Source organism: Oncorhynchus masou, chromosome 29, assembly GCF_036934945.1.
Source record: "Oncorhynchus masou masou isolate Uvic2021 chromosome 29, UVic_Omas_1.1, whole genome shotgun sequence".
Lineage (NCBI taxonomy): Eukaryota > Metazoa > Chordata > Actinopteri > Salmoniformes > Salmonidae > Oncorhynchus > Oncorhynchus masou.
In genome coordinates, this window is record NC_088240.1 from 76,459,736 (window position 1) to 76,724,663 (window position 264,928).

At 44.6% G+C, this 264,928-nt stretch overlaps 17 protein-coding genes, 4 non-coding genes and 2 pseudogenes across 40 annotated transcripts; 4 read left to right on the forward strand and 19 right to left on the reverse strand.

The window, feature by feature from the left end:
* The first annotated feature begins 594 nt into the window (after nucleotides 1-594).
* On the forward strand, nucleotides 595-4,298 carry LOC135520585 (tapasin-related protein-like; annotated as a pseudogene).
* An 81-nt stretch (nucleotides 4,299-4,379) lies between these two features.
* LOC135520586 (vesicle-associated membrane protein 1-like) lies at nucleotides 4,380-13,737 on the reverse strand. The gene is made up of 5 exons (XM_064946241.1): nucleotides 12,999-13,737; nucleotides 11,080-11,230; nucleotides 9,769-9,927; nucleotides 8,659-8,710; nucleotides 4,380-6,389 (listed from the first exon to the last, which is right to left on the reverse strand). Coding segments are annotated over exons 1-5 (381 nt in total). The 5' UTR covers nucleotides 13,001-13,737; the 3' UTR covers nucleotides 4,380-6,372.
* Nucleotides 13,738-14,316: 579 nt separating this feature from the next.
* On the reverse strand, nucleotides 14,317-16,801 carry mrpl51 (mitochondrial ribosomal protein L51). Its single transcript, XM_064946242.1, has 4 exons — nucleotides 16,608-16,801; nucleotides 16,227-16,315; nucleotides 15,827-15,934; nucleotides 14,317-14,903 (listed from the first exon to the last, which is right to left on the reverse strand). Exons 2-4 carry the CDS (start codon nucleotides 16,306-16,308, stop codon nucleotides 14,707-14,709), a joined length of 387 nt encoding a protein of 128 aa, XP_064802314.1. The 5' UTR covers nucleotides 16,309-16,315; nucleotides 16,608-16,801; the 3' UTR covers nucleotides 14,317-14,706.
* Nucleotides 16,802-24,951: 8,150 nt separating this feature from the next.
* On the forward strand, nucleotides 24,952-28,171 carry LOC135520589 (uncharacterized). Its single transcript, XM_064946244.1, has 8 exons — nucleotides 24,952-25,086; nucleotides 25,244-25,376; nucleotides 25,652-25,860; nucleotides 26,102-26,362; nucleotides 26,510-26,815; nucleotides 26,999-27,256; nucleotides 27,573-27,694; nucleotides 27,797-28,171. The coding sequence occupies exons 1-8, from the start codon at nucleotides 25,041-25,043 to the stop codon at nucleotides 27,905-27,907; spliced, it is 1,446 nt and encodes a 481-aa protein (XP_064802316.1). The 5' UTR covers nucleotides 24,952-25,040; the 3' UTR covers nucleotides 27,908-28,171.
* LOC135520588 (uncharacterized) lies at nucleotides 28,165-47,254 on the reverse strand. Its single transcript, XM_064946243.1, has 15 exons — nucleotides 47,180-47,254; nucleotides 43,076-43,298; nucleotides 42,726-42,860; nucleotides 40,212-40,349; nucleotides 35,705-35,800; nucleotides 35,461-35,511; nucleotides 34,603-34,752; nucleotides 34,321-34,431; nucleotides 32,840-32,989; nucleotides 32,280-32,417; nucleotides 32,036-32,155; nucleotides 31,620-31,752; nucleotides 31,347-31,462; nucleotides 29,543-31,164; nucleotides 28,165-29,093 (listed from the first exon to the last, which is right to left on the reverse strand). The coding sequence occupies exons 1-15, from the start codon at nucleotides 47,197-47,199 to the stop codon at nucleotides 28,883-28,885; spliced, it is 3,414 nt and encodes a 1,137-aa protein (XP_064802315.1). The 5' UTR covers nucleotides 47,200-47,254; the 3' UTR covers nucleotides 28,165-28,882.
* Nucleotides 47,255-54,262: 7,008 nt separating this feature from the next.
* LOC135520591 (tumor necrosis factor receptor superfamily member 1A-like) lies at nucleotides 54,263-64,269 on the reverse strand. 4 transcript variants are annotated; one of them, XM_064946248.1, is made up of 10 exons: nucleotides 64,142-64,269; nucleotides 63,351-63,464; nucleotides 62,910-63,033; nucleotides 59,850-59,975; nucleotides 59,501-59,650; nucleotides 59,267-59,348; nucleotides 58,711-58,769; nucleotides 58,325-58,506; nucleotides 57,906-58,017; nucleotides 54,263-56,042 (listed from the first exon to the last, which is right to left on the reverse strand). In XM_064946248.1, exons 2-10 carry the CDS (start codon nucleotides 63,414-63,416, stop codon nucleotides 55,753-55,755), a joined length of 1,191 nt encoding a protein of 396 aa, XP_064802320.1. In that variant the 5' UTR covers nucleotides 63,417-63,464; nucleotides 64,142-64,269; the 3' UTR covers nucleotides 54,263-55,752. The 4 variants fall into 4 exon arrangements, with proteins under 4 accessions (XP_064802320.1, XP_064802317.1, XP_064802318.1 ...); XM_064946245.1 differs by having other exon boundaries at nucleotides 59,501-59,653; XM_064946246.1 differs by having other exon boundaries at nucleotides 59,501-59,653; nucleotides 64,082-64,168.
* Nucleotides 63,849-72,989, forward strand: LOC135520593 (uncharacterized). 5 transcript variants are annotated; one of them, XM_064946256.1, is made up of 7 exons: nucleotides 63,849-63,922; nucleotides 68,589-69,464; nucleotides 70,440-70,581; nucleotides 70,671-70,802; nucleotides 71,664-71,915; nucleotides 72,071-72,237; nucleotides 72,335-72,989. In XM_064946256.1, the coding sequence occupies exons 3-7, from the start codon at nucleotides 70,440-70,442 to the stop codon at nucleotides 72,476-72,478; spliced, it is 837 nt and encodes a 278-aa protein (XP_064802328.1). In that variant the 5' UTR covers nucleotides 63,849-63,922; nucleotides 68,589-69,464; the 3' UTR covers nucleotides 72,479-72,989. The 5 variants fall into 5 exon arrangements, with proteins under 5 accessions (XP_064802328.1, XP_064802326.1, XP_064802325.1 ...); XM_064946254.1 differs by lacking the exon at nucleotides 63,849-63,922 and adding an exon at nucleotides 64,234-64,319; XM_064946255.1 differs by lacking the exon at nucleotides 63,849-63,922 and adding an exon at nucleotides 64,368-64,578.
* Nucleotides 72,990-73,024: 35 nt separating this feature from the next.
* On the reverse strand, nucleotides 73,025-80,027 carry LOC135520592 (tumor necrosis factor receptor superfamily member 5-like). 3 transcript variants are annotated; one of them, XM_064946251.1, is made up of 11 exons: nucleotides 79,926-80,027; nucleotides 79,603-79,672; nucleotides 79,408-79,462; nucleotides 77,592-77,702; nucleotides 75,643-75,804; nucleotides 75,407-75,482; nucleotides 75,045-75,103; nucleotides 74,760-74,876; nucleotides 74,371-74,390; nucleotides 74,093-74,216; nucleotides 73,025-73,833 (listed from the first exon to the last, which is right to left on the reverse strand). In XM_064946251.1, exons 2-11 carry the CDS (start codon nucleotides 79,669-79,671, stop codon nucleotides 73,586-73,588), a joined length of 1,041 nt encoding a protein of 346 aa, XP_064802323.1. In that variant the 5' UTR covers nucleotide 79,672; nucleotides 79,926-80,027; the 3' UTR covers nucleotides 73,025-73,585. The 3 variants fall into 3 exon arrangements, with proteins under 3 accessions (XP_064802323.1, XP_064802324.1, XP_064802322.1); XM_064946252.1 differs by having other exon boundaries at nucleotides 75,069-75,103; nucleotides 75,407-75,485; XM_064946250.1 differs by having other exon boundaries at nucleotides 75,407-75,485.
* A 1,576-nt stretch (nucleotides 80,028-81,603) lies between these two features.
* Nucleotides 81,604-118,275, reverse strand: LOC135520594 (non-homologous end joining factor IFFO1-like). Of its 5 annotated transcripts, XM_064946259.1 has the most exons (10): nucleotides 111,123-111,237; nucleotides 108,919-111,043; nucleotides 103,526-103,586; nucleotides 95,926-96,021; nucleotides 91,095-91,235; nucleotides 90,802-90,989; nucleotides 90,480-90,606; nucleotides 89,975-90,070; nucleotides 86,172-86,302; nucleotides 81,604-85,885 (listed from the first exon to the last, which is right to left on the reverse strand). In XM_064946259.1, exons 2-10 carry the CDS (start codon nucleotides 109,920-109,922, stop codon nucleotides 85,783-85,785), a joined length of 1,947 nt encoding a protein of 648 aa, XP_064802331.1. In that variant the 5' UTR covers nucleotides 109,923-111,043; nucleotides 111,123-111,237; the 3' UTR covers nucleotides 81,604-85,782. The 5 variants fall into 5 exon arrangements, with proteins under 5 accessions (XP_064802331.1, XP_064802332.1, XP_064802333.1 ...); XM_064946260.1 differs by lacking the exons at nucleotides 108,919-111,043; nucleotides 111,123-111,237 and adding an exon at nucleotides 116,392-118,275; XM_064946261.1 differs by having other exon boundaries at nucleotides 89,975-90,067; nucleotides 108,919-111,237.
* A 10-nt stretch (nucleotides 118,276-118,285) lies between these two features.
* On the reverse strand, nucleotides 118,286-124,862 carry LOC135520596 (melanopsin-B-like; annotated as a pseudogene).
* Nucleotides 124,863-128,629: 3,767 nt separating this feature from the next.
* On the reverse strand, nucleotides 128,630-133,345 carry LOC135520597 (glyceraldehyde-3-phosphate dehydrogenase). Its single transcript, XM_064946263.1, has 11 exons — nucleotides 133,280-133,345; nucleotides 132,394-132,439; nucleotides 131,557-131,659; nucleotides 131,172-131,278; nucleotides 130,858-130,948; nucleotides 130,528-130,643; nucleotides 130,331-130,412; nucleotides 129,952-130,103; nucleotides 129,461-129,539; nucleotides 129,040-129,221; nucleotides 128,630-128,944 (listed from the first exon to the last, which is right to left on the reverse strand). The coding sequence occupies exons 2-11, from the start codon at nucleotides 132,414-132,416 to the stop codon at nucleotides 128,875-128,877; spliced, it is 1,005 nt and encodes a 334-aa protein (XP_064802335.1). The 5' UTR covers nucleotides 132,417-132,439; nucleotides 133,280-133,345; the 3' UTR covers nucleotides 128,630-128,874.
* Nucleotides 133,346-138,782: 5,437 nt separating this feature from the next.
* LOC135521316 (C-type natriuretic peptide 1) lies at nucleotides 138,783-140,928 on the reverse strand. Of its 2 annotated transcripts, none has more exons than XM_064947235.1 (3): nucleotides 140,671-140,928; nucleotides 139,895-140,062; nucleotides 138,783-139,630 (listed from the first exon to the last, which is right to left on the reverse strand). In XM_064947235.1, exons 2-3 carry the CDS (start codon nucleotides 139,991-139,993, stop codon nucleotides 139,334-139,336), a joined length of 396 nt encoding a protein of 131 aa, XP_064803307.1. In that variant the 5' UTR covers nucleotides 139,994-140,062; nucleotides 140,671-140,928; the 3' UTR covers nucleotides 138,783-139,333. The 2 variants fall into 2 exon arrangements, with proteins under 2 accessions (XP_064803307.1, XP_064803306.1); XM_064947234.1 differs by having other exon boundaries at nucleotides 139,895-140,081; nucleotides 140,671-140,927.
* Nucleotides 140,929-146,907: 5,979 nt separating this feature from the next.
* ncapd2 (non-SMC condensin I complex, subunit D2) lies at nucleotides 146,908-165,467 on the reverse strand. The gene is made up of 32 exons (XM_064946264.1): nucleotides 165,356-165,467; nucleotides 164,904-165,023; nucleotides 164,731-164,806; nucleotides 164,561-164,619; nucleotides 164,265-164,440; nucleotides 163,543-163,688; nucleotides 163,281-163,408; nucleotides 163,005-163,128; nucleotides 162,668-162,815; nucleotides 162,273-162,470; nucleotides 161,463-161,597; nucleotides 161,298-161,385; nucleotides 160,502-160,688; nucleotides 160,169-160,287; nucleotides 159,373-159,588; nucleotides 159,057-159,231; nucleotides 158,503-158,587; nucleotides 157,524-157,660; nucleotides 155,753-155,885; nucleotides 154,408-154,483; nucleotides 154,097-154,318; nucleotides 153,756-153,925; nucleotides 152,943-153,054; nucleotides 152,734-152,857; nucleotides 152,472-152,627; nucleotides 150,443-150,620; nucleotides 148,971-149,065; nucleotides 148,574-148,654; nucleotides 148,047-148,230; nucleotides 147,711-147,879; nucleotides 147,465-147,584; nucleotides 146,908-147,190 (listed from the first exon to the last, which is right to left on the reverse strand). Exons 2-32 carry the CDS (start codon nucleotides 165,019-165,021, stop codon nucleotides 147,108-147,110), a joined length of 4,218 nt encoding a protein of 1,405 aa, XP_064802336.1. The 5' UTR covers nucleotides 165,022-165,023; nucleotides 165,356-165,467; the 3' UTR covers nucleotides 146,908-147,107.
* Nucleotides 157,154-157,458, reverse strand: LOC135521450 (small nucleolar RNA U85). The gene has a single exon (XR_010452583.1). It is a non-coding gene; the product is annotated as a small nucleolar RNA U85 (small nucleolar RNA).
* Nucleotides 160,961-161,254, reverse strand: LOC135521449 (small nucleolar RNA U85). The gene has a single exon (XR_010452582.1). It is a non-coding gene; the product is annotated as a small nucleolar RNA U85 (small nucleolar RNA).
* LOC135521446 (small nucleolar RNA U85) lies at nucleotides 161,855-162,156 on the reverse strand. Its single transcript, XR_010452580.1, has one exon. It is a non-coding gene; the product is annotated as a small nucleolar RNA U85 (small nucleolar RNA).
* LOC135521448 (small nucleolar RNA U85) lies at nucleotides 163,889-164,185 on the reverse strand. Its single transcript, XR_010452581.1, has one exon. It is a non-coding gene; the product is annotated as a small nucleolar RNA U85 (small nucleolar RNA).
* Nucleotides 165,468-165,712: 245 nt separating the features above from the next.
* On the reverse strand, nucleotides 165,713-170,172 carry LOC135520599 (inhibitor of growth protein 4-like). Its single transcript, XM_064946265.1, has 8 exons — nucleotides 170,101-170,172; nucleotides 169,731-169,802; nucleotides 169,062-169,228; nucleotides 168,852-168,966; nucleotides 167,943-168,057; nucleotides 167,650-167,794; nucleotides 167,449-167,510; nucleotides 165,713-166,467 (listed from the first exon to the last, which is right to left on the reverse strand). The coding sequence occupies exons 1-8, from the start codon at nucleotides 170,135-170,137 to the stop codon at nucleotides 166,428-166,430; spliced, it is 753 nt and encodes a 250-aa protein (XP_064802337.1). The 5' UTR covers nucleotides 170,138-170,172; the 3' UTR covers nucleotides 165,713-166,427.
* Nucleotides 170,173-170,382: 210 nt separating this feature from the next.
* LOC135520600 (probable 28S rRNA (cytosine-C(5))-methyltransferase) lies at nucleotides 170,383-177,221 on the reverse strand. The gene is made up of 16 exons (XM_064946266.1): nucleotides 177,093-177,221; nucleotides 176,037-176,164; nucleotides 175,828-175,870; nucleotides 175,663-175,730; nucleotides 175,263-175,507; nucleotides 174,906-175,107; nucleotides 174,562-174,761; nucleotides 174,336-174,425; nucleotides 174,060-174,147; nucleotides 173,761-173,901; nucleotides 172,356-172,495; nucleotides 172,149-172,238; nucleotides 171,915-172,037; nucleotides 171,657-171,754; nucleotides 171,414-171,550; nucleotides 170,383-171,303 (listed from the first exon to the last, which is right to left on the reverse strand). Exons 2-16 carry the CDS (start codon nucleotides 176,140-176,142, stop codon nucleotides 170,861-170,863), a joined length of 2,214 nt encoding a protein of 737 aa, XP_064802338.1. The 5' UTR covers nucleotides 176,143-176,164; nucleotides 177,093-177,221; the 3' UTR covers nucleotides 170,383-170,860.
* Nucleotides 177,222-179,058: 1,837 nt separating this feature from the next.
* On the reverse strand, nucleotides 179,059-184,687 carry LOC135520604 (ribosomal RNA small subunit methyltransferase NEP1-like). Its single transcript, XM_064946272.1, has 5 exons — nucleotides 183,970-184,687; nucleotides 183,351-183,452; nucleotides 183,116-183,257; nucleotides 182,777-182,985; nucleotides 179,059-182,101 (listed from the first exon to the last, which is right to left on the reverse strand). The coding sequence occupies exons 1-5, from the start codon at nucleotides 184,189-184,191 to the stop codon at nucleotides 181,988-181,990; spliced, it is 789 nt and encodes a 262-aa protein (XP_064802344.1). The 5' UTR covers nucleotides 184,192-184,687; the 3' UTR covers nucleotides 179,059-181,987.
* LOC135520603 (histone H1.5-like) lies at nucleotides 179,488-181,413 on the forward strand. The gene is made up of 3 exons (XM_064946271.1): nucleotides 179,488-179,779; nucleotides 180,397-180,689; nucleotides 180,917-181,413. Exons 1-3 carry the CDS (start codon nucleotides 179,488-179,490, stop codon nucleotides 181,400-181,402), a joined length of 1,071 nt encoding a protein of 356 aa, XP_064802343.1. The 3' UTR covers nucleotides 181,403-181,413.
* An 83-nt stretch (nucleotides 184,688-184,770) lies between the features above and the next one.
* kel (Kell metallo-endopeptidase (Kell blood group)) lies at nucleotides 184,771-194,391 on the reverse strand. 4 transcript variants are annotated; one of them, XM_064946267.1, is made up of 17 exons: nucleotides 193,902-194,391; nucleotides 192,795-193,554; nucleotides 192,521-192,648; nucleotides 192,257-192,409; nucleotides 192,031-192,102; nucleotides 191,726-191,914; nucleotides 191,415-191,602; nucleotides 191,150-191,267; nucleotides 190,942-191,037; nucleotides 190,120-190,218; nucleotides 189,944-190,021; nucleotides 189,684-189,787; nucleotides 189,487-189,576; nucleotides 189,294-189,361; nucleotides 188,692-188,996; nucleotides 186,264-186,353; nucleotides 184,771-186,136 (listed from the first exon to the last, which is right to left on the reverse strand). In XM_064946267.1, the coding sequence occupies exons 1-17, from the start codon at nucleotides 193,989-193,991 to the stop codon at nucleotides 185,990-185,992; spliced, it is 2,775 nt and encodes a 924-aa protein (XP_064802339.1). In that variant the 5' UTR covers nucleotides 193,992-194,391; the 3' UTR covers nucleotides 184,771-185,989. The 4 variants fall into 4 exon arrangements, with proteins under 4 accessions (XP_064802339.1, XP_064802340.1, XP_064802341.1 ...); XM_064946268.1 differs by having other exon boundaries at nucleotides 188,692-188,852; nucleotides 193,902-194,388; XM_064946269.1 differs by having other exon boundaries at nucleotides 188,692-188,852; nucleotides 191,415-191,575; nucleotides 193,902-194,381.
* A 1,768-nt stretch (nucleotides 194,392-196,159) lies between these two features.
* On the reverse strand, nucleotides 196,160-228,575 carry LOC135520605 (zyxin-like). 3 transcript variants are annotated; one of them, XM_064946273.1, is made up of 10 exons: nucleotides 228,386-228,572; nucleotides 218,730-219,018; nucleotides 216,102-216,361; nucleotides 215,373-215,465; nucleotides 211,626-212,216; nucleotides 211,395-211,536; nucleotides 203,588-203,757; nucleotides 203,276-203,454; nucleotides 201,509-201,629; nucleotides 196,160-198,720 (listed from the first exon to the last, which is right to left on the reverse strand). In XM_064946273.1, the coding sequence occupies exons 2-10, from the start codon at nucleotides 219,001-219,003 to the stop codon at nucleotides 198,610-198,612; spliced, it is 1,941 nt and encodes a 646-aa protein (XP_064802345.1). In that variant the 5' UTR covers nucleotides 219,004-219,018; nucleotides 228,386-228,572; the 3' UTR covers nucleotides 196,160-198,609. The 3 variants fall into 3 exon arrangements, with proteins under 3 accessions (XP_064802345.1, XP_064802346.1, XP_064802347.1); XM_064946274.1 differs by lacking the exon at nucleotides 228,386-228,572 and adding an exon at nucleotides 227,814-228,352; XM_064946275.1 differs by lacking the exons at nucleotides 196,160-198,720; nucleotides 201,509-201,629 and adding an exon at nucleotides 202,950-203,169 and having other exon boundaries at nucleotides 228,386-228,575.
* Nucleotides 228,576-264,928: the final 36,353 nt, after the last annotated feature.

Sequence of the window (264,928 nt, forward strand, 5' to 3'; positions counted from 1 at the left end):
TGCATAGTAAGTAATGCCTAACTTGGCTCACTCGTACTATATAGTATAACACTCAGATACACATAACAGCAGCGCCATCTATTGGTTTGGCGCAACTATGATCACATGTTATGAACACACATTTATTTTAGCAACTAATGAGGGATCAGGTTATTGCTCTGGAGGATATGCTGAAAAATGGACAACTCTCTTTCACTTTAATTCAGAAAAGTTTCTCTAAATTCTACAATGACGCACTAGCTTCGAACGCTGAAAACAAACTATAGCGCAATGGAAAACACACGCTGGAAACATGGCATCTATTAATCGGTGTTTGATAAATCAATGGGTCTCATCATTCTTATTTTGTCAAACCCTAGACGTTCAACGCGAACTTTTAATCGACCATTTATTTTACTTGATTTATATGGTTTACATTCAAACAAAAGTAACTTCACGGTATAACAGCCTAACTTTTTCACTGTATCAAAATATCTTTATTATATCTTCGACTGATTTCGAGCGTGGTCCTTAATTCAATTATGCAATCAGGGGTCTATTCTGTATATTTCTGAAAAGTCAGTAATTACTGATGACAAAAAAACTACTGGAAAGATGCTTGAAATGCTGCTTTTTGGATATTTGATTACATGCGTTTCTGGTAAGAATTTTTTGTCTTCACTCCCGACATGAAATAGCGGTATATTCTGGACTCTTTGGCCAGGGAGGATCAGACGTGGTGCTGTCCTGTTCTCTGGTGGAGGAGGGTGGGGGAATGGGAGGTGGGGCTCTCTTCAGCCTCACCTCAGCCACGCTTGTCCTCAGAGACCTGGTCGTGACCCCTGATCTTTCACCTGATACTGATGACCCCCTGCTGTCCCCGATCCTGACAACATCATCTTGGAGGCTAAAGGTTGGTTCATTATCAGGTTCTCTTTTGTACAGCAACGATACCTGATGAAATTACCTTGCCCTTCTCTCTCCCTCACACCATCCCTCTCCTGCACTCTCCCTCCACCCCTCTCTGCTTTCTGACAGTTGAGTCTCCTGAGATCCCAGAGGCAGACCTGCTGCTCCACGCTGACTGTAACGAACAGGAAGTGACATGTGAGGTCAGCCGCTACTTCCTTCATAAAGCAAAGGAGGACTCCACAGAACCAGCTTATTTTATTGGCTCCTTGCAGATGGAGGGTGGCGTGCTCAGCCTCAAATTGGTCCTGCAGACACTGCCACTGGACCAATCAGATCGTCCAGCTCTCATACAAAGCAAACTGGAACTCCCCCTCAGCCACTCAGGAACTTTGCTGACTGAGGGTGAGACAAGGAGGTTATTATAATGCTTTTGATAGTGTGCCTGTGGTAGAGTATTGTAATGATTCATTCTCTCACCCCAGCCTCTTCTCTCATCACCCCTCTTTCTTTATCTAGTACTTTGCACTTTCTCTACTTTTCACTTGCTTCTTTCTCCATAATCCCTCCTTTCTCTCTCCCTTGTCTTCCCCAGTGGTGTTCCTGGTGTTCTCTCGCTCAGAGTCCCACGCTGCTCCTCTAGGGGGCGTGGCCTTCCTGGACTGGCTTCAGGCAGCAGGCCCCACCCCCAGGGCAGGAGCTGGGGCTTGAGTGGCAGCACAGAGGAAGTGGGAGGAAAATGCTGGAGATTAGGGCAGGGCAGACGGAGGCAGAGGAGGGGCCAGCAGGTGAGAGAATAAAGGCATTATTTAAGTAGTTATGATGGTGCTATTAGTGTTGGATGAGTTAGGTCTACTTACCATCACAACATAAAGTGCATTAGGACCTCCATGGTCAACATTCCAACTTTATTATCCACCCAGAGACGGAAAATACACGTCTTATTACTGTCATAGCTAGGAACCCAGAGGTTTACTGAATGATTACTATGAGAATTGGACCTCATTTTTCACCTCATCATACTCTGTTTCGCATCGTTTTTTTCTCCTCCGGTACACGTAGAGAGGGAGGGTTCGAGCGTGGATGCCGCCCTGCTGGTGGGGCAGGGTAATGCGTCTCTGACTCTGGCCAGACTGAAGGTATCTGACGAGGGGACCTACATCTGCACCGTCAGCACTGGACTGTACCAGGCCCAGCAGGTCATACAGCTACACGTCACACGTGAGTCCCTCTAAGAACACTTGTGATTGATCGTCTCTTTACATAGGGAGCAGTTAGCCTAGTGGTTAAGAGCGTTGGTACAATAACCGAAAGGTTGCTGGTTTGAATGTCAGCGACAAAAATGTGGAAAATCCCTTAAGCAAGGCACTTAACCCACATTGCTCCTGTGTACATTATTTCTCTACACATATGAACATGTGTTTATTACATTAGGTGTCTATGTCATGTGAGACATACTGTGCACACTATTCACATCTGAATACGAAGTCTCTCTGTCTTGAGAACCTCCTCATGTTTCTCTCTCTGAGGACAAGCTGGTATTTCGGGATGAGTTGCCCCAGAAACTGAGCTGCCACTGCAAGAACTACTACCCTCTGGATGTCCAGGTGTGTCTGGTGCGGTCGACCAATGAAATATCCAGTCATTCATATTCACAGATACCACTGTTTCAAAGTGGTTAGCACACAAGCACACAGCGATCATACCTCTAATGACATCAGAAGATCATTGGTAGGTCATCGTACAGCACTTATAATATGGATATCCTAAATATCACAGACATTATACTGAGACTCTCTTCTCTCTCAGATGGAGTGGTTCTCTGTCTCCTCTACAGACTCAGAGCCTAGCGTCCTATCAGACCAGGTGTCTCTCTCAGATGGAGTGGTTCTCTGTCTCCTCTACAGACTCAGAGCCTAGCGTCCTATCAGACCAGGTGTCTCTCTGATGGAGTGGTTCTCTGTCTCCTCTACAGACTCAGAGCCTAGCGTCCTATCAGACCAGGTGTCTCTCTGATGGAGTGGTTCTCTGTCTCCTCTACAGACTCAGAGCCTAGCGTCCTATCAGACCAGGTGTCTCTCTCAGATGGAGTGGTTCTCTGTCTCCTCTACAGACTCAGAGCCTAGCGTCCTATCAGACCAGGTGACTCTCTCAGATGGAGTGGTTCTCTGTCTCCTCTACAGACTCAGAGCCTAGCGTCCTATCAGACCAGGTGTCTCTCTCAGATGGAGTGGTTCTCTGTCTCCTCTACAGACTCAGAGCCTAGCGTCCTATCAGACCAGGTGTCTCTCTCAGATGGAGTGGTTCTCTGTCTCCTCTACAGACTCAGAGCCTAGCGTCCTATCAGACCAGGTGTCTCTCTCAGATGGAGTGGTTCTCTGTCTCCTCTACAGACTCAGAGCCTAGCGTCCTATCAGACCAGGTGACTCTCTCAGATGGAGTGGTTCTCTGTCTCCTCTACAGACTCAGAGCCTAGCGTCCTATCAGACCAGGTGTCTCTCTCAGATGGAGTGGTTCTCTGTCTCCTCTACAGACTCAGAGCCTAGCGTCCTATCAGACCAGGTGTCTCTCTCAGATGGAGTGGTTCTCTGTCTCCTCTACAGACTCAGAGCCTAGCGTCCTATCAGACCAGGTGTCTCTCTCAGATGGAGTGGTTCTCTGTCTCCTCTACAGACTCAGAGCCTAGCGTCCTATCAGACCAGGTGTCTCTCTCAGATGGAGTGGTTCTCTGTCTCCTCTACAGACTCAGAGCCTAGCGTCCTATCAGACCAGGTGTCTCTCTCCAGCCATCGGCAGCACAGCGACAGGACCATGTCCATCTCCTCCCACCTCACCCTTCACCCCTGGAACCACGGTCACCTGCAGAGTGACCCACCCGGCCCTGGACACACCCCTCGCCCTCAGCCTGACAGTAGAGACACCTGAGCCAGGTTGGCTGCTACAGACACAGGCGTGAGAGGACAATAGGAAATTAGGTGAACATCAGCATTGCTGATGGGTCACGTTCATTATGCGTGAATGGACAACTAAAATAGAGTGTTCTTATCAGGCAGGTTCAGATACTGCTCTTTTGCTAAATGTTTTCTCCTGTTGGGTGCCTGCTGACTGTGAGTCATTGGGAGAACCTGAGCAGAAACAAAATGGTGTCCATTCATATTAGTCCAAAACGGTTCCTTGTTGTTACAGATTCCTACTGGATGGTCCTGGGTTTTCTGGTTATCACCGTTCTGTTCTTCTACCAAGTGATGAAATAGGTAAGTTCCCCATGCTCCCTATGGACCTCCTTGTATTTGTAACTATTGTTTGTAGTAAGACAACAGTCGCCTTGAGATGATACATTTTTCTTATTTTTTTCTTGCATGTCTTAAGAGTTGCTGTAATGTGAATTACTGTTGTACATTTTCTTTAATAGTATCATTGATGTTGTTCTCTGAATCTGGAGAGACGGTGTGGGATTATACCTGTTCATTTTCACTTCAATGATGAAAACATTCATGTTGATGATTTTCTTTATTAGCATCAAGTGGTCAGCATGCGTTTAAAGAATTCTCACGATCCAGTTGTATCTCTCCCAGTATTATCATGTTGTATAATTTATTTACCTAATAATATTATTGCACAATATTATTAGATCATTGTTTTGAGTAATCACCACTATTTTCATTCAGAAATGCAACTTACACATAGCTAATATTCATTTTTTTTGTACAATGTGTCAAACAGTCCCTCTATCAACCATTGAGAGGAAAATTATATTTTCTGGAATATCCAACACCAAAAGTAAAACATGAACTAACTAAAAAACACATTTTCAGGAGCAATAGTCTGGCAAAGATGAAGTACTTTATAGTACTACTTGTACGCTACTATGGTTTTCATTTTTTGTTTTTTCCCTGACAGAATACTACTGTAGCAAACATTGTTCTCTGGTTGTGTATTAGTTATTTTGAAAGCATGTGAGCAACAAAAATTTGGCAAACTCTTGAGCTTCATTACATTGCATGAGTTATTAATTGGGCGCATAGCTACAGTAGCCTATACACAGGTCCTGAAAACCACTAAACCAAACAAAATAAATGTACAATCGGCAGTTAAGTTTCAGAAATGGCAGATACATAGGTCACACAAATAGGCAAAACTATGGACATCGTCTGCCATGCAAGTCAAGTAAGACACAAACACTACTTCCATTGGGCCTATTGGATACTGTAGGTAACAGCCTATTGGCTACTATAGGTAACAGTCTATTGGCTACTGTAGGTAACAGTGTGTGTGTTTTTGTTGGTTTGATGTGCAGGAAGTGGGTCATTTGGTTATGTCCTCTCCAGATAGGGGACAGTCTATTGAACCATTCCTCCCTAACCCTGTACCCTCTACTAGAACGTACAAGAGTGTCTGAACACAACCACAACACAGTAAAGCTGCTCACTAATCAATCAAAAATGTACTAGGTTTTATTACACAGACCTGCCTTTAGGTGTGTCGAGAGTTAATACTCTATAGACTTGTCTGCACTCCTGAAAGAATACTCTATGTAGGTACAGACTGTCTGTTTCTGTCTGTCAATGTCAATCTAGCTAACTGTCCATCTGTCTGTCTGTGGTACAAGAATAAAGATATACTAAAAGTCAGTGTCCCAAAAGTGGTTTCTGCCTTTTCCAGTATCCTGCCTGGCTTTTCTTATTCTCTCTCTATCTCTCTCTCTTAAACACCACAGTCAGCGAGTGAGAGGAAGAGGGAGGTAAAGGAAAAGGCAGGAATGCCCGTCAAGGCCTACATCAACTAACCCTGGAAAAAGCTACTGGCTACACTGATTTGGATCACAAGTACACACACACATGACAAAATGATCATACTCTTAAACATGACCTTGTATTAGTAAGTAGTATTAATAATGGTAGTGGTATGAGGTACGGGATCAGGAGGGGTTGTTAGGTACTGTATGTCAGTATCAATTTACAAATGTGGTACGCTCTCCAAAAGGTAACACGAACAAGCTTTGGTGTATCTGGATAGAAAGAACTGCTTCTCTGCTGCTCTCTCCTTGCACTCCCTCTCTCCATGCTCTCTCTTTCACTTCTTCCTACTCTCTCTCTCTCTCTTTCCCTACAGTATGCTCCAGTCCTCTCTGTCCCTGTGTCACAAGGGGTTTCTTTATCTCCTCCCTCCTTCATTCCCTTCCTGCTCTCTCGCTCTCTCTCTCCCTACTGCACACTTCAATAATGTATGAGACGCAGAGGCAGGAGATAGTGAGTGAGACAGCACACCAAAACAGAGGAAGAAAGATGGATCAAAAAGAAGGGCAGGAGGACGAAGAGAAAAGAGAGCAACAACATCTACACACTAGCGTCATGTTTAAGTGCTAGATGGAAGACCTGGTGTGGAGGATAAAGGGGACGGGACTGGAGTTTGGATTTGGGTCGATTTTGTTTTCTTCTTCTCTTCTATTTCGCTCTCATGTCTGTCCTGCCACGCTGGGATTACTCAATAGAAGAAGTACACTATGAGAAAGATGGAGAGCGAGAGAGGGGGATATATAAAGGGTAGTGGGGGGAAGGGAGAAAGAGATAGGGGGGAGAGAGGGATATATAAAGGGTAGTGGGGGGTAGGGAGAAAGAGAGACGGGAGAGAGAGGGATATATAAAGGGTAGAGGGGGTAGGGAGAAAGAGAGAGGGGGAGAGAGGGATATATAAAGGGTAGTGGGGGGTAGGGAGAAAGAGATAGGGGGGAGAGAGGGATATATAAAGGGTAGAGGGGGTAGGGAGAAAGAGACGGGGAGAGAGAGGGATATATAAAGGGTAGAGGGGGTAGGGAGAAAGAGAGAGGGGGGAGAGAGGGATATATAAAGGGTAGTGGGGGGTAGGGAGAAAGAGATAGGGGGGGAGAGAGGGATATATAAAGGGTAGTGGGGGGTAGGGAGAAAGAGAGACGGGGAGAGAGAGGGATATATAAAGGGTAGTGGGGGGTAGGGAGAAAGAGATAGAGGGGGGAGTGATGGATATATAAAGGGTAGTGGGGGGTAGGGAGAAAGAGATAGAGGGGGAGAGAGGGATATATAAAGGGTAGTGGGGGGTAGGGAGAAAGAGATAGGGGAGAGAGAGGATATATAAAGGGTAGAGGGGGGTAGGGAGAAAGAGAGACGGGGAGAGAGAGGGATATATAAAGGGTAGAGGGGGGGTAGGGAGAAAGAGAGAGGGGGAGAGAGGGATATATAAAGGGTAGAGGGGGGTAGGGAGAAAGAGAGACGGGGAGAGAGAGGGATATATAAAGGGTAGAGGGGGGTAGGGAGAAAGAGAGAGGGGGAGAGAGGGATATATAAAGGGTAGAGGGGGGTAGGAAGAAAGAGATAGAGGGGGGGAGAGAGGGATATATAAAGGGTAGAAGGGGTAGGGAGAAAGAGAGAGGGGGAGAGAGAGGGATATATAAAGGGTAGAGAGGGTAGGGAGAAAGAGATAGAGGGGGAGAGAGGGATATATAAAGGGTAGTGGGGGGTAGGGAGAAAGAGATAGGGATATATAAAGGGTAGTGGGGGGTAGGGAGAAAGAGATAGAGGGGGAGAGAGCGATATATAAAGGGTAGAGGGGGTAGGGAGAAAGAGATAGAGGGGGGAGAGAGGGATATATAAAGGGTAGAGGGGGGTAGGGAGAAAGAGATAGGGGGGAGAGAGGGACATAAAGGGTAGAGAGGGGGTATGGAGAAAAAGGGGGAGAGAGGGGGATATATAAAGGGTAGAGGGGGGGTAGGGAGAAAGAGGGAGAGAGAGAGGGAGAAATAGGGGAGAGAGAGGGAGATATAGGGGGAGAGAGAGAGGGATATATAAAGGGTAGAGGGGGGGTAGGGAGAAAGAGGGGGAGAGAGAGAGGGATATATAAAGGGTAGAGGGGGGGGTAGGGAGAAAGAGGGGGAGAGAGATAATTCAATAATTGTGTCAGCAGATGTATGGGTTCCTAAATCCCAAACTGAAGATACATATAACAATGTGTTTACAGCTAAATAATGATCTTTGCATTCAGTGTGTTACATCTACACGTGTTGTTTCTACTGAATGACTGGTACCAGAGGCCTTATACTGTTTCAATCATTTACTGTCATTGTCATGAATTATTGACATAAGAGTAGGCACTAGGAGACCGTCAGAGCAGGGCAGACCTGGGCTTGTTATAAGTGCACACTGATTATAGCTGTGGCCTTCGCCTTAATATCTACTGCACTTGACTAGTATGGATTCAGAATTGCATTAGTGGAAACCAAGACTGTTCTCAGGACAGGCCTGGCTGCAGCTAGATATTGTTAGCATTTTAGCTAACCCTAACCATTTTCCTAACTTTAACCTAATTCTCCTAACCTGCCACGTTAATTCTCCTAACCAGCTACGAAAAGTCACTTCTGCTAATCAAAACGGCAGACCTGCCCTGAGAGCAGTGTGAGTATCCGCTAATGCAATACAGAAGTATGGACATTCATTTAATCTGCACAATAATTCATATGCCAAGAAATTTCGAAATGAAGTTTAAAAGACATGAAGAAACCGTCTAACTGACTACATGCGAGTGGGGTCCTGTGTGGCTCAGTCGGTAGAGCATGGCGCTTGCAACGCCAAGCGTCGTGGGTTCGATTCCCGCTGGGGCCACCCATATGTAAAGTAGTGGCCCCAGCCGACTTGTAAGTCGCTTTGGACAAAAGCGTCTGCTAAATGGGATATATTATTATTATTATTATTATATTATATTAATGAATGGTAATAAGGGAAAGTGAATAATGGTACTTACAGAAAAGGACTCCGACCACAAGAACTCCAATGATACCCATAATGATCATCATCTGGAAAGAAAAGCAAATGGAGAGTTAAAGGCTTTCTTTATTCTTCTATTCTTCTAGTTAATAAACCTGATACATTTTCCTTGGGATGATTAAACATGTGTTTTTTATTCAGGGATGAAGTGTCTGCGGATTAACGTTAGTCCTGCTGACCAAAAACACACACACACACACACACACACACCAATCCAGCACAATGACAAACACAAAATGCAGACCGTAACATTTCATCACACTCCCTTGTGTCCAGTCAGTGTATTTTTGGTGCTATTGCTATGCAATTAATAAGAATAACTGCATGTAGAGAAAACTCTGCAGTGAGAGCCTCCCTATTTTCTCGCCCACAGACGCTAATTAGGGGATTAGTGCGCGGGAAAGGGGGGTGACAGTGTTGTGTGTTCGCCTCAGCGCCCTGCACCACCATGGCTCAGTTGGTTGGTGGAGCGTGGTACTGGTTGGTGGAGCGTGGTACTGGTTGGTGGAGCGTGGTACTGGTTGGTGGAGCATGGTACTGGTTGGTGGAGCGTGGTACTGGTTGGTGGAGCATGGTACTGGTTGGTGGAGCGTGGTACTGGCGTTGCAACACCACCACGGTTGTGGCTCTGAATGATTCCCTCGTGGGCCACATACAGTATACTGGATATATATGTTAACTTGAATATATGACAGTACACTGTCACTTTTTTATTTATTTTATTTTTTATTTTACCTTTATTTAACTAGGCAAGTCAGTTAAGAACAAATTCTTATTTTCAATGACGGCCTAGGAACAGTGGGTTAACTGCCTGTTCAGGGGCAGAACGACAGATTTGTACCTTGTCAGCTCGGGGATTTGAACTTGCAACCTTCCAGTTACTAGCCCAACGCTCTAACCACTAGGCTACCCTGTCATAGACAGCCATGTTGTATGGATAGAAAGAGTTGGCTAAATAACCCTATTACATTCATTATCAATATTACCATTACCTTGCAATTCTCCTGAATATGAACATTTTAAGTCCTTTTGGATGAAAGTGTCTGCTATTGTGAATGACAGTATAATCCTTGATCACTGTCATTACCTTTGCGTTTTTCCACCAGTATTTGCTCTTGAGTTTGGCTGCACAGCTCTCGAACTGGGAGGCCCCGGCCTGGAGAGCATCCGCTCTGTCATCCAGCTCCGACAGCTTCTGGTCCCTCTCCAGAACCTTGTCCACATTCACCCGCATAATATCCACCACCTGGAGAGGAGAGGAGAGGGGTAGGTGGGGAGAGGAGTAGGTGGGGAGAGGAGTAGGTGGGGAGAGGAGAGGGGTAGGTGGGGAGAGGATTAGGTGGGGAGAGGAGAGGGGTAGGTGGGGAGAGTAGGTGGGGAGAGGAGAGGAGAGGAATTTACTGACATCCCGAGCCATAGAAGCCCACATCACACAATTTAATACAGCATGAAACCATTCCCAAGCTGCAGTGCAGTCCATTACTAACATAAAGAAAATAACATGGTTGATCAATTTATGTTAATAGCTAACATAACGTTGGCCATAAAAATAGAATATATAAAACATCATCATAGACAGCCATGTTGTATCGTATGCTAGCCATGTTGTATCGTATGCTAGCCATGTTGTATTGTATGCTAGCCATGTTGTATTGTATGCTAGCCATGTTGTATTGTATGCTAGCCATGTTGTATTGTATGCTAGCCATGTTGTATTGTATGCTAGCCAAATTGATATCTTGGGTATTGTATTTTGGAATAGTTGTTACAACATTTCTCAGCGCTTCATTCATTATGCACACACCACAAACACACAGCAATAAAATGACAAATTCATGTTGTCAGGTCGATGGAATATCATGTTGATCCCAGAAAGCCACACCCCCACACCCTGACGGAGACTGCATAGCCAAAGCATTACTGAAATAAATCGTAAAACAAATCAAATTGCATTGTAGAGTAGACTATGCTACTCTATTTTTAGATTTCCCAACAATCAAAGAATGTCAGCTCTGTTTCTACATCTTGACTCGGGACTGCATTTCTGTCCAGAAGGTTCTTCCTTTACTTCTGCCCTCATTCCTTCCCTTCCCCTATTTCATTGAATTGGATAAATGAAAGCAAAAAGGGGGAAACTAGGTGGCGCTATTGCTTACACCAAGGAGAGTGAATGAGTGCAGAGAGCAGGGAGCCACTGGAAATGCAGCCCAGATCTGGCCTAATTGCTGCTAGTTGTCTCACACTGTGACGTCAATCCCAGATTGACAAGCTAGCTACTTGCTGTATTTTAAAATGTTGTACGATATGATTTGGCACGAGTGGGAGTACTGTTAGGAGCATGGTATCGAAACCCGGAGCAGGTTGGTTGGTACTGTATGTGCGTGTCACACTAGCTCACCTCCTCCACTTGGGCCTGTGTCTGTTGTAGCCTGCGGTTGCTGGAGGTGTTGGGAGGAGGGGGTGGGGGCCCTCCACCTGGGGCTCCATCTGCTCCTGGGGCCCCTGGGGCTCCGGGAGGTCCAGCTGGGGGAGCAGCATCTGGGGCAGACCTGGGAAGGGGAGAGGTAGGAAGGGACAGAGAGGAGAAGAGATGGGAAAGCGAGGGATAGGCGGGGGGAAGGAGGGAGACGGGAAGAGAGATGAGGAAGGGGAAGAAAAATAAATGGGGAGATGAGAAAGGGGAGAGGAAGAGAAGAGACAGATGTGAGGAAGAGGGGGAAGGGGAGGAGGAGAACATTTTACATTTAGCAGTCAAGCTGAAACAACTACATTTTAGAGGTGTTGTAACTCAAACTTTTTTCAAAAAATAAGCATTGATAACAGTACTCAGTGATAAAAGACATTCAGATTAAAAGTTTAAAAACACAGAAGGGCAGGTATAATAAGGAGAGGGGAAAGAGGAGGAGGAGGAAATAAGGGATATGAGCTAAAGGAAGGAATTGGAAGCAAGAGAGGGGAAGAGGGAGAGGAAGTGTATTGGGGAGGCTATATCGCATTAGTGGAAACCAAGACTGTTCTCGGGGCAGGTCTGACGGTTTTGACTAACAGAAGTGACTTTTCATAGAATATTGGGAGAATGCCCTGAGAACAGTCTTGGTTTTCACTAATGTGATGCATTAGAAAGATGAATGATGAGGTACAGAAAGGAGAAAAGCTGTTGGTGAGGAGAATAAAGGGGATAAAGTCAGAGTTGTACATGGGATAGATGCCTCCCTGAGACAGAGAGAGAGAGAGAGGGGGGGGGGACAGAACGAGAGAGAGAGGGGGGGACAGAACGAGAGAGAGAGGGGGGGAGACAGAACAGAGAGAGAGAGAGAGAGAGAGAGAGAGAGAAAGAAAAAGAGAGTGGAGAGGGGGACAGAGAGAGATGGAGAGAGAGAGTCAGATTAAGCAAGATGGAGATGAGAAGAGGAGGATGAGAGGAAAGGCCAAAAGAAAAGTAAGGGGGGCTGTAGAGATGGTGAACAGGAGAGATTGGAGAGAAGAGGGAGATTAAGAGAGAGGGATAAGGAGAAAGGGAATAAAAAGAGAGAATAGAGAGAAAACTAAGAAGGGTTAAAAGATGGGGCAAACAACTAATTTGGTTCAGAGAAGGGGAAAGAGAGGAGGAGGAGGGGTGATGAGGGAAAGGGGAGGGGTGAGAGGGGAACGTTCTAACACAGACAGCCTCCATGGACTCCTATGTGGGTGTTGGTCCTGACTCAGACTATTGAAAATAGCCAAATATACAGTACAGGCAACTATTGCATAAAGAATATAGCCATCATTTGAAAGGCATGAACTTGTTCTATACTGCAGGTGCAGGACAGTCTCATCCCAGATGTCATGCGTAGTGCCCTACTGTATTTCCTCCTGTAACAGGAGAAGACGACAAACATCTTGCACAGTCTTAGCCTCAGCTCAGACCAATCCATTCACATTGATATTGATTTTCTAATACTTCACAGACATTTGATAACCTGGAAGTCCCAAGAACCATATGGTTCAAACCCCATAGTATAAAGAAAGAAAACATAATTTCAGCTGAAATAAGCCAATTATTAATTAAAATAATCATTAAAAAAATGAATTTCTTTTGAAGCCCAGAAAAGGACTGAGGGTAATCAACTACAGTAGACGAGATCCATCATTCAGAGCTGCTGTGACCGGAAAAGACTTGCGTCAGCAAAATACATTAAGCTCGAACAAATCAATAGAGCATAGAAAGAGCCTGACAACATGATATAGATACTCAACATATTAGAATAAAACATGTTTAGTGAATAGAACAAATCAATAGAATAAGTAAAAAATAGGAAGCCCTGCATTGATACTCACATGTTCTATGCAGCTGCTTGGAACTGACTCACTGTCAGTGAGCGGTGGGGGTAGGGAAGGGGGGGGCGAGAGACGAAGGGCGAAGGGTCTGAAGTCAAAAATGTAAAAAGCAATGGGAAAAACCTCTGCTGTCGTCCAAAGATGTCCAGAACCTCAGAGACTCGACTGATTAAATTGATGCGTTAATAACAAACGGATGCAGAAGCTGGTGCAGTAATCTCAAAGCAATGCTTTAGCACCGCAAGTCATCCCCAAAGTACCGCAATACCCAGACAAGCGTCGGGTAATAATTCGCTCGAAGAAAGGCAGCGGAACAAGAGGTTGAAAATGAATACGGCTGATGCACAGATTCTTAATTTCAGTTCGTAAAATCCATAAGAGATAAATCCAAGGATGCTTGGCGAATTTCTTTCGATAATAAATCTATGCAAGAGAAGTCGTGATATTCCAAGAATGCTGAGTCGAGATGCTCAAAATCACACCAATGGTTTAGGTTGCACGTTCCCCTTCCAAACTAAACGCAACTGATTTCATGTTCCTTTAGATTACCCAATTATATAATTTCACTATAATTTCCCGGCGAGTGTGTGGAAGCGTATCTGTGTGTGTGGGTTTGTGGGCTAATTTCGTTAGTGTTTGTGTGATGGCACTATACTGCAATAATGCGTCGCTCCCCTTCCCCTCTCTCTCTCCAGTTGGACTCATAACGATGGTGCGGTACCTCTTTCCCAGCCCCCTCCCTCCCCTTTCTCTCCACACTTTGCAGTACTGCAGTTTTCTCTGTGTCGGATAGGGCGGCAGGACGACACTGCGGTACATTGCTTGGTACAGAATGTTGACTCCGCAACCCCCCCCCCCCCCCCCCGCACACACGCTCTCTGACTTGTAAGTGCTCCCTTCTCCACCGGGACGACTAGGCCTCTCACGAACACCCAGTTGTAGACTACTCGCTATCTGTCCCTATGTTTGATTTACTCGTTTCATCATGACCACAACTCGGTTATTCCTCTTTAGTACATTAATACAAAATGAGAGAGGACGCAGTGCAAACGTTATTGCACAGCAGTGAGCTGTTGTATGGATCAATATAACCCGGTCGTCTGCATTGAAAACGTGCTAGACACGCCGTGGGGTAATTTAATATGTGGAATGCTTAGTCAAATATAATATTTGGTTAACTGATTGATTATTGATTATATATATATATATAGCAATTACTGCTATAGGCACATTCACATGGATCAATAATTTAGGTAAAAATAACTAACTACCTTAAGGTCAAATACTAATGTAGGCTTACAATAAAAATCACTAAAAATGAATGAGCTTCTGTTTATTATCATCTTACACAACACATATGGTATACCCACAACATGACTTACATTAGTCCCCAAATGTGATAATATTAACCGACCATAGAGCATCACATTTTTGTGTGGTTCAAAACCTGTATTTTACAGATGTGCGTGTTGATTTAGTGCTAACAATACTAAATGAATCCAACATTTTCCAGCTGTCAACTTAACAGAAAATGTACAATCAGCTTTCTCTTACCAAATGGTGAAAATAAGGGGCTGATATAAATCTAAGTGGCATAATTGAGTAACTCACATTTCTCTCTTTAGAGTCTGAATGTGGTCCAGTGGGCAGGTTGTTAGTACAGGAGTCGTTTAGCATTGTTAGCCAGACCGCTCAGTCCCAGATCAGATCAGCGATGTTTCCCAAAGCGGTTGAAGTGTCGATAGAGGAAGCGGATCCTCTTCTCCATGTCATGTTTGTCCTGTGTCATCATCCTGTCTCCTACCATCCTCTTCTTCCTCGTCAGACGCTGCAGCTCATTGCCACGGAAACCCTTCACCCAGACCGGCCCGACGATCAGATCCTTAGGGTGGGCTTTGAAGTCACCTACAGACAACGCGTTAGAGATGTAAGGCCTGTTATAGGAGAGAGTGTGTGTGTGTGTGTGTGGTTCGACACGTGCCTATGTATTGCTGAACAGTGCAATGGTGCTGAAATGGGTCAAACCCTATAGAAACTGGACAGCACTTGTGGACAGCAGCATGTCGCTGAAACTGAAATGGTTTTAGCCTCATAGATTGGGCAGTACTTGTGGACAGTGCCATGGTGCTGAAATGGTTTGAGCCCCCCTAGAGACTGGGCAGTACTTGTGGACAGTGCCATGGTGCTGGAATGGTTTGAGCCCCCCTAGAGACTGGGCAGTACTTGTGGACAGTGCAATGGTGCTGGAATGGTTTGAGCCCCCCTAGAGACTGGGCAGTACTTGTGGACAGTGCCATGGTGCTGAAATGGTTTGAGCCCCCCTAGAGACTGGGCAGTACTTGTGGACAGTGCCATGGTGCTGGAATGGTTTGAGCCCCCCTAGAGACTGGGCAGTACTTGTGGACAGTGCCATGGTGCTGAAATGGTTTGAGCCCCCCTAGAGACTGGGCAGTACTTGTGGACAGTGCCATGGTGCTGGAATGGTTTGAGCCCCCCTAGAGACTGGGCAGTACTTGTGGACAGTGCCATGGTGCTGAAATGGTTTGACCCCAAAAAGACAGCACTGTACCATTTTGTATCAACTGGCAATATGGCAAAAGCCTTACATTACATTTTTAGCATGGGGCAAAAGTGACATTTTCATATCTACCTGGTAAACAAGAGTATATTTTAAGTTAGTCCAGAGGACAGTGTCATGCTGCTGAAATGGTTCAAGTCCCAAGAGACTGGGCAGCACTTTCATAAAGATATTAAAGTTGTGCATCAACTCAATGTCTTGACATCAGGTCAAATGAGCTATGATTTGATGCTGATAACTTCTCAATTACCTAAAATTCCTATGTTGTCATAAACCCCAAACATGCTCCTCTTCTCAGTCCACCTGTCCACCTTCTTCAGCTCAGGAATGGCATTCATACGGACTGGACAGCACACACCTGTAACACACATTTTGATCTCATTAGCTGGGCTACTTCCAGTGCCAATAGAATGTTAAATTGACAAGAATAACTATAATGACTAATGCTACAGTATAAACAATGATTGTATGACACCTAATGTTTCAGTGTACTGTTTGTAGTACACACATTAAAACAGATAGCCTTGGTATGACATATCAAATTCACAGGGCCCTGGTTGGAAAATTGTGAGCTCACAAAATAGGCCTATTATGACATTTACAGCAGCTACAAAACATTGCATCTGAATTTCAATGTATTATACACATACCAGTGCCTATCTGTCTGGTTGTTTGTAGTGTGGAGTGGCAAAGAGACACCCCAGCCTTCAGCCACCCTCTCAACAGAGACATGGCTCACCTGAAATACACACAGAGGTCGTCAGTCATTGTTGAAAGGTAAAATAGCTAGCTAAAACTTACTAGATAACTAAATAAGAAAATGTACAGTACAGCACATGACACGATAAAACATATTGCTACAGCCTAGTAACCTACCTAGCTACTAGTGTAATATTAGGTACAATCTTTGCAAAAACAAGAGAGGTAGCTAATGTAGCTAAAATAAAAAATATGTTCCTCTTTGCCTACAAGTTGACCTAGCTAAGCTAGCTCAGCCAGCTAGCGTCGCAAGCAGGCAAGACCATGTTTACCTGAAGCGTTGCACGTCTTTATGACCTTGTTGTCGTCAAGCTAATATGATAATAAAAATCTAATACAAAACAAAGGGACGCATTAATAGCTGTTCATTAACTATAGACAAATCGAAATTCACGTTTTAAAGCGTCGACATGTATAAAGTCATGCATGCCATACGGGCACCTCCATTTTACTATTATTCCCATGATGCAACGCGTATTTACCGTAAAACTCCTAAACATCCACATCAACAATTATCTGTTCATAGGGCTTTCATTTTTTTGAAGGTCTACAAACTGAACTACTGTAGACTACATTTTATCCACTAGGTGGACACATTCAGTTCATACATTCCCCACATCACATACGCATAAACACTATGAAGACACACACACTTTGTGTTGGTTTCAGTCTTACTATAACAAAAACAGCTGACTGGAATAAGGCGTCTGTTTCAAAGAAGCAAGCACAGCAGAAATTAATTCGGTCTAATTTTCAGTTCTGCTTTGACGTCAGTGTCCTTCAGCGGAAAATAAAAATGAAAAACACATTACTAAAAATATAACAACATTCCATTGATGGCCCGACACCTATACTGACTTCTGATACTCATGCATGCCCAGATGTTGTGATAATTTTGCAGGGGGCTGCATGTTTTAGTAAATCTACTGGCCGGGTTTACAAAGCATTTGCACAAGTGCAATGTACAGGAAAGGCCATTTTGGAATCTTTATATGAAAAATGTCTCATGTTATATGGCAGAGGAGATATTCTATCAATAATAACTTGTGATATGAATGATTATTGTGGATAGGTAAGAAATGGGATTTATTATAAAATGCTTTTTTTTTTTTTTAAACAAACCCAAGTATTTAAAAACCCAAACATTCAAACTAAACAGTTTGAGAGAATAATAGCTGCATTTATTAAGACTTTACAGCCTGGTGTATCATTGTTCTACATAGCTGTTTTTTAAATATTATTCTGTGTACACACAGTGTACTCAGTGGTGTAAAGTACTCCAGTAAAAATAATTTAAAGTAATATTTAAATAGTTTTTGAGGGTATCTGTACTTTACTATTTTTATTATTCTGTGTACACACAGTGTACTCAGTGGTATATAAAGTATTTAAGTAAAAATACTTGAAAGTAATATTTAAATAGTTTTTGATGATATCTGTGCTTTACTATTTTTATTTTGGACAACTTTTATTTTTACTCCACTACATTCCTAAAGACAATACTGTACTTTTTACGCCATACATTTTCCCTGACAACCAAAAGTACATTTTGAATGCTTAGCAGGACAGGAATATGGTCAAATTCTTGCACTAATCAAGAGAACACGTGGTCGTCCCTACTGCCTCCTTGGACTCACTTAACACAAATGCATCTTTTGTAAATTATGTCTGAGTGTTAGAGTGTGCACTTGGCTGTCCATACACTTTTAAACAAGAAAATTGTGCTGTCGGCTTTGCACCTTTACTCCTACGTTCATGTACATATTACCTCAATTACCTCGACAAACCTGTTCTCCAGAACATTGACTAGGTACCCCGTATATATACTGTTGCCTCGTTATTGTTATTTTATTATGTTACTTTAGTTTATTTAGTAAATATTTTCTTAAGTCTATTTTTCTTAAATGCATCGTTGGTTAAGGGTTTGTAAGTAAAGCATTTCACAGCAAGGTCTGCACCTGTTTTATTCGGTACATGTGACAAATACATTTTGTTTTGATTAATATAAGGAATTTTAAATTATTTATACTTTTACTTTTGATACTTAAGTATATTTAAAACCAAATACTTGTATACTTTTACTCAATAAGTATTTTACTGGCTGACTTTCACTTTTACTTGAGTAACTTTCTATTAAGGAATCTATGCTTTTACTCAAGTATGACAACTGGGTACTTTTTCCACCACTGAGTGTAGTACTGTAGATAACTGTAGACCTTCAGATTCAACATCTGGATTAAAAATCAGCTGAACAGAACAGAAAAATGCAATATACAGTGCCTTCAGAAAGTATTCACACCCCTACATTTCTTCCACAATTTGTGTTACAGCCTGAATTCAAAAAAGAAGAAGCAGACATTGAAGAATATCCCTTTGAACATGGTGAAGTTATTAATTACGCTTTGAATGGTGTATAAATAGACCCAGTCACTAAAAAGATACAAGCGTCCTTCCTACTCAGTTGCCGGAGAGGAAGGAAACAGCTCAGGGATATCACCATGAAGCCAATGGTGACTTTAAAACAGTTACAGAGTTTAATGGCTGTGATGGGAGAAAACTGAAGATGGATTAACAACATTGTAGTTACTCTGCAATTCTAACCTACAGTAACTGACAGAGTAATGTCACGGCTTTCGTCTGTAGAAGGAGGAGCGGACCAAAATGCAGCGTGGTTGTTATTCATTTTACTTTAATAAAGAAACTGTACACGAATAAACTAACAAAACAACAAACGTGCAAAAACCTAAACCAGTCCTATCTGGTGCATAACACAGAGACAGGAACAATCACCCACAAACACACAGTGAAACCCAGGCTACCGAAATATGGTTCCCAATCAGAAACAATGACTAACACCTGCCTCTGATTGAGAACCATATCAGGCCAGACATAGAAATAGACAAACAAGACATCCAACATAGAATGCCCACTCAGATCACACCCTGACCAACCAAAACATAGAAACATACAAAGTAAACTATGGTCAGAGTGTGACAAGTAATAAAAAAAGGAAACCTGTACAGAATACAAATATTCCAAAACATGCATCCTGTTTGCAGCAAGGCACCAAAGTAATACTGCAAAAAATGTGGCAAAGCAATTAACTTCTTGTCTTGAATACAAAGTGTTATGTTTGGAGCAAATCCAACACAACACACTACTGAGTACCACTCTCCATATTTTCAAGCATAGTGGTGGCTGCATCATGTTATGGGTATGTAATCGTTTGTAATTGTTAAGTACTGGGGAGTTTTTCAGAATAAAAGAATTAACGGAATGGAGCTAAGCACAGACAAAATTCTAGAGGAAAATCTGGTTTAGTCTGCTTTCCACCAGACTCTGGGAGATGAAATATTTACCTTTCATCAGGACAATAACCTAAAACACAAGACCAAATCTACACTGGAGTTACTTACCAAGAAGACAGTGAATGTTCCTGAGTGACCAGGTTACAGTTTTGACTTAAATCAGCTTGAAAATCTATGGCAAGACCTGAAATTGGCTGTCTCGGCCTCCTGTATCTATGCTGCAATAGTCTATGTGCCGGGGCCTAGGGTCAGTCTTTTATATCTGGTGTAATTATCCTGTCTTATCTGGTGTCCTGTGTGAATTTAAGTGTGCTCCCTCTAATTCTCTCACTCTCCCTCTCTTCCTCCCCTCCCAGAGGATCTGAGCCCTATGACCATGCCTCAGGACTACCTGGTCTCATGACTCCTAGCTGTCCCCAGTCCACCTGGTCATGCTGCTGCTCCAGTTTCAACTGTTCTGCCTGCGACTATGGAACCCTGACCTGTTCACCGGACGTTCTACCTCTCTCTACCGCACCTGCTGTCTCAACCTCTGAATGACGATGCTGGTCATCTGGCCTTAATGGACATGCACTATCTCCACCTGGCACAGCCAGAAGAGGACTGGCCACCTCTCAGAGCCTGGGTTTTCTCTAGGTTTCTTCCTAGGTTCCTGCCTTTCTAGGGAGTGTTTCCTAGCCACCGTGCTTCTACTGTACATCTACATTGCTTGCTGTGTGGGGTTTTAGGCTGGGTTTCTGTACAACACGTTGTGACATCTGCTGATGTAAAAAGGGCTTTATAAATACGTTTGATTGATTGGTTAAAGTGTTTACATGACTATTGCCATACTCGGCCTACTGCCATAATCAGTTTAATATCGAATTATTAGTGTGCATGTAAAAGTATTAAATGATCAACAAACAATTTGACAGAACTTGAAGAATTTTGAAAAGAATAATGGGCCATCTTTACACAATCCAGTTGTGGAAAGCTGTTTGAGACTTACCCAGGAAGACTCACAGCTGTCATCTTTGCCAAACGTGATTCTAAAATGTATTGACTCAGGGGGTTGAATACTTATCTTTCATATTTGTTTTTACAATTGTTAGAATTCTCCTTTCACTTTGACGTTAGAGTATTTTTGGTAGTTGACAAAAGAATTACAATGAAATATATTTTAATCCCACTTTGTAGCACAACAAAATGTGGAAAAATCAAAGGGTGTTATACTTTCTGAAGGCTCTGTACATTCAGCAGACAATCTATCTTATCTCATCACTCATCCGCCTCCTCTCAGCTGCCAGTAAAAGGCTGGTCATGGGAGCCTACTGATATGGCCAGACTGGGTTCAAATGCCTTCTGTTTCATTTTTCTGTATTTATATGTTTGTGTATCTATGTAAGTATGTAAGTATGTAAGTATGTATGTATGTATGTATGTATGTATGTATGTATGTATGTATGTATGTATGTATGTATGTATGTATATATTATGTTTTATTATGTATTATTGTTATTGCTCTAGGGATACAATTATTGTTTGGATAACCTTATTTACAATTATGTATTGATTTAGAATCTTTTTTTTTATCTGTTACGCTCGTTGATGGAAGGATTGGACCAAGGTGCAGCATGGTAGACGTACATCTTCATTTTATTCAATGAACACTGAAAATGCAACAAATACAAACAAAACGTAAAGTTTAGTAGGGCTAAACAGCACAGTACCAAAACCAGATCCCACAAACTACAGGTGGGAAGAAGCTGTATGATCCCCAATCAGAGACAACGATAGACAGCTACCTCTGATTGGGAACCATACCCGTCTAACAACGAAATAGAAAACAGAGATTACCCACCCTAGCCACACCCTGACCTAACCAAATGGAGAATTAAAAGGATCTCTAAGGTCAGGGCGTGACATACTCTTTATGCGATGCACACTGCAGAGAACACAGGAAGAAAAATTATCAGTGAACTATTACAGTGTTTATGTGTCAATTAATGGGTTACCAACTGGCAATTTGACACGAAAATCTAATTTCATTCATTCATTCACTGTCCACTGAAGTGAAGTGTATTGAAATACTTCACAGCTCAAAGTTTGATTTGTTTTATTTGATGTATGCCTATATGAGCCCAGTTTAAATCGACCACAAAATGCTAATTCAAATACAAATTCAACATCAAAATGCTATGCACAATTAAGAGTGATTTGAACTTTAATTCCTATAGCTTTGTAACAGTGTGCTGGATTGAGGTCGAGATTGAGCTATGTGACGTGATGAGAGAGTGGGACAGGAACAAATTAGTTATCCTGTTGAAAAATTTAGACCGAAGATATCTAGTTGAAATATTTTCTGACTTCAGGTTGATTTGCATACTGTATGCATGCGAGGGGCATCTGTCTGTTTAAGACTTTCCCTCATCACTGCCTAACTGTGTATTTAAATACAGTATGTACATTTAAAGATCAGCAGGAGGAAAGACCACCTCACGAATCTGATTCCCAGACCCCGGAAGCCAGCAAGAAGAGAGAGAAGGAGGGGGTGGGGGTTGTGGTCCCAATGTACTGACTGAGCCACCAAATATGGGCCAAAAACACACAGCCTGTGATTTCAACAGGTTTACATGGAAACGTTGAGGTTTTGAAGAGAGTAGTGGGTGAGGGGGTTGATAGATGAGATAAAAATATTAAAAGATGTGTCCAACACAGAGAGATTCACTGCTGTCTGAACCAGGGGGAAATATGGTCGCTACAAGAACACAAACAACTCTTGGGGCTTGACCCACACATGTTCATCTATCCATCTATCCATCTATACATCCATCCTTCCATCTACAGTTGAAGTCAGAAGTTTAATACACCTTAGCCAAATACATTTAAACTCTTTTTTTTCGCAATTCCTGACATTTAATCCTAGTACAAATTCCCTGTGAAATGTCAGAATAATAGTAGAGAGAATTATTTATTTCAGCTTTTATTTCTTTCAATACATTTCCAGTGGGTCAGAAGTTAACATACACTCAATTAGTATTTGGTAGCATTGCCTTTAAATTGTTTAACTCGGGTCAAACGTTTCGGGTAGCCTTCCACAAGCTTCCCTCAATAAGAATTTTGGTCCATTCCTCCTGACAGAGCTGGTGTAACTGAGTCAGGTTTGTAGGCCTCCTTGCTCGCACACACTTTTTCAGTTCTGCCCACAAATCTTCTATAGGATTGAGGTCAGGGCTTTGTGATGGCCACTCCAATACCTTGACTTTGTTGTCCTTAAGCCATTTTGCCACAACTTTGGAAGTATGCTTGGGGTCATTGTCCATTTGGAAGACCCATTTGCAACCAAGCTTCAACTTCCTGACTGATGTCTTGAGATGTTGCTTCAATATATCCGCATAATTTTCCATACTCATGATGCCATCTATTTTGTGAAGTGCACCAGTCCCTCCTGCAGCAAAGCACCCCCACAACATGATGCTGCCATTGGGACACGTTTGGGATGGTGTTCTTCGGCTTGCTTTACTGTGGATATAGATACTTTTGTACCTGTTTCCTCCAGCCTCTTCACAAGGTCCTTTGCTGTTGTTCTGGGATTGATTTGCATTTGTCGCACCAAACTATGTTCATCTCTAGAAGATGAGCGGTATGATGGCCGCGTGGTCCCATGGTGTTTATACTTGCGTACTATTGTTTGTACAGATGAACGCGGTACCTTCAGGCATTTGGAAATTGCTCCCAAGGATGAACCAGACTTGTGGAGATTTTCCCCTGATGTCACGCAAAGAGGCACTGAGTTTGAAGGTAGGCCTCGAAATACATCCACAGGTACACCTCCAATTGACTCAAATGATGTCAATTTGCCTCACAGAAGCTTCTAAAGCCATGACATCATTTTCAGGAATTTTCCAAACTGTTTAAAAGTACAGTTAACTTAGTGTATGTAAACTTCTGACTCACTGAAATTGTGATACAGTGAATTAAAAGTTAAATAATCTGTCTGTTAACAATTGATGGAAAAATTACTTGTGTCATGCACAAAGTAGATGTCCTAACTAACTTGCCAAAACTATAGTTTGTTAACAAGAAATGTGTGAAGTGGTTTAAAAACAAGTTTAAATGAATCCAACCTAAGTGTATGTAAACTTCCAATTTCAACTATCTATCTAACTATCCATCCATCCATCCATCCATCCATCCACCCATCCGTCTAATGTCTGCCTAACGTCTGTCTGTCTGTCTGTCTGAAACTATAGAGCAGTGTAGGTGGTATGATGGGAACCTGATGCTATAAACTAAAATACTGTCCCTAAGCTTCAGAATAGCCCTGTATGACTGAGGCAGAGAGCGAGAAAGAGAGAGACGTAAAGAGAGATGGAAGTCACTATCATCATCATCATGTATTCTCCATCAAAACAAAGCCAACCACCATTCAATGACTTGCATTACTGGAACCGGCCCTGTCCTCCCATGTATGCTGGTGAGCTGGTAACTTTCAGCAGTGAGAACTGCATGTTGATCAATGTGGAAGGATACAGTGGTTAGACTGTGCACACTTTTGGCAACCCTGTACTTCCTGTAAGTTCCACTGAGTAGAAATACATAAATATATAAATACTGTGTATTACAGTACTGCATATTTCTGATGATATGATGCATCTTTTGTAATACATTGTTTTTTATACCACTGTGTACCAGTAAGGTAACTTGAGCAGAGAGAGAGGGGGAGAGAGAGAGAGAGAGAGAGAGAGAGAGAGAGGAGGGGGAAGGGGGAGAGATGAGGGGGAGGGAGAGAGAGAGAGAGAGAGAGAGAGAGAGGGGGGGAGAGATGAGGGGGAGGGAGAGAGAGAGAGAGAGAGAGAGGAGGGGGAGGGGGAGAGATGAGGGGGAGGGAGAGAGAGAGAGAGAGGGAGGGAGGGAAAGAGAGAGAAAGGAGGGGTGGAGGGGGAGAGAGAAAGAGAGAGAAAAAGAGAGAGATATGAGGGGGAGGGAGAGAGAGAGGGGAGGGGGAGAGAGAAAGAGAGAGGGGGAGGGAGAGAGAGAAAGAGAGAGGGGAGGGAGAGAGAGAGAGGGGGGAGGGAGAGAGAGAGAGAGAGAGAAAGAGAGAGAGAGAGAGAGAGAGAGAGAGAGGGAGAGAGAAAGAGAATCCGTGGAAGGGAGCATGTAGGTGCGTCAGAGAGACTGACACAAACCGCAACAAAAACCGTCTCGTTGCTCATGTCACATGGCCAGGAGAGGGACTACCTGGTTAGGCACCTCCCTCTTCCCACAACTCACACCTACAGGCCTTTATATACCCAGACCCAATTGACAGAAACACACACGACAGCAAGAGATCAAAGAGGGACACAGATACTAAGCTAGTTTTGCAACAACAATCTGTTGATCAAAACTTCAGAACGAAGGAGAAAAGAAGAGACCATGTGGCAGTTTCTCCTTCTCTTGGGAACATCCCTGTTAGTGACAGGTGAGATCTTACAGATGATCTGTAGTCATTGTTTTTTAAATGAAAATGTGTTGCAATTTAAACCGATTTAAAGAAATGTTATAACATGTTTGATGTGTACTTACGGATGGAGGATTGGGTATGTGTGTGTATTCATACAGTATGTGTATTTGTTCAGGGGGTCGGTGTCAGTGTCTGTCTGAGTATACTGAGATGTTCGCAGAGGCAGGGTCCCAGGCAGTGTTACCCTGCGTGTGTCGCTCTCCCTCCGCCTCTGCAGCCGTCGTCCTCTGGAGCAAGGAGCTTGAGGGGTGCGACTGCCTTTCTCTCGGTCCATGTCTTTCATGCTCTCCTTCTCCCCATCCATCTCTCTCATCCTCTCTGTCTACCTCTGTGACTCCAATATCCTCAAAGATTCCCTTTTTATCTTTCTCTATCCTGGTCTTTCTTTCTCTTGTTCCCTTAATACATTTTTCTGTATTGAAAGTGTTCTATAGGAGAGCATAGCAATGCATTGCTATTGATCTGTATGTCTGTACAATACAAGTGTCATGTTTGAAACGTAGCATCTCTTCCTCTCTCTCAGGACAGTATGGAGAAAGGGAAAGAGTGGACTGGAGCACTGGGGAATAGGAGCTGCCCAGCGTGTTCGATGCCCCCATTCAGAGGTTGGAGCTGGTGACTACAGCCTGTACATAAAGGAGGTGAGGCAGGAGGACAGAGGGAATTACACCTGCATGGTGCAGGACGACGAGAAAATCCTCTCTAAGAGGATCCTCCTCAGGGTCATCAAAGGTAAGGAGCTAAAATAGACAGTAACTTATATGAAATACCGTGTGGAAAATTAAATGAACTTTCAGTGATATTTAGTCATTTTAAAGTGATATTTGCATAATTTTAAAGTGATATTTACATGCTGTAATAACAAGGTATAACTATATTTATCTGCTGTTTATCATACAGTCACACATATCATAAACCTGTGAATATGATTAACATCTCATTGCTCTTACTTACCCATGTCTTTCTTTCACAGTATCCATCTCCCCACCTGCTCCAGTGGAGGGCAACAAAATGACAATCACTTGCAGTGTCACTCCATGGCCACAGGAGGCGACAGTGAGCTGGATGCTCAACGAGAAGAGAGTTTACCCTGACAGTGCAGATTATGTCCTTTCAAAGAACCAGGCGAGTGTTTTGGAGAGCAAGGCATCTGCAGGCATGATGGGTAACTGGAGCTGTGTAGTGCATGAAGGGAGGAAACAAGGGAAGGCCACCACGGCCCTGACAGTGAGAGGTGAGGGCTCAGACACGGTGATGTCATGTTTGGAAGGAATAAAACATTCAAATGCAGCTGATATATTGAAGACGGTTAATATTAAGTTTTCTGTCTTCCTCCCTTCTCTCCTATCCATCACCTTCCCCCATCTCTTCTCTCGTTCAGGTATCGTTAACCCCTCCAGTGCCAGTGCCAAGGTGTATGCTGAGGTGGGGTCTGCTGTCACCCTCCCCTGTGTGTTCTCCACTGGACTCATCCCATCAGACACAGCCTGGGAGAGACTGGACATCTCTGGCTCTGCTCTCCCACTCCCTCCCTCCTTCAACCTGACCTCCCTGCTATCCCTCCCTCCCTGGGACAGGTCTGTGGGTGTGGGGCAAGTGGGGCAGGGGGACGGGGGCAGGTACAGGTGTTCAGGGACAGTGGAGGGGCGCCGGGTGACCAAGGAGATGCAGTTGGTGACTGCCCAAGGTGAGCCAGGCATAAAAAATGGATGATGGTATATTTTGTAGCAGTCTCCTCATTTCAATGCCTAATGTGAGTTGTCCCTTTCTGCAAAATGGCAAGCATTTAAGGTAAATGAGATGTGAAAATGGTGCTTTAGAATTAGCAATCACAATGCTAATGATGATCCTGTGTGTTCTCTCTAATCAGTGCTCAGCAACTCACCATCTACCCAGAAGGCCCCAGTATCACTGACCTGTCATCTCAGCAACGCCAGCGAGGTCACTGAATACGAGTGGGTCCGAGTGACCTATGACCTCAATGGCACCCAATCAGAGAGCTCCGTCCAGAAAGGGAGGGTCCTGGGGATCAACAGAGTGACAGACAGGAACTCTGGCGAATGGGCTTGTCGATTCCACGGGAAAAAGGGAGTTCTAGGGAGCGTGACATACCACATCCATCTGATGAGTAAGTCCTATCTGCCTACTTTGATTCACTGTCTATTTGCATGGATCTAGGTAGATGCAGACACAATTCAAATACAACAAATATCAGCAAGATGTATAACATTTGACATAATTAGACACAGGGGCGGAAGGTAGCCTAGCAGTTAAGAGCATTGTGCCAGTAACCGAAAGGTTGCTCGTTTGAATCCCCAAGCCGACGAGGTGAAAAATCTGTGGATGTGCTCTAATTGCTCCTGTAAGTTGTTCTGGATAAGAGCTTCTGCTAAATTACTCAGATGTAAACTAGAATCTATCCTTGTTCTGTCTTGGTTGATCAGGTGGTCTGATGGGAGATAATGAGACAGGTTCTTCCAGTTATGTTGCCATGGTAGCCGGCCTGGGTTTCTTCCTCTTGGTGCTGCTGTTGGTCTTGGTGCAGATGTACAGGAACTATCGGAGGGTACGTTCAACTACAGCTGTGTGTGTTTTCCTTAAATCCATGTTGACATGGAAAATACATTTTTAAAAGGTTTATGTAATAGTCATTTAATCTCCTCTACAGCGCAAGCTGATCCTGCAGTACCCTGCCCTGGAGACCATTGTTCACACCATTGCCAATGAGAGAGAGGACAGAGAGAGGAACAGAGTGAAAGGAGATGAGATCTCCAAATAGAGGAGTCTCTGCAATATGACATTTGAAATCATTTGACATGTCTACGATCAGTTGGAAGATTGTGGTATTTGTACATATTAATTCAGTGCAGACAATTGTAGCAGTTTCTTTCATATTTTCACCAAAACAAATGTGATTGATCTTTTATTTGAAATGTGACTGATTTGGTATATGTATGCCTTATTTCTCACTACCGGCACCTTAACCACCTATTCGACTTTTGTAATATAATGAATGACTGAGAATAAAATTATCTAAACACTTCATTGGTTTAAATCTCTCTCTTTATTACTATGTATCAGTATGAATCTCCCCAATGGGTCACAATACCAAATATGCAGTTACTCTTATAAATTAACGACTCAAATGAAGTTCAATGAAACATGTATGTACAGTATATAGAGCATTTCACTTAACTGACAAAACATCAAAAAGTACACGTGTATAAGACAGTATAGGCGTCTACAGATGTAGGATATTAATAATGCTGCAGCAACAGGATTTGAACATTTAGTCCATAATGTTGCTTGAGCTGGCCAAAAGTAGGCTACATGAAAAGTGCAATATTGTTAATATAACCATGTGTTAGTGCGGGTTTTCAGGACCATTTACATAAATCACAAAGCTTATCTGCATTTCCAGCGTTGCAGGAAAAACCTCAGCAACAAAAGAGTGATCAAATGAAGATCCTACATCTGTAGCTCTAACAATATTATGCAGGTTGAAGAAAATTATTCTGATGTTCACTCAGACTCATAATCACAAACTCCAAATCACTCACAAACATTCCATGCAACAAACTGAAATTCAACATTTGGTGCCAATCAGCTCACTCAATCAACATCTTGCTGTGGAAAAGTATCACGTTGTTATATGTCTACTCCGGCACAGTGAAAATCTCAAATGACATATTATTGCCCATAAAGTGCAGATAAAGTCTTGGAGAATGAAGGACTCCCAGGAGCCTATACAGAACTACACCTGACTAATCGTCCCGTCCTCATGCGTGCCGATTCGCTGGAAGTCTCTCAAGGTCAAAGTTTGGCTGAGCCCCAACGCAGCCGCTTCCCACCACTCCTCATCAACCCCAACGCCACTGTCCTCTGGGGTCAGCTGATCCAGGACCTCATCGGCTTCAAAGCACCAGCCTGGCCAATCAACGCTGGTGCCATCAGGGAAGGCGGGGCTAGAAGAGAGAGGGGGAAAAAACTTTTACAATGGAGATAAACTTGTTGGATTGCAAATAGCTTAGCCTGTTGTTCACTGGAATGTTTGGCGTGACATTAACAAAGTAGTTGGCTAAAGTGGACACCAATCTGGTGATCAGGTTAGATTGGTTATGATGACGTGGTTGTCATGACATGAAACATGGTTACGGGTGGCATGTCATGGTTATGACAGTAAATGCAACTTCCAAGAATAACGATTTGAACATAGTGATCCTACACTACATGGTAATCAGCCCAGTAGGTAGAGTGATAAAATAACCCAGAATAAAAGTGTTCCACAGTGGCCATCAGCCACCCACACCGAGCTGACTGAGTCATTTCAATAGATGAATCTTCAAACTGATCATGCATACTTTGAAGACCTTTTATTATTTTATTTCCAACTGAGGTTTGATGTAAAACTCACCTGCTCTTCTTCTCCTCCTCCTCCTCATCTCCGTCCACCCTCTCCTCTATCCATCCCTGACTGACACTGGGGGCCAGCCGTCTGACCAGCTCCACCTCTTCCCACTCAGTCTCTCTATCCCCTTCACTGGGCAACTGGGACAGAGTGGTGGAGAAAGACGGAGAAGGAGGAAGAGCCCATGTTCTGAAGGTTGGAGATTTCCCATTTCCCTCTCTTCTCCCTCTGTCCTTTCTTCTCTCCTTGGCCCGGTTCAAAATGCTCTCCAGGGGGGAGGGGTGCAAGTATGGATCCAACCCAGGAGGGGGAGAGTGGGCTATTCGCGCGTTGGAGGGCTTGGCTGAGGTCAGAAGAGAATTATATCCTCCTTGGAAGATGATATCTGGTATGGACGTGCTCCTCTGGGTCTTCAACTTAGGGCTTTTTGGGTGGTTTTCTTTTTCTTCTGGGATGTCTTTAGGCAGCTCTGGCCTAGAGAAAGCGTGGGGCTCTGGGGAGGACTCTCTCTCTGCAGGCATGTCCCAGAACACCCCTCCATTCATCTTCAAGGACCCCAGCTTGAGCACCAGGTGAGAGTCAGAGCTCTGTCCGGAGGAACCTGAGTTGTGTTGGTAGGAACCCCTGAGTTTCTGGTTGCAGTCTGAATCAGAGTTGGAGGAAGAGTTTGTGTGTGGTTCAGACTGGACCATCCCAGAGCTGTCAGATCCACTTTGTGACATCTGAGGGGCAGCAGTCTGCTCTATGTTTATTGGCCTTCTCCTGCGTAACCGTGGTGAATTCAGCTTCCGAGAAAACCTCTGTGATTCCACTAAAGCCTCCTCCTCTCCTGATTGGGTGAGCCACAAGTTCCTCATGGCTTGTTGCTCCACTGACTGGGGGGCAGAATTCCTCCGTGTGGATGTGGCTCGTCCTCCCTGTGAGAGAAATCCTTGGGATTCCATTGGACTAATAGTGATAGAAACCTTTTCATTGTTTTCCCTGTATGGAGAAAGTGGGAAAGTGCTGGATTGATGTTGTGGGTAGTCTATGTCGTGGTCTATGTTAGGATATCCGTCTAGCAACAGGTTGTGCGGCCCGTTGGGTTTGGGTTGAAAGGTTTCTGTTGCCACTCGAGGTAGAGAGTTAGACTGTCTGGAATGGGTCCAGGTCACCCTTCGTTCTTTTATCCCCCTGGACTCAATACCCTCCTCCCATTGGTTGATGTCTCCCATCTCGCTCACCCTTGCCTCTGACATCATAACCTCATCCATGACCGTGCCACCTCCTTGCCCCTTTTTCATTACCCCGACTGCAAATGATTGGTTATGAATGTCACTGAGCTTGCGTGGTTGTCCTGGCAACATTGCATCTTTATAGTGCACTGGTTCCTGAGTTGGTTGTTCCGCCTCTGTTGCTATGGACACAAATGCCCCATTCACTGATTGGATGAGAAGTTCCTCAACAGGTTTCACCTCCAAAGAAAAAGGGATTTGTGCTTCTGATTGGTCAGAAGGCTGATCTACTGACTCCTCAAAGGTCATCTTGGGCTCTGTAGGGGGTGTGGCTTGTTCCTGTAGCTGTAGGTCTCTCTGTTTGGTCTGCAGTCGTCTGCTGGCCTCTGTCTCTCTCAGGCCCTGCAGTGTTTCCTGTCAATGAATGGAAGAAAGAAAGAGGGATAAGAGGAGAGCATCGATATCGCTGTATGTTACACATTATGTACATTGTACATCTAATCATTCATCCATTGATTTAATACCAAAGAGACCAAAAGGTAACTACAATAAATCATGTTATTACCATTTTAGTCAGTATTTTTCTGTCTGTTTACCTGTGCCTTGTGGATGTTGAAGATCCATGTAGAGCAGCTCTCTGGGCTGGAGGTGGAGAAGGTGTAGACATTCGCCGCACAGCCCAGAACACTCACCTCCACCACCACAAACGAACCTGGGTGATAGAGAGGAAGAGAAGGAAAGAGCGAGGGAGAGATAAAGAAATAACTGTCATTTAAAACTCTACAACTGGTCTCTGTAGCAAGAGACAGAGCAACGTTTCATCTTTCCACTTCTAGGATATGTACTGTATGGTCAATGACTGTACTCACAGCCATCTTTGAGTGTGTCACAGCGTGTTCTATCCAGGGCCAGTGGGGGGCGAACTACCTTCAGTCTCTCTGCCTTCTTCTGGCCCTTGGTCACCAGCAGCACGTCAGAGAAGAGCAGGGCTGTCACCTCCAGCTTCACCACATAACAGTCGCAACAAGCCCAAAGAAACATGACATCTATATTTTACATGTTAGTCATTTCGCAGATGCTCGTATCCAGAGCAACTTACAGTTAGTGCATTCATCTTAAGATAGCAAGGTGAGACAACCACATATCACAGTCGTAGTAAATACATTTTTCCTCAGAGTAGTTATCATCAAAGTCCGTGCTAATGAGATGATAATTTTAGGAAGAATCCTCTACATGGAAGTCAATGTTTCACTGGAACAGAATGAGATTCTGTCACTCAACCTACCTTGTGATCCTTCCTTCCTCTGATCTTCAGGGTCTCCTCCAATAGCAGCTTGCGTATGACCCCAGGACCCACCCCTCTGACAGGGCACGTCAAATCAAAACTGCAGAACTCTCTGACATGCTGTGGATGACATCAACATTGACTACTCTCTGTCTGCATCACACATTACAGTATCTATATTGTTTTCTAGGGTTGGTGTAGTTTCCTATCCTGTTCCTAGAATTGTTTTTCTTCTCTCTTTCACCTTGTCGATTTCCTCATTCATCCCCTCCATCACGTCATATCCCTCTATCTTCTGGGCGGAAAGCGAGAGGGCCTGCTCATCATCCTTAAGCCTCAAGTAGTCATTGATGCTGTCCAGAAACCCATTAACACAAGCCAACTGGAGGAGAGAGAGGGATAGGGAGAGATAGATAGATAGATAGAAAGAGAGAGATCGAGAAAAAAAGAGAATGAGTGAGAGAGAGAGAGTGAGAGAGAGAGAAACAGAGCGAAGGAGAGTGTGTGTGTGTGTGTGTGTGTGTGTGTGTGTGTGTGTGTGTGTGTGTGTGTGTGTGTGTGTGTGTGTGTGTGTGTGTGTGTGTGTGTGTGTGTGTGTGTGTGTGTGTGTGTGTGTGTGTGTGTGTGTGTGGGACAGCGAGATTTATTAGTAGTATTACTATTACTAGTAGAGGCCATTAGCGATTAGCTAGTAAGAAAATGGTGCTGGAACGCGCAACTTCCTTTTCTAATGAACATGATCAGCCTCAGGCCTGACAAACTGAATAAAAAGGCCTTGATTGAAAAGGCCAGCTCTTCACTCACCATGCCCCTGAGTGTGTGCTGAGTGTGGGGAGCCTGGGTGGTCTTGAGGACAGCCTTCAACAGCAGGGGGTATTTGGTGATCCTCTGGATGGGTTTGGCCTGCATATCTCCCAGACGCATCCGCTCACACTGGGGGTGTGTCTCCACCCACTATGGACACAGAGGAAAAACATTATTTTGTGTCTTCTAGTCTCTAGACCTTATACCCAAAGTTATGGCCTCGGTAGAACTCATGTAAATACAGTGTTGTTATGGTGTATGAAATATTATTGTTACATGGTACTGGACAAATTCAAAGGCTTGAAAAACTCATAATGGAGATTCTTTGAACAAGCTGTAAAAGTGCTTAGACAGCAAAAAACAGCCCAAAACACGTTCTAATCTTTAAGAAGACAATGTGCAGGCTAGGCTCTGTGTCATTAGGTCAGAGCGTTGGTGTAACAAGTGTTTGGCCTTCAGGATATTACCAATAACAGAAGGCCTGGATATTGTGATCATCAAAACCACTAGAACATGATCAATAACAGAAGAAGTTCTGCGGATGCTATGACTCAATTCACTGATGTTCCAGACTGTGTTACCGTAACGAAGGGTAGTTTGGAGAACCATGTGTGTGACGCAGAGTGACTTTAGGGTGAGAGTGAAAGGGGGTGCATGCAACATGTAAACAAGAAGGGGGCTTGTGCATGAAGTGGTGTGTGTGTGTTTGTTTCCGTCTCCCATTCCATGTACCATAATGCTGCTGTTGGCAAGGACATTCTCACCTTTACTGTTAAGGCAAGTTCTACCAACAAAATACAACCTAGCTCTCTGGTACCCTGCAAACCATGATCCCTTCTGTGTTTTCCACCCTGAGGTAAACGTAAAGGAGTCTGTTGCACATGTTGTAAATGGTTTCTGTTCATACTGAGACATGACCTAGACATGACCGCCTTGTTGACCTGGTGGCTACGGAGGTGAGACAAGTGGAGTCACCAACTGAACACATACACAAACATTCCCTTTGCAGAGGAGCCTGGTTTGATGTTGATGATCATGTGTTTTCTTGTCTGCTGAATAAGCCAGATATTGTTGTTGTGGGGGAGGCCAGAGGGAGGGGCTGATTCTGGAGGTGGGCTGCTCATTGGACTACTACATGGAGCAGTCCTTTTCTGACAAGCTGCTTAAATACCAGCCCCTCGTGTCGCTCCTGAACAGCCTCGTAACAGTGCATGCTTGCTACGGTGATATTGGGTCGTCTCTGCCATGTTCACAGGCTGACAGTACCTGAACTTCAGATAGCAGGCCTACATAAGACAGAGCTGATAGCGAGGTACTGCTCTGTGTCAGCAGTCATGGACAGCCTTTCTGTGTGAAGAAGAAGGTGCTATCTGTTTCCCTGTGTCCAGATATCCTTGTCCTGAGATGTTTATATGAATAATGATTTGTGGATTCAAATAAAGTATAAAAAATGTGTTTGTGTGTGCGTGTGTTTAACTCACCATTAAGTAGGTGTGGAAGTGCAGGTTGGTGTCTGTCAGTTTGCTCGTAATGTCCACTGTGCTCTCCTCCTTACAACAGTAGTGCAGATAGGTGGAGAAACGCTCAGGGAACTACAGACAGAGGGTGGGGATGGGATTAGACAAAGATTGCTGTAAACAAACATGTTTTAAACCCATGACTTGTTTTTCCATTCCTTCCTTTCACCCCCGTTTGACCCTCTTTAATACTTTAATCCCATATATGAACCTGATACTAGATCTGATTGACAGTCAGTACTGTACCTGCAGGCATCCTGCCTCTAACCCCAGGGGGTCAAAGGGCTTCCCTGTCCTGCGGACTTCCTTTAGCATGGGATACATTACTTCCTGCCAGAAGAGCCGGTGGGCGCTGAGGATGGAGGGAAGGTTGGAGAAGAGGCTCTCAGGTGCCACCTGCGGAAGAGAGGGTCAGGAAAAAGAGGGTGATGATACATCTTTCATGATTTTGAACCTACAATCTACCCCACATCTCTAATTTTTTGGAAGTGTCAATGTCATTGTGTTGAAATTTGTGTTTGTCTAAAGTCAATAAAAAGATATGATAGTTGTAGACCTTTTGTGATAAAAAAAGATGAAGAGGGTAATTGTTTGACAAAGCTGCAGTGTCTAGCTGAAGAACTCTGCAGAACTCACTCCCCCACATTCTCAGATAGTTTCCACATTCTCAGCGGAATTATCTAACATTCTGTTATTGAGCTGAATGTTCCATCTGCCCTGGTGTGTTCTGGGTCAGATAGAGCAGATGTTCTCAGTGTGTTAGTATGTCAGCTCAGCAGTATGTTCTGTATGTACAGTATGTTTGTACAGTATGTTGTACTACAGCAGCCGGTTTCAACTAGGCCCAAGGGCCCCCCCTTGAAATGCGTACTGGTTTTAAATTCAACCAAAGGTCAAAGTCATTAATGAAAACACACACACACCTGAACCCAGTCAGATCATGCAAGATCCAGCTCAAAAGCACATGCTTAGTTCATTGCAACACATCTATTTGAGTGGTCAGCCGGGAAACACAGATAGGCCCAAAGACCAGAGAGTGAGTTCTAGAGAAAATGTTCCCTACAGAAAACCCTGTGAATGAGAACCCAGCTCAAATAGACTGACCTCTAAGAGGAATCCATGCTGGTGCAGGTTGGTAAGAGCTGCCATCACCAACTGAGAAACACAATGACACAAATGAACACGGACATGAAAAATGACATTGCAATAAAAGATGCTATACAGATAACAGTAACTATTATCATATTTCTATTATGAATAGTCACTGGTTGTTATGGACACATCACTGAAAGACATTGATACATTTTCAGTAATGAGAGCAGGGTGTCTGTCTGTCTGTCTGCCTTACATCAGTGACAACAGTGAGCTTGTTGATGTAGGTGAGCTCAGTATGGAACAACTCCCACAGCGCCTCCTGTTGGTGCCTCTGGGTCTTACACATCATCTGATCAGAGAGAGAGAGAGAGAGAGAGAGAGAGAGAGAGAGAGAGAGAGAGAGAGAGAGAGAGAGAGAGAGAGAGAGAGAGAGAGAAGAGATATGTTGTAAAAGGTAGGGAGAGAGAGAGGGAAAGAGAGAGTGGGAGAGAGATATGTTGTAAAAGGTAGGGAGAGAGAGATATGTTGTAAAAGGTAGGGAGAGAGAGAGAGAGGGGGTGGGAGAAAGAGATATGTTGTAAAAGGTAGAGAGAGAGAGAGAGATATGTTGTAAAAGGTAGAGAGAGAGAGAGAGAGAGAGAGAGATGTTGTAAAAGGTAGAGAGAGAGAGAGAGATATGTTGTAAAAGGTAGAGAGAGAGAGAGAGAGAGAGAGAGAGATATGTTGTAAAAGGTAGAGAGAGAGAGAGAGAGATATGTTGTAAAAGGTAGGGAGAGAGAGAGAGGGGGTGGGAGAAAGAGATATGTTGTAAAAGGTAGAGAGAGAGAGAGAGATATGTTGTAAAAGGTAGAGAGAGAGAGAGAGAGAGATATGTTGTAAAAGGTAGAGAGAGAGAGATATGTTGTACAAGGTAGAGAGAGCGAGAGAGAGAGAGATATGTTGTAAAAGGTAGAGAGAGCAAGAGAGAGAGAGAGATATGTTGTAAAAGGTAGAGAGAGAGAGAGAGAGATATGTTGTAAAAGGTAGAGAGAGAGAGAGAGAGATATGTTGTAAAAGGTAGAGAGAGAGAGAGAGATATGTTGTAAAAGGTAGAGAAAGAGAGAGAGATATGTTGTAAAAGGTAGAGAGAGAGAGAGAGAGAGAGGGAGATATGTTGTAAAAGGTAGAGAGAGAGAGATATGTTGTAAAAGGTAGAGAGAGAGAGAGAGATATGTTGTAAAAGGTAGAGAGAGAGAGAGAGATATGTTGTAAAAGGTAGAGAGAGAGAGAGAGAGAGATATGTTGTAAAAGGTAGAGAGAGAGATATGTTGTAAAAGGTAGAGAGAGAGAGATATGTTGTAAAAGGTAGAGAGAGAGAGATATGTTGTAAAAGGTAGAGAGAGCGAGAGAGAGAGAGAGATATGTTGTAAAAGGTAGAGAGAGAGAGAGAGAGAGAGAGAGATGTTGTAAAAGGTAGAGAGAGAGAGAGAGAGAGATATGTTGTAAAAGGTAGAGAGAGAGAGAGAGAGAGAGATATGTTGTAAAAGGTAGAGAGAGAGAGAGAGAGAGATATGTTGTAAAAGGTAGAGAGAGAGAGAGAGATATGTTGTAAAATGTAGAGAGAGAGAGAGAGAGATGTTGTAAAAGGTAGAGAGAGAGAGAGAGAGATGTTGTAAAAGGTAGAGAGAGAGAGGGAGATATGTTGTAAAAGGTAGAGAGAGAGAGAGAGATATGTTGTAAAAGGTAGAGAGAGAGAGAGAGAGATATGTTGTAAAAGGTAGAGAGAGAGAGAGAGAGATATGTTGTAAAAGGTAGAGAGAGAGAGAGAGAGATATGTTGTAAAAGGTAGAGAGAGAGAGAGAGATGTTGTAAAAGGTAGAGAGAGAGAGAGATATGTTGTAAAAGGTAGAGAGAGAGATATGTTGTAAAAGGTAGAGAGAGCGAGAGAGAGAGAGAGAGATATGTTGTAAAAGGTAGAGAGAGAGAGATATGTTGTAAAAGGTAGAGAGAGAGAGAGAGAGAGAGAGAGAGAGAGAGAGAGATGTTGTAAAAGGTAGAGAGAGAGAGAGATATGTTGTAAAAGGTAGGGAGAGAGAGAGAGGGGGTGGGAGACATAGATATGTTGTAAAAGGTAGGGAGAGAGAGAGGGGTGGGAGAAAGAGATATGTTGTAAAATGTAGAGAGAGAGAGAGAGAGAGAGATATGTTGTAAAAGGTAGGGAGAGAGAGAGGGGGTGGGAGAAATAGATATGTTGTAAAAGGTAGGGAGAGAGAGAGGGGGGGTGGGAGAAAGAGATATGTTGTAAAAGGTAGGGAGAGAGAGAGAGATATATGTTGTAAAAGGTAGGGAGAGAGATATATGTTGTAAAAGGTAGGGAGAGAGAGGGGGTGGGAGAGAGAGATATGTTGTAAAAGGTAGAGAGAGAGAGAGAGAGAGAGAGAGAGAGAGAGAGCGAGAGATGTAAAAGGTAGGGAGAGAGAGGGGGGTGGGAGAAATAGATATGTTGTAAAAGGTAGGGAGAGAGAGAGAGAGGGGGTGGGAGAAATAGATATGTTGTAAAAGGTAGGGAGAGAGTGGGAGAAAGAGATATGTTGTAAAAGGTAGGGAGAGAGAGAGAGAGGGGGTGGGAGAAAGAGATATGTTGTAAAAGATAGGGAGAGAGAGAGAGAGAGGGGGTGGGAGAAAGAGATATGTTGTAAAAGGTAGAGAGAGAGAGGGGGGGTGGGAGAGAGAGATATGTTGTAAAAGGTAGGGAGAGAGAGGGGGGGTGGGAGAGAGAGATATGTTGTAAAAGGTAGAGAGAGAGAGAGAGAGAGGGGGGGTGGGAGAAATAGAAATGTTGTAAAAGATAGGGAGAGAGAGAGAGGGGGTGGGAGAAAGAGATATGTTGTAAAAGGTAGGGAGAGAGAGGGGGGGTGGGAGAGAGAGATATGTTGTAAAAGGTAGAGAGAGAGAGAGAGAGAGGGGGGGTGGGAGAAAGAGATATGTTGTAAAAGGTAGGGAGAGAGAGAGAGGGGGTGGGAGAGAGAGATATGTTGTAAAAGGTAGGGAGGGATCATTCATTCAGTTGCTTGCGAAAGTATTCACCCCCTTGGCATTTTTCCTATTTTGTTGCCTTACAACCTGGAATTAAAATAGATTTTGGGGGGGGTTGTATCATTTGATTTACAGAACATGCCTACCACTTTGAAGTTGCAAAATATTTTTTATTGTGAAACAAACAAGAAATCAGACCAAAAAACTGAAAACTTCAGTGTGCATAACTATTCACCCCCCTCCCCCCAAGTCAACACTTCATAGAGCCACCTTTTGCAGCAATTACAGCTTCAAATCTCCTGGGGTATGTCTCTATAAGCTTGGCACATCTAGCCACTAGGATTTTTGTCCATCCTTCAAGGAAAAACTGCTCCAGCTCCTTCAAGTTGGATGGGTTCCGCTGATGTACAGCAATCTTTAAGTCATACCAGAGATTCTCAATTGGATTGCGGTCTGGGCTTTGACTAGGCCATTCCAAGAGATTTAAATGTTTCCCCTTAAACCACCCAAGTGTTGCTTTAGCAGTATGCTTAGGGTCATTGTCCTGCTGGAAGGTGAACCTCTGTCCCAGTCTCAAATCCCTGGAAGACTGAAACAGGTTTCCCTCAAGAATTTCCCTTTAGTACCATCCATCATTCCTTCAATTATGACCAGTTTCCCAGTCCTTGCCGATGAAAACATCCCCACAGCATGATGCTGCCACCACCATGCTTCACGGTGGGGATGGTGTTCTCAGGAGATGAGAGGTGTTGGGTTTGCCCCAGACATTGCGTTTTCCTTGATGGCCAACAACCTCAATTTTAGTCTCATCTGACCAGAGTACCTTCTCCCATAGGTTTGTGCGTTTCCCAAATGCCTTTTGGCGAACACCAAACATCTTTGCTTATTTTTTTCTGGCAACTTTTCCACAAAGCCCAGTTCTGTGGAGTATACGGCTTAAATTGGTCCTATGGACAGATACTCCAATCTCCGCTGTGGAGCTTTGCAGCACCTTTAGTGTTATCTTTGGTGTCTTTGTTGCCTCTCTGTTTAATGCTCTCCTTGCCTGGTCCGTCAGTTTTGGTGGGCGGCCCTCACTTGTCAGGTTTGTTGTGGTGCCATATTCTTTCCATTTTTTTTATAATGGATTTAACGGTGCTCCGTGGGGTGTTCAAAGTTTCTGATATTTTTTTATAACCCAACCCTGATCTGTACTTCTCCACAACCTTGTCCCTGGCCTGTTTGGAGAGCTCCTTGGTCTTCATAGTGCTCTTGGCTTGGTGGTGCCGCTTGCTTGGTGATGCCGCTTGCTTGGTGATGCCCCTTGCTTGGTGGTGTTGCAAAATCTGGGGCCTTTCAGAACAGGTGTATATATACTGAGATCATGTGACAGACCATGTGACACTTAAATAAAGTCCACCTGTGTGCAATCTAACAAATGATGTGACTTCTGAAGGTAATTGTTTGCACCAGGTCTTATTTAGGGGCTTCAAAGCGAAGGGGGTGAATACATACGAATGCACCACTTTTCCGGGTTTAAAAAAATAATAATTTCAACAAAAAAAAAATTCATTTCACTTCACCATTTTGAACTATTTTGTGTATGTCCATTACATGAAATCCAAATAAAAATCTATTTAAATTGCAGGTGGTAATGTAACAAAATAGGACAAATTCCAAGGGGGGTGAATACTTTGCGAGGCACTGTATTAACTAGATAATATGCCTATCATGACTTGCATTGATCAGTAGGTAAATCTGGTTACCGAGTGATTGTGTACTATATCAGTCCAGTTGTTCTCCAGTGCGGCTTCTGTCCCCTCCCCCCCCAAGCTCCAGTTCAGACACACTGGTACTGGGAACGCCTCCAGAGTCCGCTTCAGAGCATCCAACTGCCCTGCGCCCTGACAGAGAGAAAGAGAGAGAGCGGGTGTGTGAAAGAGGGAGATATATATATATATATATATACAGTTGAAGTTGGAAGTTTACATACACTTAGGCTGGAGTCAGTAAAACTTGATTTTCTACCACTTCGCAAATTTCTTGTTAACAAACTATAGTTTTGACAAGTTAGTTAGGACATCTACTTTGTGCATGACACAAGTCATTTTTCCAACATTTGTTAACAGACAGATTATTTCACTGTATCACAATTCCAGTGGGTCACAAGTTTACATACACTAAGTTGCCTTTAAACAGCTTGGGAAATTCCTGAAAATGATGTCATGGCTTTAGAAGTTTCTGATAGGCTAATTGACATAATTTGAGTCAATTGGAGGTGTACCTGTGGATGTTTTTCAAAGTCAACCTTCAAACTCAGTGCCTCTTTGCTTGACATCATGGGAAAATCAAAAGAAATCAGTCAAGACCTCAGAAAAAGAAATTGAAGAGTTTGGTTCTTCCTTGGGAGCAATTTTCAAACGCTTGAAGGTACCATGTTCATCTGTAGAAACAATAGTACGCAAGTATAAACACCATGGGACCACGCAGCCGTCATACCGCTCAGGAAGGCGACTTGTTCTGTCTCCTAGAGATGAACATACTTGGTGCAAAAAGTGCAAATAAATCCCAGAACAACAGCAAAGGATCTTGTGAAGATGCTGGAGGAAACATTTACAAAAGTATCTATATCCACAATAAAAACAAGTCCTATATCGACATAACCTGAAAGGCCACACAGCAAGGAAGAAACCACTGCTCCAAAACTGCCATAAAAATGCCAGACTATGGTTGGGAACAAAGTTCCCACAATAAGTTGGGTGAATTTTTGTCCATTCCTCCTGACAGAGCTGGTGTAACTGAGTCAGGCTTGTAGGCCTCCTTGCTCGCACACACTAGTTCAGTTCTGCCCACAAATGTTCTATAGGATTGAGGTCAGGGCTCTGTGATGGCCACTCCAATACCTTGACTTTGTTGTCCTTAAGCCATTTTGACCAACTTTGGAAGTATGCTTGGGGTCATTGTCCATTTGGAAGACCCGTTTGCGACCACGCTTTAACTTCCTGACTGATATCTTGAGATGTTGCTTCAATAAATCCACATAATTTTCCATACTCATGATGCCATCTATTTTGTGAAGTGCACCAGTCCCTCCTGCAGCAAAGCACCCCCACAACATGATGCTGCCACCCCCGTGCTTCATGGTTGGGATGTTGTTCTTCTGTTTGCAAGCCTCCCCCTTTTTCCTACAAACATAACGATGGTCATTATGACTAAACAGTTCTATTTTTGTTTCATCAGACCAGAGGACATTTCTCCAAAAAGTACGATCTCTGTCGCCATGTGCAGTTGCAAACAGTAGTCTGGCTTTTTTATGGTGGTTTTGGAAAAGTGGCTTCTTCCTTGCTGAGCGGCCTTTCAGGTTATGTCGATATAGGACTCGTTTTACTGTGGATATAGATACTTTTGTACCTGTTTCCTCCAGCTTCTTCACAAGGTCCTTTGCTGTTGTTCTGGGATTGATTTGCACTTTAGCACCAAAGTATGTTAATCTCTAGGAGACAGAACGTGTCTCCTTCCTGAGCGGTATGATGGCTGCGTCGTCCCATGGTGTTTATACTTGCGTACTATTGTTTGTACAGATGAATGTGGTACCTTCAGGCGTTTGGAAATTGCTCCCAAGGATGAACAAGACTACAATTTATTTTTCTGAGGTCTTGGCTGATTTATTTTGATTTTCCCATGATATCAAGCAAAGAGGCACTGAGTTTGAAGGTAGGCCTTGAAATACATCCACAAGTACACCTCCAATTGACTCAAATGATGTCAATTAGCCTATCAGAAGCTTCTAAAGCCATGACATCATTTTCAGGAATTCTCCAAGCTGTTTAAACATACGGTCAACTTGGTTTATGTAAACTTGTGACCCACTGGAATTGTGATACAGTGAATTATAAGTGATATAATCTGTCTGTTAACAATTGATGGAAAAATGACTTGTGTCATGCACAAAGTAGATGTCTTAACCGACTTGCCAAAACTATAGTTTTTTAACAAGAAATTTGTGGACTGGTTGAAAAACAAATTTGAATGACTCCAACCTAAGTGTATGTAAACTTCTGACTTCAACTGTATACACACCACCACCGTTATCATCAAATTTAGTTAGAAATGGGCTCATAGCAGATATGCTTGAGTGAACAATTGGAGTGTACATTTGCCAAATTCCTATTTTCAGTAAGTATGTGGACAGTGGCACTGGCTGTGCGTGTCTGTACGTGTGCGTGTCAGGGTGTATTCATGTGTGTAGAGGACAAGTTAAGTGCGTGGGAGGAAAGTACCTCAAGCATGGGGCTCTTGTCAGTCGCTCCCTGGCTGAACAGGACCTGTCTCAGTGCTGCTCGGGGTTTGAAACTTCCAGACGCTCCCTTACTCACCGTGGTATAGTCTGCCACCACTTTCTGCTTCAGCTTCCTCTGAAAATGATGGAGAATATAATGTCAATATACAGTATGTGTTTGTTGTGGTAGCTTGAATATTAGGAAGTACACATAGCCTTCTGGTAGGCTGGGTGAAGTTTCTAGCATTTGGCTTCTGAATGTAGATTAAATGTCATGGGGGCCTCAAATTTAGGGATGATTTCGAACTGATCTTGCATCTACAAACAGAAGCTGAAGTTCATAGCCCTCACATGGTATCCCACAGTATTGAATCTGCGTTTGTCTGCTGACACCCTGTGGTTGGTAGTTGTCTCTGCAGCCAGAGTTATTCCATCTGTCACACCCGCCTCTCTCTCGACCTCCCTCTGTCTCTCTTCCTCTCCTCCATTCCTCCACTGCTCCACCACTTCCCCTGGCTGAGTCACATCACCTCCCCTTCCTTCATTGAAAGAGGTTGTTGCTTTTGAGGAAAGGCTGAAGAGATAAGAGAGCATAAACACAATGTTGGCCTAATGCTTGGGGCCTACAGAGAGAGAGATGGAGGGAGAGACACAGAGGGAGAGATGGAGGGAGAGAAGCAGAGGGAGATATGGAGGGAGAGACAGATAGAGAGATGGAGGGAGAGACAGAGAGAGATGGAGGGAGAGAAGCAGAGGGAGAGCTGGAGGGAGAGAGAGAGATGGAGGGAGAGACACAGAGGGAGAGATGGAGGGAGAGAAGCAGAGGGAGATATGGAGGGAGAGACACAGAGAGAGATGGAGAGAAGCAGAGGGAGAGACACAGAGAGAGAGATGGAGGGAGAGACACAGAGAGAGATGGAGAGAAGCAGAGGGAGAGACACAGAGAGAGAGATGGAGGGAGAGAAGCAGAGGGAGTGATGGAGCGAGAGACAGATAGAGAGATGGAGGGAGAGACAGAGAGAGATGGAGGGAGAGAAGCAGAGGGAGAGCTGGAGGGAGAGAGAGAGATGGAGGGAGAGAAGCAGAGGGAGAGGTGGAGGGAGAGAAGGAGAGGGAAGCAGAGGGAGAGATGGAGGGAGAGAGAGGGAGAGAAAGAAGGAGAGACAGAGAGAGAGATGGATGGAGAGAAGCAGAGGGAGAGATGCAGAGGGAGAGATGGAGAGGGAGAGATGCAGAGGGAGAGATGGAGAGGGAGAGATGCAGAGGGAGAGATGGAGAGGGAGAGATGCAGAGGGAGAGATGGAGAGGGAGAGATGGAGAGGGAGAGATGGAGAGGGAGAGATGGAGAGGGAGAGATGGAGAGGGAGAGATGGAGAGGGAGAGATGCAGAGGGAGAGATGCAGAGGGAGAGATGTAGAGGGAGAGATGAGAGAGAGATGCAGAGTGAGAGATGCAGAGTGAGAGATGCAGAGGGAGAGATGCAGAGGGAGAGATGCAGAGGGAGAGATGCAGAGGGAGAGATGCAGAGGGAGAGATGCAGAGGGCGAGATGCAGAGGGAGAGATGGAGGGAGAGATGCAGAGGGAGAGATACAGAGGGAGAGATGTAGAGGGAGAGATGCAGAGGGAGAGATGGAGGGCGAGATGCAGAGGGAGAGATGCAGAGGGAGAGATGGAGGGAGAGATGGAGGGAGAGATGGAGGGCGAGATGCAGAGGGAGAGATGGAGAGGGAGAGATGCAGAGGGAGAGATGGAGAGATGCAGAGGGAGAGATGTAGAGAGAGAGATGCAGAGAGAGATGCAGAGGGAGAGATGGAGGGAGAGATGCAGAGGGAGAGATGGAGAGGGAGAGATGCAGAGGGCGAGATGCAGAGGGAGGGATGCAGAGGGAGGGATGGAGGGAGAGATGTAGAGGGAGAGATGAGGGAGAGATGCAGAGGGAGAGATGCTGAGGGTGAGATGCAGAGGGAGAGATGGAGAGGGAGAGATGCAGAGGGCGAGATGCAGAGGGAGGGATGCAGAGGGAGGGATGGAGGGAGAGATGTAGAGGGAGAGATGAGGGAGAGATGCAGAGGGAGAGATGCAGAGGGAGAGATGCAGAGGGAGAGATGCTGAGGGTGAGATGGAGGGTGAGATGCAGAGGGAGAGATGTAGAGAGAGAGATGCAGAGAGAGATGCAGAGGGAGAGATGGAGGGCGAGATGCAGAGGGAGGGATGCAGAGGGAGGGATGGAGGGAGAGATGCAGAGGGAGAGATGGAGGGCGAGATGCAGAGGGAGAGATGTAGAGGGAGAGATGAGGGAGAGATGCAGAGGGAGAGATGCAGAGGGAGAGATGCAGAGAGAGATGCAGAGGAAGAGATGGAGGGAGAGATGCAGAGGGAGAGATGGAGGGAGGGATGGAGGGAGAGATGTAGAGGGAGAGATGAGGGAGAGATGCAGAGGGAGAGATGCAGAGGGAGAGATGCAGAGAGAGATGCAGAGGGAGAGATGGAGGGAGAGATGCAGAGGGAGAGATGCAGATGGAGAGATGCAGAGGGAGAGATGCTGAGGGTGAGATGGAGGGTGAGATGCAGAGGGAGAGATGTAGAGAGAGAGATGCAGAGAGAGATGCATAGGGAGAGATGGAGGGAGAGATGCAGAGGGAGAGATGCAGAGGGAGAGATGCAGAGAGAGATGCAGAGGGAGAGATGGAGGGAGAGATGCAGAGGGAGAGATGGAGGGAGGGATGGAGGGAGAGATGTAGAGGGAGAGATGAGGGAGAGATGCAGAGGGAGAGATGCAGAGGGAGAGATGCAGAGAGAGATGCAGAGGGAGAGATGGAGGGAGAGATGCAGAGGGAGAGATGCAGATGGAGAGATGCAGAGGGAGAGATGCTGAGGGTGAGATGGAGGGTGAGATGCAGAGGGAGAGATGTAGAGAGAGAGATGCAGAGAGAGATGCAGAGGGAGAGATGGAGGGAGAGATGCAGAGGGAGAGATGGAGGGTGAGATGCAGAGGGAGAGATGGAGGGTGAGATGCAGAGGGAGAGATGTAGAGGGAGAGATGGAGGGAGAGATGCAGAGAGAGATGCAGAGGGAGAGATGGAGCGAGGGCGGTAGTAGAAAGGAGACTAGGCAGAGCATGGGATTACTATGTAGTTAATTTAAAAGAGAACGTATCCTTACTGATTGACCTGGTTAATGAAGGTTAGATACTTAAATGAACAAGGAACCAAAAGGGGGAAGTCCAATGAGGGGAAATGAAACTTGAGGAACTAAGACAGAGGAACTTACATTTCTAACAAAACACGCACCCATTTAGCATGAGCACAGTAAATGAAACCAAGACATGGGCTGCAGAATGTAAACCACTACAGGCCATTGAAATGTAGTGACAAGGTATTGTGACCTTACTACCACTTTGTTTCTGCCTCAGTCAAGCTGTTATGATCTTGCCAAAAATCTATAATGATGATGACAATGATTACCTCTATGCAATGATGAATGCATTGTCAGGTACGCAGGCTAGCAGTAAGGGGGACATAACAGAGATGCCAGGAATAGCCTCAGTCTGGCACTGATAGAGTCACAGGGCTCTCAGCTTTAGTTACAGTATGACCAAGGTGAAACCTCAAAAACAACTACACCTTACACAAATTCACACATACCTGACCCTCACCCAAATACACCAACTACAGTATGTCCTCTAAGGGCTTTGGGTTACACAGCAAAAATGTACCTTGAGTTCCCAGCCATACATCAATCACACCAAAGACATCAACCTACAGTAATCTAGAGCAGTGTTTCCCAAACTCAGTCCTGGGGCCCTCCCTGGGTGCATGTTTTGGTTTTTACCTTAGCACTACACAGCTGATTCAAATAACCAACTCATTGTCAGCTGTGGGCAAAAACCAAAATGTGCACCGGGGGGGGGGGGGCAGGACTGAGTTTGGGAAACCCAGATCTAGAGCTTTAAAGCAGTGAGTAATACACACGATACAAGATACACACACACTGCATACTTTCAGAGAGCGTAAATAGTCTCTCTTACACATTCACACACAATCCACGCCACAGTGCCTAACATCAAAACACCTGCTCCATGACATCAGTGATTTAATCAGACACTCATGACAAGATGTCAACCACCAGTTTACATTTACTATATCTCACTAGTAAAAATCCATTAATACTGGTGACTTCAAGTATCATTGAAACACAATCCTCTATTTGTGTTGACACCAGGCCAACACACAGCAGCCATGTTGGTCTGTGTTGGTTCTGAGGGGAACCTCAAATCAACACACATCATAAAACGAACACATTACAACACAGTACAAGTGTACTGATTATTGTACAAAGAAGAAACGTCAGATTGTCAAGGCATTGATTGAGTGTAATAGTGAAAGACACAATGTCCCAGATAGTGCCTTCACAAGTATACTTCTACGGTAATAAAATAAAGTCTAATTAATTACCTGGCTTCGGTTGGATCCATCTTGATTCAGACAGTCATCTTTCGTTTCTGTTGGCTCTGTCTTTCTCTCTTTGATTCGGTCCCTCCCTATCCTGCCTCCTTCCCTCCCTTTCTCTAGCACCCCTGCCCTCTAACTGGCCTGACGAGAAAAACTGGATTCCTAAGATAACAAATCTGCGCTACGGCCTAGTTAATGTGTAGCAGTGGTGTTTGTTATGAGGGTGGCGCTGATTCATTTCTTTTGACTAGATGCTTTGTGTTGTTTCATGTCGATCAGTGATATGGATCATTCTGAGTAGGTAATAGTTCTACAGGAAGTGATCATGTCCTCTAAAACCCTGTGAGGAGTCTCTACCTAGAGAGATGTGAAGAGCACCACCTATAAGGGTTAGAAAACAGAGAGTGAGACACAAAATGGTAGTTGACTGAGGAATGAGGTGATTGAAAAAGAGGATAAATGTAATGACAGGCAGATCGCAGACATGTAAAGAGGACGTGGGAGGAGAAGTGGAAAAGGTTAGAGAGGGGATGTGGCGGCAGGTGAAGAGACAGGGGGGGAGAGAGGGGATGTGGCGACAGGTGAAGAGACAGGGGGGGGTGGGTTTGGCGACAGGTGAAGAGACAGGGGGGGGATGTGGCGACAGGTGAAGAGACAGGGGGGAGAGGGGATGTGGCGGCAGGTGAAGAGACAGGGGGGAGAGAGGGGATGTGGCAACAGGTGAAGAGACAGGGGGGAGAGAGGGGATGTGGCGACAGGTGAAGAGACAGGGGGGGGTGTGGCGACAGGTGAAGAGACAGGGGGGGGATGTGGCGACAGGTGAAGAGACAGGGGGGAGAGAGGGGATGTGGCGACAGGTGAAGAGACAGGGGGAGAGAGGGGATGTGGCGACAGGTAAAGAGACGGGGGAGAGAGGGGATGTGGCGACAGGTGAAGAGACAGGGGGGAGAGAGGGGATGTGGCGACAGGTGAAGAGACAGGGGGAGAGAGGGGTGTGGCGACAGGTGAAGAGACAGGGGGAGAGAGGGGATGTGGCGACAGGTGAAGAGACAGGGGGAGAGAGGGATGTGGCGACAGGTAAAGAGACGGGGGAGAGAGGGGATGTGGCGACAGGTGAAGAGACAGGGGGAGAGAGGGGTGTGGCGACAGGTGAAGAGACAGGGGGAGAGAGGGGATGTGGCGACAGGTGAAGAGACAGGGGGGAGAGGGGGATGTGGCGACAGGTAAAGAGACGGGGGGAGAGAGGGGATGTGGCGACAGGTGAAGAGACAGGGGGAGAGAGGGGATGTGGCGACAGGTGAAGAGACAGGGGGGAGAGAGGGGTGTGGCGACAGGTGAAGAGACAGGGGGAGAGAGGGGATGTGGCGACAGGTGAAGAGACAGGGGGAGAGAGGGGATGTGGCGACAGGTAAAGAGACGGGGGGAGAGAGGGGATGTGGCGACAGGTGAAGAGACAGGGGGGAGAGGGGTGTGTGGCGACAGGTGAAGAGACAGGGGGAGAGAGGGGATGTGGCGACAGGTGAAGAGACAGGGGGGAGGGGATGTGGCGACAGGTGAAGAGACAAGGGGGAGAGAGGGGATGTGGCGACAGGTGAAGAGACAGGGGGGAGAGAGGGGATGTGGCGACAGGTGAAGAGACAGGGGGAGAGAGGGGATGTGGCGACAGGTGAAGAGACAAGGGGGAGAGAGGGGATGTGGCGACAGGTGAAGAGACAGGGGGAGAGAGGGGATGTGTCGACAGGTGAAGAGACAGGGGGAGAGAGGGGATGTGTCGACAGGTGAAGAGACAGGGGGGAGAGAGGGGATGTGGCGACAGGTGAAGAGACAGGGGGAGAGAGGGGATGTGGCGACAGGTGAAGAGACGGGGGGGAGAGAGGGGATGTGGCGACAGGTGAAGAGACAGGGGGGGAGAGAGGGGATGTGGCGACAGGTGAAGAGACAGGGGGGGAGAGAGGGGATGTGGCGACAGGTGAAGAGACATGGGGGGAGAGAGGGGATGTGGCGACAGGTGAAGAGACAGGGGGAGAGAGGGATGTGGCGACAGGTGAAGAGACAGGGGGAGAGAGGGGATGTGGCGACAGGTGAAGAGACAGGGGGAGAGAGGGGATGTGGCGACAGGTGAAGAGACAGGGGGGAGAGGGGGATGTGGCGACAGGTGAAGAGACAGGGGGGGAGAGAGGGGATGTGGCGACAGGTGAAGAGACAGGGAGGGAGAGAGGGGATGTGGCGACAGGTGAAGAGACAAGGGGGGAGAGAGGGGATGTGGCGACAGGTGAAGAGACAGGGGGAGAGAGGGGATGTGGCGACAGGTGAAGAGACAGGGGGAGAGGGGATGTGGCAACAGGTGAAGAGACAGGGAGGGAGAGAGGGGATGTGGCGACAGGTGAAGAGACAGGGGGAGAGAGGGGATGTGGCGACAGGTGAAGAGACAGGGGGGAGAGAGGGGATGTGGCAACAGGTGAAGAGACAGGGGGGAGAGAGGGGATGTGGCGACAGGTGAAGAGACAGGGGGAGAGAGGGGATGTGGCGACAGGTGAAGAGACAGGGAGGGAGAGGGGATGTGGCGACAGGTGAAGAGACAGGGGGAGAGAGGGGATGTGGCGACAGTTGAAGAGACAAGGGGGAGAGGGGATGTGGCGACAGGTGAAGAGACAAGGGGGAGAGGGGATGTGGCGACAGGTGAAGAGACAGGGGGGGAGAGAGGGGATGTGGCGACAGGTGAAGAGACAGGGAGGGAGAGGGGATGTGGCGACAGGTGAAGAGACAAGGGGGAGAGAGGGGATGTGGCGACAGGTGAAGAGACAGGGGGGAGAGAGGGGATGTGGCGACAGGTGAAGAGACAGGGGGAGAGAGGGGATGTGGCGACAGGTGAAGAGACAAGGGGGAGAGAGGGGATGTGGCGACAGGTGAAGAGACAGGGGGAGAGAGGGGATGTGTCGACAGGTGAAGAGACAGGGGGAGAGGGGATGTGGCGACAGGTGAAGAGACAGGGGGAGAGAGGGGGATGTGGCAACAGGTGAAGAGACAGGGGGGAGAGAGGGGATGTGTCGACAGGTGAAGAGACAGGGGGAGAGAGGGGATGTGGCGACAGGTGAAGAGACAGGGGGGAGAGAGGGGATGTGGCGACAGGTGAAGAGACAGGGGGAGAGAGGGGATGTGGCGGCAGGTGAAGAGACAGGGGGGAGAGAGGGATGTGGCGACAGGTGAAGAGACAGGGGGAGAGAGGGGATGTGGCGACAGGTGAAGAGACAGGGGGGGAGAGAGGGGATGTGTCGACAGGTGAAGAGACAGGGGGGGAGAGAGGGGATGTGGCGACAGGTGAAGAGACAGGGGGGGAGAGAGGGGGCTAACGATAAAAAGAGAGCAAAAAAGACAGAGGGAGCGTGAGAAGTATAGTTTAATAAGTTAATGCTACGTCGAGGAATGCAGAGACTACATACCAGATGTTATACACACCATTACACCGTCAATCACACACAGACCACACAGCCAGACATGCAATTAATGAGCAAGAAAACAAAGCTATACATAATGTATGCTGCAGTCATACACTGAATAGAACAGTATCTAACACTTACAGTCATACACTGAATAGAACATTATCTAACACTTAGTCATAATAACAACTGCATACCAGGTCATTTTACAAGATATTCTTTATTTAAAAATATAGACAATTGATCAAATTTGTTCATACCTTAATCAAACAAAGCAATGCCTGCATATACTGTATATGATTTGAGAATAAAACATAGTTTGTCTTTAGTAAAATCACCTGTAACAATTCAATGTTAAAAAGTGCTGTCTAATATCATACAATCCAATACATGGCATTTCACTGTACTTGTGCACCTGACATTAAAAACTAAACTTGAGTGCCATCTATCTACAGTGGCAAGAAAAAAATGTGAACCCTTTGGAATAATCTGGATTTCTGCATAAATTGGTTGTACAATTAGATCTGAACTTCATCTAAGTCACAGACAAACACAGTCTGCTTAAACTAATAACACAGTTTACCTAGTTATATCACAGTTGACCTATTTGCTTATGGTTTTACCTACACCCAGTGACCTGCTTTTAAATGATATATTCCATTTTATTTGGAATGGCAAGCCAGACAAAATTAAAAGGGCCTATTTGTATAACGAATATGAATTCGGTGGGCAGAAATTATTCAATATTAAAGCATTAGACCTCTCACTAAAGGCATCAGTCATACAAAAGTTATACTTCAATCCAAACTGGTTCTCTTGTCAATTGGTACAAATGTCTCATCCTATATTCAGGAAGGGCCTTTTTCCCTTCATTCAGATGACACCTGCTCACTTTCAGTTGTTTGAAAAGGAAATCATCTCCAAAATATCTTTATTTTTTTAAACAAGCCTTAGAAAGTTGGTTGCAATTTCAGTTTAATCCACCTGAAAGGACGGAACAAATAGTACAACAAATATTGTGGTTAAATTCAAATATACTAATTCATTAAAAAAACTGTATTTGTCGAAGAAATTTTTTAAAAAGGTATAATTTTAGTGAATGAGCTCGGGGTGGCAGGGTAGCCTAGTGGTTAGAGCGCTGGGCTAGTAACCGGAAGGTTGCGAGTTCAAACCCCTGAGCTGACAAGGTACAAATCTGTCGTTCTGCCCCTGAACAGGCAGTTAACCCACTGTTCTCAGGCCGTCATTGAAAATAAGAATTTGTTCTTAACTGACTTGCCTGGTTAAATAAAGGTAAAATAAAAAAAAATAAAAAAATAGGACTGGTGGAGTTGTCACACATGCAGCTAACACAGACATATGGAAATGTCTGCTCGACCCAAAATTACAATCAATTAAATGCAGCATTACCACAAAAATGGAAGAGGCAAGTAGAAGGGGGAAAAAGTAAGGAACTTGTATGTCGGCCCTGTATTAAAGAACATAAATGGTTAAAGAAAAGTGGATGATCCAGAAGAAGATTGGGAGAATGTCATATGGTCAGATGAAACCAAAATTGAATTTTTGGGCAAAAACTCAACTCGTCGTGTTTGGAGGACAAAGAATGCTGAGTTGCATCCAAAGAACACCATACCTACTGTGAAGCATGGTGGTGGAAACATCATACTTTGGGGCTGTTTTTCTGCAAAGGGACCAGGACGACTGATCCGTGTAAAGGAAAGAATGAATGGGGCCATGTATTGTGAGATTTTGAGTGAAAACCTCCTTCTATCAGCAAGGACATTGAAGATGAAACATGGCTGGGTCTTTCAGCATGACAATGATCCCAAACACACCGCCGGGGCAATGAAGGAGTGGCTTCGTAAGAAGCATTTCAAGGTCCTGGAGTGGCCTAGCCAGTCTCCAGATCTCAACCCCATAGAAAATCTTTGGGGGGAGTTGAATGTCCGCGTTGCCCAGCAACAGCCCCAAAACATCACTGCTCTAGAGGAGATCTGCATGGAGGAATGGGCCAAAAAACCAGCAACAGTGTGTGAAAACCTTGTGAAGACTTACAGAAAACGTTTGACCTCTGTCATTGCCAACAAAGGGTATATAACAAAGTATTGAGATAAACTTTTGTTATTGACCAAATACTTATTTTCCACCATAATTTGCAAATAAATTCATTAAAAATCCTACAATGTGATTTTCTGGAGTTTTTTTCCCCTAATTTTGTCTGTCATAGTTGAAGTGTACCTATGATGAAAATTACAGGCCTCTCATCTTTTAAAGTGGGAGAACTTGCACAATTGGTGGCTGACTAAATACTTTTTTGCCCCACTGTATGTGTATATGTATGCATGCGTGTATGGATATATATATATATTTACCAAAAAATATGGGGGATTGGAAATGATGCAGACAATTACATTGGAAGCAACATTCTAAATATATATATATAAATAAATTATATATATTTTTTAAATAAATAAACTCACAAAATTTGAGTTTTCTATTCACAAGAAACATTGCCTTGATGTGAACCATGCCGCGAACAAAAGACCCAAGATTAAGAATTGTTGACACCAGGCAAAGCAGGAAAGGGTTACAAAAGTATCTCTAAAAGCCTTGATGTTCATCAGTCCACGGTAAGACAAAATTGTCTAAAAATGGAGAATGTTCAGCACTGCTACTCTCCCGAGGAGTGGCCGTCCTGCATAGACGACTGCAAGAGCACAGAGCAGAATGCTCAATGAGGTTAAAAAGAATCCTAGAGTGTCAGCTAAAGACTTACAGAAATCTCTGGAACATGCTAACATCTCTGTTGACGAGTCTACGATACGTAAAACAGAAAACAAGAATGGTGTTCATGGGAGGACACCACAGGAAAAGCCACTGCTGTCCAAACAAAAATCACTGCTGCACGTTTGAAGTTCGCAAAAGAGCACCTGGATGTTCCACAGCGCTACTGGCAAAATATTCTGTGGACAGATGAAACTAAAGTTGAGTATTTTGGAAGGAACACAACATTATGTGTGGAGAAATAAGGCACAGCACACCAACATCAACACCTCATCCCAACTGTAAAGTATGGTGGAGGCTGCTATGCTGCTGCAGGGCCTGGACAGCCTGCTCTCAGACGGAACAATTCATTCCCAAGTTTAGCAAGACATTTTGCAGGAGAATGTAAGGCTGTCTGCCAATTGAAGCTCAACAGAAGTTAGGTGATGCAACAGGACAACAGCTCAAAACAAAGAAGTAAATCAACAACATAATGGCTTCCACCAGAAGAAAATAAGCCTTCTGTAGTGGCCCAGTCAAAGTCCTGACCTCAACCCGATTGAGGTGCTGTGGCATGACCTCAAGAGAGCGGTTCACACCAGACATCCCAAGAATGTTGCTGAACTGAAACAGTTTAATAAATAGGAATGGTCCAAAATTCCTCCTGACCGTTGTGCAGGTCTGATCCGCAACTACAGAAAACGTTTGGTTGAGGTTATTGCTGCCAAAGAGGGTCAACCAGTTATTAAATCCAAGTGTTCACATACTTTTTCCACCCTGCACTGTGAATGTTTACACGGTGTGTTCAATAAAGACATGAAAATGTGTCATTGTTAGTGTGTTATTAGTTTAAGCAGACTGTGTTTGTCTATTGTTGTGACTTAGATGAAGATCAGATCAAATTTTATTTACCAATTTATGCAGAAGTCCAGGTAATTCCAAAGGGTTCACATACTTTTCCTTGCCACTCTATCCATCCCTAGTTTCCATGTTTAGTCTCCCAGAGATCAGTCAGCCCTGCAGAGTGACAGGTGTGTCCTCTGACTAAGTGATCCTGAATAATGGCAGCATGATGATGGGGCTTTAAGGAATGTCAATAACTCAGGGATAACACCTACAGAAGACCTGCCTGTGCCCTAACAGTACTGACACAACTATAAGAATCACATCACTTGTGGTGATCCAAAACCACAGCAGAGAGACAACCTGGATGGGTGTGATTGAATAGTACAGTGAATATGGTAGAGTGAGAAGAAATATGACAGATTGATACATACCTAACCTATTTTGTAAAACAAGAATATGTACATCAAGACAGTAGTAAAAGACAGCAAAACGACAGTAGTTTGATCTTCACACCCAAGCAGCAACTTATCAAAGAACCATTCAAATATACACCATCCTCCTATGCAGTATTAATAACCATATACAAACCAATACAAAGACTTCAAATATGACATATAATGCTAATATCTTTTGATATGTTTGTGGTTGATTAATGCAAGATAGAGACAGGAACCTGTATAGTTTTAATCTTCCCCATCTAAATATTAGCTTGAGTACTACTGCAACACCAGTAAACAATACATTTGACATTTACATTTTAGGCATCCTTATCCAGAGCGATTCACAGGGGAAATTATGGTTAAGTGTCTTGTTCAAGGGCACAGACAGATTTTTATCACATTATCAGCTCAGGGATTCAAACCAGCAACCTTTCAGTTACTGGCTACCTGTTGCCACCTAATACTCAGTAATATAGAACTGTAATACTATAGGATGGGTGTTAAATCTGTATTACTCTAAACACGCCATTTAACTCAATTCTTAGTGTGGTTCTCATACCTGTGTGTGACACATTACAAGTTTGCCTGTTTTACAAACAGCACTGTCTAAAACTGCTTTGTATAGTACAATTCCTCACTCATTGGTTTGAATGAGCAACAAAAAAAACATGAGAACAGTATAAGTTACAGTTGGCAATCAATAATCAGGCTCACTGCCAAAAGGTTATATATTATTAATAGATCATGACATATTGTGAAAGCATGGCATCACTTCCACCTAGTCTATCAGATCTGGACCAGGTGGAACTCCTACCATATTGCTTACACTGTACCAATCCTATTCTCTCAGGTCTACACAAGTGAGGTCAGGGACCAGGGGAAGTGTCTGATCTTCTCTCTCTCCCTCTACTGATCTCCATACTTGGTCTATACAGTCTGCATCTCTCTCCCTCTACTGATCTCCATACATGGTCTATACAGTCTGCATCTCTCTCCCTCTACTGATCTCCATACATGGTTTATACAGTCTGCATCTCTCTCCCTCTACTGATCTCCATACATGGTCTATACAGTCTGCATCTCTCTCCTTCTACTGATCTCCATACTTGGTCTCCAGCTCCTCTGCAGTCCCTCCCAGGTCCATGTCTCTCAGCTTATCCAGCAGGTGGTACAGTAGAGGGCGTGCTAGCACCCCTCCCCCTCCCTGGGCACTTCCATTAGCCCAGACCCTCAGCATCTGGTACTGGGCTTCCTTAGTGTCCCGGAGGTGGTCATTCTCAGCCCTCTCTATCACGATGTCACTCACACCCAGCGAACGCACCAGCTCCTTCACACGACGCAGAGGGACTTGGTCCAACACAGAGTAGATCAACTCAGAGACTGGAGGGCGAGAGGAACAGAGAGGGGTGATAGGAGGGGAGAGAGATTCAAATAGAGTTCAATATACACTACATGGCTAAAAGTACGTGGACACCATAGACAAACATTGGCAGTAGAATGGCCCATACTGAAGAGCTCAGTGACTTTCAACGTGGCACCGCCATAGGATGCCACCTTTCCAACAAGTCAGTTCGCAAAAATTTATGCCCCACTAGAGCTGCCCGGCTCAACTGGTCAACAATTTGATTGATTGATCCTGAGGGTTGCATCACTGCCTGGTATGGCAATTGCTCGGCCTCAGACCGCAAGGCACTACAGACGGTAGTGTGTACGGCCCAGTACATCACCGGGGCCAAGCTTCCTGCCATCCAGGACCTCTATGCCAGTCGGTGCCAGAGGAAGGCCCTAAAAATGGTCAAAGACTCCAGCCACTCTAGTCATAGACCGTTCTCTCTGCTACCGCACAGAAAGCGGTACCGGAGTGCCAAGTCTAGGTCCAAAATGTTTCATAACAGCGTCTACCCCCAAGCCATAAGACTCCGAACAGCTAATCAAAGGACTACTCAGAGCCCTCTTTTACACTGCAGCTACTCTCTGTTTATTATCTATGCATAGTCACTTTAACTCTACCTACTTGTACATATTGCTATTGTTATTTTACTGCTGCAGTTTAATTATTTGTTACTTTTACTTTTTATTAAAACTTATTTTTCAGAACTTCTTAAAGCATTGTTGGTTAAAGGCTTGTAAGTAAGCATTTAACTGTAATGTCTGCACCTGTTGTATTCGGCACATGTGCCAAATAACATTTGATTTGATTTGTAAAGCTCACCGCCATTGGACTCTGGAGCAGTGGAAACGAGTTCTCTGGAGTCATGAATCACGCTTTACTATCTGGCAGTCCAACGGACAAATCTGGGTTTGGTGGATGCCAGGAAAAAGCTACCTGCCCGAAGGCATAGTGCCAACTGTAAAGTTTGGTGGAGGAGGAATAATGGTTTGGGACTGTTTTTCATGGTTCTGGCTCGGCACCTTAGTTCCAGTGAAGGGAAATCTTAACTCTACAGCATACAATGGCATTCTAGACGATTCTGTGTTTCCAACTTTGTGGCAACAGTTTGGAAAGGCCCTTTCCCGTTTCAGCATGACAATGCCCCCTTGCACAAAGCAAGGTCCTTACAGAAATGGTTTGTTGAGATTGGTGTGGAAGAACTTGACAGGTCTGCACAGAGCTCTGACCTCAACCCCATCGAACACCTTTGGGAGGAATTGGAACGCCGACTGTGAGTCAGGCCTAATCGCACAACATCGGTGCCCAACCTCACTAATGCTCTTGTGGCTGAACGGAAGCAAGTTCCCGCAGCAATGTTTCAACATCTAGTGGAAAGCCTTTCCAGAAGAGTGGAGGCAGTTATAGCAGCAAAGGGGGGAGCAACTCCATATTAACGCCCATGATTTTGGAATGAGATGTTTGACAAGCAGATGTCCACATACTTTTGGCCATGTAGTGTATCTAAAAAAACTTTCACATTCCAACACACAAAGCTTGGTTTTTGTGAATTTTCAGAACATTTGGGGGAGTAAAAATGTATTTCCATTCAAGAAAACTTAACCCTAACCTTAACCCTACCCTAACTCCCAGCACTAACCTTAACCCTACCCTAACCTTAACCCTAACCTTAACCCTACCCTAACTCCCAGCACTAACCTTTAAAAATGCTCACCTTTTCAGAATTGTTCTTGTTGTCCTACCTTGTCAGAACATTCTGATGACTCGTCAGGACATTCTAGTCCGGATAAGATAGGAAAACATGTGCACCCAGACACGTTCGCATCCACACACATGCACACACACACACTTACTCTTGATCTCCTTGGGGACACAGTCCGGTAGCTTGCTGAGGAGCTCCTGTTCACACTCACACACTGGGATACTCTGGTTGAGAACGTTCTCCGGGGCCTCTTGGATCAGCCTCTACAATCACAGAAAATGGAAAACATCAGAATTCTACTATATAGAACTGCATCCGATCCCAGTACATCCTAAACCCGGGGAGCACAACACAATCAATAAAGGAAATCCTATTGGTTTCCTCCCATCACTATGGTGCAAACAGTCTATAAATGCTCTTGAGTGTTCAAAACAGTAGTTGAAATGGTATCTATTTTTTCTCCAATAAAACCCTTTAAAGGTTTTTATCAGATTGGGTTTGTCCAGTCAGGCCAGAGGTGAAATACGAGATGTCAGGGGTCAAAGGTGAGAGGTCAGAGATGTGTCTCACCCGAGTAGACGTCTCAGAGACCTGAGAGGTGATCTCAGCAGAGAGAAAGGTGTTAGACCCCTTCGGTTTCCGTCGGACCACTAGTACGCCCATGATCCCCATCACCACCAGCAGCACCACACAAACACAGCCGAACGCAGCCAACAGGTAGGGAGACCAAACACCCCATCCAGTGTCTTTAGCTGGAAAGAGGTGCAGACATGCAGAGTGAGAGGATGAATACATGCTGCAGCCCTTATGGCAAATGTGAAAAAGCCACTACTGAAACAGTCTAATTCCAATATATTTAAGCATAACAAAAAAAAGTTTCAAAGTACCTTGTTACCCACCAAATAAACAAACTATGTTTCTAGCCAGAACCCAGCCACAAAGTATCAGAAACTCACGTTTGGGAGTGGGATCTGTGCCTGAAGCACACTCCTGCTGACAGTCAGCTGATCTACAACTGGAGAGAAGATACACAGAGGAAATTGTATGTTATTGAAGAGGAAGTGGCCCATTTGTGAAGAGGAAATGATTAGTATTGAGTCATGTGAAGAACAGCTCTACAGAAGAACCATTCAGGCCTGTTGCAGCATACCCCCTCCGGAAAGACAGAACACTGGAAGAGACCAGCGCTTTATCAGTGGTCAGCACTGCCTAAGGTCTTGATGAGCAGTAAATTAGGGTGAATCAGGTGTATTAGTGCTGGGCGGGAACTAAAGCCTGGACATGATGACCTTCTCCAACCTTACATAGCAACAGACTGTAGGTCTCCAGGACCAGGGTCGGTGTGACCACAAAACAGCTGACATGGCAAAACACTTCTGTCTTTTAACTCACCCACGGAAAGAAGTTTGTTGCACAACGTTGCAGACAATTTCTATTAAACTTCCCATTTACATGCAGAATGTTCATAAAGCAGACAAACCCAAGAGTTTTAACAGACAAGCCAATACTTACTTTTGGCATGGAAGACAGTTCCTGTTGTTTTTCTTGTTTCGGAAATCCTTACATTCACACACTCTATCGCTCTCTGGAGTACCTGTCAACAACAGTACACACAAACACAAACAAATAGTACAACAAAACAAAAAAAGGGTTGCCCTTATTATGTAATAACCATTATACTGTGTAATCCATAAGTAAACACCAGGTTGGGTGGAAAAACGTGAAACATTATGAAGACAAACTCACATGGTTGCGTTTCTCTCTCACCAGGTCCACATGTCTTGCAACGGAGGCACTCCCGTGTTACTGAGTTTATTCTCTTTTTGTAGAAGCCTTCAATGCAGCGACACACTGTGTTCTTACTCTTCTTGCATGGCGACACCTCTTCCTCATTGTCTACTGGTGTATGGAACAACACAGCCAAGAACAGAGAGAAAGAGAATGCGGGGGGGGGGGGGGCAGAGAGAGAAGGCATTTGTTATCATATCATACTGAGACCATCTATAGTGATGACATTTTTTAAAATGGATTTTGTAAAAAAAAAAAAAGGCATGTTGTTGTAAATTGTACGTTTTTCTAAATAGATGTATAGTACCATCACAGCTTGTACAACGGAGGCAGTTCTTGGCGTAGTTACTCCTCTCTAGGTATGTCCTGCCCTCTTTACAGGGTTCACATTGGCTCTCACCCTCTTTAGTGCAGTCCTCCTTCAACTTAAACCCTGGAGAACACAAGGCATACATACTCTAAGGTGGGGGGGGGGCAACACAATCCAGCATATTTATTTACTGTAAAACCTGGTAATACAGAGCTAAAACTAGATTAGAGAGTGACAAATATAGTAAACAGTATGTTAGGCCAGATGACAGGTAAGACAATAAGAGTATAATCTTGAAAAAAGGTTTTTGTTTAAAGCTGGAATCCTTAACTGGTGGAACTGCCACATCCATTTAGGATATTACAACAACAAGTTACTGCAAACATAGGTTTTCCCCCTCTGACACCTCTGCAGAGGCACACATCTCCCCCGCTGCACCGAACGAGCCAATTGAAGCACACCTAGCCTTCTCCTTTGCCTTGTGCAAAATTTGGTGATCCAGAAACAAGATATCACTTATGTGGCTGTTTTGTATGGAAATCTGGGAATATTTGGCCAATGAAACATTTCTGGTTCCTCTCAGCAGAAAAGAAAAGAGACTTTTGAAACAGAATTGAGTGAAGGAGCATCAAATATGTTGAATGAGCAACGAATGAGCATGGAGAGTTTGATGAAATGACCTTATATCTTTCAGTCCAATACAGCGGTTTACTTACTTTCTAGCTCTTCGTTAGATGCACGCTTTTTGTAAATACCAGTAGGTAACTGTCCTCTCCAAGTTTAGCTGGAATTAAGCCCCGAAAATATTTGGATAATGTGATTGGTTGACGATATGACATTGGCCTACGTTTCTTCTTGCGCTGTGCAGAATATCAGATCTCAACAACATTGGAGAAGTGTTAAAAGCGTCCATCAGCAGTTGAAAAAATAAGAAATCATAAAAAAGTTGAGGGATGGGGAATGTAACCACTCTCAAATTCATAGACAGAGCTATGCAAGGACTGACCATCCATGATATCAAAATTATAGTTTTAACCATGTTGAGACTATACATTGTTTGTTTAGATTCACTTTGTTTGAGTAAAACAAGCTTATATTTTGGGTTCTGATGGGGTACGACAGTTCAACTAAGCTCATGAGTCATTTCTAGTTACAGTATATTCTTCAAAAATCACTGGGTACATATCATTAATTAAGTCCAAAAATTCAGGCAGCTACTGTAGATTTCCCCTTTAACATCACCAGCACCACATCCTTAAGATATAAACTCAACAAAAAAAGAAACATCCCTTTTTCAGGACCCTGTCTTTCAAAGATAATTCGTAAAAATCCAAATAACTTCACAGATCTTCATTGTAAAGGGTTTAAACACTGTTTCCCATTCTCAACGTTCAATGAACGATAAACAATTAATGAACATGCACTTGTGGAACGGCTTACAGACAGTAGGCAATTAAGGTCATAGTTATGAAAACGTTCTACTGACTCTGAAAAACACCAAAAGAAAGATGCCCAGGATCCCTGCTCATCTGCGTGAACGTGCCTTAGGCATGCTGCAAGGAGGCATGAGGACTGCCGATGTGCCCAGGGCAATAAATTGCAATGTCCGTACGGCGAGACGCCTAAGACAGCGCTACAGGAAGACTGGACAGACAGCTGATTGTCCTCGCAGCGGCAGACCACGTGTAACAACACCTGCACACGATCGGTACATCCGAACATCACACCTGTGGGACAGGTACAGGATGGCAACGGAAACAGCCCAAGTTACACCAGGAACAGACAATCCCTCCATCAGTGCTGAGACTGTCTGCAAAAGGCTGAAAGAGGCTGGACTGAGGGCTTGTAGGCCTGTTGTAAGGCAGGTCCTCACCAGACATCACTAGCAACAACGTCACCTGTCCGTCAGACAGGACTGGCAAAAGGTGATCTTCACTGACGAGTCGCGGTTTTGTCTCACCAGGGGTGATGGTTGGATTTGCGTTTATCGTCGAAGGAATGAGCGTTACACTGAGCTCTGTACTTTGGAGCGGGATCGATTTGGAGGTGGAGTGTCCATCATGGTCTGGGGCGGTGTGTCATAGCATCATCGGACTGAGATTGTTGTCATTGCAGGCAATCTCAATGCTGTGCGTTACAGGGAAGACATCCTCCTCCCTCATCTGGTGCCCTTCCTGTAGGCTCATCCTGATATGACCCTCCAGCATGACAATGCCACCAGCCAAATGGCTTGTTCTGTTCATTCCTGCAAGACAGGAATGTCAGTGTTCTGCCATGGCCAGGGAAGAGCCTGGATCTCAATCCCATTGAGCACGTCTGGGACCTGTTGGATCGGAGGGTGAGGGCTAGGGCCATTCCCCCCAGAAATGTCCGGGAACTTGCAGATGCGTTGGTGGAAGAGTGGGGTAACATCTCACAGCAAGAACTGGCAAATCTGGTGCAGTCCATGAGGAGATGCACTGCAGTACTTAATGCAGCTGGTGGCCACACCAGATACTGACTGTTACTTTTGATTTTGACCCCCCTTTGTTCAGGGACACATTATTCCATTTCTGTTAGTCACATGCCTGTGGAACTTGTTCAGTTTATGTCTCAGTTGTAAAATGTCAATGAACATAAGATTCAACACATGTTAAGTTTATTTAAACGCAATTGACAGTGAGAGGACGTTTCTTTAGTATATTGCCATAAGGGCAACATGACTGCAAGAGACAGGTTGGAATGTCAATTCTCATCAAATAATATGAAGTCAATGAAATACGGGACAAACAAACATTTTTTCTAAATTAGTAGTGTTTTAATTTGTTGATAAAATAAGGGACATGATTATTTGGTTGTGGGATGTGGGAAAAATGAGGGACTGTCCGGCACAATCCGGGACATATAGTTACCCTCGTTCTGGGGTGAACAGTGGCACTGTTTCCCTTAATGCGGATTTGATCTTTAACTCAATGCATAGTGTATGGAAAAGTATAAGTTACAGCCATGTTACACTCGGGAATGGAAAGGCGCAGTTGTATAAGTGCAGTGTAATATAGTACAGTACAGAAGGCCTACCTTCATGGCACTTTCGACAGCATGTCCCGTTAGCAGTGTGGTAATGACTCCCCTCAGGGCATTGAAACTCCGGGGTCCTATCAGGAGGTGGTGGTGCCGAGAGGGAGGGGTCTACTGACCAGCACTGCAACATTACATTACATTGTTGTTATAGAACAGATCCAATCAAATACCAGTCATATGTAATTACTGAAAATATTTGATAACTGATTGACAGGACACTGTATAGGCCTATTCCTGAAATGATTGATTAATTTATTTACTGATTTAATAATGTATTAACACTGAATTGAATGGTGTGCATAATTGACAAATTTGACAGTTGATGAGTTGGTGGGGGTTGATTGATGTATTGATGAGAAATAATTATGACTAGATGGGGCATTATGTTATTGGTAAAGGACTCTGCATTATGCATCTGTTCATGTTAAAGTTTCTTACCAATATGAGCAGAGCGCAAACGTTCAGAATGCATTTTTCCTTCCATTTCCCTCTCAAGACGTCCATTCTTTCACACCACTCTTCTCACTAAAACCATCTTTAAAAGAACAACACCTGCAGAAAGGAGAGATGGGGTAAAACGTGTGACAAAACTCTCTTCATAATGCTTTCACAAATTAGGCCTACTTGACTTACCTTTCTTCTAGTGCAAAGAAAATGTTGTCAATATGAATCAGTATTAAGTTCAAAAATAACTTTTTACTACCATGTCAAGGCTATATAGATATGAACTTGTATGGTTTAAAATGCATAGCCTAGTCTCGGAAAAGAATTTAACTAATTAACTTTTTAAGAATTTAACCGTTCGTTATCTTGGCAAGGCAGTTAAGAACAAATTATTATTTACAATGACGGCCTACACCGTTGCTGGGCCAATTGTGTGCGGCACTATGGGACTCCCAATCATGCCCGGTTGTGATACAGCCTGGATTCGAACCTGGATGTCTGACGCCTCTAACACTGAAATACAGTGCCTAGACCGCTGCGCCAGTCGGGAGCCCATTTAAGTTGAGGTAAATTATTTTCCGGTTTTCCGGGACGTACGTTACAGCTGGGCTATGCATTTTAATTTATACAAAGTTCATATCTATTTCAAGAATAAACTCCGCTAAAGCTACAATGATAACCGAGAAAACGTATTTTGTTTCGATTTCACTGTAGTTTACGCCCACCGTTTAGCCGCAGAGGTCCGATATCAATCTCTTTTCCCAAAACTACAGGCGGAGAGTTACCTTGATCAAAACCGCTCCTACATGACAAATAGTGATGCAGTCGAGTCTCCAAAATTAAAATCTATTTTTAGTAAAAGTTTAAGAAATACATTCCAATCTCCCAAGAGACGCCAGGGTGTTAAGTCGCGGGTTCTAGAGAGGGGGCGGACTCAAACGGGAAAATGGACACGTCATGCTCGTAAGTCATTGCTTCACCGCACCCAGGCTTTAAGGAAGTCCGAATTGCAGTGCATGATACAGGTTACGCCATAGGTAGTAGGTTAAATACTTATGTAACTCGATTGAGCAATAGCAGACTGTGCGCCTATGGGTCACGAGACATTTTCCAAGTGTATACAAAAACAACAATTGAAACACCTGCAAGGTGCCTGGGGGGTTGTTTCTAAATCGGGATGTAGCATAATGCTAAAAATGCCTATTGCCTATTGGAGCAACAGGTGAGAGGGGTATGTTGGGCGATTTTTTTTTTTTTTTACATTTAGCATCACTACGTCAAGGGAATATATAGTATATCTGAAGATATCAACGTTTATTTCTGGAAGTTGTGTATCTCTGGAAATAAGCAGAATGCATGTAAACATAACCCTTTTGAAAACAGCTTGTCTCAATTTACCTCGGGTGTGGAGTAAATTGAGTATGGGGACAGGGTAGCCTACGCATAGGGAAACATTTCTAACTGTACATTTTAAAACATTTACGTGTAACCTCATATCCCAGCGATAATACCTTGTATTACACCGGGGAAGAAAACTCAACCGAGGAAGGCATTAAACTTGACTAATCACTCAAATGCGAGGCGTCTTCAAAATACTATTCATATTATGCATAAAACGGACTAAATGTAATCATCATTTGTATGGGGTGTGTTGATTAGCCGTTGGCTCAACTGTCCCCTCGCCAAATCAGAATCACCGTTATTCGCCTAGTACATTTACACACACTCAGAACTTTACTTGGTGATATGGTGCTGCTAGTGATGGACAACATACATTATATATACACAATAATAATGGTACTTTAAATGGTAATTTAACCGGGTGCAAGGGTGCACTTTCATGCTACGTTTAGGACCTCATATTGTAGCTTATAGAGACCACAACTGATGTATAAAACCAGTGGAGGCTGCTGAGGGGAGGACGGCTCATAATAATGGCTGGAATGGCCGAATGGAATAAAAAAAGAACCATGTGTTTGATGTCGTTGATACCATTCCACTGATTCCAGTCCAGCTGTTACCACCATCCCGTCCTCCCCTATATACTTTAAAACTAGCCTATAACTGGCATCATGAAACCTATATCACAATAAATGTATTTGACTTTATGAAAATCTGTTTTTTGGACCTAACTTGCTTGCTGCTTTTTCCATGTGTTTTTTTCCTTCACAGACTATGAAATGATGACCTCTTCCTAAATATTTGGTCACATGATTCATTTTGTGTATGGTTTCCTAGAAACAACTAACCCTTTGGCTCAACTTACCCCACTCTCATATATATATATATATAAATAAATAATCTGCCTTATCTTTCTGTTACCTGTGTTTATCTGTTTGCTCGGCAGTGAGAAGTACTTCCTTTCTTCAAAACCTACTTCCTTTCTTCAGAACCCACTTCCTTCTCAAAGCTTCACAGCTCTAATCATACTTATCCATTTCTTTATCACTCACTCAAGGGTGATTATACTAATTAATACACATTTTGATCCAATTGTGCAAACAGATCCGCAAGGAAACTGTATTATTTTAAATATGCTATTGGACCAAAAACAGATCTGGCTAATTAATCCATATGGGCCAAATAATGATGATCCACACTTTTTTGAAAAATACAAGCATTGAAAGAATCTATTATTATGGTGGGAGATTATAATACAGTTTTAAAGTACCAGAATGGATTGTAAAGGAAATCACTCTACAAACTACGTGGACATTGGAAATTGAATCAAAGCCTATTAGATGACAATTTGTTCTTTACTAAGACAAAATAATTCATAATTTACTTATTTTTGTACAACATAGGTACAGCAGATTCTCTTATTGTATGGGACACTTTCAAATGTACTATTAGAGGCCATTCAATACAATACTCACCATTAAAACAAAAGCAGTTTAGGTCAAAAGAGATTAGACGAATAAAGGAAAATAGAGGCAGTAACAGCACAGGTAGATGGTAATGCAAACTGTACTATAGAGGCACAAAATAGTTTAGAGGAAAAACAAAAATAATTGGAGGTACTTATTCAAGAACGATCAAGTGTAATGTATTACAAAAATAAAGCGAATTGGATGGAAAATTGTGAAAAATGCACAAAATATTTCTTGAATCTTCGACATAGAAATTCTACCAAAAAGTATTTACAGAAACTTGTTACAAATGGAGTCATCCATGATTCACCAAATGATATTTTGAAAGGGAAAGCAAAATATTTAAATTATGTTTGTTTTTTTAAGTCTCCTCCATTTCCACTGAATGATGTTAACGGTAAGAATTTCTTTCCTAATAATAATGTAAAATTAACAAATTTACAGAAAGACCTGTGTGAAGGCCAACTTACAGAGAAGATGATCTTTTTGAGGCAATAAAATCTTTTCAGTTCGGAAAAACACCAGGGCTTGACAGTATACCAGTAGAACTTTTTGATGTACTCAAATATCCATTATTAGCATGTTTTAATTACTCTTATACAAATGGTAGACTTTCAGGTACTCAACAAGGTCTAATTTCATTACTACTAAAACAGGACCCAGGTGGTAAGTATAAAGATCCAGTCCATTTAAAAAACTGGAGGCCTCTAACACTTCAGTGTTACGATGCGAAAATCCTGGCGAAATGCATAGAATTAAAAAGCTTTTACCAGATATTGTTCATCCTGAGCAGACAGGTTTTTTTTACATGGACGATATATTGGAGATAATATACGACAATTACTTGAAACAATTGAACATTATGAAACATCAAAGATACCAGGCCTGGTCTTCATAGCAGATCTTGAAAAGGCGTTTGAATTGATATATATTGATATATAAATGCCTGGATTACTTTAATTTAGGTGAATCTCTTATACAATGGGTTACAGTTATCTACAGCAACCCCAGATGTAAAATAGTACAAATGGGATGATAGTGAAGTAGACATACTTGGTATTCACATCTCAAAAAACAAAAGTTAAAAAAATAGATAAGATTCTGCAACCATAGAGGTAAATACTTTTAATACTTTTTTCGAAAGGCTCATCCTTTACACAGGTTAGAGCTTCTCATTTACAACTAATTGAAAATGAAATTTTGTTTAAACTATTGTCCTTTCTTAAACAAGCCATACAAAGCTGGTTACAATTTCAGTTTAATCCTCCAGAAAATATAGAACATATATTACAACAAATGTTATGATTTAAACTCAAATATACTGATGAATTAAAACACATTCTTTATGGAAATGTTTAAAATTGGTATTATATTTATTAATGGTATTGTGAATAGAAACGGAGGAGTATTTGGGAATGTCTGCTCAATCCAAACTTACAACCAACTGATTGCAGCACTACCACAAAACATTTAGATTACATTTAAGTCATTTGACAGACGCTCTTATCCAGAGCGACTTACAAATTGGTGAATTCAAAACAGAGGTGGAAAAGGGAGAAGGTAGGGAACTTGTTTGTCTGCCATATATTAAAGATACAAATTGGCTGAAAGGAACTGGCATAAATAGAATACTATACCAGTTTCATCTGAGGACAAACATTTGACAGCTGCAGGTTGCAAAATAAATGGGAGAAGCTTTTCAATGTACCAATTCCATGGCATATGGTTTATGAACTGGTACAAAAAACTGCACTTGATTCAACACTTGGAGTTTTTCAGTTTAAATGATTATATAAAATTCTTGCCACCAACAGAATACTATATATATATATATGGGGCATACAACAATCTCAGCTCTGTAGATTTTGCTGCGAAGAGATAGAATCAATAGATCATTTATTCTGGTACTGACCCTATGTAGCTTGTTTCTGGTCACAGGTTCAGGAATTGTTTAAAAAAAATCACAACATGCAAATAAAATTAACCTTACAAATAGCAGTGTTGGGCGATTTGGAAAAGCCATAGTCAGTCAATCAATAATACTCATAGGAAAGGTTTATCTTTAGCTCACAATCTGTGGATAATATACGATTAGAAAGGTAAACATTTTTTGTAAAACATCACAGCACAATTGAGAAATATATGGCACATGGAAACCAAACGAGGTTTCGAAGGGGGGGGGGGGGGGGGGTAGTAGAGGGGTAAAATAAAAATAAACTAAATGTACCCTTCAGCCAATGGAAAACATATAATAAGAAAATCCTGGAGAAACATTCATGAGAATCAATCATGTTTTTTTGGTTGACAACTGTTTGTTTCTGCAGACTCTGAGGCTCAGCCCATTCATTTCTGTTTGTTACAGAAATCTGTGTATGCTGTATGAATAGTGAATCCTCAGAGGCCTGAGGCGAAGGTGGAGGGAGAGGGTCGTCCCTGCCGCTGCTCTCTGGGCTGTAACAGTTCACCCAGGGTCATGTGATGTGGCTTGGCTTCTGTGAAAATCCAGGTTGAGTTGAGAAGGAGCAGACCACAGAGTCAATGAAACCACGTGACCTCTGACAAAGAGACGGCTGCATATGGTTGAAACACACACACACACACACACACACCACACAGGTGCAGACACATTCACCCAACGCGCACATACACACACACACACACACACACACACACACAATGATAGGCAAAATATGACATTCAGTTAACCCACAAGAGTCAATGGAGCTCAAAAACCTGTTGTGTACATGTCTGTAAAGAATGTCAATGTCATTTCTCTCAGTCTGATCTGAGTATGTTTGACTGGACGGTGAATTTAAATAAGAACGGCTGCTGCTTACAGTGAAGAAAATGACTGGTCCTAAGATGAGTGTAATGTAGTCATATCACTCTGAAGTTACCTTATTATCAAAGCAACTGAGCGAGAGAGAGACAGACGGACATAAGAGAGTCTTAAGATTGTTTTGGAACCTAATATCACCGTTTTTGATGAAAAAATAGAGACAGACAAACAGCAGTGGAAAGAAAGAGGGAGGAAGATGGGCAAGTTTAGGGTTTTAAGCGGCACAGTGGCTCAGAGTGAACTAGGGGGGTCGTCATAGAGAGAGAGATAGGAATCTTGAAATGGCAGTTTACCTTATGACTCATCTTTTGAATAATACTCTGACACACTGTGATAACCAGTTCAGTCACACAGTCAGAGGGTCCAGAGTCACATCTATCTCATTCTCTCTGAGACACGGTAAGTCAGACTCTACACTTCCCTACTGAAACACATTTGTTCAGGTCTGTCATTAGAGTCCTGGTCTTGCTTAATGCATCTATAATGGTATACAGTCAGACTCTACACTTCCCTACTGAAACACATTTGTTCAGGTCTGTCGTTAGAGTCCTTGCTTAATGTATCTATAATGACATACAGTTGGACGTGTTTATGTCATCGCTTCGTTTTTCAATGTCAGCATGTAGGTGTTTTGTCTGGAGTCTGTATCATGTTTTCTACTTTAGGTGGTCTCCCGTTTCTCATGTCCTTTACTGTCTCTTACAGCTACTGTTTGAGTCTACGATAATGTCCTGCCATTGCAATACTTTCTCTTGATAATATATTGTTGGATGATATCTTTGACTGCAGTATACAAAACATTAGGAACACCTGCTCTTTCCATGACATAGACTGACCAGGTGAATTCAGGTGAAGCTATGATTTCCTTTTTGATGTCACCTGTTAAATCCACTTCAATCAGTGTAGATAAGGAGGAGACGGGTTACAGAACGATTTTTAAGCCTTGAGACATTGTGTACGTGTGCCTTTCAGAGGGTGAATGGGCCAGACAAAAGATTGAAGTGCATTTAAAAATAGGGTACGGTAGTAGGTGCCAGGTGCACCAGTTTGAGTGTGTCAAGAACTACAACGCTGCTGGGTTTTTCACACTCAACAGTTTCCTGTGTGTATCAAGAATGGTCCAGCACCCAAAGGACATTCAGCAAACTTGACAACTGTGGAAAGCATTGGAGTCAACATGGGCCAGCATCCCTGTGGAACGCTTTTGACACCTTGTAGAGTCCATGCCCTGACGAATTGAGGCTGTTCTGAGGGCAAAAGAGGGTGCAACTCAATATTAGGGAGGTGTTCCTAATGTTTTGTACACTCAATGTCTGTTGTGAAGTTCTTGTAAAATATTGACTGTCTTCCTCTTTTTCTCTTCATCCCTCTCAGATGCATCTCTTCTGGTGGATCACCCACATCTTTCTATCCCTACCTTCTCTCCTCTCTCTTGTCCAATCCCTCACATGCAACGAGAAACAGTATGCTTGGCCACTGCATGTAAGCCAATGGTGCTGCGACAAGTGTCCACCAGGTAAGCCATTTGAAAAATACTTTTATCAGGTGTGTGTGTGTGTGTGTGTGTGTGTGTGCAGGTGTAATTTAATATGTTGCCCTTTACAGGTCAGCATATGGTGGGACGCTGCACCGGTCAGAACAGCCCGACCCAGTGTACTAACTGCACCAGCGGCTACTACTCAGACAGCTACAACTTCAACATAGGCTGCAAATCCTGCGATGGCTGCAGCATGAGTGGTAAGTGTGTGTGTGTGTGTATCTATACATTTCCAGCAAAATATGATTGGCACTGATACTTGTCTTGTTTGTCTGTCTAAAACTGTTACTCACCTGTTTTTCTAAGTCATAGTTATGAAGGACTTTACAGATGAAAACACAGCCTGCTAGGGATTTCCCCCTTCACTGTACCATGGTGGGACACAGTCAGAGAGAGAGGGGGCAGGGGAGGGGGGCACTGAGAAACACTGACTCACCCACCCAGGACTAGAGGAGGGTTGGGAGGCCTGGAGGGCAGAAGGGATGGCATGTCTACCAAGTAATGTCAAGGATATCAGTGATGATGGGATGGGGGGGACAGTGGGAGGGGTTAGTGGTAGACAGATATCTCACCGGTGGAAATAACCTTTTTACTTTAAAGATAAACATTGGAAAGTACAGCTGACAAAACATTCTCATTACATCGTTGTCATCGAGTGTAGTGGGGGACAAAAATAGAGATTAACTATTTTTAAATAGAGGTGAGAGGTTTGAGAGTAGTCACAGACTCAGTGAACACATTTGAACTGTCATTCACTCTAGTCGAGTGTGTGTGTGTGTGTGTGTGTGTGTGTGTGTGTGTGTGTGTGTGTGTGTGTGTGTGTGTGTGTGTGTGTGTGTGTGAGAAGGGTGGGGTCAGACGGTAATATACACTTCATTTCGTTGTGAGTCAAAAGCTGATTCAACAAGGTCCTATGAGTCATTTAGAAGATGAGTTATTTCATCATATTCAGGCATGATTTCAGATTGTGTTTGACTACGTGACAAAAACACTATGTCAAAGTCAGTATACATGAAGGCACACAGACAAATAGACCACCTATGACTTGTGTTCCGTTACAGAGCTGCAGTATGTATCTCGCTGTTCCACCAAGCAGAATGATGTGTGCAGCTGTAAACCAGGCTACCGCTGCAGAGGCAGTGGCACCTGTCTGGACTGTGAGGAGATCCCCAGCCCGAACACACCCAAACTCATACCGACACCTCCCATCATGCCAGCTACAGTGTCAAACCACTTGGTTGCAGCTATCCATAATCATAGACCTAAACCTGTCACCAAGCATGGTACTGGGCCCATCACAAATCCAAACCAAGGTAAACTACAATACATTGGATACAAATTATGAAAATGGCCTGAAAGTGTTCAAAGTGACATGTAAAAATGCCATGAGAGCTACATAGTTCTCTCTCTCTCTCTCTCTCTCTCTCTCTCACAAAACCCAAAACAATGCCGGTGTTCATGTGTACAGCCCTGACCCCTCTCTCCACTCCTCCCGCTCTCTCATACACACACAAACAGATGATAGCAAGTGGCTCCCGGTGTGTGTGTCTGCAGTGTGTGTGTGTCTACTGCTCACCTGCCTTGTTGCCATCTCAAAGCTCAAACCTGTTCTACGATGGATTGGTTCAACAAACAGTAAGTCCACGTCACTGTTGATCTGTCCTGTAGTTCTAGTGAACACAATACATATACACGCACATTTGACCGAACCCTCATCTTATTGGTCCATCAGGCTTCTGGTCTTCCAAAAAGACTACTCCAGCGAATCAGAGCACAGCGGAAGAGGAAGTGCCCATGCCGGTCCAGGAAGTGTGTGGAAAGCCAGAGCTGCTACTGGACGTATGATGGAGGAAGTGGGTGTCGAAGGAGAGGATGAGAACTCCCAAGCGAGCTGGGAGACCCGGGAGACACACAGACTATCTCACATTCCCATTGAAGTGAAACTAACCTGAAGGCTAGACAGGCTGCTGTATTGGTTTAATGCAGTGGCTTCTGTATCTAGGACTTTCAGAAAGGACAAGAAAATAGGACAAAAAGACACTTTGTAGTATGAAGATACAGGCTAAAGATGAGAGAGGGAGTGGGAGTCTGTGACCGAGAAAGAGCTGAGAGAGTGAGAAATGAAGAGTGAACAAGAGACACAGAGAGAGACAGACAGACAGACACACACACACACACACACACACACAAACATTTGTGTGCTGAATACATGTACTGTACATGTTTATGTTGAAGATGTTTTACACCTTCATTACAATTCTGATTTTTGCTGTATCTATGCTTTATGCCAATGTTTACTCTTACACAGTAGTGGCTGTTTAAAACATACAGTGCTGTATTTTAAATAAAGAACAGAATCACAAATGTTACAGGCCTACTGTAATGTCATACAATCGCCCCATCACCTGTATTCATTGAACAATTATATTTCATATTTTGGTTTTAATTTGTGCAAAAACAGTTCAAGGTGCCACATGAACACAGAAAAAACAGTTTGCAGCAGTTGAGACTGAAAGCTTATTATATAGTTCAATAAAATGAGAGCAAGTGGATGTGTACATGACCACCATAGTGAGATGTGTAGCTCTAAGTCTAGAACAGGAAATAATGGCCATTCTAGAGTTTTGGGATTCACCGGTGATCTTCTGAGAGTAAGGGCTCCATGTATCTCAGAAGTTCAGCTTTACGGCCTGATAGAAATGTAAAGGCAATGTTCTCGCGTCAGTGGAGACTGCATTCACGTTAAACACTGCATATGTCGGCTCAATCAAAAATTACCTTTACATTTCTATCAAGCAATCTGTAACGCTTCAGTGATACAGACTGAATAGAGCCCCAGGTAGATGTTGTCCCTTACCACTGATCCAGGGTCAGACCAGTCTTAATCCTCCTTATGATTAACATTAGGATGTATGGTTGGCTAAACTGATCCTAGAAGAGAAGTTTTCACTTGGTGCGTCCTCTGTCCTCAATCCCCCTCCCCTCAATGCACCTCCTCTTTGGAAACGTGACTGTCCTTCCCTTGTTCCTGTGAAGGGAAGAATACACAGTCCATCTCCCCATCCCTTTCCTCCTGGGATAGATGGATGTTAGGGGAGGGTGTGGGGTGGGTCGGACATCCTTCCTCATCCCTCTCTTCCATCCCTCTCTCTTCCATCCCTCCACCCATACCAGTGAACTGGTTGAGTAAACTGAAGATGACTGTTCCAGCATTATGGACATGGACCGGGCCTGAGAGAGACACAGGCAGAGAGAAAGGGATATTAGATTCTATATTCATCATCAGCCTTATTCACTATGGTTCTTGAAACTAATCAACTTCCCATGCTAATCCCCCATGGACTTCAAAACATAATCTATGCAAAACTCCAAGTTAAACGACTGACGTGCATCTATAGGAAAAACCACAAGAGTAACTCCACCATATTTAGATTCCTTTTTAAATCAAGATCTTGGGGTCAAAATAATTATTTGTATGTATCCATAGTACCCATATTTGCTGCTGTAATAGGTGGTGGATCCACTGTCTGGTGCTGAATACTGGGCTGTGTCTCTCTGGCATTGTGTTGATGAGGTGGCTCTTTGGTCTTGTTAGGCGACGTTTCACTTACTCCCTTCATAAGAGCACAGAAATTCACCAGAAATCCAGAGTTATTGGAATACACAATTGTCAACAATGCCTATATAGGGTTTAGGTCAGGAACACACGAATGACTATGTGAACATTACACACACAATGTAGTAAGTTACCGTAGGTATTATACATACCTTGTTACAGAACTTGAGAGCTGGAAAATAACAGACACAAATCTATTAGTCAACACAGAAAACTGATGGTAAGCCGCTCATGGGTATTTCATCGATGATTCATCTATGATTGAAAGGGCAATGCTTTTTCATCTTACTCTGCATTTTAATGCTTTCTGGGTACATGTAGACACTAGAAACTGGTAAGTAGGTCTACACAGAGAGAGTGTTGCAATCTTTTAATTCAATTACATTCACAAGAAGCTACAGTTGGCTCCCAGTGCAGACCTATCCTGAGATTTAACATCAAAGTTTAATCCTTCCTCATCTCATTCTAGTGTCCAGAGAGAGTCTGCTCTAACACAATGATCTAACTACAGTTGAGACTGAACAGAGGAACACTGCCTTACCTTGTTTGAAACAGGCTTCATTTCCTGGGCGACGGATACATGACAGAATGATAACAGCTAGGATTCCAATGACCACCATAGGACACAAAATGGCTGCCAAGTGTTTGCTAGTGTCAGCTGGTGGGGAAAGGAGATGGAGAAACTACTGTATCTGTAGCTTCTCACATTTTCAATATATTCTGACTGTAATGAAAATAGCTGATGCACACACACACACACACACACACACACACACACACACACACACTCGAGCGCGCGCACACACACACACACACACACACACACCTGTGGTGTGATGAGTGGCGTTACCTGCTTGTGAGACTGGTGATCGTGGAGTGTCACAGCTGGATGAGACAGAGGTAAAGGACTCATCATGTAACATATCCATACACATTCACAGCCTGTCAACACTGAAGTGGGGCCAGTGAACTGAGAACTCTATTTAATATCCCAAATATCCATTACCACTAAGATATCTGACATTTCTTTGATACCAGATCTTCTGGTTGTATGAAGGTTATATACCATAAAATAATAACTTTGCCAGAAGTGGCCCTCCTGGCAGGAGAAGGCTTCAACCAGAGCCTGTTTATCAGTCTGGTTCCGGTATGTTTAAGTAGGGAGGATAAAAAAAGATAAAGACTCACTTAGGAGGTTGACAGCGTCCAGCGGAAGTCCTGCTGTGTTCAGAGGAAGTTCCTGTCTGGTTGTTTCTGATGCCCACTACTGTAATCAGAGCAGAGAGCACACAGGCAGGAAAACATCACATCTATCCACAGCCAAACACACTGATTCAATACCCAGAACCTGGCAAGGATACAATACAGTGAAGGAAGACATGCATAAGAGAAGGCCAGTGGGCAACACACACACTGTACTGTACCATTGCTAGGTGGCAGGGGAGGTGCGGGCAGCTGAGGGACCTTCTCACAGTCTCTACAGTTTCCTGTCTGGTCGTCTTTGTCGGTGCAGGTAAAACCAGCCTCACAGCGACATCTAGCGTTCGATACAGAAGTACACGGCTCATCCTCCACCAGGTGCAAATCTGACACACACACACACACACACACACCACAGCCAGAATAAAAGGTTTAGTACAGCTATTACATGGTAATAAATAGTGTCCATACTGTAGACATACCTTTATAACTTTTGGTAAGAAATGACAGGTATGGCATATGGAAATCATAAGAGGGCAGTTTATGGAGATAGGTGGGATGGACTGAGAGTAGCTGAGGGGTGGGTTTATGGAAATAGTTGGGATTGACAAAGTAGCTGAAGGGTGGGTTTATGGAAATAGGTGGGATTGACAGAGTAGCTGAGGGGTGGGTTTTAAAAAATCATGTTCTTTAATAGTTATGACTGAAAACAAAATGTATTAGTACTATCTATCAAAATCTAATGTATATCAAAATACCAAATGACTTTATTCCTGCTATGTAACCACTGCAAAAAAGAAAATCATTTTCTTCATCAATCTACACACAATACCCCACAATGACAAAGCCAAAACAGGTTTTTAGACATGTGCATCCTGTTTCCATTGATCATCCTTGAGATGTTTCTACAACTTGGATTGGAGTCCACCTGTGGTAAATTCAATTGACTGGACATGATTTGGAAAGGCACACACCTGTCTATATAAAGTCCCACAGTTGACAGTGCATGTCAGAGCAAAAACCAAGCCATGAGTTCGAAGGAAATGTATGTAGAGCTCCGTGACAGGATTGAGTCAAGGCACAGATCTGGGGAAGGGTACCAAAACGTTTCTGCAGCATTGAAGGTCCCCAAGAACACAGTGGCCTCTAACATTCTTAAATGGAAGAAGTTTGGAACCACCAACACTCTTCCTAGAGCTGGCCGCCCAGCTAAACTGAGCAATCGGGGGAGAATGGCCTTGGTCAGGGAGGTGACCAAGAACCCATGGTCACTCTGACAGAGCATCTGAGATCCTCTATGGTGATGGGAGAACCTTTCAGAAGGACAACCATCTCTGCAGCACTCCACCAATCAGGCCTTTATGGTAGAGTGGCCAGACGGATGCCACTCCTCAGTAAAAGGCACATGACAGCCCGCTTGGAGTTTGCCAAAAGGCAATTAAAGGATTCTCAGACCATGAGAAGATTCTCTCGTAAATGTGATATTTCATTTTTTAGTTTTAATAAATATGTCAACGTTTTTTACATTTTTGAACTGTTTTTACTTTGTCATGATGGGGTATTCTGTGTAGATTGATGGGCGAAAAAAACATTTTATACATTTTAGAATGAAGCTTTAACAGTGGATAAAGTCAAGGGGTCTGAATACATTACGAATGCACTGTACATACACTACTGTTCAAAAGTTCGGGGTCACTTAGAAATGTCCTTGTTTTTTAAAGGAAAGAACATTTTTTGTCCATTAAAATAATACAGTGTAAATATTGTTAATGTTGTAAATTACTATTGTAGCTGGAAATGGCTGATTTTTAATGGAATATCTACATAGGCGTACAGAGGCCCATTATCAGCAACCATCACTCCTGTATTCCAATGGCACGTTGTGTTAGCTAATCCAAGTTTATTATTTTAAAAGGTTAATTGATCATTAGAAAACCTTTTTGCAATTATGTTAGTACAGCTGAAAACGTTTGTTCTGATTAAAGAAGCAATAAAACTGGCCTTCTTTAGACCTGCTGAGTATCTGGAGCATCAGCATTTGTGGGTTCGATTACAGGCTCAAAATGGCCCCAAAAAACGACAATGATTTACAAACAATATACAGTTGAAGTATTTCCCACAAAATAAAGATGTTACATTGCTCTGTGAATGAGTTGTGTTCGTGTTTATGTACCATGTTTGCAGTCTTTGAAGCAGGAATGACAACTGGACTCAGCATTCAATCGTGTTGTGTAGGAACCATCTCGACAGGGAGAGCACTCTGAACAGGAACTCTGATAATGACCTGCGATAGAGAGGGGAGGTGAAACATTAAATCAGTGTATTGGTCGCATACACAGTTTAGCAAATGTTATAGCGGGTGCAGCGGAAATGCTTGTGTTACTAGCTCTTAACAACGCAGTAAAATGTCAAACAAGCAGTGGCGGTTCTAGACCTGTCACACCCTGACCTTAGATATCTCGGTATTCTTTATATTTTGGATAGGTCTGGGTGTGACTAGGGTGGGTACGCTAGTTTTTGTATTGTCTAGGGTTTTTGTATGTCTAGGGTTGTTGTAGGTCTAGGGGGTTTTGTATTTCTATGTTGGCCTGATATGGCTCTCAATCAGAGACAGCTGTTTATCATTGTCTCTGATTGGGGATCATATTTAGGCAGCCATTTCCCCTTTGTGTTTCTTGGAATCGTGTCTATGTATAGTTGCCTGTCAGCACTCGTTTGTATAGCTTCACGTGTCGTTTTGCTATTTTGTTTGTTCAGTGTTCATTCTTTAAATATATAAGAATGTACGCATACCACGCTGCGCCTTGGTCCGATCCTTGTCACGAACGTGACAAGACCATTTCAACTGGGGGGGCCAAGCTGGGGCCAGTTGTACTGTTAGAGGGGCCAGTCACATTAGACGTTATTGTTGTCAACGTTTTCTTCACTGCATTGCAGGCATTAGCAGGCAAAAGACCATGTTCATAATCATCATCGTTGCCACTGTCTAATAACGGATGTAAAAAAAGAACGATAGCAAAAATGAGTTATGTAAAAATGATTTCATACTCCACTTTCAGGGGGGCCACAAGGGGGTCCAAAATTGTTGTCACAGGGGCACTGGCCCCCCCTGGCCCCACCACAGAACCGCCACTGCAAACAAGTACACAAATAATTGAAGTGTTTTTTTTCAAAAATTCAAGAACCTCGGGACGAATCCAATCAACAACCCGAATGCAATCTATGCGTATGTACAGTAGACTGGAAGAATTTACACAATATATACCAACAATGATATGTACAGCAGTAGATATATTAGAATGAGCTATGTTGGGAATACAGTATTTAAATACTCAGTGTGAAACAGGAAGTGTCCAGTTGTTTGATGGCTGTAAGACATGGGACAGCAGATATGGAGTAAAGGAAATAAAGTTAGGAAAAAATATAGGGAAATGGGGCGATCGAGAGGACGAGTTAGAAAGAGAGGAGCAAGGAGAGAGTGAAGAGACAAGGAGAGTCAAGACATAAGAGAGCACCACAATAACAATACAAACTGATGGACGCTGCAGTTTTATAAATGTCCTGTAGTAGACTACATGAGTAGTGGATATCAGAACATAATGCTAAATATTTTAGACCCATAGACACACACACACATTCAGGTAACGTTTTAGTACACGGTCTGTTGCTGAGTGAGAAGATAGGGAGCAAAACGGCAGAGAGCAGAGAATAACAGGAAGAGATGGAGCGCACAGAGCGAGAGCCTGTTGGCCTCGTCTGCATACTAATGAAGGATGTGGTCATAGCACAGAGCTCCACTTTTCATCATGAGAAACTCTCTTGGTTTCCTCATGATTCCTAAGAGCCTGTGCGCACTCACACATTCTGAAAGGATCGGACTCACTATTAATGTAAAACATGGTTGATTTGTAGGATGATGTGGAGATGAGGGAACAAAAACAAGGGAACAATAAATCAAATAAAGATGATGGAGGGCATTTCTTTCTCACCTGGTGGACACAGTCTGCATTGTCTCCCTCCATCCATGTAATAGCTCTCTGTAGTCTGACGACACACAACACGAACACACAGTCTCATGAGGTCTACTGTCATAATGTTGTAACAGATGTCGAATGGTTCTAACAGCTTTCGTAAGCGGTCATAACAAATAATGAGAACGGACATAAAAAGGGTAAAATGGTTACCAGAGGATATGAGACTGCTAGGTGTGCAGACATCATTAGCACAGCCACAAATAACTGTTCCATCACCATTCTGTAAACGATGTTAAATCATTAACGATTTGTCATTTGAGTTCATTCAGTAACCTTTCTAATTAGGTATTAAAAGGTACACAACAAATAATGCCAGAAGATGTTACAAGGCTACATGTTAAAAATCTGTAAGTTTATCACAATTTGATGGTGACTGCACTAACTTACAGCTTTGAGCCTCATTTCAGTTCAAAATATATCAATGTAGAAACCTGTGTTGAAAACTACCAACACATAAAATAATCTAGTCTTACCTTTTGCACTGTAGAGACCACACCAAATGCCAAGCATTTGTTGTCTACAACTTCGACCCCCCCCCCTTCAACTATAATTATTTTAAGGTGTGTCTCGCTCTTCTCTACCCATCCTTTGCGTCATTATTTCCTTCACCTGTGACATCTTCCTCTCTTCCTGTCTCTCCCGCCCACTGTGTACTGACAGTGATGTTGTGATGTATTTATAAGCTAGAGACAGACAGGCAGACAAGACAGGCATGTCAGCAGGGTGACTAATGGTTCTGAACCAAAGTCTCATCATTTTCGACACATACTTTAAGATGTGAAAAACAGTTTGTCACAAACATTTTATCTCGCTGTCCTCGTAAAGTTAGTTTATCAGGCAGGTGGAGTTCAGGAAGTACAGACACACATAGCAGCCAACGCAAATGGGCTTCTAGCATAAACTCACCAAATCCACACAAAAAAACACACACACACAATCATATTGCTCAGCTGTATCTTTTATTCTTCATTCCATCTCTCTGTCAGTACACAGAGCTCTGCGTTGAACTCTCTGTCAGTACACAGAGCTCTGCATTGAACTCTCTGTCAGTACACAGAGCTCTGCGTTGAACTCTGTCAGTACACAGAGCTCTGCGTTGAACTCTCTGTCAGTACACAGAGCTCTGCGTTGAACTCTCTGTCAGTACACAGAGCTCTGCGTTGAACTCTCTGTCAGTACACAGAGCTCTGCGTTGAACTCTCTGTCAGTACACAGAGCTCTGCGTTGAACTCTCTGTCAGTACACAGAGCTCTGCGTTGAACTCTCTGTCAGTACACAGAGCTCTGCGTTGAACTCTCCGTCAGTACACAGAGCTCTGCGTTGAACTCTCCGTCAGTACACAGAGCTCTGCGTTGAACTCTCCGTCAGTACACAGAGCTCTGCGTTGAACTCTCCGTCAGTACACAGAGCTCTGCGTTGAACTCTCCGTCAGTACACAGAGCTCTGCGTTGAACTCTCCGTCAGTACACAGAGCTCTGCGTTGAACTCTCCGTCAGTACACAGAGCTCTGCGTTGAACTCTCCGTCAGTACACAGAGCTCTGCGTTGAACTCTCCGTCAGTACACAGAGCTCTGCGTTGAACTCTCCGTCAGTACACAGAGCTCTGTGATGAAGCACACATGTTCAAGGGGACAGTCCAGTTTCACAGAACTCACACCTCACCAAAACAAAAACCAAGGCCTGATTTACCAAGCAGTGCAATGTTTACACTTGCTCTTTTCGGAGGGAATTATAAGATGAGATACAAAGCTAGAAACAGAAAACAGACTTTACTTGTCCCTTGACCTTTTGTTCTATGACTCGTTCCCTTTTGAAAAGAGCAGGTTTAAACATGGCACTGGTGCAGATGCTTAGTAAATGAGGCCCTGGTGATTCCTAACAGTCTTCTCATTGACAACTCAGTCTATTCACCTGCATGCTCGCTCACTCAGGCCAGATGGAATTAGTTGATGGTAAAATATATGGACCGGAGAATACACTGGTCCTCACCGAGCAAGAGCATTGGCTCCTGGTCTACAAGAAACATTAAGGACCAATCAAATATCTCCATCCACATTAAAAGTTCTGCTATGTGCCAAATCCGGGAACCTGACACTAAGTATTTTTGACTGTGGACCTCCTTGCATTGCCAGTGTTTAAACATACAATATATCCAACATAGTGTTTTCCTTTAATGCATACAATATCATAGCAATCATACCATCATTATGTTAAAGCATTTGAGTAGTAATCTTTTTTTTTTTACACTTTGGTACCATTTTTAAAAAGAATTTACTTTCTAATCATATACACTCATGAAGAAAGTGGATTATTGTTGGAATATTAGAGCGATTATTGTACATCTTTGATTTATATATATACAGTATTTTAGAGATGGGAATCCAGTCAGCAGAACACATCACTGTATGGTCCCTACCACTCTAGTTTACAATGATTCAGTTATACCGTTAGCCTTCAGTTCAGTTGTGAAGAGGATATGAATTGGTCTATTGTCAGACAGACACTGGAAGACAGTGTGCATTTTAGGACTATTGTATTCTTCATGTTGTAAGTGAACCAGTAAAACTCTTTTTAAAAACCAAGGACATTAGAACACTCTCCTAAACATACACGCTGACTCATGCATACATACTGCAGAGACTCAGTCTCTCTGTGCGTGTAGTAAAATATACAAAGAAAAACATATTCTCACTATTTCTCCGCTGCCTTCTATTCTCCATTTTATTCTCCAGTTCTGGCCAAAGGGCAGGAAGGCTGGGGCCAGGAGTTTTACTGGCCATATGACCCGAGCAGAAAAAACCCAAGCATTATAACACAGGACCCTCAAACTCCACTCTGGACCTCAAAGCCAGGTCCACTGCATGTTTTCATTGTTCCCGTCTAATCAGGGACTGATTTAGACCTGGGACACCAGGTGGTGCAATTAGTAAATCAGGTAGAACAGAAAACCAGCAGGCTCTGGATCTTGTAGTGTAAGAGTTGAATACCCAGGTCTAGGACCGAGGTCATGTGGTCAGGAGAAACGCCCAAGGAATGGCATAACCAATACATAGCTTAAGACATGCATATACTTTTTTCATGGTTCCAAAACCTGTTCTTCACAACCTATATAATCGTTCAGAGAAAGCCTTGGAAACCCTTCTACAATATTAGAATATTGAGGTGTGACCAGCAGACGGCACCTGATTAAACATCTTCCTCATCAAACACAAATGAAATGAACTAAACTGAAGCCTCCATTTAGTTGTTGATAAAGAGATAGTATTTGTGAAGGAATCCTTGTGTTTTATTATTGAGTTATTAAATATTGTTTATCTGAGGTAAGAGAGTGTTTAACACTCAAAGTAAAGAGTTATTAAATATTGTTAATCTGAGGTAAGCGAGTGTTTTATGCTCAAAGTAATGCATATTTCAATGTCAAGGAAGAGGAACAAAAATGTATTGTACATCTACATTCTACTGTATAATAACATAGTGTATGTTGAATTAACAGAGAGGAAATCTACTCCTCAGCTCTAACAATTTCACTATTTTGCCACATCTACAAACATGAAGTGACAAGTGGAGAAAATAAAATAAGTTTTCCTTCAATAATTGTTTACATTCGTGACGTGTACGAGTTCGAATTATTACAGATGTAGAATCTTAATTTGAGCCAGTTTGCTACAGCAGGAAAAAATTCTGCAGCAACAGGAAATGTGATTTATTACGTTGATTATAATTAATGGCCAATTTTGTAGGGATTGATGCATTTTTCATTACGGAAAATCAAGTCTGAAATTTCAAAGTGGAAATTACAAACTTTAGAAGCCTTTTTAGAACAGGAATAATCTCAGCCACAAAAGTGATCAAATTAAGATCCTACATCTGTACATATCATTCATATTCTTCTGTTACATTAAATACTGTTATTACTGCTGTTACTGCTGTATTATTGAATATACATATTTGCTTTGCTCTTTCTTTATAAACGTCTAACTTTTAAGCTCAAAAATAGGTTAGGCCATATCAAGCACCGTGTCAGATAGCTTTTCAGCATCAGTATTTAGTACTTATATAACAATGTTTCAGCAATATTTCTCAAAGTTAATTCAGATTGCTTGTTTTCAGTTGCTTTGACACTCAAGTAGCAAACATAAATTATCTCAGCAGGTCATCATTCTATCCATCAATTCATTAATCTGTCAATCTATCCGTACTGTACATTCATCTGTCTGTCTGTCTATTTGTTCATCTGTGGACATTCTGTGGACATTCTGTCTTTTATAGCCTGTTCATCAATCTTCCATTTCTCTCTGATACAATACTACTGATGCATTTGAGTCCTTACCAACCAGATCAGACTACAGCACATAGAAATAGAGAGTACAGAACAGATACACAAATCTCTCATATCCGAGCCTACCTATCTCCCTGCTGGAGGACAGAGTAGAAGGGCCTTCCTCTGCTCTCTGCTGCTGGAAACTAAACAAAACATTAGTATACAATACAGCTCGTAGGTGTAACAACACTTGGGTGTCAATGCCCTTTGTCATATGTATCCCTCTCCCTGTGTCAGTGACAGAGACACACAGAGATCAGGGCAAGGCCCCAGAGCTGACCTCAGATCAGCTTTAACAGAGTATTTACACTATTCACACTGCACTACCACATATAGGGCCGACACAGAGCCTATGACTAGCCTGGTACCAGATCATTATGTGCTCTAGCGAACCTTTCTCACCATAGTTGCCATTTACTCGACACAGTAAAATGGTATTACATTCTAATTACAATAAAACTACTTTTGGGGTTCTTTGGGATTCAGTGAAACAAGCACCACTATGTGACATTTAGTACCAGTTGTGTTGAAGAAAGAATACAATGTTACACAATGTTATCCAATAATTCCTTAGTAAATACCAGGTAAGTGAAACAGGACGGTAAAATAATGTTACCATGACAACCTGTCTGGTGTCAACAAAAGGGCAGAGAGGGGCAGGCATTTGTTTCAAAATGTGAGTTCAGAATCACACACAGGGATATCATTGTCGCCATCTGAGTGACTGCATCTTAGAGTTTAGTTTACTATTTGACTTTTTTTCTAGTTTTCATTGATACATATGAATGAAGTGTAGAAGTCTTGATAAAATGAGTGATGTGATATTATTTTAGTCCGTTTGAATAACTATGATACAGTACAGTAATGTTATATTTCTGTTTTGTTGCTAATAAAGTGATTCATCTGGAGTTTCTCTCTCTTGCCAACTGGGCTTTGCTTTGTAAATTTTCTCTGGCTATCTAGTCCGATTTCAGAGCACGCTCATCTGATGAATTTACTAACGCTCAACACACATTGAATATGGCCGGTGTCAGTAAACGTAGGCAAAAAAGCGTAATGAAATTGTTGCCAGCATCACAGTTACAGTCACCAACACTCTGGATAACAAAAACAGCCTAACCAGCTCTGCTAGAATGAGTAAAATGGTTCGAGTGCGGTGTTCTCTCATTTTTGTCTGGAAGAAGCTCGCAAGCTAGCCAACGTTTGTCTGTTAGCTTGGGTGTTTGCCTGCCGTTGTGAGGTCAGAAGGCTCGGATCAACCCTACTCCTCGGCCAGAGCGAAACACTCCGAATTTACGAACGGACAATCTGACAACGCTTTGAAATTACGAACTTCCAGAGGGCACTCTGGCACTCCAGTGAATTTACGAACACACCCTAAGGCTTATATTTACTGTGTTATACTTCTAGGTGAGTTTGAAAACAACACTCATAATGTTGCAACAGGACAGCACACTGTTAGAATGATCTGCTATGCTAGGCTGACATGAATGTATTGATGTGTGTGTGTGTGTGGTGTGTTTATCATTATGGCTGTGTGGAAATGGATCATGCTATAGGAGTTATTACCATGGTTCTCTGTAGTACCAACAACTACCTTAAGAGTACACGCTAGCCTACAACTCATATGAGTTCATTCAAATATTGCTCATATGTTTCTATGAGGTGTTCTCAATTCAAGTTGTGTATTTCAATCCATTACCTCGTTACCTTTGCTCTGTTAAACAGTGGGTTCTTATGTACAGACTTCCATGGTGCTAGTAATACCACTTTCCAGTAGAGGGGACTAAAAGCTGTTGGAAACACAACACTACACCCTCGCTAAAACAGATTGATCTGCCACGTTCCTATATTGAGGCTTGTGAATGAAGATAGCTTGAAGAAAATAAAAAATAGACTAATCTAGTGGTTAGAATGTAAATATGGCGTTGCTATAGGGACGGCGGAGTGTTGAGTGGTGCTGTGGTTGGATGGAATGACGGTCATGTGATGGAGGTGGTCTTGATAGGTCATGATCTGGGAGGAGAGTTGGAGAGAGGAGGCGACGCTGTTGTCCCTTCCTTCTCAGCCTGGTCAACTCTCTCCTCACCAGCCACAGGAGAGCCAGGCTTACTATAAAGAGAGCGGGCAAGAGAGCGAGAGAAAGAGAGAGAAAGAGAGGTAGAGCCAGAGAGAGAAAGAGAGGTAGAGCCAGAGAGAGAAAGAAGACCATTTTAGGGGGAATGCATAATTTAGACAATAACAGGTATACAGTAGGCACAAGAATACGTTTAAAACGTGGTCAAAGAAAATGTACAGATTACTGTAAACTACTGTAGGTCATTAAAAGTGAGCCAAAGAGAAACCCGTGAGAGAGAGAAGTGAATGCCGGTGGCAGAGAGGGAGGGAGTGAGTGTACCTGTCCCCACTCTGGGTGATGAGTCTCCTGCAGGTCTCCATCTGCACATCCAGGCCTCTCTTCATAGAACACATCTCCATGTATTCATGTAGGTGACGGTTCATATCACTCTTAGCTGTAGCCAAGTCATACTGGGGAGAAACACATCACTCTTAGCTGTAGCCGTGTCATACTGGGGAGAAACACATCACACTTAGCTGTAGCCAAGTCATACTGGGGAGAAACACATCACTCTTAGCTATAGCTGAGTCATACTGGGGAGAAACACATCACTCTTAGCTGTAGCCAAGTCATACTGGGGAGAAACACATCACTCTTAGCTGTAGCCAAGTCATAGTGGGGAGAAACACATCACTCTTAGCTGTAGCCAAGTCATAGTGGGGAGAAACACATCACTCTTAGCTGTAGCCAAGTCATACTGGGGAGAAACACATCACTCTTAGCTATAGCTGAGTCATACTGGAGAGAAACACATCACTCTTAGCTGTAGCCGAGTCATACTGGAGAGAAACACATCACTCTTAGCTGTAGCCAAGTCATACCGGGGAGAAACACATCACTCTTAGCTGTAGCCGAGTCATACTGGGGAGAAACACATCACTCTTAGCTGTAGCCAAGTCATACTGGGGAGAAACACATCACTCTTAGCTGTAGCCAAGTCATACTGGGGAGAAACACATCACTCTTAGCTGTAGCCAAGTCATAGTGGGGAGAAACACATCACTCTTAGCTGTAGCCGAGTCATACTGGAGAGAAACACATCACTCTTAGCTATAGCTGAGTCATACTGGAGAGAAACACATCACTCTTAGCTGTAGCCGAGTCATACTGGAGAGAAACACATCACTCTTAGCTGTAGCCAAGTCATACCGGGGAGAAACACATCACTCTTAGCTGTAGCCGAGTCATACTGGGGAGAAACACATCACTCTTAGCTGTAGCCAAGTCATACTGGGGAGAAACACATCACTCTTAGCTGTAGCCAAGTCATACTGGGGAGAAACACATCACTCTTAGCTGTAGCCGAGTCATACTGGAGAGAAACACATCACTCTTAGCTGTAGCCAAGTCATACTGGGGAGAAACACATCACTCTTAGCTGTAGCCGAGTCATACTGGGGAGAAACACATCACTCTTAGCTGTAGCCGAGTCATACTGGGGAGAAACACATCACTCTTAGCTGTAGCCGAGTCATACTGGGGAGAAACACATCACTCTTAGCTGTAGCCAAGTCATACTGGGGAGAAACACATCACTCTTAGCTGTAGCCAAGTCATACTGGGGAGAAACACATCACTCTTAGCTGTAGCCGAGTCATACTGGGGAGAAACACATCACTCTTAGCTGTAGCCGAGTCATACTGGGGAGAAACACATCACTCTTAGCTGTAGCCAAGTCATACTGGGGAGAAACACATCACTCTTAGCTGTAGTTAAGTCATACTGGGGAGAAACACATCACTCTTAGCTATAGTTAAGTCATACTGGGGAGAAACACATCACTCTTAGCTGTAGTTAAGTCATACTGGGGAGAAACACATCACTCTTAGCTGTAGCCGAGTCATACTGGGGAGAAACACATCACTCTTAGCTGTAGCCAAGTCATACTGGAGAGAAACACATCACTCTTAGCTGTAGTTAAGTCATACTGGAGAGAAACACATCACTCTTAGCTATAGCTGAGTCATACTGGGGAGAAACACATCACTCTTAGCTGTAGCCAAGTCATACTGGGGAGAAACACATCACTCTTAGCTGTAGCCGTGTCATACTGGGGAGAAACACATCACTCTTAGCTGTAGCCGAGTCATACTGGGGAGAAACACATCACTCTTAGCTGTAGTTAAGTCATACTGGAGAGAAACACATCACTCTTAGCTATAGCTGAGTCATACTGGGGAGAAACACATCACTCTTAGCTGTAGCCAAGTCATACTGGGGAGAAACACATCACTCTTAGCTGTAGCCAAGTCATACTGGAGAGAAACACATCACTCTTAGCTGTAGCCAAGTCATACTGGGGAGAAACACATCACTCTTAGCTGTAGCCAAGTCATACTGGGGAGAAACACATCACTCTTAGCTGTAGCCGAGTCATACTGGGGAGAAACACATCACTCTTAGCTGTAGCCGAGTCATACTGGGGAGAAACACATCACTCTTAGCTGTAGTTAAGTCATACTGGGGAGAAACACATCACTCTTAGCTGTAGTTAAGTCATACTGGAGAGAAACACATCACTCTTAGCTATAGCTGAGTCATACTGGGGAGAAACACATCACTCTTAGCTGTAGCTGAGTCATACTGGGGAGAAACACATCACTCTTAGCTGTAGCCGAGTCATACTGGGGAGAAACACATCACTCTTAGCTGTAGTTAAGTCATACTGGAGAGAAACACATCACTCTTAGCTATAGCTGAGTCATACTGGGGAGAAACACATCACTCTTAGCTGTAGCTGAGTCATACTGGGGAGAAACACATCACTCTTAGCTGTAGTTAAGTCATACTGGAGAGAAACACATCACTCTTAGCTATAGCTGAGTCATACTGGGGAGAAACACATCACTCTTAGCTATAGCTGAGTCATACTGGGGAGAAACACATCACTCTTAGCTGTAGTTAAGTCATACTGGGGAGAAACACATCACTCTTAGCTATAGCTGAGTCATACTGGGGAGAAACACATCACTCTTAGCTGTAGTTAAGTCATACTGGGGAGAAACACATCACTCTTAGCTATAGTTAAGTCATACTGGGGAGAAACACATCACTCTTAGCTATAGCTGAGTCATACTGGGGAGAAACACATCACTCTTAGCTGTAGTTAAGTCATACTGGGGAGAAACACATCACTCTTAGCTGTAGCCAAGTCATACTGGGGAGAAACACATCACTCTTAGCTGTAGCCAAGTCATACTGGGGAGAAACACATCACTCTTAGCTGTAGCCAAGTCATACTGGGGAGAAACACATCACTCTTAGCTGTAGCCAAGTCATACTGGGGAGAAACACATCACTCTTAGCTGTAGTTAAGTCATACTGGAGAGAAACACATCACTCTTAGCTATAGCTGAGTCATACTGGGGAGAAACACATCACTCTTAGCTGTAGTTAAGTCATACTGGAGAGAAACACATCACTCTTAGCTATAGCTGAGTCATACTGGGGAGAAACACATCACTCTTAGCTGTAGCCAAGTCATACTAGGGAGAAACACATCACTCTTAGCTGTAGCCAAGTCATACTGGGGAGAAACACATCACTCTTAGCTGTAGCCGAGTCATACTGGGGAGAAACACATCACTCTTAGCTGTAGCCGTGTCATACTGGGGAGAAACACATCACTCTTAGCTGTAGCCAAGTCATACTGGGGAGAAACACATCACTCTTAGCTGTAGCCGAGTCATACTGGGGAGAAACACATCACTCTTAGCTGTAGCTGAGTCATACTGGGGAGAAACACATCACTCTTAGCTGTAGTTAAGTCATACTGGAGAGAAACACATCACTCTTAGCTATAGCTGAGTCATACTGGGGAGAAACACATCACTCTTAGCTGTAGCCAAGTCATACTGGGGAGAAACACATCACTCTTAGCTGTAGTTAAGTCATACTGGAGAGAAACACATCACTCTTAGCTATAGCTGAGTCATACTGGGGAGAAACACATCACTCTTAGCTGTAGCAGAGTCATACTGGGGAGAAACACATCACTCTTAGCTGTAGCAGAGTCATACTGGGGAGAAACACACTGTCAAACATTAACCTAGCCCTAGACCCCCCCCCCCACACACACACACCTCAATCTGGTCAATGGTCTCTTGGTATTCTTTCTCCCTGGATTTGAATAAGTCCTCAGTGTCATTGATCACCTTCTCCAGACACTGGTCTTCCTGCTGAGAGGGCGAGGGAGAAGGAAGGAAGGAGGGGAGAGAAGGAAGGAAGGAGAGAAGGAAGGAAGGAAGGAGAGGGGAAGACAGAGAGTGGGGAATGGAAAAAAATGGAAGTGCTCTAGCTCTATTCAAAATAATTTCCTGGAAAATACAAATTGACAATACTATAATCTGAGTAACTGTGAATACAGAAACTCCTGATAAATGTCTATGTAATGTTGTGTAGCCTCTGCATAAAGATATCCATACAAATCATTAAAACAATATAACTACTTGGACAAAGGTATTGCATTATGTCATCAATGTGTACTTATGAGAGGTTGAAGGTACTACTTCCAAGGCTCTAACATTAGTTAACCCCATAGAGTTACTATGGAATACCTAAACATCAACATTCTAAAGCGCACCATACCTCTCCTGGCTGGTGGGTGGTCTCTGGAGCCAGAGTGCATCCTGGGAAGTCCTCCCACAGCAGCAGAGTCTCCTCTGTCTCCTCCCAGGCTAAGCTGTCACAGTCATCTTCAAACTCACACTCCCGCCTGCAACACACACAAATGTTTATTTATTAACGTTTGTTTGGCCTCTGGAGAAAATGCTCATGGAAGCTTCCTTCTTATCAGTCTAATACCTATACTATGGTAGAGTATTGACAGTGTAGAAGCTGGTTGTACCTGTAGACGCCTGATAAGAGAAACTACACATGTAACAAACACCAGTCCTGTAATGTTACTCACAGCTGGTTGAGCATCCTCTGCATTTCCTCATTGATCTGATTGGCTGACGAGCCACAGAGCTCCTCCTCTCTGGGCAGGCCCCCATCGCTCTCCGAGGTGCTGATAGTCTCATCACCCTCACTACTGTTGACGGACAGCGGGGTCTGTTTCCGGGGGCGACAGTTGATGGCAGACTGGGTGTTAGGGACCTAGGAGTGGAAAGAGAGACTTAGACAGACAAACAGAGAGAGAGAGAGAGACACAGACAGACTGACACAGACAGACACCGTCAGACAGAAAGACAGACAGACTACCTGATACATCTGGATGACATCCTCACAGTTCCTCTGCTGGGCCAAGTCACACAGGCGAGCCGTGATGTCGATGCGTCTACAGATGTCCATGTCCACCTTCATGGCCTTCTCCTGGATCTTACTGTCCAGATCAGACATGTTCTACACAGAAAGAGAGATGGTTACGGTCTCCTAGTAACAGTTATCATCCTAACCAGACCAGGAGTGATCTCTGTGTAGAGTGTGAGAAACAGACTGGGGAACCCAGTGGGACAGGAGAATGAACCAGACAATATTGAGGGTGAAAAGGGTCATCGATGAGTAGATGATTTGTGTGCAGTCAGATCAGGACAGTATGAGGCTGTGTGTATATAGGAGAAAGATGTATACCAGTTGTTGATGATGGTTCTGTTAGGTGTGAATGGCAACATGAGATGGCGCCAATAGAGATGGCAGCTTCACTTCAAGTCCTTAGGAAACTGTGCAGTATTTTGTTTTTTTATGCATTATTTCTTACATTGTTAGCAGTCGATTGCAGTACATGAGCGAGTAACACACTCGACCACTATTACTCTAACTTCCATATCAAACATCTCCAATAGAAAATCAAATCAAGAGTCGGCTTTCTATTCCGCAACAAAGCCTCCTTCACTCACGCCGCCAAACTTACCCTAGTAAAACTGACTATCCTACCGATCCTCGACTTCGGCGATGTCATCTACAAAATTGCTTCCAACACTCTACTCAGCAAACTGGATGCAGTTTATCACAGTGCCATCCGTTTTGTCACTAAAGCACCTTATACCACCCACCACTGCGACTTGTATGCTCTAGTCGGCTGGCCCTCGCTACATATTCGTCGCCAGACCCACTGGCTCCAGGTCATCTACAAGTCCATGCTAGGTAAAGCTCCGCCTTATCTCAGTTCACTGGTCACGATGGCAACACCCATCCGTAGCACGCGCTCCAGCAGGTGTATCTCACTGATCATCCCTAAAGCCAACACCTCATTTGGCCGCCTTTCGTTCCAGTACTCTGCTGCCTGTGACTGGAACGAATTGCAAAAATCCCTGAAGTTGGAGACTTTTATCTCCCTCGCCAACTTCAAACATCTGCTATCTGAGCAGATAACCGATCGCTGCAGCTATACATAGTCTATTGGTAAATAGCCCACCCATTTTCACCTATTTTTCTACTGTGTTATTGACTTGTTAATTGTTTACTCCATGTGTAACTCTGTGTTGTCTGTTCACACTGCTATGCTTTATCTTGGCCAGGTCGCAGTTGCAAATGAGAACTTGTTCTCAACTAGCCTACCTGGTTAAATAAAGGTGAAATAAAAATAAATAAAAAATAAATTACTCTAACTTCCGCGATGCATACAAGGCCCTCCCCCGCCCTCCTTTTGGAAAATCTGACCATGACTCCATCTTGTTGCTCCCCTCCTATAGTCAGAAAGTAAAACAGGGGGCGTCTGTGCTTAGGTCTATCCAAAGCTGGTCTGACCAATCGGATTCCATGCTTCAAGATTGCTTCGATCACATCGACTGGGATATGTTCAAGATAGCCTCAGACAATAACATTGACGTATACGCTGACTCGGTGAGCGAGTTTATAAGGAAGTGTATAGGAGATGTTGTACCCACTGGGACTATTAAAACCTTCCCTAACCAGAAACCGTGGATTGATGGCAGCATTCACGCAAAACTGAAAGCATGTACACCGCATTTAATCATGACAAGGCGACTGGAAACATGGCCAAATACAAACAGTGCAGTTATTCCGTCCGTAAGGCAATCAAGCAAGCAAAGAGTCAGTATAGAGACAAAGTGGAGTTGTAATTCAACGGCTCAAACACGAGACGTATGTGGCAGGGTCTACAGACAATCATGGATTACAAAAAGAAAACCAACCCCGTCGCGGACATCGACTTCTTGCTCCCAGACAAATTAAACAACTTCTTTGTGCATTTTGAGGACAATACAGTGCAACTGACACGGCCTGCTACCAAAGACTGTGGGCTCTCCTTCTCTGTGGCCGATGTTTAAATGTTTTACTCACGAGTTAACACTCGCGAGGCTGCTGGCCCAGACAGCATCCCCAGCCGCGCCCTCAGAGCATGAGTAGACCAGCTGGCTGGTGTGTTTATGGACATATTCAATCAATCCCTATCCCAGTCTGCTGTCACCACATGCTTCAAGATGGCCACCATTGTTCCTGTTCCCGAGAAAGCTAAGGTAACTGAACTTAATGACTATCGCCCCGTAGCACTCACGTCTGTCATCATGAAGTGCTTTAAGAGACTAGTCAAGGATCATATCACCTCCACCCGACCTGACACCCCACTCCCATTTGCTTACCGCCCCAATAGGGCCACAGACGATGCAATCACCATCACACTGCAAAATCACATCTGGACAAGAGGAATACCTATGTAAGAATGCTGTTCATTGACTACAACTCAGCATTCAATACCATAATACCCTCCAAACTCATCATTAAGCTCGAGACCCTGGGTGTCAACCCCGACCTGTGCAACTGGGTCCTGGACTTCCTGACGGGCCGCCCCCAGGTGGTGAAGGTAGGAAACAACATCTCCACTCCGTTGATCCTCAACACTGGGGCCCCACAAGGGTGCGTTCTCAGCCCTCTCCTGTACTCCCTGTTCACCCACGACTGCGTGGCCATGCACGCTTCCAACTCAATCATCAAGTTTGCAGATGACACTACAGCGGTAGGCTTGATTACCAACAACGACGAGGCAGCCTACAGGGAGGAGGTGAGGGCTCTGGGAGTGTGGTGCCAGGAAAATAACCTCTCACTCAACGTCAACAAAACAAAAGGAGATGATTGTGGACTTCAGGAAACAGCAAAGGGAGCACCCCCCTATCCACATCGACAGGACAGCAGTGGAGAAGGTGGAAAGTTTTAAGTTCCTCGGTGTACATATTACCGACAAACTGAAATGATCCACGCACACAGACAGTGTGGTGAAGAAGGCGCAACATCGCCTCTTCAACCTCAGGAAGCTGAAAAAAATTGGGCTCGTCACCAAAAACCCTCAATAACTTTTACAGGTGCACAATCGAGAGCATCCTGTCGGGCTGTATCACCGCCTGGTACGGCAACTGCACCCCCCACAACCGCAGGGCTCTCCAGTGGGTGATGCGGTCTGCACAACGCATCACTGGGGGCAAACTACCTGCCCTCCAGGACACCTACAACACCCGATGTCACAGGAAGGCAAAAAGATCAAAGCCAATAACCACCTGAGCCTCTAATTGTTCACCCTGCTTCCATCCAGAAGGCGAGGTCAGTACAGGTGCATCAAAGCTGGGACAGGAACGAACCACCCTTGCTGTCTCTGCCTGGCCGGTTCCCCTCTTTCCACTGGGATTCTCTGCCTCTAACCCTATTACAGGGGCTGAGTCACTGGCTTGCTGGGGCTCTCTCATGCCGTCCCTGAGGGGGTGCGTCACCTGAGTGGGTTGATTCACTGATGTGGTCATCCTGTCTGGGTTGGCGCCCCCCCCCCCTTGGGTTGTGCCGTGGCGGAGATCTTTGCGGGCTATACTCAGCTTTGTCTCAGGATGGTAAGTTGGTGGTTGAAGATATCCCTCCAGTGGTGTGGGGGCTGTGCTTTGGCATAGTGGGTGGGGTTATATCCTTCCTGTTTGGCCCTGTCCGGGGTGTCCTCGGGTGGGGCCACAGTGTCTCCTGACCCCTCCTGTCTCAGCCTTCAGTATTTATGCTGCAGTAGTTTATGTGTCGGGGGCTGGGGTCAGTTTGTTATATCTGGAGTACTTCTCCTGTCCAATTCGGTGTCCTGTGTGAATCTAAGTGTGCGTTCTCTAATTCTCTCCTTCTCTCTCTCGGAGGACCTGAGCCCTAGGACCATGCCCCAGGACTACCTGACATGATGACTCCTTGCTGTCCCCAGTCCACCTGGCCGTGCTGCTGCTCCAGTTTCAACTGAACCGCGGCCCTAGGACCATGCCCCAGGACTACTTGACATGATGACTCCTTGCTGTCCCCAGTCCACCTGGCCGTGCTGCTGCTCCAGTTTCAACTGTTCTGCCTTATTATTATTCGACCATGCTGGTCATTTATGAACATTTGAACATCTTGGCCATGTTCTGTTATAATCTCTACCCGGCACAGCCAGAAGAGGACTGGCCACCCCACATAGCCTGGTTCCTCTCTAGGTTTCTTCCTAGGTTTTGGCTTTTCTAGGGAGTTTTTCCTAGCCACCGTGCTTCTACACCTGCATTGCTTGCTGTTTGGGGTTTTAGGCTGGGTTTCTGTACAGCACTTTGAGATATCAGCTGATGTACGAAGGGCTATATAAATAAATTTGATTTGATTTGATTTGACAGAGAGATAGAAGCTGTTTTTCAATCTCAAGGTCATCAGATTATTAAACAGCCACCACTACCACAGAGAGGCGGCTGTCTACCTACAGACTTGATATCACTGGCCACTTTAATAAATGGAACACTAGTCACTTTAATAATGCTACTTTAAGAATGTTTACATATCTCACATTACTCATCTCATATGTATATATTGTATCCTTCACTATCCATTCTTTACTATCTATTGCATCTTAGCCACTCTGTCACTGCGCATCCACATATTTTATACTTATGTATTCTCATCCCATTACCTTTGTGTATTAGGTTTTGTTGTGGAATTGTTATATATGACCTGTTAGTTACTGCTGCAGATCTAGAAGCATAAGCATTTCTCTACACTCGCAATAACATCTGCTAACCATGTGTATGTGACCAACACAATTGGATTGGATAAGAGAAGGTGCATATTGAGAGGAACTTTGTGGATGTAGACTCACGTTGCTCATGAGGCCTTTGAAGAGCACCAGTTCAGACTTCAGCTGCTGCACTCTGACAGCCAACTCATCCTGACAGCCCTCACTCTCCTGGAGGTCCTACAAACAAAACACACACATAATCATGAGATGCATGTACCTGTGTGCATGGACATGCGCACACAGACGCACGCACACAGACACACACAACACCACCACTCACACACATCCTGCAAACCAGCTCAGCCCCTACTTTCTGGAAAATACCAGATTATATAGTATATTAACCATCTCAGGGTAGAGACAAACAGTAAAACATTCTATATTGACCAATTTACAGTAGGGCCAAACAGTAAAACATTCTATATTGACCAACTCAGGGTAGGGCCAAACAGTAAAACATTCTATATTGACCAACTCAGGGTAGGACCAAACAGTAAAACATTCTATATTGACCAATTTACAGTAGGGCCAAAGAGTAAAACATTCTATATTGACCAACTCAGGGTAGGGTCAAACAGTAAAACATTCTATATTGACCAACTCAGGGTAGGGTCAAACAGTAAAACATTCTATATTGACCAATTTACAGTAGGGCCAAACAGTAAAACATTCTATATTGACCATCTCAGGGTAGGGTCAAACAGTAAAACATTCTATATTGACCATCTCAGGGTAGGGACAAACAGTAAAACATTCTATATTGACCAACTCAGGGTAGGGTCAAACAGTAAAACATTCTATATTGACCAATTTACAATAGGGCCAAACAGTAAAACATTCTATATTGACCAACTCAGGGTAGGGTCAAACAGTAAAACATTCTATATTGACCATCTCAGGGTAGGGTCAAACAGTAAAACATTCTATATTGACCATCTCAGGGTAGGGTCAAACAGTAAAACATTCTATATTGACCAATTTACAGTAGGGCCAAACAGTAAAACATTCTATATTGACCAACTCAGGGTAGGGTCAAACAGTAAAACATTCTATATTGACCAATTTACAGTATGGCCAAACAGTAAAACAATCTATATTGACCAACTCAGGGTAGGGTCAAACAGTAAAACATTCTATATTGACCAACTCAGGGTAGGGTCAAACAGTAAAACATTCTATATTAACCATCTCAGGGTAGGGTCAAACAGTAAAACATTATATATTGACCAATTTACAGTATGGCCAAACAGTAAAACATTCTATATTGACCAATTTACAGTAGGGCCAAACAGTAAAATATGATATATTGACCATCTCAGGGTAGGGCCAAACAGTACAACATTCTATATTGACCAACTCAGGGTAGGGTCAAACAGTAAAAAATTCTATATTGACCAACTCAGGGTAGGGACAAACAGTAAAACATTCTATATTGACCAATTTACAGTAGGGCCAAACAGTAAAACATTCTATATTGACCAATTTACAGTAGGGACAAACAGTAAAACATTCTATATTGACCATCTCAGGGTAGGGTCAAACAGTAAAACATTCTATATTGACCAATTTACAGTATGGCCAAACAGTAAAACATTCTATATGGACCAATTTACAGTAGGGCCAAACAGTAAAATATTATATATTGACCAATTTACAGTATGGCCAAACAGTAAAACATTCTATATTGACCAATTTACAGTAGGGTCAAACAGTAAAACATTCTATATTGACCAATTTACAGTAGGGCCAAACAGTAAAACATTCTATATTGACCATCTCAGGGTAGGGTCAAACAGTAAAACATTCTATATTGACCATCTCAGGGTAGGGACAAACAGTAAAACATTCTATATTGACCAACTCAGGGTAGGGTCAAACAGTAAAACATTCTATATTGACCAATTTACAATAGGGCCAAACAGTAAAACATTCTATATTGACCAACTCAGGGTAGGGTCAAACAGTAAAACATTCTATATTGACCATCTCAGGGTAGGGTCAAACAGTAAAACATTCTATATTGACCAATTTACAGTAGGGCCAAACAGTAAAACATTCTATATTGACCAACTCAGGGTAGGGTCAAACAGTAAAACATTCTATATTGACCAATTTACAGTATGGCCAAACAGTAAAACAATCTATATTGACCAACTCAGGGTAGGGTCAAACAGTAAAACATTCTATATTGACCAACTCAGGGTAGGGTCAAACAGTAAAACATTCTATATTGACCATCTCAGGGTAGGGTCAAACAGTAAAACATTATATATTGACCAATTTACAGTATGGCCAAACAGTAAAACATTCTATATTGACCAATTTACAGTAGGGCCAAACAGTAAAATATGATATATTGACCATCTCAGGGTAGGGCCAAACAGTACAACATTCTATATTGACCAACTCAGGGTAGGGTCAAACAGTAAAAAATTCTATATTGACCAACTCAGGGTAGGGTCAAACAGTAAAACATTCTATATTGACCAACTCAGGGTAGGGACAAACAGTAAAACATTCTATATTGACCAATTTACAGTAGGGCCAAACAGTAAAACATTCTATATTGACCAATTTACAGTAGGGACAAACAGTAAAACATTCTATATTGACCATCTCAGGGTAGGGTCAAACAGTAAAACATTCTATATTGACCAATTTACAGTATGGCCAAACAGTAAAACATTCTATATGGACCAATTTACAGTAGGGCCAAACAGTAAAATATTATATATTGACCAATTTACAGTATGGCCAAACAGTAAAACATTCTATATTGACCAATTTACAGTAGGGTCAAACAGTAAAACATTCTATATTGACCAATTTACAGTATGGCCAAACAGTAAAACATTCTATATGGACCAATTTACAGTATGGCCAAACAGTAAAACATTATATATTGACCAACTCAGGGTAGGGACAAACAGTAAAACTTTCTATATTGACCAATTTACAGTAGGGCCAAACAGTAAAACATTCTATATTGAACATTTCAGGGTAGGGCCAAACAGTAAAATATTCTATATTGAACATTTCAGGGTAGGGCCAAACAGTAAAATATTCTATATTGATCAATTTACAGTAGGGCCAAACAGTAAAATATTCCATATTGACCAATTTACAGTCGGGCCAAACAGTAAAACATTCTATATTGACCAATTTACAGTAGGGCCAAACAGTAAAATATTCTATATTGACCAACTCGGGGTAGGGCCAAACAGTAGAATATTCTATATTGACCATCTCAGGGTAGGGCCAAACAGTAAAACATTCTATATTGACCAACTCAGGGTAGGGACAAACAGTAAAACATTCTATATTGACCAATTTACAGTAGGGCCAAACAGTAAAACATTCTATATTGACCAATTTACAGTAGGGACAAACAGTAAAACATTCTATATTGACCATCTCAGGGTAGGGTCAAACAGTAAAACATTCTATATTGACCAATTTACAGTATGGCCAAACAGTAAAACATTCTATATGGACCAATTTACAGTAGGGCCAAACAGTAAAATATTATATATTGACCAATTTACAGTATGGCCAAACAGTAAAACATTCTATATTGACCAATTTACAGTAGGGTCAAACAGTAAAACATTCTATATTGACCAATTTACAGTATGGCCAAACAGTAAAACATTCTATATGGACCAATTTACAGTATGGCCAAACAGTAAAACATTATATATTGACCAACTCAGGGTAGGGACAAACAGTAAAACTTTCTATATTGACCAATTTACAGTAGGGCCAAACAGTAAAACATTCTATATTGACCAATTTACAGTAGGGCCAAACAGTAAAATATGATATATTGACCATCTCAGGGTAGGGCCAAACAGTACAACATTCTATATTGACCAACTCAGGGTAGGGTCAAACAGTAAAAAATTCTATATTGACCAACTCAGGGTAGGGTCAAACAGTAAAACATTCTATATTGACCAACTCAGGGTAGGGACAAACAGTAAAACATTCTATATTGACCAATTTACAGTAGGGCCAAACAGTAAAACATTCTATATTGACCAATTTACAGTAGGGACAAACAGTAAAACATTCTATATTGACCATCTCAGGGTAGGGTCAAACAGTAAAACATTCTATATTGACCAATTTACAGTATGGCCAAACAGTAAAACATTCTATATGGACCAATTTACAGTAGGGCCAAACAGTAAAATATTATATATTGACCAATTTACAGTATGGCCAAACAGTAAAACATTCTATATTGACCAATTTACAGTAGGGTCAAACAGTAAAACATTCTATATTGACCAATTTACAGTATGGCCAAACAGTAAAACATTCTATATGGACCAATTTACAGTATGGCCAAACAGTAAAACATTATATATTGACCAACTCAGGGTAGGGACAAACAGTAAAACTTTCTATATTGACCAATTTACAGTAGGGCCAAACAGTAAAACATTCTATATTGAACATTTCAGGGTAGGGCCAAACAGTAAAATATTCTATATTGATCAATTTACAGTAGGGCCAAACAGTAAAATATTCCATATTGACCAATTTACAGTCGGGCCAAACAGTAAAACATTCTATATTGACCAATTTACAGTAGGGCCAAACAGTAAAATATTCTATATTGACCAACTCGGGGTAGGGCCAAACAGTAGAATATTCTATATTGACCATCTCAGGGTAGGGCCAAACAGTAAAACATTCTATATTGACCAACTCAGGGTAGGGACAAACAGTAAAACATTCTATATTGACCAATTTACAGTAGGGCCAAACAGTAAAACATTCTATATTGACCAATTTACAGTAGGGACAAACAGTAAAACATTCTATATTGACCATCTCAGGGTAGGGTCAAACAGTAAAACATTCTATATTGACCAATTTACAGTATGGCCAAACAGTAAAACATTCTATATGGACCAATTTACAGTAGGGCCAAACAGTAAAATATTATATATTGACCAATTTACAGTATGGCCAAACAGTAAAACATTCTATATTGACCAATTTACAGTAGGGTCAAACAGTAAAACATTCTATATTGACCAATTTACAGTATGGCCAAACAGTAAAACATTCTATATGGACCAATTTACAGTATGGCCAAACAGTAAAACATTATATATTGACCAACTCAGGGTAGGGACAAACAGTAAAACTTTCTATATTGACCAATTTACAGTAGGGCCAAACAGTAAAACATTCTATATTGAACATTTCAGGGTAGGGCCAAACAGTAAAATATTCTATATTGATCAATTTACAGTAGGGCCAAACAGTAAAATATTCCATATTGACCAATTTACAGTCGGGCCAAACAGTAAAACATTCTATATTGACCAATTTACAGTAGGGCCAAACAGTAAAATATTCTATATTGACCAACTCGGGGTAGGGCCAAACAGTAGAATATTCTATATTGACCATCTCAGGGTAGGGCCAAACAGTAAAACATTCTATATTGACCAACTCAGGGTAGGGACAAACAGTAAAACATTCTATATTGACCAATTTACAGTAGGGCCAAACAGTAAAACATTCTATATTGACCAACTCAGGGTAGGGCCAAACTGTAAAACATATCTTGTCTTTATAAGTCTTGACTCAAATGCACTTCAAATCCAAAGTACAACACTATAATCTGTACATGAGGATTATATATTCTTTACAGTGTAAGGATAGATGTTCTTACCCTAAGTCTTACTACAAATCCAAAGTACAACACACAAACATACAGTACATACACAGATTATACATTGACAACCCTGCCTACTTAATCTCACAAGGGCCTTGGATCATATTGTTTATCTAATTTTTATTTTTTATTTTACCTTTATTTAACTAGGCAAGTCAGTTAAGAACACATTCTTATTTTCAATGACGGCCTAGGAACGGTGGGTTAACTGCCTCGTTCAGGGGCAGAACGACAGATTTTCACATTGTCAGTTCGGGGGAACCAATCTTGCAACCTTACAGTTAACTAGTCCAACGCAATAACAACCTGCCTCTCTCTCGTTGCACTCCACAAGGAGACTGCCTGTTACGCAAATGCAGTAAGCCAAGGTAAGTTGCTAGCTAGCATTAAACTTATCTTATAACAAACAATCAATCATAATCACTAGTTAACTACACATGGTTGATGATATTACTAGATATTATCTAGTGTGTCCTGTGTTGCATATAATCTGACTGAGCATACAAGTATCTAAGTATCTGACTGAGTGGTGGTAGGCAGAAGCAGGCGCGTAAACATTCATTCAAACAGCACTTTAGTGCGTTTTGCCAGCAGGTTTTTGTTGTGCGTCAAGCATTGCGCTGTTTATGACTTCAAACATATCAACTCCCGAGATGAGGCTGGTGTGACCGAAGTGAAATGGCTGGCTAGTTAGCGCTCGCTAATAGCGTTTCAAACTTCACTCGCTCTGAGCCTTGGGGTGGTTGTTTCCCTTGCTCTGCATGGGTAACGCTGCTTCGATGTGGTGGCTGTTATTTTTGTGTTGCTGGTTCGAGCCCAGTGAGGAGCGAGGAGAGGGACGGAAGCTATACTGTTACACTGGCAATACTAAAGTGCCTATAAGAACATCCAATAGTCAAAGGTTAATGAAATACAAATGGTATAGAGGGAAATAGTCCTATAATAACTACAACATAAAACTTCTTACCTGGGAATATTGAAGACTCATGTTAAAAGGAACCACCAGCTTTCATATGTTCTGAGCAAGGAACTGAAACGTTAGCTTTCTTACATAGCACATATTGCACTTTTACGTTCTTCTCCAACACTTTGTTTTTGCATTATTTAAACCAAATTGAACATGTTTTATTATCTACTTGAGGCTAAATTGATTTTATTGATGTATTATATTAAGTTAAAATAAGTGTTAATTCAGTATTGTTGTAATTGTCATTATTACAAATTCATTTTTTTATTTTTTATTTAAATAAATCGTCCGATTAATCGGTATCGGCTTTTTTTGGTCCTCCAATAATCGTATCGGCGTTGAAAAATCATAATCGGTCGACCTCTAGTATGTGACCAATAAAATTTGGAAGTAGGACGTACAAATGACTTTCAGATTAAGTAACTCACTCTGACAGGGACCAACGGGGCCATTTTGGGGAGTTGATATTGTTGCTGTAATTCAATCATGCTGAATGTGTGTCAGTAGCTCCACCTGTTCCTCAAATAGTTAACCATTCGACTGTCTGATCATGTCTATCAGCTGCTTTCTATAACACGTATGACGAACGTCATGGGAGGAGCATCTAACTAGTAGGTTAGGGATGTATATATAGCCCACAGTACAATTATGTTAGCAGTTTATAAACATACTATATTTGGTTAGTGGCTTGCACACTATTCAACCAAGCTGTTTCACACAAGCAATTGTATTAGGTTGTTTTGCATGCGTCAGGGCAATGTCAAATGTATCAACACCGCCAGAACCTCAGACACAACACTGCGCCTCTGGCCCTGCACCCTAAGTTAGTGTATAGATCAGTGAGGAGGGCCATTTCAATGTAATGTCTTGTTGTCATGTTTGATATTCTGACATGGTTTTGTTCTTATCCCTGCAAATCAACAGAGAACAAGTGTAACAGAAAGAGGGGATACATTTACCCCCTATGTATCAATCATTAAGAGAGGCCAGGCACACACACACACACACAGTGTTACCTCCTGTAGGTCTTCCATTTTCTGCTGCATGTCCACTCTGACAGTGTACTCCTCCTCCCACCTACACAACAAAAAGTAATGTGAAGTAAATTACACAGTAAAATGGCAACATCATAATAATAACTATTAACTCTGTGTGTGTGTGTGTGTGTGTGTGTGTGTGTGTGTGTGTGTGTGTGTGTGTGTGTGTGTGTGTGTGTGTGTGTGTGTGTGTGTGTGTGTGAAACCCCTGGTCCATGAATCTGGGCCCCAGGGTCAGACAACACCATCCATCTAGTGAACAGTAATCTCATTGAAAGCCTGTACAGTTGACATGTGAGAACTACAATGGCTGATTCAGTGACTCAACACACCACACAGACCCCACTGCACAGCACTGCCATTTATAGAATTTCTGCTTAAAATGCACAATACTGCAACTGTCGGAGCCTTTACCAAACTGCTCTTAAAGAAAATAGGAGGTTATATGGTGTACAGAGAGACGTTTTTGTGCCATTGTGCACACTGTTGTGATTGAGATAGATGGGTAAGGTGAGAGTGAGGGAGGGGGAGAGAGCGAGGGAAAGATGAGCTGAGCTCTCTTTGGGAGCCTCCTCCCTTTTCCAGCAATCACAGCCTGCCGTGCAGAGTATACCGCATTGCAGCTACTAGGTGGAGGGGAAGGCGCATGGCCGCATGCAGTTGGGGAGAGAGAGAGGGAGAAAGATATGATGTGGGGGAAGGGGGTTGAAGAAAGGAGATTGGAGCTGGCAGTGGAGAGTGAGAGAGAGAGGGTGAGAGATGGAGAGAAGAGGAGATGGCAGTGGAGAGTGTGAGAGAGAGAGAGAGAGTGAGAGAGGGTGAGAGATGGAGAGAAGAGGAGATGGCAGTGGAGAGTGTGAGAGAGAGTGAGAGAGAGAGTGAGAGAGAGAGTGAGAGAGAGAGTGAGAGAGAGAGGGTGAGAGAGGGTGAGAGATGGAGAGAAGAGGAGATCAGACATAACCTAACCCACTCCAATCAATTAATTAAAACAGGAACATTTCACATCTGGTTGGAAATAAATAGGGAAATGATCTCAGAGAAAATGGTAGTCCTGTGTGGTACCTATATCTCCACACACATTAATGATGACACCTTCTCCATCCTAGAGGGGGAGATCAACCATTTCCAGGCCCAGAGACATTGACTAGTCTGTGGCGACCTAAAGCCAGAACCGACACTCTTAGCAGACATGGAGACAAACACCTACTTGGAGGTGACAGCATTCCCTCCCCAATATGCCCCCTAGACACAAGTATGACAAAACAACCAACAAAAACGGGTCACAACTCCTACAGCTCTGTTGCATGCTGGGTCTAGACATAGTCAATGGTAGGATTCGAGGGGTCTCCTACGGTAGGTACACCAACAGCTCATCTCTTGGCAGTAGTACTGTAGACTACCTTATCACCGACCTCAACCCAGTGTCTCTCGGAACGATCACAGTCATCCCACTGACACCCCTATCAGATCACAGCAAAATCACTATCTTCTTGAACAGAGCAACACTCAACCGAGACATTGAAGCTGAAGAAACTGCATGCTTTTAAGAAATGCTATAGATAGAAGGAGGGTAGTGTAGAAACCAAAAAACTTTTGGCCAACAACAAATCCAATCCCTCCTAGACAAGTTCCTGGACACTATATTTGACCTATCAGCTAACATATCAAATTTAAATTCAAGCAGAATAGCTAAGAAAACTAACGACAATGAGAAATGGTTTGATGAAGAACGCAAAAACCTAAGAAAGAAATTGAGAAACCTGTCCAACCAAAAACAGAGACCCAGAAAACCTTAGCTTACGCCTTCACGATGGTGAAACACTAAAATAATACAGAAATACACTAAGAAAAAATAAGGAACAGCATTTCAGAAATCAGCTCAATGTGATTGAAGAATCCATAGAATCAAATCACTTCTGGGAAAATTGGAACACACTAAACAAACAACGCGAAGAGCTATCTATCCAAAATGGAGATGGTTAGAGAAGTGTTTTATCCATACTTTTCAGTCGTTTAACAAAGAACCAAGAGCAAAAAAATACAAAATGGGACAAAAACTTGAGACTCTGCATGCAGAATTCTGAAAAAATATACGTTGTGTACAATGCAAAACACCAAACAATGCAGAACAGAATTATGACGACACCTGCTAGTTATCAAAGTGCAGAAAAGAGCTGTTAAATTCTACAAACACCTAAAAGGAAACGATGCCCACACATTCCACCACAAAGCCCTCACCTAAAGAGAGATGAACCTTGAGAAGCGTCCCCTCAGCCAGCTGGTTATGTGGCTCTGTTCACAAACACAAACAGACCCCACAGAGCCCCAGGATAGAAACACAATTAGACCCAACCAAATAAGAGAAAACAAAAAGATAACTATTTGACACTGGAAAGAATCAACCAAAAAATAAAAAAAATTGGAATGCTATCTGGCCCTAAACAGAGTGTACACAGTGGCAGAATACCTGACCACTGTGACTGACCCAAAATGTACAGACTCAGTGAGCATAGCCTTGCTATTGACAGAGACCCCCATAGGCAGACCTGGCTATGTGCATACTGCCCACAAAATAAGGTGGAAACTGAGCTGAACTTCCTAACCTCCTGCCAAATGTATGACCATATTAGAGACACATATTTCCCACAGATCACACAGACCCACAAAGAATTTGAAAACTAATCAAACTCCCATATCTGTTAGGAGAAATACTGCAGTGTGCCATCACAGCAGCAAGGGGCCCGGTGCCATGAGAAAAGGGCAACAAGTTCAGCACGAATAACATTTTAAATACCACTAATATTTATGTTGATTTATCTTCCCCTACTATTCATACTACAACCATATGCACATTGATATAACAGTGTACATAGCTGATAATACAGTATAACACATTTAAAAAATGTCAAACCTTTTTGAGTGCAATGTTTCCTGTTAATTTCTAATAGTTTTTGTTAACATTGTTTTATGTCCTCACTTTTGTTTACGGTTTATCTCACTTGCTTTGGCAATGTAAACATGTTTCCCTGCTAATAAAGCTGCATTTTATTTGAAATGAGAGAGAGAGAGAGAGAGAGAGAGAGAGAGAGAGAGAGGAGAGAAAGAGAAAGCCTTAGACAGACAGACAGACACAGAGACAGACAGACAGACAGACAGACAGACAGACAGACAGAGACAGACAGACAGACAGACACAGAGAGAAACAGACACAGAGAGAAACAGACAGACAGACACAGAGAGAAACAGACAGACAGACACAGAGAGAAACAGACAGACAGACACAGAGAGAAACAGACAGACAGAAAGACAGACACAGAGAGAAACAGAGAGACAGACACAGAGAGACAGACACAGAGAGAAACAGAGACAGACACAGAGAGAAACAGAGAGACAGACAGACAGACAGACAGACAGACAGACAGACAGACAGACAGACAGACAGACAGACAGACAGACAGACAGACAGACAGACAGACAGACAGACAGACAGACAGACAGACAGACAGAGACAGGTGAAGGGGGGGTGATAATACAGGACAGAGCAGGTCAGGAAAATAAGGGAGGAGACAGTAAGAGGGCACAGTGGTGTAAGTACTTATGTAAAAATACTTTTCTGGGGTAACTTTTACTTCACTACATTCCTATACAAAATGTATGTACTTTTTATTCCATACATTTTCCCCGGACACCCAAAAGTACTTGTTACATTTTGAATGCTTAGCAGGCCATGATAATGGTCTAATTCATGCACTTATCAAGAGATCATCCCTGGTCATCTCTACTGTCTCTGATCTGGCAGACTCACTGAACACAAATACTTGGTTCTGAATGATATCTGAGTGTTGGAGTGTGCCCCTGGCTATCTGTAAATTTTAAAAACATATATAAGGAAGTTTTAATTATTTACTTTTATTTTTGATAGTTAAGTACATTTAAAACCAAATATTTTTTTTACTTTTACTCAAGTAGTATTTTACTGGGTGACTTTCACTTGAGTAATTTTCTATTAAGGTATCTTTACTTTAAATCAAGTATGACAATTGGGTACTTTTTCCACCCCTGGAGGGGTATGAGAGAACTAGCCAATGAGAGAGCGGGAACAATGAATAGCAATATGAATGGATAGATGGAGAGAACAAGGGACAGGGCAGGGGAAGAGGAGTGGAGGAGAGGGAGGAAAGTATCTTATACTGAAACTACCTTCTTGAAGTGAATTAATAGTCATGTGGGTTTCCCTCTCTCTACATGTTGCCTGCAGGTAGATTTAACTGCATTACTACAACAACAGACTCATGACAGAGATAACATTCTTTCATTGCACTGGAGGCCTAAATCACATCAATGGCTGTGCAGTACGGATGCTATCAGATATATGGATGTCTGAAGGTGAAACAAGCCTGAACTTGACTCACTTGGAGGTGGCAGTAAGGTCACATGCCTCATGAAATCACAATAAACAAACAAAACAACCACAAACACACACTTGTCCCAGGTCCTCCTGATCACAAACCAATCTCTGACCCTACCCAGCCTTCCTAATGGGACATACATGCTTGTCTATCACCTTACATTCATTGGGTATGGCATTTTCGCTGAGATATATTTATCCAAATCAACTTATGGTCATACCTTCAGTATAGACCATGTCTATGTGACCTGTGCAGCGTGAATCGAAGCCACAGCCCTGCTGTTACTAGTGCCACAAATCAGCGGTCCGGGTTCTAGTTCTGTCATAGAATACAAACTGCAGCCATTTCAAACGTGCAGAGGTGCACTATGGTCTCTGTATCAGATTCCTGTCACTGTGTTTGGCCCATTCCCCTTTTTTCTAAAGGGGCACTAAGCAGATGTTCCTTCCCCAAACCATAAGTCAAATCTTCAAATACTTGAGCTTCCAATGGAATAATCCCAAAAGTACAAAATCAACACAGTAATCCCAAAAGTACAAACAGCTAAATCAACCATACCTCATATATTCGACCTAGGTCTGGTGTCCACAAGCTAGTGGCAAACTCAAGAGTTCAAAATCTTTGAACTTCAAAAGCATTGGTGTGATTGTTGAAACAGAGCCTTCCTGTGTTGGATCTCAGTTACATGACTTCATTCTGAGTCAGTTATGGTCTGATAATGTTTGGTATTTCCCCCAGCTGCCCTTTGCATCTCTAGCAATAAGAATGGTGTGGGCTGTGGCAGAAATAGACAGAACACAGGCAGGACACAGCTGCTCTCAGAGGCCATCTGTTGTAATAGGGCCTTTCACAAGAGACGTTTAATCACAACTCTAGGTCCCCATGCGCCTTTACACCCGTCAGACACACACGTTAATTAGGCCTTACTTTGGTGAATAAATCAACAAAGGTTGATCCTATTACCTGCGTTTGTACTCGTCTCTCTCCCTCTTGACTTTGGCCAGGACGTTGTACAGGGCTCTGATCTCTGGGGTAATGGTGTCAATCTGGACCCCGACCCCGTCCGGCTGGACCCAGGACACACCGGGGCTGGTGACGCGCGTCTCCACGCCAGAACCGAGCTTGCGGGTATGGTTGTAGGACCAGATAGTACCGGGGAGGAACCGGGGAGGCGGGTTGGTGGGGGTTCCAGTGCCTGTACTAAAAACCGTTTTCCCGTTGGTGATTGAATTGGACCCGGCTGGAGAGTCGATTGTCGGGGTTGATTGGCTTACCGTGATGGTCGGATTCTGATTCGGTTCGGTGGGGTTTGTTCCAGCTTTGTTGTTGGAATCAAGCGTGAAGACAGTGTTGAGGGCAGGTGTGAAGAGGGTAGTGGGTCGTCTCGCGGAGTTGTTGGTGTTTTGGAACGGGAGTGACCCGGGCCTGAGAGGGATAGTTCCCACAAACCCGGTCTGTACACCTGTTTCTTGGGTATGGGCCCGTCTAGCGCTTTCAGAACAACCCCCATCACAGCTGTTCTTCGCATCCAACGCCTGTTGTAGTTGTTTCTCCAAAATCTTATTCCTTCGCTCAAGTTCATGCACTTTGGCCAGAAAGCATCGGAACCGTAAGTTCAGAGTCTTTAGGACACTGATATTGGAGCCCAGGTCGTTCCTCAGGGCCATCGCTGCAGGAGGTTGGGGCACAGACCGCCGATAAGAGTGGTTTAGATGCAGGTAAGCTGGTGAGGGTGTGGTGAAATCGAACCCTGGCTGAGTCTCCGAGCCCAGTCCGGGATGGTCGCCCAGGAAGAAAGACGTCGGGTCGAGCGAGCCGAAGACGGATTCGGGCAGAAGGCCTGAGGGGGAATCCGGATGACTCTGTCCTCCTTGGTTCTGCTGCTGTTGATGTTGGAGAAGCGAGTTCGCCTCTAACAAAGGATTCATGCTATGGTATGGAAAACTAAAGCGCTGCAGATCTGGCATGAACACGGACGGTAATTTTCTCGGTATAAGATCACCAAAATAAAATAATGATTGGCTGAAGGTTGACTTGTTGTTGGATACCAGACGTATCCGTGACTCTCCACCTTTATCTGGTTGCGTAAATGGTTGTAATTACGAATGTTATCCTCGATTTATCTCCGTTCGGGCTAAAGAGGCTCGTGGAATAAGTGTCCTTCTCTCTTCCTCTGTCTCGCTATTATGCTGGATAACAGTCGCCCCAAAAAACAATGCCGAATAGGCCAGTCCGACGGCTATGCGCAGGCGACAACACTCAAATGTATTTCAGAAAAGTAATGTTTTGGTATATAGGCTATATGAGAGAAAGTACTGTTAAATCCTGCAAATCACTAATGTATTAAAAATAAATCCAGTGTCGTTCGTCAAAGTTTATCTGGCTCCAAAATGACCACATGAAGACACAACAAGTGCTGCGGGATTTGGAGAGCAGGGAAGCTACCGTAAATACACAAGTAGCTGGTTTTCTTCTACCATTTTGTGCCCATTTGGCAATGGACCGTTCAATAAGACCTCTTACACTCCGAGTTCACAACTTGGGGAGGTTTTTATCAGGAACATTTCCACTTGTGAATGTCATTTTATTTTTATTTTCACACTTGGCTCGATTTTTTGTTACAAAATACATGCATACAATTGTACACACTATTCTATTGTGTGAAACTATCATTTGAACCATAATCCACACACAGGCCTATTAGGACAGTGTTGACAAAGACAATACCATGGTTGTCCTTGCACAAAACATGTTTTATTTTAAAGCTGTTTTTAAAGATGTCTCTGCTCCTAAACATCTCCACCCTCTCAACATCTCTCTTATCTATCTCTCCCTCTATCACTCGGTCAGCAGACTACTAGAGGTGGAACCCCCCCCCCCAGCTCTCTCTCTGTCTCTCTCCCTGCCTCGCTCAGACTCTGCCCATCCATGTTGACCTGTGTGTCCAGTGAGGCCACGCCCAGGGCATCCCACCCCACCAAGATGGTGTCATCAGCCCTCTCTTTCTTCCCCAACTCCACCATGGGCATGGCCTTGGGGTTGCTCCTCCCTCGCCAGCTGTGGCAGTAGTAGACGCTGCCTTTGTGGGCTGAGGAGAGAAATAGAGAGAGTTATCTGTCATTCTGCACCTGTCCAGTCCACACCTGTAGTTATAAAAGACACCTTACTGTCAGAGTAGCTCCCTGCTCTTCCCTGCATTCTCCTCCTCTCCCCGTTCTGTCTCCCAAACAGCATGTCGTACACATCCTCTCTGAACTCCTTGTTCATGATCTGGTAGATGAAAGGGTTAATCATGCAGTGAGACTTGGCAAACATTGTTGGAATCAGAGACACCATAGGTGGCAGGCAGGACACCGGCCGGTTGCTCCCTGTCTCCGACTCCCCCTCCTGGCCTGGGGCTGAACTGCGGGTGGAAGCAGCAGACAGACTGTGGCCTAAGCCAGAATAGGAGTATGGATCTGGGTTGGTCACGTCCCGCAAGGATTCTCCAGGGTCGTAGTAGACACATCCGTAGTTTTCCGTGGAGGTCCAATTGAGGAGACCCATAATGTTGGGGATGTTTGGGAAGGCTGAGGCCATCCCAGTGGATCCTCCAGTCCCCATGGAGGGGCCTCCTCCCTGCATGGCCTCCCCGGCCCAATGCTCCTCCTTGGGGGCCAAGGCAGAGTAGAGGGAGACTATGGCATAGGGAGTCCAGGATAAGAGGAAGGTGGAACACACCACAGCTGCTATCTGGGACAGACAGACAGTAGATGAAACAACAGAAAGATATACTGTGCTGTCTGTACTTACACACTTGTTACAATGTTTTTACAAAAGTTAATAACATTGGAATAAAGCAGATGTTATGACATCTTTCATTTCAAGCCAGTAACTAAGCTGCCAAATCAAATTAAAGTTTATTTGTCACGTGCGTCGAATACAACAGTGAAATGCTTACTTACAGGCTCTAACCAATGGTGCGGGGGGAAAAAGGTGTGTGTGTGTGTGTGTGTGTGTGTGTGAGGGAGAATATATGCCCCCTAGACACAAGTATGACAAAACAACCAACAAAAACGGGTCACAACTCCTACAGCTCTGTTGCATGCTGGGTCTAGACATAGTCAATGGTAGGATTCGAGGGGTCTCCTACGGTAGGTACACCAACAGCTCATCTCTTGGCAGTAGTACTGTAGACTACCTTATCACCGACCTCAACCCAGTGTCTCTCGGAACGATCACAGTCATCCCACTGACACCCCTATCAGATCACAGCAAAATCACTATCTTCTTGAACAGAGCAACACTCAACCGAGACATTGAAGCTGAAGAAACTGCATGCTTTTAAGAAATGCTATAGATAGAAGGAGGGTAGTGTAGAAACCAAAAAACTTTTGGCCAACAACAAATCCAATCCCTCCTAGACAAGTTCCTGGACACTATATTTGACCTATCAGCTAACATATCAAATTTAAATTCAAGCAGAATAGCTAAGAAAACTAACGACAATGAGAAATGGTTTGATGAAGAACGCAAAAACCTAAGAAAGAAATTGAGAAACCTGTCCAACCAAAAACAGAGACCCAGAAAACCTTAGCTTACGCCTTCACGATGGTGAAACACTAAAATAATACAGAAATACACTAAGAAAAAATAAGGAACAGCATTTCAGAAATCAGCTCAATGTGATTGAAGAATCCATAGAATCAAATCACTTCTGGGAAAATTGGAACACACTAAACAAACAACGCGAAGAGCTATCTATCCAAAATGGAGATGGTTAGAGAAGTGTTTTATCCATACTTTTCAGTCGTTTAACAAAGAACCAAGAGCAAAAAAATACAAAATGGGACAAAAACTTGAGACTCTGCATGCAGAATTCTGAAAAAATATACGTTGTGTACAATGCAAAACACCAAACAATGCAGAACAGAATTATGACGACACCTGCTAGTTATCAAAGTGCAGAAAAGAGCTGTTAAATTCTACAAACACCTAAAAGGAAACGATGCCCACACATTCCACCACAAAGCCCTCACCTAAAGAGAGATGAACCTTGAGAAGCGTCCCCTCAGCCAGCTGGTTATGTGGCTCTGTTCACAAACACAAACAGACCCCACAGAGCCCCAGGATAGAAACACAATTAGACCCAACCAAATAAGAGAAAACAAAAAGATAACTATTTGACACTGGAAAGAATCAACCAAAAAATAAAAAAAATTGGAATGCTATCTGGCCCTAAACAGAGTGTACACAGTGGCAGAATACCTGACCACTGTGACTGACCCAAAATGTACAGACTCAGTGAGCATAGCCTTGCTATTGACAGAGACCCCCATAGGCAGACCTGGCTATGTGCATACTGCCCACAAAATAAGGTGGAAACTGAGCTGAACTTCCTAACCTCCTGCCAAATGTATGACCATATTAGAGACACATATTTCCCACAGATCACACAGACCCACAAAGAATTTGAAAACTAATCAAACTCCCATATCTGTTAGGAGAAATACTGCAGTGTGCCATCACAGCAGCAAGGGGCCCGGTGCCATGAGAAAAGGGCAACAAGTTCAGCACGAATAACATTTTAAATACCACTAATATTTATGTTGATTTATCTTCCCCTACTATTCATACTACAACCATATGCACATTGATATAACAGTGTACATAGCTGATAATACAGTATAACACATTTAAAAAATGTCAAACCTTTTTGAGTGCAATGTTTCCTGTTAATTTCTAATAGTTTTTGTTAACATTGTTTTATGTCCTCACTTTTGTTTACGGTTTATCTCACTTGCTTTGGCAATGTAAACATGTTTCCCTGCTAATAAAGCTGCATTTTATTTGAAATGAGAGAGAGAGAGAGAGAGAGAGAGAGAGAGAGAGGGAGAGAAAGAGAAAGCCTTAGACAGACAGACAGACACAGAGACAGACAGACAGACAGACAGACAGACAGACAGACAGACAGACAGAGACAGACAGACAGACAGACACAGAGAGAAACAGACACAGAGAGAAACAGACAGACAGACACAGAGAGAAACAGACAGACAGACACAGAGAGAAACAGACAGACAGACACAGAGAGAAACAGACAGACAGAAAGACAGACACAGAGAGAAACAGAGAGACAGACACAGAGAGACAGACACAGAGAGAAACAGAGACAGACACAGAGAGAAACAGAGAGACAGACAGACAGACAGACAGACAGACAGACACAGAGACAGACAGACAGACAGACAGACAGACAGACAGACAGACAGACAGACAGACAGAGACAGACAGACAGACAGACACAGAGAGAAACAGACACAGAGAGAAACAGACAGACAGACACAGAGAGAAACAGACAGACAGACACAGAGAGAAACAGACAGACAGACACAGAGAGAAACAGACAGACAGAAAGACAGACACAGAGAGAAACAGAGAGACAGACACAGAGAGACAGACACAGAGAGAAACAGAGACAGACACAGAGAGAAACAGAGAGACAGACAGACAGACAGACAGACAGACAGACAGACAGACAGACAGACAGACAGACAGACAGACAGACAGACAGACAGACAGACAGACAGAGACAGGTGAAGGGGGGGTGATAATACAGGACAGAGCAGGTCAGGAAAATAAGGGAGGAGACAGTAAGAGGGCACAGTGGTGTAAGTACTTATGTAAAAATACTTTTCTGGGGTAACTTTTACTTCACTACATTCCTATACAAAATGTATGTACTTTTTATTCCATACATTTTCCCCGGACACCCAAAAGTACTTGTTACATTTTGAATGCTTAGCAGGCCATGATAATGGTCTAATTCATGCACTTATCAAGAGATCATCCCTGGTCATCTCTACTGTCTCTGATCTGGCAGACTCACTGAACACAAATACTTGGTTCTGAATGATATCTGAGTGTTGGAGTGTGCCCCTGGCTATCTGTAAATTTTAAAAACATATATAAGGAAGTTTTAATTATTTACTTTTATTTTTGATAGTTAAGTACATTTAAAACCAAATATTTTTTTTACTTTTACTCAAGTAGTATTTTACTGGGTGACTTTCACTTGAGTAATTTTCTATTAAGGTATCTTTACTTTAAATCAAGTATGACAATTGGGTACTTTTTCCACCCCTGGAGGGGTATGAGAGAACTAGCCAATGAGAGAGCGGGAACAATGAATAGCAATATGAATGGATAGATGGAGAGAACAAGGGACAGGGCAGGGGAAGAGGAGTGGAGGAGAGGGAGGAAAGTATCTTATACTGAAACTACCTTCTTGAAGTGAATTAATAGTCATGTGGGTTTCCCTCTCTCTACATGTTGCCTGCAGGTAGATTTAACTGCATTACTACAACAACAGACTCATGACAGAGATAACATTCTTTCATTGCACTGGAGGCCTAAATCACATCAATGGCTGTGCAGTACGGATGCTATCAGATATATGGATGTCTGAAGGTGAAACAAGCCTGAACTTGACTCACTTGGAGGTGGCAGTAAGGTCACATGCCTCATGAAATCACAATAAACAAACAAAACAACCACAAACACACACTTGTCCCAGGTCCTCCTGATCACAAACCAATCTCTGACCCTACCCAGCCTTCCTAATGGGACATACATGCTTGTCTATCACCTTACATTCATTGGGTATGGCATTTTCGCTGAGATATATTTATCCAAATCAACTTATGGTCATACCTTCAGTATAGACCATGTCTATGTGACCTGTGCAGCGTGAATCGAAGCCACAGCCCTGCTGTTACTAGTGCCACAAATCAGCGGTCCGGGTTCTAGTTCTGTCATAGAATACAAACTGCAGCCATTTCAAACGTGCAGAGGTGCACTATGGTCTCTGTATCAGATTCCTGTCACTGTGTTTGGCCCATTCCCCTTTTTTCTAAAGGGGCACTAAGCAGATGTTCCTTCCCCAAACCATAAGTCAAATCTTCAAATACTTGAGCTTCCAATGGAATAATCCCAAAAGTACAAAATCAACACAGTAATCCCAAAAGTACAAACAGCTAAATCAACCATACCTCATATATTCGACCTAGGTCTGGTGTCCACAAGCTAGTGGCAAACTCAAGAGTTCAAAATCTTTGAACTTCAAAAGCATTGGTGTGATTGTTGAAACAGAGCCTTCCTGTGTTGGATCTCAGTTACATGACTTCATTCTGAGTCAGTTATGGTCTGATAATGTTTGGTATTTCCCCCAGCTGCCCTTTGCATCTCTAGCAATAAGAATGGTGTGGGCTGTGGCAGAAATAGACAGAACACAGGCAGGACACAGCTGCTCTCAGAGGCCATCTGTTGTAATAGGGCCTTTCACAAGAGACGTTTAATCACAACTCTAGGTCCCCATGCGCCTTTACACCCGTCAGACACACACGTTAATTAGGCCTTACTTTGGTGAATAAATCAACAAAGGTTGATCCTATTTACCTGCGTTTGTACTCGTCTCTCTCCCTCTTGACTTTGGCCAGGACGTTGTACAGGGCTCTGATCTCTGGGGTAATGGTGTCAATCTGGACCCCGACCCCGTCCGGCTGGACCCAGGACACACCGGGGCTGGTGACGCGCGTCTCCACGCCAGAACCGAGCTTGCGGGTATGGTTGTAGGACCAGATAGTACCGGGGAGGAACCGGGGAGGCGGGTTGGTGGGGGTTCCAGTGCCTGTACTAAAAACCGTTTTCCCGTTGGTGATTGAATTGGACCCGGCTGGAGAGTCGATTGTCGGGGTTGATTGGCTTACCGTGATGGTCGGATTCTGATTCGGTTCGGTGGGGTTTGTTCCAGCTTTGTTGTTGGAATCAAGCGTGAAGACAGTGTTGAGGGCAGGTGTGAAGAGGGTAGTGGGTCGTCTCGCGGAGTTGTTGGTGTTTTGGAACGGGAGTGACCCGGGCCTGAGAGGGATAGTTCCCACAAACCCGGTCTGTACACCTGTTTCTTGGGTATGGGCCCGTCTAGCGCTTTCAGAACAACCCCCATCACAGCTGTTCTTCGCATCCAACGCCTGTTGTAGTTGTTTCTCCAAAATCTTATTCCTTCGCTCAAGTTCATGCACTTTGGCCAGAAAGCATCGGAACCGTAAGTTCAGAGTCTTTAGGACACTGATATTGGAGCCCAGGTCGTTCCTCAGGGCCATCGCTGCAGGAGGTTGGGGCACAGACCGCCGATAAGAGTGGTTTAGATGCAGGTAAGCTGGTGAGGGTGTGGTGAAATCGAACCCTGGCTGAGTCTCCGAGCCCAGTCCGGGATGGTCGCCCAGGAAGAAAGACGTCGGGTCGAGCGAGCCGAAGACGGATTCGGGCAGAAGGCCTGAGGGGGAATCCGGATGACTCTGTCCTCCTTGGTTCTGCTGCTGTTGATGTTGGAGAAGCGAGTTCGCCTCTAACAAAGGATTCATGCTATGGTATGGAAAACTAAAGCGCTGCAGATCTGGCATGAACACGGACGGTAATTTTCTCGGTATAAGATCACCAAAATAAAATAATGATTGGCTGAAGGTTGACTTGTTGTTGGATACCAGACGTATCCGTGACTCTCCACCTTTATCTGGTTGCGTAAATGGTTGTAATTACGAATGTTATCCTCGATTTATCTCCGTTCGGGCTAAAGAGGCTCGTGGAATAAGTGTCCTTCTCTCTTCCTCTGTCTCGCTATTATGCTGGATAACAGTCGCCCCAAAAAACAATGCCGAATAGGCCAGTCCGACGGCTATGCGCAGGCGACAACACTCAAATGTATTTCAGAAAAGTAATGTTTTGGTATATAGGCTATATGAGAGAAAGTACTGTTAAATCCTGCAAATCACTAATGTATTAAAAATAAATCCAGTGTCGTTCGTCAAAGTTTATCTGGCTCCAAAATGACCACATGAAGACACAACAAGTGCTGCGGGATTTGGAGAGCAGGGAAGCTACCGTAAATACACAAGTAGCTGGTTTTCTTCTACCATTTTGTGCCCATTTGGCAATGGACCGTTCAATAAGACCTCTTACACTCCGAGTTCACAACTTGGGGAGGTTTTTATCAGGAACATTTCCACTTGTGAATGTCATTTTATTTTTATTTTCACACTTGGCTCGATTTTTTGTTACAAAATACATGCATACAATTGTACACACTATTCTATTGTGTGAAACTATCATTTGAACCATAATCCACACACAGGCCTATTAGGACAGTGTTGACAAAGACAATACCATGGTTGTCCTTGCACAAAACATGTTTTATTTTAAAGCTGTTTTTAAAGATGTCTCTGCTCCTAAACATCTCCACCCTCTCAACATCTCTCTTATCTATCTCTCCCTCTATCACTCGGTCAGCAGACTACTAGAGGTGGAACCCCCCCCCCAGCTCTCTCTCTGTCTCTCTCCCTGCCTCGCTCAGACTCTGCCCATCCATGTTGACCTGTGTGTCCAGTGAGGCCACGCCCAGGGCATCCCACCCCACCAAGATGGTGTCATCAGCCCTCTCTTTCTTCCCCAACTCCACCATGGGCATGGCCTTGGGGTTGCTCCTCCCTCGCCAGCTGTGGCAGTAGTAGACGCTGCCTTTGTGGGCTGAGGAGAGAAATAGAGAGAGTTATCTGTCATTCTGCACCTGTCCAGTCCACACCTGTAGTTATAAAAGACACCTTACTGTCAGAGTAGCTCCCTGCTCTTCCCTGCATTCTCCTCCTCTCCCCGTTCTGTCTCCCAAACAGCATGTCGTACACATCCTCTCTGAACTCCTTGTTCATGATCTGGTAGATGAAAGGGTTAATCATGCAGTGAGACTTGGCAAACATTGTTGGAATCAGAGACACCATAGGTGGCAGGCAGGACACCGGCCGGTTGCTCCCTGTCTCCGACTCCCCCTCCTGGCCTGGGGCTGAACTGCGGGTGGAAGCAGCAGACAGACTGTGGCCTAAGCCAGAATAGGAGTATGGATCTGGGTTGGTCACGTCCCGCAAGGATTCTCCAGGGTCGTAGTAGACACATCCGTAGTTTTCCGTGGAGGTCCAATTGAGGAGACCCATAATGTTGGGGATGTTTGGGAAGGCTGAGGCCATCCCAGTGGATCCTCCAGTCCCCATGGAGGGGCCTCCTCCCTGCATGGCCTCCCCGGCCCAATGCTCCTCCTTGGGGGCCAAGGCAGAGTAGAGGGAGACTATGGCATAGGGAGTCCAGGATAAGAGGAAGGTGGAACACACCACAGCTGCTATCTGGGACAGACAGACAGTAGATGAAACAACAGAAAGATATACTGTGCTGTCTGTACTTACACACTTGTTACAATGTTTTTACAAAAGTTAATAACATTGGAATAAAGCAGATGTTATGACATCTTTCATTTCAAGCCAGTAACTAAGCTGCCAAATCAAATTAAAGTTTATTTGTCACGTGCGTCGAATACAACAGTGAAATGCTTACTTACAGGCTCTAACCAATGGTGCGGGGGGAAAAAGGTGTGTGTGTGTGTGTGTGTGTGTGTGTGTGTGTCGGTAAGTAAAGAAATAAAACAACAGTAAAAAGACATTTGAAAAAAGAGTAGCAAGGCTACATACAGACACCTGTTAGTCAGGCTTATTGAGGTATGTACATGAAGGTACCTTTGTGAGTCTCGGGTCTTTGCTGGTGTGAGTGACAGTTGAGGAGGGAATAGATGCCAGAGCGCGACAAGAACGGTAAACCTGCACAGAGAGACATGTCAGTAAACACAAACAAATGCACAAGGGCCACGCTCGCTAGACCACCAGTTGGCTACAGCTATTGAGTCCACCATCACGGTAATAGATCATGCTTGCTGGACTGTACGCACCATGCGTTCCATATGTTGTACTGTGCCCCACTCAGAATATGCCAGGACAATTGATTCCATTAATCAATGACTTACATGGCATGCTGATTTTTGCAGAGTCTGATTTGAGTTCCCTGGACTCTCCCCTACTGAATCAGCTGGGTGCAGTTTCTCTCACCGTCAGCAGAATGGTCATGTAGGATGCGACGATGGTCAGTGTGGGGAGAAAAAAAGCACATGATCAGGATCAGCAAGATGTAGAGCTTGTCGATCAAAGATGACCTCATCCCCCACCTCAAAGAAAAGAGGAAGAAGATGTATATTTATTTATACATACTTGAATAACCTCGTACCCAGGATGAATTGCTGCTGCTGGATGAGATGAATGCTTTTAAAACTGCAGACTTGCTTGCTTTGTCTTGCTGCTTTTTGCTCTATGTTGCTCTGTCTGTTAGCTACGTCTTGCTTGTCCTATGTTGCTATGTCTTGCTTGTTCTATGTTGCTATTGTCTATATTGTAATTGTTTTTAATAACCTGCCCAGGGACTGCGGTTGAAAATTAGCCGGCTGGCTAAAACCGGGACTTTTACCGAAACGTTGATTAATGTGCACTGTCCCTGTAAAATAAAAATAAACTCAACTCAACTCAGACATTCACACAGGCACGCACGCACACACACACACACATCAAAACAGAGTCTAATAAGAGAGAGTCAGGAGTACCAGTTGATGGTGCAGCTGGTCCCAAAGGGTTCTGGTCCGTAGCTGCCGAAGCCGAAGACAGGCAAGGAGGCACAGAACAGAGAGTAGAACCACACCAGCCCTATGGACATGGACATGTGACGTCTCTCGATCCACTGACCTGGTAGAGAGCGATGGAGGAATGTTATTTCACCATTATTTATTCTCACTGGTTAAGATGAATAAAGTGAAGCACGTTGTTTGATTGACCAGTAATTAGTAAATAAGAAATAGGATTGATCCCAAAGGCTCCAGATGTATGAAGCGTGTAATGAATACATTTATTTTTCCTTTATTTTAACAGGGAGTCTCATTGAAACTAAGGCATCTTTTGCAAATGAGCCCTGAAAATGGATGCCAGTAGTTTAAATGGTTGTGTGTGATATTTACGGTTTTTCATTTCTTTATGTAGTGCTGCATGTTGGTAGCCCAGACATTAATCCTGTCTGACAACTACCCTTCCCCTTCCTATAGTTACCTGCATGACTACCCCTAAACAGCAATACAATAACATCATTGCTACCTCTCCCTTAGAGTTCTTCTGAGGTTGTCCCGGTGTTACCTAAACAATCAGGTATTTGGAAGTGTCTACGTAACCCGAAAAGTCATCTCCAGATCAACAAGATCAAGCTGGACTCTGGACCAATCAAAAATATCAAAAGCTGCTCTTACAATAGTGACCCCAATTATCTCTACAACGTGGGCTTGAAGAAAGAGTTGGACATACAGACAAACAGATTATAAACTACACTACATGACCAAAGGTATGTGGACAGGAACTGATGTTGGGCGATTAGGCCTGGCTCGCAGTCGGCGTTCCAATTCATGTTCCCATGGAGTTGAGGTCAGGGCTCGGTGCAGGTCAGTCATGTTCTTCCACACAGATTTCGACAACCCATTTCTGTGTGGACCTCGCTTTGTGCATGGTGTCATTGTCATGCTGAAACAGGAAAGGGCTTCCCTAAACTGTTGCCACATATTTTGAAGCTCAGAATCGTCTAGAATATCGTTATATGCTGTAGCGTAAATATTTATCTTCAGTGGAACTAAAGGGCCTAGCCCAAACCATGAAAAAAAGCCCCAGACCATTATTCATCCACCAAACTTTACCGTTGGCACTATACATTCGGGCAGGTAGCGTTCTCCTGGCATCCACCAAACGCAGATTCGTTGGACTGCCAGGTGGTGAAGCGTGATTCATGACTCCAGAGAACGCGTTTACACTGCTCCAGAGTCCAATAGCGGCAAGTTTTACACCCCTCCAGCCAACGCTTGGCCATGGAAACCCATTTCATGAAGCTCCAGACAAACAGTTAATGCTCTGACTTTGCCTCCAGAGGCAGTTTGGAACTTGGTAGTGAGTGTTGCAACTGAGGACAGACGGACAAGCGCTACATGCTTCAGCAGTTGGCGTTCCTGTTCTGTGAGCTTGTGCAGCCTCGGCCTACCACATTGCGGCTGAGCTGTTGTTGCTCCTAGACGTTTCCACTTCACAGCAACAGCACTTACAGTTGACCTGGGCAGCTCTAGCAGGGCAGACATTTGATGAACTGACTTGTTGGAAAGGTGGCATCTGATGACGGTGCCACGTTGAAAGTCACTGAGTTCTTCAGTACGGGCCATTCTACTGCCAATGTTTGTCTATGGAGATTGCATGACTGTGTGTTCGATTTTATTTATGGGTGTGGCTAAAATAGCCAAATCCACTAATTTGAAGGGGTGTCCACATACTTTTATATATATAGTGTATGTTTAGATTAGATCATTAAATGCAGAGGTTCTGTTCAATATTCTGTTCAAAATCAATCATCTGACATGCTCGGTATAAAAGGCATATTCAAAGCAAGGGCTTTGTTTATGCTCTCACCCACTGACTAAAACCAGGAAGTCAATGAGGCAACTAAAAGGGGTCAGGGGTCAACAACATCCTTTTGTGTCATCCCTTTTGTTCTCTCAATTGAGTATCAGACATGTATTTCATGTTATGAAATGTTTGGAAAAATATCAAATAAGTCTGAAGGATAAATGCAGCCTAGGTAGGTTAAATATTTTTTTGATTCAACAACACTTTATCATTGTCTTCCCAAGGGAAAGTATGTCAAAAATAAAGAAAAAAGGAGAAGAATAGGATAAGTATGCACTTACACACATTACTCAAAAGATAGAACAAATAAAATGTGTAAAAAGAAATGAAGGGAATCCCACTGACCGTATCTGAAGCTGCAGATCTTGAGGCAGCGGTCCAGAGAGATGAGACAGGTGGTGATGAGGGAGCCGATCCCAAAAACAAAGCCCTGCAACCCGTACCACAGGCACCCTGCTTCCCCAAACACCCAGCCATGGGACACACTGGTGGACCAGAGGAGGAGTTAATGACCTGATAATGATCATTGGTCGTTGGAACACTAAGCACTTTGTCTGATTCATGGGATGTGAGTGTTAACTGTCAATTGATCTGGATAAAAGACATCTGCATCATATCATTCTGTCTAGTTTGATATTCATACTATCAGTATGGGGGATTGAACATTGGTCCACAGGAATCGCTCACCTGGAAATTATGAGGCATGGCGCCCCCAAGAGGCTGTATCCAAAATCACAGACAGCCAGGTTAATGGTCATGAGTTCTGGTGGTCTGAGTTTCTTCTTCTTTCTACAGTAAACCAACAGCACTATGCCATTCCCAACCACGGACACTACACCTGGAGAAGAAGAGAGGAGAGAAGGAAGAGAGGAGCGGGGAGATAGGAGGTTTGAAGCGACGGCGAGAGAGAGAAAGATAGAAGTATAGAGACAGAGTTGATGACAAAGAGGAAGAGAGGAAGCAGAGAAAGAAGAGGCATCAGAGTGATAAAGAGAGAGATGGATAGATGTGGCAGAAACAGGGGAGAGGAGGAGGGAGAGAGAGATGGCTTTAGTTTGCTATATGATATACTCTCTTGTGGTACAGCAGTATTATCACAGTGGGTAGTCATTAAACACACACTGAAAATATTGTTTCAGCATTATTGGCATGTAGACCAGCTCACTGTCCACTTTGGGGTATAACAAGGGTCAGTACACCGTCAGTCATTTAATATTTCAACCTCTGCTACCTTCCTGACTCCTCAACCCACTATGCAGCTTTGGAAGCATCGGGGAACCAATCCAAAGTGAATAAATGCTCGAGCTGAATCGACATGGTTGCTTGCTGGCTGGCTGGCTGGCTGGCTGGCTGGCCAGTAGGGTGCAGGGTGCTGTTCATAGACTCATTTGATTTGTTGTGTAGGTAATTATTGGGAGCAACAGGTATGGAATGTTGTGTAGGTAATTATTGGGAGCAACAGGTATGGAATGTTCCATGCTGTGATTCCTCATGTGTATCCTCTCCTCTCTTTTCTTTCCTCTCTCCATTCCTCTCACCTTTCCTCTCTGCTCTCTCATTTCCTCTCCATGTATCCTGTATCGTTTCATCTCTCCTCTGTGCTCTCTCTATGTATCCTCTCTCCTTTCCTTTCTCCTCTGTCCTCTCTCCTTTCCTCTCTCTATGTATCCTCTCTCCTCTGTCCTCTCTTCTCTCTGTGTATCCTCTCCTCTCTGGTGTGACCCTGGGGTTGCTATGTTAATACACTTTGTATTCAGTCTGTCTCCACAGCTCCATAATGGAAACAGTCATAGAGAGTTAGATCACTGACTGACTTGATCAGAAAGGTTGATCCTGATGGATGACAGATCTGTGTTGAAACAAAGTAAACCCATTCAGCCATCTGCATGGGCTCTGGATTCTGTTGCCCAGCTTATATATCGAAAACCTTTCAGTCCTCTGGGATCAAATTATATTTTGTTCATATTGTTTTTAAGTCTTGATTTATCTGAACAGAATTTCACCCCCATAAATATACCTTTAGCCAAGCCTAATACTTCTACACTGTACAGATTATGTTATTCTACACGTGAGTTACTCAGGAGGAATACCAACCAAACTCTGAAACTAACTGACACCAACACTGAATGTCTCATCTGTGATGAGGAGAGATGCCTAATTTCAAATCAACCAACAACCCTGAGCCTATATGCCCAAGTCTCCAGACACGTGTATAGATCTGAAATTATTTGATGTAATATGGTCATATCTCAAACTTGCCCTCTAGGCTTTGAGGATTCTTCATCATATTGCTTATAGTACACATAGTGTAAAATCCAATCATTTTAAATCTCTATCAGTGATTAGAGGGTATAGTGTCTAGGGGGTGAATGTATTATAGGCAGACGGTAGATTTGACTCACCTGTGAGGATGAGGAAGATGGCGACTCCCAAGTCAGTGCTGGGGGAGAGGTGAGAAAGGAAGGCAGTAGGGATGGAGGATGGGACAGAGTCCCTCCATGAGCCATTCACTCCCAGAGACATCAACTGGTGGAGATAAGAAGACAGAGAAAGCGAGAGAGAGAGAGATTTTACTGTAAAGCCAAGTCGACAGAAGAGGTCAAAAGAGAGAGGAGGAGAGTAACGTACTGAGACAGAGAACATGCTAGAAAGTGGAAGGTAAGAGGATTTAACCCCCTAGACGTGCACAGAAAAACAAAGTGAGAGTTAAGGATGTTAAATTCCCTATAGTATTAGCTAACGCGGACAGAGAGAGAGAGACAGCAATGGTTGGGTAGATATATATTGATGGAGAGAGCAAAAAAATAGGGGAGAGGAGAGCAGAGAGGGTAGGGTAGAGGAGAGGAGAGAGTGTAGGGGAGAGGAGAGCAGCGAGTGTAGAGGAGAGGAGAGCAGAGAGGGTAGGGGAGAGGAGAGCAGAGAGGGTAGGGGAGAGGAGAGCAGAGAGGGTAGGGGAGAGGAGAGGATAGCAGAGAGGGTAGGGGAGAGGAGAGCAGAGAGGGTAGGGGAGAGGAGAGCAGAGAGGGTAGGGGAGAGGAGAGCAGAGAGTGTAGGGGAGAGGAGAGCAGAGAGGGTAGGGGAGAGGAGAGCAGAGAGTGTAGGGGAGAGGAGAGCAGAGAGGGTAGGGGAGAGGAGAGCAGAGAGGGTAGGGGAGAGGAGAGCAGACAGGGGGTGAGCCAGTGTATTACAACCAGAAATTTCTAAAAGTAAGAAGTGCACAATCAGGGGAAAAGTGGAGAATTGGAAAAGCAGGAAGAGAAAAAGAGAGACAGCCAATTGAAACACACACAACTATTGTCACAGAATCAAACTCACTGTTTAGTTTAAAGCTGAAATGAGATCACACACACACACACTAATGAGAAATCAACAGGTGACACACACACACCAAGAGGAGCATTCTTACTCACCTTCCTCTTCGTCTGTCAACCTGCCCCTCTCTACCTCTCTTTTTTACTTCCTATCTCACTCTTTTGTTCTGTCTGTCTGTGTTGTGAGTTAAGCTCTTTTTTAAAAATCTTAAGCCTCTGTCATTTTTTGTGCTCTATTTCTCAGAAGAGTAAATCAACTTGCTGTCGACAATCTGGCGGAGAAATGATCAGTGAGTGTGTGGTCTGAAAAGGCACACAGAGGGAAAATAAATGGAAGGATCTGAGCCTTTTTGACCTCCCTCTCTCTCTCTCCCTCTCTCACTCTCATCAGTGGATGAATGCGTACCATGTGACCAGCTTGACGAAATGGTCATTCAGAGCAATGCCAGCGCCGGCAAGTCAGGTCAGACTTGTGTGTGCGTTAGGTGTATGTGTGCGCTCCCTCAGGGTCAGGTCAGACTTGTGTGTGTGTTAGGTGTATGTGTGCGCTCCCTCAGGGTCAAGTCAGACTTGTGTGTGCGTTAGGTGTATGTGTGCGCTCCCTCAGGGTCAGGTCAAGTCAGACTTGTGTGTGTGTTAGGTGTATGTGTGCGCTCCCTCAGGGTCAGGTCAGACTTGTGGGTGCGTTAGGTGTATGTGTGCGCTCCCTCAGGGTCAGGTCAAGTCAGACTTGTGTGTGCGTTAGGTGTATGTGTGCGCTCCCTCAGGGTCAGGTCAGACGTGTGTGTGCGTTAGGTGTATGTGTGCGCTCCCTCAGGGTCAGGTCAGACTTGTGTGTGTGTTAGGTGTATGTGTGCGCTCCCTCAGGGTCAGGTCAAGTCAGACTTGTGTGTGCGTTAGGTGTATGTGTGCGCTCCCTCAGGGTCAGGTCAAGTCAGACTTGTGTGTGCGTTAGGTGTATGTGTGCGCTCCCTCAGGGTCAGGTCAAGTCAGACTTGTGTGTGCGTTAGGTGTATGTGTGCACTCCCTCAGGGTCAGGTCAGACTTGTGTGTGCGTTAGGTGTATGTGTGCGCTCCCTCAGGGTCAGGTCAAGTCAGACTTGTGTGTGCGTTAGGTGTATGTGTGCACTCCCTCAGGGTCAGGTCAGACTTGTGTGTGCGTTAGGTGTATGTGTGCGCTCCCTCAGGGTCAGGTCAAGTCAGACTTGTGGGTGCGTTAGGTGTATGTGTGCGCTCCCTCAGGGTCAGGTCAAGTCAGACTTGTGGGTGCGTTAGGTGTATGTGTGCGCTCCCTCAGGGTCAGGTCAGACGTGTGTGTGCGTTAGGTGTATGTGTGCGCTCCTCAGGGTCAGGTCAGACTTGTGGGTGCGTTAGGTGTATGTGTGCACTCCCTCAGGGTCAGGTCAGACTTGTGGGTGCGTTAGGTGTATGTGTGCACTCCCTCAGGGTCAGGTCAGACTTGTGGGTGCGTTAGGTGTATGTGTGCACTCCTCAGGGTCAGGTCAGACTTGTGGGTGCGTTAGGTGTATGTGTGCACTCCCTCAGGGTCAGGTCAAGTCAGACTTGTGTGTGCGTTAGGTGTATGTGTGCGCTCCCTCAGGGTCAGGTCAGACTTGTGGGTGCGTTAGGTGTATGTGTGCACTCCCTCAGGGTCAGGTCAGACTTGTGGGTGCGTTAGGTGTATGTGTGCGCTCCCTCAGGGTCAGGTCAGACCTGTGTGTGCGTTAGGTGTATGTGTGCGCTCCCTCAGGGTCAGGTCAGACTTGTGGGTGCGTTAGGTGTATGTGTGCGCTCCCTCAGGGTCAGGTCAGACGTGTGTGTGCGTTAGGTGTATGTGTGCGCTCCCTCAGGGTCAGGTCAGACTTGTGGGTGCGTTAGGTGTATGTGTGCACTCCCTCAGGGTCAGGTCAGACTTGTGGGTGCGTTAGGTGTATGTGTGCACTCCCTCAGGGTCAGGTCAGACTTGTGGGTGCGTTAGGTGTATGTGTGCACTCCCTCAGGGTCAGGTCAGACTTGTGGGTGCGTTAGGTGTATGTGTGCACTCCCTCAGGGTCAGGTCAAGTCAGACTTGTGTGTGCGTTAGGTGTATGTGTGCGCTCCCTCAGGGTCAGGTCAAGTCAGACTTGTGGGTGCGTTAGGTGTATGTGTGCGCTCCCTCAGGGTCAGGTCAAGTCAAACTTGTGTGTGCAGGTTGACTTTAAGCCCCAAAGAGCAGGATTGAAGATCGGGTTAATGTAGTTCAGTTTGCTGCCAGTAGGCTGTCATGTCAACATCCCAGTGTCTAATCTCTCTCTCACGTCATGCTCTGACATGGCAGTCAGTCAGAGAAGGATTATTCTCCTGTCGTCAGATCATCCATCTATAATCTTATTGAAGAGAAGACGTCTGTCTCCTGGGTGTTGTTGCTCTCATTGTTGGACACACATACAAATTATGAGTCAGTTACATGTGTGCTCTTGTTACTTTATCACAAGTGGTGATATTTCTTCTACGGTATTCAATTTAAACAATGGATACAGAGAGAGCATGGAAGAAAGAGAGGTCAGAGAGCATGGAAGAGAGAGAAAGAGATTGATGAGAGTGAGGTCAGAGGTCAGAGAGAAAGAGATTTTTTTTATTTTACCTTTATTTAACCAGGCAAGTCAGTTAAGAACAAATTCTTATTTTGTGTTTGAAATCATAGTTACGATCTGTGAAATGCATGGATTCTTATGAGAGTAAACGGATCAGATACATGCAAGCAGAGTGTAAGAGCATCCAGATAGAGATGTAGTTTATAGATCAACCTCATTGATACTGTACCGAAACTACTCCTATGCAACCAGGGTCAGGAATAATGGAGTTGGTTTACTATGAGTTGTATAGTGTTTCCCATTGTGTATGAGTGATCTATTAATTCAGGTTTCTTAGTGTGGTAGAAATAAAGGAATTATTTATGAGTTTGTCCTTCCCCATTAACACCAAATGAAAACAGAGGAATCCATATTTACAGAGGACTTTTATTCCGCTTCTGAATGAAGCAAGTTCAACAGAAAATCTCGTCACACCCAGATTCCATCTCACCTTTCACAAGACCAGAACAGGGTCTTCACAATACAAAAATAAAAGATATAGTTGTGATTGGTATTTTTATGCGGGTAACTTTCTCAGGCAAGGGCGATAGTCCAGTCGAATGGGAAATATGTGGTCACATGACGTAGTTCGGTAGCATTTGGTTGGTTGCTTTACTCCTTGGTGGCCATGTGAGCCATCAGGTCAATGACGCGGTTGCTGTAGCCAAACTCGTTGTCATACCTGGGGAGAGGAGAGAGTCAGGTTCCTTCACTCACCAACAATGTGTAGGTGTGTGTGTGTGTTCGAGTGTATATTTGCAGAGGATGAATGCGTACCATGTGACCAGCTTGACGAAGTGGTCGTTCAGAGCAATGCCAGCGCCGGCATCAAAGATGGAGGAGTGGGTGTCGCCGTTGAAGTCTGAAGAGACAACCTGTTGCTCCGTGTAGCCGAGAATTCCCTTCATGGGTCCATCGGCAGCAGCCTTGACAACCTTCTTGATGGCGTCGTAGCTGGCCTGTGGTTCAAGGAAACGAGGTGGGTTGTTTTATTGTTGCTAAATTTACAACGCCAACTAATGTATTGTCTTCCCAACAATGAGCTTTACTGCAGTCTTTATTTAACTAGGTGGTCACTGTCTAACAACTGGTCCTAGGACAGTTATCTTTTTGCTTGTATCGGCAGGCAAGGTACACCATAGACACTCAGACATAATGTGTATTGGCAGTTTGGTAAGGCGGGGGAGGGGCTACTCACAGGCTTCTCCAGACGGACGGTCAGGTCCACCACTGAGACGTTGGGGGTGGGGACACGGAAGGCCATGCCAGTGATCTTGCTGTGAGGAAGAAGAGGGGGTGACAGAAGCATAAGGTCAAAGTTAAACTTACTCCTCTACAGTTTGATATACAGACATAACGACTGGTTCTTAGACAAATGTCTGTTTCATTGCTATACATTTTACTGTTGACTGAACTGTAGTAATGGCTGACTAGTGTTATAAATGTGTAACTGGTTAGTTATTATACCATTGTTTCACTGGTGTCTAGTTAGAGGTTGTTTTCCAAGTGGATGTACAGCTGTATTGTAATAGTGTTTACTGGTGGTCAGTTAGAGGTTGTTTTCCAAGTGGATGTACAGCTGTATTGTAATAGTGTTTACTGGTGGTCAGTTAGAGGTTGTGAACTTGTGATGCACGTATTATAATCGTCTCTTGTTTTACTGGTTGTTATTAGTCATGTGGTACTGACCCGTTCAGCTCGGGGATGACCTTGCCGACAGCCTTGGCTGCTCCGGTGGAGGCAGGGATGATGTTCTGGCTGGCACCACGTCCATCCCTCCACAGCTTCCCAGAAGGACCATCAACAGTCTTCTGGGTGGCGGTGACGGCGTGAACGGTGCTCTGAGAGAGAGATGTTAAGGGAAGGGAGATGAGGAGTGATCCACATTAAGGAGGTACAGAAGTGGTAGTTGGGGACGGCTGGATAAGAAAGACAGATGATGTGTTGGTGATCTTAAAAACAGTCCATCCCTTGTTCTGTTAGTGTCTTGTGTCGGTGTGAAATCTGTTGTTATGTCAGATTATGCCCTCTAGGTGATTGTTCCCAGGTGTTGCGTTTTAATCCGTACCATCAGACCCTCAATGATGTGGTAGTTATCGTGGATGACCTTGGCCAGGGGAGCCAGGCAGTTGGTTGTGCATGAAGCATTGCTGTGGAGAGAGACGTGCTAAATTATAGTCTGAACCGCAACAGAATAGCCAGGTGTTGCAGGTAGTATCTGTTAAGTGGAGGGAGTGTGTTGAGTCGGAGGGAAGAGGGTCTCACCTGACAACCTTGAGGGAGTTCTCATACTTCTCGTGGTTCACGCCCATGACGAACATGGGTGCATCAGCGCTGGGAGCAGAGATGACAACCCTCTTGGCACCGCCCTTCAGATGGGTCTGGAGGAGGAGGAGATGTTCGAGTCCATTATTACATTTTTTTTGTAGCCTGGTTAAGTATTGTTGCCTAGTTATTGTATGTATTCAACATAATGCACCACATGCAGGTTTAGCCTTATGGGTAAAGTCATGTTATAAAGGAGTCATTTCTGTTCTAAAGATATTCTCATATCATACAGATCTGGATGCTGTGTCTACTGATGGGGATACTTACAGAGGCCTTCTCAATGGTGGTGAAAACACCTGTTGACTCAACTACATAGGTGGCACCAGCATCTCCCCACTTGATGTTAGCTGGGTCTCTCCTGAGAAGGAGAGAGAGAGGAGGTTCAGGGTTATGTTATGAGGAAGCACAGCACCATGGACTAATAGACTCATTTATATTGTTATAGATTCCACAAAGGGGGCGCCATTCCACAAGGGACTTCAGGTCTCTCCTGCATATTCTACAGATGCTGACCTAATTTGTATGAATTTCTTTAGGATGTGGAAAACAAATGTGAATTATTTGTTATTAAATTAACTCACTCGTGGAACACAGTGATTTTGTGTCCATCGATGACCAGCTTGCCACCCTCAGCCTTGACCTCACCGTGGAAACGTCCGTGGGTGGAGTCATACTTGAACATGTAGACCTGAAGAGGGAGGAAGTGAGTCTCTTGGCCTATTGTTAATAGATCCTAAGTTATGACAGGGCCTTGGTTTGTTCATTGAGGGTGTCAGGGTGACAGGAACATTAAAAGGTCTTAAAGTTATTAAAACCACTTAATAAGTTAGGCTGAAGAACAAAATGTATACATATGCAAAATATTTCACTAAGTCTTAAAACCTTACTTTATACATGTCAGGGATCAATATGTTTTTCTACTGATTCAGTGGGCTTGAAGTCCCTGGTCCATTGTGGGCTACTCACCATGTAGTCCAGGTCGATGAAAGGGTCATTGATGGCAACAATCTCAACTCCCTTCTTGGAGTGGAATGCAGCACGGGTCACCAGACGCCCGATGCGGCCGAATCTGGGGGACAAGACGATTCATTCCATTAATCAATGTTGTGACAAGTCACACCCAGTCCTCAACAATACTATGGAATTTCATAAAACTCTCGTCATTGAAAAACAACTGAAGTTGTGGTAGTCCCCCCCTCTGTCTCTCCTGTATTCTAATGTAACAGCTGGTGCCTTACTCAGTAGGAAGCCACGTTTCAAAGGTCGCAAATAGAAATGTCATGTATACAACTGAACTAACATCTGACTGTTGTGTAGCACCTGAAGCAAAAGACTGGATATAAAGAGCTTTCAGCGAAATCTCAAATGAACATGTGGGAACCTCAAAATACTGTATTTCCAGAGAAAGAGGACAGGGTTCAGGTAGGTGTGTATCGTTGCCAGCAGAGTAAACAGGACTGAGGCTTCACTCAGTGGTGTAAAGTCCTGTCTGCCCTCATGTGGTAATCCTCCACCATCAAGTGAGAGGCCTGTTTAATTAGTAGTTACTTTTTAACTAGACAATGAAGGTCAGACAGACAGGCTCTGATACACACTGTCCTCAGAGGAGGAGGAGAGAGGATAGGAGGGGGAAATGCAGACCTCACAGATGTGAGGAGTGAGGCCAAAGACACATTTTCAACTGTAGACTGGACAATAAAACTGTTCTATTCAACTAAGCATAAGGTGATCACTGGTCTACTAGTGAAAACAGAAAACAAGTGTGTTGTGTTAGTTAAGGGGTTAAATGAAAATGTATCTTACCCATTGACACCTACTTTCACCATTTTGCCTGAGTTGGTCTAGTCCTCTGTGGGGGGAGAGAAGGAGGTAGAAGGAGAGACATTAACTATTAAAACAAATATTGACCATCCATTATGGTTTTGGGGGATTTCCATACTTTATGGCATAGAACTTTGCAACAGAGTTACAGCTTTAAGGTAAGCAGAGGCATAGAGAACATAGCATAAGGGGCGGCAGGGTAGCCTAGTGGTTAGAGCGTTGGACTAGTAACCGGTACAAATCTGTCGTTCTGCCCCTGAACAGGCAGTTAACCCACTGTTCCCAGGCTGTCATTGAAAATAAGAATTTGTTCTTAACTGACTTGCCTGGTTAAATAAAGGTTAAAAAAAGAGAGAAAAGAGAGTCTGCCATAGGTTCCCTTGAATGGATAACAGTATCTACACAAATGACTGCAACTCATAGTAAGTTTATGCAAAGAAGTACACTAGACCAAGACACGAATTTAAAGAACAGCAAAATGTTTTAAGCTGGAGTAAATGTGTAATAGTCCATTTAAGCAAATTGCAACATGTTGTAAGCAACAGTTATGAACTTTGAAAGTCTAAACTTGCGTCAGGGATTCAGAGTTCAATCATGGCAGATTGAAGTAATTTTAAGAGGTTCGAATAGGCTTTTCTAAAGCGAAAAAAAAAACTATAAACATCAAGTAGTTCGAGCTGCATCTCATCAACTATGACATTAAATAATTGGCCACGCATGCAGCAAGTCTTAGAATAAAGCAAACAATTGCAAGGTTGTCAAACCAAAAGCTGACAATCTACCTAATCTTCTTGCTATCTAGGCCCATATTAACCTCAGCCATGAATTTAGTTAGATATCCTAATGTAGCCGTTGGTTGGTCATTTACCGTTTGTGAGATGCCTCAATCCTGTCTTACGACTTTCGGGTGTGAGTGGGGACTGGCAGAGCTGGGCTACCTATTTATTTCCACCCTGTATGGACACGCCCCTTTGTGTGCTACGGGCTCTAAACCACACCCCTTTCAGAATGTCAAGGTCATAAGGAAGTTGTGACGAGTCAGCCTATTAAGAAATGTAGTTTATGTAGCCTAACAATAAAGCTGCATTAGCTATAGTATGAAAACATTAGTTGAAATACTTAATTATTCAAATGAGTCTTGCTGTGTTCATCCCCTTGCCTGGTATTTAAACTGAAGCTGGCCTAAAGTAGCATTGATTTCGTGGGTGATAGTGAATAGTGTCGGCCTGAATATTGAGTGAAGTGCTTTCACTTTGATTTCTTTTGCTTTCAGGGAAGTTCATCAGACTCTCTGTATCTTTTTCACTCAAGGCCGCCACGTTCACCTTCCCATAACCTTAATTCTGAAGCATAGGAACAGACGATGAAACACTACACAGATATAAGAAGTCCTTGGATGGCCAAATGATATAATAGAGGGTCTGTTCCCATGTGACCTTCTCACTAGATAGGGAGAGCCAGACAGCGAGAGCAAACGGGGATCAAATCCCTTTCCTCCACAGTGTGACATTTACAGTCCAAAGACCATGACCCTTCACTTTCAACCTGTCTCCTCTCTCCTCTCCTTCTCTCCTCTCCTTCCCTGCCTGGGGTGTGAGGAGGGCTGTGTGGACCTATGGCCATGTCCTGGTCAGGTCAGTCTATAGAGTCTGAACACACCACATTTTGCACATTCTCATGCCTGAAGCCAAGACACAGTTCTCACAGAAGTCACTTGTGTGGGTGTGTTTTTGTCTGTCTACTCAAGTGACTGTGTCTAAGGAGTTGAGTTCTATCTATGTCAGAGTAACCGAATGGCAAGTCTGGTTATAACACAAGACTGGGTCCGTGGATCTGGTTTTGTTCACTTGGTGTCTCAAAGGAACATTTGGAACAAGAAAACACAAGGATTTTAGTTCTCTAAATGAAACGACCCCTCCAGCCTTCTCTTACATACAGAAATCCAGTCTGGCCGTGGTGGGGACAAGTATATATGTAGCCCTGTGTCATGTGGCAACTTTCCCTAATTTGAAAGCCTTATCTTTTGCTTTAACATGAAACAGCCCACCTTGTATATTCCAGTGTACCACCCTCCTAAACCTAAACCTAATAGTTGTTTCATTGCAGAATTCCCTGACCTCTGTCTTTGGTTATATGACAGGGTTATTCTTGGAGATCTAAACATTCATGTGTTTAGCCCAAATAATGCACTAGCTAGGGAGTTTTGAACCCGTTAGGAACCTTTAACTTTGTGCTACATGCCACAGGGCCGACACACATTCAAGGCCATACTGTTGATCTGAGGCTGTCCTATGGTACGAATATTGATTACTTGGAAACTATTGATGTGTGTGTCTCTGACAATGTCAGTGTTGTTTTTAAAATGCTTCCTCCTACTCCTCCTAAAAATGTGTTTGTCGTCACTCACTCTCACATCATTATCTCCACAACTCCTAGTAAGTTCCTCTACCAATGCCTTCTGATCCTCTACTACTCCTGTTATTTGTTGTCACAATGATGAATTTCTGGAAAGCTTCAATGATATATGTGAGGCTAAAACCAGAAAAAAAAAGAAATAAAGTGCCGGCCAGCGTCTCACCACGATTAAATGACCACACATCTGCTTTCAAAAGTGAACTTGGAAAGGCTGGACGTAAATGGAAGGCCTGTAAACTTCAGGTATTCTATGAGATAATGAAGGAGCTGATGAGAAATGATAATGTTGCGGGTTAAAGATGTAAGAGCGAACTACTTCTCTACCCTGATCTCTGAGAACTCCCACAACTTTAGAAAATGTTAGATCCCAGATTGACAGTAGCTGACTCCATACCAGCATTGCTGGCCAGGAGCCACTTGAGGCAACTACTCTGAGACTGTCTACTGCTTCCTTTTTCTCCTTTGGGCAAATATCCTTTGAGTCCCTCCTTGATACTGTAGGTCACCTGAAGACCTAATCCTGCCCCTTGGACATGATCCCTGCTAGATCACGCCTACTGTTGGGTTGGCCCTTCCATCCTGCCTATTGTAAGTAGCTCCCTGACTTCTGGCTCCTTTCAGCCTGTTTTAAAACGGATCTGGTCCAACCTCTCCTTAAAGAGCCCAATCTAGACCCCTCCTCACTGAGTAATTATAGACTTATCTCTAAACTTTTTCGCCAAGATTTTTTGAAAAAGTCAAGCTTTTCAAGCTTATTTGAGTATGAACAACTTATCTGAAAAATTCCAGTCTGGCTTCCGCTCACTTCACAGCACGGAAACTATTAAAAGTCAGTAATGACTTTCTGTTGGCTGCCGATCCTGGCAAATGCTCTACCCTAGTTCTTTTGGATCTCAGTGCCATGTTTGATACTATTGATCATAATATTCTTGTCACACAGCTGTAGAGGTGGATGGGAATCCCTGGCGTTGCCCTCGATTGGTTCAGGTCATATTTATGTAAAAAATATTTCTCAGTGAACATATGTGGTTCAGTATCATCCACAGCACCTATTCACGATGGTGTCCCTCGGGTCAATTCTGGGGTCAAATCCTTTTTTCCCTGAAACACATTCAGTGACGTTTGTCCATGTATGATTACCTTCGTCTTTTTAAAGCAATGAGCATGTGCTATGACAATTATAAAATGAAAGGACACATCTATGGTTAATAAAAAATGCTGGATCCCATTACTGCCTATGCGGTCGCTGGTTTCAAAGGTCAATGGTTTGAATCCTCAAACCGACTACTGTAGGTGAAAAATCAGTAGATGTGGCCTTGAGCAAGGCACTTAACCCTAATAATGGCTGATCCCTGGCCGTGAACACACTCTCTGAGGGTTGTCCACAGAAATCCCCCCAAAAATCGAATTCACACGTGTATGAAACACACTTGTACATGTGTGAAATAGTACAAATGTAAACACCCAAGTAAATACTGTATTGCAAAATGTCTAGGTCAATAAAGACTTGTTGGAACCAGGGAGGGGCGTCAGGGATCTTTTCTTTCTGCTCTCTATAGGAATATAAAACAACCAATTAGTAGAGTCTGAACCCTTAGGGCTTTGGCCCATATGCCACTACAAGCAAAACACACAACAACTTGTACCTAAATATCACAGCGAAGGAAATAACACAGAACTAGCGCAACATGTTCTCCAACACAGCGCGACATGCCATGACCCATGGCACATGAACAACATGTTCTCCAACACGGTGCGACATGCCATGACCCATGGCACATGAACAACATGTTCTCCAACACATTGCGACATGCCATGACCCATGACACATGAACAACATGTTCAACAGCACAATAGCAGTCATGCCACCCAGCACTAATATTTTTGTCACAGGTGTTGTGATTTAGGGTGGTGACGAGCCAATGACATAGGCATAGTTGAACTACCACGACCCCATGTGAACACACTGCTCTTGGACACCGCTGCACAGCTTAAGGTCAGAGAGGTGAAGTAAAGGTCGTTCTATAAATAGAATCAGACCGGTCTACTCCTCGGGGGATGGGATACACTGGTGATACTGTGTACTGTACTTGACCCTGCTTAATATCACACCACATGATCACACAGTCATCATGGGTCCTACTGTAGTCCATGGTAGGCTCATATAATGGCCAACTTTTCCCTTAATTGAGGGTTTTCATGTAGGCCTACAGATTTCTGTAAGAACATTTTTCATTTGTGTCTGATAACTAAACATCTCAAGTGCTTTTGAGAAAATCAGAAGAAGCCAAAAGTAGTTTAGAATACTAAAGAGGAGCCATGGTCTGGCCCTAAATCTAGACCCAGAAGACCCTAGACCAGACGGTGCGAGGCTGAGAGTAAAGGAAGACTCCTGCTGTGGGCTATGTGTCAAATATACAGTGCTCTCCGTAATTATTGGGACAGTGAAGCATTTTTTCTTCTTTTGGATCTATACTCTAAATGTTTGGATGTTTTCTCATCCATATCAGGTGAACTGTTTAGAAAATACAGCACATTTGTACACAGTCCCCCCATTTTTAGGGGTGCAAAGGTATTGGGACAAATTCACTTATGTGTATTAAAGTAGTAACAAGATAATTGTGCGTCTAACTTTCTCACTCATCTTTATTCACGATTCATTCAGGCCTATCTGTAATCATGGAAGCATCCACATTAATGTAGAAGTGTTTAGAGACATTATATTCTTATTAACAATAAAAGTGACTCCAAAATGACACAATACATTATTTATCATTCATTTCTATTGGGCACAAAATAATCTGAAACACAACCAAAACAAACTGAAAATGCAACCAACAAATCCGTAGAGTCACAAGCTTGATGTAATCATTGGTGCTATGAATATGAGACCAAATATTAAACTTTGACTGCTTTAATAGAGCAATCCTACAACCCTGGTGTTGCCAGCACTGTTCATGCTCCGACTAACTTGAGTTATCTGAAATATCTTTATATTTGACCTCTGGTAAAACATGCATCAGAAAGGTGTACATCTGGGTTCATATGCTGCTGAATTATCATCAGTCTCATTATGTCCATTAAGAGTCCAGCACTAAGTCTGGAATCTGGAATGCACATCGGTTTGGACTTTGCAACATGACAGACTAATTCAGACTGACCTCTTGTGGTTTACTTTAGGGACTGCATCCAGTCTTTTAACCTGAGTTAAAACCTCTTCTGTGAGGAACACACTACTGACTCTCTAGAGCCCTCAAATTCAGCTCTGGACCTCGAAGTCAGTTCCATTGCATTGTTTCATTGTTCCCCTCTAATCAGGGACTTGTTTAGAGCTGGGACACCAGGTGGGTGCAATTAATTACCAGGTAGAACAGAAAACCAGCAGCATCCAGACCTCGTAGGGTCAGAGTTGAGTACCCCTGCTCTAGAGACTCAGTATCCACCATGGTGAAATGCCCTCTTTCTCCAAACCAGAACTGACCCTTGTGAAATGCCCTCTTTCCCCAACCCAGAACTGTATTTAAAGAGAGAAGATGATGTTCTGTTTGGGAAGTACTTGTCATATAGACAAGAGTTAACTCCCTTCTATAAGTGAGATACTAACAACATAGTAAATTCAGTTTGGAAGCATCAGTGGTAGCTTGATTAGCGTAGCTCCAAGCCCTAATTGGTCCTCCCACACAACCCCACCATTTAATGCAGGCATTTCATTTAGCTCTGAGGAAGACATGTACCTTCTCCCTCTCCCTCAGCTGCCTGTGGCAGATTTAATAAAAACGACCATGGAAACAGAGGTATAAATATCTGCTGTGAGAAATTGAACCTTCAAATTGAATGGAAATGCATGAATATGTAGATGACGCATGCCAATGTGAAATGAACAAATGGAGTCGAGGATTTGAGGATGAATCTGCCACTGGAAGGTGTCAGGACTTTAATAGAACAACACTCAATACAACGTGGTTCAGTGTACATTTATTCATGCCAAATGTATGTCAAATCAATAGCAGAGAGAAGAAACATTTGACTTGAATTATATTATTACATTTTTTCAAATATTTATTTCCATTAAACATGCCATAACACAACTATTCCTGCAGGATTAACAGGGACAATATTAGTCAAGAAAGACAACTTTTAAATACCTAGTTTTAAATAAAGTGCAGATTTACTGTCAAAACAACACTCAGAGACTTAAAATGTAATAACATCTTGATGTAAACATAACTCTGATACTTTCAAGATTCAAATGAATAGATGTACAATAAGTACAGATAACCCCTTCCAACAGCCAGGAGACATACAGAGTAACTTTCTTTAAGCTCGATGGAACCACATTAGCAATACAGCAAGTACTACAGCTACGCTACATGTAGACCTCCTTTGTACTCACATTAACATCCTTGTATTCACCACATGTGTGTAAATGACTGTGTGCTGTGTAGCAGCCTACTGTGTGTTCGTCCTCATATCCCCTGAGGGGTGTCAGTCTCTTCCTCTCTCTCCACTAGCAGCCCAGTCCACTCATTGACCCGATCCTGTCCAGTTTGAGCCCGAAGCATCCTCGGTTCCACCCCCTCCGCGACCGGTCCGTCACAGCTCTTTTCTGATTGGCCAGGGTCCCCTTCAGGAGGCGGAGCCAGGTGCTGTCACCCTGTGCTGGTATGTCAGCCCATTTGGGGTACTCAGCGACTTTGACCCCGGAAGTGAAAGCCGAGGAGGGCTCCTCTGGTTGGCTGCTCACCAGGTTCTCCAGGTCATCCAGGGTCAGGTCGTTGTAGCGATCCAGAAACTGCTCAACAAACTAGGCAGGAACAACAAATATGCTGTTATTATTATGCAATAAACATGTTATTATTACTACGCAGAAAAGTCATGAGAGCTCAGTAAAAAAGTTATTGATGATCCAAATATACCCTCTACTCCCCTCTTCCCCATCTCCCCTCTGTCCCACTCTCCCCAGCTCCCTCTACTCTCCCCCCTAACTTTCCACTCCCCCTCTTTCTCCATCCCCATCCCCTCTTTTCCTATTCTCCTCCCATTACCCCTCTCCCTTCACCCTCCTTACCTGGATGGCATCAGGTGATTGGTGCAGGGTGCGCCCCTCTGTGTGTCCCAGGGGTGCTATCAGGAGCAGAGCAGCACAGAGCAGAGCTGGGTACAGCATGGCAGTAGTGAGTAGAGGGAGGGCAGGAACAGTAATGCAGGAGACTGGCTGGACACGACTACACTGACACTGCAATGACAACAGGATTCTGTAAAAACAGAGAGGAATTCATATTAATATGCCAATATAGATAATACAGTGACTATTGATACAACTATAATACATCTCTAAAACCATACAGAAAAATGTTTGACTGCACATTACACAGAGCAACGACCACCACCACGACTCTACTGACCATAAAGGTTACATCCATGATCATGCTTTATGATGGCTTTTAATACTCTGATGTTAATAATCAAATAAATTAGAAAAACTTCATTTTCACCAAGGGAGAAATGGCCTTGTACACACAATATACTGCTGTATGAAAAGCTGAGACGAGGTAGAAATTGTGACATTATGTCTGTGAGATGAGTAGTGATTTTTCATTTAAAAACGTATAAAAAATCTGATCGACAAATGAGCCCCTGATTCCTCTATAACAATTATACTTCCTGGTTCTTCATGATCAAATAGACATGGATGCATTTAAGTATTTACTCAAAAATAATCATTATTACATGACAACGTACAAATTCCATCTTCCTATGTACCTAATCAACCTGAAAGTACAGGTGCATAACCTCTCACCCTTTCGCTAAACGAACAAATAAAGAATGCATGAAACAACTCACACTGTCTTCTTCTCTTGTCTCCGATGCTGTGGGTCACTGTGTGCTCTCACAGGCTGGCTGCATCTGTCTTTCTCTCACGCAGTCTTTCCCTCTCTATCAGCTACCTCTCACTGGTTGGCACCTGCTGAAAGCATCACTATCTCACACTTTGCCCCTCCTTTTCTCCTCTTCCCTCTCTCTCACTGATGTTATTGAAGGGATGAGTTTGCCTCTTGTGTTCGCTTGGCTGTGGTTTAATGTTAGTGTATCAGCTGGGATGATGCGGTGGGTTTATACCGGCAAATATCCTCCCTCCGGCCCCCTCCATCTCCCCTCCCCTACTTCATCACTGGGATGATGTCATGGCAGTAGGAGTGTTTGTCATCACCAAGGTGACTAGAAGATGCCGGTGGCCACACATCTCCCCTGCTCGGAACACAATGATGTCACGGGAGGACACCCGCCAGGGTCAAAGGGCAAACAGAAACATGACAAGAGCGCCCAACGGGTACAGTGGCTGGGGAGGACCACTTTTTGTAACTGGACCTACAGTGGAGGTCGTCCTCCATCGGTCTGGTAACCCCACCACCCCATCAGTAGGTGTGTATATCCTTGCACTGTATTTGTGTCATAGCATCTCTGCTGTGTCATTGCAAAGCCTCACTTTCCATCCTGTGTGTTTATAGCCTCGCTCTACCCTGTGTGTTTATAGCCTCGCTCTACCCTGTGTGTTTATAGCCTCGCTCTACCCTGTGTGTTTATAGCCTCGCTCTACCCTGTGTGTTTATAGCCTCGCTCTACCCTGTGTGTTTATAGCCGCGCTCTACCCTGTGTGTTTATAGCCTCGCTCTACCCTGTGTGTTTATAGCCTCGCTCTACCCTGTGTGTTTATAGCCTCGCTCTACCCTGTGTGTTTATAGCCGCGCTCTACCCTGTGTGTTTATAGCCTCGCTCTACCCTGTGTGTTTATAGCCTCGCTCTACCCTGTGTGTTTATAGCCTCGCTCTACCCTGTGTGTTTATAGCCTCGCTCTACCCTGTGTGTTTATAGCCTCGCTCTACCCTGTGTGTTTATAGCCTCGCTCTACCCTGTGTGTTTATAGCCTCGCTCTACCCTGTGTGTTTATAGCCTCGCTCTACCCTGTGTGTTTATAGCCTCGCTCTACCCTGTGTGTTTATAGCCTCGCTCTACCCTGTGTGTTTATAGCCTCGCTCTACCCTGTGTGTTTATAGCCTCGCTCTACCCTGTGTGTTTATAGCCTCGCTCTACCCTGTGTGTTTATAGCCTCGCTCTACCCTGTGTGTTTATAGCCTCGCTCTACCCTGTGTGTTTATAGCCTCGCTCTACCCTGTGTGTTTATAGCCTCGCTCTACCCTGTGTGTTTATAGCCTCGCTCTACCCTGTGTGTTTATAGCCTCGCTCTACCCTGTGTGTTTATAGCCTCGCTCTACCCTGTGTGTTTATAGCCTCGCTCTACCCTGTGTGTTTATAGCCTCGCTCTACCCTGTGTGTTTATAGCCTCGCTCTACCCTGTGTGTTTATAGCCTCGCTCTACCCTGTGTGTTTATAGCCGCGCTCTACCCTGTGTGTTTATAGCCTCGCTCTACCCTGTGTGTTTATAGCCTCGCTCTACCCTGTGTGTTTATAGCCTCGCTCTACCCTGTGTGTTTATAGCCTCGCTCTACCCTGTGTGTTTATAGCCTCGCTCTACCCTGTGTGTTTATAGCCTCGCTCTACCCTGTGTGTTTATAGCCTCGCTCTACCCTGTGTGTTTATAGCCTCGCTCTACCCTGTGTGTTTATAGCCTCGCTCTACCCTGTGTGTTTATAGCCTCGCTCTACCCTGTGTGTTTATAGCCTCGCTCTACCCTGTGTGTTTATAGCCTCGCTCTACCCTGTGTGTTTATAGCCGCGCTCTACCCTGTGTGTTTATAGCCTCGCTCTACCCTGTGTGTTTATAGCCTCGCTCTACCCTGTGTGTTTATAGCCTCGCTCTACCCTGTGTGTTTATAGCCTCGCTCTACCCTGTGTGTTTATAGCCGCGCTCTACCCTGTGTGTTTATAGCCGCGCTCTACCCTGTGTGTTTATAGCCTCGCTCTACCCTGTGTGTGTGGTGCCTTCTCTCCCTCATACAGTGAGCTACAATCTGTCAGTACCATCTGCTCTCAGCCCCATGCAGCCTCTCTGCCATAACACCAGCAGACATTGCAGATTCATCTCAGCACCCAGGACCAAATCTCTCATACATGCTGGTGTTGTCTGTCATAAGAGACTACCAGCAGATATGATTTGGCTACACCCTACAGCTGTGTTGTAGTACATATTGAGTGTCTCAGTCCTGTCTCCTGTAGGGTTTATTTGTACTCGGTCTTGACTCGGTCTCGGACACAAGACCAGAGTAAAAAACTCATCATTATCAGCTTCCATTCAGTCAGCACATAGAGCTGCTTCGTCAGGCCACATATATACACTCCTTTTTTGAAACATGAATGTCTTAACAGTCTTTATACCTAATTATAGATGTTTGCGCAGTGGCAAACCTATAGGCCTCCAGTGATTCTGTAAGGTTCTTGATTCTGAAAGGACATCAACCGTAATACCAGTTTACTGGTATAAACAGTATATCCGGTTTGTTTTCAGTGGGCATAGCATATACTCATTTATTAATCCCTATTGATGCGTATCAAAGTAGTGTAGTGGACGTATACGATTTATCAATGACCCAGATAAATCATGCACAAAGTAGCCTACACAATCGCGAAGAACCTGGGGCGGCAGGTAGCCTAGTGTTGGGCCAGTAACCGAAAGGTTGCTGGATGAGTCCCCGAGCTGACAGGGTAAAAGTTCTGCCCCTGAACAAGGCAGTTAACCCACTGTTCCCCGGTAGGCCGTCATCATGAATAAGAATTAGGTCTTAACTGACTAAAATAAAAAATATATTCACATGCGCGCCGCACACACAGCCTAGTTTCAGAAGAATAACATCTGCAGGCAGCTCCTAACTGTTTTTTACGTGGAGCAGCTCACAGAAGAATGACATCAGTAACCGGTAGGAAAGACGTTTCAATTTTGTCAACTCAAGCCATCTCTGGCCTCCAGATTAGCTGCAGGGAACTAGAGTGGAGACCATAAAAACACAGACACTAACAGGACAGAAATATCCTATCTATTAAGCATTAATTCCCAACTATTAATATCAAATAAATCAGGGAAATATGTTACTTTTATATCACACTTTACACAGCGAGAGATGCAGGTGTCATTTTGTTAGCGAGCAAGAACTTGAACAACTGTTATACAGTTATCATATCTCTTGCGTTCGCAAATTCACTCTGGCTATCTACTCTGATTTCAGAGTACTCTCGACTGAGTGTGCCAGAGCGCAGAACAACTGATGAATTTACGAATGACTGAATATGACCGGTGCCAGTAAACAAAGGCAAAAAAAGTAATAGTTAGTCACGAACGCTCTAGATAACAGGTAAACAACACAATCAGTTTTGCTAGGGCGAGTAAAATAGTCAGAGTGAGGTGTTCTCTCATTTGTGTCTGGAAGTAGTTTTAACTAGCAAGCTAGCCAACTTTAGCCAGTTAGTTGGGTGCTTGGTTGGGACAAGCATGCATTGGAAGGCAAGCTGCAGAAGGATGAGGCTACAATTCCCTGTCATGTATCAGTGCAATTTTGACAAACACGCTGGAAAAGTCTGTGTTTATTTAATGTTCCTTTGTTAGATTTGATCTCATCTTGCTATGGCTAGCATTAGTTGATGATATTGTTATGTGTATAACTAAGGGAGAGAGTGCCTACCTTTTCATGGCTGTTTGATCAATAGGACTGTAAAGTTCCCAAATGTAAGAGGACCCCCGTGGTGTTTATATATTTGCAGAAATCCATTCCAAGGGTATTTTGTGGGTTTTGGTGAATGTATTCTAATGATCCAAAGTCGCTGTTGCACCTGCCTGAAAACACAGTATAGTTCAAAGTGAATGATGGCAGGCCCATGAGGCAAATGGCACGTTTGTATACTGTAGCTCTGATTGACTATTAGTGCACTGGTCTGTGTTGCCTCCGGATCGGGACAAGTTATTTGGTTTTATTTACTGCAGTGACTATTAATTGCCCAAACGTACAGGCCGCTTTCACACTCTATATTGCTATAGAAGTGATTAAAATGTGAAAATGACCATATCGAAGTGGTCACTTGTCAGAATTGTTTACACAAGTGTCACATTCTTCCTGGGGCAGTATATGAACAGATTAAGATTGCATGTTGCTAACTGTCAGTTCCGCTTTAAATGCAAGTGTTTCACACACATTATTTTCAAAGAGATGACTAACAAGCAAGCCCTTCAATAATAAACAGTTCCACTCACCAGATGGGATATGAAAGTTATTCTTGAAAAGGGAGACGCTAATAAATTAGCAACATCCTCTTTGATAACACCTGCTGAATCAGCTGCAAACTTGCTGACAACAAAAGCTAGAGTGGGAAAACTACTGCTCGCTATCGCGCAGTGACCTGTTGGCCTTCAAGGAGGCAGAAGTTTCTCTACGTTTTTGTAAAAACAGTCCCACTCATTAAGTCAAAATGTGATTGGTTGAGTCCACTGTTACTCCAAAATGTTGCAGTTGAATGGCAGATGCCTTTACCTAGCTTCTGATGGCCTAGTCAATGGCATATTTTGCTAGTTAGATTTATCTCCCCAGAGACGAGCAAAGAAAAAGATATCCAATCAGGATTTTTAGTCTTAACCCTTTCCAACAAACTGAAGAGATTGAATCAGATCATTAAAAATAGAATTTTAAGACAAAGTCGAGACTGAGCCCGGGGGCGCTGTCCCAAACACTGGCCTACAGACAGTAAGGTCTGGCTGTGGATGGATTTGCAAATTCAGCAACATTCTCCAGTAATACCTCTTTTACAGTATAATGAATACAAATCATGAAGCAGTTTGACAAGCCCTTGTCTCCTAAAAACATCTTCCATATCACTTAGTACAGGTGTTTGTCTTGGTCACACCAGTTGATGCCACTCTCGGTTCTCTGCATTAACATCTAAGTGTTCCAGGTTTGACCTCGTTTTCCCTATGGGTTCCATTTCAGGAAATTGGGAACCTCTAGGGGAAAAACTGGACAGGAATCTATTGAGCTACTAATAAAGTTGGATTAGACACGCCCCACAGAAACCAGCCACCATCACTCACCAGTCCCTGAAATGGTAGTTTATTTTCATGCATCTTTAGTTTCTCACAATATATTCAGTTGTCATCCAACACAAAATGTCTGTCAGACTGCCAACGCAGAGTTTATAATCCCAAACTTTACATTCTTAGTCTGAAGTCAAAAGGTGTTTTTTACCTTTCGTTAACTCAAAAACAGAAGTGTACTCCTGTGTCAATTAAAAGGAGAGAGCTAGAGTGGCGAGAGGGAAGAGATTAACTACAAAAGGGGGGGGGGGGGGTGAAGCTACAAGACACGAAGATGTCTGTGAGGAGAGCGACCGAGGAACGTAACAGGCAGAGAAAAAGCATGGAACAGGAGGGAAGGGGTGTGTGGGAGAGGGGAAGACTTTGGCGATATCAGGAGGTATTGAGGGGCAGAGATGGAGCACGTGTCAGAGGGAGAAATAGGGAGTGAAGTCTAAAATAAGTGTAAAATAACATGCTACCATTTTGTTCAGTTGTCAGGCACATCATATACCAGGTGAGACCCGGGAAAAAAGTTAGGGATACATTGTTTAAATGTTTTTAACACAAGTGTGTGGGGGGTGAAAAAGCACATTACTAAGAAAAGTTTTTTTAAGTATTTTATTGTAAGTGCAAAATTGTCCTCTTTAGTGGTCAAAACGTAAATATGATAAACACCCCCACACGTGATATAATTTAAAAGCCCAATGTCTTCTCAAACAGGACTTAATAAAACGGCTCGTATGGCCTCAGATACAGACCAAGATCTAAATATCCACTAGAGGAATAAAATTACCTGCTGGGTCTCAGGAGGATTTAGGTTAACAGGTTTATTAACTTCCAACAGGTGGGATTACAGAATATTTCAAACTGGCAGAAATAGGACCATGGAGGAGAGAATGAAGGAGTACGAATGGTAGCAACCGTGTCTAGCCAAGCTGGGACAGTCCAACCTGAACACACACTATTTCACTGACCAAACACACATAATGCAAGAGAAGGGCATTCAATACTCCTTGTAATGAGGGCATAAATCTGACTCCACTTGCAAACACACACGGATCACAGCGGTTGAGTTGTTCACACCAAAGGTTTATTAAAAGTCTTGATTCAGCTACAAAAAAAGGTGAGTATTTAGTCAAAGTATTTAGTACTGACTAGAGCTACATTAAAAGATAAAAAGTTTTTAAAAATTAAAAAACATGACTTAAAAAGATGACAAAACCAATAGAACATGTGACATACAAACTAAAAGCAGAGGAAGAGAGTGATCAGTGTCGGAGACGAGCACGTCGAGAGGTGCGGGCGATGGGTGTGGTCACCTTAGGTGTCTCACTCTCTGCCATGACAGCGTCTGATTGGGTAAAAACAAACAAATATCAGTAACATTGATGTGTTAATTTGACAAGCAACAACTAACCAGATTTGTTCCTATGAAATTGCAAAGATTAAAATAAATATAATTTCATTCACTGGGCTCAAATGTACTTCATGACACAATCCTGGGAAGCCAGCAACAACAATCTACCGAGAGCATGAATCAGTTGAAATGCTTTCCATCACTTTAACTGAAAAGCACTGCCAAAACTCAGACTAAAACAGATAGCACTTTCTAACAGTACAGATACCTTCTTCCTCCTCTTCGTCACTGCTGAAGGTGATAACAGCTTTCTTGGAGGACTTCCGGGTTGGTTTAGGGGTCACAAAGCTATCGTCATGGCAACTAGATACAGAGGGCTTGGCTTGACCTTTGAGGGGAGAGAAAGAAAAACATGGAACATTAGCTAAAGTCTATATAATAGGAAAAAATAAATACATTCAAGAGGGAAAATTCACTGTCTACCAGAAAAGGCACAACACGTGTGTGCACTCACCTCTCTTGGGCCTGCCACCCCGTCCCTTGTTGGGTAGTGGCGTATGAGTGGTGTTCTGGCTGGACCCAGCTCCCTCAGGCCGTTTTGTCTCCATCTCAGGGCTCTCTACGTTCTCCAGCCCCCGGGTGTGGACCGCCGTCAGACGCTTCTCAAACTCCTCTACCTGGACCTGGGGACAGAGAAGAATCAGAATAAGACCCAGCATGTGTATTCATTCAGAGGCACAGTCAAGAAATCGGTCTGGATAGTCTATAGTCTCTCACTTGTCCCAAGTTTGTTATGTATATCTGAATTCGGAAGGGGGCTAAGGGCTTTCTTAGGTGGTTTGAACTGTACCTTGAGCTGTGGCTTGGCTCCTCGGCGTAGCTTAGCAGTGATGGAGAGGAGAGGCTGGTAGACTCCTGTCTCAGTCAGCTTGTCACTGTAACACTCCCAACACTCCTGGAGCCTCTTCAGCCCTCGCTCACACATAGACAGCAGAGACAGAGACACGGCCAGGTCGCACCACTGACGCTCAGTCCTGGAGAGAGAATGGGGGGGTGAGGAAATTTGATTATTCACTTACAACAAATAGTATTTCAAGAACCGAGGAAGCCTGACATTTGAAGAAATCATTCTCCGCCCATGGTCTCGATGATTCACTGTCTGTGGCTTAATCTAAAATGCCCTTTCTATGGAGGTCTGTTCTTTGAATGACGAGCCAGAAAGAGGGAAATAGTTGGCCCTGCGTTCGCTGGACAGACGACCCAGGCCTCGAATACTCCTGAGACTGAGAGGAACTAATGCCAGCCGTTATGACATGGAGCGGGAGAACAGAAATTAGGAGATAGGAAGGAAGAGCAAGGGGAAGACGGGCTGCTCACTTTGCTGTCCTGAAGCGCTGACACAGCTTCTCCACTAGAGACTCAGTCTGTCTCTCCTTAGTGATGTAGGAAAACAGCTGCCTGAAAACAGAGACAAAGGGGGAAACATTAAAAATAAGGCATTAAAACACCATTCACATATTAGCATCCCATTCCCATGTTATTCAGCACAACAGGTTTCAAACCAGAGTCACAATGTGACCCCAGCATGCCAAGTCAGAGTGTGTAAAGCCTGGGAGAGAACACAGTGGGCGACAGACACAGATTAAGTAGCCCTTAGATTATTAAAGCTCGCGGGTATTTGAATAGCTCCCTGCAAGACACACTATACTGATCACAACACAATATACACAGTGAGAGCAGAAGAGGCACACAGCTCAGTGTGGACGCCACTCACTTCATGATGGTGTGGAAGTCTTCCTCGTTCATGGCTCTCTCTGGGTCTGACAGTCTGCTGATGATGTCTGGGAGCAGGTTGTAGATGGCATTGTCCTGGGAGGAGAGGCCACTGTCTGGTTTAGAACATTGGAGGATCCATGACCCTCAGTCTATGTAAAAAGTTCCCCAATACACCAACTCAGATTTACTGTGCATTCGGAAAGTATTCAGACACGTTGACTTTCTCAGCATTTTGTTACATTCCAGCCTTATTCTAAATTTGATTAAATTGTTTCCCCCCTCCTAATTACACACAATACCCCAAATACCCCTGTCAGGGTGGATGAGGAGTGTTGCTGCACAGCTATTTTCAGGTCTCTCCAGAGATGTTCGATTGGGTACAAGTCCGGGCTCTGGCTGGGCCACTCAAGGACATTTAGAGACTAGTCCATAGCAGGTTTTCATCAAAGATCTCTCTACATTGCGCTGTTCATCTCGATCCTTACTAGCTTCCCAGTCCCTGCCATTTAAAAAAAATACTGCTGCCACTATGCGTCACCGTAGGGATGGTGGCAGGTTTCCTCCAGACATAACACTTGGCATTCAGGCCAGAGTGTTCAATCTTGATTTCATCAGAACAGAGAATCTTGTTTCTCATGGTCAGAGTCCTTTAGGTGCCGTTTGGCAAACTCCAAGTGGGCTGTCGTGTGCCTTTTACTGAGGAGTGGCTTCCGTCTGGCCACTCTACCATAAAGGCCTGATTGGTGGAGTGCTGCAGATGTGGTTGTCCTTCTGCAAGATTCTCTTATCTCCACAGAGGAACTCTGGAGCTCTGTCAGAGTGACCATCAGGTTCTTGGTCACCTCCCTGAACAAGGCCCTTCACCACCACTTGCTCAGTTTTGCTGGGCGGCCAGTTCTAGGAAGGGTCTTAGTAGGTTCAAACTTCTTCTATTTAAGAATGGAGGGCACTGTTCTTGGGGACGTTAAATGCTGCAGAAAGTTTTTAGTACCCTTCCCCAGATCTTTGCCTCGACTCAATCCTGTCTCAGAGCTCTATGGACAATTCCTTCAACCTCATGACTTGGTGTTTGCTCTGACATGCACTGTCAACTGTGGGCCCTTATGTAGACAGGTGTGTGCCTTTCCAAATCATATCCAATTAATTGAATTTACCACAGGTGGACTGCAATCAAGTTGTAGAAACATCAAGGCTGATCAATGGAAACAGGACACACCCAAGCTCAATTTCAAGTCTCATAGCAAAGGGTCTGAATACTTATGTAAATAAGTTGTCTAAAAAAAACTTTTTGCTTTTGTCATTATGGAGTATGGTGTGTAGATTTGATTTAAAAAAAATAAAAAATAAAATAAAAATAAAATAAGCCTGTAACATAACAAAATGTAGAAAAGTCAAAAGGGTCTGAATATTTCCCGAAGGCACTGTATATCCCAATCAAATAGAAATGCATGGAAACAATACTGTGTGTACCTTGGAGGCGAGCTCGTTGAAGAAGTTGAGTGCGAGGCTGGCGATGTGTGTCTGGGGGTCGATGAGCAGCACAGCCACCTCGCTGACCTGACCTTTGACCTTGAGCACATCCTTCAGCACTAGTTGGGTCAGAACAGTCACCGCAGTCTGCCTCACCGCCGGGTTCTCGTCACTCAGCCTAGGCAGGGGACATAGGGACATGCTATGATGAAGAAACAACATTTAAATGGCATGCAGGTTTCTGCTCTAATCAGGATCAGCTGGGATACCACGTAAGAGAGAGACTGGCTAATCAATGACATGACATTAAGCAATCGACTACCTGGGTGAAAATACGACCAGCTATACATTGGACCTGGAGGCTTCGATGCCAATACCCCTGACTGGCATTGACCATAATCCTTGGCTATGCAGTCATTTCAGATGTACTTGTGGGAGGTACAGAAGGCCTCTACCCCGAGGAAGCTGACACAAAATGACTGCAGGGTCTCCCTGGCCTCCATTGTTCTAAACAGGGGAATTAATTAACCACATACACTGGGAAGGGATTTGAGGCCAGGTGAAAAAAAAAAAAAAAAAAAAAAAAACAATATGCAACTTCTCCTCCTGCCGTGGATTAGGACGTTTTGCAGAGGAACCACTCGCCGGGTGTGTAGTCTGCTATACAGTAGATGGTCATAAGCCACAGCTTCAGTATAATTAACTATGCCTGTAAAACAGTGCATTACCATTAGAGTAAAAATCATGTTTAATACCCTTATCAGTCCTCTCCCAGGGAGGGCTGTCTGTCTTTGAGGAGACCCAACACAATGGAGGTGTGTGGGAGACAATTACTGACTGCTACAAAACACTTACCATGAGGAAAAACCTGAGGATTAGTGTTCATAGTGAAAAGCCTGGAAAACACTATTCATCTGAAACACCTCAAACGTAAGAATAACACTTTACAAAGACAAACAGAACTAGTGGAATGTAAAGAGATAACGAATTGTAATTAAACTTAATGAGGGAGGGGTATGGCTTCAGTGCATCTCAATGTGGGAGGAACAACCAGCAATCATCATTAAGATTTCTTCAATTAAGTCCCCGTCCTTCCTACGGAGTATAACAAATGGCATCACCTGAAATTACCCCCCTTCTCTCTCCGATCTACTCATTGTATAATTATACCACCAACAAGTAGTTCTGGACACAATCAGAACCTTCAAGCTGTTCTAGGCCTTTCTGCTCAAATTTTATTTGAGTGCACGTGCGAGCAGCCCATGGTTGCCACAGTCCAGAAGTGCGGTTGGAGTTCTGAAGAGCACAGTACAATGTACTGTCACGCTATAGCCGAGGTCAGAATGCTAGTGGAAGACATGACAGCATTTTACAATGCTTCCTATTGGTTTTTTCTGTTCTGAACATATGGAAATAGGTTTTCGATAAACTGGTTCAGTAGACTGCAGCAGGACTGGAGCGTCTGAAGGAACATTAGCAGACAACCAGATATGGAACGAGCTTGTAGCCCTCAGCCATCCTCATCTAATAGCCATGTTTACCTAACTTAAAAAAGCCACACAATCCGTAGTACACACACAGCTGGGTAATTAAATGAAGATCAGCTTGTTTGCTCCTTCCATATTCTAAACAAGTTCTATTAGCTGCTTGGTTAATATTTAGTCACTGAATGAAAGTGGCTTGTGGGGGTTCACACATGGTACAGAGGTTCTGTGTCCAGGTGTTTGGATTACCTGGTACAGAGGCTCTGGGTCCAGGTGTTTGGATTACCTGGTACAGAGGCTCTGGGTCCAGGGGTTTGGATTACCTGGTACAGAGGCTCTGGGTCCAGGGGTTTGGATTACCTGGTACAGAGGCTCTGGGTCCAGGTGTTTGGATTACCTGGTACAGAGGCTCTGGGTCCAGGTGTTTGGATTACCTGGTACAGAGGCTCTGGGTCCAGGTGTTTGGATTACCTGGTACAGAGGCTCTGGGTCCAGGTGTTTGGATTACCTGGTACAGAGGTTCTGGGTCCAGGTGTTTGGAATACCTGGTATAGAGGTTCTGGGTCCAGGGCTCCAGGATGTTGGGGAAGCGGACGGTGAGGTCTCCCAGGCCGATGATGGCGTTGGCCCTGACGACGGGCAGAGAGGAGCGCTCCAGCACCGTGAACAGGAGACGGATGTGCTCCTCACACACTGATGGACTGACAGAGGAGAGAGGACAGAGGTTGACAGCAGGAGAGGGGATAGAGGTTGACAGACACACATGAAAATTATAGAAAAACAATGTAGTCTGAGGTGTAGTCTGACCTGATCATCATGTACTGTGAGAGGGCCAGGCAGGCAGCTGTGGTGAGCTGGGGGTGGCAGTATCTCCCTGGGGAACTACACACCCTCACCAGCAGGGGCAGGAACGAGCACAACAGGTTCTCCTCTGGGGGGAGGAGATGTGGTTGTCAAGGCAATTAAATCACACCAGGAAAAATGACACCGTTTTGAAAAAGTTTGGCATATCTTACCAGCCAGCAGCTCAGTCTCACAGATCTTCCTGATCAGCTCTGCCTCGGTTTCCTCAGCAGAAGCACCCATCAACCCAAGTTCTTCCTCCACAGAACTGTCATTGGCTGCTTGCTGTGGGAAACATGGATCATGACAGTTGATTAAGAACTCCCTGTTCATGTCTAGTCTACTGGAAAGTTAGTGATTTAATCTAAAGGAGTAATTATGAAAAAGTTCGCTGTTGAATTTAGCCCCCTGTTGGGAAGAATCATCAAGACCTGTCAATCACTGTGCTGCGTGACCAAAATTAAACTCATCAAGCGTTTCCCAGGGAGAAAAGTCACTGATTGGCAAGACAATCCTGCTCACCAGGAGACTCACATGGCCTCTTTACTAATCAACATCCTGTTCTGATAACATTTGGTTTATGAAATGCAATGAGAATCAATTTGACACGTATAGTAAAAGCTTCTGAAACACAGAACATGTGTATATCCCAGCAGTCTCATTACCACTAGGTTTGCAGTAACCTAATCTCATGACTGACCATTATGTGAATTATTGCATCATTGGTTTGGATTGCCTAAAAATACTGGACATCATAAACATTGTGTTCTCAGGGCGGCCTAGTGGTTAGAGCGTTGGACTAGTAACCGAAATGTTGCAAGTTCGAATCCCCGAGCTGACATGGTACAAATCTATCATTCTGCACCTGAACAGGCAGTTAACCCACTGTTCCTAGGCCTTCATTGAAAATAAGAATTTGTTCTTAACCGACTTGCCTAGTTAAATAAAGGTAAAATAAAATAAATAAATTCCATGTCCAGACTGACCTTGGCCTTACGGGAGGGTACCTTCGCCTTCTCCTCCCTCTCTTCTGTCTCTCCTCTCCTCCTCCGCAGCTCAGTGCTGACGCTGCGCTCTAGGTGGGACACCTGCCAGAACGCCACGCAGCCACACAGAGACAGCAGCTGGGCCAGGGACACACAGCTCACCGCAGGGACTAGAGGGACAGGAACACGTACTGATCATGAAGTACCAATACAAAATACATTACCACGCTAGGCACAGTGAAAGAGCACCAGACAAGAGAAAGTAATCTATTCATACTACTTTGAGAAGGTGTTTTACCAGAGTGCACCAACTTAAAATAAATATCCACTCTGTCTCTCACCTTGTTCTCCCTGCTCCTCAGGGTCCTGAGACACACCCGGCAACTGGCTGACATCCTTGTTTACTAACATCTCCCCGCCCTCCGCAATCTGGTCCAATAGCAGACGAGAGCAGCGCTGGAGGAGGCGGGAGCAGAGCTGGTCTGGGGACTCGGACAGGAAGTACAGCAGACGGACAGCCTGCTCCATGAAGCTCTGCCAATGAGGGTCCGCCATCACCACACCTGGGGCGGGACCAGACAGACAGTCAGTTAAGAGAGTCAGGGGCAGAGATACTACATTCTTCCACTCAAGAGACCGTGTGTGTACACACCTTCAGCGATGGCCTGTGTGAGGCAGGTAAAGAGCTGGTTGTCCTGAGGCAGTCTGAATGGAGCTCCTTTGCATTGCTGGGGGAGGGGACAATTCAACTCAATCACTTTACACAATTCAAACTCTATAGGGTTGACCCCATTTAGTCACCTGGTAGATTGTTTAGTTCAGGCTGTTGGTTGACCGAGATTTTAGTCAAGCAGTTAAAAAAAAAAAAAAGTTCATGGTGCACAAGACTCCTGTCTGATTCCCACCCGTCTCAGTGGACTAATCCATTGCAGAGGCCACGGGCATGGCACAGTTCATCACTCGAAGACATGAGCTACTGAACTTGTAAGTGATTATATGTTGTAAGAAAATGGTGCAAGAGTAATAAATATTATTTTATAACAAATGCAGTTTCTCACACGATGGATAGCGGGAGAAGGCGCTGTCCGCAGTTCTGAAACGTAATCTTCAGTGTGCCGCTGAATTGGTGCCTTTCCCTTTATGTTGCTATGTGCATAATAGCAAAGTTAACCAGCATATTGTTGTTGTTGCGAACAATGCGGCAGAAGTAGAGTAAGGAGGAGAAAATAGCCCTAGCCTTAATTGTCTAAGAAACTTGAGAGGAAACTAACTTCGATATATAATCCATAGCATAACTGTTAAAACGTCCCTGGCTTTATAAATCATCAATTTCTACAGAAATAAAACGGATCCTGTTTGTTGCCAGTTTGAGTGTTTAATAGCCGACTGATTCCGTGAGCACCAAGCCTCTAACCACAGAATGGCAGATAAAGCAACTTCAAATGTGTCTGTTTTTAATCTTTGCTGTAATAAAGGATGTAGATTTTTGTTAGAAAATACCACATTTGAAGTAATACCAGAGTTGTTTACACAGTTCCAAACAGGAAGAAAATATTGAAATCTAATAGGACTGGGCAGAGGTGCAGTCATGATGGGTGGGCCTGGGTCCACACACTACGGAGACAGGCCCAGCCAATCAGAATACATTTTCCCCCACAATTAAAAACAGAAATACTGCTCAGCATCCAGCCCCCTCCCTCAGACGATCCCACAGGTAAAGAAGCTGGATGTGTCGGGATCTTTTATTTCAGCTCATGAAAAATGGGACCAACACTTACCATGTTTATATTTTTGTTCAGTATAGTTAATGTTATTCAAACACATTGGGTGGGTGGGTGTGTGTGTGTATATATGTATATATATATATAAATAAAGAGACATTACTTTAAATTTCAACCAAAGAACATGTGACATGTGGTCGACCAAGATAGTGTTTGTCTGGGACAGCCCTAGACCTCTAGAAAGTCTAAGCCGGGAATCTACGTGCGGGTTCTTACCCTGACATGGTCAGTGATGTTACAGATGGTGATAACTGAGTCTCTGGCCAGTAGGAAGTCTTCAGTCAACTTCTCTCCCAGAGCCACAGAGCACAGAGTGTCCAGGTTACTGAGGACCACCTCTCTCTCCGCTCTACAGAGAAATACACAATTAGTCTACACACTGAATCATCTAAAATGCCACATCTAATCTGATATAAGAACACACATACAAACATGCTATTACACACAGCAACTTTAGTGTGGGGTGCACAAATGTTATTATCAGTAAATGTACATACTGCCATGTCTACACACAACAGAGTAGTAGGCTACGTCATTTAAATTATGCCCAGGCTCCAGATTAATCAATCATCTCATCGGTGCTTGGGCCCTGCGCAGAACACACACAGTCTACGGGGGTGTAGGAGGGAGGGTTAGAGGAAGTGAGGGGAGGATTAAACAGGTTACGGAAAGAGAGGAGGCACGGTATTGTCCATTACAGTGTGGGTGGACTGCAGATAGTCCCCCTCACCCCTCCACCGGCAGTGGCTGTCTTTGAAGGAAACAGAATGTGTGTTTAAAACGCTTGTTCTTCATTGAAAACCCTGGCGGTGAGCCCAGATGTGTGTGGTCGTGACTTAGACTCAATGGAGAGAAGTGTGTGTACACTGCTGTGCTCCTACTGACAGACTAAAGGCGCCAGCATGCTTCAGTTCGGCTAACCAAATGAGTATGCTAGCATACTCTTAAAAGACATTCACTTTGACAAAAGAAGAGTCAATAGTACTGTTTGTCCATTTTGAGACAGCGTAGCCAGTACACTTCCTCAAAATAGTGAATTAATCTAAGATAGAAATTAATGACAGAGTTCACGTTTATGCTGAGGACTTCTTTTTTTTTTGCAACTAAGATGTTTTCGGCAGTATTTCTCAATGAAAACACATGCACGAAAACGAGTCGTTTCTCGCTGACTGACAGACTATTGAAGAATCCCTACTGTTGACCAATCACCGACAAAGGGGTGTAGACTTGGTGCCCCCGAACTGAAAAAAAAGAGTCTAAAATAAACATGTCACAAGATGTAATAATATATGCACGTCTTCTGAAGTGTTACAGGTGGGAAGCATGCAGGCGCCTTAATGAGGTTCAGTGGACAAATTAACCAATGCCAGACTGTTGAGACAAAGCCAAGCACCACAGGTAGGAGTTCCCAATAGGTGCAGACCTGGGAACAGTTTACCCTACGTCAATAAGGGAACATTGTCATTGGGAGGTTAACAGCAAAACTGGACTTGGATCAGTCTCATATTAAAACAAAGATCAAGGGATTAAGATATTAGTCAAATGGCCACAAGGCCAACAAAAATTTTACTTCCCACTTTTAACTCAACCCCTCCGAAAGACACATACAGGTGTAGAAGCCCTCAGATTACCAAAGAAGAGCGCTCATGGACAACTGAATATTGAGGAGAGGTGGGGTTCTCCCTGCCTCACACATACAGACAAACACACGTCAGTCACACTGTCAGCACCCTCCCACTATTCTCTACAGTGTTTCTTTAACGGGAGAAACATGTGGGTGGGGCCATGTCACTGTAGGCCAGCCCTTACAGCAGAGCAGCCAATCTTCGCTACACTGCCAAGATTACCGGCCAATCAAGACAAAGGAGAACCCAACTCTCTCGTTCAGTTGGCTCGCATTCGCCTTGGTCTCATCATTGGGCAAGAAGTCAAATGGGACTTAAAGACAGAGGTGTGGAGTTAGAACTTGTGTTCGTGTGGGCCTTACCGTGCAGCCATTCCCAGAAGCAGCACTGCTGCTCGTCTGTGCAGGCTGGAGGTCTCTCGTTTGCCAGTGAACCTCTCCCACAGAACCTGCACCACCGTGGACTGCAGGCTGCTGCCACCACCAAAAAACTCCTGGACCTGGAATGACATGAGAGGTGGTGTTGGAACAGATTAGGTGAGATAGAACAGGGTTAATTATTGAAAGACAGGATGGCTAGAGAGTAATCAGTAAAGAGTAAGGGCTAACTCAATCACTGGGTAGTACTGATGACAGGGTGGATAGAGTAATCAGTAAAGAGTAAGGGCTAACAATCACTGGGTCGTACTGATGACAGGATGGATAGAGAGTAATCAGTAAAGAGTAAGGGCTAACAATCACTGGGTCGTACTGATGACAGGGTGGATAGAGTAATCAGTAAAGAGTAAGGGCTAACTCAATCACTGGGTAGTACTGATGACAGGGTGGATAGAGTAATCAGTAAAGAGAAACGGCTAACTCAATCACTGGGTCGTACTGATGACAGGGTGGATAGAGTAATCAGTAAAGAATAAGGGCTCACAATCACTGGGTAGTACTGATGACAGGATGGATAGAGTAATCAGTAAAGAGTAAGGGCTCACAATCACTGGGTAGTACTGATGACAGGATGGATAGAGTAATCAGTAAGGGCTCACAATCACTGGGTAGTACTGATGACAGGGTGGATAGAGTAATCAGTAAAGAGTAAGGGCTCACAATCACTGGGTAGTACTGATGACAGGGTGGATAGAGTAATCAGTAAAGAGTAAGGGCTCACAATCACTGGGTAGTACTGATGACAGGGTGGATAGAGTAATCAGTAAAGAGTAAGGGCTAACAATCACTGGGTAGTACTGATGACAGGGTGGATAGAGTAATCAGTAAAGAGTAAGGGCTAACAATCACTGGGTAGTACTGATGACAGGATGGATAATAAAAGACTGTAATAAGAGAAACTCACTATCTCCTCCAGACACTGGATTGTCCCCAGAGAGGCATCCACCATCAGTTCAGACAGACTGTCCACTAGAGTCTGAGCTTTAGCCCTGAGAGGGAGAGAGAGTCAGGCACCAGAGCAGAGCCCATTGGAGGTTGAAGAAGTCGCTCCAAGACATTGTTCTACGGTCAATTGTGCAATTTCCCACCTCAACTTCTACCTTGAGTCTGCACAATGTGCTAATGGGAGCAAGATTAACAAATGCACAGCAGAAAATGTAGTACGGGATGTTTTCACACAGGCAGCCCAATTCTGTTAAAATGTTTTGGTACTAATTGGTCTTTTGACCAATCACAATTTTCCCCCACATAATTTCAGAGCTGATCCGATCGGTCAAAAGACCAATTAGTGAAAATAAGATCAGAATGGGATTGCATGTCTATAAACGCAGCCCGAGAGTTGAAACCGCTGTTGAAACCACTGGTCCAGGAGGCGTTGCAAATTGGTAGTGGGATTGAGGGACCTGAGGGGTTGATAGAAAGTGCCTGTGGCAACAGTTTGAAGGTGTGACAGCGTACCTGGTGTTGTCTCCCTGGGGGTTGAGGTAGAGGCGTCTGTAGGCCTGCACCACAGCATCTTTAATGGCAGCGTCAGTAGACCAGACCAGAGGCAGCATCTTCCTCACGCCAGTCAGAGAATTCGCCACACTGAACTCGCATACTGTCACACAGAACTGCACCGCCTCCTGGACCACTGAGACACATTCATTCCTCAATACCCCACAAATTACATTGTCTCAGAACACATGCATGGAGTCATTGGGGTGAGATGTTGACTGTGCAGGTGATAAAGGAATGGTAATGCGGGTGTAGGTAAGATGAGGTGTGTTTGTACCTGAGGTAGTCTTCCAGTAGAGCATGGTGTTGATGACAGCGATGGCTCTCTCCACCTGCAGGGCAAAGCTCTCAGTGTCTTTCAGATACTGCAACAGCATCTCCTGTTTCTTCAGCTCGCTCTCCTCCACCCCTTCCTTCCCCCCATCCCCTGCTCTCTCCTTCTGGGGGGTGGAAAGCATGTCCTCTCTGATCTCAGAGGTGTCCTGGTCAGGACCTGGGGAGGAACAGAGGTCAGATTAGAAAAATGTTCTAATGAGAGCAGATGTGAACATCTTAAATCCTGTCACAGTGTGAGCACACATTTGTTCCAGGCCACATGATTTAACTAGTGGTCTAAAATGAAGACCAGTGTTAGTTCTCAGGTGTTAGAGCTAGGTTTGGGTGATTCACCAGTAGAAAACATTATCACCCACCCCATTAGTAATGCTGTAATCTAGAACTACACCTCCTACACTGCTGAAAGCCCACAGCACTAGATTGACCTTAATTACATTTTGATTGGTTATATCATACTCTTATTATAGCACTGATTTCACCACTTGTTTTTGAAGGCTTGGTACTGAATCATTTGTTTAATCGATATGAAAGTTTTGATTGAGTGATTACGACTCTTTTAGCAGAGTGCTGGTTAGTTCTGAATAGTTTACTTACTAGACTTGTATAATGCGGTTCTTTCAAAGTGCACGAAATGACCCAACATTTTCAGAATGCTAACTTTCCCCCCTCCCTTTCTATCTCCTACACTTAACCAATACACGTTCTTTGTGATGTGATTGACAGACAGAGTTCAGTACCTTTGAAGAGCAGGGCCAGTGTGTCCAAGAGAGTTTCGGGGGTGAGAGTGGTCAGAGACGAGAACATCTCAGACTCTGGGAACAGGCTGTGTGCTAGCACACACAGACGCACTGCATTCCTGATACACAAACAACAATCAGTTATTATGTGATGACTGTAGAGTTCAGCTTGGAATGCCAATTGGCATCTCATTTCTATAAACAGTTGATCCTGACTTGTTACAAATCTAGTCACGTGGGCAGTGTTTCAAAGTTATTTGATTTTGCCTATTGGATAGGATTAAATGGATAGAAATAGAATAAATAGAACGAGAGCGCCCCCCCCCCCCTTACCGGTATTTGTTGACGCGGAGGAACTGGGCGATCTGTACGGCGGTGGCCCTGTCGTCCTCCTCTCCAGCCTCATCCTCCTCCCTCTCCTGCTGTTCCCCCTCACTGGTGGGCTCCAGCTCGGCTCTGACGGTGAGGAGCAGCTCAGGCTCCATAGCAGCCCACAGCTCGGAGGCCTTGATCACTGCCACTGGACAGAGAGACCAAATTAATATGGTTAAATGGGAAATCAACACTAAAATAATTTTACATCATGATGTGGCTGGTGACACTGCTTCTCGAAAGTCCAATATCTTAAAATTGATTGCTGACATGCAAAACATTTTTTGGGGGACTGTATCAGGGGATTAATGAAAAAATAAAAGAGCTTGAGTGGAGTTTCCCTTTAATGATAAATATAGTTTGGACAAAAGAGGCAGAAGAGGTAGAGAAGCTCAGAATGAATGAATTCTATTGTTACAAAGCCCTCAGATTAACAAAGAAGAGCGCTCAAGGCCAACTGAATAGAGGAGAGGTTCTCCCTGCCTCACACATACAGACAAACACACGTCAGTCACACTGTCAACACCCTCCCACTATTCTCTACCGTGTTGCTTTAATGGGAGAAACATGTGGGTGGGGCCAAGTCACTGTAGGCCGGCCCTTACAGCAGAGCAGACAATCTCCGCTACACTGCCAAGATTACCGGCCAATCGAGACGAGAGATCCCAACCCTCTTTCAGTTGGCTCACATTCGCCTTGGTCTCATCATTGGGCATTATAGAAAAGATAAATATAAAAGGTGGTGTGTATAATTTACCAGGTGCGTTTTCCTGCAGTCTCTCTCTAAGCTCTCGGAGTTTATCCGTCTCCTTCTCCAGGGGTTTCTTCAGGTCAGCACTGCTCAACTACAGATGAAAAAAACAATTGTAAGACACTGTGTTGTGTGTGTACTTCACAGTAGTGGTTGTTCGTGTGCGTGCACCTTGCAGCTGTAGGGGTTGTGAGCGATGAAGGCAGCCAGTAGCTGGATGGCACTCTTGACCACATTGATGGATTTGTCCATCAGCCTTCCCACTGCCAACCCCATCACTTCACTGTACCTGTTCAGGGGCAGAGCCTTGGGGGGGGGGGGGGAACCACACAGGACATTAGAGGAACATTCAGTAATCCCCTCCTGGTCGCCTTTCCTTCAAAAACAAAATAGTCAGGTTTTTGCTGGTAAATAAAATAATTCAAATAATTTCTGTGGGCTTGAGAATGACAATCAAACGGGGATTTGATGTTGAGGGACAATTCACTTCAAACCAGCACAGAAGTGTCGGTGACTTTACTGAATGTTGAGGCCACTGCATAGCTGTCACTAAGATTACTGAATGCCCTCAGATTACCAAAGAAAATGTTCATAGCCATAGCAAAGGCCATCAACCAAGAGTTGTGTCTCCCTGCCAATTGAAACATATTCTCACACTCCAAGACTTTCAGCAGCCTCCATCCTGCCTTCTCCCATGTCTCTGGGATGGGCAGAGGATGAGGAGGACTGCTAGTTTACTGTAGGTGGGCCCTTACAGCAGAGCAGCCAATCTTCACCACACTGCCAAGATTACCCACCAATCAGCAGGAAGAGAACAATCTCTCAGCCTGATTGGCTCATACTTGCCATGATCTCATCACTGGGCATTGGTGAATAAATAATACTGCAGTTTCATAACAGTGCAAGTAGCATCCGGAATTTGCTTCATACATCAACATAGTTGTTTGGGATACACTTTTAGAGATGTAAGCACACACACACCTTGCTGTTGACGATGCGCGTGTAGACCTGCAGCACTCGGGCCCTGACGTAGGAGTGTGTGTCGTGGAGGTGCTCCTGCAGTGTGTCCATGAAGCGGTCCCTGTCAGCTCTGCCAGACTCATCCAGTCCATCTCCACTCAGGACCCTGACCAGAACCTCTCCCAACACTTCACACACTGCCACACGCAAACTAGGGCTCTGCAGGCACAGAGAGGTTTGAACATTCAGCAATGACAAGTTATTAAGGACATAATGATTGATCAAAGGAAGCACAATTTCAAGGGAAAAAGTAGTACTAAAAAAACCTCATGTTTGGGATCATGGTGTATGAGTTACCTCACCCTCCAGGTGTGTGAGTAACACACTGATGTTATGGATCATGGTGTATGAGTTACCTCGCCCTCCAGGTGTGTGAGTAACACACTGATGTTGGGGATCATGGTGTCTGGGATCAGGGTGCCCAGTTCAGACAGGAAGCTGGAGAAGGCCTTGACCCCTGACCCCTCTCTGGCCAGCTCCTCACTAGACTTCTGACCGATCTCCCTGAGAGGTGGTTCAGTATAGAAAACAGGGCATCAGAACAGAGACGTCATACACATTCCAACTCAAGTCGCTAATATGTTTCTCTCGCAACACTTTATAAACAGGGATAAAAAGGACATGACACAAGGACCTTAAGACATTCTAGCGGAAAATTATACACCAATACAGAAAGTAATCTCTTCAACTGACCTCATGACCTCTCCTACAATAGCCTTGACTCCATACTCAGTGCTCCACACAGACACCGCCTGGGCACACACTGACGACAGCTGCTCAAAGTGCTGCAGCAGCTGGATCACCTTCACACTGGCACCTGTGGATGGAGAAAGAGAGGACATCAGTACAACGCTTCACTTGAACACCATACCACTAATACAAAGACAGTGGAGCAGTAACATTTGCATGCATCAGTATAGGTTCTATGGAGCTGTCTAATAAGTGGTTTGGGGGTGTCGAGTTACTGACCCAGAAGGTGGTTGTATTTCTTGACCTGCACTCCCAGCAGGTGAATGATGGCATCTCTGGTGGGCTTGTTCTTCACGTGGCTGATGGTTGGGTTCTCCAGGAGCTTATAGCAGCAGCATGTCACACAGCTGAGGACATATAGTATACTGTAAGTCCTGTAGACTGCTGCTCATCACTCACTATGTTCTCTACCTAGAGTGAAACTCCACAAACCCATGTTTCCTCCAGCCCCACACACTCATCCACAGTCTGGCCCTCTCACCTGATGAACTCCTCCTCAACCAAAGAGAGGCTCCAAAGGGAGCGGATGTCCAGCTGAAGGAGCTGGGTTAGAGCCTGCAGCACCGTCTCCCTCTCAGAGTCCCACTGTAGTAGACCTTCTCCTGCAGCCTTCCCCTTCTTACTGCCCTGAGTGAGTCGACAGAAAGTTCACTTCAAACTGTCAACCCAGTACAGGACTCGGGAGGGTTGAGATTCTAGATTGACTGAAAGGGTATTATACTGTACTATCCTTATGCAGTTACAATATCCTTATGCAGTTAGAGTGACTCCTTGTTTATGAGGCCACTATGCATAGCAGTCACAAAGATCTGGGTGTGGTTTTTGAATGCCCTCAGATTACCAAAGAAAAATGTCATAGCCATAGCAAAGGCCATCAACGAAGAGTTGTGTCTCCATGCCAACTGAAACATTCTCACACAAAGCATTTCAGCAGCCTTCGTCCTGCCTTCTCCCATGTCTTTGGGATGGGCAGAGGATGAGGAGGACTGCTAGTTTACTATAGGTGGGCCCTTACAGCAGAGCAGCCAATCTTCACCACTCTGCCAAGATTACCCACCAATCAGGAGGAAGGAGCACACTCTCAGCCTGATAGGCTCATACTTGCCATGATCTCATCACTGGGCATTAGTGGATGTATTAATTGACTACAGAGCATGCTATGAGACTACATATTCAAATATGACTAGGTGCAGAAGGACCTACCTTACTGGGTGCAGTGACAATACTCTGCCTATAAGAGTCACTCTCCAGGATTTCTGTGAGCTTGCAGAGGAGGAACACACTCATTTTGACAGCATTGAGCTGCTCCTTGCGGTCCGGGGCGGAGAGTGAGGCGTTGAGGAGGAGGGAGGGCAGGGAGACGGACAGGCCACTCACCACTAATAGAGAAAGCAATGAAATACGGATGAGGACTTCGGCTGAATAGTGAGCACGAGCAGGCACAAGTATGCCATCATGTGTATAAGTTGAAAGACATTTCAACACACACAAACACTGACCTTGTATGAGTAACTCCAGGGTGTCCTCTTTCACACTCATGTCCACTTTATGGCAATGCCTGTGACATACAATAGAATGCAACATGAGTCAAAATTCGAGACATTACATCATAGTTGTGGTAGGTTTAAGAAATAAAAAAAATACAATAATTTGGGTAAATGTAACTCACTGCAGCACAGTGTAACCCGTGTCAAAGTGTTCCAGGATACACAATGGACCCTGACTTCTCAGTGCAGCCTTGAAACCTAAAAAATATATAGAATAGTAAAGGAGTTGCTTGGTCAGATTTCAGGATGACATATCTAACAACTGTAAGTCTGTAACAAACTATGGGATATTTACTGTTGAGATGGGAGGGCAGTTGTTTAGGAGAGACGACATCCTGAACCACGTACTGGTTAATGCCCCCAGTCTTCACCAGGTCACCCACGCACACAGGCACAAAGAAGTCCCACGACATCACTATACACGAAAAAACAACTTGTTGTTAGCCGAGTGGTTGACATTCTAGGTATCGTTAATTATAGTAAGGTAAGTTCATTCCATGTAGCTGGAAACGACCCAATCACACTAATTTATTAACGAAGTTTACTTGGTCAAAAGAAAGCTAGCTATTAGTTACGTGTTTGTTTCGATTTATTCGCGAACTAGTTAACGTTAGCTAGCTACCTTAGTTAGCCACAAGATAGCTACAGTATTTAACGTTGTTTTTGGTCAACTAACTGACTAGCTATATTTCACAACTAAGAAAAAATCCAGACATAAGTAACGTTAACCAAGTATAACACACTTACCAATATTTTTTTTAGCGCTCTTATCCACAATTTCGGATCTTTAGAAACTGTTGAACAGATTGAAACAGCACGGTTCTGCTCTAAACGGTTTGTGGCGAAGGGTTTTGAATTTTTAACAGCAGCGCGCCAAAGGACTACGTCATCGGCAACGCTCCCCTCCTCCCACTGACACTCTTCCGTGAACAAACTACGCCATCTGTCTGCGGATAACTGACGCTACAATGTTATTAATACTTTATTACCGCAAACTCATATTGCAATATCAATTACAGTAAATCTGATAACCTCATGCAACATACAATTGTAGCTATGCTGTTCAGAACCAATCTACATGATAAAGGACAAAAAGGACAAGACTGATTTGAGGTAGTAGCTGTATTCAAACTGAAAATACAATTCCTCACATGTACCTAGGTGTCAGCTACAGCATTGATATTTCCCTTATGCAATGTATTCGCTCTTAACCAGATCTATCATTTTCAAAATGTAAAAAGTCAAATGTAGTTCAATCAACTAACTACCACACAGATAAAAGCGCTAATGTCTTAAATTAACATTTCCCCACTCACTCTGTCAGGCTAAAATACGTGTTTTAGAGTGCACACAATATAATTGAAAATTATGTAACAAACTTGAAAGCACAACAGTTCTCGATGGTCCAACACTGCATCCATTACAATACGTCAATCCACTTCACTCCAGTCAATCACATGTAGTCAAACACACACTGCAATATTATGGACACTAACTGTCACATTTTAGTGTTTATTGTTCCGTTACAAAAAAATAGAAACATAAAAATGTAAAAACAAAGCAACTCTCGTACCTATCAACTCTCATAACCTTTGAAACATTTTTAAATACATCTATAACCACATATCTCCTTCACACTGCATTAAACCAAGACAGAACAATCAAGTAAACAAAAAAAGAAAGCACCAATTGTTCAATGCTAGAAGACCGATAAACAATGTAATACTATCCTGGGGACAGAAACTGTCATGTTACTTTCTCTTCATTACTAACGTAGTATCCTGACTCGACAATCGGTTGGCCCCTCTACCTTAGGGGCTTACTTTCTCTTTCTGTCTTGAGAGCAGCGTGGACAATACCTGCAGAGTTAGAAAAAAGGAAATACTCAGTTGTAAACCTTAAAATCCCATCATTATTTCCGTTATGTAAAGATACACACTCACCGGCCAGTTTATCAGGTACACCACTCTGTTTATAAAAATGGATCGCTCCTACAGACAGTGAGTCACGTGGCCGTAGCTTGCTATATAAAGCCGGCATTCAGTTAATGTTTGATTGAATGTTAAAATTGGCAAAACAAGTGACCTAAGCGATTGAGTGTGGTATGATCGTCATTGCCAGGTGCGTCAGATCCAATATCTCAGAAACAGCTGCCCACCTGAGCTTTTCACACACGGCAGTGTCTGCGGTTTACCGAGAACGGTGGGACAAACAAAAAACCTCCAGTCAGCAGCAGTCCTGTGAGCAAAAACTGTAAGTGTTGATGAGAGGTCGAAGGAGAAGGGCAAGAATCGTACAAGATAACAGGCGGGCCCGCAAACAGACAAATAACGGCGCAGTGCAACAGTGCTGTGCAGAACGGCCTCTAGGAATGCACAACTTATCGATCCTTGTCACGAATGGGCTATTACAGCAGACGACCACACCGGGTTACACTCCTATCAGCTAAAAACAAGAAGAGTGGCTTCAGTGGACACGTGATCACCAACACCGGACGATTGAGGAGTGGAAAAACATCACCTGGTCCAACGAATCCCGGTTCCTGTTGCGTCATGCTGATGGCAGAGTAAGGATTTAGTATAAGCAGTCCATGGACCCATCCTGCCTGGTGTCAACTGCGTACCGCTGTCCAATCTGCAGCAACTGTGTGATGCTATTGCGTCAGCAGGACAAACATCCCTGTGGAATGTTTCTGACTTGTAGAATCCATGCCCCAAAGAATTCAGGCTGTTCTAGAGGCAAAGGGTGGTCTGACCCTGTACTAGATGTGTGTATCTAATGAACTGGCCAGTGAGTGTAGTATGTATGGTTAGTCTGTGGAGGTTGGCTGATTCCCTCACCATTTCCCTCTTGGTTTAGTCGTCAGGCCCACGCAGGCAAAGTGGAACCACTCGATGGAACACTGCAAAAACAATCAACACAGCGGTTTGATGAAGTCTGTACACACTGTAGCTTTCAAGACCCAGGATCAACACAACAATATAGGTCAGGTCAGTGCACACACGGGGGGAAACTCAGAGGAGGTTTCTGGGGAAACTCACGTCTGTGTTGTCACAGCCAATCATCTCTCCATAGGACACCTGGTGACACAGGCAGTAGGTGGGCTCATTGGGGTCCACTGGCATGTCCAGAACGTCAGAGGGATGCACATTCCCAAAATTAGCAACTGGAGCAGTGAACTCCCCCCTGACAATGAGAGTTGTGGGTGAGCACACACACACACACACACACACACACACACACACACACACACACACACACACACACACAATTAAGGCCAATGAAAGAGTGTCTTCAAGGAAGGAAGTGATAGAGTGCACAATAACAAACGTACGGCTGGAGAAGTTTGACTTTCTTCTGTGCACTCTTCGGACTGCCATCTTCATCTGAGCTCTTCACTTTAGACCGGGTTTTAGCCACCTTCTTCTCTTTCAGCCCCCTGGACTCACCTGAAATATCAGAACATAGCTTTAAATATACAGTGAGCTCCAAAAGTATTGGATAAGTGACATTTTAATTATACAATGACTATGGGGTTAAAGTGCAGACGGTCAGCTTCATTTGAGGGTATTTTTGTCCATATCGGGTGAATCGTTTATCGTTTTTGTACATAGTCACCCCCATTTTAGGGGACCAAAAACTGTGGAACAAGTTCACTTATGTGTATTAAAATAGTAAAAAGTTTAGTAATTGGTCCCATATTCCTAGCACGCAATGATTACATCAAGCTTGTGACTGTACAAACTTATTTGCTATTTGTTTTGGTTGTTTCAGAATATTTTGTGCCATTTTGAGAATAATGCATTGCCATTTTGGAGTCACTTTTAATGTAAACAAAGAATATCATGTTTCTAAACACTCGACATTAAGGTCGATGCTACCATGATTACGGATAGTCCTGAATTGTGAATAAACTGTCCAGTGAGTGGTGAGAATGGTGAGAAAGGGTTGGCTAACCTTTCACCATTGCAATAACAGAGGGGGGGTGTATGATATTTATGCCTCTTTCACTCTTTATTCACAATTCTTTCAGGACTATCCATAATCATGGTAGCATCCACATGAATGTAGAGCATTTAGAAATATATTCTTATTTACAATAAAAGTGACTCCAAAATGACAATACATTTACCATCGTTTTTTCTCAGAATGATTTGATATTTTGAAGTGTGCCAAGATGCAACAATGCAAACACTCATGAGAAACAGACCCGAACGTACACACACACACTTCAAATACGTACATTTCTTTCCCTTACTGGAGGTGGAATCATAGTCTGTGCTCTCTATCTGCTTCTCCTTCAGGTCGGCCTCAAAGCGGGCCAGGTCTGTGTCCAGTCTCCGGATGTGCTTGTCCACCTAGGGAACAACCACTGCACTTTAGGATTCATTTGACTGACCCACACAGGCTCCAATACAAAGTAAGCACAGAGCTCCAAAGTACTACTACTGACCATCTCATAAGTCTGCATGGCCAGTTGCACTTTGTCATCCCCAAACTCCTTGCTTTTGCTGTACGACTGCTGGATCTGCCTCAGAATAGTAAGCTTCTGTTCAGACGAGAGGGTCCTGGCGTTGGATGTGTAATCCTTTGCCAGGGAGTCTATCTGCCCCTTTAGATCTGAGAGAAAGACAGATGGGTTGGGTGAGAAGTTTGGATAAGCAATTTTATTGATGCCACTTGTCTGAGAATATCAGCCTTATGTGATGTGTGTTACTGTGTCACTTGCTTCCACATAACATGTATTTTTTTTAATGATGTATGTTTATCTAGGGCTTTTACAAGTATGAATGGATCTAAGAAATCCCATGCCTGTGCCCTTCAAAAGCTCAACAAAGTACTGCTATGTAAAGACGCATCACATAATTCTAGTGCAGCTTTTGGTCTATATGACCTGACGATGTTTGAAGATTAGATCATTGAATGGTAAATTGTTGAGGACCGTGGACATGAATGTTATGGAGGCTAGACAGATTTCATTTGCATACATTCAACATGGGCAATTCAAATGCACAACTTGTGGGTGGGCTGACTGCTACTTTATTATGCATTGAAAACATGGTTCACACATACTCTACAGAGTAGTGAATTGGTCGGTAACAGTTGTAGTGTTATTTCTCACCCTCCGTACGTTGGTCCAAGTCCCTCATCAAATTGAAGTTCCTCTGCAGTTCAAATGGCAGGTTCTCTATGCCTGTGGCGAGAAATTAACCATCACTAACTTTTGACTAATAGTCACTAAAAATACAAACTATTGGTCTAACAAATGTATATTCAATTTGTGATGATACTCTAGCTAGGCTATTGCCTAGCTGGCAAAACGACCGTTGGTGTTGCTTAGCTAGGTAGCTAGCGGCCTAATTCTCCAAATAAAGCGTTCCTTCTTGCAATGCATTGACTAAACATACATAAACATTTAAATTGATAGCTAAACTATTGAAAACATAAGCAGATTTTTATCTTTAAATCTTTTAAATAGAAAATTAACTCACTGTCCAAATAGTGTTCCAAATACATTCCCGCCGCCATCTTGGAAAATGTAAACACCACAACTTCCGGCGAGGACGTGTACTTTGGTTTTATTGGAAATCAAATCTAAGTACCGGTATTTTATTATCAATCGATAATGGATACGGATATTGGATTTGCACCGTGTCAGAGACTGAATGTAATTGATTAAACATACCGTTCATGAAAACTATCTAATAACATATTTGATTTCATACACAGCCAACAATACTGCAGTAATATAAAAAATAAACACAAGATGGGTATATGGCAAACAATCTGAAACATTTTATTGTCTCAAGGATTAGTCTTTACAATACACATCAATTTGACCAAAATACACAAAATTAAATTAAACAGATAACATTGCAAGGAAGGAATAAAATGTGAAATTGTGATGTTCTAACTTCAACTCTCGTTAAGCATTGCCCTCAACCAGAGCTAGGATCATATTACCATATTCCTAACCTAGAACCAATCATCCAGGAGGGCCATGAAACATTTCTGATCCAGTATCTGTGTGGTTAGGGACATTGACCTACCTACTCCAAAAGGGGCTGAGGCTCAGGGCCCTCGAAGGAGGGCCTACTGCAGTGATTTTCAGTCTGAAGGGAAGCAATATTTAACAACGCTAACATGCTCTGCTCAACTTTTGTGAAAATTACTGATCTGTCATGAAAATTAGACCTCTCTGACTAGCGACAAAATAGTTAGTCTTCATTTTCATAAACATTTTATACATGTTCATTGTCCAACCTCTTCCTTTTTCAGCAGCTTCTTCAACTTATTGAATTTGTTCTTCCCCATTCTCTTCTTGCTCTGCATGGGGGATTTCCTCTGTTTATCGCCCTTTTTCTCAAACCTGCTCCCTTCCTTTGACTGTTTGGTCGTTTCCCCTTCTGTTTGGACTGTGTTGGACTTCTTGAGCTCTCCGTCCACTTTCACCGTCCCACCATCCATCTTAGCGATCTTTGCCTTTTTCGGCCCAGTTGGTTTCTCGTTCTTTTTCAAGGTGCTTGGGTTTGTTGGCTTCCCGTTGGCTGTGGCCTTCTGTGACACAGCTGGCTTGCCAGGGACTGGCTTCTGCTTCTTGGACTTGTTCTTAGACCCTTTAGATGGTCCGTCCTCATCAGAGGAATCAGCTGTAACCTCTACTGCCTCAGATGGCTCGGTTTCCTCTTCTCCATCTGAAATAGTGACAATAACATGATGTTAGTTTATTATAACACAAGTGAGGTGTCCATGACACTGGAAAAAGCATGGTGGTTTATTAGATCCAAGATGACATCTACTTTACCTTTGTCAACTGCTGTGGTTGGGACCGTGTTGGAGAACTTTTTCAGCTTGGCCACAAAGAAACCGTCCATGTTGTGGGAATGAGGATAGAACCGGCGTGAGAGTTTCAGAGAGGGATGGAATCGTCTCTCTTTGAATCTAAATGGAGGAAATATATTTGTTCATATTGCACGAGAAAAGGGTTAGGGGGTACGGGTAAATATCTGGATGAATGTGAATAATGTGTTCTTATAAACCCCTTTACCTGGTGAAACCTTCTTTGCCAAAGTCCAGTCCAGTCTGGACGAGTTTGACATTTCTTTTCTTGAGAGCGTAGTCCACTACCCACTCGTTCTCCTCCACCTGGTGGTCAATTACGGCATTTCAGCTATTCTACTCAATTCATTTAACCATCAGACATTTTGTACATGCACCAACAACAAAAAGTCTAAGATAAAGTGAATTGCAATGATTTAAAGCCCCACAATTTAGATTTGTCATCAGTGTGACACTGTGTGCCCACCATTATAGAGCATGTGCAGTACACCAGATAGCCTCCAGAGGGAGACTCAGCGTTGACCGAGTCGATGGCCGCCAGGATGAGCTCCTTCTGCAGGTGGGCCAACCGCTGGATGTCAGACTCGTCCTGAGAGACAGGACGTAGGATAAGGAAGACATGAACAGGAAGTTATCATTAAAGGCCAGTGTATACTGTAAATCTAAAGGCCTGTGTAGTGTAGAATAGGTTTTTTCTCACTTTACTGGTCTTCACAGCAGGGTCTTTGGAGATTACTCCTGTGCCTGAGCAGGGAGCATCAAGCAGCACTCTGTCAAACCCACCCATTACCTGCAAATATAGTAACCAACAGGTTAACATACCATCAATGGGTGTAACATACATATTTATATTGTGTCATACAGTACATGTATAAACTGCATGTAGAGCAAGAACCTCTCTCATTACCTTAGGGAACTGCCTCCCGTCGTAGTTACAGATCATTGAGTTGGTGACTCCCAGACGGTGGATGTTGCCCACCACACTTTTCAGTCTGTCAGCACTGGCATCATTGGCCACAATCACACCTGTGTTCCTCATCAACTGGGCTGTGGGACACACACATATACACAATAAATAAGTTATCCAATAAAAAGACAAGTCTTGCCTGTCAAGCCCCCAGAACAGGGGTTCTTCATATTTTTCAGGATCGGGCCCAAATGAGAAATTAAGTGTTTTCCTGGGACCGAAGCACATGGAAACATGCCCCCTTTTGAGGGCCCTAAGCGAGATATGGTTGGGGGGCTCCCCCACCTCGCAGGCAAAACATTTTAGTTTTAAAGTTAATTTCCTGCAATTCTACACACTTTGCCATGACTTATGCCATTTTAATATGATATCTGAGGGAGAGTGCCTAACAAAATCAATGGGGGGCCCCCTTGGAGGTCAGGGCCCTTGGGCACGGTCAGTATTCAACCACGATTAGATAGCTGGCTAGACTAACTTACCAATCTAAAAAGTGTTTGCTGACATGGCTAATTAAGTAATTGTCAGTAACTAGGTTTCCAAACAATCGTCAACAGATTTTCATACAAATATTCCAAAGTCTGCATAAAGAAAGTATGCACATTTTCCCACAAGTGGTGTGTTTTCACTAAACTGACTTCCGTGATGACGTAGTGCACACAAAATGTACTTTCACACTTAAGTTTTCATGTACTGAATAAATATCTAAAGTTTCCATCACCTTTTCAACTCTGCTGATAGTTTTGTCACAAAAACTGTTGAGTTACACAGCAAATTTGCCTAGTCTGGTCTTGGTACGTGCGCTCTCTGATGCAGTCCGGGTAGGCTAGTCTACATTGTTTTTTTTATGGATTAGAGTGAGAATAGTTTTATTTGTCAAACGGCAGTCATGCATCGATCATCATGTCACCAGAACAAGACCCATGATATTTATTGGAGAGGAGCATCAATTTCACCACCCTGTGAAGTTCATAACTTATTTCATTTGTAGCCTAATAAATTGCATGGTTTCCCAAGTCATGTTTCCACCAAAATTTCTTGCATAATTAATTAGACAAAAAGATCCCACCAAACAAATTATATGTCGGCATTTATAGTAATATACATATTTTTATACATTATGAATTTACTCACATAAAAACGGTGAATGGAAACGTGGTTATTGACTGACATAGCAAGAGAAAAACAGCTGCTGCACAACCAAATGTCAAAATTATGTTTTCTATTCTAACTCCCATGTCGCAACACAAGAAAGGCTGCCCTTGATTGTTAGGCTAATTAAAGACACCAACAGCAGTAAACAGTATTGTGATCATTATCATTCAACTCTCATTTTTAACATCCTCACCCATATAGGTGGTCTTTCCCCCGGGAGCTGAGCTCATGTCGAGCACAGTCTCCCCCTCCTGGGGAGAGAGAGCCATGACAGGCAGGAAGCTGGAGGCTCCCTGCAGCATGTAGTGACCAGCTAGGTACTCTGGGGTCGCACCTGGGAACAAGGAAAAAACAGCTAGGGTATACACGCATCAATTCATCAATGTATACTTACTCATAACACACAGAAAGCAGGATAACAGTAGTAAATAGAGAATTAACGTTCTAATCTTTCATATAAATATAAAGAGGTTTCACTGTGCTGGTACTGACCTATGGGTACCGAGGAGTCGAAAATGACCAGGCCCACTTTAGACCACTTCCCCAGAGGATCCAGATTCACCCCTCTGTTGATCAGGGCCTGGGACAAACATACATGTCACTTGGTCAGTCTGACAGAGGAACAGGCATTACTAATAGCATCCAATTATCCTTTGGTCAATTCCAAATGGACCTTCAGTCTTAATCCTTTCAGATACACAAATGCCTAGGGGGTAGGGGTGGATTTGGTGCACCTTTATTTGATCCAACTTGAAATAGATTTGTTACCTGAGCCAAGTCCCTCCTCCTTGTCTTCAGTGTATTGGTCCGAATGGTGACAGGTCGCTGAATTTCATTGGCCTCCAGGAAATCAATCAGCTACAAAGCACATAAAACGAGGGAAGCCTTAGTTCAGCATGATGACAAAACCGTTACAACAAAACGTAACCTTGCATAGATTCCTGTGCATTTTGTGTTTCTATGACATTTGGGAGAAGAAAGCAATGACACATACCTCTGACACTGGGAAGATATCCAGCAGTTTGTCTATGAGGAAATTGTTGTAGCTGTAGTAAGTGGAAAGATCCTTTTTGAGGAGAGAGAGGTACTCTGTTCTCTCTTTCCCCTCCTCCCTCTTGGTTGCAAAGTGAGAGAGAACATCCACGTTGTCCTTTATTCTCTGGTGGATGGTCTGCAGGTCTACAAGCAAAACACCTGCAATCACAGTTGAGAGAAAGAAACTCACTACAGATGGAGTCCACAGGCACTGATGAAGAACATGTAGCAAGTGTAAACTGGCATAACAAAAAGCAGAACTGTCAAATCTAAAAAACGTACAAATCTAAGCTTTAAACTGACCCTCTTTTGCTATCTCCTCTGCTCCAGGTAGTATGAATTTGTCCATATCATCTAAATTAGCCTGTACCGTGTCATCTTCATCCATGTCTTCATCTCCACTCTTCCCCTTATTATCATCATCATCATCATCATCACTACTCTCCTGGCCCATTGCTTCCTGCAGCTTCTTCTGCTTCCTTGCAGCTCGCTCGATGGGGAGCAGCTGAACGAGGGATGAAAAGAGGAGTATGGAACAGATGATTCAACAGACAAAGATTCAGCACCTTGCTGAAGAACAGTAATAACTTTGAAGGACGAACATTGTTTTGCTATTTAGAACATGTCCTGGACACAAATTCAGTGAATAATTTCACATACCTCCTCTCCATCACCGTCTACTTCTCCCTCTCCTTCACTGCTGTCCTCCAATGCACCGTAGTCATCAACCAGGTCATCATCACCATCTCCCTCAATTATCATTTTTTTCCCTTTATCGTTCTCCCCTCCCTCTTGTCCCTCCTCCTCTTCCTGCTCCCATTGGCTGTCACTGTCATCCTCTGATTGGCCGACCTCACGCTTTCTCTTTGCTGGCTTCAGCCATTCACTGTTTTCATCTGTGAATCCTTGAGAACAGGGGAAACAAACCAATTAAATCCCCATAGACATTCATGGCTATTGTATTGAGAACACAGTGAATGGATGGGGCTGTCTGACTCTGGATCCACATGGACTGGGGTGACTTACCCCCCTAAAAGCTTACGAATTAACAGTAACTTACCCTTTTTTGGCTCCTCTTTCTCAATGCTTTCCTTGGGCTTTTTGGTCACTTGAGCTCGCTTCCCAGCTCTACAAAACATCATCATCTTCAGCAAAAGTGTGTGACATTACATAGTGGTTTAAAAAAGGGACTGACGACATAACATCCAAAAGATTACAAACTGACCTTTTCCTGGACCTACTTGACAGTCGTTTTGGTGCAGTATCCTCTGCAAATGACAAGCATAGTAAGTGAGCATCAACCTCTAAAGCTTCATGTCTCATTCCCAGTCATGCATCTTTGCTTTAGTGCCACTGTACTCCCAGCAAGTGAAGGAATACTGAGCATGTCTTCAGCTTTTTAGAAGCTGTATGTTATAATAGCATCCCGCTCACCATCCGTTAAGAACTTGGCCAGCTCAGTCTCTGCTCCTTTCTGCTTCCTGGACTTCCGCCCCGGCCCCTTCTTCACATAAGTGGTGGGATCCAACTTCCTGCCCATGACTGACACCTACACAGGTAGTCTGGAGAGAAGATATAGCTCATGATCATGTTGGATTTAAACACTCAGGCATAGGATCAGAATGGGATTAAAGTAGTCACTAACTATGCACTGATGGCAGCTTTGAAAGATGGTAGCTAGCTATTTTTTTTTTTTTTTTTTACCTTTTATTTAACTAGGCAAGTCAGTTAAGAACAAATTCTTATTTTCAATGACGGCCTAGGAACAGTGGGTTAACTGCCTGTTCAGGGGCAGAACGACAGATTTGTACCTTGTCAGCTCGGGGGTTTGAACTTGCAACCTTCCGGTTACTAGCCCAACGCTCTAACATCATATATTCTCAGTAACATGTTGCTCAGAATCTGTTCCAAGAATGTTGCAAATAACAAAATGGTAAATGGCGACAAATCAGCTTAACTTAAAGTGTTTACTGAAAATGCTCCTGAGAACACCACCTAACTCTGACCAGCACTGACGTGGAGAAATAAAAAGCTATGTGAAATAGAACAAAGTTGTCTCTAACATCACGGTGTAACATGTAACGTTAGTTATTATAATACGTGGAACGTCCTTTTCACATGACAAATCGGCACTCGTCATAAGAATGTTAGGTAGCTATCAAGCTAACTAGTTGACAACTGCTAATGTTAGTACACTTTTCCACGCATGCTAACGTTATCCATCAATGGTATCCCCCTATATTCAAGTATGATGATGTGCCGGTAATTAGCTAACGACACGTTGACTTCTTTTAAAAACAGACGAGTTGCATTCTAGAGACGAGACAACCCAACATTCATCTCATGAGGCTGCTATGAGTGGTAAAGAATGTTAGTTGGAATTTGATATCACATACGCAGTGCAAGTCCGTCACCATGACTTGTTCATTCACTTGTGTATGGCACAAACAATCACGGCATTTATCTTTACGACAACTCTCCAAAACTCACCTTTGCAATAGTTAAAGTATAATGTATTTATTCGATCCTTGATTCCAGTTAACAGATCAAATTTACGCACATGTGTTTTTTTTCCTCGCACACGTTGATTCCCGGAAGAAACAACCATGCGTTTCCGGCGCATGTGATATACGAAGGCAAAATGCTCATTTCGTTTCGTGTAGACCTACGTGACAATTTTTCAGTTGGATGCGTTGTCCCGATTAATAATATGTTAATTCCCTGGGACATTGACAATCAGAGAGAATAATAAAAAAAAATCGATTGTATACTGAACAAAAATAGAAACGCAACATGTAAAGTGTTGGTCCGATTCTTCATGAGCTAATGGAAAACAGATAAAACGCTACACACTGCTGCTCATGCTCCCAGGTGATATTTATAACAACGTTTCGACCCTTAAGTCTTCATCAGGCATACATATCCCAGGTGGGGGTGGAAGGTCCTACATATATAGGGGTAGTACTCAGTGACATAAGTTCCTAAAACAGGTGGTAAAAAATGTACAACATAGGTTCACAATATTAACATTCAATGGATCAAAATATGTGATCAATATTTACTGTAATATACATACACATACAATATTAAATTAGGATGAAAAAATATATAATTTGAACATTTTGAAACTGAAATAAAAGATCCCGGAAATGTTCCATATGCACAAAAATAGTATTTATCTCAAATGTTGTGCATAAATTGATTTACATCCCTGTTAGTGAGCATTTCTACTTTGCCACGATAATCCATCCATCTGACAGGTGTGGCATATCAAGAAGCTGATTAAATAGCATGGCCATTACACAGGTGCACCTTGTGCTGGGGACAATAAAAGTCCACTAAAATGTGCAGTTTTGTTACATAACACAATGCCATAGATGACTCAAGTCGAGGGAGCAATTGGCATGCTGACTGCAGGAATGTCAACCTGAGCTGTTGCCAGAGAATTTAATGTTAATTTCTCTATCATAAGCCAGGTCCATAGTGGTTTTAGAGAATCAGAATGTCCAACAGGCCTCACAACCGCAGACCACACGTAACCATGCCAACCCAGGACTTTCACATCTGGCTTCTTCACCTGCGGGATGGTCTGAGACTAGCCACACGGACAGCTGATCAAAGGGGAATTTCTGCACAAACTGTCAGAAAACATCTCAGGGAAGCTCTTCTGCGTGCTCATAGTCCTGCAGTTCAGCATCGCAACCAACTTCAGTGGGCGAATACTCACCTTTGATGTCCACTGGCACGCTGGAGAAGTGTGCTCTTCATGGATGAATCCCGGTTTCAATTGTACCGGGCAGATGGCAGACAGCAACGTTGTGAACAGTGCCCCTTGGTGGTGTGGGGTTATGGTATGGGCAGGCATAAGCTACAGACAGTGAACACAATTGTATTTAATCAATTGCAATTTGAATGCAGAGGTACCGTGACGAGATCCTGAGGCCCAATGTCCTGCCATTCATCCGCAGTCATCACATCAAGCTGAAAATGTCCCTGTACTTCCTTGGTCTGCCTGCATACTCACCAAACATGTCACCCATTGAGCATGTTTGGGATGCTCTGGATCGACATGTACAACATGTTCCAGTTCCCACCAACATCCAGCAACTTCGCACAGCCATTGAAGAGGAGTGGGACAACATTCAACAGGCCACAACCAACAGCCTGATCAACTCTACCAGATACTGACTCGTTTTCAGATCCAGCCTCCTACCTTTTTTTAAAGTATCTGTGACCAACCGATGCATATCTGTATTCACAGTTATATGAAATCCATAGATTAGGGCCTAATGATTTTATTTCAATTGACTGATTTCCTTACATGAACTGTAACTAAAATATTTTAAACTGTTGCATGTTCCGTGTTCAAGGGAGCGAAAATAATGTAGAAAAACGAATGTCTCAAAATGTAAATTATTTTTCAAAGTGTGAATTAACAGTTACAAAGAACAACAAATACCAACCAAGCACCACACGACTTTATTGAGGAGACGTTTCGTTCTCCTTCAATGACACTCACAGACGGTAGTTTTATTATACGCAAATAAGCGCCACCAACCAGTACACGCACACACCTAAGCTTTGCTTGCAGTGAGGAGCTAGCTCAAACCTACAGTGTATGTTGGTTGCTGGCTTGTTGTTGATTTTCTTGCTTCTGGTGACCGAGTTCAATATAATTATCGAACGACCGTTTAAAAAACATTTTTTTCGAACGACCGTTTGAAAACTGATATTGTTGTTTTTTGTAAATTGAAATTGATAAAACGTCATCATTTCGTTCGCTAACGTATCTCACTTTCCCAACTCACTGTTTAACCAAATATAGTAACGTTAGCTAGCTATCTTTACTTTGTGATTTGCTCGACTACAACTTGTAATCAACAATATGCCTAGAAACGCCCGCAAAAAGGAAAATGTTAAACAAGAGAGAAAAGGGAAAGTTAACATAGAATCAAAGGGAACAGTTACAGTAATCAACCGAGGACAAGAGAAAGTTAAACGTAAACCGCCAGTAAAACCACCGGTCAAGTCGCCCGTGAAGCAGCAAACGAAGCCAGTAAAAAACCCAGGTGGTCGGGGACTTGGGAAAGCAGGGGCTAGACGTTTGGGTCAGCTATTGAAGCGTGCAATCCAAGAGAAGAAGAATGTTACAGGTTACGAAAAAGTGCCTTTGCCAAGTGAGTGATCTAGCTAGCCAATTTCTTTAGCTTGTTCAATATTTGCTTGCGCATCATATTGCAGCAAATTCAGGGGGTTGCCCCGATTCCCAGGTAGCACAAACCCACAAGAGTTTTGTCTTTAAACAAACCTCTGGCCGGTGTGGGCTAGAGGTGGATGCTAACGTTACCTGGGAACCGGGGCCAGGATGGCATCTTGTCAACTCCTAGCTGTTACACGAAGAGATCGGAACATTTTGACGAGGTCACTTGGTTTTAGGTCAAGGTTGCTACACTACCCCCATCATTCAGAGAGCACATTCTTGTGCTTCACTACAGTTAATTGCGGCGCCTGCACTCTTGATGACTGCAACCAGGGGATATCTAATTTCTAACACCAATGCAGCAAAGTCAGGGGGTAGTCACAAATGGGTCTTGAACCCAGGACTGTCAACCCAACACACCTGGTGCGCCAAGACATCCAAAGCTCTTGACCAGGTCGCTAGGTGTTGGGTTAAGGTCACTGCAATATCTTAATGATTTTCAAAAAGCAATTTTGAAGTATGTGATGTTTGTGTCAAATAAAATATTGAATAACTAATGAGTGTATCCCCATCTTCATCTCAATCTATGTCCAGCGACCCCAGTTCGCCTGTTCAAGTACCAGGCAGAGGCTGCATCTGCACCCAAAACCAACGATGCAAGGCGTGTGGCTACCCGGGTCTCCCAGCTCATCCTTCGGGTAGTCTCCCAGTGCAAGCACCGGGGTGGCATCTCCATGGTGGACCTCAAGCATGCCCTGGCTGCTGGTGGCTATGATGTCACCAAGAACAATACCCGTGTGAACTTAGCTGTGAAAGGCCTGGTGAGGAAGGAGACACTGGTGCAGACTACTGGAGTTGGTGCATCTGGGTCATTTAAACTCAACAAGGTAACTGTTTAAGTAATACATTTTTGTCTATGTTTTTTTTGTTTTAGCTCTTTGGCAGTTTGATTTTCCACTGGCTCATTTCACCTGAGTAGGAAGCAAATTGCACCATGATGCATACTTCATTGATAAAAGGTTCTCAAGTTGTCATTGTCAAACCACAAGCTGTTATTTGGGAATTTTGAATTATGCAGATGTTTCTCTCTCGTCTCCTGTTCTAAAAACTACAGAAACTGACGTATGAGAAGAGAGTTAAGACAAGAGCCATGAGAGACCGTGCAGCAGCTGAGAGGGCCAAGCAGAGAGACCGTGCAGCAGCTGAGAGGGCCAAGCAGAAAAAAGGAATTTTGAAGCCAGCAGCAGAGAAAGGAAAGGCCTTGAAACCAACAGGAAAAGGCCAGAAACCAGGAGCAAAAACTACTAAACCAGCAGGAAAAGCTCTGAAACCAGGAACAAAAACAACTAAACCAGCAAGAAAAACAGCTCAACCAGCAGACAAGAACAAAACAGTTGTAGGAAAAGGTCAAAGGGAAATAGGAGATAGACCAAAACAAATAGGCAAAAGCCACAAACCAGCAGGACAAGCATCAAAATCACCAGCCAAGGTCCAAAAAACAGGCTACAAATTCCCGAAACCTGCAGGGAAGTCCTTGAAAGCAGCCAATCAGAAAACTCGTAAAATGGTTGTAACCCGCAATACAAAGCCACGGATATAGTAACCTATATTTCTGATCAATTTGATGTTATTTTATTTAAAATGGACAAAACATTTGCTTTTCTTTCAAAAACAAAGACATTTAAGTGACCCCAAAGTTTTGAACAGTAGTGTATATTGAGTGATTATTTGACCAATATTACATGAAAACATGATTTTTGTCCCCATCATGTGTTAAATTGTTTTGTTCCCTACAGTCTCTTTGACAAGGAACAACAGAAACCAGAGGACAAACCATAGATTATTTCCACTGTATAACCATGGGAACAATGATGCACTGGATACATGTACAAAAAATAGTAGGAAGACCATATTTGGTGCCAAGTCCTTACAGATGGTGTATTCAAAACAGTATTCATTTCATATTGAAACTACCTTAATTAAGACATGTAAAATACCATATTTTACACACAATACATACACCCATAGTATCGTACAAATCCACAGGAGGTAATTGGTGAAATGGACCGTTTCTGTACAATGTTCCTTCACTGAACGTGACTGTCCAATCCATTTCTAGTCCCTGTAAGACAATGTTCATGTTGACAACCTTTTTAGCTGGAGCAGCAGTGCGCTGTCAACTTCATCACAACACGCCCCAGACCTCCTCAAAGGCAGAGCACATCTTGGCACAGGTGAGGGCAGCAGAGAGAGGGTAGTTACTGATGGAAACAGTCTTCTCTGTGTAGTCCACATTCACCTAAGACAGGAGAGGACAAGCAGAGCTCAAACCAATGCATAATCAATCAAATATATTTATAAAGCCATTCTTACATCAGCTGATGTCACAAAGTTCTGTATAGAAACCCAGTCTAAAATCCCAAAACAGCAAGCAATGCAGATGTAGAAGCACGGTGGCTAGGAAAAACTCCCTAGAAAGGCCGAAACCTAGAGAGGAACCAGGATATGTGGGGTGGCCAGTCCTCTTCTGGCTGTGCTGGGTGGAGATTATAACAGAACATGGCCAAAATGTTCAAATAATAATAATCACAGTGGTTGTCAAGGGTGCAGCAAGTCAGCACCTCAGGAGTAAATGTCAGTTGGCTTTTCATAGCCAATCATTCAGAGTATCTCTACCAGAGAGTTGAAAACATAGCCGCAGGCAGAACAGTTCAAACTGGAGCAGCAGCACATAGTCATTTACCAAATTCCAGCTCATTTTTTAATTGGTAGAGAATAAAATCAACCCCCAACATCTACATTTCTAACACACACTACCTACATCAACAGTACCTAAATCAGCTTCTGCCCCAGAGAAGTAGGATGAAGATGACCCATAACACTGATCTAAGGTCTGTAATCAGGGAGGGTAAGTGAAGCTGATCCTGGATCGGTGCACACGGGCCATTAACCTAGAGCCTTAAGCTAAACTCACCGCTCCGTGTGCAAATGCTCCGACCACCACAGTGGCGGGCCCCTCCTCTGGTACCACGGTGCGGGCGCCCACTGCCTCCCCAGAGGAGAAGGAGGTACAAATACGGGGGCAGCCAGGGGGCAGGTGGTCTGACACAGGGTTCTTGATGAGCTTCAGCAAGCGCTGGGGGCCGTCAGCCGCCCTCACACTCAGCTTGTGCAGGAGCTGGACTAGGAGGAGAAATAAATACAAGTGGGATGAAATGAGAGAGGGAGAAATACAGTACAATAGAGGGGTAGGAGAGGAGGATGGTAGGAGAGAAGGTATTTAGAGAATTTCAGCAGAACCTAGCAGGCTTACCCATGAGGCCACAGAAGCGGTTGAAGGTTCGGGGGATGCGTGTCTGTGGGTTGATCTCAATCAGGGCGTTCCTCTCTGTGTGGATGTAAACCTGCAGGAGACCTGCCCTGTTCAATGGACTGTCCATCAGCATCAACAAACACTGGGGGGGGAACAATTACAGGATATGGCTGTTAGAGGAGCGAAGAAGAAAGATGACTGGTATTCCAGGGTTGAACTGAAAATGACAGCTTACCTGATGTGTAATGTCAGGTCGAATCTTCCCTGGGTCCCGTCCACTTTTGATGATCATGCCCTTGTGTTGGTCACAGTTCAGCAGTTCAAATGTCTTGCCAACCTGAGGGGAAAGAGTAGAACATGATTAACATCCTTCTTTGATTATGGTGCAACTTCCATGCCCACCATTTAGAACAGGGTTTTCCAAACTTGGTCCTGGGGGCACGTTTTGGTTTTTGCCCTAGCACTACACAGCTGATTCAAATAATTAAAGCTTGATGATGAGTTGGTTATTTGAATCAGCTGTGTAGTGCTAGGACAAAAACCAAAACGTGTACACAGGGGTGGGCCAGGACCGAGTTTGGGAAACCCTGCTTTAGGACATGCATCAGTGGGCCTGCAGGCAGGTGCTAACTAATAACAAATAGTTTCATTCAGTCACAAAACACAGTTATCGTGCAGAATACAATATTCATATCACAAAACTACCAGGCAAGTCTGGTTGAACAGGAAGCTATCTAAATGGTTTATATCCAATAACGCAGGAAGTAAGAGACGCAGCTAACATTAGCTTTAACGTTAGTTTCCCAACACAGCAGTTGGGTGGCGGAGGTGAATAGCAAAATACTCGTCTTTACCTTCACTGTTTCCAGCGTTGCCCCCTCTAAAATAACTACTAGTCGCCTTTCCACCATACGATCGTGCAGGCTACGCATATGTTTTGCTGGTTTGGGTTCATATTCGTCTAAATGCTCAAGACCACGCTTGTCACAACTGTGGGGTTCCATGTTGCTTCGGGATGGTAGTCGCCGGAAAAACGCGTCATACTGATGGAGTTTTGCCAAGGTTCTACCCCTCATTTGAATAATTAGGCAGCAGGCGGCCGTCTATGGCGGCAGATTGACGAAGACTGCATTTTCTGAGCTAAACTGACAAAGACGTACCTCTAACAACAGATAAAAGCTCACATAATTCTGCCGAAAATCAACGACAGTTTATCTCAACCAGTGGCATATGGGCTTTTTAGGTGAGCGCTGATGCCGCCCTGTGATAAGCAGTGCCCACAAAACTATTTATCATGTCCAGTCCCAGCCGCCTCTCCAGGGTGCTGTTGGAGAGACGTATCGCTGCAGAGCTCCACCAACATTCAGTCAAAACACGAATCTAACGTAAATCATGTAGCAGATATAGCATATGGTAGAAAGAGTATGTGGCCTTTTCTGTAGCTTTCAGGCCGGAGATCAAATGTATGACAATGTAATTAGAAGGAAACGTTTTACATTAGGTTACTCCGATCAAATAGCCTACACTAAATAGCGCCCAATCACTAGTCCTACCCGCTTACCTGTCCACGGTTTTGACCTAGCTATTAGAAACATGTTGTATAACAATCACATATTACACGTATACGTTATTACGCAATAAGAAATACAACTCCCTTCACATTAAAAAAATCAACTTTATTTTGTAGAATTATCAGCCCTATATCTATGAGCGCACCTCTGATTCAGAGGGATAGGGTTAAATGCGCAAGACACATTTCAGTTGAACGCATTCAGTTGTAAAACTGAATAAATATCCCCCTTTCCATATTTATTTACATCCACACACTTCATCCACACTTTTTCAACACTGTTTGTGTCTTTGGCACCATCTAAACTGGCAGACACACTCTCCCATACATTTAACAAAGGTAAGCAGACCAGAACCTCCAAACATAACTAATAGTATCCTTATGGATAACAAGGTGCTTGTTACATACTGCAGTTTTAAATAAAACACAGACAATATGGATAGTTTTATCTCAGAACCCAGAAACAAATCTCCCATGCACAGGATGTCACAAGAGACTGGATGGATGGGCCTAATGAATAATCATCTCTCCTGTCAGTTGCATTTGGATTTACTGTTCTGTTCTATTGCCTTCTTAAAGATCTGACCCTTAAAAAAAAAAAATGTTTGCCTAAAATGGCATACCCAAATCTAACTGCCTGTAGCTCAGGACCTGAAGCAAAGATATGCATATTCTTCATACCATTTGAAAGGAAACACTTCAAAGTTTGTGGAAATGTTCAATTAATGTAGGAGAATATAACACATTAGATCTGGTAAAAGATAATACAAAGAAAAAAACATGATTTTTTTTGTACCATCATCTTTGAAATGCAAGAGAAAGGCCATAATGTATTATTCCAGCACAGGCGCAATTTTGATTTTGGCCACTAGATGGCAGCAGTGTATGTGAAAAGTGTTAGACTGATCCAATGAACCATTGCATATCTGTTCAAAATGTTGTTTCAAGACTGTCCAAATGTGCCTAATTGGTTTATTAAAACATTTTCAAGTTCATAATTGTGCACTCTTCTCAAACAATAGTAAGGTATTATTTCACTGTAATAGCTATTGTAAATTGGACAGGACAGTTAAGAATTGAAGCCTTCTGCCCATGTCAGATATGTTTATGTCCTGAATTTTTGTTGTTGTTGTTGCTTACAACCTCATGCTAATGATATTAGCCTACATTAGCTCAACCGTCCCGCGGGGGTGGGGGTGGGGGGAGGGGAAAGACACACTGATCTGTTTAAATCACAGTCTTGTGTGTTCATCAATGGCTCTGCATTTTTTGTTTGGTAGGAGATGTTACTGTAGATCTATAGGTCAGCATGTCCCTAAGAGTTGCTGCTGGGGTTTGTTGGGGCAGGAGAGGGTTGTAGGGCAGAGGTTAGAGTACCCACAGATGACAGTAACCAGAAAGGAAGGTTCAAAGGGCATGAACTCGTGGTACGGGTCAGAGTCGCAGTTGATCTGAAAGAAGATAGAATCAATACAATTATAGGAAGGAAAATATCCATTCGTAGGACCTTCATATGCATGTTAAAGTGAACCTTTCAGACATCTGCAATTATTGTTCTGTTACTGTTGTTATCCTTACCTGAGTGAATGAAGTAAGGAACAGATGAGTGTGAGAGAGGCCTGAGAGAGAGGAGTCGCCAGGATACTTCTTCAAACTCTGATTGTAAGCCTGAGACACAGAGAGTAAAGGATAAAGAGGGAGAAATAATTAGATAAAGCTTTGACAAACATAGTATGTCTCTGATACCAACCACAACATAGTATGTCTCTGATATCAACCACAACATAGTATGTCTCTGATACAAACCACAACATAGTATGTCTCTGATACCAACCACAACATAGTATGTCTCTGATACCAACCACAACATAGTATGTCTCTGATATCAACCACAACATAGTATGTCTCTGATACCAACCACAACATAGTATGTCTCTGATACCAACCACAACATAGTATGTCTCTGATACCAACCACAACATAGTATGTCTCTGATACCAACCACAACATAGTATGTCTCTGATACCAACCACAACATAGTATGTCTCTGATATCAACCAAAACATAGTATGTCTCTGATATCAACCACAACATAGTATGCCTCTGATACCAACCACAACATAGTATGTCTCTGATACCAACCACAACATAGTATGTCTCTGATACCAACCACAACATAGTATGTCTCTGATATCAACCAAAACATAGTATGTCTCTGATATCAACCACAACATAGTATGCCTCTGATACCAACCACAACATAGTATGTCTCTGATACCAACCACAACATAGTATGTCTCTGATACCAACCACAACATAGTATGTCTCTGATACCAACCACAACATAGTATGTCTCTGATACCAACCACAACATAGTATGTCTCTGATATCAACCACAACATAGTATGTCTCTGATATAAACCACAATATAGTATGTCTCTGGTATAAACCACAACATAGTATGTCTCTGATACCAACCACAACATAGTATGTCTCTGATACCAACCACAACATAGTATGTCTCTGATATCAACCAAAACATAGTATGTCTCTGATACCAACCACAACATAGTATGTCTCTGATACCAACCACAACATAGTATGTCTCTGATACCAACCACAACATAGTATGTCTCTGATATCAACCACAACATAGTATGTCTCTGATACCAACCACAACATAGTATGTCTCTGATACCAACCACAACATAGTATGTCTCTGATATCAACCAAAACATAGTATGTCTCTGATATCAACCACAACATAGTATGTCTCTGATACCAACCACAACATAGTATGTCTCTGATACCAACCACAACATAGTATGTCTCTGATACCAACCACAACATAGTATGTCTCTGATACCAACCACAACATAGTATGTCTCTGATATCAACCACAACATAGTATGTCTCTGATACCAACCACAACATAGTATGTCTCTGATATCAACCACAACATAGTATGTCTCTGATACCAACCACAACATAGTATGTCTCTGATACCAACCACAACATAGTATGTCTCTGATATCAACCAAAACATAGTATGTCTCTGATACCAACCACAACATAGTATGTCTCTGATACCAACCACAACATAGTATGTCTCTGATACCAACCACAACATAGTATGTCTCTGATACCAACCACAACATAGTATGTCTCTGATACCAACCACAACATAGTATGTCTCTGATACCAACCACAACATAGTATGTCTCTGATACCAACCACAACATAGTATGTCTCTGATACCAACCACAACATAGTATGCCTCTGATACCAACCAAAACATAGTATGTCTCTGATAACAACCACAACATAGTATGTCTCTGATACCAACCACAACATAGTATGTCTCTGATACCAACCACAACATAGTATGTCTCTGATACCAACCACAACATAGTATGTCTCTGATACCAACCACAACATAGCATGTCTCTGATATAAACCACAACATAGTACGTCTCTGATACCAACCACAACATAGTATGTCTCTGATACCAACCACAACATAGTATGTCTCTGATATCAACCACAACATAGTATGTCTCTGATACCAACCACAACATAGTATGTCTCTGATACCAACCACAACATAGTATGTCTCTGATACCAACCACAACATAGTATGTCTCTGATATCAACCAAAACATAGTATGTCTCTGATACCAACCACAACATAGTATGCCTCTGATACCAACCACAACATAGTATGTCTCTGATATAAACCAAAACATAGTATGTCTCTGATACCAACCACAACATAGTATGTCTCTGATACCAACCACAACATAGTATGCCTCTGATACCAACCACAACATAGTATGTCTCTGATATAAACCAAAACATAGTATGTCTCTGATACCAACCAAAACATAGTATGTCTCTGATATCAACCAAAACATAGTATGCCTCTGATATCAACCAAAACAACTAAGGTGCTGAAATCGAAATAGCCTAGATCCCCTAGAATAGATTTGGCATCCCAAAAACTGACCTGTAGTGCAATCTGCAGAGCAGAGTACTGCACCCACATCTCCTGCTGCTGTGCTGGTGACAGCGAGAACGCCCCCTCTCTCCCTGGTCCCTCTGTCATACTCAGGTACTGGTATCGCACACACTCTGCTATGGACCTGGGAGACACACTCTGAGAATGGACTAAAGCACAGGATAAACAGTCAGGGCACACACACTCTGCTATGGACCTGGGAGACACACTCTGAGAATGGACTAAAGGACAGGGTGAACAGTCAGGGCACACACACTCTGCTATGGACCTGGGAGACACACTCTGAGAATGGACTAAAGCACAGGATAAACAGTCAGGGCACACGCATGGATCATGTATAAACCTACACACACATGGATCATGTATAGACCTACACACACATGGATCATATATAAACCTACACACACATGGATCATGTATAAACCTACACACACATGGATCATGTATAAACCTACACACACATGGATCATGTATAAACCTACACACACATGCATACACACAAATAAACATGTGCAAAATGCAAACTCTGCACATAATTTCATTAACTGCATTACAATCATAGAGTAATTCATTGAGACTATTTGCCTTACTGTTGGGTAGAAGGAGATGGAGAATATCTTTGGCCATCAAAGATCCCAAAACCCCAAAGTTGATGGCCCTGACACAAAAACATGCAAATACTCAACAAAACACGCCTTTGAGGGATTTGATTATTTATCTCAATAAGACTACTTGGTTATTCATATTTTTTTATGTGATAGTAAAAATATGAGTTTGGGTTACCTGGGATAGGTAGGGTGGAAGAGAGGCTGGACAAACATCCCTATGGGAAAGACTAGCTCATTGCCGGAGATAAATGGAGTGAGGGACCAACTGGAGGAGAAGATGGAGAGAATCCTCAATTCTCATATTCACATGTTAATAACACATATCTACCCAAACCAAATCACATAGACTTTTCATGACAACTGGGCTCTCACATATCATCTCCTTCAGCCTGGGAAAAGAGTTTGCTTGGTCTCTGGCGCTGGAGGGAGAGAGACTGGATGTAGTTGGAGAAATACATGTGTTCGTCAATTGTCACCTATTAATTAAATAAATGGGGGAAAATTAACTACCAGTATGTATATAGTACAATGTATTATCATCACTGGTAATATGATTCATTAGGGATATTGATTAAGAAATCCTATATCTTATTGGCAATGTAGACTAGTTCCACTACAATAAAATACTCTACCTTTGAATACAGTTGGTTGAGTTCAGCTTCACTGAAAATGTTGTTTTTAGTTGAAAGTCTTGGAGTTAAAGACTGAATCTGGGAAAACACAGATTGTACATTTCAAGTGGACAATGAATACACAGTTGTTTTTAAATAAGGATTCCAGTCAATTACATCTACTGTTGACTTTTTACCTTATTCAAAACAGACATGCGAGACTCCTCATCTCTCCACCTGAGATCAGATAATTTGGACTTGATGGAGGAATAGACATTCTGAATCAGCTCCTCTGCCTAGAGGAAACAGATAATACAATTTCAACACACTTATAATGTAATAACACATTTATGAAGTAGTTATCTTGTATTTTGTTGCTAAAAATAAAATTTCTTGAAGATTTTCACATTTGAAAATCATAAATACTGTAGTTCACATAAATACAATTCATCAATACATTTGAGTTCATAATTACATAACATGATTTACAAATGTAATAGCCTATGGGAGTTTTTGGAGTCCATCTTGTTTATTTTAGTTATGTTTTGATTTTTTTTTTAATATAAATTGTATTCGATCAAAATATTTTTTTATAGTCATAATGCATCTTGTCTTCCAAATGTTACTGTTCACCTTAATTCTTTAGTAATGTCATCAATGTGAGTATCGAAGACACCCTGAAAGACTTATACATACATCAAAAACATACTTCTCATCAGAACCCATATTTCTTTAGTTCTGTAGCAGTTCAGAGGGGTTGGATTAAATGCGGAAGACACATTTCAGTTGAATACATTCAGTTGGACAACTGACTAGGTCTCCCCCTTCCACTAAAAGGTGTTCTAAACTCTTCCTCGTGACAATTAGGCCTAGTCCACAATTAACTTTTTCTATTTATATTTTGTTGCTGCTATTCTTCATCACACATTTCACACACTACATCCTCTTCTGTCTTTGCTTTCTCTATGCACACACACACAGAAACACACACAGACACACAAACACACAGTGCCTCTCACCTCTGTGTATGCGGTGGTCTCTCTCAGTATGTGTTTTAGTACCGTGTCAAACCCTTTCTCAGTCTGCAGAACACACTGCCTCCAGCGAGGGACATCCTGAGAGAGGCAAGTAGCAATGAACTACTAAGTCCCAGACAATATAATCACTCCAAGCCAGTGTTATTCAACCACAAGAGCAAGCTGGGAAATGTAGTCCATATTCAGTTACCTCCACTGTAGTCCCCAGAGCTAAGGAGAAATTCCTCTCTGTCTGAGTGAACCTGGAGTCCAGCGCGGGTATGACAGTGTGGAGGAGACTGAGGACCATGAAGGTGTGAAGAGGGCCACTAAACATAAAGATGGACAGGCACCAAACAAACGTGTACTGATTACTATACACCATGCTGTAAGTAACAGAGGTAGCTTGTGTGATGAGAAACCTTGTTATATTGGTTACTGTCTTTTGCATGATATTTTTGATTGATATAAAGTACCTGCCACTCAATTCATGCTTGTTCAGCCATTTGCCGATGATGCGGGACATGTGGACTATGTAAGGGAGGTTGTGCAGGAGGACGTGATCCGATTGGCTAACAGGGTGGGGATGGAAGGTGGTCTGTAGACAGCCCTGCCAATCAATGGCAGGGGCCAGGGTCTGTTCACAAAATAAGAAAGATGCATTCTGTATAGGAAAATACAGATACACATATACAATAGCTCTATGAGTTAGTGAAGGTTAGGGTAAAGGGAGAGAGAACTAGACACACACACACTCACACATAAGTACATACACACACCCCCGCACCTGTAGCTCTTTGATGGTGATGCGCTGGTACAGCAGCCCCTGTTGCAGGCGATGCGGCAGAGGAGAGGCAGCTACAGCCAGTTCAGAGGACAGAGAGATGAACAGGCCTATATGGAGAATGGTGCTGCTGGAGGGAGAGCCCAACAGGGCCAGCAACCTCTGATACGAGGCCAGGAACAGACGCAGGATCTGGGGGGAAAAGAGAGAAATAAAGAGCGGGAGCAGAGGGGATGAGAGACATAATGCCAAATGTTGACATGAGCAGATAGATGATATACTATAGAACCGATATAGACTTAGTGTACCTGGGTGTTAGCTTTGGACTTCTGAGTCTTGCTGCTCCATTCAGTAGGTATCTGAAAATCCGGCTGATCAATCTATAGTAAAAAAGTATATGCTATAAATGTATAGTGGATGGGGAAGTTACCCTTTATGTAAAGCTCCAGTGAAAAGTTCATATAATCCATTACTGTATATACTGTAGAACACCCATTAGGTATTTCACTGCCCCAGAACCCCAGTCTAACTGACCTGTATGTATCGCTTGTCTCCTTGAGTGTCATTAGGATCCTTGCCCACATAAACACTAAAGAATGGGAAGGTGCCATAGTCTCTCATCAGTAGAGACAGAGTGGAGTTGAAATCTGTCTGGTTCCACCGGCCTGATACAGCCCAGCCACCCAGCTTAGGGGGGGGGGGTAGAGAGAGAGAGGGAGAGGGAAATAGTTTTTACCATAACAGTAGAGAAGGTGTAATCAGTCACCATTCCCCACCAATCTATTCCAGGGATCTGACCTTGTGGACTAGCCTGAGGAAAGGTTCTGGCCCGGCGGACTCTGTGGGGCCAGTGTCCATACAGGAACGGTAGAACATACAGGCCTTCTTCCGAGCTGAGTTACCCGGGCTGGAGCGGTCCTCAGCTTCTGACAGAGGAACATTAAATCAAAGTTTCATTGTGAGGATAAAAGGTCCTGTTATGGAAACGGTTTCAGCAGAGTTCTATTTAAATGGTTGTCCCAAAGAACAGGTACAAAATCTACAGAGGATAAACACATTTTTTGATTCTCACCCAAAATCTCCCTCATTGTCAGCAGTAGTGCAGTCTGTCTGTCTGGCAGTCTGTCTGCTGGAGCCTTTTCTATTATGTCCGTGCCTGTCTCTCTCTCCTTCCTCCCTCTTTCTCTCTCTTTCTCTGCCTGTGCTGCCCTGCGCTTGTGGCCCTGTGGGTGTAGGGGGATGCCCTTGCCCCTCTGTCTCCCCCTGTTGGACAGAGACGCCCCTTCAGACCCACAGGGAAACAGGAAGTAGTCACAGGGCTGAGAGAAGGGGTCGACTGAGATGGAAAGACGGGCGGTAGCCCTTTGACAAGCCGGGGAGGTACATGGAGGAGAGGCTGGCGGTGTGCTCTCTGGTGGGAGGTGCTGCTGGGAGTAGTAGGCCAGGCCCACTATGGAGGCACAGAAGGAGGATGCCAAGAGGAAGAGAAGGAGTACGCAGTGACGTGTCCACACCCAGGGCTTCACCTCCTCTTCAGACGGGGGCTGGGGCTCAGGGAGGGTATCAGGCTGGGGTAGTGGCTGGGGCCCAGGAAGGCTATCCGGCTGAGGCTGGGGCAGGGGCCAAGGCTGGGGAAGGGTATCAGGCTGGGGTAGTGGCTGGGGAAGGGTATCAGGCTGGGGTAGTGGCTGGGGAAGGGTATCAGGCTGGGGTAGTGGCTGGGGAAGGGTATCAGGCTGGGGTAGTGGCTGGGGCTCAGAGAGAGGATGTAGTTGGTACTGGAGCTGAGGCTCAGAAAGGGTATTAGATGGGGGCTGCAGCTCACAGTCAATCTAAACAACATTGAATGATAGTCAGTTTCATATCAGGATTATCATGTTACACATTTCTACTTCATTTAAGACTAATTTGACACGACAGGCTTATAACCTATCTTGTCCTCTATATACATTTAATTAATACCGCATTAAAATCAGGAATACAACTTGAAATGTACAGTATGAGGCGCAGAAAAATTGAGAGCTTGCTCCAACACCCCCTCCCCTAAAAACAACTGATGCAATAAGTAGAAAGTGTTCTGCCTGTGGCAGGCCAACATTGATTTGACATCACCTAGGATCAGCATAAACTTCATAATAACATTTCATTAAATAATTAAAAGTCATTCTACAGGTTTTACCTGAGGCTCTGCTGGGGTTTCTGCCATACTCTGTTGTGTCTTGTTCTGTCTGTCTGGGTTTAGCTTGTTGCAGCCACTGACGTTTCTCATTTCTCCCTCACACGTAACCTCCAGACCTCTATCTCTCCCTCACACGTAACCTCCAGACCTCTATCTCTCCCTCCATCAGCCAGCTGTCATCTCAGCTCTCTATCTTCTTTCATCACTCACTGCTCTCCTCCTCCTCCTCCTCCGACGTTCTGATAAACAGAGTTGACCTGGCAGCCTACCTCTCTCTCTGCTACATTATCAGGTGGCACTGTGGATCCATTTAGACTGTGACATGCACATGGGTGTGTTTGATGTGTAGGAGGAATCCTCTTCAACCCTAAAATGACTGAGTTTTAACTCAAATGTAATGAGAACATAATGTCCCTAAGCAACAGGTCGGTACAGAGCCAATAAAATCCGCCCAACTTTGAAACACAGAAAAAGTCAAAACGTTAAGAGGACACATTGTTACCCTGCATCGAGAGGACAAACATTTTCTCAAATGCAAAAACAGTGCACACACAGCTGTCTACCCGCGTCACTATCAGTGCAGCCGAGGGTCTGGTATGAATTGATAGAGAGAGCGAGGGTGTTCTAGAGGTCATCTGGCAATGGAACACGTCACTGATAGCATAGTGGAGGACACGTCACAAGGCCGCTGGGCCAGACGGATTACCAGGACGTGTACTGCGAGCGTGCGCTGACCAACTGGCAAGTGTCTTCACTGACATTTTCAACCTCTCCCTGTCAGTCTGTAATACCAACATGTATCTGTGCCAATGAACACTAAGGTAACCTGCCTAAATGACTACCGACCCTGAGCACTCACGTCTGTAGTCATGAAATGCTTTGAAAGGCTGGTAATGGCTCACACCAACACTGCTATCCCAGAAACCCTAGACCCACTCCAATTTGCATACCGCACCAACAGATCCACAGGTGATGCCATCTCTATTGCACTCCACACTGCCCTTTTCCACCTGGACAAAAGGAACACCTACATGAGAATGCTATTCATCGACTACAGCTCAGCGTTCAACACCATAGTGCCCTCAAAACTCATCACTCAGCTAAGGACCCTGGGACCAAACACCTCCCTCTGCAACTGGATCCTAGACATCCTGACGGGCTGCCCCCAGGTGGTAAGGGTAGGTAACACCACATCCACCATGCTGATCCTCAACATGGGGGCCCCTTAGGGGTGCGTGCTCAGTCCCCTCCTGTACTCCCTGTTCACTCATGACTGCACGGCCAGGCACAACTCCAACACCATCATTAAGTTTGCTGATGACACAACAGTGGCAGGTCTGATCACTGACAACAATGAGACAGCCTATAGGGAGGTCACAGACCTGACCATGTGGTGCAAGGACAACAACCTCTCCCTCAATGTGATCAAGACAAAGGAGATGATTGTGGACTACAGGAAATAGAGGATCGAGCACGCCCCCATTCTCATCGACGGGGCTGTAGTGGAGCAGGTTGAGAGCTTCATGTTCCTTGGCGTCCACATCAACAAACTAACATGGTCCAAGCACACAAAGACAGTTGTAAAGAGGGCACGACATAACCTATTCCCCCTAAGGAGACTGAAAAGATTTGGCATGGGTCCTCAGATCCTCAAAAGATTTTACAGCTGCACCATTGAGCGCATCACTGCCTGGTATGGCAATTGCTCGGCCTCCGACCGCAAGGCACTACTGATGGTAATGCATACAGCCCAGTACATCACCGGGGCCAAGCTTCCTGCCATCCAGGACCTCTATACCAGGCAATGTCAGATGAAGGTCCCATAGTCATATACTGTTCTCTCTGCTACCACACAGCAAGTGGTACTGGAGCACCAAATCTAGGTCCAAGAAGCTTCTAAACAGCTTCTACTTTGCACCCCCCACGCTGCTACTACTGTTATTATTGATGCATAGCCACTTTAACAACCCTACCTGCATGTACATAATTATCTCAATTACCTCGACACCGGTACCCCCTGTATATAGCCCTGCTATTGTTATTCACTGCTGCTCTTAATGATTTTTTCTGACTTTCTTCTTTATTTAAAAAACAGATATTTTCTTAAAACTGCATCGTCGGTTAAGGGCTTCTAAGTAAGCATTTCAGTGTAATGTCTACACCTGTTGTATTTGGCGCATGTGACAAATAACATTTGATTTGAGAGAGAGAAATACTATATTTGATGTGAGAGAATGAGGAGAATACTGAACAATAACTTCCAGGGGTAAAGACCTTTAATTATTGCAAATGCCAAACAGGCACAATAAAACCACACAGGATTTAGGCTATTAGCAGTTTTATTTTAAGTACAGTAACATTAAAGAAGAAAAATAATGACATGTACAGGTAATTAATGTTGGCAAGTTTGGAACCGTAAACACACAAATATAAGAGGAATTTATATAAAAACTATATGAAAAGAACAAGGCAATCATCATTAAATAAATGAGCAACGTGGTGTTTTTGAAGGCATCATCACACACCAATGGTCTGACAGCGAAGACAAAGGCATGGTCACAAAGGTGGAATCATTTGTGCAAATAAAAAAATGAAAAACGGAGAATACTAAAGATGATACCGACGACCCAGATAACATGCATATGGAGTCTGTTTGGCCATATGGTTTAGGATGTTAGTTTGGTCAATAGGGTTGTGTTGCCATGCCAGACTGAGGATTGTAATAAGGATGGGTGTTCGGTGCCAAACCAGTCTGAACAAGAGAGATAGGAATACTAGGGTGGAAATGGCAACTCAAAGTTTCACTGAAAAATCACTGAAAATAAGTACTTAATGAAATACAGTATGGTAAGATTACAAGCAGAGTAAATATAACTGATATCGAGACATAAAAGAACACTAAGCGGAATAATGGAAACAGTGGTAGTCATTGGAGTATTATGAGAAAGGAAGAGGAACAATGTACTGTGTAAAACACAAAAAACATAATTAAAACTTGAAGTGAATTCCACAAAAACAAAGGCAGTGAATTTAAAGTGTGATGCGTTTGAGTGACGGGTTACCATCACCTTGAACTGTATTTGTTTGATCTACATGCTACTGCTACAGTCAATGACCTACTACACTCTACTGGAAAACAGACTGGCCATTTGATCTGCTGCATGTTTATAATACTTAAAACCCTGATTCAGAGCCAGTTCTATTATGTTATTCAGAGAGCTGCAAATGCCCAAAATACTAAGCATTTGTAAATGCAGGTGTATAGTGCAAAAATCCATGAGTTTACCTTTAGGTGAATTGAATTAATGAGAGGTAATATCTCTATGTTACTCATTAGATCTTAACTCGCCTACACACTACATAAGTATGCGTTCAAGAGCGCGTCATTGAGGATGATAGGATTATAGTGTAGGTCCTGGAAGTTGCCCCTAACTACTGATGCAGGATCCAATGTTTTCCCTCCATCCCCTTTAAATTAAGATTAGGGAGGAGGTAGGGTAATATGATCCAGGCGGTTAAGAGCAACTTCTGCCTGTAGCGTAGAATCTGTTTTAAGCCATGTGCTCCTCTTTAAACTACAGCACTCTATTTAACATGAGGAGATCATAGGAATGGAATCTGTGCTGGGCTAACTTTTGACCTTTGTTCTAGGTAGTGTCTCTAATCATGATCTTAAATCTTCTTTTCTTTTGATAAAGAAATAAATGGTCATTTTGATCGTATTGTACCCTCATTCTGTTCTTGACAAACAAGTGAGAGTAACTGACAGTGATCTGTAGCTATTCATGCCTATAAAGCAACAAACACACACAACAAAAACAAACAAGAGCGACATTCACATATTTTTGTTGTTTTTTAGCCCAAGAGGAACTACATTTCCCACAGCACACTGCTCTGCTACATTGTGTCTGGTGGGATATGTAGTTCTCTAGAAAGCACTCTCTAAAGGCAGTTAAGTAACTTGTATGTTTGCAGGCACTCCAAAGTGCTTCATGTGCCACCAGCCCACCAGAGCTCAGCCCTATGGGAGGTGCAGGGGAACATGAATTAGTCCACCTTAAACGTTTGTTCAACTACTCGTGCACTAGGGTCAGGGGGTTACACTAAACTTCTGGGAAAAGTTGCCAGTAGGCACAGATCTAAGATCTAACCATTATCAGTAAGGGGGGGATTGCAAGACTGACCCAAGATCAGCATTTAGGGTCAACTTCATCTTACTGTTACTATGTCTCACTCTGAAATACTTCCACTCTTTTCCTGCCGTACCACTGAAAAGTGATAGACAAATCAAAGTTTTACAGCTGAAACCTTCTCAACATGTTTTCCTATCAGTGGAGAGAGAAGAGGAGAGGAAACCATCTTTGACTGTTGGGACACAGCCCATGACTAAGCTATACTTGTGCAAGTCATGCTGGGAATTTAATCATAAACAAAAAATGGCCTTGATAACACTGGCATTAACACAAGGGGAGAAGGGAAGGAGGAATGGAGTCTCTCAGTGCAGTACATTACCTCTGGACTGAGAGGGGGAATAAGCAGAAAGAGGAGAGAGACATAACGACATCTGCATGCAAACATACTCGCTTTCACTCACTCACTCACTCACTCACAAGTAAAGCCCTGTTGCAAAGACAGAATGGTGGAAGCTGAATGGATCCCGTCTTGGATTTGGTTCAAAGTTAGACTTGAAAACAGATGTGTCCACCAATCACTGCATAGCCTTGGCCCGCTGGGTGTGGCACTTCATGCACAGGATCCTGCCGTCCAATGGGTAGCAGCCGTCTGCGTCCGCCTCTATGGAGAGGGGGCGGGAACAATCCTGCAACCAGGAAGAGAGACTTCAGGCTGTGCAGAAGGTCACTGGAAAACATTTACATCCAAAACACTCGGGGCACCATTCCAACTGTTAAGATATTTAACCATCTCTTCATAATTCATCTTTACATCTGGCACTTTCTGTACAGTGCCTTGCAAATGTATTCATCCCCCGTGGCGTTTTTCCTATTTTGTTGCATTACAACCTGTAATTTAAATGGATTTTTATTTGGATTTCATGTAATGGACATACACAAAATAGTCCCCAGAAAAATTACTTGTTTCAAAAAATTCTATAAAATAAAAAACTGAAAAGCGTTGCATGCATTTGTATTCACCCCCTTCGCTATGAAGCCCCTAAATAAGATCTGGTGCAACCAATTACCTTCAGAAGTCACATAATTAGTGAAATAGATTGCACACAGGTGGACTTTAAGTGTCACGTGATCAGTCACATGATCGATAGATAGATATACACATACACTGAAAGGCCCCAGAGTGTGCAACACCAGTAAGCAAGGGGCACCACCAAGCAAGCAGCACTATGAAGACCAAGGAGCTCTCCAAACAAGTCAGGGACAAAGTTGTGGAGAAGTACAGATCAGGGTTGGGTTATAAAAAAATATCCGAAACTTTGAACATCCCACAGAGCACCAGTAAATCCATTATTAAAAAAATGGAAAGTATATGGCACTATAACAAACCTGCCAAGTGAGGGCCGCCCACCAAAACTCATGGACCAGGCAAGGAGGGCATTAATCAGAGAGGCAACAAAGAGACCAAAGATTAGCCTGAAGGAGCTGCAAAGCTCCACAGCGGAGATTGGAGTATCTGTCCATAGGACCACTTTAAGCCGTACACTCCACAGAGCTGGGCTTTACAGAAGAGTGGCCAGAAAAGCCATTGCTTAAAGTGTTCGCCAAAAAGCATTTGGGAGACTCCCCAAACATATGGAAGAAGGTACTCTGGTCAGATGAGACTAAAATTGAGCTTTTTGGCCATCAAGATAAATGGTATGTCTGGCACAAACCCAACAACTCTCATCACCCCGAGAACGCTCATCACCCCGAGAACGCTCATCACCCCGAGAACGCTCATCACCCCGAGAACGCTCATCACCCCGAGAACGCTCATCACCCCGAGAACCCTATCCCCACAGTGAAGCATGGTGGTGGCAGCATCATGCTGTGGGGATGTTTTTCCATCGGCAGGGACTGGGAAATTGGTCATAATTGAAGGAATGATGGATGGTACTAAAGGGAAATTCTTGAGGGAAATCTGTTTCAGTCTTTCAGAGATTTGAGACTGGGACAGAGGTTCACCTTCCAGCAGGACAATGACCCTAAGCATACTGCTAAAGCAACACTCCAGATGTTCAAGGAGAAACATTTAAATGTCTTGGAATGGTCTAGTCAAAGCCCAGAGCTCAATCCAATTGGAAATATGTGGTATGACAAAGATTGATGTACACCAGCAGAACCCATCCAACTTGAAGGAGCTGGGGCAGTTTTGCCTTGAAGAATGGGCAAAAATCCCAGTGGCTAGATGTGCCAAGCTTTTAGAGACATACCCCAAGAGACTTGCAGCTGTAATTCCTGCAAAAGGTGGCTCTACAAAGTATTGACTTTGGGGGGGTGAATAGTTATGCACACTCAAGTTCTGTTTTTTTTGTCGTATTTCTTGCATCTTCAAAGTGGTAGGCATGTTGTGTAAATCAAATTATACAACTTTAATTCCAGGTAAGGCAACAAAATAGGAAAATGGGGTAAGGGGGTGAATAGTACTATTTTAGATGTAGCAGGTCTGTTGTCCTTACCTCACAGCGGTACTACTTTAGATGTAGCAGGTCTGTTGTCCTTACCTCACAGCAGTACTACTTTAGATGTAGCAGGTCCGTTGTCCTTACCTCCCAGCAGTACTACTTTAGATGTAGCAGGTCTGTTGTCCTTACCTCCCAGCGGTAGTACTTTCGATGTAGCAGGTCTGTTGTCCTTACCTCCCAGCGGTAGTACTTTAGATGTAGCAGGTCTGTTTTCCTTACCTCACAGCGGTAGTACTTTAGATGTAGCAGGTCTGTTGTCCTTACCTTACATTTACATTACATTTAAGTCATTTAGCAGACGCTCTTATCCAGAGCGACTTACAAGTTAATTTTTACCTTTATTTAACCAGGCAAGTCAGTTAAGAACACATTCTTATTCTTATTCAATGACGGCCTGGGAACAGTGGGTTAACTGCCTGTTCAGGGGCAGAACGACAGATTTGTACCTTGTCGGCTCGGGGGTTTGAACTCACAACCTTCCGGTTACTAGTCCAACGCTCTAACCACTAGGCTACCCTACCTCACAGCAGTACTACTTTAGATGTAGCAGGTCTGTTGTCCTTACCTCCCAGCGGTAGTACTTTAGATGTAGCAGGTCTGTTGTCCTTACCTCACAGCGGTAGTACTTTAGATGTAGCAGGTCTGTTGTCCTTACCTCACAGCGGTAGTACTTTAGATTTAGCAGGTCTGTTGTCCTTACCTCACAGCGGTAGTACTTTAGATGTAGCAGGTCTGTTGTCCTTTCCTCACAGCGGTAGTACTTTAGATGTAGCAGGTCTGTTGTCCTTACCTCACAGCGGTAGTACTTTAGATGTAGCAGGTCTGTTGTCCTTACCTCACAGCGGTAGTACTTTAGATGTAGCAGGTCTGTTGTCCTTACCTCACAGCGGTAGTACTTTAGATGTAGCAGGTCTGTTTTCCTTACCTCCCAGCGGTAGTACTTTAGATGTAGCAGGTCTGTTGTCCTTACCTCACAGCGGTAGCACTTGAGGTGGAAGTTCTTGTCGAGGGCCACGACTCTGACGGTCTCTTGACTGCCGGCGTCAGGAACTATGGGCTCATTACAGCTCACACACAGGGGAGAGAAACGCCTACAGGCAGGGGGACAGAGAGGACATTAGACTGTACCACACAGACACAGGGGAGAGAAACGCCTACAGGCAGGGGGACAGAGAGGACATTAGACTGTACCACACACACAGGGGAGAGAAACGCCTACAGGCAGGGGGACAGAGAGGACATTAGACTGTACCACACACACAGGGGAGACAAACGCCTACAGGCAGGGGGACAGAGAGGACATTAGACTGTACCACACACACAGGGGAGAGAAACGCCTACAGGCAGGGGGACAGAGAGGACATTAGACTGTACCACACAGACACAGGGGAGAGAAACGCCTACATGCAGGGGGACAGAGAGGACATTAGACTGTACCACACAGACACAGGGGAGAGAAACGCCTACATGCAGGGGGACAGAGAGGACATTAGACTGTACCACACACACAGGGGAGAGAAATGCCTACAGGCAGGGGGACAGAGAGGACATTAGACTGTACCACACACACAGGGGAGAGAAACGCCTACAGGCAGGGGGACAGAGAGGACATTAGACTGTACCACACACACAGGGGAGAGAAACGCCTACAGGCAGGGGGACAGAGAGGACATTAGACTGTACCACACACACAGGGGAGACAAACGCCTACAGGCAGGGGGACAGAGAGGACATTAGACTGTACCACACACACAGGGGAGACAAACGCCTACAGGCAGGGGGACAGAGAGGACATTAGACCTGTACCACACACACAGGGGAGACAAACGCCTACAGGCAGGGGGACAGAGAGGACATTAGACTGTACCACACACACAGGGGAGAGAAACGCCTACAGGCAGGGGGACAGAGAGGACATTAGACCTGTACCACACACACAGGGGAGAGAAATGCCTACAGGCAGGGGGACAGAGAGGACATTAGACCTGTACCACACACACAGGGGAGAGAAATGCCTACAGGCAGGGGGACAGAGAGGACATTAGACTGTACCACACACACAGGGGAGACAAACGCCTACAGGCAGGGGGACAGAGAGGACATTAGACTGTACCACACACACAGGGGAGAGAAACGCCTACAGGCAGGGGGACAGAGAGGACATTAGACTGTACCACACACACAGGGGAGAGAAATGCCTACAGGCAGGGGGACAGAGAGGACATTAGACCTGTACCACACACACAGGGGAGAGAAATGCCTACAGGCAGGGGGACAGAGAGGACATTAGACTGTACCACACACACAGGGGAGAGAAACACCTACAGGCAGGGGGACAGAGAAGACATTAGACCTGTACCACACACACAGGGGAGAGAAACGCCTGCAGGCAGGGGGACAGAGAGGACATTAGACCTGTACCACACACACAGGGGAGACAAACGCCTACAGGCAGGGGGACAGAGAGGACATTAGACCTGTACCACACACACAGGGGAGAGAAATGCCTACAGGCAGGGGGACAGAGAGGACATTAGACCTGTACCACACACACAGGGGAGAGAAACACCTACAGGCAGGGGGACAGAGAGGACATTAGACCTGTACCACACACACAGGGGAGAGAAACACCTGCAGGCAGGGGGACAGAGAGGACATTAGACCTGTACCACACACACACACAGAGGACAATACCTGAGAGAGACAGAGAGAAAGACAAGGAGATGAGAGGCCGTACCTGTGGTAGTCTGGGACACAGTATGGGTTGTTGTTGTCGTCAGTGATGAAGGGCGCCCCCTCCAGGCTGCAGGCGCAGGTGCAGCAGCGGAAACAATGGGCATGGAAACACTGGCCCACCGCCTTCAACACACGGTCTGTAATACGCTCCCCACACCGAGAACACACCGCCAGAGAACTCTGTAGAGACACACAGACAGGAGGGTGGGAGAGAGAGCAAACACGTTACATGTCTTTGTGTGTGAGAGTGTGAATGAATTACTGGAAGCTTTTTGTGCATGCAATTTCTGTGTGTGTACATGTGTGTACTCACAGTGTAGCAGTCATCACACTGTGGCGTCCCATCCTTGTCGTAGAACTGCATGCCCTGCAGGGGGCGATGGCAGCTCATACAGCAGAAACAGTCAGAGTGGAAGAGTTTGTTCATGGCTCTCACTGCAGGCTGGGAACGAGACAGAGCCTCACCACACTTACCACATATCTCTGAAAGAGAGAGATGAGGAGAGGGAGAGAGAGATGAGGAGAGAGAGAGAGAGAGAGAGAGAGAGAGAGAGAGAGAGGGAGTGGAGAGGGAGAGATGAGAGGGAGAGATGAGAGGAAGAGAGATGAGAGGAAGAGAGATGAGGAGAGAGAGATAGACAGGGAGAGGGGACAAACAGAGAGGACGAAGAGAGAGGGGATAATAGTTGGTTGACGCTAACAGAGGCAGAGCCAAGTCAATCCTATTCCACACAGTCATTAAGTCATTACCACAGACATACTGGTCTAGCACCAATGAGAGAGAGGAGGGAGGAGGCTCCTTACTGCCTAATTACCCTGATCAATAATTTTGATGAAAGGCCAATCAGCACCCCAGCCCATCAGCACCCCTGCCCAGTCTACTCGAACTACAGCCCAGTCGACTAGAACTACAGCCCAGTCGACTAGAACTACAGCCCAGTCGCCTAGAACTACAGCCCAGTCGACTAGAACTACAGCCCAATCAATCAGAACCAATAGCATACTGAGAGTGTTGTCAGGCAGGAACTGGACAAGATAATGGCGCTCTGATAATAGATTTCGTTCTGAAACGATGGGTATGGTAGTATGAAACAATTAACTAGTGTAGGTGATGAATGGAGCGGGTGTGTGTGTACCTGTAGGTGCTGAATGGAGCGGGTGTGTGTGTACCTGTAGGTGCTGAACGGAGCGGGTGTGTGTGTACCTGTAGGTGATGAATGGAGCGGGTGTGTGTGTACCTGTAGGTGATGAATGGAGCGGGTGTGTGTGTACCTGTAGGTGATGAACGGAGCGGGTGTGTGTGTACCTGTAGGTGCTGAACGGAGGGTGTGTGTGTGTACCTGTAGGTGCTGAACGGAGGGTGTGTGTGTGTACCTGTAGGTGCTGAACGGAGGGTGTGTGTGTGTACCTGTAGGTGCTGAATGGAGCGGGTGTGTGTGTACCTGTAGGTGATGAATGGAGCGGGTGTGTGTGTACCTGTAGGTGCTGAACGGAGGGTGTGTGTGTGTACCTGTAGGTGATGAATGGAGCGGGTGTGTGTGTACCTGTAGGTGATGAATGGAGCGGGTGTGTGTACCTGTAGGTGATGAATGGAGCATGTGTGTGTACCTGTAGGTGATGAATGGAGCGTGTGTGTGTACCTGTAGGTGATGAATGGAGCGTGTGTGTGTGTACCTGTAGGTGATGAACGGAGCGTGTGTGTGTGTACCTGTAGGTGATGAACGGAGGGTGTGTGTGTACCTGTAGGTGCTGAGGTGATGAACGGAGGGTGTGTGTGTGTGTACCTGTAGGTGATGAACGGAGCGTGTGTGTGTGTACCTGTAGGTGATGAACGGAGCATGTGTGTGTACCTGTAGGTGCTGAACGGAGGGTGTGTGTGTGTACCTGTCGGTGCTGAACGGAGGTTCTGTGTGTACCTGTAGGTGATGAACGGAGCGTGTGTGTGTACCTGTAGGTGCTGAACGGAGGGTGTGTGTGTGTACCTGTCGGTGCTGAACGGAGGTTCTGTGTGTACCTGTAGGGGCTGAGGTGACGAACGGAGGGTGTGTGTGTACCTGTAGGTGCTGAACGGAGGGTGTGTGTGTGTACCTGTAGGTGATGAACGGAGCGTGTGTGTGTACCTGTAGGTGCTGAACGGAGGGTGTGTGTGTACCTGTAGGTGCTGAACGGAGGGTGTGTGTGTACCTGTAGGTGCTGAACGGAGGGTGTGTGTGTGTACCTGTAGGTGCTGACGGAGGGTGTGTGTGTACCTGTCGGTGCTGAACGGAGGGTGTGTGTGTGTACCTGTAGGTGCTGAACGGAGGGTGTGTGTGTGTACCTGTAGGTGATGAACGGAGCGTGTGTGTGTGTACCTGTAGGTGCTGAACGGAGGGTGTGTGTGTACCTGTCGGTGCTGAGGTGATGAACGGAGGGTGTGTGTGTGTACCTGTAGGTGATGAATGGAGCGTGTGTGTGTGTACCTGTAGGTGATGAACAGAGCGTGTGTGTGTACCTGTAGGTGCTGAACGGAGGGTGTGTGTGTACCTGTCGGTGCTGAGGTGATGAACGGAGGGTGTGTGTGTGTACCTGTAGGTGATGAATGGAGCGTGTGTGTGTGTACCTGTAGGTGATGAACAGAGCGTGTGTGTGTACCTGTAGGTGCTGAACGGAGGGTGTGTGTGTACCTGTAGGTGCTGAGGTGATGAACGGAGGGTGTGTGTGTACCTGTAGGTGCTGAGGTGATGAACGGAGGGTGTGTGTGTACCTGTTGGTGCTGAGGTGATGAACGGAGGGTGTGTGTGTACCTGTTGGTGCTGAGGTGATGAACGGAGGGTGTGTGTGTACCTGTAGGTGCTGAGGTGATGAACGGAGGGTGTGTGTGTACCTGTTGGTGCTGAGGTGATGAACGGAGGGTGTGTGTGTACCTGTTGGTGCTGAGGTGATGAACGGAGGGTGTGTGTGTACCTGTTGGTGCTGAGGTGATGAACGGAGGGTGTGTGTGTACCTGTTGGTGCTGAGGTGATGAACAGAGGGTGTGTGTGTACCTGTAGGTGCTGAACGGAGGTTGTGTGTGTGTACCTGTTGGTGCTGAGGTGCTGAACGGAGGGTGTGTGTGTACCTGTAGGTGCTGAGGTGATGAACGGAGGGTGTGTGTGTACCTGTAGGTGCTGAGGTGATGAACGGAGGGTGTGTGTGTACCTGTTGGTGCTGAGGTGATGAACGGAGGGTGTGTGTGTACCTGTTGGTGCTGAGGTGATGAACGGAGGGTGTGTGTGTACCTGTTGGTGCTGAGGTGATGAACAGAGGGTGTGTGTGTACCTGTAGGTGCTGAACGGAGGTTGTGTGTGTGTACCTGTTGGTGCTGAGGTGATGAACAGAGGGTGTGTGTGTACCTGTAGGTGCTGAACGGAGGGTGTGTGTGTGTACCTGTAGGTGCTGAACAGAGGGTGTGTGTGTGTACCTGTAGGTGATGAACGGAGGGTGTGTGTGTAACTGTAGGTGCTGAACGGAGGGTGTGTGTGTACCTGTAGGTGCTGAACGGAGGGTGTGTGTGTACCTGTAGGTGCTGAACGGAGGGTGTGTGTGTACCTGTCGGTGCTGAGGTGCTGAACGGAGGGTGTGTGTGTGTACCTGTAGGTGATGAACGGAGCGTGTGTGTGTGTACCTGTAGGTGCTGAACGGAGGGTGTGTGTGTACCTGTAGGTGCTGAACGGAGGGTGTGTGTGTACCTGTCGGTGCTGAGGTGCTGAACGGAGGGTGTGTGTGTGTACCTGTAGGTGAGTAAACGGAGCGTGTGTGTGTGTACCTGTAGGTGATGAACGGAGCGTGTGTGTGTGTACCTGTAGGTGCTGAACGGAGGGTGTGTGTGTGTACCTGTAGGTGCTGAACGGAGGGTGTGTGTGTGTACCTGTAGGTGCTGAACGGAGGGTGTGTGTGTGTACCTGTAGGTGCTGAACGGAGGGTGTGTGTGTGTACCTGTAGGTGCTGAACGGAGGGTGTGTGTGTGTACCTGTAGGTGCTGAACGGAGGGTGTGTGTGTGTACCTGTAGGTGCTGAACGGAGGGTGTGTGTGTACCAGTCGGTGCTGAGGTGATGAACGGAGGGTGTGTGTGTGTGTACCTGTAGGTGCTGAACGGAGGATGTGTGTGTGTACCTGTAGGTGCTGAACGGAGGGTGTGTGTGTACCTGTAGGTGCTGAGGTGATGAACGGAGGGTGTGTGTGTACCTGTAGGTGCTGAGTTGATGAACGGAGGGTGTGTGTGTACCTGTTGGTGCTGAGGTGATGAACGGAGGGTGTGTGTGTACCTGTAGGTGCTGAACGGAGGTCTTGTGTGTACCTGTAGGTGCTGAGGTGACGAACGGAGGGTGTGTGTGTACCTGTAGGTGCTGAACGGAGGGTGTGTGTGTGTACCTGTAGGTGCTGAACGGAGGGTGTGTGTGTACCTGTCGGTGCTGAACGGAGGGTGTGTGTGTACCTGTCGGTGCTGAACGGAGGGTGTGTGTGTGTACCTGTAGGTGCTGAACGGAGGGTGTGTGTGTGTACCTGTAGGTGCTGAACGGAGGGTGTGTGTGTACCTGTCGGTGCTGAACGGAGGGTGTGTGTGTGTACCTGTAGGTGCTGAACGGAGGGTGTGTGTGTGTACCTGTAGGTGCTGAACGGAGGGTGTGTGTGTGTACCTGTAGGTGCTGAACGGAGGGTGTGTGTGTACCTGTTGGTGCTGAGGTGATGAACGGAGGGTGTGTGTGTACCTGTTGGTGCTGAGGTGATGAACAGAGGGTTTGTGTGTACCTGTAGGTGCTGAACGGAGGTTGTGTGTGTACCTGTAGGTGCTGAGGTGACGAACGGAGGGTGTGTGTGTACTTGTAGGTGCTGAACGGAGGGTGTGTGTGTGTACCTGTAGGTGCTGAACGGAGGGTGTGTGTGTGTACCTGTAGGTGCTGAACGGAGGGTGTGTGTGTACCTGTCGGTGCTGAACGGAGGTTGTGTGTGTGTACCTGTAGGTGCTGAACGGAGGGTGTGTGTGTACCTGTAGGTGCTGAGGTGATGAACGGAGGGTGTGTGTGTACCTGTTGGTGCTGAGGTGATGAACAGAGGGTGTGTGTGTACCTGTAGGTGCTGAACGGAGGTTGTGTGTGTACCTGTAGGTGCTGAGGTGACGAACGGAGGGTGTGTGTGTACTTGTAGGTGCTGAACGGAGGGTGTGTGTGTGTACCTGTAGGTGCTGAACGGAGGGTGTGTGTGTGTACCTGTAGGTGCTGAACGGAGGGTGTGTGTGTGTACCTGTAGGTGCTGAACGGAGGGTGTGTGTGTGTACCTGTAGGTGCTGAACGGAGGGTGTGTGTGTGTACCTGTAGGTGCTGAACGGAGGGTGTGTGTGTACCTATTGGTGCTGAGGTGATGAACAGAGGGTGTGTGTGTACCTGTAGGTGCTGAACGGAGGGTGTGTGTGTGTACCTGTAGGTGCTGAACGGAGGGTGTGTGTGTGTACCTGTAGGTGCTGAACGGAGGGTGTGTGTGTACCTGTAGGTGCTGAGTTGATGAATGGAGGGTGTGTGTGTACCTGTAGGTGCTGAACGGAGGGTGTGTGTGTACCTGTTGGTGCTGAGGTGATGAACGGAGGTTGTGTGTGTACCTGTTGGTGCTGAGGTGATGAACGGAGGGTGTGTGTGTACCTGTAGGTGCTGAGGTGACGAACGGAGGGTGTGTGTGTACTTGTAGGTGCTGAACGGAGGGTGTGTGTGTGTACCTGTAGGTGCTGAACGGAGGGTGTGTGTGTGTACCTGTAGGTGCTGAACGGAGGGTGTGTGTGTGTACCTGTAGGTGCTGAACGGAGGTTGTGTGTGTGTACCTGTAGGTGCTGAACGGAGGGTGTGTGTGTACCTGTAGGTGCTGAACGGAGGGTGTGTGTGTACCTGTAGGTGCTGAGGTGATGAACGGAGGGTGTGTGTGTACCTGTTGGTGCTGAGGTGATGAACAGAGGTTGTGTGTGTACCTGTAGGTGCTGAGGTGACGAACGGAGGGTGTGTGTGTACTTGTAGGTGCTGAACGGAGGGTGTGTGTGTGTACCTGTAGGTGCTGAACGGAGGGTGTGTGTGTGTACCTGTAGGTGCTGAACGGAGGGTGTGTGTGTACCTGTCGGTGCTGAACGGAGGTTGTGTGTGTGTACCTGTAGGTGCTGAACGGAGGGTGTGTGTGTACCTGTAGGTGCTGAGGTGATGAACGGAGGGTGTGTGTGTACCTGTTGGTGCTGAGGTGATGAACAGAGGGTGTGTGTGTACCTGTAGGTGCTGAACGGAGGTTGTGTGTGTACCTGTAGGTGCTGAGGTGACGAACGGAGGGTGTGTGTGTACTTGTAGGTGCTGAACGGAGGGTGTGTGTGTACCTGTCGGTGCTGAACGGAGGGTGTGTGTGTGTACCTGTAGGTGCTGAACGGAGGGTGTGTGTGTGTACCTGTAGGTGCTGAACGGAGGGTGTGTGTGTACCTGTAGGTGCTGAACGGAGGGTGTGTGTGTACCTATTGGTGCTGAGGTGATGAACAGAGGGTGTGTGTGTACCTGTAGGTGCGGAACGGAGGTTGTGTGTGTACCTGTAGGTGCTGAGGTGATGAACGGAGGGTGTGTGTGTACTTGTAGGTGCTGAACGGAGGTTGTGTGTGTACCTGTAGGTGCTGAACGGAGGGTGTGTGTGTGTACCTGTAGGTGCTGAACGGAGGTTGTGTGTGTACCTGTAGGTGCTGAACGGAGGGTGTGTGTGTGTACCTGTAGGTGCTGAACGGAGGGTGTGTGTGTACCTGTAGGTGCTGAGTTGATGAATGGAGGGTGTGTGTGTACCTGTAGGTACTGGATGGAGGTTGTGTGTGTACCTGTAGGTGCTGAGGTGATGAACGGAGGGTGTGTGTGTACTTGTAGGTGCTGAACGGAGGGTGTGTGTGTGTACCTGTAGGTGCTGAACGGAGGGTGTGTGTGTGTACCTGTAGGTGCTGAACGGAGGGTGTGTGTGTGTACCTGTAGGTGCTGAACGGAGGGTGTGTGTGTACCTGTAGGTGCTGAGTTGATGAATGGAGGGTGTGTGTGTACCTGTAGGTGCTGAACGGAGGGTGTGTGTGTACCTGTTGGTGCTGAGGTGATGAACGGAGGGTGTGTGTGTACCTGTAGGTGCTGAGGTGACGAACGGAGGGTGTGTGTGTACTTGTAGGTGCTGAACGGAGGGTGTGTGTGTGTACCTGTAGGTGCTGAACGGAGGGTGTGTGTGTGTACCTGTAGGTGCTGAACGGAGGGTGTGTGTGTGTACCTGTAGGTGCTGAACGGAGGGTGTGTGTGTACCTGTCGGTGCTGAACGGAGGGTGTGTGTGTGTACCTGTAGGTGCTGAACGGAGGGTGTGTGTGTGTACCTGTAGGTGCTGAACGGAGGGTGTGTGTGTACCTGTAGGTGCTGAACGGAGGGTGTGTGTGTACCTGTAGGTGCTGAGGTGATGAACGGAGGGTGTGTGTGTACCTGTTGGTGCTGAGGTGATGAACAGAGGGTGTGTGTGTACCTGTAGGTGCTGAACGGAGGTTGTGTGTGTACCTGTAGGTGCTGAGGTGATGAACGGAGGGTGTGTGTGTACTTGTAGGTGCTGAACGGAGGGTGTGTGTGTGTACCTGTCGGTGCTGAACGGAGGGTGTGTGTGTGTACCTGTAGGTGCTGAACGGAGGGTGTGTGTGTGTACCTGTAGGTGCTGAGGTGATGAACGGAGGGTGTGTGTGTACCTGTAGGTGCTGAACGGAGGGTGTGTGTGTACCTGTTGGTGCTGAGGTGATGAACGGAGGGTGTGTGTGTACCTGTTGGTGCTGAGGTGATGAACACAGGGTGTGTGTGTACCTGTAGGTGCTGAACGGAGGTTGTGTGTGTACCTGTTGGTGCTGAGGTGATGAACGGAGGGTGTGTGTGTACCTGTAGGTGCTGAACGGAGGGTGTGTGTACCTGTAGGTGCTGAACGGAGGGTGTGTGTGTGTACCTGTAGGTGCTGAACGGAGGGTGTGTGTGTACCTGTAGGTGCTGAGGTGATGAACGGAGGGTGTGTGTGTACCTGTTGGTGCTGAGGTGATGAACAGAGGGTGTGTGTGTACCTGTAGGTGCTGAACGGAGGTTGTGTGTGTACCTGTAGGTGCTGAGGTGATGACGGGAGCGTGTGTGTCCATGTCTTTGATGAATGCATTGGTCATTCTCTCCAGCTCCTCCACCTCCCTCATGGAGAGAGGAACACCTCCACCTGGGACAGAGACAGGCCCAGGAGGCGAGGGCTGGGGGATAGAAAACACACATTTAACAGGGGGAGTACTAAACACACACACACACACACACACTCACCCCAAAGGGTCTCCTAACATACCTTTGATGAAGGGGGAGATTTCATTGGCTGGCTGAAAGAAGAAGGTGGTGATGTCATCGCTTTGGGCTGAGGAGGAGGCACGGGAGCAGGAGGGGGCAGGCTCACAGTCATCTGAGAGTCAATGGAAGAGGGCTTTGAGTGATTGAAGGCTGGTGGGGCGGGAGGAGCGGCAGGAGGAGGAGGGAAGGAGCTGGCTGGTGGGGCGGGAGGAGCGGCAGGAGGAGGAGGGAAGGAGCTGGCTGCAGGGGAAGGTTTAGGAGCAACACCAAATGGAGCCGGGGCGTGGTTCTGGTTCTTCAGCCCCACAGGAGACACGGACGTCCCCGTTTTCATGCCCCCAAAAGCCTTAGGAGCCACGACTGGGGCTTTAGCAAATGGCTGTGGGGCAGGAGCAGGAACTGGGGCGGATATAGGGTTATTGGCTTGTCTGTGTGTCGTCCGTAGTTTGAGCTCCTCGGCCCAGGGAGCGGGAGGGGGCTTGTCTCCCATCTCTGGAGGGGGGAGGAAGGAGAGGTTGGGCTTGGGAGCAGTGGGGGGAGGACCTGCAGGCTTGGGGGCAGGAGGAGGAGGAGCTGAGTACTGACTGGGCAACTGGGGAGACAAGATCAGACAAGAAAACATTACAGGCTATATGTACTGAAGAGTTGAAGAGAACTATGAGACAACAAGCTGTTGTATTGAACTCAAACCTACTTTTACACTAAAAGCATTAGGAACTGAGTGCCCCTTCAGCTATTTTGGAAGTTTTCCAGTTGAAAATACAATGTTCTATACAGTACTATTTGAAACATTCTAAACAATCCACCCTCCTTAACAAGCCGGCTGTGTTTTTAGGAACGGTGAAAACCGCTATTAGTATCATTCAAGTACAGAATTCAAACATTTTAAAAGGTTGCAGGTAGTGATTTTCTATCGTATCAAATGTTCAACTTCCACAAAGCACAGGCTCTGAGTCATACAGAGGAACATGAGCTCATCAGTAGTAATCTGTCTCTGACATTCTTATCAACAGCTTGTGCCAACATTTCTCTGTTCTGATCCAGTTCCTCCCAGGAGGATAAAAACACTCTCCATTTATGGCTGTTTCCCCAGAGCGCTGGCTTGGCCCCACACACACAGGCCTGATCACAACGCATTGTGTACCACGTCTCCCTCGGTCTTGCTTGGTCCCTCTTTCTATTTGCATCGCCATCTTTCTTTATATACATCATTCAGTGTGAGTTTCTCTGCATCACTCACTTCCTCTGTTTTTGTACATCACTCTTTCATTGTCTGTCTGTGTACAGTAACGAACAGCTTATTCATCCTAGAGCCATCAGCCTGAACAGACACAAAACAGCCTGGCATCTGGCCAAACGGTTTCTCCTGACCTGCTCTCTCCCCTCTTTCTCGTTACCTTGGAGGCCCCTTTATTCAAACTTCTGAGTCAACGTCTCCTCTTTTCCCCCCTACTCCTCCACCCCCTCCCAACTCCTCCATTTATTCCCCCTCCCTACTCCTCCACCCCCTACCAACTCCTCCATTTATTCCCCCTCCCTACTCCTCCACCCCTTCCCTACTCCTCCACCCCCTCCCTACTCATCCATTCATTCCCCCTCCCTACTCCTCTATTCATTCCCCCTCCCTACTCCTCCACCCCTCCCTACTCCTCCATTCATTCCCCCTCCCTACTCCTCCACCCCCCTACTCCTCCATTCCCCCTCCCCCCTACTCCTCCATTCATTCCCCCTCCCTACTCCTCCACCCCCCTACTCCTCCATTCATTCCCTACTCCTCCACCCCCTCCCTACTCCTCCATTCATTCCCCCTCCCCCTACTCCTCCATTCATTCCCCCTCCCTACTCCTCCACCCCCACTACTGCTCCATTCATTCCCTACTCCTCCACCCCCTCCCCTACTCCTCCATTCCCCCTCCCCCTACTCATCCATTCGCCCCCCCTACTCCTCCATTCAGTCCCCCTCCCCTACTCCTCCATTCTGTCCCCCTCCCCTACTCCTCCATTCATTCCCCCTGCCTACTCCTCCATTCATTCCCCCTGCCTACTCCTCCATTCATTCCCCCTCCCTACTCCTCCATTCATTCCCTCCCCCCCACTCCTCCATTCATTCCCCCTCCCTATTCCTCCATTCATTCCCCCCTCCCTATTCCTCCATTCATTCCCCACCTCCCTACTCCTCCATTCATTCCCCACCTCCCTACTCCTCCATTCATTCCCCCCTCCCTACTCCTCCATTTAGTCCCCTACTCCTCCATTCAGTCCCCCTCCTTACTCCTCCATTCATTCCTACTCCTCCATTCAGTCCCCCTCCCTACTCCTCCATTTAGTCCACTACCCCTCCATTCAGTCCCCCTCCCTACTCCTCCATTCACCCCCCCCCCCTACTCCTCCATTTAGTCCCCTACTCCTCCATTCAGTCCCCCTCCTCCATTCAGTCCCCCTCCCTACTCCTCCATTCATTCCTACTCCTCCATTCAGTCCCCATCCCTACTCCTCCATTCATTCCTACTCCTCCATTCAGTCCCCCTCCCCTACGCCTCCATTTATTCCCCCCTCCCTACTCCTCCATTTAGTCCCCTACTCCTCCATTCAGTCCCCCTCCTTACTCCTCCATTCATTCCTACTCCTCCATTCAGTCCCCCTCCCTACTCCTCCATTTAGTCCACTACTCCTCCATTCAGTCCCCCTCCCTACTCCTCCATTCAGTCCCCCCCTACTCCTCCATTTAGTCCCCTACTCCTCCATTCAGTCCCCCTCCTTACTCCTCCATTCATTCCTACTCCTCCATTCAGTCCCCCTCCCTACTCCTCCATTCATTCCTACTCCTCCATTCATTCCTACTCCTCCATTCAGTCCCCATCCCTACTCCTCCATTCATTCCTACTCCTCCATTCAGTCCCCCTCCCCTACGCCTCCATTTATTCCCCCTCCCTACTCCTCCATTCAGTCCCCCTCCCTACTCCTCCATTCAGTCCCCCTCCCTACTCCTCCATTCATTCCTACTCCTCCATTCATTCCCCCTCCCTACTCCTCCATTCATTCCTACCCCTCCATTCAGTCCCCCTCCCCTACCCCTCCATTCAGTCCCCCTCCCTACCCCTCCATTCATTCCCCCTCCCTACCCCTCCATTCATTCCCCCTCCCTACCCCTCCATTCATTCCCCCTCCCTACCCCTCCATTCATTCCCCCTCCCTACCCCTCCATTCATTCCCCCTCCCTACTCCTCCATTTATTCCCCCTCCCTACTCCTCCATTTATTCCCCCTCCCTACTCCTCCATTTATTCCCCCTCCCTACACCTCCATTTATTCCCCCTCCCTACTCCTCCATTTATTCCCCCTCCCTACTCCTCCATTTATTCCCCCTCACTACTCCTCCATTTATTCCCCCTCCCTACTCCTCCATTTATTCCCCCTCCCTACTCCTCCATTTATTCCCCCTCCCTACTCCTCCATTTATTCCCCTCCACATCGCATCTTTATTTCCCTCCATCTTCTCAGTCCCAAGTCTTTCCTACTCTCTCTGTATCATACTATGTCTACGTTGTGTGCTTCTATGAAGCTCTACAGTATACGACGCTCTACAGTATACGACGCTCTACAGTATACGACGCTCTACAGTATACGACGCTCTACAGTATACGACGCTCTACAGTATACGACGCTCTACAGTATACGACGCTCTACAGTATACGACGCTCTACAGTATATGAAATACTTTCCCTCCTCCCCCTTGTCCTTCTCTGTACCTTGGGGTTGAAGGGTCCTCTGGTCTCCATCTCAGACAGCAGGTCAGTCAGAGAATCCAGCTGTTTGTCAAAACTAGTCTGCTTTGCCAGACGCTGTGGGGGGGGGGGGGGATGGTTGATCAACAGGCTGAATCTTGACTTGAAAAATGGAGTTTGCTACAACTGCCACCTAAATCATACACTTGTGTCAATGGGGAATGTGCACAGAAGTGTACTGATAGAACAGAATGTAACTGATTTGCATGGATCAGAACTTAAGCACTCACATCACGTTAGGCAATAGACTTCCACATCTGTTTACTGGGGACATCCACCATGGTAGTAGATGTGTGGATGAGAGTTCTGGCTGTCATCCAACACAACTACACCAATACAATGTGCTTTGGGACCTTATGGAAAGTTCTATATTTAAGCAATAAGGCACGAGGGGGTGTGGTATATTGCCAATATACCAACGCTAAGGGCTGTTCTTATCCACGACGCAATGCAGAATGCCTGGACAGACCTTAGCCATGGTATATTGGCCATATACCACAAACCCCCGAGGTGCCTTATTGCTATTATAAACTGGTAACCAACATAATTAGAGCAGTAAAAATACATGTTGTCATACCCGTGTTATACGATCTCATATACCAGAGCTGTTAGCCAATCAGCATTCAGGGCTCAAACCACCCAGTTTATAATATAGAAAGCATTCCATTCTTATGATTATTAACCCTGACTCACCTGAAAGTTCTCCCCAGCACTGGGGACACTGCTGGGACCAGAGACTGGGAGAGGGGGAGGGGGTGGTGGAGGAGGGGGAGACAGGGAACGGGGGAGACAGGCATTCTCCTCAAGCGGGGCGGGAGGGAGGGGCAGGTCATCCACCGCGGGAGGGGGAGGGAAGGCGGGGGGAGGGGCATCAGAGGCTGGGGGTGTGGTTGCACAGTTGGGGGGAGGGGCTGGCAGCTCATCGTCCAACGGAGGAGGAGGGGGCGGGAAGTCTAATAGAAACGGGGAGGGTTGATTGGTTAAATCAAAGGCATGGCAATCCAATGGTTTCTAAACGTTCTATAATTCATTCAAAACCTGTCATCTATTCACTATACCCACCCAGACACTCGTTCAAAACCTGTCATCTATTCACTGCACCCACCCAGACACTCATTCAAAACCTGTCATCTATTCACTGCACCCACCCAGACACTCATTCAAAACCTGTCATCTATTCACTGCACCCACCCAGACACTCATTCAAAACCTGTCATCTATTCACTGCACCCACCCTGACACTCATTCAAAACCTGTCATCTATTCACTGCACCCACCCAGACACTCATTCAAAACCTGTCATCTATTCACTGCACCCACCCAGACACTCATTCAAAACCTGTCATCTATTCACTGCACCCACCCTGACACTCATTCAAAACCTGTCATCTATTCACTGCACCCACCCAGACACTCATTCAAAACCTGTCATCTATTCACTGCACCCACCCTGACACTCATTCAAAACCTGTCATCTATTCACTGCACCCACCCTGACACTCATTCAAAACCTGTCATCTATTCACTGCACCCACCCAGACACTCATTCAAAACCTGTCATCTATTCACTGCACCCACCCTGACACTCATTCAAAACATGTCATCTATTCACTGCACCCACCCAGACACTCATTCAAAACCTGTCATCTATTCACTGCACCCACCCAGACACTCATTCAAAACCTGTCATCTATTCACTGCACCCCCCCCAGACACTCATTCAAAACCTGTCATCTATTCACTGCACCCACCCTGACACTCATTCAAAACCTGTCATCTATTCACTGCACCCACCCAGACACTCATTCAAAACCTGTCATCTATTCACTGCACCCACCCTGACACTCATTCAAAACCTGTCATCTATTCACTGCACCCACCCAGACACTCATTCAAAACCTGTCATCTATTCACTGCACCCACCCTGACACTCATTCAAAACCTGTCATCTATTCACTGCACCCACCCTGACACTCATTCAAAACCTGTCATCTATTCACTGCACCCACCCAGACACTCATTCAAAACCTGTCATCTATTCACTGCACCCCCCCAGACACTCATTCAAAACCTGTCATCTATTCACTGCACCCACCCTGACACTCATCCAAACCTGTCATCTATTCACTGCACCCACCCAGACACTCATTCAAAACCTGTCATCTATTCACTGCACCCCCCCAGACACTCATTCAAAACATGTCATCTATTCACTGCACCCACCCAGACACTCATTCAAAACCTGTCATCTATTCACTGCACCCACCCTGACACTCATTCAAAACCTGTCATCTATTCACTGCACCCACCCAGACACTCATTCAAAACCTGTCATCTATTCACTGCACCCACCCTGACACTCATTCAAAACCTGTCATCTATTCACTGCACCCACCCTGACACTCATTCAAAACCTGTCATCTATTCACTGCACCCACCCAGACACTCATTCAAAACCTGTCATCTATTCACTGCACCCCCCCAGACACTCATTCAAAACCTGTCATCTATTCACTGCACCCCCAGACACTCATTCAAAACCTGTCATCTATTCACTGCACCCCCCAGACACTCATTCAAAACCTGTCATCTATTCACTGCACCCCCCCAGACACTCATTCAAAACCTGTCATCTATTCACTGCACCCACCCTGACACTCATTCAAAACCTGTCATCTATTCACTGCACCCCCCCAGACACTCATTCAAAACCTGTCATCTATTCACTGCACCCCCCCAGACACTCATTCAAAACCTGTCATCTATTCACTGCACCCACCCAGACACTCATTCAAGGGAACTCGATGACAATACCGTTTCTACACACAGAGACAGTGAAATGATCCTGTCAAGAAAATAGACTTGAAGGGATAAGTATGTGGGTAAGTAGAAAAACAGCTTAATTGCCAGAATCTCGCAGTATCCCTTTAAATGCAGTAATTAGAGTGTGTGAGAAACAGGAAAGGTGAGTTTCATTGACGGGATAAAGGCAATGTTGCAGTCTACCAATCTGTTGGGTTGCCAACACCAGGCTCAAACTCTGGGATCCAACATCCTTGTTTTATCGGAAACAAAGACAAATACTTGTAACTAAATAATAACATGCTTGATGCTTCTGTTGCGAGATAAGTCTGGTCCTAAAACAACCCCTAGCCACTTCCCCTAACCTCTACCACCATATTTTTACACCTATCCAGTTACTTCACATCTGCACTATGAAGGGAAAGAGATTAAGTGAAGGAGTTAGGTGTCACATTGAACCAGACAACTAGATGCATGGGATAAATGTTTACAAAATGACAAACGAAAACGGCCAATCACCTTCGCAGAGCGATGGTGGGGGTGGAGGCATCACTCCAACTCGACCAATGACAGCTGTGCCGACACCGCGTGTTGAGGACACCAGACTGGGGGGAGGAGAGGGACCTGTGGGAGGAGTTGAGCCCGGGGGAGGCGACGGGTCGGACTGGCTTTTGGGTCGCGGCGGGTTGACCGAGGCAAACTTCTTTGGCTGGTTGTAGAAGGAGGGGGTGGTGACTTTGAGGTTGATGGAGGAAGTCACCATGAAGGGTTTACTGCCACTGGAGTCAGCCATGTTGTCTTTTACTGTCTGAGGAGAGAAGAGGAGGACAGCTGTTGTTTATGACCATATTGGTTTATTACAACGGTTTAGAAGAGGACAAACACAATCCATCCAAATCAACACAAACTCAAATGAGCGGTAGGGAGTCTGCCAACTGTTAAAGAGATGGCTGTGTTACAGAGGAGGTCTAGCAAACCTGGAGGCCAGCTGTAGAAAGGATAGCAGAGAAGATAAAATAAACCTTTGATATAGAAATGAACCATCGAGCATTGGCTTATGAGGTGAGCACACAGAGCTTTTGAAACAGTAGGGGAATATTTCTCCTTGGTGAATTAGTGGGGACACATCAACAAAGGATCTAACAACCCTGTGGCCTAACTACAGGAGAGAACATCCAAAGCATGCATGCACAGAAACACACACACACACACACACACACACACACACACACACACACACACACACACACACCTGATAGATCTTGATTGCTTTATACAGTACCTCACCCCAGATTGTAAATACACACTAGCCACTCCTTAGGCTCAGTAAGGAGAGGCATACCGTAACCATAGCAGCACTTACAGCTGCTTCAAGGTCAACTCTCAGTATGAAACCGTTCATTGTAATAAAAACAGTTGAGAACTACAGCATGGTTTACTATAGGGCTGACCGGGTCGGACCTGAGACAGGTAAAACCACCATAACATGTTCATGTGAGCTACGTCAAGGAGAGGGTCATTCAACGGGTTAGCGCAAATATTTACCTCACGTGTTTGTGGTTAAAAATGCTGACGTTACCACAGTGGCTCTATCTCAGATTCCCCAAACGCCTGTGGCCCTGTAGGTGACCCCTGGTTAAACAGAGACGTGGGCCCTGTAGGTGACCCCTGGTTAAACAGAGACGTGGGCCCTGTAGGTGACCCCTGGTTAAACAGAGACGTGGGCCCTGTAGGTGACCCCTGGTTAAACAGAGACGTGGGCCCTGTAGGTGACCCCTGGTTAAACAGAGACGTGGGCCCTGTAGGTGACCCCTGGTTAAACAGAGACGTGGGCCCTGTAGGTGACCCCTGGTTAAACAGAGACGTGGGCCCTGTAGGTGACCCCTGGTTAAACAGAGACGTGGGCCCTGTAGGTGACCCCTGGTTAAACAGAGACGTGGGCCCTGTAGGTGACCCCTGGTTAAACAGAGACGTGGGCCCTGTAGGTGACCCCTGGTTAAACAGAGACGTGGGCCCTGTAGGTGACCCCTGGTTAAACAGAGACGTGGGCCCTGTAGGTGACCCCTGGTTAAACAGAGACGTGGGCCCTGTAGGTGACCCCTGGTTAAACAGAGACGTGGGCCCTGTAGGTGACCCCTGGTTAAACAGAGACGTGGGCCTGTAGGTGACCCCTGGTTAAACAGAGACGTGGGCCTGTAGGTGACCCCTGGTTAAACAGAGACGTGGGCCCTGTAGGTGACCCCTGGTTAAACAGAGACGTGGGCCTGTAGGTGACCCCTGGTTAAACAGAGACGTGGGCCTGTAGGTGACCCCTGGTTAAACAGAGACGTGGGCCCTCTCTCTTAGTACCTGTCTTAACGATACTTTCAGCTAGACGCTAGGCTGTTATCGTGCCCTACAGAGTATACAGTGCATTCGGATTCCCTTGTTCAACAGTTTGTTAAGTTACAGCCTTATTCTAAAAGTTACAGCCTTATTCTAAAATTGATTAAATAATTCCCCCCCCCCTCATCAATCCAATCAGTACCCCATAATTACAAAGGAAAACTGTTTTTTTGCATATATATATATTTTTTTTTTAAAGACATACCTTGTGTAAATAAGCATTCACACCGTTTGCTATGAGACTCCAAATTGAGCTCAGATGTATCCTGTTTCCATTGATCATCCTTAAGATGTTTCTACAACTTGATTGCAGTCCACCTGTGGTAAATTCAGTTGATTGGATATGATTTGGAAAGGCACACACCTGTCTACATAAGGGCCCACAGCTGACAGTGCATGTCAGAGCAAACACCAAGTCATGAGGTCGAAGGAATTGTCCATAGAGCTCCGAGACAGGATTGAGTCGAGGCACAGATCAGGGGAAGGGTACCAAAACATTTCTGCAGCATTGAAGGTCCCCAAGAACAGTGGCCTCCATCATTCTTAAATAGAAGAAGTTTGGAACCACCAAGACTCTTCCTAGAGCTGGCCGCCCAGCCAAACTGAGCAATTGGGGGAGAAGGGCCTTGGTCAGGGAGGGAGAACCATCAGAAGGACAAACATCTCTGCAACACTCCACCAATCAGGCCTTTATGGTAGAGTGGCCAGATGGAAGCCACTCCTCAGTAAAAAGGCACATGACAGCCCTCTTGGAGTTTGCCAAAAGGCACCTAAAGGACTCTGACCATGACAAACAAGATTCTCTATTCTGATAAAACCAAGATTGAAGTCTTTGGCATGAATGCCAAGCGTCACGCCTGGAGGAAACCTGGCAACATCGCTATGGTTAAGAATGCTTGCCTCATGTTGTGAGGATGTATTTCAGTGGCAGGGACTGGGAGACTAGTCAGGATTGAGGGAAAGATGAACAGAGTAAAGTACAGAGAGATCCTTGATGAAAACCTGCTCCAGAGCGCTCAGGACCTCAGACTGGGGCAGAGGTTTAACTTTCAACAGGACAACGACCCTAAGCACACAGCCAAGACAACGCAGGAGTGGCTTCAGGACAAGTTTCTAAATGTTCTTGAGTGTCCCAGCCAGAGTCCGGACTTGAACCCGATCGAACATCTCTGGAGAGGCCTGAAAATAGCTGTGCAGTGACGTTCCCCTCCAACCTGACAGAGCTTGAGAGGATCTGCAGAGAAGAATGGGAGAAACTTTCCAAATATAGGTGTGCCAAGTGTGTAGCGTCATACCCAAGAAGACTCGAGGCTGTAATTGCTGATAAAGTTGCTTCAACAAAGTACTGACTTAAGGGTCTGAATGCTTATGTAAATGTGATAACTGATTTTTAGAAATGTTTGCTAATTTATTTAAAATAAAAATCTGATTTAGTGTTGTCATTATGGGATATTGTGTGTAGATTGATGGGGGAAAAAAACAATGAAATACATTTTAGAATAAGGCTGTAATTTAACAAAATGTGGAAAAAGTCAAAGTGTCTGAATACTTTTAGAATGCACTGTATATAACGACATTGATGGGTCCTAGTCAGTGTCTCACCATTGGATCATTAACAAGCCTAATGGGGGGCGGCAGGGTAGCCTAGTGGTTAGAGCGTTGGACTAGTAACCGGAAGGTTGTGAGTTCAAACCCCCAAGCTGACAAAGTACAAATCTGTCGTTCTGCCCCTGAACAGGCAGTTAACCCACTGTTCCCAGGCCGTCATTGAAAATAAGAATGTGTTCTTAACTGACTTGCCTGGTTAAATAAAGGTAAAATTAAAATGTCTAGAAACATGCTTTTGTCCATCATGTGAAATGCTTTTGTAAGAGCAACAACATATTTCAGAACCATTGCCATAGTGATAATATAAATGGGTTTCCTCAGGCCTTGTTTGTTTTGGAAGAAAAAGCAATGCCCCAGAACTAGCCTTGTACATGCTCCGATGTGGGTTTGTGATGCGGGTGACTCATTTCTTTCTCTATGATCAGAATCAGCCTTTAGACAGGGAATCATTTACCACCCAGGCTTGACTATGTTACGCCATGTCAGTTTCATGAGAAACTTTACGTAACTTCCTTCCCAGGGTTACCAGATTTCTGTGAAATATGACCTATAATTAATTATATGAGTGAAAGTTATTTAATTTGTATTAAGTAGGTTAAAAAGCAGCTTTTCTGTGTTGGAATGGTATGGGTGTACCCCAGCGACAGAATGGTGTGGGTGTACCCCAAGGACAGAATGGTGTGGGTGTACCCCAAGGACAGAATGGTGTGGGTGTACCCCAAGGACAGAATGGTGTGGGTGTACCCCAAGGACAGAATGGTGTGGGTGTACCCCAGCGACAGAATGGTATGGGTGTACCCCAGCGACAGAATGGTATGGGTGTACCCCAAGGACAGAATGGTATGGGTGTACCCCAAGGACAGAATGGTATGGGTGTACCCCAGCGACAGAATGGTATGGGTGTACCCCAGCGACAGAATGGTATGGGTGTACCCCAAGGACAGAATGGTATGGGTGTACCCCAAGGACAGAATGGTATGGGTGTACCCCAGCGACAGAATGGTATGGGTGTACCCCAGCGACAGAATGGTGTGGGTGTACCCCAAGGACAGAATGGTGTGGGTGTACCCCAAGGACAGAATGGTGTGGGTGTACCCCAGCGACAGAATGGTGTGGGTGTACCCCAAGGACAGAATGGTGTGGGTGTACCCCAAGGACAGAATGGTGTGGATGTACCCCAAGGACAGAATGGTGTGGGTGTATCCCAAGGACAGAATGGTGTGGGTGTACCCCAAGGACAGAATGGTGTGGGTGGTGTATACGGTTCATTAAAAATATTAAGGCAAGTAGACGGCCGACTCTCAAGCTCAGCCAATCAGCCAACATGACATCATGTTCTAGGAGTAAATAGCAGGCACCTTTTTAAAGGGTCTGTGTGATACAAGTTGGTTGGTAGGTTTTTTAAACTGTTTTTTCTCCAATTCATGCTTTGGTCGCAAATACGAGTACAGGACGAGTTAACATAATATGAACTTTGAAAAGTGAGATTTAAACTTGACAGTTACCTTAAGACACATTTCTTAAATAGTTTCAGTTTGAAATTGAGGTTTCCACATTGCATGTAGCTGTGACTTGGGGGCCTTGACACAAGTTCTGACAAGATAAAGTATTCCTGAAATGCTGACTCAGGCCTCAACACAGTATGAAGAAAAAAACAGCGTAAGTAAGCTTACTTTGTTTGTTAGGATCCTCTGTAAAACACAGCGGTTTCAACATTTCACTCATAACTTCATACATTAACAGTTAAAATGCTGACAGGAAGCCAAAGAGAGAAGATATCATATTTGCACTCACAAGCCCCTTCAAAGTGAGCAACAAAAAGCCACAAACTGTTAAAAACTTTTCTATTTTCAAAATGGATTTACTGTTAAATAATGCAGAGAAGAGCAGGGTGAAATATTAAAGGCAAATGACCAAAGGGGACATCAACCAATCTGGTTGCCCACCCTAGCACAGCTTGCTCCAGCCTGTAGGCTAGCTAGCTGTCTTATATTTCCAAGACCACACAAAGCAGTCTTGGAAACTGTCTGTAAAAGTCCAACCTAGTAAGAGTCCAACGCTCCACTGACAAAGCATTGGCTCCTCTCTGTGATGAAAGAGCCTGCAACAAGCAGAGCAGACCTCCCCTGTAATATCCTCAGTCAGACAGAAACCTGCTCTCCTTGGCCAATAGAACCCTGTTGAAACCTCTGCTAATGAGGGCCAGTGCATTGGATACCAGCAGACTGTTCAGTTGTGAGGGAAATGTTACGAGGCTTTGATCTAAAGGCTTTCTATCTTTCTAGAGAGCCAGCGCTCTACACTAAGTGGAGGCAGAGAGCTAGGCTTATTGGTTCTAGTGCTCATTTAAAAGTGTCTCATTATATTAGCCTACTGTAGAAAAGCCCTGGGGATAATGCATGAGATGGTCACGGGACTGAAACATGCTAGGGGCAAACGTTCCTCATGGTGCCCCTGGAAATAGACCACCCGATTTGAGGAATTAAAAAAACAAATACCGCTGTAAACATCATCCTACATAAGTCAAGTGATTTTTTATGATGTATTATTTAATTCACTACTCAGCCAGCAGTCAAAAGGCATTGACAAAAAACATTCCCCACAGATTCCATGTGGCTGTAGACCTGGCTAATGGTTTTATATGGTGAGGTCAGCTGCAGGCTCCTCCCGGACAGTCCCCTAAGCCTAACTAAAGTAAACCATTGTGAAATTGGATCCAGAGATGATGAGAACCATGGTGAGAACGTTTGGCACTTCAGTTGAATGACATCATCAACACCATGGTCTGCTTTTTCCTTTCCCTTCGTCTCCAATCTGCTCCCCCTTTCACTCCCTAAATCACTCCTACCTCAACACCCCCCCCCCCCAAAGCTCCCTCCTCTCATTTCAGTTGGATGACATCACCACGGCCTGTATTTCATCATCTTAACTGGTTTTAGAGCTTGGCTGTGAGGCGACATCATGTGTGCAGAGAGAGCGCTAAACTCATGCAAACTGTCTACTGTAAATAATAGCTCTTAGCTTATCGAGTACGTTATGATTTCCACATGGTCGATTGGTCGTCGGTCTACAAAGGAGGATTAGAAGACAATTCATTTGGTAGAGGAGATGATATTTGAGATGGTATCAAGGCCCAGACATCGATTGAAGCATCTTTCTGTGTTGGATGCGGATGGATGGGACTATAACACTAAACACTTACAGTACACTGTTGTTTTACCACTGGCTGTTCGTCTGTAAGTGTTCACCTGAGAGAAACAACACCAACAATAGATACTGTGCCAGACCAATAAGAACACTAGTGACAAGCCAACACGCTGCTTGGGGGCGATCGCTTTGGAGTCCAGATGAGGAGTATAAAACAAGCAGAAGCACTTGATTCTGAAAGCCACTCTTGAACTAGGGCTGAGAATTGCCAGGGACGTCACGATACGATATTATCACAATAATTAGGTGGCGATACTATATGTATTGCGATTCGCACGATTCTATATGTATCACGATGCGATACTGTGATTTTATTGCGACTCAATGTGCCAAACATGCTGCTCACCATACATCTGCTGCAGGAGGACAAGAGAGAGTCATGAGAAAACAAGTTTTGATCAGTCATGGAAATAAAAGTGCTGAAAACAAATTGGCTCCTTATTTAAAGTACAAGCTATGAAGGAAAAAATATTATTTGATAAAATCGCGATAGTTAAAACGATACATTGCCAAAAATAATATCCCGATATATAACTGTATCAACCACCCCACCACCACACACACACAATCTTGGCCCTTTAACACCTAACCCTATCGTTACCATGACCCTAGCCCAGAGGTGGGCAAACTTTTTGACTCGCGGGCCACAATGGGTTCTAGAATTTGACAGAGGGGCCGGGCCATGAGCATTTGGAGGGAGTGTTTGGGCCGGATATACTAAAGCATTAAATGTAGTGTGTGCAAACCTCATATCACAGTAAGAACACTACAACCCAATTTATTAACTGTCTTTCAAATGTGAAAAATAGCCCTTATCAGTTAATAAATTTGTCTCAAGGAATATGCAAGATATGGCATTTACATACTATTTCGGAGATACTGGGAGGAGGAAATGTAAATAGATTAAAATAACATACGCAAATGTGATTTATCAAGATTGCGTCTGTTTTTAATAAGTTTCAATCGAAGGTGCAAAGTTAAAGAAATCAACATTTATTGAAAAATGGAATCACTTTCAACATTCAAAACATATTATTACACAACGAAATACTCAAGCTCAATAATATCTACTTGTGTTAAACTCCGCAAAATCATGGATGGATTGTCCTGACCGCGCGCTCTACAAACTCGCCACGGACGCCCTCGCCTTCACGCGCAAACAGTACACGTGTATCGTTGCCAAGCACACAGACATAGGCTGTATTAAATATCAGCTGAAAATTTAAATTTAAATTAAGAGCGATGTGCGGCGTGTTAATTAAGCTACTGTACCGCTGCTGTGCGTAAATGCGCATTGCTCTTAATTAAAAGACGCACTTCCAAACTTTCCATATGCATTTTTTTCACAACACAGCAGAAAAACTCACCATTTCAGTGGGAACAGTGTTGTTGGTCTCCCTTTTTCTAGTAGGGAAGTATTTTTGTTGTTGATTTAGGGCTAGGGCCTAGCCCTAAATCAACAACAAAAATACTTCCCTACTAGCTCATCAGCTCTGACGCCAGTGTTGTCCTCTCTAGCATGGCCATCTATTGACTACCCTACAGTTGCTAAAGCTCCATCGTTGTCCCTGAGTTTCAGCACAGACACGCGTGGTGAGTTGATGCCTATTCGGCAGTAGGTTAATTGATCATGCTACTTTTTATGCGTTGTTTGTTGGCAACCTTGTACTTTACAACGTTTTTGGAACAGATTCCTGTAGGAATGTTACACAAATGTTAATCACCCATTTCACTGTCAGTCTACAGCTGCTGTTTATGAAGCATGTGATGAATAACATTTGATTTGGCCAGTGACACTTTGCTTCTTGAAAGTCCGATATCTTGAACACTTGACTGCTGACATGCATAACATTTGGACTAATGAAAACAGTGGACTAATGGGGGGGTTCCCCTTTAATTGCACTTTTGTCTATGGGGCTGGAAAACTACCACAGCACTCAGTTTTAAATCTATATTCTCTCTTTACATTTTAGTCAGTGGGTTTGCTTGAGAACAACCATCTTGTGAAACTATGGAATCCCATTTTGGATGAAATAACAGCTGGTAGGAACTTGATGGATAACCATGATCCACTGTATTGCATTAGCGCCCCACCCACCTTTTAGCATGTAAATGATTAGCTATGGTAGGTCTGCTAAGCTCAAGACAGCTAAGAACACATAATATACAAAATATCCGAAGATCATCAATGAATCATCCATGTAGTCATAGCTAGGTAAAGTCTATCTAACCCTGATTCAAGAGAATTGCAGTGTGTGTCAATCCGTATTGCTAGCCCTGGTCTAGCATTCACCTGCATACAACCCAGTGTTGAAATAACTTCAAAACGGCAAATGTATATAATAGCTACATATAAAAGCGCAATCTGTCTAGACATGCTGGCTAGTTAGTTTGTCCACTCACCTATATTTTTGCTGGCTAGCAGCCTCCCTACAGTTGGTAGCGAGCCAGAGGTTGTAGAGGGCTAACGTTACTTCCTCGCCTCTCTACTTCGATGACACGGTTTATCGTTATCAACCGACCCCTTTCTATTTATTCTTCAACGGCAGGTCTATCTGTACCCTAAATGGATGTTGCCATCACCCTTTCCTAGTCTATTTTTAAAGGAATGTGAGATTTCTGTCTGGCTAATCAGCCAGCTAACTATTCCTCCTAAACTGTACTTCCGGTTACAGCCTCTGAATTTTTCTTTGTCGTGAGCGAGCGGGAATCTATCAAAAGCTGTAAAAGTGTAAATGCGCCCCTTGCACAAGGACTGCTCAGTGGACTAAAAAGCGGAACACCCGCCCCGGTAGATGAGTAATAATCATACCAGGCACTTTGCTATTGTTCTTTCATACATCTTCTTAACTGTTGAAACTCTGCAATGCACCAAAACTTTATATCACATAATCTGATTATAGCATTGCTTAGACTGAAATGATAAGGCTACAAAATATTTAATAACTCATAATCAGTGTAACATCTGTTCTTACCTATGTGTGCAGTTGGGAGAGCAAACTATTACCCTCCCCTACAGTATCTCTTCCTTCTCCTTTTCCCTAGCTGTAGATCCAAACCGACACAGAAAGAAAGTGTGCTTGTTAACTTTCCTCTACCCCCCTCTCTCAGTTCCCCTACAGCTGTTAGATCCCCCTCTCTCTCTCTCTCTCCCTAGCTCTCTCGCCTCCTCTCTCTCTCTCCTCCCCCACTCCATGGAAAAGGAATGACACCATCCTTCCAAACAAGTTCTTTCTCGTTGGACTTTCTCTCAGGATGTGTATATTACTATGTAAACACCACCTCTCTCTTTCTCATTCTGTATGTTCAGAAACTGCTGTGAGGCAGTAGCCCCTGTCTTTCCTCTCTGTTTCTCCCTGTCTCACTCTCTCTGGATTCCTGCAACATTCTTCATTCTATGACATCAACGCTGCCTGCATTTCCTTGTAAGGTCAGAGAGAGAGGGAATGAGAGAGAGGGAGGGGAGAGATAATGGAGGTAGATGCTTGATTAGGTACAGACACTAAAATGGTTGGGGGACACAAGGGAAAGAGAAAGGCCACATCACATAGTGCTGTTGCACTCGCTGAAAGCCCTGTTCATGTCCAGGTGTAAAAGGCATTTCCATGCAGTTTGGTTCAGGTATCACATACATGCATAACCATTATTTCCTTGAAATATAAAGTAATACATTGCTGTGACTCTGTTACAGCAAAAAAGGACATGGTACCTCATAGACCCTAACTGTTCCTACTGACATGAGGATGTGAGCCAAACCCTAACCCACAGTAATATCACAACCACGGAGAATGACCCCTCCCATCCTGCACATCTGCTACCTCTGACACAGCTTCCCTATCACACACACACACGTTATGTTTTCTATGCTCGTGGGGACCTAAAATTCATTTTCATTCAAAATCATATTTTCCCTAACCATAAACCTTAACCCATAACCCTAAACCTAACCACTTACCCAAACCCTATCCCTAACCACTAACCCCTTACCCAAACCTAACTACTAAACCTAACCACTAACCCCTTACCCAAACCCTAAACCTAACTCCTATCCCTAACCACTAACCCCTTACCCAAAGCTAACTCCTAAACCTAACAACTAACCCCTTACCCAAACCTAACCACTAACCCAAACCTAACTCCTAAGCTTAAAATAGCCGTTGTCCTCATGGGGACATGCGAAATGTCCCCATAAGGTAGACTTTTCCTTGTTTTACTGTCCTTGTGGGGGATTTTAGATCCCCACAAGAAGAACCAATACACACACACACCTTTTGACCTCACCTTCCAGCGTCTTAGTTATCGTGCTCTCAGGTGTGTTTTACAGCTGGTACAGGAATGCGTTGTACACCTTATAGTAGTTCCTTGTTCTATTATCACTGAGGTGCTCTTTGCTGTCTGTCACACACTAGGGGCTAGGAAGTGTGATTCTCTTTTAGCCAACAATAGGGCTAATCTTCCAAGAATCCAGTGTGACAAGTCAAAAAGCAGCACTTTAACTTGTGTTATTTTATATAGTAGTATGTGGCGGGATGATAATGTATGCTGTTGTGTTATACATTGTAGTGTTCTGCTGTGTTGTAAAGTGTTATGTTGTGTAACCCACCACTCTTAGGGCTAATCCATGAACCAGAGGGTGTGGTCATGGGATTGCCTATTGTCCCTTATGGAAACTTTCCAGGCCCTCCTCACTTCCATTAGGAAAATAATGCAGTGTTTCCATACATAGCATTCCACTGGTGCAGGCCTGAGAAATCTGTCCCTCCCAGCGTATCACTAGATGGTCATGCCAGAAAGAAGCATGTGAGCTATTTGATCGTTATTTAAGGTTAGGGACAGGTCATGCAATCCTGTTTGTAGTTATACACCGCTAGCCATACTCTCCAGCATGGCTAGATAGAGACATCCTGGTCTCATGTGTAGTTTGTTTTTCTTACCATGTGACCTGACCAGGAACAATTCCTATTGCCTATACAGTGCCTTGCAAAAGTATTCGGCCCCCTTGAACTTTGCGACCTTTTGCCACATTTCAGGCTTCAAACATAAAGATATAAAAGTGTATTTTTTTGTGAAGAATCAACAACAAGTGGGACACAATCATGAAGTGGAACGACATTTATTGGATATTTCAAACTTTTAACAAATCAAAAACTGAAAAATTGGGCGTGCAAAATTATTCAGCCCCCTTAAGTTAATACTTTGTAGCGCCACCTTTTGCTGCGATTACAGCTGTAAGTCGCTTGGGGTATGTCTCTATCAGTTTTGCACATCGAGAGACTGAAATTTTTTCCCATTCCTCCTTGCAAAACAGCTTGAGCTCAGTGAGGTTGGATGGAGAGCATTTGTGAACAGCAGTTTTCAGTTCTTTCCACAGATTCTCGATTGGATTCAGGTCTGGACTTTGACTTGGCCATTCTAACACCTGGATATGTTGAACCATTCCATTGTAGATTTTGCTTTATGTTTTGGATCATTGTCTTGTTGGAAGACAAATCTCCGTCCCAGTCTCAGGTCTTTTGCAGACTCCATCAGGTTTTCTTCCAGAATGGTCCTGTATTTGGCTCCATCCATCTTCTCATCAATTTTAACCATCTTCCCTGTCCCTGCTGAAGATAAGCAGGCCCAAACCATGATGCTGCCACCACCATGTTTGACAGTGGGGATGGTGTGTTTATTGTGATGAGCTGTGTTGCTTTTACGCCAAACATAACGTTTTGCATTGTTGCCAAAAAGTTCAATTTTGGTTTCATCTGACCAGAGCACCTTCTTCCACATGTTTGGTGTGTCTCCCAGGTGGCTTGTGGCAAACTTTAAACAACACTTTTTATGGATATCTTAAAGAAATGGCTTTCTTCTTGCCACTCTTCCATAAAGGCCAGATTTGTGCAATATACGACTGATTGTTGTCCTATGGACAGAGTCTCCCACCTCAGCTGTAGATCTCTGCAGTTCATCCAGAGTGATCATGGGCCTCTTGGCTGCATCTCTGATCAGTCTTCTCCTTGTATGAGCTGAAAGTTTAGAGGGACGGCCAGGTCTTGGTAAATTTGCAGTGGTCTGATACTCCTTCCATTTCAATATTATCGCTTGCACAGTGCTCCTTGGGATGTTTAAAGCTTGGGAAATCTTTTAGTATCCAAATCTGGCTTTAAACTTCTTCACAACAGTATCTCGGACCTGCCTGGTGTGTTCCTTGTTCTTCATGATGCTCTCTGCGCTTTTAACGGACCTCTGAGACTATCACAGTGCAGGTGCATTTATATGGAGACTTGATTACACACAGGTGGATTGTATTTATCATCATTAGTCATTGAGGTCAACATTGGATCATTCAGAGATCCTCACTGAACTTCTGGAGAGAGTTTGCTGCACTGAAAGTAAAGGGGCTGAATAATTTTGCACGCCCAATTTTTCAGTTTTTGATTTGTTAAAAAAGTTTGAAATATCCAATAAATGTCGTTCCACTTCATGACTGTGTCCCACTTGTTGTTGATTCTTCACAAAAAATACAGTTTTATATCTTTATGTTTGAAGCCTGAAATGTGGCAAAAGGTCGCAAAGTTCAAGGGGGCCGAATACTTTCGCAAGGCACTGTATGTAGGCCCCAGTTTATCTAGGTCAGAAATATCTCTGGGCTCACAAGGAGGTTGTAGTTGGAGTCAGGCAGTGGTAGGGCAGCTGTGGGGTCCTGCAGCCTGCATGGAGGTGAGCCTAAAACCACAGAAGAGTGTCAGAATCACAGCCAGACAGGCTGGAATGTCGCCAAACCCTGTATGAAAAGTCTACCCCTCTCGTTTTTTTCTCTCTCTTCCCTTCCTTTTTCTCACACTCACTCTTTTTCCTTCTCCCTCTCATTCAATTATTAACTCTTTTCACAAATCTCTATATTCTACCACTTAGTTTCTGTCTTTCTTTCTTCCTCCTCCTTCAATTACTCCTTCTCTCTTCCCCACCTTCTCCCACCCTCTACCTCTCTCTCTGCTCCTCCCTCTCTCCCTTCCTCTGTTACAGTGAGTCATTACCTGTTCCTATCTTGGTGCAGAGTTAATATCCTGATCCTGCTCTGCATCCAGGGCTGATTCATGATGTGATGAAAGAGGCACACACACACACACACACACACGTACACACACACACGTACACACACACACTGAACTGAGTGAGGGAGCCAACATTCTATATTACTCAAACACTGTATTTCTACCTTCCTGGCACCAACACAGACCATCTCAAATTCACCGTAAGTCTACAGAGCCATTTCTACACAATGTTCAATGAACTCTCTGTGATTTCAAAACATCTATAGTATATGCACTACCATTCTAAAGTTTGGGGTCACTTAGAAATGTCCTTGTTTTTGAAAGAAAGGCAACAAAAAAAAGTCAATTAAAATAGCATCAAATTGATCAGAAATACAGTGTAGACATTGTTAATGTAAATGACTATTGCAGCTGGAAACGGCAGATTGTTTTATGGAATATCTACATAGGCTTACAGAGGCCCATTATCAGCAACCATCACTCCTGTGTTCCAATGGCACGTTGTGTTAGCTAATCCAAGTTTATCATTTTAAAAGGCTAATTTATCATTATAAAACCCTTTTGCAATTATGTTAGCACAGCTGAAAACGTTTGTTCTCATTAAAGAAGCAACAAAAGTATCTGGAGCATCAGAATTTGTGGGTTCGTTTACAGGCTCAAAATGGCCAGAAAAAAAATACTTTCTTCTGAAACTCATCAGTCTATTCTTGTTTTGACAAATGAAGGCTATTCCATGCGAAAAATTGCCAAGAAACTGAAGATCTTGTACAACGCTGTGTACTACTCCCTTCACAGAACAGCTCAAACTGGTTCTAACCAGAATAGAAAAAGTGGGAGGCCCCGGTGCACAACTGAGCAAGAGGACAAGTACATTAGAGTGTCTAGTTTGAAACAGACACCTCTATCAAGGTGAGACCCAGATGCAGATGGTTGGAGTCTTACAATGTTTATTAATCCAAAGGGGTAGGCAAGAGAATGGTCGTGGACAGGAAAAAAGGTCAAACCCGATTAGAGTCCAGGAGGTACAGAGTGGCAGACATGCTCGGGGTCATGGCTGGTGGGTACAAAGTCCAGAAACAGGCAAGGGTCAAAACCGGGAGGACTAGAAAAAGGAGAATGCAAAAATCTGTAGAACGGAAAAACCACTGGTTCACTTGGAAACATACAAGACGAACATTGCCCTCAGCAATGACATCTCCCAGAAAGGTAATGGTAGAGCGGTGGAACTCGGCTTTCACAAACAGTTGGTTCTCCAGGAGGCGCTGAAGGACCTGTCTGACATGAAGAACATGTTCTTGTGCAGATCGGGAAAAAAACAGGATGTTGTCAAGGTAGACAAACACAAACCGGTTAAGCATGTCCCAGAGCACATCGTTAACCAAAGCCTGGAAAACAGGGGCGCCGGTGAGTCCAAACGGCTTGACCTGGTACTCATAATGTCCATTGGCTGTGTTGAAGGTTGTCTTCCACTCATCCCCCTCGCGTATCCGAACCAGGTGGTAGGCATTTCGAAGGTCCAACTTGGAAAATACGGTGGCCACCTGGAGAGGTTCAAACGCAGAGGAGAGGTATTGGGTAACGATTCTTGACAGTATTGTCATTAAGTCCCGGGTAGTCAATGCACGGACGCAGGGTCTTGTCCTTCTTCTCCACAAAGAAAAACCCTGTGCCAGCAGGAGATGCAGACAGACGGACGGCCCACTACATCCATGGGCACAGAGAGAGGCTGAGTTGGAATACCAAGCTATCGTGGCATCCATAAGATTTTCATCAGCCCAGAGTCAATGAGCACTAGGAGAGACTTAGATTGGTCTCCCCACAGCACAAGAGCAAAAAGGTGTGTGCGGGTGATGGGAATTAGGGAACTCCCAGTCTGACTCACCATAGTACTGGTACCCACTAGAGACAGGGGTTTCCTACTAGGGCAGGTAGCTATACAATGTCCTGCCCCGCTACAGTACAGACAATAGTTATTATTCATCCTCTGTGAGCGCTCCCAAACTGATAGCCTAGTTCTTCCCAACTGCATAGGCTCAGGAGTATCCAACTCACCCGTCCGTAGATTCACGAGAGAGTTCTTGTGGCTTCGACTCCTCTCGGAAGAGCAGGTACCAGGATTCCCCGAATATTGCTCCGGAGGAGGTAAGCGGGGTTCTCTGGGAGCCGGGATAGGCTGTACAATCTCACCACAGATAGGGAAAAAATTCCTGGGTGATTTGGGTTTTTCCAGAGGTGGCAGGCAGCCTCTGAGCTAACTCCCTGATTTGCTCAATAATAGCCTTTAACCCATGGTTGTGGCGTACCGTCAAGGACCTGAGCCCTTCCAAAAGGCCCTGTACCAACTCCTCATGTCTCCCAATTGTGGCTCCCTGCAGGGAGACAGCGTGAAAGAGCTGGTCCAAATCTGCTGGGTCTGTCATGGCCAGTTCGTACTATCATGACACAAGGCGAGACCCAGATGCAGACACTGGAGGCAGATGGTTGGAGTCTTACAATGTTTATTAATCCAAAGGGGTAGGCAAGAGAATGGTCGTGGACAGGCAAAAAGGTCAAAACCAGTTCAGAGTCCAGGAGGTACAGAGTGGCAGACAGACTCGTGGTCAAGGCAGGCAGACTGGTCAGGCAGGTGGGTACAAAAGTCCAGAAACAGGCAAGGTTCAAAATCGGGAGGACTAGAAAAAGGAGGATGCAAAAAGCAGGAGAACAGGAAAACCGCTGGTTGACTTGGAAACATATAAGATGAACTGGCACAGAGAGATAGGAAGCACAGTGATAAATACACTGGGGAAAATCAGCGACACCTGGAGGGGTTGGAGACAATAACGAGGACAGGTGAAACAGATCAGGGTGTGACAGCTTTTTCTTTGCAACTCTGCCTAGAAGGCCAGCATCCCGGAGACGCCTCTTCACTGTTGATGTTGAGACTGGTGTTTTGCAGGTACTATTTAAGGAAGCTGCCAGTTGAGGATTGTGAGGCGTCTGTTTCTCAAACTAGACACTCTAATGCACTTGTCCTCTTGCTCAGTTGTGCACCGGGGCCTCCATCTCCTCTGTCTATTCTGGTTAGAGCCAGTTTGCGCTGTTCTGTGAAGGGAGTAGTACACAGCGTTGTACGAGATCTTCAGTTTCTAGAGAGGGATGGAGCGAGAATGTATGGTAAGAGTAGAAAGGGAGGAAGAGAGAGAATGAGGGAAGAGTAGAGAGGGAGGGAGAGAGAGAATGAGGGAAGAGTAGAGAGGGAGGGAGAGAGTGAGGGAAGAGTAGAGAGAGAATGAGGGTAAGAGCAGAGAGGGAGAGAGAGAATGAGGGTACGAGTAAAGAGAGAGAATGAGGGTAAGAGTAGAGAGGGAGAGAGAGAATGAGGGTAAGAGTAGAGAGAGAGAATGAGGGTAAGAGCAGAGAGGGAGAGAGAGAATGAGGGTAAGAGTAAAGAGAGAGAATGAGGGTAAGAGTAGAGAGGGAGAGAGAGAATGAGGTTAAGAGTAAAGAGAAAGAGTGAGAATGAGAGTAGAGAGAGAGAATGAGGGTGAGAGTCGAGAGAGAGAGAGAGAATGAGGTTAAGAGTAAAGAGAGAGAGAGAGAGAATGAGGTTAAGAGTAAAGAGAGAGAGAGAGAATGAGGTTAAGAGTAAAGAGAGAGAGAGAGAATGAGGTAAGAGTAAAGAGAGAGAGAGAGGTAAGAGTAAAGAGAGAGAGAGAATGAGGTAAGAGTAAAGAGAGAGAGAGAATGAGGTAAGAGTAAAGAGAGAGAGAATGAGGTAAGAGTAAAGAGAGAGAGAATGAGGTAAGAGTAAAGAGAGAGAGAGAGAATGAGGTAAGAGTAAAGAGAGAGAGAGAGAATGAGGTAAGAGTAAAGAGAGAGAGAGAGAGAGAGAGAGAGAGAGAGAATGAGGTTAAGAGTAAAGAGAGAGAGAGAATGAGGTTAAGAGTAGAGAGAGAGAATGAGGTAAGAGTAAAGAGAGAGAGAGAATGAGGTAAGAGTAAATAGAGAGAGAATGAGGGTAAGAGTAGAGAGATAGAATGAGGGTAAGAGCAGAGAGGGAGAGAGAGAATGAGGGTAAGAGTCAAGAGAGAGAATGAGGGTAAGAGTAAAGAGAGAGAATGAGGGTAAGAGTAGAGAGAGAGAGAATGAGGGTAAGAGCAGAGAGGGAGAGAGAGAATGAGGGTAAGAGTAGAGAGGGAGAGAGAGAATGAGGGTAAGAGTAGAGAGGGAGAGAGAGAATGAGGTTAAGAGTAAAGAGAGAGAGAGAGAGAGAATGAGGTTAAGAGTAAAGAGAGAGAATGAGGTTAAGAGTAAAGAGAGAGAATGAGGTAAGAGTAAAGAGAGAGAGAGAATGAGGTAAGAGTAAAGAGAGAGAGAGAATGAGGTTAAGAGTAAAGAGAGAGAATGAGGTAAGAGTAAAGAGAGAGAGAGAGAATGAGGTAAGTGTAAAGAGAGAGAGAGAATGAGGTAAGAGTAAAGAGAGAGAGAGAGAATGAGGTTAAGAGTAAAGAGAGAGAGAGAGAGAATGAGGTTAAGAGTAAAGAGAGAGAGAGAGAATGAGGTTAAGAGTAAAGAGCGAGAGAGAGAATGAGGTTAAGAGTAAAGAGAGAGAGAGAATGAGGTTAAGAGTAAAGAGAGAGAGAGAATGAGGTTAAGAGTAAAGAGAGAGAGAGAGAATGAGGTTAAGAGTAAAGAGAGAGAGAGAATGAGGTTAAGAGTAAAGAGCGAGAGAGAGAATGAGGTTAAGAGTAAAGAGAGAGAGAGAGAATGAGGTTAAGAGTAAAGAGAGAGAGGTAAAGAGAGAGAGAGAATGAGGTAAGTGTAAAGAGAGAGAGAGAGAATGAGGTAAGAGTAAAGAGAGAGAGAGAGAATGAGGTTAAGAGTAAAGAGAGAGAGGTAAAGAGAGAGAGAGAATGAGGTAAGTGTAAAGAGAGAGAGAGAATGAGGTAAGAGTAAAGAGAGAGAGAGAATGAGGTTAAGAGTAAAGAGAGAGAGAGAGAGAGAATGAGGTTAAGAGTAAAGAGAGAGAGAGAGAATGAGGTTAAGAGTAAAGAGAGAGAGAGAGAGAATGAGGTTAAGAGTAAAGAGAGAGAGAGAGAATGAGGTTAAGAGTAAAGAGAGAGAGGTAAAGAGAGAGAGAGAGAATGAGGTAAGTGTAAAGAGAGAGAGAGAATGAGGTAAGAGTAAAGAGAGAGAGAGAGAATGAGGTTAAGAGTAAAGAGAGAGAGAGAGAGAGAGAGAGAGAGAGAGAGAGAGAGAGAATGAGGTTAAGAGTAAAGAGAGAGAGAGAGAATGAGGTTAAGAGTAAAGAGAGAGAGAGAGAATGAGGTAAGAGTAAAGAGAGAGAGAATGAGGTAAGAGTAAAGAGAGAGAGAGAATGAGGTAAGAGTAAAGAGAGAGAGAGAATGAGGTAAGAGTAAAGAGAGAGAGAATGAGGTAAGAGTAAAGAGAGAGAGAGAATGAGGTAAAGAGAGAGAGAGAGAGAGAGAATGAGGTAAGAGTAAAGAGAGAGAGAGAGAGAGAGAGAGAGAGAGAATGAGGTTAAGAGTAGAGAGAGAATGAGGTAAGAGTAAAGAGAGAGAGAGAGAATGAGGTAAGAGTAAATAGAGAGAGAATGAGGGAAAGAGTAGAGAGAGAGAGAATGAGGGTAAGAGCAGAGAGGGAGAGAGAGAATGAGGGTAAGAGTCAAGAGAGAGAATGAGGGTAAGAGTAAAGAGAGAGAATGAGGGTAAGAGTAGAGAGAGAGAGAGAGTGAGGGTAAGAGCAGAGAGGGAGGGAGAGAGAGAATGAGGGAAAGAGTAGAGAGGGAGAGAGAGAATGAGGGTAAGAGTAGAGAGGGAGAGCGAGAATGAGGTTAAGAGTAAAGAGAGAGAGAGAGAATGAGGTTAAGAGTAAAGAGAGAGAGAGAGAGAATGAGGTTAAGAGTAAAGAGAGAGAGAGAGAGAGAGAATAAGGTATGAGTAAATAGAGAGAGAGAATGAGGTAAGAGTAAAGAGAGAGAGAGAGAATGAGGTTAAGAGTAAAGAGAGAGAATGAGGTAAGAGTAAAGAGAGAGAGAGAGAATGAGGTAAGAGTAAAGAGAGAGAGAGAATGAGGTAAGAGTAAAGAGAGAGAGAGAGAATGAGGTTAAGAGTAAAGAGAGAGAGAGGTAAAGAGAGAGAGAGAATGAGGTAAGTGTAAAGAGAGAGAGAGAGAGAGAGAATGAGGTAAGAATAAAGAGAGAGAGAATGAGGTAAGAGTAAAGAGAGAGAGAGAATGAGGTTAAGAGTAAAGAGAGAGAGAGGTAAAGAGAGAGAGAGAATGAGGTAAGTGTAAAGAGAGAGAGAGAGAATGAGGTAAGAGTAAAGAGAGAGAGAATGAGGTTAAGAGTAAAGAGAGAGAGAGAGAGAATAAGGTAAGAGTAAATAGAGAGAGAGATGAGGGTAAGAGTAGGGAGAGAGAGAGAGAGATGAGGGTAAGAGTAGGGAGAGAGAGAGATGAGGGTAATAGTAGAGAGAGAGAGAGAGATGAGGGTAAAAGTAAAGAGAGAGCGAGATAATGAGGGTAGGAGTAGAGAGGGAGAGAGAGAGAAAATATAGGGTAGGGGTAGAGAGGGAGAGAGAGAATGAGGGTAAGAGTAGAGGGAGAGAGAGAATGAGGGTAAGAGTAGAGGGAGAAAGAGAATGAGGGTAAGAGTAGGGAGGGAGAATGAGGGTAAGAGTAGAGGGAGAGAGAGAATGAGGGTAAGAGTAGAGAGAGAGAATGAGGGTAAAAGTAGAGAGAGAGTGAGGGTAAGAGTAGAGAGATAATGAGGGTAAGAGTAGAGGGAGAGAGAGAATGAGGGTAAGAGTAGAGAGAGAGAATGAGGGTAAGAGGAGAGAGAGAGAATGAGGGTAAGAGGAGAGAGAGAATGAGGGTAAGAGGAGAGAGAGAGATGAGGGTAAGAGTAGGGAGGGAGAGAGAGATGAGGGTAAGAGTCAAGAGAGAGAGAATGAGGTTAAGAGTAAAGAGAGGGAGAATGAGGGTAAGAGGAGAGAGAGAGAGAATGAGGGAAAGAGGAGAGAGAGAGATGAGGGTAAGAGCAGAGAGGGAGAGAGAGATGAGGGTAAGAGCAGAGGGAGAGAGAGATGAGGGTAAGAGCAGAGAGGGAGAGAGAGATGAGGGTAAGAGTAAAGAGAGAGAGAGAATGAGGGTAAGAGTAAAGAGAGAGAGATGAGGGTAAGAGCAGAGAGGGAGAGAGAGATGAGGGTAAGAGCAGAGAGGGAGAGAGAGATGAGGGTAAGAGTAAAGAGAGAGAGATGAGGGTAAGAGTACATGGAGAGAGAGAGAAAATAATACTGAATTATAGAAGAGAACTGGGATCTCTTAACACACACACAGAGACCTTGAGACTTTCTCACGTGACATGAGTTATGTGTGATTTCCGCCCACTGCCATGTGTGCTGTCTATTAGAGCTGTCTGGTGTGGGCCAGCCTGTTTAATATATCTCCTCGGAGACCTTTACACACATCACACATACTGCATGCCCACATTGACATTTACATGAATCACATTCATCACACTCAAACATTCCACATTTACGAGGTGAAAACCAACCCCAAATATTACAGATACCAGTACATGATATAAATTCTAGAAACATTACATAGATTACATTGCACCCAGACTCATACAATCATATTTCCATTAGCATAGCCAGGCAAAACAGAACAGCTTATCAGACATAAACGCCTCTTTCCTCAATAACACAACAGCTTCCCCTCTTTCTCTCGCTGTCCTCCTTCCTCTCTCTATCTCTCTCTCTCTCTCTCTCTCTCTCTCTCTCTCTCTCACCTTCCCTTCTGACCCTACTACAAGTTCTCCTTCCCCTTCCATCTTCCTCTCTCCCTCCCAAGGGCTGTTTTCGTCCTTCTTTTCCCTCTCCAAATGGTGGTGTGAGGTTAAATCCAGAGGAGGCTGGTTGGAGGAGCTTTGGTGTGACGGGCTCATTGTAATGGCTGTATTGGAATCGATGGAACGATATCAAACATATGGAAACCACACGTTTGACTCGGTTCCACTAATTCCTTTCCAGCCATTACAATTAAGCCATCCTCCTATAGCTCCCCCCACCAGCCTCCTCTGGATACATCAGAGCCTAATGACAAACCTCCCACCACCAGCACCACATGTGACACACACACACTCACTCACTCTGTCCTCAGGACACATACAGTGAGCGAGAACAGGGAGATAAGATGGAGAGAGAGACTAAGGGATAGAGAGAATGAGAGAGAGTAAGGGATAGTGATAGAGAGGAGAGAGAGTAAGGGATAGTGATAGAGAGAAGGAGAGAGAGAAAGGGATAGTGATAGAGAGAAGGAGAGAGACTAAGGGATAGTGATAGAGAGGAGAGAGAGTAAGGGATAGTGATAGAAAGAAGGAGAGATAGTAAGGGATAGTGATAGAGAGAAGGAGAGAGAGTAAGGGATAGTGATAGAGAGAATGAGAGAGAGTAAGGGATAGTGATAGAGAGAAGGAGAGAGAGTAAGGGATAGTGATAGAGAGGAGAGAGAGAGTAAGGGATAGTGATAGAGAGAAGGAGAGAGAGTAAGGGATAGTGATAGAGAGAAGGAAAGAGAGTAAGGATAGTGATAAAGAGAAGAAGAGAGAGTAAGGGATAGTGATAGAGAGAAGGCGAGTTCCAGAGGTCACGACCAGAGGTCACGATCCTGCATTTTTCAGCATTTTCTTTAAAAAAGTTAGATTAGGAGTTAGATAAACTTTGATATTTTGTCAGGAACACATACTGGATTCTACCCTCTACAACATAACCCCCACTTCAAATCAAAACTTAAAACCTACAACCTGATTTTGGACGGAATTACGGAATCACCTGGAAGGTTCACAACTACCAAGATTTATTTCTCTATACAGCAAATTCTCTGGAAAACAACAGAAACCTGAAAACACCATCCAACCTGGAACTGAGTGAGTAATGCTTAGTCCAAAACTATATTTTATCTCCAAAAGCCAAGAAGGAAAATACACAACATTACTTTATAAGGACTGAATTCTAGCATAATTCTGCCAAGCTTGATACAGCTTCAACTAGCACTGACGTGTTAAGTGAGAGGTGTCAAAGCCCATTAGCCCAACAATGGCAGGAGAGTCACACAGTCTACCCCAACCAAATGGAGAGGCCTTAGAAGCTCCCTCCCGCTGTTCAGAGGTAATTAAAATACAGTACCCTTTGCATGTAAAGAATGATAAGGCAAGAAAAGATTACAAAATGAAGCTCCTTATGGAAAATCAAGAGACACATTTTTGCTGACTATTACAAAAATGGGAACATCAGCAACCTTATCTTCCACACAAACCATCCCCTGGCATGGCACAGTGCTATATTAGCACACTACCCCTTTGTTAAGAGAGGGGGGGTTAAAATAAGGTAATTAAAATACAGTACCCTTTGCATGTAAAGAATGATAAGGCAAGAAAAGATTACAAAATGAAGCTCCTTATGGAAAATCAAGTGACACTTTTTGCTGACTATTACAAAAATGGGAACATCAGCAACCTTATCTTCCACACAAACCATCCCCTGGCATGGCACAGTGCTATATTAGCACACTACCCCTTTGTTAAGAGAGGGGGGGTTAACGAGGGGTGGAAACTCAGAATACTTGATAACGAGGACTCTGAGTCAAGTAATATAAATATCTATAAGTCCGGAACAGTAATGGTACAGAATAACCCCAAACAGTTTCAGCTGGACTTTCACCTAATCAAAGAATTAGCCCAGCAGGAGAAGCTCTCCCTTGATAAAGATACCCCCACACCGAGCGGGTCAGACCAGACCTCTTCATTATGTAACCCCACAGATGAGCAACCCCCAGCGGAGAGTCAACCTCCCAGCACAGATTACCACTCCCTCATTGAAATGAAGGACAAATTCACCCAGCTGGAGATAAGGCAGGTGGAGCTGGAACAGCAGGTGATTACACTTCAGTCAGCACAGACCCAGACAACAGCCCAGCACAACAACAGCCCCTTAACCAGACCCGGAGAGCTGGAGGTGGACAGAGACATATCTGCACTTTGGACAGTGGTGAGACAAATACAACAGGAGAAAGAGGAGCAGAACAGAGCACTAGAGGAGAGTATCAGACTGCTGGTGGAGGAGAGGTTGAGGGGGATGGAGGAGACGGTGAGGGGGATGGAGGAGAGGGTGAGGGGGATGGAGGAGAGGTTGAGGGGGATGGAGGAGAGGTTGAGGGGGACGGCTTGTGACAGAGAACAACCCACTAGAGAGGTGGCCACCCCCACAGAGAAGCCAGCAGAACAGCCCACCTCAGCACCCAACAAAAGTCTCGACACCACAGCAGAACAGTCCACACCAGACCCTGACCATAGAGTCGACATCACAGCAGAACAGACAAATGAAGAACCCCAAGCCCAGCGGCTCTCACCCCCTCTGAGCACCCCCCCTGTCAGCCACCCTGATAGCCCTTCTGGCAACCCCCCCACACCCACTGAGGACAAACACAAGACACATATTGTACTACTTATGGACTCAAATGGGAAATATATAGAAGAAAAAAAACTTTTTCCCAAACACAGTGTGTCTAAACTCTGGTGTCCGAACACCCAGCGCGCCCTCGACCTTTTGTCTGAGGACCAACTAGGTTCACCCAGCCACATAATAATACACACAGGCACAAACGACCTGAGAGCACAGCAGGAAAGAGTGGCCACAGCGCTGAAGGGAGTGATTGAAAAGGCTTCTTCTACTTTCCCCAACGCACAAGTGGTTATATCCACCCTGCTACCACGAAAAGACTTCCACCCTGCCACAATACAGTGGGTAAACGCAAGTATTTCCCATGACTGTGCCTCAAAACCAAACGTTTTCCTGGCCCACCACTCCACCCTGGACTTGAACAGCCTCTATGACCAGGTCCACCTCTACAAGGCAGCAGTGCCCACCTTTGCCCGAACTCTAAAGGACATCGCTCTCAAACGTATCCCCAACACTTCACACAGGAGCAACAGATCAATAGACACCCCACCCAGACCAGCGAGACACCCCACCCAGACCTGCAGGACCCCCCCCTGGACCTACATATAGAGGACCCACGCCAAGAGGAATTACATCCAGACCACCGCACATCCACACCCCCACCCCAACCAATCAACACCCCCCCACGTCAACCATGCCCACACCCCATTTAGGCCCCCTCAGATCAGACCTATGCCACTCCTGCCCACCCCATGCACCCCACCCCCGCAAAGAGGGCCTCAACATGGAAGCCACACATACGCCCAGGGAGTGAGCGGGCAAACAGTCCCAACCCCCACTCTCACACACGCCCAAGCCAATGGCATGTACCAGATGCTCAGCAGGCTCTGCTCACACTTACTGGCCTGAGGCCAAACCACGACCAACCACATTGGACCCTTTATGGAACAAAAAGCCTTTACTATTTCATCCTGGAATATCCAAGGCCTGAGGTCATCTGCCTTTGGCCTGAAGAGCAGAAACCCGGACTTCACCAAAGAAATCGGTAATACAGACATTGTCATCCTGCAAGAAACCTGGTATAGAGGAGACAGACCCACTGGTTGCCCTCTAGGTTACAGAGAGCTGGTAGTCCCATCCACCAAACTACCAGGTGTGAAACAGGGAAGGGACTCAGGGGGTATGCTAATTTGGTATAGAGCAGACCTAACTCACTCCATTAAATTAATCAAAACAGGAACATTCTACATTTGGCTAGAAATTCAAAAGGAAATTATCCTAACAGAGAAAAATGTCCTCCTGTGTGCTACCTATATCCCCCCACTAGAATCCCCATATTTTAATGAAGACAGCTTCTCCATCCTGGAGGGGGAAATCAATAATTTCCAGGCCCAGGGACATGTACTCGTCTGTGGCGACCTAAATGCCAGAACCGGACAAGAACCTGACACTCTCAGCACACAGGGGGACAAACACCTGCCTGGAGGTGACAGCATTCCCTCCCACATATGCCCCCCTAGGCACAACTATGACAACGTAACCAACAAAAACGGGTCACAACTCCTGCAGCTCTGTCGCACGCTGGGTATGTACATAGTCAATGGTAGGCTTCGAGGGGACTCCTATGGTAGGTACACCTATAGCTCATCTCTTGGCAGTAGTACTGTAGACTACTTTATCACTGACCTCAACCCAGATTCTCTCAGAGCGTTCACAGTCAGCCCACTGACACCCCTATCAGACCACAGCAAAATCACAGTCTACTTAAACAGAGCAATACTCAATCATGAGGCATCAAAGCCAAAGGAACTGAGTAACATTAAGAAATGCTATAGATGGAAGGAATGCAGTTTGGAAACCTACCAAAAAACAATTAGGCAACAACAAATTCAATCCCCTTTAGACAATTTCCTGGGTAAAACGTTCCACTGTAATAGTGAAGGTGTAAACTTGGCAGTAGAAAATCTTAACAGTATATTTGACCTCTGAGCTTCCCTATCAAATCTAAAAATCTCAAATAGAAAACCGAAGAAAATTAACAACAATGACAAATGGTTTGATGAAGAATGCAAAAATCTAAGAAAGAAATTGAGAAACCTGTCCAACCAAAAACATAGAGACCCGGAAAACCTGAGTCTACGCCTTCACTATGGTGAATCACTAAAACAATACAGACATACACTACGGAAAAAGAAGGAACAGCATGTCAGAAATCAGCTCAATGTAATTGAAGAATCCATAGACTCTAACCACTTCTGGGAAAATTGGAAAACACTAAACAAACAACAACACGAAGAATTATCTATCCAAAATGGAGATGTATGGGAAACCACTTCTCCAATCTTTTTGGCTCTATAACAAAGAATAAAGAGCAAAAACATATACATGATCAAATACAGATCTGAGAATCAACTATTAAAGACTACCAGAACCCACTGGATTCTCCAATTACATTGAATGAGTTACAGGACAAAATAAAAACCCTCCAACCCAAAAAGGCCTGTGGTGTTGATGGTATCCTCAATGAAATGATCAAATATAACATTTACATTTACATTTAAGTCATTTAGCAGACGCTCTTATCCAGAGCGACTTACAAATTGGTGAATTCACCTTCTGACATCAGTGGAACAGCCACTTTACAATAGTGCATCTAAATCATTTAAGGGGGGGGGTGAGAAGGATTACTTTATCCTATCCTAGGTATTCCTTGAAGAGGTGGGGTTTCAGGTGTCTCCGGAAGGTGGTGATTGACTCCGCTGTCCTGGCGTCGTGAGGGAGTTTGTTCCACCATTGGGGGGCCAGAGCAGCGAACAGTTTTGACTGGGCTGAGCGGGAACTGTACTTCCTCAGTGGTAGGGAGGCGAGCAGGCCAGAGGTGGATGAACGCAGTGCCCTTGTTTGGGTGTAGGGCCTGATCAGAGCCTGGAGGTACTGCGGTGCCGTTCTCCTCACAGCTCCGTAGGCAAGCACCATGGTCTTGTAGCGGATGCGAGCTTCAACTGGAAGGCAACAACAAATATACAGACAAATATAAAGACAACAAATTCCAATTGGCTATACTAAAACTCTTTAACATCATCCTTAGCTCTGGCATCTTCCCCAATATTTGGAACCAAGGACTGATCACCCCAATCCACAAAAATGGAGACAAATTTGACCCCGAATAACTACCGTGGAATATGCGTCAACAGTAACCTTGGGAAAATCCTCTGCATTATCATTAACAGCAGACTCGTACACTTCCTCAATGAAAACAATGTACTGAGCAAATGTCAAATTGGCTTTTTACCAAATTACCGTACAACAGACCATGTATTCACCATGCACACCCTAATTGACAACCAAACAAACCAAAACAAAGGCAAAGTCTTCTCATGCTTTGTTGATTTCAAAAAAGCCTTTGACTCAATTTGGCATGAGGGTCTGCTATATAAACTGATGGAAAGTGGTGTTGGGGGTAAAACATACGACATCATAAAATCCATGTACACAAACAACAAGTGTGCGGTTAAAATTGGCAAAAAACACACAGATTTCTTCACACAGGGTCGTGGGGTTAGACAGGGATGCAGCTTAAGCCCCACCCTCTTCAACATATATATCAATGAACTGGCGCGGGCACTAGAAAAGTCTGCGGCACCCGGCCTCACCCTACTATAATCCGAAGTCAAATGTCTGCCGTTTGCTGATGATCTGGTACTTCTGTCACCAACCAAGGAGGGCCTACAGCAGCACCTAGATCTTATGCACAGATTCTGTCAGACCTGGGCCCTGACAGTAAATCTCAGTAAGACCAAAATAATGGTGTTCCAAAAAAGGTCCAGTCACCAGGACCACAAATACAAATTCCATCTAGACACTGTTGCCCTAGAGCACACAAAAAACTATACATACCTTGGCCTAAACATCAGCGCCACAGGTAACTTCCACAAAGCTGTGAACGATCTGAGAGACAAGGCAAGAAGGGCATTCTATGCCATCAAAAGGAACATAAATTTCATCATACCAATTAGGATTTGGCTAAAAATACTTGAATCAGTCATAGAGCCCTTTATGGTTGTGAGGTCTGGGGTCCGCTCACCAACCAAGACTTCACAAAATGGGACAAACACAAAATTGAGACTCTGCACGCAGAATTCTGCAAAAATATCCTCCGTGTACAACGTAGAACACCAAATAATGCATACAGAGCAGAATTAGGCCGATACCCACTAATTATCAAAATCCAGAAAAGAGCTGTTAAATTCTATAATCACCTAAAAGGAAGCGATTCCCAAACCTTCCACAACAAAGCCATCACCTACAGAGAAATTAACCTGGAGAAGAGTCCCCTAAGCAAGCTGGTCCTGGGGCTCTGTTCACAAACACACCCTACAGAGCCCCAGGACAGCAGCACAATTAGACCCAACCAAATCATGAGAAAACAAAAAGATAATTACTTGACACATTGGAAAGAATTAACAAAAAAACAGAGCAAACTAGAATGCTATTTGGCCCTACACAGAGAGTACACAGCGGCAGAATACCTGACCACCGTGACTGACCCAAAATTAAGGAAAGCTTTGACTTTGTACAGACTCAGCGGGCATAGCCTTGCTATTGAGAAAGGCCGACGTAGGCAGACATGGCTCTCAAGAGAAGACAGGCTATGTGCTCATTGCCCACAAAATGAGGTGGAAACTGAGCTGCACTTCCTAACCTCCTGCCCAATGTATGACCATATTAGAGAGACATATTTCCCTCAGATTACACAGATCCACAAAGAATTCGAAAACAAATCCAATTTTGAAAAACTCCCATATCTACTGGGTGAAATTCCACAGTGTGCCATCACAGCAGCAAGATTTGTGACCTGTTGCCACGAGAAAAGGGCAACCAGTGAAGAACACGCACCATTGTAAATACAACCCATATCTATGCTTATTTATCTTATCTTGTGTCCTTTACCATTTGTACATTGTAAAAACACTGTATATATATATATATATATAATATGACATTTGTAATGTCTTTATTGTTTTGAAACTTCTGTATGTGTGATGTCTACTGTTAATTTTTGTTTATTTCACTTCATATATTATCTACCTTACTTGCTTTGGCAATGTTAACACATGTTTCCCATGCCAATAAAGCCCTTGAATTGAATTGAATTGAATTGAATTGTAAGGGATAGTGATAGAGAGAAGGAGAGAGGGTAAGGGATAGTGATAGAGAGAAGGAGAGAGAGTAAGGGATAGTGATAGAGAGAAGGGGAGAGAGTAAGGGATAGTGATAGAGAGAAGGAGAGAGAGTAAGAGATAGTGATAGAGAGAAGGAGCGAGAGTAAGGCATAGTGATAGGGAGAAGGAGAGAGAGTAAGGGATAGTGATAGAGAGAAGGAGCGAGAGTAAGGCATAGTGATAGGGAGAAGGAGAGAGAGTAAGGGATAGTGATAGAGAGAAGGAGAGAGAGTAAGGAATAGTGATAGAGAGAAGGAGAGAGAGTAAGGAATAGTGATAGAGAGAAGGAGAGAGAGTAAGGAATGGTGATGAAGAGAGTAAGGGATAGTGATAGAGAGAATGAGAGAGAGTAAGGGATAGTGATAGAGAGAAGGATAGAGAGTAAGGGATAGTGATAGAGAGAAGGAGAGAGAGTAAGGGATAGTGATAGAGAGAGTAAGGGATAGTGAAAGAGAGAAGGAGAGAGAGTAAGGGATAGTGATAGAGAGAGTAAGGGATAGTGATAGAGAGAGTAAGGGATAGTGATAGAGAGAAGGAGAGAGAGTAAGGGATAGTGATAGAGAGACAGATAGAGAGTAAGGGATAGTGATAGAGAGAAGGAGAGAGTAAGGGATAGTGATAGAGAGAAGGAGAGAGAGTAAGGGATAGTGATAGAGAGAAGGAGCGAGAGTAAGGCATAGTGATAGAGAGAGTAAGGGATAGTGATAGAGAGAAGGAGCGAGAGTAAAGCATAGTAATAGAGAGAAGGAGAGAGAGTAAGGGATAGTGATAGAGAGAAGGAGCGAGAGTAAGGGATAGTGATAGAGAGGAGAGAGAGTAAGGGATAGTGATAGAGAGAGTAAGGGATAGTGATAGAGAGAAGGAGAGAGAGTAAGGGATAGTGATAGAGAGAAGGAGAGAGAGTAAGGGATAGTGATAGAGAGAAGGAGAGAGAGTAAGGGATAGTGATAGAGAGACGGATAGAGAGTAAGGGATAGTGATAGAGAGAAGGATAGAGAGTAAGGGATAGTGATAGAGAGAAGGAGAGAGAGTAAGGGATAGTGATAGAGAGAGTAAGGGATAGTGATAGAGAGAGTAAGGGATAGTGATAGAGAGAAGGAGAGAGAGTAAGGGATAGTGATAGAGAGACGGATAGAGAGTAAGGGATAGTGATAGAGAGAAGGAGAGAGAGTAAGGGATAGTGATAGAGAGAAGGAGAGAGAGTAAGGGATAGTGATAGAGAGAAGGATAGAGAGTAAGGGATAGTGATAGAGAGAAGGAGAGAGTAAGGGATAGTGATAGAGAGACAGATAGAGAGTAAGGGATAGTGATAGAGAGAAGGAGAGAGTAAGGGATAGTGATAGAGAGAAGGATAGAGAGTAAGGGATAGTGATAGAGAGAAGGATAGAGAGTAAGGGATAGTGATAGAGAGAAGGATAGAGAGTAAGGGATAGTGATAGAGAGAAGGAGAGATTAAGGGATAGTGATAGAGAGAAGGATAGAGAGTAAGGGATAGTGATAGAGAGAAGGATAGAGAGTAAGGGATAGTGATAGAGAGAAGGAGAGAGAGTAAGGGATAGTGATAGAGAGAAGGAGAGAGCGTAAGGGATAGTGATAGAGAGACGGATAGAGAGTAAGGGATAGTGATAGAGAGAAGGATAGAGAGTAAGGGATAGTGATAGAGAGAAGGAGAGAGAGTAAGGGATAGTGATAGAGAGAGTAAGGGATAGTGATAGAGAGAGTAAGGGATAGTGATAGAGAGAAGGAGAGAGAGTAAGGGATAGTGATAGAGAGACGGATAGAGAGTAAGGGATAGTGATAGAGAGAAGGAGAGAGAGTAAGGGATAGTGATAGAGAGAAGGAGAGAGAGTAAGGGATAGTGATAGAGAGAAGGATAGAGAGTAAGGGATAGTGATAGAGAGAAGGAGAGAGTAAGGGATAGTGATAGAGAGACAGATAGAGAGTAAGGGATAGTGATAGAGAGAAGGAGAGAGTAAGGGATAGTGATAGAGAGAAGGATAGAGAGTAAGGGATAGTGATAGAGAGAAGGATAGAGAGTAAGGGATAGTGATAGAGAGAAGGATAGAGAGTAAGGGATAGTGATAGAGAGAAGGAGAGATTAAGGGATAGTGATAGAGAGAAGGATAGAGAGTAAGGGATAGTGATAGAGAGAAGGAGAGAGAGTAAGGGATAGTGATAGAGAGAAGGAGAGAGAGTAAGGGATAGTGATAGAGAGAAGGATAGAGAGTAAGGGATAGTGAAAGAGAGAAGGAGAGAGAGTAAGGAATAGTGATAGAGAGACGGATAGAGAGTAAGGAATAGTGATAGAGAGAAGGAGAGAGAGTAAGGGATAGTGATAGAGAGAAGGAGAGAGTAAGGGATAGTGATAGAGAGAGTAAGGGATAGTGATAGAGAGAAGGAGAGAGAGTAAGGGATAGTGATAGAGAGAGTAAGGGATAGTGATAGAGAGAGTAAGGGATAGTGATAGAGAGAAGGAGAGAGAGTAAGGGATAGTGATAGAGAGAAGGAGAGAGAGTAAGGGATAGTGATAGAGAGAAGGAGAGAGAGTAAGGGATAGTGATAGAGAGAGTAAGGGATAGTGATAGAGAGAAGGAGAGAGAGTAAGGGATAGTGATAGAGAGAAGGAGAGAGAGTAAGGGATAGTGATAGAGAGAAGGAGAGAGAGTAAGGGATAGTGATAGAGAGAAGGAGAGAGAGTAAGGAATGGTGATGGAGAGAAAGTGAAGTGAGAAAGACTGAAACAGAGAGGGAGATAATTTACTATGCAGTCAGAAGACAAGACAGATTTTGAAGCCTTGTATTCCCATTGTACTGTTAATCTTTGATTTCAACAAGTCATATCTAAAACGAATGAACACATTGTCTTAAAACATGAAAGCATTCAAGAACATCCCCTTCCATCAGTTGATGGAGAGAGACAGCGAGATACGTGAGTGATTTGGTTTGGATGAAAGAAATACGCAGCACTCAAATGCAATCCATTATCATTCAACATCAGCAACATCACAAAAAGCACATATAACAGTCAGATTGACAGGAACATGACAGTCAGATTGACAGGAACATGACAGTCAGATTGACAGGAACATGACAGTCAGATTGACAGGAACATGACAGTCAGATTGACAGGAACATGACAGATTGACAGGAACATGACAGTCAGATTGACAGGAACATGACAGTCAGATTGACAGGAACATGACAGTCAGATTGACAGGAACATGACAGTCAGATTGACAGGAACATGACAGTCAGATTGACAGGAACATGACAGTCAGATTTACAGGAACATGGCAATCAATGATTAGAAGCATGTTGCACACTGCTCTAAACAGGAATCACGCTGAAAGACTGTTACAACTTTCGCTCCACACAGGCTCAATAAGACTGACAGGTATGTGGAAGTCATCTGTGTTGGATGTTGCAGAGCCAGTTGCAGTGTCACTCAGTGTGTTTTAACATTCGCTGTGTTAACCATGCAGGTGGAATATCTCATCACTGTGTGTGTGTGTGTGTGTGTGTGTGTGTTTGTGTTTGTGTGTGTGTGTGTGTTTGTGTGTGTGTGTGTGTGTGTGTGCGTGTGTGTGTGTGTGTGATGGCCATTTTGGCATGGGCAAATGCATCACAGGTGAGATTATTGTCAAGTCTTTGTTCCCTCTGTGGCTGACCTTGCCTCACGAGACAGCAGCCATGTCGTACTGTAGATCACAGCACTGTCACAGCAATGTTTGGGTGCATGTTCCGCCACCTGCAGGGTTAAACACATGATATATCCTACATTGAGAGAGTGAGAGAACAAGATGGAGGTATAAAGGAAAAGAGTCACATGCACTTATCGACAAAGAGACACAGACTGATGGAGAGATAACGGGAGATAAAGAGAGGATGAAGGTCTCAGAGGTGTGCCCTGGAGGGAAAAGGAAAGAGACTGACAGAGAGGAAGAGTCAGAAACACTATCTTACAAACAAAGAGAGACAGTGATGGACAGACAGAGCGAGAGAGAGAGAGAGACAAACACTATGGTGAAACACTAAAACAATCAAGATATACACTAAGAAAAAGAAGGAACAGCAGTTCAGAAATCAGCTCATTGAAAAATCCATGGAATCAAATCACTTCTGGAAAAATTGGAACACACTAAACAAACAACAACACGAAGAGCTATCTATCAAAAATGGAGATGTATGGATAAACCACTTCTCCAACCTTTTCAGTCATTTAAAACTTCTTTGCGCTAGGGGGCAGTATTTTGAGGTTTGACAAATGTGTCCAAAGTAAACTACATGTTACTCAGGCCCAGAAGCTAGGATATGCATATAATTGGTAGATCTGGATAGAAAACACTCTGAAGTTTCTAGAACTGTTAAAATAATGTATGTTAATATAACAGAGCTGAAATGGCAGGTGAAAACCCGAGGAAAATCCATCCAGGAAATGGGATTGTTTTTAATGTGAGTGGTTAGGGCCCAGATTGCAGTTCCTATGGCTTCCACTAGATGTCAACAGTCTTTAGACATGGTTTCAGGATGGTTTTCTGAAAAATTAAGAAAAATTAGACCTTTTGGTCAGGGGACTATGTAATCATGCAGTACTGGTTTACAAGCGTGACTGTGTGCGCACTCTTCATTGTTTTTCCTTTCTATTGAATACGCTATTGTCCGGTTGAAATATTATAGATTATTTAGATAATTGACAACCTGAGGATTAATTATAAACATCGTTTGACATGTTTCGACAAACTTTACCGGTACTATTAGGATCTATTCGTCTGCATGTTTTGACCTTCTTTGAGCCAGTGGATTACTGAACAAAACGCGCAAACAAAACTGAGTTTTTGGGATATGAAGAGGGACGTTATCGAACAAAACAACCATTTATTGTGTAGCGGGGACCCTTGTGATTGCAACCAGATGAAGATCTTCAAAAGTAAGTGATTTATTGTATCACTATTTCCGACTTTCGTGACTCCTCTACTTGGTTGGAAAATGTTTGTATGCTTTTGTAAGCGGGGCGCTGTCCTCAGATAATCGCATGGTATGCTTTCTCTGTAAAGCCTTTTTGAAATCTGACGGTTGGATTAACAAGAAGTTCATCTTTTTTAATTTGATTTTTTACCCCCTTTTTTGTGGTATCCAATTGTTAGTAGCTACTATCTTGTCTCATCGCTACAACTCCTGTACAGACACGAAGGTCGAAAGTCATGCATCCTCCGATACACAACCCAACCAAGCCGCACTGCTTCTTAACACAGCGTGCATCCAACCCAGAAGCCAGCCACACCAATGTGTTGGAGGAAACACTGTGCACCTGGCAACCTTGGTTAGCGTGCGCCTGGCACGCCACAGGAGTCGCTGGTGCGCGATGAGACAAGGATATCCCTACTGGCCAAACCCTCCCTAACCCGGACGACACTAGGCCAATTGTGCATCGCCCCACGGACCTCCCGGTCGAGGCCGGTTGCGACTGAGCATGGGCGCGAACCCAGAGTCTCTGGTGGCACAGCTGGCACTGCAGTGCAGCACCCTCAACCACTGCTCCACCTGGGAGGCCCTGAAGTTCATCTGTTAACCGATGTATAACACCTGTATTTTTCATGAATGTTTAGTATTACTATTTCTGTTATTTGAATTTGGCACTCTGCACTTTCACCGGATGTTGTCAAGGTGGGTCGCCTCCTTGGCCAAAGAGGATAACAAAGAACCAAGAGCAAAAACATATACATGATCATTTACTAAACTTAGAATCAGCTATTAAAGACTACCAGAACCCACTGGATTCCAACATTTCCTCAGTGACAACAGTATCCTGAGCAAATGTCTAATTGGCATCTACTGTCTACTGTCTACTGTTTGCAGATGATCTGGTGCTTCTGTCCCCAACCAAGGAGGGCCTACAGTAGCACCTAGATCTTCTGCACAGATTCTGTCAGACTTGGGCCCTGACAGTAAATCTCAGAAATCTAAGACTAAAATAATGGTGTTCCAAAAAGGTCCAGTAGCCAAGACAACAAATACAAATTCTGTCTAGACACTTGCCCTAGAGGACACAAAGAATTACACCTACCTTGGCCTAAACATCAACACCACAGGTAACTTCCACAAGGCTGTGAATGATCTTAAAAGACAAGGCCAGAAGGCCTTCTATGCCATCAAAAGGAACATAAAACATCCCAATACTTCAATCAGTTATCGAACCCATTGCCCTCTATGGTTGTGAGGTCTGGGGTCCACTCACCAACCAGTAAGCATAGCCTTGCTATTGAGGGAGGCCGCCATAGGCACACCTGGCTCTCGAGAAAAGACAGGCTATGTGCCCAAGTCCCACAAAATGAGGTGGAAACTGAGCTACACTTCCTAACCTCCTGCCAACTGTATGACCACATTAAAGACGCATATTTCCCACAGGTCAAACAGACCCGTAAAGAATTTGAAAACAAATCAAACATGAATAAACTCCCATATGTTAGGTGAAATTCCACAGTGCGCAATCACAGCAGCAAGATTTGTGGCCCGTTGCCATAAGAAAAGGGCAACCAGAGGAGCACAAACACCTTTGTAAATACAACCTATATTTATCTATTTATTTATTTTCCCTTTCATACTTCAACTACTTGCACATTGTTACAACACTGTACTTAGCCAATATTATAACATTTGAAATGTGTAATGTTTACTGTTATTTTTTTATTGTTTATTTAACTTTTGTTTATTATCTATTTCACTTGCTATGGCAATGTAAGCATATGTTTCCCATGCCAATGAAGCCCTTTGAATTGAATTGAGAGCGAGAGAGAGGGACATCACGTCTAACTCCTACCTTATTCACCCCTTGGTGGTCACCTTGTGACATCACATTCACCCCTCCTTCACTCACGCTGCCAAACTTACCCTAGTAAAACTGACTATCCTACCGATCCTCGACTTCGGCGATGTCATCTACAAAATAGCTTCCAATACTCTACTCAGCAAACTGGATGCAGTTTATCACAGTGGCATCCGTTTTGTTACTAAAGCACCTTATACCACCCACCACTGCGACCTGTATGCTCTAGTCGGCTGGTCCTCGCTACATATTCGTCGCCAGACCCACTGGCTCCAGGTCATCTACAAGTCCATGCTAGGTAAAGCTCCGCCTTATCTCAGTTCACTGGTCACGATGGCAACACCCACCCGTAGCACGCGCTCCACCAGGTGTATCTCACTGACCATCCCTAAAGCCAACACCTCATTTGGCCACCTTTCCTTCCAGTTCTCTGCTGCCTGTGACTGGAACGAATTGCAAAAATCGCTGAAGTTGGAGACCCTTATCTCCCTCGCCAACTTTAAACATCTGCTATCTGAGCAGCTAACCGATTGCTGCAGCTGTACATAGTCCATCGGTAAATAGCCCACCCAATTTACCTACCTCATCCCCATACTGTTTTTATTTATTTACTTTTCTACTCTTTTGCACACCAGTATCTCTACCTGCACATTTACTTGATAATTTATCACTCCAGTGTTAATCTGCCAAATTGTAATTATCCGCCTACCTCCTCATGCCTTTTGCACACAATGTATATAGACTCTTTTTTTCTTTTTTTCTACTGTGTTATTGACTTGTTAATTGTTTACTCCATGTGAAACTTTGTGTTGTTGTCTGTTCACACTGCTATGCTTTATCTTGGCCAGGTCGCAGTTGTAAATGAGAACTTGTTCTCAACTAGCCTACCAAGTTAAATAAAGGTGGAAAAAAAACACACAAAAAACCCTGGTGGTCACCTTGTGACATCACATTTAACTCCTACCTTATTCACCCCCTGGTGGTCACCTTGTGACATCACATTTAACTCCTACCTTATTCACCCCTGGTGGTCACCTTGTGACATCACATTTAACTCCTACCTTATTCACCCCCTGGTGGTCACCTTGTGACATCACATTTAACTCCTACCTTATTCACCCCCTGGTGGTCACCTTGTGACATCACATTTAACTCCTACCTTATTCACCCCCTGGTGGTCACCTTGTGACATCACATCTAACCCCAAACTTCCTCCATCTAGCAGTTCACATTACCCTGTACTGTAAATTGGTTGGTTTCACTGTACACAAACACACACACTTAACACACGTTTAACGCACAAAATAAATGTCCCCTTTCATTATTCACTGAGTGTACAAAACATTAGACAATGTCTTTCCATGACATGAACTGACCAGGTGAATCTTCCATATTTAACTATGATCCCTTATTGATGTCACCTGTTAAATCCACTTCAGTCCGTGTAGATGAAGGGGCGAAGACGGGATAAAGAAGGGTTTTTAAGACTTGAAACAATAAAGACATTGTGCCATTCAGAGGGTGAATGACAAGAAAAAATATTTAAGTGCCTTTCAATGGGTATGGTAGTAGGTGCCAGGCGGACTGGTTTGAGTTTTTCAAGAACAGCAATGCTAGTGGGTTTATCACACTCAACAGTTTCCCGTATGTATCAAGAATGGGCCACCACCCAAAGGACATCCAGCCAACTTGACACAACTGTGGGAAACATTGGAGTCAACATGGGCCAGCATCCCTGTCGAATGCTTTCGACACCTTGTAGAGTCCATGCCCTGACGAATTGAGCCTGTTCTGAGGGCAAAAGGGGGTGCAACTCAATATTAGGAAGGTGTTCCTAATGTTTTGTACACTCAGTGTATATGCACACACACACAAACACACACACACACACACACAACGAGCTGAGAGGGGGAGCCAATGGTCTATATATAGCAACAATACCAGGATTGGACAGAGTATAACTGAACTGAAATGTCTGGCCAGTTATTGTATACAGATTTAACTACCCCCCCCTCCATCTCTCTCCCCTCCTCTAAATCTCTCCCTTCCCCCTTCCAATTCCCTGTCCTCTCTTCCTCCATCTCTCTTTCTCTCTCCTTCCCTCCCTCTCTCTTTCCCTCTCTCCTTCCCTCTCTCCTTCCCTCCCTCTTTCCTTCCCTCTCTCCTTCCCTCTCTCCTTCCCTCTCTCCTTCCCTCTCTCCTTCCCTCCCTCCTTCCCTCCCTCCCTCCCTCCCTCCCTCCCTCCCTCCCTCCCTCCCTCCCCCTCCCTCCCTCCCTCCCTCCCTCCCTCCCTCCCTCCCTCCCTCCCTCCCTCCCTCCCTCCCTCCCTCCCTCCCTCCCTCCTTCCCTCTCTCTCCTTCCCTCTCCCTCTCTCCTTCCCTCTCTCCTTCCCTCCCTCTCTCCTTCCCTCTCTCCTTCCCTCCCTCTTTCCTTCCCCCTCTCCCTCCCTCCCTCTCTCCTTCCCTCTCTCCCTCCCTCCCTCTCTCCTTCCCTCTCTCTCCCTCCCTCTTTCCTTCCCTCTCTCCTTCCCTCTCTCCCTCCATCCCTCTCTCCGTCCCTCCTGGAATACTAATTTGAGTGTCTCGTCTTCACCTCTGCTCAGCCTTCCATGACTCAAAGCACCCCCCCGCTCTTTTTCACTACCTCCTCCCCATCTGCCTCCCTCATGCTCTCTGTCTCCATCTGTCCCTCCCCCTCTCTCCCTCCTCTGTCTGCCTCCCTCATGCTCTCTGTCTCCATCTGTCCCTCCCCCTCTCTCTCCCTCCTCTGTCTGCCTCCCTCATGCTCTCTGTCTCCATCTGTCCCTCCCCCTCTCTTTCCTCCCTCTGTCTGCCTTCCTCAGTGTGTGTGAACTCAAGGAAACATGATTGACCATGCATGCTGCTTGTGCCAGCCCTGCGTCATTTGGCAGACAAACACTTATAGAAACAGAAACAGCCCATCATAAATATATATTCCCTCTAGAGAGGGACAGGAGGTTAGCCTGGGTAGATAGAAATAAAGAGAGAGAGAGATGAAGGGATGGAGAGAGAGGGAGGGACGGAGAGATGGAGAGAGAGGGAAGGAGAGGGAGAGGTGGAGGGTAGGAGAGAGAAGTGGTGAGAGGGAGAGAGAGAGATGGAAAGGGAGGGAGAGGTGGAGGGTGGGAGAGAGTAGGTACACCTATAGCTCATCTCTTGTCAGTAGTACTGTAGACTACTTTATTACTGACCTCAACCCAGAGTCTCTTAGAGCGTTCACAGTCAGCCTACTGACACCCCTATCAGATCACAGCAAAATCACAGTCTATTTGAACAGAGCAATAATCAAGCATGAGGCATCAAAGCCAAAGGAATTGAATACTATTAAGAAATGCTTTAGATGGAAGGAATGTAGTGTGGAAATATACCAAAAAACAATTAGGCAATAACAAATTAAATTCCTTTCAGACAATTTCCTGGACAAAGCGTTCCACTGTAATAGTGAAGGTATAAACTTGGCAGTAGAAAACCTAAACAGTATATTTGACCTCTCAGTTTCCCTATCACATCTAAAAATGTCAAACATAAAACAAGAAGAAAATTAACAACAATGACAAATGGTTTGATGAAGAATGCAAAAACCTAAGAAAGAAATTGAGAAACCTATCCAACCAAAAACATAGATACTCAGAAAACCTGAGTCTACACCTTGACTATGGTGAATCACTAAAACAATTTATTTTTTATTTCACCAGGTAGGCTAGTTGAGAACCAGTTCTCATTTACAACTGCAATCTGGCCAAGATAAAGCAAAGCAGTGCGACACAAACAACAACACAGAGTTACACATGGAGTAAACAAACATACAGTCAATAACACAATAGAAAAAAGTATATACAGTGCCTTGCGAAAGTATTCGGCCCCCTTGAACTTTGCGACCTTTTGCCACATTTCAGGCTTCAAGCATAAAGATATAAAACTGTATTTTTTTGTGAAGAATCAACAACAAGTGAGACACAATCATGAAGTGGAACGACATTTATTGGATATTTCAAACTTTTTTAACAAATCAAAAACTGAAAAATTGGGCGTGCAAAATTATTCAGCCCCTTTACTTTCAGTGCAGCAAACTCTCTCCAGAAGTTCAGTGAGGATCTCTGAATGATCCAATGTCGACCTAAATGACTAATGATGATAAATACAATCCACCTGTGTGTAATCAAGTCTCCGTATAAATGCACCTGCACTGTGATAGTCTCAGAGGTCCGTTAAAAGCGCAGAGAGCATCATGAAGAATAAGGAGCACACCAGGCAGGTCCAAGATACTGTTGTGAAGAAGTTTAAAGCCGGATTCTGCACAGATTCCACAAAGCTGTGAACGAGCTGAGAGACAAAGCAAGAAGGACCTTCTGTGCCATCAAAAGGAACATAAATTTCACCTGGTTTCCAGCAACCCGAACGAGCTTCCCCTGGCCTGCACTCAATCTCCCCCGTGTTTCGATAAATAACTTGGTTACCTCATCCCAGTCTCCTCGTCTGAGTCTGCTCTTGGGTTCACCTGTTCCGCTCCACATGACCCAAACACAAACACCCCCCACAGAGCCCCAGGACAGCAACACAATTAGACCCAACCAAATCATGAGAAAACTAAAATATAATTACTTGACACATTGGAAAGAATTAACAAAACAGAGCAAACTAGAATGCTATTTGGCCCTAAGCAGAATACCTGACCACTGTGACTGACCCAAACTTAAGGAAAACTTTGACTACGTATAGACTCAGTGAGCATAGCCTTGCTATTGAGATAGGCCACCGTAGGCAGATCTGCTTCTCAAGAGAAGACAGGCTATGTGCACATTGACCACAAAATTAGGTGGAAACTGAGCTGCACTTCCTAACCTCCTGCCAAATGTATGACCATACTAGAGACACGTATTTCTCTGAGATTGCACAGATCCACAAAGAACTAGAAAACAAACCCAATTTTGATAAACTCCCATATCTACTGGGTGAAATACCACAGTGTGCCATCACAGCAGCAAGATTTGTGACCTGTTGCCACAAGAAAAGGGCAACCAGTGAAGAACAAACACCATTGTAAATACAACCCATATTTATGTTTATTTATTTTCCCTTCTGTACAATAACTATTCACACATCGTTACAACACTGTATGTAGACATATGACATTTGACATTCTTTCGGAACTTCTGTGAGTTACTGTTACTGTTCATTTGTATTGTTTATTTCACTTTAGTTTATTTTCTACTTCACTTGCTTTGGCAATGTTAACATACAGTTGAAGTCAGAAGTTTACATACAACTTAGCCAAATACATTTAAACTCAGCTTTTCACAATTCCTGACATTTAATCCTAGTAACAATTCCCTGTCTTACGTTAGTTAAGATCACCACTTTATTTTGAGAATGTGAAATGTCAGAATAATAGTAGAGAGACCGATTTATTTCAGCTTGTATTTTTTTTAAATCACATTCCCAGTTGGTCAGAAGTTTACATACACTCAATTAGTATTTGGTAGCATTGCCTTTAAATTGTTGAACTTGGGTCAAACATTTCGGGTAGCCTTCCACAAGCTTTCCACAATAAGTTGGGTGAATTTTGGCCCATTCCTCCTGACAGAGCTGGTGGAACTGAGTCAGGTTTGTAGGCCTCCTTGCTCGCACACGCTTTTTCAGTTCTGCCCACAAATTGTCTATAAGATTGAGGTCAGGGCTTTGTGATGGCCACTCGAATACCTTGACTTTGTTGTCCATAAGCCATTTTGCCACAACTTTGGAAGTATGCTTGGGGTTATTGTCCATTTGGAAGATCCATTTGCCACCAAGCTTTAACTTCCTGACTGATGTCTTGAGATGTTGCTTCAATATATCCACATAATTTTCCAGCCTCATGATGCCATCTATTTTGCGAAGTGCACGAGTCCCTCCTGCAGCAAAGCCCCCCCCCCCCACAACATGATGCTGCCACCCCCATGCTTCCCGGTTGGGATGGAGTTCTTTGGCTTGCAAGCCTCCCCCTTTTTCCTCCAAACATAACGATGGTCATTATGGCCAAACAGTTCTATTTCTGTTTCATTAGACCAGAGGACATTTCTCCAAAAGGTACGATCTTTGTCCCCATGTGGAGTTGCAAACCATAATCTGTCTTTTTTATGACAGTTTTGGAGCAGTGGCTTCTCCCTTGCTGAGCGGACTTTCAGGTTATGTCGATATAGGTCTTGTTTTACTGTGGATATAGATACTTTTGTACCTGTTTCCTTCAGCAACTTCACAAGGTTCCTTTGCTGTTGTTCTGGGATTGATTTGCACTTATCGCACCAAAGTACATTCATCTCTAGGAGACAGAAGGCGTCTCCTTCCTGAGTGGTATCCTTCCTGAGTGGTATGATGGCTGCGTGGTCCCATGATGTTTATACTTGCGTACTATTGTTTGTACAGATGAATGTGGTACCTTTAGGCATTTGGAAATTGCTCCCAAGGATGAACTAGGCTTTTTTCCTGAGGTCTTGGCTGATTTCTTTTGATTTTCCCAATTTGTCAAGCAAAGCGGCACTTAGTTTGAAGGTAGGTGTCACGCCCTGACCGTAGAGAGCGTTTTATGTCTCTATTTTGGTTTGGTCAGGGTGTGATTTGGGTGGGCAGTCTGTTCTATGGTTTTCTATTTCTATGTGTTTGGCCGGGTGTGGTTCTCAATCAGAGGCAGCTGTCTATCGTTTTCTCTGATTGAGAACCATACTTAGGTACCCATTTCCCCCACCTGTTTTGTGGGAAGTTAACTTTGACTTTGTTCAGGGCACATAGCCAAAAGCTTCATGGTTTGGTTTTGTTCTTTGTTTTGTCGGTGTCATTTTTAATAAAGAGAAAATGTATGCTTACCATGCTGCAACCTTGGTCCAGTCCTTCAGCCGGCCGTGACAGAACTTCCCCCCACCAACGGACCAAGCAGCATGGTAAGGTGGACTCCTGGACATGGGAGGACATTCTGGACGGCAAGGGAGTCTACACGGGAGGAGATCCTGGCGGGAAGGGATCGCCTTCCATGGGAACAGGTGGAGGCAGCTCGGAGAGCAGAGGCAGCGGAGAAAGGAACCAGCGGTATGTGGGAACACGGCTGGCAAGGAAGCCCGAGAGACAGCCCCCCCATTTCTTGGGGGGGCGCACACAGGAAGTGTGACAGAGTCAGGAAACAGACCTGAGCCAACTCCCCGTGCTTACCGTGGAGAGCAGGGGACTGGTCAGGCCCTGTGCTATGGGGTGATGCTCACGGTGTCGAGCATTCACAGGTCGGTGTGCTCAGTGCCAGCGTCCCACATTTGCCGGGTGGAAGCTGGCATCCAGCCAGAACGGATGGGGCCAACTCTGCGCTCGAGACCACCAGTGCGCCTCCACGGCCCAGTGTATCCGGTGCCTAGGCCAAGGAAGAGGCCTCCTGGATGTCTCTCCAGCCTGGTGAGTCCTGTGCCTGCTCCCAGAGCCAGGTCTCCTGTGTGTCTCCCAAGCCCGGTGAGTCCTGTGCCTCCCCCCGTCCGGAGCTGCCAGAGTATCCCCCCCGTCCGGAGCTGCCAGAGTCTCCCCCCCGTCCGGAGCTGCCAGAGTCTCCCCCCCCCCCGTCCGGAGCTGCCAGAGTCTCCCCCCACCTGGAGCTGCCAGAGTCTCCCCCCGTCCGGAGCTGCCAGAGTCTCCCCCCGTCCAGAGCTGCCAGAGTCTCCCCCCGTCCGGAGCTGCCAGAGTCTCCCCCCGTCCGGAGCTGTCAGAGTCTCCCCCGTCCGAAGCTGTCAGAGTCTCCCCCCGTCCGGAGCTGCCAGAGTCTCCCCCCGTCCGGAGTTGTCAGAGTCTCCCCCCGTCCGGAGCTGCCAGAGTCTCCCCCGTACGGAGCTGCCAGAGTCTCCCCCCGTCCGGAGTTGCCAGAGTCTCCCCGTCCGGAGCTGCCAGAGTCTCCCCGTCCGGAGCTGCCAGAGTCTCCCCGTCCGGAGCTGCCAGAGTCTCCCCCGTCCGGAGCTGCCAGAGTCTCCCCCCCCCGGAGCTGCCAGAGTCTCCCCCCGTCCGGAGCTGCCGGAGTCTCCCCCCATCCGGAGCTGCCAGAGTCTCCCCCCTCCGGGGCTGCCAGAGTCTCCACCCCGTCCGGAGCTGCCAGAGTCTCCCCCCGTCCGGACCTACCAGAGAACCCCCCGTCCGGAGCTGCCAGAGGTCCCCCCCGTCCGGAGCTGCCAGATCCCCCTCCCCATCCGGAGCTGCCAGATCCCCCCGTCCGGAGCTGCCAGATTCCCCCCGTCCGGAGCTGCCAGATCCCCCCTCCCCGTCCGGACTTGCCAGAGCCTCCCCCCGTCCGGAGCTGCCAGAGTCTCCCCCCGTCCGGAGCTGCCGGAGTCCCCCCGTCCGGAGCTGCCAGAGTCTCCCCCCGTCCGAAGCTGCCAGAGTCTCCCTCCCCCCGTCCGGAGCTGCCAGAGTCTCCCCCCGTCCGGAGCTGCCAGAGCCTCCCCCCGTCCGGAGCTGCCAGAGTCTCCCCGTCCGGAGTTGCCAGAGTCCCCCCCGTCCGGAGTTTCCAGAGTCTCCCCCCGTCCGGAGTTGCCAGAGTCTCCCCCCGTCCGGAGCTGCCAGAGTCTCCCCCCACCTGGAGCTGCCAGAGTCTCCCCCCGTCCGGAGCTGCCAGAGTCTCCCCCGTCCAGAGCTGCCAGAGTCTCCCCCGTCCGGAGCTGCCAGAGTCTCCCCCCGTCCGGAGCTGTCAGAGTCTCCCCCCGTCCGAAGCTGTCAGAGTCTCCCCCCGTCCGGAGCTGCCAGAGTCTCCCCCACGTCCGGAGTTGTCAGAGTCTCCCCCCGTCCGGAGCTGCCAGAGTCTCCCCCGTACGGAGCTGCCAGAGTCTCCCCCCGTCCGGAGTTGCCAGAGTCTCCCCGTCCGGAGCTGCCAGAGTCTCCCCCGTCCGGAGCTGCCAGAGTCTCCCCGTCCGGAGCTGCCAGAGTCTCCCCCGTCCGGAGCTGCCAGAGTCTCCCCCCGCCCGGAGCTGCCAGAGTCTCCCCGTCCGGAGCTGCCGGAGTCTCCCCCCATCCGGAGCTGCCAGAGTCTCCCCCCTCCGGGGCTGCCAGAGTCTCCACCCACGTCCGGAGCTGCCAGAGTCTCCCCCCGTCCGGACCTACCAGAGAACCCCCCCGTCCGGAGCTGCCAGAGGTCCCCCCGTCCGGAGCTGCCAGATCCCCCTCCCCATCCGGAGCTGCCAGATCCCCCCCGTCCGGAGCTGCCAGATTCCCCCGTCCGGAGCTGCCAGATCCCCCCCCGTCCGGACTTGCCAGAGCCTCCCCCCGTCCGGAGCTGCCAGAGTCTCCCCCCCCCCCGTCCGGAGCTGCCGGAGTCCCCCCCGTCCGGAGCTGCCAGAGTCTCCCCCCGTCCGAAGCTGCCAGAGTCTCCCTCCCCCGTCCGGAGCTGCCAGAGTCTCCCCCCGTCCGGAGCTGCCAGAGCCTCCCCCCGTCCGGAGCTGCCAGAGTCTCCCCGTCCGGAGTTGCCAGAGTCCCCCCCCGTCCGGAGTTTCCAGAGTCTCCCCCCGTCCGGAGTTGCCAGAGTCTCCCCCCGTCCGGAGTTGCCATAGTCTCCCCCGTCCGGAGCTGCCAGAGTCTCCCCCGACCGGAGCTGCCAGAGCCCCCGGAGCTGCCAGAGTCTCCCTCCCCCGGAGCTGCCAGAGTCTCCCCCCGTCCGGAGCTGCCAGAGTCTCCCCGTCCGGAGCTGCCAGAGTCTTCCCCCTCCCCGTCCGGAGCTGCCAGAGTCTCCCCCGTCCGGAGCTGCCAGAGTCCCCCCCACCGTCCGGAGCTGCCAGAGGTCCCCCCTTCCGGAGTTGCCAGAGTCTCCCCCCGTCCGGAGTTGCCAGAGTCTCCCCCCGTCCGGAGCTGCCAGATCCCCCTCCCCATCCGGAGCTGCCAGATCCCCCCTCCCCGTCCGGAGCTGCCAGATTCCCCCCGTCCGGAGCTGCCAGATCCCCCCTCCCCGTCCGGACTTGCCAGAG

What these genes read in the sequence shown, in the direction of transcription:
- ncapd2 (XM_064946264.1), bottom strand. Translation starts at nt 165,021, where the DNA reads ATGTCGTGGGACTTCTTTGTGCCTGTGTGCGTGGGTGACCTGGTGAAG. An exon ending in ACTGCCCTCCCATCTCAACA is followed by an intron (nt 164,807 to 164,903) that starts GTAAATATCCCA and finishes TATATTTTTTAG; the next exon opens with GTTTCAAGGCTGCACTGAGA. An exon ending in TACCCTCCCGTAAGGCCAAG is followed by an intron (nt 153,055 to 153,755) that starts GTCAGTCTGGAC and finishes TGTTTCCCACAG; the next exon opens with CAAGCAGCCAATGACAGTTC.
- LOC135520604 (XM_064946272.1), bottom strand. Translation starts at nt 184,191, where the DNA reads ATGAGGGGTAGAACCTTGGCAAAACTCCATCAGTATGACGCGTTTTTC. An exon ending in CCGCTTCTGTGGCCTCATGG is followed by an intron (nt 182,986 to 183,115) that starts GTAAGCCTGCTA and finishes TTCTCCTCCTAG; the next exon opens with TCCAGCTCCTGCACAAGCTG. An exon ending in GAGCATTTGCACACGGAGCG is followed by an intron (nt 182,102 to 182,776) that starts GTGAGTTTAGCT and finishes CTCCTGTCTTAG; the next exon opens with GTGAATGTGGACTACACAGA.
- LOC135520592 (XM_064946250.1), bottom strand. Translation starts at nt 79,671, where the DNA reads ATGGTGATGGAACAGTTATTTGTGGCTGTGCTAATGATGTCTGCACAC. An exon ending in CTTCAAAGACTGCAAACATG is followed by an intron (nt 75,805 to 77,591) that starts GTACATAAACAC and finishes TGTGTGTGTCAG; the next exon opens with ATTTGCACCTGGTGGAGGAT. An exon ending in CGCCACTCATCACACCACAG is followed by an intron (nt 74,877 to 75,044) that starts GTGTGTGTGTGT and finishes TTTCCCCACCAG; the next exon opens with CTGACACTAGCAAACACTTG.
- kel (XM_064946267.1), bottom strand. Translation starts at nt 193,991, where the DNA reads ATGAGAAACGTCAGTGGCTGCAACAAGCTAAACCCAGACAGACAGAAC. An exon ending in TCCTCAGGCTAGTCCACAAG is followed by an intron (nt 192,410 to 192,520) that starts GTCAGATCCCTG and finishes CCCCCCCCTAAG; the next exon opens with CTGGGTGGCTGGGCTGTATC. An exon ending in TCCTTACTTCATTCACTCAG is followed by an intron (nt 186,137 to 186,263) that starts GTAAGGATAACA and finishes ATCTTCTTTCAG; the next exon opens with ATCAACTGCGACTCTGACCC.
- LOC135520588 (XM_064946243.1), bottom strand. Translation starts at nt 47,199, where the DNA reads ATGGATCCAACCGAAGCCAG. An exon ending in ACAAGAGCCCCATGCTTGAG is followed by an intron (nt 40,350 to 42,725) that starts GTACTTTCCTCC and finishes TCTCTCTGTCAG; the next exon opens with GGCGCAGGGCAGTTGGATGC. An exon ending in TAGAGGCAGGATGCCTGCAG is followed by an intron (nt 34,432 to 34,602) that starts GTACAGTACTGA and finishes CTCTGTCTGTAG; the next exon opens with TTCCCTGAGCGTTTCTCCAC.
- LOC135520597 (XM_064946263.1), bottom strand. Translation starts at nt 132,416, where the DNA reads ATGGTGAAAGTAGGTGTCAATGG. An exon ending in GTGAAAGTAGGTGTCAATGG is followed by an intron (nt 131,660 to 132,393) that starts GTAAGATACATT and finishes CTTGTCCCCCAG; the next exon opens with ATTCGGCCGCATCGGGCGTC. An exon ending in GTCATCCCCGAGCTGAACGG is followed by an intron (nt 129,540 to 129,951) that starts GTCAGTACCACA and finishes TCTTCCTCACAG; the next exon opens with CAAGATCACTGGCATGGCCT.
- LOC135520605 (XM_064946273.1), bottom strand. Translation starts at nt 219,003, where the DNA reads ATGGCTGACTCCAGTGGCAGTAAACCCTTCATGGTGACTTCCTCCATC. An exon ending in GTGCTGGGGAGAACTTTCAG is followed by an intron (nt 215,466 to 216,101) that starts GTGAGTCAGGGT and finishes CCCCCCCCACAG; the next exon opens with CGTCTGGCAAAGCAGACTAG. An exon ending in TGTGTCCCAGACTACCACAG is followed by an intron (nt 201,630 to 203,275) that starts GTACGGCCTCTC and finishes CCCTGCCTGTAG; the next exon opens with GCGTTTCTCTCCCCTGTGTG.
- LOC135520593 (XM_064946253.1), top strand. An exon ending in CGATGGCTGCAGCATGAGTG is followed by an intron (nt 70,803 to 71,663) that starts GTAAGTGTGTGT and finishes GTTCCGTTACAG; the next exon opens with AGCTGCAGTATGTATCTCGC. An exon ending in CATCACAAATCCAAACCAAG is followed by an intron (nt 71,916 to 72,070) that starts GTAAACTACAAT and finishes TCATGTGTACAG; the next exon opens with CCCTGACCCCTCTCTCCACT.
- LOC135520594 (XM_064946260.1), bottom strand. Translation starts at nt 117,395, where the DNA reads ATGCCAGATCTGCAGCGCTTTAGTTTTCCATACCATAGCATGAATCCT. An exon ending in AGAGACGAGTACAAACGCAG is followed by an intron (nt 103,587 to 116,391) that starts GTAAATAGGATC and finishes TTTGTTGTGTAG; the next exon opens with GTGGGAGGAGGAGTACACTG. An exon ending in AAATGGAAGACCTACAGGAG is followed by an intron (nt 96,022 to 103,525) that starts GTAACACTGTGT and finishes TTTTGTTTGTAG; the next exon opens with GACCTCCAGGAGAGTGAGGG.
- LOC135520600 (XM_064946266.1), bottom strand. Translation starts at nt 176,142, where the DNA reads ATGGGCAGGAAGTTGGATCCCACCACTTATGTGAAGAAGGGGCCGGGG. An exon ending in AGAGGAGATAGCAAAAGAGG is followed by an intron (nt 174,762 to 174,905) that starts GTCAGTTTAAAG and finishes CTGTGATTGCAG; the next exon opens with GTGTTTTGCTTGTAGACCTG. An exon ending in ACTGCACATGCTCTATAATG is followed by an intron (nt 171,755 to 171,914) that starts GTGGGCACACAG and finishes ATTGACCACCAG; the next exon opens with GTGGAGGAGAACGAGTGGGT.
- LOC135520586 (XM_064946241.1), bottom strand. An exon ending in CACAGGCCCAAGTGGAGGAG is followed by an intron (nt 9,928 to 11,079) that starts GTGAGCTAGTGT and finishes TCTCCTCTCCAG; the next exon opens with GTGGTGGATATTATGCGGGT. An exon ending in ACTGGTGGAAAAACGCAAAG is followed by an intron (nt 8,711 to 9,768) that starts GTAATGACAGTG and finishes TTTTCTTTCCAG; the next exon opens with ATGATGATCATTATGGGTAT.
- LOC135520603 (XM_064946271.1), top strand. Translation starts at nt 179,488, where the DNA reads ATGCCTAGAAACGCCCGCAAAAAGGAAAATGTTAAACAAGAGAGAAAA. An exon ending in CGAAAAAGTGCCTTTGCCAA is followed by an intron (nt 179,780 to 180,396) that starts GTGAGTGATCTA and finishes ATCTATGTCCAG; the next exon opens with CGACCCCAGTTCGCCTGTTC. An exon ending in GGTCATTTAAACTCAACAAG is followed by an intron (nt 180,690 to 180,916) that starts GTAACTGTTTAA and finishes TAAAAACTACAG; the next exon opens with AAACTGACGTATGAGAAGAG.
- LOC135520599 (XM_064946265.1), bottom strand. Translation starts at nt 170,137, where the DNA reads ATGGCGGCGGGAATGTATTTGGAACACTATTTGGACA. An exon ending in TTTGGAACACTATTTGGACA is followed by an intron (nt 169,803 to 170,100) that starts GTGAGTTAATTT and finishes TTCTCGCCACAG; the next exon opens with GCATAGAGAACCTGCCATTT. An exon ending in TTGGCTGTGACAACACAGAC is followed by an intron (nt 167,511 to 167,649) that starts GTGAGTTTCCCC and finishes TTGTTTTTGCAG; the next exon opens with TGTTCCATCGAGTGGTTCCA.
- LOC135520591 (XM_064946245.1), bottom strand. Translation starts at nt 63,416, where the DNA reads ATGGACGTCTTGAGAGGGAAATGGAAGGAAAAATGCATTCTGAACGTT. An exon ending in TGAGAGAGAAACGCAACCAT is followed by an intron (nt 59,349 to 59,500) that starts GTGAGTTTGTCT and finishes TGTTGTTGACAG; the next exon opens with GTACTCCAGAGAGCGATAGA. An exon ending in AACTGTCTTCCATGCCAAAA is followed by an intron (nt 58,770 to 59,266) that starts GTAAGTATTGGC and finishes TCTTCTCTCCAG; the next exon opens with TTGTAGATCAGCTGACTGTC.
- LOC135521316 (XM_064947235.1), bottom strand. Translation starts at nt 139,993, where the DNA reads ATGCTGTACCCAGCTCTGCTCTGTGCTGCTCTGCTCCTGATAGCACCC. An exon ending in AATCACCTGATGCCATCCAG is followed by an intron (nt 139,631 to 139,894) that starts GTAAGGAGGGTG and finishes GTTCCTGCCTAG; the next exon opens with TTTGTTGAGCAGTTTCTGGA.
- LOC135520589 (XM_064946244.1), top strand. Translation starts at nt 25,041, where the DNA reads ATGTGGCAGTTTCTCCTTCTCTTGGGAACATCCCTGTTAGTGACAG. An exon ending in AACATCCCTGTTAGTGACAG is followed by an intron (nt 25,087 to 25,243) that starts GTGAGATCTTAC and finishes GTATTTGTTCAG; the next exon opens with GGGGTCGGTGTCAGTGTCTG. An exon ending in TGTACAGGAACTATCGGAGG is followed by an intron (nt 27,695 to 27,796) that starts GTACGTTCAACT and finishes TCTCCTCTACAG; the next exon opens with CGCAAGCTGATCCTGCAGTA.
- mrpl51 (XM_064946242.1), bottom strand. Translation starts at nt 16,308, where the DNA reads ATGTCTCTGTTGAGAGGGTGGCTGAAGGCTGGGGTGTCTCTTTGCCAC. An exon ending in AACCAGACAGATAGGCACTG is followed by an intron (nt 15,935 to 16,226) that starts GTATGTGTATAA and finishes TGTGTGTTACAG; the next exon opens with GTGTGTGCTGTCCAGTCCGT. An exon ending in TGACAACATAGGAATTTTAG is followed by an intron (nt 14,904 to 15,826) that starts GTAATTGAGAAG and finishes CGTTGTCTGTAG; the next exon opens with GTGACTTCAAAGCCCACCCT.